Source organism: Aulonocara sp. 'chitande type north' Nkhata Bay, linkage group LG6, assembly GCF_057382095.1.
Source record: "Aulonocara sp. 'chitande type north' Nkhata Bay isolate Kocher_YH1m ecotype deep benthic linkage group LG6, A_spYH_male_GT1.1, whole genome shotgun sequence".
Taxonomy (NCBI): Eukaryota; Metazoa; Chordata; class Actinopteri; order Cichliformes; family Cichlidae; genus Aulonocara; species Aulonocara sp. 'chitande type north' Nkhata Bay.
The window spans coordinates 16,247,852-16,477,911 of record NC_141349.1 but is presented as its reverse complement, the minus strand read 5'-3'; the positions used below and the strand labels follow the sequence as shown (position 1 = coordinate 16,477,911).

Below are 230,060 nucleotides of genomic sequence, written 5' to 3'. Positions count from 1 at the left end.
CCAGTTTGTATTTTAACATTTAAATATTTAAAAAGTTAACAGTTATAAGATCCATAAAATTAATTGTCTTATTGTAAGATTTGCTTCTGAACACATTGAGGTTTATTCAACACCTTTAGTAATTTTTTTTAAATCACTTGAAGCTCCAATCAATCTGTGTTTAAAAGGCAGATAAAGAACAACTGACACTAGTAAATGTTCATTATTTTTGATTTTCTCTTTCATCTTTGATCACTCAATCTAAAGGCTTCTTACATTCATGATGAAAAGATTAATATTTTCACTTGAGGAGCTATTTTCTCTTATGTCCCGGCTCATAAATTAAAGAAAGAAAGGACAAACACCCTCTAGATCAGGGGTGGGCAGTTCATCTAATATTGAGCAGAACTAAGTTCACCTTATCGTCCCCAGTTCTCACGTGGCCACTTGGGAAACCTAATTCCCCACTCCTGACCAGCAGTGTGGTCTAGCCCTTGATGTCAGAGATCTAAAAGAGAAAAAGGGAAGGGGAAACTGGAAAATAAGTGTTCTTTCCAAATTTTTCCAATCACCAAATGAAGCAACAGGTGACCTAACAAATTCCTGAGCCGACACAGGAAAAGCCCCAGCACATGATACCTTACCAAAGGTCTATACTGAACACAGAAAATAATAACCCAAGACCCATGAAAAGGTCGGCATAAAAGCCACAAACCAAGTTACTACCACACATCAAACAAACATAGCAACATGTAACAGTAGGCAAAAGGAATCTGTTGCCACCACAACGCAAACTGTCACATAAAGCGTGGTCCTAAACCACAAAAGGGTTCTCAAAGTAAAGTAAACACACAAATGTCCAAGTACAAATGGAGACCCACACCCACACACATGATCACAAATAGCGTGGTCGATACCACAGAAAGTTATTTCATTCGCCACAAGTGACCTACCAAAAGTGGGCTAACGCTAAAGGTCACAACAGAAAAAGACTCACGTCATCTTTAAATAGCAACCGATAAATGTTAAAGCACACTCTTGGAAGTTCATCGAATGCTGTAACAAAAATAAAATATACGGTACTATATAATTTTATTATGATGGTGGATTATGGTAGTCCACAGCAAATACACAGCTTTCCTGCACTGAGCAGAAGACCATCAGTGGCCATATAAGACCAACAAAACCTGAAGACCTCTGTTTTAGGTTATCAGGCAACAGCCAACCATCATATTCAATGACGAAAACCGACTTTTTAATGATTTCGTTGAACTTTTCTTTTTTCAAGATGGAAGGATTGTACAGCGTGCATCTTTAATGGACGCTGTACAATGGACGCTGGCTGTAGCTCAGGTGGCAGAGCAGGTCAGCCACTAATCAGAAGGTCGGTGGTTCGATCCCAGGCTGCCTCCTGGCTGCATGCCAAATATCCTTGGGCAAGATACTAACCCCGTGTTTGCCTACTGGTGGTGGTCAGAGGGCCCGGTGGCGCCAGTGTCTGGCAGCCTCGCCTCTGTCAGTGCGCCCCAGGGCAGCTGTGGCTACAAGGTAGCTTGCCATTACCTGTGTGTGTAAAGCGCTTTGGGGTCCTTAGGGACTAGTAAAGCGCTATACAAATGCAGGCCATTTACCATTTAAAGAACTGGGTGCACAAGTTTGAATTGATTTTGATTTTCTTTAATCAACAAAATAAACACAGGCAAAATATTATACATGGACTCACTTAAATCTTTTAATAACTGGTGCTGAAGATTCCACAGTGTTTTTACCTTGACTAGGCCAAGGCCTATTAACTTCTCATTAGTGATCATACATGATTAATAACCGCTGACAGTTTCTTTTTACCAGCATAGAGCATAGAAAGGATTTATTTGTTGGCACTAATTGGATTGACCAATACTCAGAAAAATGGGAAAGTCCAAGAAACTCAATGAAAATCTAAGAAGTGAGAATACAAGTTTGGAAGGTCTCTTGGGGCCATTTCTACCCAACTGCAAATTCCAAGAGCACCAGTTCAAACAGTTGTACACAAGTACAAATTATTTTTATGTGTCACCACTTTGCCAAGGTCTGGAAGAAGAGCATCACTCTTAGATGAAAGGAAATTGGTTGAGATATTCAAGAACGACCCAGGAACCACCAAGCCTGCCATGAACTGGAAACACTATTGGAATACCAGCATTTACAGAGTTTTACATCATCGTGGACTGAGAGGGTGCCAACCAAGGAAGAAGCCCCTGCTCCAAAATCAGAACCTTCAAGTTCGAGTGCAATTTGCAGCTGCCCACTTGGACGAGCCAAATACTTTGTGGAGAAAGGTTTTATGGCCAGATGAGACAAAGATTGAGCTATTTAGGCACACTGATAAGAGGAGGTTTGGAGGAGTAAAGGTGAGGCTTTCAAATCTAAGAATACTGTACCAACTGTCAAGTATGGTGGGGTAGCATCATGCTCTGTGGCTGTTTTGCTGCCAGTGGTACTGGTACATTGCACAAAGTGGATGGAATAATGAAAGAGGAGGACTATCTCCAAATCTACACCTTTCCCTCAAATCAAGAGCTAGATGGTTGAAACTTAGACAATTGGATCCAAGTTTGGGACTACGGTCCCAAACACACATCAAAAATGGATTTTGAATGGATAAAGCAGGATTCTGCCAAGAAGAGCAGTCAAATATCCAGCCAGAATTATGCCAGAAAGTTGTTGATGGCTGCCCAAAGCACCGAGGTGTAACTTACTAAGGGACATTTAAATTTGCGTATATGCATGTATTTGAGCCTATATGTCTAATTGTTAATCTGTGTGGATTACAGAAAATCCTAAATAAATTCAAACGTATACTTTCAATTTGTGTTTTTTGCGTCATTGAAATGTATGCTGTACAATCATTCCACCCTGGAAAAGAAAAGTTGAGAGAAATTGCCACAATATTCATGCCGACAATGAATCTTTGTCAGTGCTGCACCCGGCTTGAGGAAGCTTTAAGCACTAACCTTGGAAAGAGGCACCAGACCACAGATATATTTAACTACTGATCTTTAAAGTGTTATCGTGTAAGTGTTATGGGGGCATAACGCTTACATGATTATTATAACTGTTGGTGCTTCATTTTCCATGGACTTACTGTTTCGGCATTGCAACAAGTACTTAACAAAGCCTCTTTTCATAGCGGAAACTCTGAAGTTTATATATTTCCATTCTACAAGTTACTGTACTACTTAACATGAATGGTGTTTAAGGTGTTTTGCCACCTGTTCACAAGGTGTCAACCGATGACTCTTTCAGGAAGTCCCAGACATTTTACTGTCACATGAGTTCTGAGACTTGCCAATCACATGAATGAAGGTGTGAATCATCAATAAGAAGGGGTGGTGTTGCTAGGATGAGACTGTAAAAGAAGGCCATAGAGAACTGAAGTGATTCAGGTCAGCATTAGGTTTTTTTATAGACAGAATCTTTTGTGGAATCAGTTAGTTTCCACCCTGACACTTCTTCCCACCTTCCTACAATTTTTTACACACTTTACACCTCAATTCTTGCTGTTGTAACAAGCGTCACATGACTGCCATGTGACATTAAAAGACATTAAGCGTCACACCTCTCATGTCTCTTGGTGTGATTGACCCAGAAATACCTGGGACTCCCCACTGGCCAATACAACTGATGAACACTCTTGGTCTTTAACTCGGTACTCCTACTGTCTAGACAGTAGTTTCATTTTGACCCGATAATGCTTAGTACACTCTTCTTGTAGTCCAGCGATGAACCTAAATGGAGCACATGTAGTAAGTGTGACCTATATATGCTAGTTACTGTGCATTTTGTTTAAAGTGTCTGAGAAAAAGGTTACACACGTAAACTTGGAACCGTTTCAGCTAAACGATTACACACACTGTACTCTATTGGGTGTATTTATTTATTTATTACCTCCACATAAATATCTAGGTTCTTGGGACCCGTATTAAGACTATACATCCAAAGCACACATTCATTGCTAAAAGCACATCAGTCCATGATTCAACAGTATGTGTTACATCTGTATTTTATACAAAATTGCATAAAAATAAAGCCAGCTACAAACTGCAACAACAAGTATAATGAATTAATTTGGAATCAGTGGTGTTCTTTGTCATCCATGTGTAATTACGTTTTTGTAGTGAACCCTTTTTTAGGTAGCACTTAAAAAAGAGAAAATGCATAAGAAAAGTAAAGATCACGATCCGTTTATTCATGAGTATTCCCAGTTTGCAGTACCAAGAGGTCACCATGAACTGGAGCTGCTTCCAGTACAGCTTGGGTAAATTCTTGATTTGCTACCGTAAGAGACATTGTGTCACTTCCCAAAATTTCAGAACAAAAACCAAACAAACACACACAAAAACGGGATGACAATGTTCAGTCATAGACCGCTGCATCCTAAAATCAGCCATTAATACGGCACCGGTGTGGTCCTTAATGCGTAATTCTTTGAATGACAATGCATTGCGGTGCATTTAAAGCTGTGGGAAAAATTAAAGCCTGACAAAAATGAGTGGCGCGCATGGGGAATTTGTTATGACACTACGAGTAAATGCCCTAATGTGACTTTTAGGGGACTGAATGTGTAAAAACCCGGTAAACTACCGCTGGGAAATTAGCGTTTTTCATTTAGTATAATCTGATATTCCTTTCAATATTATAGTTTATACTTTCTGTAGAAACCAACAGCAAGCAGCATTTGGGTTGTATAAAATAAAGTTGACTAAAGTGCAAGCCATTCCCTTTTCTCCCTTTTAAGCCAAAGCTATGCATCCTTATAATAATGGTGGCACTAATAAAACACCGGTAAACATTTTTTTTTACATAACTTAATTTTTGTTCGCTCTAACTAGGAGTAGTAGATTTTCCGACGTAATTGAAAGCAGCAATCGTCTCTCTTTTTTTCAGTCTTTAAGAGACCTAGCTTAAACTTTTAGCTACATTTAAAATATATGTTTCTTTGTTTACCAAGTTGTGCCAAGACGCTATAAAATGTTTTTTTTTTCTACCTGTGGATATCTACAGTGAACCTTTTTGAACACAAGCATGGCTCCTTTTTGACGAAGCTCAAAAAACTCCGCGGGGAAGTTCCCTAGGAAATCCCCGGTTCGGGGGATATTATTCTCTGATGAGCCAAATTTGAGACAATTGACGACGGTCTTTTTCTAAAGACACGGGGCTCGAGGCAGAGGCGTCAAATGCTGGATTTTTAAGAGACTGGTGCGTCTGTCAAAGTCTACAAAACCCGCAATGGATAACGTCAGTATAAACACCACGGATAACGACATGCTCAGAGACAAAATGCGGAGTTACAGCGTGCTTAATACTCTGTATCATGAGACGCGGCAGGAAATAGACCTTCTGAACAGACAGATCTCTGTAAAGGACGGTGTTATTGCAGATTTAAAAGCCAGGCTGGGGAGACACGAGAGGCTCTACATGACGGTGGGAGATAAGGAGTCTGTGCTCATCAGTCCGTCCAACTCTTTGGTGGAGAGTTTACTCAATGAAATATGCAAACTAAAACAGAAGAAGAACGAAGGGGACTTGAAGTCAGCCCGACAAGCTGAGGTAAAAACATGCTGATGATTGTACACAGTCGATGTTTCTCCCTACAGCTCTAATCAGTGATTTATAACCATATATAGATTTTTTTTATATATCAGTTTGTTACCCTGAACTGTAAGCTGCTGTCTACTGTGACGCGTTCATTTTACAGTCTCTACTGCAGAAGTGTTCAGGGAACAAAACATAGAGCATATCTGACATATCAGTTGCAAGCTGTTGTTGCCATGCCATGAATCTGTCATCATTGTTCCTCAGGAGATCCAGAGGCTGAACACTCAGCTCAGGGAGAAAGAGCTGGAGCTGGAGACCATCAGATGTCAGCCGGACCACGAGAAGGACCGGGAGATCCAAAGGCTACGGGTAGCCTTGCAGGAGAGGGAGCAGGCTGAGGCCACCAGAAGTGTCCTCTGTACCTCCCTGGCCGAGGAGGCCGACCAGCTACGCAGGCAGCTCGGTGCAACTGTTAAGGTGTGCCAGGAGCTGATGGCGAGACTGGAGAAAGACAAAAGGGGAGGAGGAGAAGTGGAAGATGTGGCCCTTACGCAAAAGAATGCAGAGGTGTGTAAATGCTTTTAGAAGTCACCAGTTGCTTTTGTAATTTCTTTTTTAAATAGCTTTATAATACAGCTGTTTGTTTTCAACTTTTCAGGGTCCTGTTGTAACCTCTGTTTTCTAATCTTTTACAGGTGCCAGAGTCCTCTGAGATGGGTAGTGTTAATGCCCAAATCCGTCAGCTTCAGGAGGAGAATCAACAGCTAAAGCAGCGTGTGGCATATGTGAGTCTCATTAGTGTTGTCTGAAATCAGTCAGGAAAAAAAAATAGACATGTGATCTGATTATGTCCTTAAGGAAACACATTTCAATTACTTTTGCACACAATATTAACACTCCAGTGGTGGAATATAAAACATGGTGCATGATCGAAGGTGTGACGTTTTGTTTTTTTCAATTTCCTTTTAGGTACAAAGCCTGAATACTCAGTGGCAGAAGTATGACTCCAGCAGGGAGGACTATATAAGAGGTTTATGTCAGAGGCTGAAGGACGGCACCGGGCAGGGCTTGATGCCTGCGATGGGCTCCACCAACACTGGATTGCTTCATCAGGAGATTTCCAGGCTCAACGGCTTACTGGAGGAGAAAATGAGGGAGTGTGCACGGCTTGCTAGAGAAATGGATGACATCAGAAGACAAGACAAGGAGCAAATTCAGACACTTGAGCAACAGGTTGGTGCGATTTCATGCCTGGTGATTGGCTGAGTTCTGTTAAGCGTGGTTATAGTGTCAAATAACTAAATATGAAACTAAATGTGAAAGAGAATTTTTTTTTTTTTAACTTTTTTTTTTGCTTCCTAAGGTTCTTATCTACACTGATGACTTTAAGTCAGAGCGTGCGGACAGGGAGCGAGCGCAGGGCCAGATTGATGCCCTGAAGGAGCAGGTTTCTCAGCTAAAACAGCAGCTGCACAAACAGGTGAGACAACAGCCCTGCACTTAGGTGCATGAGTGCCTCGACAGAAGCACAGACTTCCTTTTACTTGTTACCACCGTCCAGTACGTGTAGCTTGTGCTGACAGTGTACGTGCCTCCCTGTCTTCAGCAGGGAGCTAGCAGAGAGAGCAGAGACGTGGTTCCCTTGTGTCACGTGCACATAGGACACAGGATCTCCTCAAAGCGAAGTAAAGACACGTCAGAGCCTCTGTTGAGGACCACTGCTGAGAGGCGGCAGAAGCACCAGCAACCTGCAGCTGCGGCGGCAACCCCAAACTCTGCCTGGAATGAACACCCAGGCATGTCAGAGTTGCAGTGCCCGCAGTGCCTCGCCACGTTCAGTGACACAAAAGCTGCAGAGTACCTGAACCACTGCTTAGAGTGTGCCCGAGTGTAAATGGAAGAACACTGATTTGGAAATAACAGTCATTTCTTACTGACAGTAACTGAACACTGAAGACCAGCACTACACTGCAGAAAATACCCCGAGTGGAGATTCCAATTCTGAGAAGCTTGACTACAAATCAAACAACTGACTTACCTTTTTTCTTTTTTTTGTACATAAAGAAACAAATCTGTACAATTGGCGCATATATATATATATATATATATATATATATATATATATATATACCTGACATTGGATAAAAACGAAATATATATATATATATATATATATATATATATATATATATATATATATATATATATATATATATATATATATATATATATATATATATATATATATATATATATATATATATATATATATCGTTTTTATCCGGTGTCAGGTTCTAAGAGTACTCCTGTGGCATTGCGGGAGATTATTGTGGTGGGGAAGAGGATTACTGATGCAATATACATGGAATATAATATACCTCAGTGTCAAATTACAAACCTGTTGCACTTTTTTGACATTTAGTTTAAAACTTAATCGTGGAGTCGTACGATGAAAGACAGTCACGATGCATAAGCTTCTTATTTTGCATCTAGATGAGAATGTGGTGCTATTGAACTTGACATGTTTCTATTTTGTAAAGTATATATTAATAACAGATTTACAACTATGTAACTATTCATATTTATTCTTATTGTTTAAATGGCAAATCATTTTATTGCAATATTTGGTTGCCTTCCCCCACCCCACCAAAGCCATTAAATATATATATTTTTGGTAAAAGTTTGGGATAAAAAAACAACAAAAAAAAAACGTGGTTGAACCAGAAACAGATGTTGGAGATCAAATTTTGATCGACTTGTGTAAAGATTGCATCTCAACTGGCAGTATGCTTATTTGTGGAGATGTTGTTTCTGTGGCGGCAGTACCTTATTTTTGTAATAAAAGACAGTTTACCCACACACGTTATCTTATGGTGATTTATAGATGGGGTGGTATTTTTAATTCTCGAGATAGACAGCACCCAAGATCCTAGCCGCTTAACCACGAAAATTCTGGCACTTCTTAATCTGTGTGCATGTCATTTTAGCATGTCACGTGTGTTTTTTATGTGTGTGTGCGTGTGTGTGTGTGTGCCTGGTGGAAAACCCCTTCCCAGTGTTGCCTGAATGGGCACGCTGTACTGTGACAGCCAGATTCCCAGCTGTTATGTAGCTGAAGCAAACACTACAGGGGTACTGAGAGCAGCGAGCAGATACAAGGGCTCAAGTTACATCCAAACCAAATGCCTGCATATCAGTCAGTGTCTGAAAGATCGTGCATTCAGTCACGGTGAAGTATCAGTTTGACACACACGCACCAACTGTGCTGTTTGGTGAATCACTTGTCATGGGTTTGGTGAAGTAAGTGCAGGAAGCTGGACATCCCCTGTTTTTAAAAAGGAAGTGAACAGACGCAGTCAAACAGCTGCGGTACTTTTGTGTGAGCGAAAACGTACCTACCTTTGCTGCAGTGTGTTTTTTTTTTTTTTTTTTTTGGTTTTTTTTTTCTTTGTTCAGGCCATGGGCACATTTTAGGACTGGATTAGAGAGAAAACATGTTTTTCTAAGGTCTTTTAACGTAAACTTTCAACAACGAAGCAACTTCTTTCTCAATTCGGTACTCTCAGGCGGGGTTTGCCCTTTTTTTTAGCTTCTTTAGCAAGCTAGTTTTGTGCAACTTTCAACTACTGTTTCTCACTCGCAATAACTAGACATTTTTAAGATAGTAAAAGTCCCATAGTCTTACCTCAGACATTTGTCAGTGATTTTTCTAACACCATAACTTATTTACTCATTTATGTTGTGCTTTTCATCCACTGTTAACTGGTTTTATCTTTATTGCTTTTAAGGCCATTCTCCCTTTAAGCTAATCTCCTTCTAATTGGCTGTCCCTGACAAACGAAAAGGTCAACTAAATCTGTGTCCACTTGGGATGATCATATTAAGACATTATGATGTCATATTGCCAGCCAAGAGTAGAAGAAACTGTAGCGAATTGAGTATTTAGAGCAGTCTAAAGCCTGAGCTTTAGCTCATTGGAATTACTTTGAAACTCTGGCCACATTTAACCCATTGGGGTGTACATCATTATTGGTCATAACCTTAATTCTCCCCTAACCTTCGATTCTCGAGGAGGCAAAAAAATGTCTGTCAGTTAGGATGATTATTTTCTCTGCTACACGATGGCCAAGGGTCTGGGAAACAGGTTAATAAAAGCAAAAAGTTGATATTTTAATTTCCTAATGCTAGAGTTGCCTCATCCATCGAGTGTTCAGTTGACAGAAGAGGAGGGTAAGGGTTAGAATCGGGGTCAGGGTTGGAGTAGTCATTGATCACTTGGACTTAAGAGGGTTAGTATGACCACTTGACCTTTCCTTGTCCACCACTGTAACAAAGACAGAGGAAAAGCACAATATTTCCTGTATACCAATAAAATTACAATCAATTCAGTTGAACTTTTTTTTTATGTCAATACATTTTTGCTTCTGTTTTTTGTTTTTTTTTTATTCTTGCATTTCAAGAGATATTGATATGGTCATATTCACAGTGAATATGACACAAACGTATGTATGACCTAATAATCCAAGACTTAATTTGTAGGGAGTTTATGGGTCATTTGTGATCATTAGACAGAACCAGGCTAGGCTTGGTTTCAGTCTTCGCATTGAAGTTTGTGGCAGACATTCTAGCAACAATAGAAATAAGGTTATTGTGGTTACGGAAAACGCTTTAAGTAAAAAGCAGTGAAACTGACTACTACTGTAAACAAATTAACGCTTCAAAGCGGGTACAGCACCCAAGTCCCCAAGGTTTTGAAAAGCTACCAGACAGCATCACATGTTTCCTTACTCATCAGCTAACTGGGGGAGATACTGGTGACTGTATCAGTTTCCAACACATTTACACACATTTTCATTTACATAACACACTATCTTGACTCCAGTTTAGAAGCCCACGGAATAACTGGTTCCAATTTTGGCTTTGAAGGGTAACTTTAGCATCTCGCCTATAAGGCAACCACAGGAAGACTGGTAGAAATACACACAGGACAAAAAAAGACCACGAGCTGCCATCTGGGGATTCTCCCCCGCCACCAAACACCTACACATTTTCAACAGGGTCTATAAGTGACTGAATTATCACACGCCGAGGCTCTACACACCAATCTGAGAGTGGAAAAAAATAAGTCACACGTCCCCACCTGAATGTCTGGGAACTTTTTCTAAGAAATAAAGAATAAAAAAGAAAGGTTACAGTGGTAGACCAGTTCCTGTTGGAAACAGGTTTCAAAGCATAAGGATGTAATGACTGACGTAGCTTTCACAGCTACTTGAACAGAGAGGGAGAACTTCACCCTGACTTCAGTCTGACACTTATCCAAGCAAATACAGAATAGATGTTTACAACCTTTAATCTTCTGTGTATCCTAAAAGAATGGGAATTTCCCGCCATCGCGAGGGAATTCCCGAAAAGCACATACGTTTAGTTGAAATGGAACACAGTAGACTTGGGAAAATCATTTTAATTTAACATTTATAGGCTTAGATCACTGGTATTAGCACCTACTTCTTCTTCTTTTTTAGGATCCCTGGTGAGGAAGTCCAAGGTTTCAGCCATCAAAAGCGACACTGTGGCAGACTGTGAAGGCAGTAAGGAAGAGGGGATTCCCTCCTTAGAAATGTATGTGATCCCAAAGTGCTCCAGGCACTTAACAATGAAAAGCCCAGCTTTCTGATTACAAGCTTTGAGGCGGATCTGATGCCTTTAATAAGCCACTGACGCTCACCCCTGTCATTGTCAGACTGATCTGCGTACACAGTTTTGTTTACCTTTATTCATCAAGTCAGCTTCAACAACAAAAGTCTATTTTTTTGTAAGAGACATCATAAAGCAAGTAAGTAATTTTTACCTGCATGTGGGATTTTTTTTAATTTTTCTATTAATTGCATAAACATGTTGACGAAAGCGGCCTTTATCTCTGCATTTATCAAAACACACACTGCACCATTTTCTCATAATATTTAGATCACGGCCTACATTTGCACCTCGTATTTTTCTAGGTGTTTTTGCCCTCTGTACATTTGCGTACTTTTGCACAGCATTTACATAATGTGGTAGATCCGATCTTACATCACCGGTGACTGAGAGCAAGGCCACGCTATAAACAGCCAGACAGTCATTCATAACTGAAATATTTTTGAGTCATATCTGCTGGTGCTCACTAACCAGTCTTTTTTGCTTATGTATGAAGTGCATCTACCCCGCTGCTCTCATTCACAACGGCTCGTACTGAAATTCCTTTGTTTTAAGAAGCAGTCGCTCATGGGAAAGTTGAGAGGAAGAAGTCATGGTGATGACCACAAATGCACCTCACTTCCTCTTCCACATTATCCATTTGGTCCTAAATATAACCTCTGAATGTACTGTACGACCAGCGTTTACCATCACTGCTTGAAAATCCATCCCAGTTTACTTTATGGGAATAAACAAATGTTTCTGAAACTCATGGTCAGTTCCTGAAATCCACTGAGGCCATTTGAAAGAAGTAAAGGCTTAGTTACGGTTAATGTCCAAGTTGGTTCTTTTACAAAAATTTGTCTTTTTCATAAAAAAAACAAACAACCCAAATACATGTGCTTGTCCTGTCAGTCGTGTTCACTGAAAACTATGTATTAACTCATCTATTTCTAGAGAAGCCACAGCATGACCTCATTTCATGCTCCCTTCACCCGGAGGGAATGCACTTGATTTCGTAATTGCCTCAAATCAGCTCTACAATGAGCACATACGAAATTAAGTTACATGTAAATGTCCAAAGTAGCCCAGTGGCAGCTGTCTTTTTGTTTAATGTACCTCATAACTGAAACTAAACCTTGGGATCAACTTGACTCAGTTACAAAGCCCTGCTAGACTGACTATGACTGCAAGTTTGTGGATTTCCCAAAAGGAACTCATTTATGAGGGTGTGACTCACCCTGCAACTTTGAACATAGCCACAGACGGGCAGAAGGGCAACAACGGGTAAAATTCCTGGATTAGCAGAAGTACAACTGATTCGCAAATTCCGGATTTGGAAATGATCATCTTGAGATTTCTAATTTACATTAGCTGTAAGAAATTTTCAGAAATGTCCCTAATTGTTGAGTGTGCTTATTAGAAAAAAAGGAGTATCTGTTTTCATTGGTGTCAAATATAAAGCTACAGTTAGTCTTTTTTAAAACAAATTTAAATAACAGTAATAAATAATGGATTAATTTGTGGACTTTTCTTTCTAATGTCTAGTAAATTAAAGCCCTTCTCATAGCTGAAGGATAATTATAATGATAACTCATGCAGTTAGTATGGTAGCTAAATTGCTATTGCAACTCCACCTACCTGGTGACAAAAGTCCTCTTGTTAGCAAGCTGGTTTTCAAAGTTTGTGTGGCATGCCCCAACTTCAGAAGCCAAAAAAGGTCTGTGCCCACAGTTTTTATCTTTAATGTTTATTGTTAAATAAAAGTATAAGGGCCATGTGGAATTTTAGCTACCTAATGGTGTAGCATAGCCAAAGTCCTATTTATTCTTTCTCTCTCTCTATATATATATATGTATATATATACATATATATACACACACACACACACACACACATACATATATATATATATATATATATATATACGTCACACAGATTTTGTGCTAGCACAAAATGAGCTTAGTAAAATAAATAAATAAAACCCGAGTTGAAAAATTAAGCTAATCCAAAAAGTGCTAAAACCTATAGTTTCTCGAATGGCCATTTGAGGTTTGCTCCAATAAAAGAGTCGTTATGTAAAATCAGAAGCACAGCCTGGTACAAAAACTGTTTGGGGCTATTTTTTGGTGCTTGAAAAGAGTTAGACTTGAGGAAAAGATGCTTAAGACTACCTTGACTGAGATGACCGAGAAGCTACAGAGATTGTTTTGTGCTTCCGGGCTGATGTTTAGGCTGCTTAAATCATATTAATCAGAACTTCAAAGTTATAAGTCACTTAAGGATACAGGTGCTTTTAAGTAAAAGGTGTATCTTCTTGGTTTGCTTATTTGTAACAGTAGACATTATAAGGGGGTGGTTTGTGTAATGTTTTTGCTATCTGAGTTTGATTTTATGTCTGTCAGCCAAAATTTGCAGCCACGGTCCATTGTGTTTTCACCTTAAGCAGGGAAGCCCAAAATAGTGTTAACTGATTACCCGTATAGACCAAATGTGATCACAGTTGTGTTAAAGTTATTCTACAGATGTGTTTGAATATTTGTGAGAATGGTTAGAGTTACAGTCATGGTAGAAGTAAACCACGCTCTCTTTAAATTCTAATGTTTTATGTGTCAGGAAATAATCTAGTTCATAGCAGATAAATACAGCCTGAGATGAACACATATTACACTGTGCAAGTCAAAATGCAGAAGTAGCATGTAAAAACTAAGTACTGCTAACATAAGAATTAAGAGAATAAGTAGCAGCCAGGCATTGTTCATTAAATGCAATGATTAACTGAGCAAATGTGAGCACCTGTAGAAGGACAAGTTTTGACATTTTTGCTGATTTAAGACATTCAGGTCTGCGTGAACACAAGCAAATATCTTAAAGAAGCAGCTGTTGCTGCTTATTGATCTGGTGAGTCCAAGTCCATCATTCTAGAGTATAAGTATGAAATCATACAAGACAGTTTTGAGTATTCCCAGGAGTGGATAGTGAAACCAATTCACCCCAAGTTCAAAGAAACTGCAATAAATCCAGGAGCTACATCTCCTAACAGACCTCAGCTAACGTGCTAAGTGGTAATGTTCACGACAGCATAAAAATTAGAATAAAAAATGTGGCTTGGTCAAATGGAGGTGTTTGGCACGGTTGTAGAGGGATGGTGAGTCAGGCTCTAGGCATTGTAAGGATGAATGAACTGGAGTAACATTGTAAAGAAGAGAATGTCCAAAACTGTTCCACAATGAGTCTGTCGCGGTCCATACGACAAACTTGAACGAGAGACTGACAACATTCAGGCACCAGGATGGTTCCACATCTACTGAGTCATGAGGTGTACTTAGGTTTTTCCACACACTGCTTCTGCATTTTAGCTCAAATATAGTTAAAACAGTGACGCTGTGTAACATGTTCATCGAAGATTGTATTTATGTAATTTTAAGATCCACTATGAATCTGTTTTATTTATTATTATTTTTAAACATAAAAGCTTAGAAGCGACAGGGTGTGCGTTCTCATTATACTATGACTATGTCCCGACCACATGTGTACTCACCAGGCAGGTGCATTTTTATAACCGCTGGACCCAGCGAGGCAAAGCTGCCCCATTTCCTTGTTTACACTAAGCTAACTGGCTGCTAACAGTAGCTTCACATATCGTGAACTGCATCTGTAAATGTATGTACGTCTTTTGACATTTTGGTTTGGCTTTTTTACCGTATGTAGGAAATAAGATGTGACACAAGACACATAATCCTGCCATACTACTGTATTCCATCTTTCAAAAAAGAAAGACAAGATTTAATATTACTTAACAATATGTTAAAAGTAGCCAGTTTGGCTTTAGTGTTAATACAATATACACTCTATAACAGACTGATAGTGTGAGTATTGTTCTTTTTCAATTTCATTCTGAAAGTATTCTGATACAAGCTGGCTACAGGTCAAAATAAAGAAAACATAAACTGTAACTGGTACACGTTTACTCAACAGTTTGTTAAACAGAACTTAAAAACCAAAAAAAAAAAAAGAACAATGTCAAGTATTACGCCTTCCTCCTTTCTGTGAAATAAGGTGGAAGTAGTTGGTGGGGTGGGGGGAGGGTTTGGGAGAGTGGAAACCAGCTAACCAAGCTCCCTTGTCAATCGTGTGATGAGAGGCCGTGCTAGGAACAGGAAACGATGGGATAGTAAGCCACAATATGTCAAATACAGCTTTTAATTCATTACATTTCTCGCTTTTTTTAAGTTTCCATTGTCTCTCTTTTTTCTTTTTCTTTTTTAAGGAAACCTTCCAGACATAATAAGCATCTTTTGACTACAGTTAAGCCAATATAAGAAAATAATTTCAGACCATGGCTTTTTTTTTTTTTTCCTTTTCTTTTTTTTCCTTTTCAGTCAAGAGAAATGCCCAACTCAGACTAGAAGCACACAAGCAGGCAGGAAAAATTAATCAGATGTAGAGTAGCATTTTGTGATTCTGTGTCATTTCATTTCTTTTTATTTCTGCAGGTGGATCAGTCCAGATGGGTCTGTGTTGGAACCACACAGTGACAAGAACAAAGCAAGGCAGCGTGGGTGTGATTTGGGCACAGCGGGAGAAGTTCCAGGAGGATAACAGTTGGGTGGAAGTAAAGGGATAAGTGGAGGGTCGGGGTTGGGTTTGTATAGCTGTTAAGGTACTGATTCTGTCCTGACAGTCACTCACTAAACACCCTCAATGTGCAGCAAACGTAGCTTTCTTCAAGCTAAAGTTTGACCAGTTGATGGATAGCCGTTGACGGGTCTGCCGGGCAGAGTCTAAGCAAAATCTGGAAAAGAGAGAAAAGAAGGAAGAAAGCTGACATTAGGCCTTTGAGGTAGGGAAGAACACATTTTAGTAGTGTTCCTCCAGAATTTGGTCAAACGCACCTTTTGAAGTACTCCACCTCCCTCTCCGTTTCATCCATTTCAGTGCTATCCAGGTCGATGTCTTTGGGCAGGAATACATCATCTAAAATAAAAATAAAACATTTTCATATATACATACACAGAAAAATTCATCTCTCATTGGTCTCATACACATTTTCCTGGTTCTAATCTGTCAGGATTACGTTTCCAAGGTGCTTTAACATTTCACAGCACGTCCGAGTTTGGGATCACAGCAAAGCTGGATTAAGAAATACTCCCTAGCACTTGCTCATGGTGATCAAACCTTGCTTATTACAGAACATCCAGGAGACAAAGGAAAACAATGCAGAACACTTTGTTGTTCCGACTTTAGCAGCAGGACAGGGTAGTCCGGACTTGTACACACAGAAGATTAAAACCAACCTATCGAGCTGTTCATCTTGTCCGCCTTCTTCTTCTTGCTCTTCTTGGTCTTGCCTTTGGGCTGTGGGGACTCTGCGGTCGGAGGTTTGCCGTTCTGCTGGGTCTGTTCGGACTGGGAGGTTGGAGGGGGAGACGGAGAGGGGTTTGACACAGGGGGGCTTATCCTGTCTTCCTTTGTTTGGGCTAGAGGTTGGTGTTGCTGCCTTTTACCGCTGGCACTTCTGTTATTGCTCCTTTCCTCCCTCTGGGGTTCACTGGTTGGGAGAGGAGCGAGGGCTTCAACGGGCCTAGTTCGCATTGCTTTGGTGTCTGTTGTAGTGGTAGCGCCATTAGCGAGCTTTACAGGCGCATCGGAGCTCTTGGGTAACTCTGGGGCTTTCTTTACAGCAGCCTCAGAGGTGGGCACTTTAGCGGACTGCTTACCCTTAGATTTACTGCTGACCTCGAGTAGAGAGGAGGTGCCGTTGAGGAGGTCAGGTGGAGAATTGGGGATGTTGGTCTCAGCGGTAAACCCCTTTTCAGCAGCGCAGTTTGGGCTGTGCTGTAAATGGGGCCGGGGTAGTGAGTCAAATCTGGGTTCCTTCTGGTCAGGGAGGCGGATGAGAGTTTGAAGCAGCTGTGACTTTCCATTCTGAAGATTATCTAAGACGTTCTGAGCTGTCTGTTTAAGGGGCTGTGGATTGTTGTGAGGGGGAGCGGTATTTTCCTTTGCTTTCTCTTTCTTTTTCTTTTTGGCAGCGCGATGTTGCTGCAGCTCCTGCAGTCGGAGCAGTTCTTTTTGAAGCGCTTCTTCCTCTTCCTGCCTCTGTCGCCGTTGCTGTTCCTCCAACAACTGCTGCTCCTCCCTTTCGCGGGCCTCCGCCTCCAGACGGGCCTTCTCTTCCATCTGAAGCACACAGACATTTACTATTAGTGTACTGACAACTCTGACTCATAAAAAAATAATAATAATAAAGACCACTGAGTGCTATATTTCCAAGTATTCTAGGAAAGTGGTTCATTTCAAAAAGGCCTCTGGCCTGATCAGCAGGTAGTTACCTTCTTTTGTTTGTGCCTTGCTCGTTTTGCTGCCTTAGAACTGGAAGCGGGTTTACTATCAGCACTGTTGATAAACTGCAACAGGTCCTCCACCCGCCTGTGGTCCTCCACCCCTCCATCTCTTTCTATCACCGGCTGCTGTTCCTCGCGTTTCGGCTGTTCCTCTTTGCGTTTTGTCAGACGTAAGCGAAGCTTCTCCCTCATTTCTGCATAGTTTCGACTGGTAGGAGCAGCTGGGGGCTGTGAATAAAACAAAGGGTGTCGCAATCAATGAGGGTACGGAGGAGGAAAATAAAAATAAATGAATCATTTGGAAAAAACAACAACAACAACAACAAAAGCAAAAAAAACAAAAAAAAAAAACAAAAAAAAACAAAAAAAAAAAAACACCAACAAGATGTTAATCTGAGGTCAATGTGTTTGCATAAACATGCATGTCTTACCCCGCCATGTCCGAAGAATTCGCAGTAGCAGCAGTCACAGTACTTTCCTTCTTTCTGGTTGGTGGATGTGGAGGTGGAAGAGCTGTGCTCCGAGCAGCTGTCCTCGTCCTGACTCTCCTCTCCATCATATGGCGGATGCTCGTACCCCCCATTCCCTTCACAGCGATGGCCTTCACAGTCAGGATCACTGAAATAAATAATGTTTTCATGTTTCAGTACTTTAAATTCAGTTTGGATTGCTGCGACAAAAAAGAAATAAGATAAATAATCTTTCCTGTGAAATCAGACAGCAAACTTGCCTGCAGACGCTGGGTGGGGCACTGATGGGCCCATCCATTGAGGTGGCCAGAGGTTCTGTGGGTGGGAGGCAATGACCCTGGTGGGAGTCTGCAAAGTCTGGAGCTGGAGTGGCCATTTTTGGGAAGGGTTGTGATCCTATTATCGGAAGGTGCGCAGTGGGTGCTGGAGGGAGCGGGGGCCCCGAGAGAGGAGGGAGGGAGGTAAGTCCTGTGGAGCCATTTCTAGGGGTGGTTGGAGTGGGTTGCCTGTGGTCCTCTTTACCTAGATTGTGAAATACGTCATCTAGAAGGGAGGGAAAATGGCCAGAATTACAATATTTACATTAACAAAATACACAAAAGAAAAAATCCCCACATCATCAAAAACAACATGATCGTGTTCAGAGCTTCCAGACAGGAAAACAAACAAGCCAAGTGTTGCTGACGCATGCTTCGCACGTCAATACCACTTCTTCTAAACCAGCGCAACGCAGTTTCAGCTTGATGACCTTTTGAATATGAATTATAACGCTGATATTTATATTTGCTCATCTAAACTTAGATCGACCTCATATATATATATATATATATATATATATATATATATATATATATATATATATATATATATATATATATATATATATATATATATATATATATCTCAAGCCACATCATTCATTTCACCACAATACAACGACCAGACATTTCAGAATAAAACACAATTTACACTTTACTCCAGGTTATCTGAGTAATTGATGAATGTGTGGACATAAGATTTGAATTCACCATTCTGTCAATTCTTAACTGTGCATTCAAGCATAGACACAGTAGCAAACCTTGCATAGTAAAACATGCTTGCTACAGTTAACACTGAGAAAAATATAAAAGAATAGGCATCCTTCCCATGTGCTTTAATATTTGGAAAGGTCAAAGAGGTAATAAATACCATAAAAAAAACCCCACTATAATAGAGAAAATGAATAATTATCCTGCTGAATAAAAGCTATCAGTGACAGCAAAATTTGTATGTGATCAAAACTGATGACACACCCAAATTTTCAAGGGGACTTATCAATTAGTTAAATATGTACTCTTACAATGAAGGATGCACAATACACACTGACAAGTTTCCCCGTGAGTCAAAAACTCCGGTTTCAGACCCCTAAACGCTCAGTTTCTTCCATTTCTGCCTCTGCATAATACCAAAGACATCCGACATGATACCTGTGAGCACAGCATCCACAGCCGTCAGATGGTTGTTTTGTTTGAGTAGGTCTAACCACCTTTTTTCAGCCAATTAAAAGAAAGGCAGTTTAAATAGAGGAAGCTAAAATGGTTTGTTTCAAACAATTGATGGACCGAGGGGCTGCACCCAAAAATATTTTGATGTATGAATAACACAGAGCTGGGGTACGAGAATAAAATACGGCGGTGGAGACGACCACAACGAGTCCCTTTTAACTGTAGGTGTTAAATTGTTTGAGTGTCCCATCATTTTAATAACAAAAAAGCCCCATCAGTACAAACCTAACCACTACTCCTACTTCCTATATTACCTAAAGAGTTGGGTCTTTTAGATGCTAGGTGGATGGGTGGGTTATTACTTGACTGGACAGTGGTAGCAGTGCAGGACACTGAGGACGTGGAGGCGGAGGTAGCCATCACCACTCGATTCGTCTCCATGAAGGCATCCTGGAAATTGTAGAGACACTTCTTCTTGCCGCCGGTCTTCTTCTGCTCTTTGGCTTCTGAAGAGGAGCATGAGGACGAGGAGGATGACGACAAAGATGATGACAAGGAAGAAGACGAGGAAGGGGGCAGAGGCGTGGGCAGTGAGGCATGTTCCCCTTGGGGGCAAATAGATGATGTTGGAGGGAGGGGGACATCAGCAAGTGGTGGTCCAAGCATATCACCTGTTGGGTTAGGACAAAACATAAGGGAAGACATTGTCTTAACGATTCTTTTTAAATGATTTCAATATGATTGGTGATTTGTGCCGTGCCAGGGCGGCTCACCTGGAAGCGATTCGGGCAACAGCACAGACGGATTCCAGCTCTTCATCACAGCAGCGTCCCATAAATTCTCAAACTTGAGCGAGAGGCACTGCAGAGAGCTGTTCCAGTCACCTGCACTGCCCGCACCGCCGAAGCAGTTCTGGTATACATGCTCTGGTAAAGACGCACTGAAGGCTGGCTGCTTGGCCGCCGAGTGGTTTGATATAGGGTTGGGGGGCAGAGGCTTAAGGTGGGAAAAAAATGTGATTAGTAAGGGAATAATGAGATGAACAGGTTTGAGTTTGGCACAAAGTTCAGGACTGCTCTGTTCTTTTTGCTTTTTCCCCCCTTCCCCTAATTTAGGTTCAGTCTGTCCCCTTGTGGCAGAAAAAAGGAACTGCAGTGACACTAAATGAAACTAGCGTACAACTAATCTTAGGATTGTTCTTGGAACCTTAAAAAAAGAAAAATCCCCAGTGATAAGGAAATGAATCAATTTTCCCCTTAAAGACACTTTCAATGCTAGAATTCTACATACTGATCGGAAGAATACAACTTACGTCTACCTCTAAAAACTTGTTATCCTCACCTTGTTGTGTGTGAGAGGTGGGCTTGGTGGGTAGAGTGTGGGGTGCAGGAGGGGCCGGGAGAAGTTGTGTAGGGGCAAGTGGCCGTGGATGTGTGGGTACAAGTGGAGGGCGGGGTGTGCAGGGGGGGTCTTGCTGTCTGTGAAGAATTGGTGTCCAACAGCGGGGGGAGGAGGCGCAGCGTGGAGCCGACTAGGGGGCAAACACGTGGCGGGGCCCAGGGTGGAAGAGCTGGGGTCCTGGTTGCACACGTGGCACTCGCAGGCATGCTGGACCTGCTCTGCCTGAGGGTGGGGGTAATATAGGTTTGAAACACATTGATTTAAAAGAGTAATAACAGCTAAATCATGTATCAGAATGTAGTAGTGGAGTTCATTTTTCCAATTCAGCTCCATCGAGGATTTCATTATTATTATTATTATTTTAAATTAGTGTGACTACACTACCAAGTTTTTATCTCCGCTCTTACATCAGAATTAAACTGATGTGCTTTTTGTGTCACATGAACATTAGTAAAGTGGTTCAGGTCTCATCAGTGCCACTGCACGGATACACGGATACCCTGCCCTGCAAATAAAGCACCTCGTTTCGTCAGTAACAGCTGTACCTGGAGGTGGCAAGGATCGTGGCCAGATAAGTGTGGCATTAGCTTTAGTTATAGACTTTAAAAGACAAACGAACAAATAAAATAAATAGCAAATGTCTTCTAGTCTTTAATCCACACAAAGAGTATAAGGGGACTTTCACTGATGCACAGATGACCACGTCTAGTGTTTGTATAGTAATACCACTCATATTATAATGGACTAGCAACTCAAATTAATACTGAAACTACTGGAACCACATTGAAACTGAAATGAGCAAACCCAGTCTAAGCTATAACAAAAAAAAGAAAAATTAAAACAAAATTTAAATTCATGTAAAAAAAAAACAAAAAAAAAAAAAAAAAAACACGCTCCTGCGATAACCCCGGGACCCACAGCAACAAAGAACATTCTTGTTCTGTGATCAGTATTTTTAGATCTCTCGTCACACAATGAGTGCGTCTGAGCATATGGCCCTTAAAGGAAGACGAATGAAGGCTCATTGTATTTGTATAAATACCTGCTGGTGGTTGTAGGAGGGTGGAGGACTATTGGTCTTTCCTGAGGAAAGCTGTTCCTGCTGCCCTGGGGGCTCCCCACCACCCTCGCTATTAGCTTCCTCCTCGTCACCCTCCGATGAGCTGCTGCTGCTGGTAATGCGAGGAGACTGACACAGAGAGGTGCAGAACAAAGACTGAATTAGTATGTGAGGACAAAACATTTCCCAAATTACCCGTAACCCACTCATAATGAACTGCAGCTTCATCATCCAGAAACCCGGCAGGGAAATTCACAGCTAATCTTGGGCATTTTTTGGGGGCTGTAGAGGACTCACCCCTGTCTTTAGCGCCACGTTTTCACCTTCCCCGTTGATGTCGTTATGAAGACCGTTCACAGCAGCAGTCACCATACTGTTGTCCTCATAACCACTCATAGGGTACATGTCCCCAAACTTACTGGACAATGGAGGCACTTCGTCATCATCGCTAATGCTACAACAAGAGAGAAATGAGAAGTCAGGAAGAAGAAGAGACTATTTATCGAAATATCAGTTCCACTTTAATAGCACTTATTTTTATGTTAACGCTAAGATTGGGGAAAATACTAATAGATGACTTACAAAGTGTTGGTGTCTCCTTCAGGCAGAATGAGTCTCGGATGCTGCTGGATGGTGATGGGAGAACTGGAGTTGGAGCCGGATGCTGAACTGCCGGAAGAGAGGCTAGGAGGGTGCACCCCTGCCAAGAAGTCCCGGGGAGGATCCCCTTGCATGGGTAGTTTGATGTGGAGGTCTTCAGCGATAGGAGAGTCCATTATGCCACACGTTAGGATGTGAGAGAGGCTACAGTCGTCACATGTGCACCTGTTGAAAAAAAGTTGAGACAAAATTTATATTGTGATACTGATTACAGGACTCTCTCAGTAAAGTTCTTACATGAAGTATTTTAAAAAGACAATTCCCATACAGTCAAATGAGTTAAGTGGCTTTTTTAATGGCGGAAAATGGTCTTCAATACATCACATGTTGACATCTCGCTCTCCCATCTTTAAATAGGTTCTATAGCAAAGTGACAAAAGTCTTGAGCCACACCAGTGACATGACCCTCACCTCATGTCACTGCTGATTTTCAGACCACCTCTTGTGTAATTTGGCATACCTCAGCCTTGGCTCCCCATTTCTCCCTTCCTTAAGAATGGCTTCTTGATAGCCACCCTTCCACCAACATCATTTCTAACCAGGCTACAGTAAACAATAAATGGTTACAGTGTCAGATCTTTGCTGGATTGGTTTCTACTCCGTAAGGACATGACTTTCAGACGCTTTTCATCTGCATTTTTTTCCCTCTCAAAATTTCTCAGGACACCCTACACAGCATGTAGAGATGTGCCATGTTTTCAGCTAATAGCGCTTTGTTTTTGCAAAGACACCAGTTTAGACCTTCAAACTGTTATCTTATCATTTTTAATAGAAATCGCATTATGTGTAGACAACACTGTTTCATCCTTTGAGTTCTTATGCTGGAATGATTCATAGGTCAGTGTTAGGTGGCTAACAGAAAGAAAAGAAACCTCTGAAAATGGTCAGGTACAAGGACTGCACTGAAAAAGCCTGAAAAAGACTTAAACTATTGCACGAGCCCACAAAAAAAAAAGAAAATAAATTCTGGCTCCTTGGAAGCAAAATATAAAGAAATTGCTCAAGACTTTTGCACATAATAATAATAATAATAATAATAATAATAATAATAATAATAATAATACCAGCAAGTAGAGGGGGGTTCATTTAATTTCTTCACAACTAAACATAACCAGTCTGTTCACTTATTTTATACATGTTATCCTTTTTTTTTCCCCCTGTGAAGATAATTTGAATTATTTCTGAAATTCACTGGACTAAGAGTAACGTAATCCCAGGCCAGACGGGGACAAGCCACTGAATCCTGACAGCTCACCTTCTTCTGTAATTGCAGTTTGGACAGTCTGGAATACTCAGACGAGATGACAGCATTCTCATTGTGTCTGTGAAGTTGTTATCTCCGGTGGGGGATTTCTTACTGTTGGGTAACTACAAAAAAACAAAAACAGAAACCATTACAGCGCTTTGAAGGACACAACTGTAAAACTCCATTGTAAAATGACAGCGTCATAATCATGTGCCGTACCTGTTCTTCTATAAACCTTCTTTGCTTAAAGAATTCCCAGTCCTCTTTCAGCATTCCCTGCTTTGTCTTTAAAGTCTGGAAACAGGCAGATAGTAAGAATCAACAAAGACTTTAGAAGCTTCACAAATCAAAGACTGAAAAAAAATATCTAAACAGTCACACAGAGTTTTCATTTTACTTACATTTTTGCTAATTAAAGACTTGTGTGGCTCTGTTCTTTGGTTGGTAATATTCTGACCCTCCACCTTAAAAAGCATCTACAAAAGAAACATGTTACACAATTTATTATTCTCTGTACTGAACATGAGCGTTACACAAGACATTCTTTTACTGCCCTGCGTACCTGTTCATCCACATAGTCATCAATCCTCTTCTCACAATCCTGCCACTGAGCGGCCACTGAAGCCATCTCCTGCTGCAGTTGCTGGTAGCTCTCTAATAACGTCCTGTACGTATCTTCACTGTATGAATCATGGGAAGCTGTGCCATGCCTGTGGAAAGAAAACAAAAGCAAAAAAAAACAAATAGGGATTAGGGATAAGCCTGCTGGCTTATGGCTCAGTACTGTGGAAGCTTGTTCAAAGGCAGCATCTGAGAAGGTAATGTGCAATTTGGGTCTTTATTAGCAATCAAATCATCACGATGAGCGTCTAGTCATAGAGTCTTCCTTTAAATAGAAGTGACGTCTTACCTAAGCTGTGCAATGAGTGCCGGTAAACTGCTGTGTAAGATCGGTTCGGAGAAAACCAGATTCTCGAAAAGGTGTTTGTTGTGCAGCTCCCAGGTCACCTGAAATTTCTGGAGGTGCTCATTTTCCTGGGGAAGAGCAAAAAAAAAAAAGGAAATAAAATAAAAGTTAAGAATGCGATGAATATGTCAAACGTGTTATTGTATGTGGGGGAACAACACTCGGACGAACCAGGGTGAGCAGGAAGCTGCTGATGGTTCGTGCAGCTTGACAGAGGGCGTTGTATTCCTCCAGCAAAAGTGAGATGAACTGGTGGGCTTGAGGAGGACCTTGGGCTGCAGCTATGGTCCCAGGTGGTCCCGTGTTCTTGGAACCTGCAGAAAGGTGCTTCAATAGACGCACTTTCATTTCCAAGACGTATTCCCGAGCCTGCTGCTCCAACCGCTGGTAGAGCTGATAGGGATCCTTTTCACAGAGTCTGCGGGAGAAAAACAATGAACATAATGTGGGAAAAGAAAAAAAATTCCCCATCTATTGATGCTACCAGCACGTAAAGCTCTTCTTTCTCTTGTAACACTGTCTGTACAGTTTAAAATCTCCCAATGTGAGTCACATAGTTTCCTCAATTACATCATATTAAGTAATCCAATAGGCTTTTTACGGGCCTGTGGACTTGTTCAAATACACTGGAAAAACAAACAAAAAAACCCAAAACAAAACAAGGCAGCAGTTTCAGTTTGTTGACATCAGCGCAAAGGCTCCCACGCCTCTGGTTGTTTTCAGAGAAGCTCCCTGTTAACAGGGACCTCTAGTGGCCAAACACACCCCTGAAAGCCCCTGAAAGAAAGACCTGAGAAAGAGAGGCAGGATTTCTGGTCGTGGTCATACCTGTCCACCAGCTCCTTCATGCCCTCCTTGTCTCTCTCTAGAGGCTGGTCGTGGTCATCTGCAAGTGGCGTTCCCGTCTGTCTGTAGATGTAGCGCACCAGGTAGCGAAGCTCCGACCAGTGGTTCTGCAGCTGCTGCGACTCCCTCTCCGACTCGGCAGAGATCTCCCTGTAATTCCCACAAATTCATTAAGAATCAGTGAAAAAAACAAAACAAAAACAAAAACGCAAGGAATCAAAGAGTCAACCTGAACTGACCGCCTCTCGTTGCAAGCTTCGCAGCTGCACACTGTATCAGCAGGCATCGGCGTGGTGAGGTCCGGGGCAGGAAGCATGGGTAGAGTAGGCGCAGCAGTGGTCAGTCTGTCCCCTGTGGCTGCCTCCTGGCCCAAGTTTCCATTACCCACAGGCATGTGCAAAAGAAAGTCCTGACTCTGTAGGCATTATGAAGGAAAACAAAGACATCACAATAAGGCATTGAACAAATCCAGAAACATTTTTATTAGTTTACTGTGATGCTGATCATTTTTCAGGAGCCGATGGTGACACTGGGCATGTCGCACGGCTGTCCAGAAAGCTGAAAATAATGTGCTAACATATAATATGAATGTCAATCACTTCTCTGTATTTAAGAGCATTTTTAATCATTTCAGTTGATTCCTCTTCAGTCTCTTCAGCTGTGGCTTGTCATAAAATAATCTCTGATCATCTCATGGATCTGGCTCTGGACACTGTGACAGCTACAAGGCCCTGAAAATGACTGCTCTGATATGTCCAGCACCACATGACGCTCAGCCTATTTACGTTTATAACGTGTTGGACAGTAACTACAACTGGGATGAGCACACAGTGCAGTCTTTTTTTATTTAGAGAAAAGTTACAGTTACAATTGACAAGCATCAGGGCCGAGATCAGCAAACCACTGTGAGAACTGACTTATAATGTCACACCATCATTCACTCATCACCAGAAAAAGCACAGCATGGGGCAGACTAGATAGAGAATATATGTGCAAATTTTCTTTTCTGCAGCTATTTCAAAATAAAAGCTCTCCAGTTGCTTGGGCCCCTTGACTACAGGACCATAATGCTGTGAGTCAGCAGAGCACGCCCCTGCAGTTAGGATGCATTTAACAATACATTTAAGAGGAAGCCAAACCCAAGACCACCATCCAAGGCTAACGCACCAACAACTAAGAAAACATAGGACTGAGCTCCAAAAAACAGACGTTTGGGAGTTTTCAAAAGCAACTCAGACTGAGACTTTGGATGAAGAACAAAAATGTAGGCGCAATCTTACCACCTGCCTACAAATAAAAAGCAAAATTTCTTTTAGAATTTGCAAGAACGGAAACAAAGTCGAGTCGCTGCCTTTGTAAATTTGTCTGTACAAAAGTGCTTTTATTAATTACAACTAATAATCACTCCTACACACATTCAACCAGGAAAATAAAAAGTCACTTTGTATTATAGGGGGAGGAAAAAAAAAAAAACCCACTGATTTCAAATCACAAGATTTTTCCACAGGCAGTCGGTCATAAAGAAGCTCTTTATATACAGAGTAACTGGAGCGCACACTCAAACACACGTCATCTTACAACACAGGCCTGAGAGGATATTTTCAGTCACACTTGGGTGTGCAGAGGAGAAAGAAAGAAAACTAATTAAGACGACAACAGCAACACTGCCACTTATTTTCTTAATTAATCATTAGGAGTATTAAATGTGACTACGTGTTAAAATAAAGACTTAAATCATTATGATTTTTATAATTAGTTCCTTCATTTTTAGATACAGATGCAGCTAATGCCATAATCACAACTACATTTTTATGTACCATTTATTATATATCAAAAGCATTTCATCCACTGAGATACTTTTTGTTTAATTAATGTACCTGAAAAATTGAAAAAGTGCACATTTCAAGCTGAAGCTTCTAGAAGTCGCTACCTCGTTGAATCAATTCAAGCTTGTGCAATCGTATTATTCTGCTTCCATCATTACGTTCTTACAGCAGCAGCTGCTGCTCACGGTGGCTGCATCTGTTTCAGCCGTTCTGGCACAGAACCAGCAGTGCCAGGTGAACGCAGGAGCTGCATCATCCACTGAAAGACCGCAGCTGTGCACGTTAAACTGCAGATATGTGGCATCCGTGTTGAGCCAGAAAACCGACTGAACGGCGGAATCGAGCAAAGGCTTGACACGCAGCACTCTCTCTCCATGCACAAACTCTTTATAACTTTAATTCTCTTCACACTCATGTGACTTACCCCTAAAGACTGCTCTAGAGTAGTATGTCGGTCCTCCTTCTCCACTGTGCGCCTGCAGTCAGAGCACACCCACAGAGGCAGCTGTAGAGCACTGGGAGTCTTGGCAGGCTGTGCCGTACCGTTCTGGCCTGAGATGCTTGCCTCTGAAGGCACGACAGTGTCTTTACGCTCACATCGACACAAGAGGCAGCGATCACCAGCAGTGTAGGGCGCTCGCTGGTTCAGGCCAAATGTGAATGGGGTCTGTGGTGGGAAAGAAAAATATATTAGTTTACATGAAGTCACTGTGTTTGATTAAAATCCCCTAGATAGAAATGCAGTGGCTGTTGTCATTTATTACTTAAGGGAATAAATAAAAGCAGGTTATTTTTTCTTCTAATAATAATAATAATACAGATGTTATTTTAGAGGAAAACTCAAGTTTGTGATCACTTGAACTGCTAACCAATCTAACATTCACAACCCAATGTACTCCAGGTACAACAGCTGTTTGAACAGGCCCGCTGTACTTCATTAAATCACAGGAACTTTAACACAGAGTCCTTTCAGTGCGTGAACCACAGAGGGGCACAAACACGTAATTAGAAGCTAGAGGCTTCAATTAATGATATACACACTGACTGCTTGTGACGGTGGGTGGGATGGCTATGGGATTTTAAGAAGAAGGTTGACTTCCATCTATTTCAGCTACATTTTAAACGTGTACTCCTGGAGACTGTGACTCAGTGAGTACTCTGGGTTAGAGCGGGGCAGCTTTACACTTAACGGAATATCAGCATCTATCCAAACATGATATGGCCTCCTAGTACAGCTATGGTATGAATTTCAGAATCCTATGTTTCCTCCTTCTTAAATTATCACATTCTCAAACTCAGGTGTCGATATTGTAAATTCTTTTTTTTTTTTTAAATTAGTGTCAGAAAGTAGCTGAACATTGTGTGACACATGTTAGTTAATCATTTACTCATTTGCGTTGTATCCAACTGCTCCTAATCAGTGTGTAGTGTTTCACACAACAAACAGGAGAGTTGTAAAGTGCCCTCTGTTGGACAAACTATGCAACGCCAACTCTCATAACATAGTTGAAAGGCATTTCTCACCCTTCTTCCTTACCTTTTTAATTTCCATTTATATATTATTTATCCATGTATTATTATTATTATTATTATTATTATAAAAGATCAGCGAAAAAAGCAAATATTTGCAGACAATATCTGCTCACTGATCAATCAGTTGGGTTCTCTATGATAAACAGTACATTTCATACATATATTTCCTCGTTCAAGTTCATGTTCGTGATGTGTGTTGTATGGATTTGAATTCTGAGGAATAACGTCATTAGTAATCAGGAAAAAAAAAAGGCAGTTATCAACACTTAAACCCTACTGTTAAAAAAATAAAAAATACAAATGCTGGAGCATCTGAATGTATGAATAACTGAGGCAAGTCCTACCGAATATGAATAAGTTCCATACTTAAAAATGACTGAATTAACAGAAACACTGAATGTTTAAATCTTGAGTGGGTTTCCACCATTTAGCATACACACAGTTCTATTGTCAAGGTGTGTATTATTCTGGTAAACTGGACATGTCTTTGAGCGACAAAGGTTCTGTATCATTGAGTGGATTCAGAAACCCTTGACTGTACTTTACCTGAAGGACTCCAGAGAAGTCAGCATTCACCGGTCCTTCTGTAAACTGTGGTGTAACGCCGCTGTTCACTTTGACCTGATGGACACAAAACAGCTCATAGTTTACAATGAACTCATCCCTTTCTATTTATGCAAGTGATCAATTACACTAAGTGATGACACAGTTTCTATATTACACCTCAAAGCTTCTAATGTTTTCTGTATTATTTTCTGGGTTTTATATTCGACTGCATATATATTTATACTGATAAACCTCTCATAGGTTCACACCAGTACACACTGCATACACAGAAAACCTATAAACAAAAGTGCCCAAAAATGATGTACGCACATTTAAGGAGTCAACTCAGAAAAATTATAGCAAAACATAATCTCTATCTAGCCATGCACAGACTGGCAGAAAAGGAGTCGTAACTGATCATTTAGACTAAAGGATTAAATTCAAGCAGTTTCATGTTATGTAAACTTAAACGACAAATTACTGTTGCTGCTGCAGGCTGACACAAACCACCATGGTAGTAATCGGTGCTATGAGAAAAACAAGCTGGCTATCTGTGCATGTACTGTTAAGCATTAGTAATAACTGACATTTAAAAATAAAAATGAATGCTGCAGTAAAACATGCACATAAACATATTGTAAATGACCTGAACAACTAGGAATCCAGTTTATATCAAGGCTCTCTTCTTTTTAGTAACTGCTATACTGTCACCTTGCACTATATAGTATATAAACACGTACTAGACAGTGTATGCTTACTTTATGGATGACTAAAGTAAGGTGTTTAGTGCTAACAGCATTGGTTTTTCTTTCTCTGTGTTTCTCTCACACACTGAGATAGAGCGAGGCTGAGTCACTGAGATAGGTGCAGATAGACTGGTATTACTTTGAGGAATTAATTTTTAATTTAATTACCGTTGTCTTGACAGTTTTTCAAGCTAACACTAGCTCCTGCACTATGACTCACAGGTGTTTCTCCTGTTTAGCATAGGCCTGACTGAATGACCGGTCTTTGTTTAAGCTTCATGATATTTTGTGTACAAAAAGAGTAGACAAAACAGCAGTGGCTCCAAGTAGTCACATTTGGTTTTCCATAATGGTTTAGCCAAGAAATTTCTTATATCATTTACCTTATTAGCGCAGCAGTGAATTAACAAAGTTAAAATGAATAAAGTTACGATGAAATAAATGAAGCTTGGTATGACTAGGGGTATTTTTCTTTATTTTCAGCGATATTGTTGTTACCATGAATTCTTCTGCCCACTTGTAGCGGAAAATCTGATACTGTAACATCACTAATCCCAAACAAACAACACACACACACACACACACACACACACACTTTCTACGTGAGAGACCAGAATAACTACAAAAGCACAATAAACGTACACAGAAGCACAGACAGGACATAGTTCCCTTCGATGCAGAATACAAAACACTCAAGTGTTATTTACGCGACCCATTAAGCTAACCAACATCTCCGATCTTGTAAATAAGCTTGCTAACCATCTTAAGATTTCACTGTTAAGTTTCACTATCGTGGTATTGAAGTATACGGGCTCATTAGGCTAACGTGGAGGAGGTAGTCGAGTACTTTAGCTGGTCCTCTGGAAAATATGACCAAGTTAAACTCAAACCTTTACAGACTAGAGAAATAGAGAGAGAGAGAGAAAAAACGACGGAAACTCGGAATTTAAAAACGCAAAAACAGTGATGAGATTGTTAGTGCTCTTGACTGTTAGCATAAGCTAGCATCAGTGTTTACCTAGGTGATAGCAGCTTTTGAGCCACCTACGTTAATCTTAATGTTATTCCCGAATAACTTTGATTCGAGCAGCCCAATCTATACCTGTGCTAGCCATACACAGAGAAGAATATTAGATCAACCAACTGCTTGATTGTGTCTAAATCGTTGTCGATACACCTACGACCTCTTAACTTAAGCTAACGATGGTAGTGTTAGGATTTCGCCAAGACTTTAGTAAGTTAGCCTGACGTTTAAGACAGTGTGTTATATTACACTGGGGACTGTTTAACTGCTGGCGATTATTTCACAAAGAATAAACAACTATTATTAGCTGTGATTAAGCCGGTTAACTACCAGCTACGTTGCACTTGTTAGTTAGCTAGCTAGCTGCCTTCCTCGCATCAGTCTCGGGCCCAAATCAGATGTGTCGTTGATAACGCTCCAAGCTGCTCGCCCCCGTTTTGACATCCAGTAGTGTGACACTCTTACCTCGTCGTTTATGCCCGTGATGGATCCTATATTCCCGCTGCCTGCACTGCCAGGTGTCAAAAAGCCGACGACAGAGGCAGGTGCTGCTGTTCCCTCACAGCCCAGGGCCGAAGCAACCCCGGCCTTGCCACCGCTGGTATTGCAGACAGCACTGCAGCTACTGCCACCGCCCCGCTTGTTCTTCCTGCGTTTAGCCCCCCGTTTAGCATCGGTTGGACTCATTTTTCCCAATAAAAGAAGCGAGACAACTTGCCGTCCAGACTTAGCAGAGTCTCAAGTGGAATGCCTGTTGCAATCACTCGCGTATAAATCCTGGATAGCAGTATAGAGACTCTCAAAACGGCAGACACTCAGTTCCATCAAAGTGCAAGCCGACTTCATATATTCCAATATGGCCTCTGACTGGACTGCCTCAACCAGGGCTCAGATCGCGTCGAAACGTAAATGTGCGTCCTCACCCAGGCGCTCATGGGAAATTGAGTTTGCCATAGGAAATCACTTTCTAAGCAGATAACAGGGAGAAAGTTGTAGTTAGCGGAGATAAACACTGACGTTGAATGCTTTACAAACATATCGGTCTTCTTCTTATCTTATCCTTTTGCCTTAGATTATATGTCTCTACTCGGATCTAAAATAGATAATAAACGTATTACAAGCACCCGACACAAACTGCAAACAACACATTTTAACAGCAGGGGGAGAGCGCATCCCGCAAATGGTGTAGTTTGCTTCAGCTGACAGCAGAGGCCCAGCAGAGTGGAACAGTCTTTCCGGGCAGTCAAACAGCGAGTCTGGCGTCTTTGCCGAGAGCGAAAGACAGCCGATGATAAACTGCTAGTACATCTATATGCACCGTCTGCGTTAACAGCCCTTTGCGCTAAAACATCCAGTGCGGCCCGGTGCTGAGGATTTCAATAAGCATCTACAACGGCTAACGGGGCACAGCTAAAACAGTTAGCCGCATCCGCACACAGGTAACGTGAACTAAAGTTTTCTTCTTCCCTGTTTAATTGTTGCACGGATGTGCACATCCAGCGAAGCTTGAAGACACTGTCAACTTTAAGTGCTTTCATTGGAAGTTTTTCCTTAGCTGCCTGTAGGCTTGTTAGCTACTTAACGCTAGCTAACTACACGTCAACAGCTGCGATAGATTCACGTTAAGTCAAATTAGTGGGCAGCTCAGAGCTAACCGACTAGCGGGTAAAGCTAGGGAACGGTTTGGTTGATGCATACTTATCACTTTTATTATGTTGCAATCTCAATAAATGAAATGAATTAGCTGCATTATATATTTGGTCTGGCAAGTTTGTTTTTTTTAATCACTTGTGAACAGCCTTGCAGCAAGTCACGTGACTGCACTTCAACAGGTAACCTTGATAAACTCGACTCTGTTCCGGGTTGTACTAGCAGCATCCACGTCGATTTCCACAATGTCATAAAGGCTATAAACCTGACGCGGTTAACATTATGTGAAAGGTGCACTTTGTTTCCGGCAGAGAGCTGAAAATCTGGAAATTATCCAACAGTTCTCTAATGTGGGAGGTAGTTGCTCCAGTATCACAGGTGACAGCTAACAGCCTGTAGACGTACCTGTAGTTTTACAGGTACGCTTTAAAATGCAAGGTAAAATTCAATCGAAATTTACCTTAGAATAAATAATAAATAGAACTGTAAAATCCTGTTGTGAGTTCTGGTTAGGGATTGGATTACACAGCTGCTCCTGAGTGTAGTTTAAAAATGGTGTCTATATGTGAGCCACTTCACTTTCCTGTTGTGCAAGTGCTTTCATCAATAACAGAACCCCAGTTTGTGCCTCTCACATGCATTCGACTCAAAGTTCAAACATGGCCATTCGATAGACACATTAATGTGCTGGAACTGTAGGACATACACCACAATTACAATTGGTCTTTACATGTGCCTGATAGGCAGACTATTCAGAGGTCTGGACTGGGGCAGATAAGGAAGTATAGTACATGGATGTGCTGTAGGCGTGGCCCAGAGTATGTATTGTGCAGCCTCAAATCCCACTACTCGTTTAAACAATGTGAATTTAAACGATTCTTACTTTGTACAAAAACATGACTTTGTATAAAGTTAGGAAACCGTTATTGTGATTCCCTGGTGTCGTATTTAATAAAAAGTAATCACTCAGTGAGATACAGATACACAAAGATGACCATGAGAAGTCCTAAAATACCTTACAAGCAGCAGTTAACTAATTTCCCTTTGTTAGTAGGGGCACTATAAGCAGTCAGCCAGCTTCGTGGGACTTTTTCATACTTGCCTGTCTGTCTGTTTCCAGGTATGTCTGAAGTTAGTCTTGAGGCAGAGTCGGGGAAGACCTCATCCGAGGAGCCTCAGATGGATTGTGAGGAGGATGGCAAAGCAGAGGAGAGTTTGAGCAAGGAGTTAAAGCAGGAGAGCGTAGACAGCAGCAGTGTCAGGGAGGACGATGTGATGTACGACATTGACATTAACAGTGATGAAGAGAATGCAGAAAGCAGTAACAGGAAGGGACAGAAGCCGCATGATGAGGGCATTCAGAGCGAGACTTTGGCGTCTGGTCGTGTAGCCGATAGGGGACACGAGACGAAACGCAGCATTGAAACGGCTGAAACACCACAGGAAAGCGGAGATACTCACACTGAAACAAAGGTGACATTTACCTTCACTCTGAACAATCGACCTGTCCTGGCACTTCCTCTCTGCTCTCGCTCATGTTGCCATTTTATCCTTGATTTGCTGTTGCGGTGGCGGTATTCTTCCTATATAATCAGGTTAAATATTGTTGCGGAGCTTTATTAGAAGTAATCCAAAACAAGAAACTGCGTTATTGTGTAGAGTGATTGTGTTTGTTTCCCTCTTTTTACGTTTGCTTTGTTTCATCTTCCACTTGCTTTGCAGGAGTTACAAATTAGCTGGTTTTCTCTCTGTTGGTGGTGCGCTTGGTTTTCTCACTAGTTACCAAGTGTTGCTTTGTAATGTGTTTGAGGATCATCAAAGCCTCATGCACTCTGCTCTTTTGGCTTACAGCAAAGTGATTGCTAAGAAAAGAAATGAATTTCTGTTTATTACTTTGTATTATTGCAAATATACATGTGTTACAAAGTGCTGATTTGTCATGGTTATCCCCTGCTGGCTGGTAAGTATGAATCTATGCATATTTTGCCTTATTTAGATTAACTGTTAACTGAAGGTTAATGTGCGAATGACACAGTTTCCTCCACTTTTTTTGCTAAGTTGGGCATTCTTACATCTCTTGAGTTCTGCACATGCCGGTCACATGGTTGGCTAGAGAGATTTGGAGTCCTGACTGAACGTTCACAGGCAATCCCACATTTATTGTTTCTGGAATGTGACTCCTTAGGTTGTTGTTTTGTGTTCAGTTTCAGGCTCAGCGCCAGCATTGAATGTGGCATCCCAAGAATTTCATATCAGAAATTTTAATTGTTCTTCCCATTTTCCTTTAGTCACCCTGCATACTTTTGACGTAGACACATTTCAGGTTTTGCTTATTTATTTTTTTGGTGGTGGGGTGTTTTTGTTTGCAGTTTGAGCACAACATTGCGCAACGCTAATGTGTCACGTTCGTCTGTAGTTTGCAAGACGCCATTAGCTGACACAGCTAATTGGACAGTAAGCTTATTGTTATTATCCATCCCTCCCTCTTACATCATCTTGATCTGAATCCAGGTTACTGAACCGTAGGGAATGGCAACCTATGACATGCCATACCTTGTCCATTTGCACGCCTGACTCATTTGCAGCCAGTGGAATAACACTGTTAGCCAGTTTTTCTGCAGACTGTGGGTGTGATCATTTTTGCCTCAAGGCCCCTGATAATTTGTTGTTCTGTGAATCGTCTCTTTATGTTTTGTTTTGGGGGTTTTTGTTGGGATTTTTTGGATAAAAAGAGTCATTAATATGGATGCATGGACAGCTAGAATTTGCTGCTAAAAGCACCAATAACAGAACTAGTCAGCAAATTTATTTACACATGTTCTTGTTCTCTGTTTGTTATGGGAGATGTACCTTTTTCAGGCAAATGGTTTGAACCTGAGTGGAGCCAGTCTTACCTGCAGCTGGTAGTTGGATAAGCAGAGCAGTGCTTATCTGTGCTGCCTGCCTGCCTGCAGGTTTCCTATGGCCTTTAAGTATTAATGTGCCAATCACATGGTGCAGCCAGCAAAGCAGTGTCTTTATCGCCCATCCCATCCTGTTTTTAATGTGTTATACTGTGGATCAATAAGTGAAGCAGACGATTCTGTTTTTGATCAACTATTTTGATTTCCATTCACTCAAACACACTAAACTATTTTACATCAAGTGTTCCCCTTGAGACAAAATGTGATCAAAGCAAAATGCCAAATCTATGGCTTTGCAAAGTATTTGAAAATGGTATAAAGTGGTTTACACACCATAGCTGTTGTAAGTAAAAATGGCTCACTGCAGCTTCCAGTATATCTTATTTAGTTGCATTACAAGCTGCAGTCGAATTCACAAGTCATAATTAGAGCTGGAAGTTCTCACAGGTGATGGTATATGTTAGAGTGAAACCTGAGCCATGAAGTTCAGACAGTTGGCACTAGTCCTTTGGTTATGATTGTGTCAAAGCACAGACCTGAGGGCAGAAGGTGTGCAGAGGATGTTGGGTTCTATCATTCTCAAACAGAAGAAGTTTGGAAACACCAAGAGTCTTTGTAAAAACGGGTCAAAAGAAGTAATTATAGACAGAGGGCCTCAGTCGAACAGGTATCCAAGAATCCAGTCTAGTCTGTTTTGGTCCATTGTGAACGACGTTCGAATAGAGGGGGGAAAATGGTGCAGCAGTCACCGATCGAGCCTGCTGGGAGACGCATACCGGTAAGCAGATCTTAACAAGGAGAAGCAAAATCCTCTGTCCTGAGGAACCAAAGAGGGAAATATCTACCCACAATTCCTAAAGACGTGTGTGGAGAAAAACCTGACACTGACCACCACCTCATTATTACGACCCCTATGCTGAAACGTGGTGGTGGCGGCATCATGCTGTGGGAATACTTTGAAGCAACAGGCCCTTGCAGATGTATGCAGATAATGTAGTGCAAGCCTGGATTGAATTTATTTCTCAGGATCTCAGGCTGTGTTCAAAGTTTATATTTCATGAACACAATGCCCTGGTGAGAAAACACAGGAGTGGCTTTGGCTGTTGCGACCCAGCTAGAGTCCAGACCAGAATCTCTGAAGAGACCTGAAAATGGCTGTGTGTCCAAAAACACGTGCCAAGTTTGTAGGATGACTTTCAAATAGTGTTGAGGCTATAGTGGCTCCCAGATACCCTGTCATGGGATATTTCAGTGTTATATTTTTTGATAAATGTACCAAACATTCCCTTTCTTATTGTGAAGTATTGTGTGTGTGGGTTGATGAGAGGGAAAATGCTGTAGGGGTCAATATAAACTTACCGTTGTGTTCTCACAGTGAAACCACTCAGCCTGTTAAGACAGGAACCGGCTCCTCTTACCAGCTGATCTGGATACTACTTGCATTATTTAGAAAGGGGTCAAGATTCATAAATAAAATATCTTGCTCAAAGATGCAAATTCCCCTGTACTGATTATAAAAACACCTCACTTTAAATGCTTTTCCCCCCACACACTAACATTCACAGGCCTCATAAAAGCTTCCATACAGAATGTCATAGTGATTAGGTCAGTGTCCCAGTTTTCAGGTCCACAGTGATTAGGCCATAAAAAAGTACTAAAACTAGCACAGCTGTATCTTCATCCTCCAACTGCAGGCAGATTATTATAGCTTAAACCAAACTGATGTGGCCATAAACTGTCTCCACCCTGCGGTTTGCTCCGAGGTTGAGCTAAACAAGCCAATGTGTCACTGCATCATGATTAAGGCTACGATTTCTATTTTTCATGGCGAATAAAATGAGGACTGCCACATGATTATTGTGAGAATTGAGTTTTGTTCGATGCTTATTCCAGCTGGATAGGGTGAGCTAATGCTCACGTGGACATAGCCACAAAATTTGGGTATTGTCTGTTTAAGGCATTGCAGTGGCAGATATTAGGAGATGTGGAAGGCCACTGATGATGCATTCTATTCTGTGTAGCTTTAAGAAGTAATGTTGTGAAATAGGGGAGTGTGGAAAGCTGATGCCGGTTGTTGTTGCACAAAAACTTCATATCCTGATCGGTGCTGAAATCAATCAAAGCAACGATCTTAAATCTAATCGTAAATGAAATCTTTTCATCCTGTCTTGATAATCAGTGAAGAAAACTGTGAGAGGAGGATGGGTTGATCAGTGTCGTGGTGATGCAGCATGGTTTAGGTATGTTAATGTAGAATAGTCAAACTGACCATGTTAAGTATTTGTTGAGGTTAAATATTAAAAAAGCAGTTTAATAGTCAAATTGTTATTTATATGTCACTGAATGTGAACAAAAGTGCTTAAGTTACAGGAAAAACCCCCACTAAACTTCACTTGAAACTCTTACAACTATATAACCTGCAACAACTGCTGTGTTCTTGGATCTTGGCTATGAGTACATACAATCACAAAATGAACATGCTGTTGGCCATTTAGACTATAACGCACTTGGAAGATGTTTACTTAAAATTATAAATCCAGTGAGAAATAGGGGGATTTTTTTTTTCTTCCTATTGACTTCTGTATATTAAACTTATTTTCAACCAGATGATGAGTCGCCCCCTGCTGCCCATTTGAAGGACGCAGCTCCTCAGCACTAGCTTAATTTTAAGCCCTCGACGATGCCTCTCTTATTTACAGTCTATGATATCCAGTCTCCTCTTTTTTTCCTTGAGAAATAACCTGCTTCATTTAACCATCCTTATTGCAGGAGAGCACAATGGCCGAGGAGTCCCACAGAAGCACAGCGGCGGAGATCCCCGTCACCAGCAATGGAGAACTAGAGCAGAGCCCCGAGTCTGTATTCAGCAGGGTAAGAGATGAGCTTAGTTTCATTAAACCTTAAAAACTGTGCAAATATCTATGAAGAGTATGTGTCACAAAACAAGGGAAACTTGTATAAAGGGATGTATTTGCTATTTTTAACAACTGATATTTAGTTTGCCACGATTTCTAAAAAAGAGCATCAACTGTACACTTTGGAGCAGCTCTAAGTGGCAGATGTTTGAGGGTAAATTAATTTAAGGCAGTCAAGCAGTGATGTAATGGTACAGTAAAGAAAAGCACTTTCCACCAATCACATACAGACCCCAGACACATTTCTTTCTCATCAGTCTGAGAGTTGGCAGTGGTTCCAGCTGATTGCTCCTTATAGCTCACAGTCACACTGCCAAGTCTGTTCAGCTCACAGACAGTATAAAACATGGACATAGCTACCGTCATGTCACCTGCGGTTCTCTGAAGTTCTGTTTTGAAACCTCAAACGAGTGTTTTCTCAGTTACCGTCTTGGTCGCGAGACATCAGATGTGACGAGATGGGGCGGGTCTGGCAGTGAAACCACTTCGTCATTGGCTAATAACTTATGATTGACAAGCCCATGAGCGAGCAGAAAATACCCCAGCTAATCTTCTTTTTCACATATAATATGACCAAGTTTAACAATTTTATTTTTTTTTAGTCAGTGTGACACAAGAATGAGTGACTAACGAGTGAGTTCAGTAACAAAGTGTTTCGAGTTTGGGAAAGAGAGCCATTTTCCCATAGACTTCTATAGGACTGGAAGTCTTTTTGCAACCACAGCTATCGCCATCTGGTGGTCTTCAGATAGAGTGCAAGTTTTTAAGCACTTCAACGTTGGCCTTTTTCCAGTCAGACAGCTGTGTTCAGATTTTTTTTTTTTTTTTAAACTGTCTATGGTGTAACCACAAGCATGTGTGGAACTTTAAAATGTTTAATCCTGATAAAATAACTTGCTGAGGCAGGAACTGATAAATTACCGGAAGGTTCTTACCTGGTTTCATCTGACTTGATTTAACTTGAATGTGAATGGAGGAATGAAATAAATATTCTTATATTACTTATTCGTAAAATGATAAAAACGTTTGATACATGTGTTCCATGCCACTTGAATCCTGCTGTGATAAATCAATGTAGAGCCTGCAGCGTCTACACAAGTGGCCAAGTCCTTTGTTAGTGTGTGACAAGTATTAAGCGGGATAGCCAGATATCTGGGGAGGTGCATGTCAGGTCGCACCATATGGCTTCATATACCTATAGTGTAGATCAGGGGTCTCCAGCTCCAGTCTTCGAGAGCTACTGTCCTTGACAGCTGAATCAAATGGTTGAATTACCTCTTCAGCATGCCATCAAGTTTGGCAAAGTCCTGGTAATGAGCCATTCACTTGATTCAGGTCTGCTGGAACAAGGATGCATCTAAAAGCTGCAGCACAGTAGCTCTTGAGGATTGGAGCTGGAGACTTGTGGTGTAGATGGTGATAGTCATGGAGGGAGTGGTCCTTTTGATTGGCTCTCGCTTTAGGAAGGCCTCAATATGTGTAATGGTGACAGGAAAACCATAACGCTCCATGTTTGTTTGTTTGTTTGTTTGTTTGTTTGTTTTTTTTTTTTTTTTATGGTCATGGTTGCTGGTGACCACATGGTCATAACTCTCCTGAACTTAAACACAACGATTCAGTGCTGAACGAGATGAATTGATCCTAGGCACGGCTGTTCGAGCTTTCTTGAGTGTGAGGTTAATTTGTTAGGAGTGGTGAATGTTTCACAAATTGTTGCGTGCCACCCTGTGTGTCTGCACTGTTAGTGGGCAAAAATATATTACATTAAAACTTTAGATGGTATAAAAGATTTAAACAGCTTGATAAACCACAGTGGAGGTTTTCTCTCTTCTCGACCATAGCTGTATTTCAAAAGTGACTCATAAATTTAGCTTCACTAAATCAGTTGTTAATGTGCGCACCCATAAGACCTTCTTCTGATTAAGCCTTTGGGGACACCCACCAATCATCTGTAGCTTCCACGCAAAGACTTCCTGTTCTGCTTGCTTGTCAGGAAGGCAACTAAAAGATGCTTAGAGAGAGCTAAACTGTTATCAGGGGATAACTGTAGGTTTCAGACTACAGAAGGAAGCTTCCAGTCCCTAAGAAATCAAGTCCAGATATGTTTTTATGTTTGTGTCTGTCAGGTCTACTTAAACTATTTTATCTTTGTTTTGTTTCCTCCCGTAGGACTCTTATCCCAGTGGCCCAGGGGCCATAAACCTTTCAGAGACTTGTGTCACATCAAGCAACTTTGCCTCAACCATGGAGGGCATCATTGAATCAGGACCATACAAAGGTGAGCCGTACTCTCCCCAGTTTTACGCCTGTTGCTTTGTGGACCGTTTCCTCACTATTCAGAGGTTTTATGAAGCAGCATCTCTGTCAGTGTGTTGTCAGGCTTTGTCAGCTTGTTACATTATTGGATTTTATTTGCAACATTCTGAGTTTACAAACCACCCATCTGTCCATGTTCCCACTGCCCCACTTTTGTTTTTGTTTTTTTTAAATCTCTCTGAAATATAAAAGGTAGAAATTTGAATTTCTAAAGCTGGACATCTAATTGAATTTAATGAGTTTGCTGTGATCTTCACATCGTATCGCCCCGTCTGCGTTTTATCATCATGTCCTTGTTACAAATGCAAATAAAAATCTCCCCATAGTGCGTAGAGCTGCTAGAGCCCATTCACTGCCATGTTGCCATGGCTATTTTCCATGTTATTTACACTGGCTGAGGTAGGCTTTTGTTCACAAGCACGTGAGCTTGGGGGGGGGGGGCACAGGAAATAAACACCAGTGAGAAAGTCCCCCTTATACTTGTGCTGGAAAAAAGGTAACGCACTAATGATAACTCTATCTCCCAGGGTCAGCAAGCCTGCCCGCATCTCCCGTGTCACCTGTAGCTCCCAGCTCGGCTGTTGCCAGCCGCCTGGCGCGCTCTTCCAGCGATAGTCAGGCTGAGAAAGGTACCTCGAAGCGATGGTGTATGAATCAGATGAAGCAACACCATTTTCTACGCAAAATTAACCACAATCTACTTTACCGCCTTTGGTTCTCACCAGGTCCTTACCTGCTCTTTATTCCTACAGGCTGTGCTTCGTTGCAAATCAAACCTTTCCTCTCCCTTCCTGTTTGTTGGCTCTTCAAACTTTGCCTTTGCATAAGACCGGGCTAACATAAGTAGTGTTATGCTTTGCACTGGCAATCGGTGAGCATTTAAATACCCTTTAGAGTCCTTTTACTGAGGTCTACATGTCAGAATGTCTAGATTTAACTTCTTGATACCTTTACATTTGCTTGGCTTGGAGAAAAAAACTGCCTGCAAATTTAATCTCAGTGGGTTTTCCTGCATGCAGCCTTTGTCCTCGCGTAATGTGGCACCCGGCATGTCTTTATGGAGCCTCAAAGCTGCCATCATGTTTTTGAAAGGCGGTCAGATGAGAGAAAATGGAATAAATCAAAACGTTCTTCACTGCTTTGACATTTGATTTTAAAACTATCACTTAAAGCTACTGTAGCTGACCTTTTTTTTTTTACCTTCAGATGATGACCACCTTCTACAGTTTCATCAGCTCTGGAGCTCCGTATCTTTCAGCATTTCTCTAGACCCAAAACAAAATGAAGCTCCTGTCATTTACAATATTTTAATGCTGTAGAGTTAATTTCAGCTGGGCTGTTCATAGATATCACTTTGCTAAGTGAATAACTTTCAACTCTCCAGGCTCGATGACAGCACAGCCAAAGAGCGGAGCGGTGGTGCTTTCAGAAGACTTAAAGAATCCAGCGATGGAAAAACTGGACTTAGTGAGGAAGTGGAGCATCAACACATATAAAGTAAACCTCTCTTTAATTGATTTATTATTATGTCCTTTTTCTAACCTCCTGCTTCTTCTTCTTCCATTTGTAAACTGGGATGTTAGGAGAGTGATCGACATTCTGTCACTTTAGACGTTATTGTGACTCCACTCTTAAGTAGAAACTCCCAGCTGTCCCTGTTCTTATGTTTAAATTTCTGTTTCTCTATTATTTGCTTGTTTTGTTTCAACAATCCTCCTGTCCTCCACAGTGTACCCGGCAGATCCTGTCAGAAAAGCTGGGTCGCGGCTCGCGGACCGTGGACCTGGAGCTAGAGGCCCAAATCGAAGTCCTCCGTGACAACAAGAGAAAGTACCAGCATGTGATCAAGCTGGCTCAGATGCTGGCCAGTCAGCTCTCCCAGATCATGCAGACACAGAGGCAGCTGGGAGATGCCTTCGCCGACCTCAGCCTCAAGACACCGGAACTCCACGTGAGTCCCCATAAAATCTGAAAACCGCCAGACTGGATTTAATACAGTTTAAAAAAAAAAAAAAATCCTACAGAAGCTATTGGCTTGTGATCCGTCTGAGGGCTCTGAGCTTTCTTTGGGTTTTTGAGGTATGTCAAACATGAAGCCAAAATTTTCAGTGTCGTGAAGGTGGTTCTGCTTCAGTGTGTCTAGATCACCATAGCAGCTCATGCTCAACATATAACCTTGTCCAGAGGTTATGAGTTTAATTTTAAAGATGCTTTCAGTACACAAGCAGATTGGTTTTGCGTGTGTGATTTTAATTAATTTGTTTTTTTTTAAATGAATATCTGCTATGAGTGAGATATAGATCATCTAGAGCCATATTTTACTGACATCACAATAAGTCCTTCTGTGACGTTACAGCAGCACAACCTGTCTATGTTGCATTGGCGCTGTAATTTGCATGTCTTCAGTGAGGCAGGAAAGCCATTAATATGTTTTTCTGCTTGCTCCTCCTATCCTGCTGCGTCTGTTTTGTATTGTTGAATCTGCAGCTTATAAAACACTGATCAGAAAACTTGATCGGCAAGATTGGATCCCATTTCACTTTGATCTGGTCTCTTTCAGAACGCTATGGGACAGCGTCAGACCTGATATGAACTGAGTAGCCTTTAATTTTCATGCCATTTTTTTGTATGAAGTTTGAAGCTCTGATGATTAGAGATCCAGTTAGAAGTAAACAGTAGCAGTGGGCAGTAAAGGTTTTCTGCAGCAGTACTGTTGCTTTCTTGAAATATTTATTTATTCATTCATTCATTTATTTATTTTCTATAGACCTTGATCAGCCATTATCCTCTTATGTCCTTTTGTGCAGAAGTACAAAAACACATCAAATGTCCGCTGCATTAGAGACTAAGTTAACAAAGAGGCAAGGCAAGTTTATTTGTATAGCACAATTCAACAACAAGGTGATTCAAAGTGCTTTACAGAGACATTAGAAACAAGCATGATTGCATGATGCAATAAAAAGCATGATTTAAAATTGAATAAAACAAGCAAATTAACTAACTAATTAACAAACAAACAAACAACAGTATATAAAATCAAAACAGATAAAATCAGAACAGTAGATAAAATCAGTAGTTAAAGTGTAAGTTTTGAAATTTAAGCTTAAAGTGTGGATTTGGTGCTTTATTCAAATGCAACTGAGAACAGGTGAGTCTTCAACCTGGATTTAAATAAACTGAGTGTTTCAGCTGATCTGAGGCTTTCTGGGAGTTTGTTCCAAATATAAGGAGCATAAAAGCTGAATGCAGCTTCTCCGTGTCTGGTTCTGACTCTGGGAACTGATAAAAGACCGGATCCAGATGACCTGAGGGATCTGGATGGTTCATACTGGGTCAGGAGGTCATTGATGTATTTTGGTCCTAAACCATTCAGAGCTTTATAGACCAGCATCAGAACTTTAAAGTCTATCCTCTGACGGTCAGGCAGCCAGTGTAAGGACCTCAGAGCTGGACTGATGTGGTCCACTTTTTTGGTCTTAGTGAGGACTCGAGCAGCAGAGTTCTGAATGAGCTGTAGTTGTCTGACTGATTTTTTAGGTAGACCTGTAAAGATGCTGTTACAGTAATCAAGCCTACTAAAGATGAATGCATGGACTAGTTTTTCCAGGTCCTGTTGAGACATCAGATCTTTTATCCTTGATATATTCTTGAGGTGATAGTAAGCTGACTTTGTTATTGTCTTAATGTGTTTTTCTAAGTTTAGGTCTGCATCCATCACTACACCCAAATTTCTCGCCTGGTTTGTGGTTTTTAGGTGTATAGATTGAAGTTCTCTGGTGACCTGTAATCGTTTTTCTTTGGCGCCAAAGACTATTACTTCAGTTTTGTTTTTGTTTAGCTGGAGAAAATTGTGGCACAACCAGTCATTGATTTCCTCAATGCATTTACCAAGAGCCTGCACAGGGCCTCGGTCTCCTGGTGACATTGTGATATATATTTGTGTGTCATCTGCATAGCTGTGATAGTTTATTTTGTTGTTGTTTATAATCTGTGCCAGTGGGAGCATGTAGATGTTAAACAGAAGGGGTCCCAAGATGGAACCTTGGGGAACTCCACATGTGATACTTGTCTGCTCAGATGTGAAGTTACCTATTGATACAAAGTATTTCCTGTTTTCTAAGTATGTTTTGAACCAGTTTAGTACAGTTCCTGAAAGACCTGTCCAGTTCTCCAGTCGTTTGAGTAATATGTTGTGGTCAACTGTATCAAATGCTGCACTGAGATCCAGTAAAACTAGGACTGACATTTTTCCACTGTCTGTATTCAGACATATGTCATTAAACACTTTGGTCAGAGCGGTTTCAGTGCTGTGGTTCTGTCTAAAACCTGACTGGAAGGCATCGTAGCAATTATTCTGTTTTAAGAAGTAACTGAGCTGTTGAGAAACTGCTTTTTCAATGATCTTACTTAAAAACGGGAGATTTGAGATCGGCCTGTAGTTGTTCATTTGTGTCTTGTCAAGATTGTCCTTTTTCAGTATAGGTTTGATTACAGCAGTTTTTAGTGATTCTGGAAACACACCTGATAATAAAGAAAAGTTGACGATCTGTAACAGGTCTGACTCTAAAGTCTTTGAGACCTTTTTGAAAAGAGGTTGAAGAGAGGTTTTATTCTTTTAGGTCATATTTGTTGTTTTACTTTCTAGTATTTAGAGGAATCTTATGTGACAGCATGCACACATTAGTTAACCTCCTAAGACCCAAACTCTTCCACGGCATGCATTTTTAGTTTCTCTTCGATATTTGGGCATATTGGGACCAGATGAAAGTAAAAACAAAGAATTACCAGGGTTTTTTTTTGGGGGGGTTTTTTTAAACCTATATTTTTGTTTCTAAGAAAAATGAGAGCCACATGTGAGGATATTTGTTTAAAATTTCGACAGAACAGTAGCAGTATAATGTCCTCATAAGTGGATATCAGGTGCTTGTAGAGCAAAATTGAGTATTTTGGTCTAAATAACCCAAAATGTGATGTCCAAATATGTGGATGCCAGGTCCTAGGACATAGGTGTCAAACTCTGGCCCGCGGGCCAAATTTGGGCAGCCTAATTACATTTGGCCCGCGAAGCCATACCAAATTACTATTAGAGCTGGCCTACTGGTATTATACAGCTAATATATATATTGTTTAGTATTAAGTTTTGCTTGTTCCATATTCAGGTTTTCAGCAAAACGTGTTTGAGTCCATAAGAAAAGATTCATTCTTATATCTGGAGGAATAAATATATTTCAATAAATATTAACATTATCCCGCGACTTTGTTCCAGTTTTGAATTTTGGCCCACTGTGTATTTGAGTTTGACACCCCTGTCCTGGGAGGTTAAGAGTTGTCCACCATTATTAGATGTGATACACTGGTTGCTAGGGAACAATGTGTATTCCCTCGACTGAAACCAGTGCTTCTTTTTTCAGGTTGCTTTCAGTCACTGGTTGAAATCGGTAGCAAAGAAGTTGGTTGTTTGCCAGCAGTTTGCCACAGCTGAATTTAGCTTTTACCCCTCAGCCCTAAAAGGCTGAGGGTTATTGCCGCACCGCCGCGTGGGCGGCGTGGAAACCTAAGTTGGTGAATGCGTGAAGCTTGTTGTATTTAGTTATGGTGGTGATAATTCATCTTTAGAGGCTGCAGTTTGGGGTCATTTGAAAAAAGTGAAATCAGAGCTCTTTATTGCATTGTGTAATGCTGAACTTTAATTAAGTTAATTGAACTTTCACGATGCCTTAAGTCTGCATTTTTCAAAATAAGTTTGTGTGTTAGTCAATTAAATTTGTGGAAGGTCACAGCTTAAACCCGTGTGTTTAAATTTTAATTTGGTGCAATAAACACAAATAATTGTGCCTGTTCTTTTCAGGAGGAGTTTGGATACAACGCTGAAACCCAAAAGCTGTTGTCCAAAAACGGAGAGACGCTGCTGGCTGCCATCAACTTCTTCATCTCCAGTGTGAACACGCTCGTGGACAAAACAATCGAAGACACCATGATCAATATCAAACAGTATGAAGCTGCAAGGTAATGTGCACACAGGCTTAGTTCTACTTCTGCACCAAACAGACTTTTATTTAATTGTGAGACACAAGGCTTTGGCTGGATGCCCACGGAAACGTCTTTCTCTAAAGTTCAGACATATAAGTTGTTGTGTTTAATTTGATGAATTACCATTTTAATTAAATTGGACAGTTTTAATTGTGGACAAATTGAGTTGTGTTTAAGCTGCTGCCGGAGATTCAGGTTGTTGAGGTTGCGGAAAAACAGACTCAAGGACAGCTTTTACATCAGGGCAATATTTAATAATAAATTTACGATGCACTAATGTAAAACTTTTTTTTTTTTTTTTGTACAAAAATTATTGTTGATTCAGTTGACGCAGTTTGCGTTTTTCTGATGTGGTTTATATATTTAAACACTCCTAGGGTTGAGTATGATGCATACCGTACAGATCTGGAGGAGCTGAATCTGGGGCCGCGTGACGCCAACACCGTGCCGAAGATCGAGGTGTCTCAGCAGCAGTTCCAGACCTACCGCGAGAAATACGAGAGGATGCGAAACGACGTCTCCGTTAAGCTGAAGTTCCTGGAGGAGAACAAGGTTGGTTAGGTGCTAGCTCGCTCTACATATCACTGCCCACGTGTTAACTTTCAGCTAATTGTGTCGCTTTTTTGCTCCTGTTGTCTCAGGTGAAAGTTCTGCATAATCAGCTCATCCTGTTCCACAATGCCATCGCTGCATACTATGCTGGAAATCAACAGCAGCTGGAACAGACACTCAAGCAGTTCCACATCAAGTTGAAAATGCCAGGCGAGGACAGTCCATCTTGGCTGGAAGAGCACTAATCATTCCTTTTCGGCTCCATTTGACAGGACATGTCAAATTTACAGAGAAACTACAGGAGCTTTCTTCCCTCTTTAATGCTATTCTCGCTGCTTTTCGAACTTTGAGAACTGTAAATGAAAATAATGCAAAAACGAAAAAAAAAAAAACCTCCCACATTCCATTTGTCTTTGTTAAATCGTTTTCCTCCTTCTTGGTTATTTCACATCATTGAAACACGCACTTTTGCACTGTTTGACAGATGTGTCAAACAGATGTTGCTGCAGTAAACGCGTTTGGAAACTCTACATGGCCTTTTGTATTCCAGCGTATGATTGTTGTATCCCAGCACAGTGGACATGTTGGCTTTGTAAAGTGGGGCAGCTATGGGATCAAAACAACTGCCGTTTTACTCACATTCTTTATACTGCTCTTATCAGCCGATGAATGCTTTGCAAAAGATAAGCAGGAAGCTTTTTTTTTTTTTTTTTTAAATGCAAATCCTTTAATGAATTGATCAATTTTACTCACAAACTCTGATTAAAGTGGTAGTTTGATATTTTGGGAATTTGCTTTCTTGCCGAGGCTCATGTAAGATCTGCTCTGTCCTCTCAGTTTAAAGCCAGCAGCCGGTTAGCTTAGGATAAAAACTAGACACGAGGGTAGCTTTACTCTTTCCACCGGTTAGAAAGGAACCTGCCTCCTAATACCTCTAAAGTTCATGAATACAGAAAGCCAAAGTGCATGAAATCAAGGTGTGCTTGTGCAGAGGTAAAACCAGGCAGCCATGTTTCTGATTGTGAATTTTATGCTAAGCTACTGTAACTGACTTCTTCCTCTGGATGAGCTAGATGGCTGTCCATCCCCACATTTGTGCAAAAACCAAAGTTTTCCCAAATGTTTGAAACACTCCGTGCAAAGAGATGGCAGTTCAGATGACCTTTACACAATCCCTCTGTTTTTAGGACTTCTGGGGGTTTTATTGTTGTTGTTTTGTCTACATTTAGGGCTCGCGGTTGAATGGGTAAAAGTGTTGATAAAATGAAAGATCAGCCTTATGTGAATAGATGTGCCTTGATTTCTTGAATTGGTTCTCCTCAAATCCATGCTGTCTGGTCTTCTTGTTAAAAGCAGGTGCGCTCGCTACCAGTGTTCAGAGAATGGAGCAAACGAGCACCTCCACCCTCTGAGATGGATCCTGTACAATTTTACACGTTTAAACGCAGCACAAATAAAAGGAAAACTCCAGTACCTTAGTGAAGACGTGCTGTTCTCAAACATACTTATCCATATTGCACACGTGCACATTTCTGAAATTGAGATCAAAAACTTGTTAGAAGTGTGTGACATGTACGTTTTAAACCAAAATGCAATTAACTTGAGAGATATTGTCTTTTGTAAATTTAAACACCAGCATTTTTTTGCATAGGCTGCGTACGGTTTCCTTCGATGGGCTGTGCGAAAGTATGATTATTCCAAAGGGGACGTTCTGTCTGCTAGTGTGGTCCTCACTTTGTGGATTTGTACTTCTCCTGTGGCTCGCTATAGCAGTGTGAGAGCGTGAATCTTGTACAACAATCTGTTCCTTAAAATAGATGGCTATATATTTTTAATCTCTATTTGATTTTTAGTATGACAAAAATGCTGCCCTTTGGCGTTGTTTTCCTAAAGACCTGCATAATGGTGTGCTACTGTGGTAGCACCGTGTCACAGTGGGCATCTACCTTTGTAATAATGAAACATTAACAAATGTTGAGTTAAAAGGATTCTGAATGTTGTGTAACCTTTTTTTGGGGGGGGGGAAATAAAACATTTTTTAAAAAAGTGTCTCCAGAGTTCAGTGTTGGTGCTGTAATTGGGGGTAATGGTAGTAGCTTGTATAGAAAGTCACCACCAGGGGCCAACAAAGAAAAGCAGGCTACTTTTGACCTGCCGGTGAAAATATATCCTTACGGGTTATTTATGCTTTTCTTTTTTTTCCCCCCCACCTTTCCTTTTCACACAGGCTGCTGTGATACATCAGTCTGCAGCCTGCTGCATTCTGACATATGGATTCAGATTGATGTAGTTTACCCAGCAGTTCTAGAGCGTGGAGCCATTTCACTGGGGCTTGTCTGCGTTTACTTAACTCCATGTGCTTTCAGATCCCTCTGTAGGTTTTCACAATGATGAGCCCACCACACCCACAATTATACATTTGGCAGGATCCGGTTAATCCTCGGGGAAACGCTTTGAGGATGTTCATCACAAAATCAGTGACATGTTTTATCTGCAGGCACAAATGAGGCCTTTCAGTGTCCCATGCCAACAAATGAAGTCTTGGAAATGTTTTCCATTGCTGGGGGGGGGGGGGGGGGGGGAAGGAATCTCATTCACGTTTTTGACTTTCACAAAGTAGGAACTAATTAATCATTTTAAAATGCATTTTACATAAAAAAATTTTTTTAGCTAAACAAAATCTTGGTATTTTGAGAGCATTTGAAATGTGAAACTTAAAATAATTGGGAAATTCCTTTAGATTGAATTAAATGGAATAGTGCAGAAGATTCTGGGTTTCAGCTGAGGCCTGACTGTGTGAAGTTTGCACATTCTCCTCGAGTCTGTGTGAGCTCCCGCAGTCTAAACACGCATGTCACATCCACCATAGGGGTGGCTATGACATGCACATCTTACCTATGACTACTGGGACAGGGTCGGGTTGGATGGAAGTTAAATAATGTTGTAATTGTTTGATATCAGATTTATCAAAATATCACCCCCCCACCCCACCCCCCAAAAAAAGAATCTAAATTCAATAACTTATAACAAATTTACAAATTTTAATGTGCCTGCCTCTTTCCACAAATACATAGTCCCATACTAATGAAGTATCTACATTAAAGCACAGGACCTATCGGTGACGTAACGAAGCTAGTAAAATGTTGTGTGGTTCCAACGGTAGCTACGTTTAATTTTACTGAGCGTTATAATAACAGCGTGTCACACAACCTTTGTTTACAGTTTGCAAACTTAAGGAGTTAGGGAATGGCAGGCAGTGGATCAAACCACTGTGAGGTACATATGGGGGAGTCCGCCTTTAAAGAAACTTACACCCCCACCACCACTTCTGAAATACCTGAAATGGGAACCGCTTGTTTAGTAGCTGAAATAACAAATAATTAATGAAGCAAAAAAAACAAAAAACAAATTGATTGAAATTGAAATGATTAGCTTATTTCTGAAAAGTTTAAGTTAGGTTTCTCAAAATTTCGACTTGCTAAAATAACGCCGATTTTTTTTTTAGGGTAAACTAGCAACATGTTAATTTTTCAAGTTTTTCTTTATAGAAGATGTGTTGTGTGAAGTGTCTAAAGCAGGGGTCGGCAACCCGAGGCAGGCGTGCCACAGTTGACACCCGAAGGGTGGACTGGCCATCGGGCATACTGGGCATTTGGTCTGTGGCCTGATGATTTTTATTTATTTATTTTTTGTAACCGTATAAACAATGAAAGTGGTGGATTGGCCAGATGCTGGTCGGTGTGTAAAAAACTAACTCAGTTGTTTGGTGGTGGCTATGGCGGAGCTTCCACAGATTCAGTAACATTAATAAGTGGTGGAGGCCAGCAGGTGGATGAGAGAAAGGGGAGGCAAGAGGAGAGACCCGAGGCGGCCCCGGTCCGAGTGTCAGGTGAACTGAACTTCAGGTAAGAAGTTATGACCTGCAGTCTATCTGGGTCAGATATAAACCAAGTTTAGGTGGAGTTTATTTTCGTTATGCTGACTTTTTACAGTCAGTTACAATAACTCGTACTGCCTGAGCTAGCATGACAGAGTTTCTATACTGCTGGGTTTGTGCTTTGATGTTACTGATAGTGAACTTTATTTTATTCATAAGGTTAGTAGAGTTGCCAACCGTCAGTAAATTACCTAAATTACGTGTTTGGTGTTGAGCTGAGAAGGGACACAGTTTGTCCCGTACTTCAGCTAGAATGGAAAAAGACACAAAGGTGGATTTATTCTGTTACTCCGCACAGCTGCCTCTTCTTCTCTCATTCTCTCTGCTGTTGCTACTTCAATCATGAAACTGATCAATGATCAGCTGATCGGCTTTTCTCTCTTGTTTGTTTATCGCCTACTTTGCGCCAAAAAGAGGAAACCGCCGGATGTCGCGCTAAACAACAGCAGCACGTTTAAGTTTGATCAGGTGTTGTTAGAATTTAGCTGATGTTTGCTGGAGCCACAGCTGTAAAACCTGCTGGTCATGATGTCGGTTTGGTTATCTGGTGAGAGGGAAACATGAAGATGAAACCAGGAGATGTCCTTACTGGATCATCAGAGCTGAACAGGTGATGGAGAAACAGGTTTACCTTTTAGGTGACATGAATGAGTTGAAGGGTTGGGTTGAATATTAACAAACATGCCATATTGGCCCAGTTTATTTCTCTTATCATTGTTGTGAGGAGACCATAAATAGCATTTGTATTTTCTGTTGTACAGTTCATTTGCTGTCATGGAGTTCTTGTTATGGATAAAAAGTGTATTTTTTTGTTTCAAAACAGCTGATAACTATTCGCTGATAGCTGCCAACATCTGCAAACAAATATAATTCTATAAAGTGGTTCTATATATTGCGTAACTGTTCATATAGAGCGTTATTAAATTTATTGCTAAAGCAATCATATGGCACACTGACTTCTGAGGAAATTTTAAATGGCACTCGTCATCAGAAAGGTTGCCTACCCCTGGTTTAAAGTATTCATAGTGTAAATACAAAAAACAAAAACAAATAAATCATAGGCAGCTAAATAACAAAAGGTTTGAATTAAAGATAGTGTTACAGGTGTGCAGATTGATCCAAATGTTGACAGTATCGATACCAACTTTGGTTTTAAACATGAACTATGAAAAATTTCTTTACCGTTTTTTGTTGACTGTCATGTCTATTTTATTTAAATAACACGCTAAAAACAGAAGCTGAGCCAGAGTTTAGAGACAGGCACTTTTACACTCCAGGTCTCCCCCCGAAAAAAGAAGAAAAAAACACGTTTCAAAATACACCAAAAACTGAAACGTGGTTTTTTTGTGTTAACTAATTATTTTTATAGGTATATATCACCACTGGTGATTTTGTGGTCATTAAAACGTGTTCAGGGTTTACAAATTAATGATGAATCATGACACACAGATCTCCCCTACATAAGCTGCCTTTATAGGTTAAAAGTATCAGCAACACTGATCCTGGCTTTACTTACACGTAAATAAGAATAACACAGCGCCAAACGCGGGGAGGTTTAATGTTGCATAAATACATGTTACGCTCCACCTGTGCTCACGCCTAATTAAACATACCCACTTATACCCAGCTCCTCACCTAGCCCACCTTCAGCGCTGTTTTCCGCCTTGTGATTGCACCAGTGCTCACACGCTAGCGCGCGCGAGGAGGGTGAGCGGCACGTGCATGCGCCCGTTCCACCTGGCCCAATCACGTACGAGGAAGCTGAGAGCAGCGCTACAGTCTGCCGCCGCTGCCGTGGAGCCTCGCATTGACCCGCAGCTCGGCCAGCAGCTCACCTGACAGGGCTGACAGCCCGAGAAGACCACGCAAGATTTTCTCCTCTGAAAAGTATCTTTCGCTAACACCAACGGCGTCGGAGCCCTGTCGTCCGTCCGGTGAGTCAAGCGGGACGGTAACCGCCGCATCATCACGCTCTGTGTGTGTATGTGTTATGTGTTTGTGAATGTGCGGTGTGTAACTCAGGTGTGGAGAGTCGTTGCACCGTGAGGAAGCATTTTAGTGAGGCGATGAGCGTTTAACCTTCCTGCTCTTTTGTGGGGGTTTTCTCTGAGGTGACAGTCGAGGTGTTCTGCAATGCAGTCCACGTCCAAAATTACATCATTTTGGTGATTTGGTGTAGTTCAAGCCCTGAATCTGTTGCTTTGCTGTGCATAAACGTCATGACTGTGTATCTCAGTATTTCTCTGTAGGACTTGACAGCATCAGTTTAAAATAAATAAAAAATACTTAGAAATGCTTGCTACATTACATTTCATTTTTCCTCCTTAAAGAAAAGTAGTTAAAGTTCTCCATTTAAACTATTTGAAAAGTTTCTTTATACAAGAGTGTAAAATACTCATGATTTTTAATTAAAATCAGGAAGTAACCTATCACAAAATTAAAATGTAAACAAATATGATTAGTGTGTAGTGCTCCTTTGGGGCTTTTGCATTTCCTGAAACTTTGTGCCAAAGTACAAATATATTGATTATAGCTTATATGCATATAGAGTGTGTTACTACTGGAGTAAAAACAAGTGTTTCACCAGCACAAGCTAATCCAACATGTAAGTCAGTGCTGGTTTTGTCTCAGCCCCTGCTTTCCTTGGCTTTTGTACACTGCTATCCATGCCCAGATGAGTTAGTGGAGTCCATTCAAGTGCTGGGAACAATACCCTTCAGAGGGGGGGGGGGGTGTCTCCTTGGGTCAGGTCAAGGGGGGGTGGGTCGCCCCCCGGGTTGCTGTGGAGGCAGAGAGTAACATGGAAAACTCAATGCTCTGACGTCAGCCCGAGGAGGAAGATATTTAAGGGGGTTTGATTTATTTGTGTGGGAGCAGGAGAGGGGGCTGAATAGTTGGTGGCAACTCGGGTCCCAAACATGCCCAAATCTGTCAGCTGTGAGCTGTCTAATACAGGAAAAGAGCTCAAAATGAAATTAAAGGCAAGGAAGAGTGCCACGCCTTTCACAGTGCGCCTCTAAGTGTTCAGAGTGGGTAATGTCAGCCGTATGCATGTGTACCTGTGGGTAGTCTTTCCCAGGTATTAAAATGTATCCTAATGAAGCCAGCTCAAGTGTCTTGGTGCCCCTGGGTAAACACTTTCCTCACTGCCGTGTAAACATGTTTGCATTCCCTTCATGTTAAAACCTACTGTTGTCTCTATGGTGACCTGAACACCTGCTTTATTCTCACTCAGGATGTGTTGGTTAAGGCCTAGTTTCCTCCAAAATCATACACAAAATAATGTGATTAATGCTTAAGCTTCTGTGGCAGTCAGTGAAGCCAAGCGGTGCAGCGAGATTTGCTTAAAGCCGATCTTGGCACAAGCCTCATATTGCTGAAGCAACAACTGGAGCCCAGAGCCAGAGAAGATAGACAGGCGGTTGCCTGCTGCAGGCCAGACACTGAACACCTGTTAACAAAAGAACAAACGCGAGATGAATAAAGCTCTTCTCGCTTTTTTTTTTTTTTTTTTTTTTTTTTTTTTTTATAAATCTGCAGCCTCACAGACGGTGTATCCCGTGCCATCTCATCCCTCCATTAGTGTCACTATCCCGCCTGAGTAGGTTTTGGTTTCACCTGGGTTTCTCTTCCCTCTGTATTTTTTATTAGGTTAGATTCGGGGCTTGTTTTGTGATAGGATGTGTATTGTTGTTCTGGAAAATTCCCTCTGAAGAAGCTTTGGCCATGCTTTGTCATCATTAAGGCTTTATTTTCTAGTAAAAATACAAATCCTACAAAGTACTACAGAACTAAAATACTGTGGTGTACATGGTGTTTTCTGAGCCTTCAGGGATGACATAAGCACGATCAGCATGATACAGTAAAGGCAGTGAGTTTGTGTTATATTTAACAAAACAACACCCATTTTTCTGTTAGCTCTGACCAGCTGACAAACTGTCTGTTCTGTTTGTAAAGAAATCATTGCATCTACATTGCCATTTATTGCAAAACTAACAGAAAAACAGAAATTAAATACTTGCATGCAGACTGCAGCCAGAACCTCACAGATTTGAAGCAGAAATTCCTTCATAAATACTGACGTGGTTGCTGCAGGGCTGGGGTTTAACTGCAAGATGACTTTGGAGCTTGGTTTTATATTGGAATAAAAGCAGAATACAACCAACAACTAAGTTCCCCGATGCAAAGAGACATGTTGCAGGCAAGTTGCCCTCATTAGCAACTTGTCTGCATTTATAAATTAGACTGCACTTATTTGCAAATCTTCACCTATCTGTTTAAGAGTGACTGCAACTGTTTGGAGACGGGTTGCCTCGCACTTGACGACCTGTGCAATCGCCCTGTGATCGGAAGGGATTGCACAAGGAGGCTGCTGTCCTTTTTTTACTATAGTGAGTCAATGTGGAGAAAGGCTCGGGTATAGTGAAATATCTCAGTGGTGTCATGCCAGTCCTATTAATTATAACCAGAGATATTGTAAAGCAATGACATGAAAGTCATATTGAAATACAAAGTAGACTTTTGTAATGCCAAAGTTGCTCCCTCAGACCCAATCATCAACTTATAACTGGTGAACAAGGACTCGCATCATCCAAGCCAACATGGCAGCTGAAGTTCATGACAGTTTCAGTTATTGTAGCAAAGATCTTTTTCTCGGGTATCACTGTCCATCGTGTGAATGAGCACAGCATTTGTTCAGTGCCCTGGTGCGATGGGGACAGATGCTGATTTTGTGTGTAAAATTAATGAATCTGTAATCGTATAGAATAAATATAAAATTGAGAGAACAGCTTTTTTGAGCCTCGTTTTTAAATCAGATTTGACTTGTGAGTCAATATGTGCTGTTTTACAGATTGTTTTACAGTAGTCACCAAGACTTTTAGTCATTCATATAGATGATGGTATGGTGTAAGTTGCACAAATTAACCGTGGAGATGGCTGCTTTTTTTTTTTTTTTTTTTTTAGTTTAACTTTTTGTCCACTCACTAAATTGCCTGAAGATGAAATTTAGCTCAAGAAAACATCTATTACCCAAGTAGATCTTTTTAAAAAGCCTTTGTACAAATAGCACAAATACTTAATCCAAAATATCAACAGTGCTGCAAATTAATCACTGAGTCCATTATTAATTTCAGCAGTAGTAGAAATGGTGCTAAGTTTGAGTCTGATGTGTCGAACGCTCTGGTACACATACTAAATGAGGTGTTGGTCCAAACATGTTCTGCTTGGCTGGTTATTAAGAGGATTGGCACAGATTTTTGTTTGTTTGTTTGTTTGAGATTTAGCACTGGTATTACTGCTGGTTATATGATTAAATGAATTCCCTCCGGAGTTGCAGGTTAGCTGACAGGTGTGGTACCACCAGTTCCACAGCCAGGATACTCATTCATATTGGTCTTAACTGAAGCCTGCTTAAACAGTAATTGACAGAGGCACCTCGCGTGCTCTGCAACTGGCAGCTTTAATCTTTAAAATCTGAAAACCTCGTTTCAGTGGCAGGCTGCTATTAGCAGATTTGTGCTAAGCTAGGGGGATATGTTGTGTTTTGGGCTGCTGTAGGTGTTTGTGGTACACAGTGAAGGGAAGACAGTTACAAGGTTAATTTGAGGTTTGGCATCCAAAGTTAAGATATATTTATACTAGGCTGTTGTCTTCAGCCACGAAGTGATTTGGAGTTGATGTAAGCTGTAATATAATTCGTGACGCTGTTGGCAATCCTTGTGTTTCACCCATTTACAGCTTTAAAGTGCAAAATCATTTCTCCTAGCTGTCACCAGGCTAGCGCTGTTTCTCAGTGCAGCAGAGACAATGAAAACAAAGGCTTTAAACATGCAGGGAGGCTTTTCTATTGTTGTCCATGACTGATCTGTTTGAGATAGATTTGTCAATAATTACAAAGAAGATTATTTTGGCTGCTGGCAAAGGAAATGAAGCCGGATTGAAAAACACATTCACTGACTAAGTAGTTTTTAGAAGACAAAAATAAAACAGAGTCCCTCTTACAAATCAAACATTTCATTCATGATTCCTAAAAAACAAATGGTCAGTACACTTCTTTTCCTCAGTGCCAGGCTCAAACTATTTCACCACCATGATTTAATAATGTGTCTTAACTTTAATATTACATTTGCCTGTTTTTGGTCAACTCACTGTTACTGTTATTTGATATAATAAAGCAGCTGCCTGTTTAATCTAAGTCGGATAGCCAGTGTTGAAGTACAAAAGTCTTGAAGACCCGTGTTTCTGTCAGTTTTGCTTTCAAGGAGTCAGACTTCCTTTTAATTTCTTTTATAGAAAGGTCTTTAGCAACAGCTCTCCACGCTTTGTGAAGTTTTCCTTTGGACATTGACAGCTTTTTCACCAATTTTCAGTCCAGTCCTTAAATGTGACATTTTCATAGGAATGTTTTTTTGTGGCTATTAAGCCACTTAACACTGACCTATGAATCATTCAAGCATGAAAAAGGCTCCAAACCGAAGGGATTGACAAGTGTTGTGTTTACACATAGTAGACAAAGAATAGTTTAGGCACTTTGTTTCTAGCAGCCTTTCACAAAAACACAAAAATGTATCATCAGATTTAGATCCACCATGTAATACTGTGTGAGAAGCATAAACTTTTTCAGCTTTCAGCGTGACAATGGTAAATGGACTGATTATTATTTAGCAGAGTACTCAAAGCCCTCATGCCACATTCACCCATTCACACAAGCACTTTCTTCTAAGCTTTTAGTGCTTCCTAGCTAACATTCATACACAGTCATACTCCGATGGATGTATCGGAGAGCAATTTGGGGTTAGTATCTTGCCCAAGGAAACTTGACATGCAGACTGGAAGAGCCAGGTATTGAACCACTAACCTTCCGATAAGTAGATAACCTGCTCCACCTCCTGAGCTACAGCTCATCCCAAATACACTGCCAACACAGTAAACACATACCTGGATATAAAACACACACAGTGGAACGCCATCAGTCATGGGTTGGCTTCCTCACAATTACTGAAGCAGTGAACATATTGACAGAGAACAGAACAAAAGGCAGCCAACATCCAACTAAGAGCTTCAGAAGTCCTTCAAGAAGCCTGGAGAACTTTTCCTGAAAACTACTTAAAGAAATCTTTTGTTTATTTTCTGGATGTAGCATTTGTGTAAAAGTCTGTGTTGCTTTTCAAACCATTTGTTTGTTGTGATCACCATTTGATGCTCACTTTTGTTCCTGGGAGAAGAGAGGCACTGAAGGTTTGTTTGTTTTAAGGTTAGGTTCTGACATTTGTCATAAAAACATGTACAACATGAAAAAAAAAGTTGTGTGGAGTGAGTTTGGTATTTCAGTTGTCACCATGTCACAGGTAGTATTTGGACCACAGGCCTTATAAAAGATGGACAAAGCTACTGAGATGTCACCTATTGGTTTCTGAAATCCTGTTTTGAGCGTTTTCACCATCACTGCCTTGGTTTCAGAAGAACGGATGTGATGAGGAGGGGTGTGTCTGACTGCGTAACTGCATGCTCATTGATACCTTGGATAGTCTGTTTTTTGGAAACCTAGTATGACAGAGATTTGTAAAATAATTCTTAACATTTTATTCAGTATTGAGCCCATAAGCTCACACACTTGGCCAAGAAAGAACACCACTTTTGTCATAATTTGTTTTTTTTTAGTTATATAAAATTTAACCTAAATGTTTAAAACTAATAAAATCTTCAAGTTTAGTGCCTGTTTTATCTTTAACTCTTATGATTAAAACAAAAATATGAAAATTGATTATTTAACGTCTTCAAGAAACAACTTCTTTGCATTGCTGCTGTTGTAGGATAGCGGCTGTAGTGCTAAGGAATTGCAACTTATTGGCACATTGTCTTAGTTTTCTTTAAAGCTAGAAGTAACTTTTGTGTGTTAGACCTCTGCAGTGTGCTTATGTGAAAAAAATTACATTTCACTATATTTAGTATCAATTTTTCATTTGACACAGATTGTCAAATGTTTAAAAACACTGGTAAAAAAAAAACTGCTTTCAAGTGCATTTCCCCCATCTTTAACATACAGCGTATTAGTGAAAATCTCTGTGAAATTACAAGAGCCATTTTTCCTAGAAAAAGGAGCTCATTCATTGATGTGAGCTTGCAGCTTCTTTATATGACTCATTAAACTTAACTGTGTAGCAGCAAAGCACAATGTCATAACTCTTGAAGTGATCATTAATCAGAACTTTATGTGCTACAAATAGCTCACTAAGTGTTTTGTGCTTTCCTGACTGTATTTAATAACTCAGAAACCCACAAAGCTGTTGTTTCAGGTTCATTCACACTGATAGCACTTGCTAACTACAACCAATTCATTGTCCCTGTAGGTGTGCCCTTTGTAAGAATGAGCTGTTGCTGGTTTTGGAACGGTTACAGAAAGACACAAGATGAACATTACAATGACCTGTAACCAACAGCTTTTCTTGGTGCTCAAATGTGAGTAGAGACAGGATGGAAAAAAAAGGATGTTTACTAGTGGCGATATTGCATCAATACAATGACTTTAAATATGAATATTTTATAAAATTAAATATATATTTATCTGAGAATACTATGAATAAGAGGGCTCACCTCAGCTAATAGCAGGCAACCTTTCTGCAAACAGCTGTCTTGCTGTATTATCAGAAACAGATTCAATGTAATTGCCAACTTGACTCCATTCAATTGCAAGCTGATATCAGACTTACTGTCTTACTGCAACATTTATGGCAGGTTTTAGTGAAATCGTTGATGCGCTTGACAATTTCATTTTGCAGCAAAAAATATCTGACTGAGATAATTTTATGTTATTAGATAAAATACATATTGAAATTTTTAACTTTAATGTGACAAATCGTAATTTGCATTCCTGCAATACACAGCATATTGCAGAATGTTAAAAATTGCAGTGATAATACACCATGAGTCAATTGTATGCCAGCTTTGTGTCACGTTTATGGGAGCATCCAGGACGTTTCCTTTAAGGATTAAACCAACACTGAGGATTGAGCAGGTGTTTTTCATCGGTTTAGAAGACTGAGGTTCACTGTGGGCTTAAGAAACATTCTCCCCATTCCCTGCTTCTTCACGTCAGTAAAGTTGCATATCTAGAGATAAAATGGCAACATAAGCTTACTGGTGAACAGCAGTAGGTTAATATTCTGACCTGAAGCAGATTCACTTGCACTGGTGCAAGTTCAGCAGTGTTGTGGGTTTAGCCTCACATGGCATGAGGTGCCACGTGGTACCTTGGCCTAACTACTCTCTAGACAAATTGAACTGTGAAATGATCTCCTCCAAACCGCTTGTTTCAGATTTGAGAGGAAAGTGCTGTGTTCTGTTTGAGCTATGTTAATCCACTGTACAGACTCTGTAACACGTTGTTGTTTGTTTCAGGCACCAATACATCACCCAACTTATTCACATCAGTTTTGGGGTGATTATTTCTTTTAACTGATTTAATAATGGTTGATTAATAAGACTAAATGCTTGTAAATGAATTAAATAGCATTTCAGTTCTGTACATGTTGCTTCTTTTGTTATTAATATGTCACTAAAGCATTAGTTTACCCAGGTGAGCTGACTCTGGGTCAGCATCTTTGAGATGCTCAGGACAGCAGCAGCTAGACTGGAAGAGAACTTACTTTATTCACGGTGGTATAAATAATTCACTCAGTCAGATTCTGAGGCTTACTTAGAAAATGTAGACGTTGAGGTACAAGCAGGCAATCTGTGAAAATATTTGATAAATCCAGGATTTCCTGAATAATAGGTTCCTTGTTCAGTGTATGCCAGTTAGTTTATTCTGGTGACATGGGAGGTGGTTCATTTGTGTGTTATGCAACCAGGCACGAGGTCACAAAGGTCTGGCTATTCATCCGATATTTCATATTTTATCTTTACAACAAACTTCAAGAAGAGCAATTAATATAAAGACAAGACACACTGCACAGTTTATTTGATATGCCACCCTTTTGTTTGAGGATGAGACCGGTGGCTTCATGTGATTTATGAGACGGAGCAGGTTTGTTTATTTTTTTTATTGCTTGACTACATCACTGATGCTGCTGCAGTCAGTCACCTTCAAAATCCAGAGCTGCGGTCGCTTGGCTGTTTCTGTTCTAAACGGTGTCTTTTCATATTGTCTGTGTGTGTAACGAGAAGTTTTGACAGCTCTTTTGTGCTTGGTATCCGAGCAATAGTTGCCTCGTCACTGTGTGTTTGTGCAAGCTATGTTCCTGTGTGCTGTTGCTACAGCATGCTTAACTCCCACTCTGGTCTGTGTCCTCCTTATTGCAAGCGACGCATGGAAATGAGAGCGATAAGCCAGCATCGTGAGTTTCAAAATAAACACAATGTCCTTTTCAGCTACAAGATAAAAACAGATGCTTGCTATAGAAGCACGCAGAACAAGCACTGAATTCAATGTGTGTATATTTGTTTATATTAATTGCTGTTTTGCTATTGAAAATTAATTAATAATTTACCTCCAGGGACCAAAAAGAGGCTGAGACGTTGTAGAGCAAAGAAGTGTGGCAGAGACAACTACGAAGCTTCAAGCTAGCATTATCATAGCTTTGCCCAGTTTGATGGCAAGAGAAGGGTCATGTTTAGGGTTTTTTTTATGCAATTTGTTTCTCACCAGAGGAAAGAAAGGATTACTTTTTACATGAGACTGGAGTTAACATGCAGTGCAGTTTCCTGTGCCTGAAAAGAGGCCAGACTGCTCACGGAGGTAGAAAGCACTCGGAGAGATCAGTAAACATTAAGATAAAGTAAAGCTGCTATTTTTGTTTTATTCAAATTCAGTGTCTTTTGATCTTGGCCTGTTGATTAAAGTATGCACATTCTGTACCTTTTATTTTGTCATTTTATAGACTGGACAGAATAATGATAGTAATTGCTACTGAAATCCCATCACTGGCAGCCCATCACCACTGCTGTTTGGTGAAGTTAGGATCCAAATAGTTGGAAACAAAGAGGTCCGACGGCATCGCCCTACTGCGCTCTGCATAAGCCAGCTTCTGCTAACGAGCGTTCCCATGGAAATGATGACGAAGCAGAATTGACCAAATCCCATGTGAATGCGCCTCTGTGCCCCTACGGTGTGAGTAAAAGACTTGCGCTCTGCAGGGCCGCGCTCACCCTCAGGAAATTGAACTTGAAGCTAGCAACAGGGGATCATTATAGCATGCGGTGGCTCCTTGACCTTCACTGTCACTCATTTGAGAGTTTGAGTGGATTGTGTTTGTTTTGTACTTGGTGGCACCCTGGAAACTTGGTGACAGTTACCTCCAATTAGAATCCTTACAGGATAAAAGGGAGAAAAAATGCTTTGCATGGAGTTATGTAAGGCTGAAACACACAAATGGCAAATGCACAACAGACAAAAGAGCCCATTACTGCATGAATTTATGCAGTAATGGGCTTTCAGCTGAAACAGCTTAAAGAAGCTGCACAGCATGGTGTAGCTAATTATCATTAGATGTAATTCATTCTTCAGCACATGTCAAAGATGGGAGGCACCTCAAATTTAAATTAATTTCTGTCAGTTTTTTGGTTTGGATAAAGAGGTTGCCTGTCCTGTGCACGCATCCTTAAGTCTCCATTAGCTGCCAAGCACAAAGGCTTAGAGACCAGTTAGTGACAACTTGCTGTAGTGAAACTGAAGAGTTTGACATGAACAGGAAACAAAGAATATTCGCCTTCAAAGTAAAAGTTTTGCCTTTTTTGAAATCTGTTGATTGCAGTAGTATGACCTGACTTTTATTTTGGAGGATGGTGTACCATCCTCAAAAGCATCCATTCGCCAGCCCCTGACTGGTTGGTGAATGGATGTTGGCTGTCCCAAAGGGACAATACACATTTTCCTCTAATGACCAGAGGTTGCCAGGGAGATCACCAACTCGTCTCTATACCTGTGTGACTGAAGGCTTACTGGTCTACTCCACAGTTTGTTGTTGGAGGAACAGAGGGAGTGAGGAGTAGCTTTTAAAGATGATATATAAATGCATTTCACACTTGACTTATGCTTCACTCTTTTGGTAAACTTTAGGGAGAGAACTGTATAACTTCATGATATCATCTGGTGTTTTGTTGTTTGTGAGCTCAGTCTTTGGGTCAAGCCTAGTTAAGTTTCTGTGTTTCTTTATTCCCTGATTTTTGCTTTCACCTCTCACTGAGTGTCCCCAAAGGCATAAAAGACACAACTTGTTTTTCTGTTCAACTCTCTTCTCAGTGTAAAAGTTTAGTAAGTCTAGAGGGGATTTTTTTTTCTCCTGAGTTCTCTTATCTCACGTTAAAGTTTGTTTTTGGTTTTTTTGTGTCTTCAGTTCATAAACTTGTTATCTGTTATTTCACCTCATAGAAGAAAACACAAGAAAATTCCAATTTGGAGAGTTTTTGCTCAAAAGATATGCAGACTAGTCAGGTTCGGACAACCGGTAGAGTTGGTACAGATGCTTCTGTGGTTCTCATTGGATCAGTAGCAGTGATATATTTTGGGAGGCGAAGGATCTACAGCCTTCTGCTGTAGAAGACAGGCGAACTGCTCATAACAACGTGACTGTTGTCAGCTTGGTTTGTGTTAGAGGTGGATGGTCAGTTAGTCATAGAGGGTGTGGTGTTTGCTGTCACCAATGAAGAGTGATTGGAGCGAGATTGCCCCCGGGTCGACAGCAGGTGGATGTTTTAGATGAAGCTCGTGGCAGCAGGTGGATGTGTTGAGCCTGGCAACCGCCCGTCTGATTTCATTCCCTCAGGCCTTCCCAGTGTCGTGTTACTGACTGATGTTTTTCCTCCTCTGTGAATCACGTTAGACAGATGACATTGGTTACTGCCCTATTGTTGGTGGTTTTTCCTCATGCAGTGTGAAATTTAATTAAATGAATGTGAAATGCCACAAACCAGTCACTGACACTGGGTCATTCGCTTTAGAGACACAGAACTAATGTACATTAAACCTGAAACAAAGCTGACAGGAACGTTTGGACTCAGTTTTAGAGGAATGGTTTGGCGCATGGAGTTATCACACACATGACTGGAACCAATGAAAAACTGCTAGTTTGGCTTTTAGGTGAAAAAAGTCCACCTTTATTAAAACTTTTTAAACTTTAATTCATTTAAATAATTAAGCACAAAAAGCCCGTCCATATAGAAGGCTCATCATCTCTGGCTTTATATTTTATATATTTAGAATCTATTAGACACACGGTTAGTGCCAGCAGAAGATTCATCTTTTTTAATAACTTAGACTTTTTTATGTGAAAAGCATCTCCCGAGCTTCTTTGTCAGCATCACTTTATGTCTCATTTGTCTAGTCCATAAAGACACCATAATGTGATACAGTGGTGTTGCAGGGATTAAGTAAACAATCTGTAAAGTGTCAGTTGTGAAATAACAGATGTTTGTTGTCTTTATGGTGTTTTCAAGTTTTTATAGCTTACAGTTTATAGCTTGAGTAAACGGTTTCCTAGCTACACTGCTGCCAGGTGTATAGTAATACTCATAAGTGTCTTATAGCTTTAGTCAGAGCTCACTGTTAACCTGTGAACCTGAGCTCTGATCTTTAAATTTGCTGTGACTGACCTACACTCACAAATCACTTTGCTACGTACACCTAGCAAGTATCAGGTTGGATCTCTTTATGCTTTTAGAAGTTGAATCATGGCATAGATTTAACAAGTTGCTGCAAACATTCCACAGAGATTTTGGTTGACATGATAGCATCACGCAGTTGTTGCAGATTTCCACCACATCCCTAAGGTGCTCTGATCAAGATGTGGTGATTATAGAGGCCGTTTGAGTACAGTGAACTCGTTTTCATGTTCAAGAATCAGTTTGAGTTAAACTGAGCTTTGTGATATGGTTTATTATTCAGCTGGAAGCAGCCATTAGAAGAAGGGTACGCTGTGGTCATAAAGAGATGAACATGATGAGCAACAAGACTCAGGTAGGCTGTGGTGTTTTAAATGATGACCAGTTGGTATTTATGAGCCCAAGGTGGGCCAAAAAATATCCCCCATCACCTTCAGCCTGAACTGTTCATACAGTGTAGGTTGGATCAATGTTTTCATGTGTTTATGACCTTGGCATGAATGTTGGAGCAGAAATAAAGACTCTTCAAACCAGACCATTATGTGTAAATCCATGGTTTAAACTCCAGCAGGTTGTCTTGACACTGGCTGAGTGATGAGCGTGTATTAAAGAAGGTTTTGGTGTTCCACGGTCTGGATTTTGAACACGTGATGGTTTACAATGAATCTTGATCATTCTGCAGTCCCGTTTCTAGCATCAAGCTAATGATGCCTAGCTGGAGCCCTGTTATTAACAGACATGCAAGCTATTGATCTTCTCATCTAATGTTTCACAAGAAAGAAATCAAGTGCTTCTTTAAAGCTGATATGACAGCGAACACTGTAAACAGATCCTAAAGCAGCACGTGTTAGCAGTAGCCATTTCTCCTCACCGCAGACTGTGGGGAGTTGGTGTGAGGTCAGATGTTCTCACCATCTGATGAATTAAAGATGACTGATGGTGTGGTCCAGTTCTGAGGACAGGGCACCTGAACGTGCAAGCCAATGTTGGCAACATGAAGCTATTAGTGACGCAGGCTTTATTAATTAGTTATAACCTCATCAGTATCATGTTGACAAGGCTGCGAACCAATGGCAGACTACCATTTAAGATGTTACGATTGTGTAAGAGGCAAAGCGTTAATTCTAGAAACCAGCAGAAGGAGACCACATGGACCGTTATCGATACCAGAAATTTGTTATCACAGCAGTTCATTTTCTCTGAAACCACATTATTTTCTTCAAAGTGCTGGAAACAATGTACCCTCCCCCTCATGGCCACCATACATCTTGTTCATCTGCTGTTTTCTGTCAGATCCTCTGTTCAACTACCCTTTTATAAAGAGGAGTATCAGATCACTGTAGCCACGTCAGCTCCAGCACTGAGTGATGTGTTCTCCTGAAACTTAACACAGTTTCCCTCCAACTGAGAGCTGCAGTGAGCGCTGCCATTCAGTTAATAAAAGCAAGAGGAGGAAACTCAAGCACTTCCCTTCCTTCTGGCCTAAGTAGTGGTTCTTAGTGTCCACAAATTATCATTTGATCACTCATTTCAGAGAGTGTTCAATGAGGATGATTTTCTAAAGTGTTCATGAGCGAGACGTATAAAGAATTTAATGTTTCACAAATATCTGTGCTATATTCAAAAGCACAGCTTGTGTGTGTGTGTGTGGTGGTAAGCAGTTGTGTTTTTAATAATTCATTTATTAATAAATAAATGTATAATGTATAACCGTTACAGCTCAAAAGGCTGCAAGGCAAGGAGGAACACAACACCAGTTTACTTTTAAATGAACATCATTTATTAACAAAATGGTGCAGCCAGTAAGAAGTCCAGTGTGAAGGGTAGATGGTGAGGGAGCTGAGCCCATACACCTCACAGGAGTCTCTCACAGACATTGGCTGTGATGGTGACATTAACTCTGTAAAACAATGTAAATTCTAAAACTTCATAGGAGATGACTAATACTCTACTTCCAGAGATGCAGCGTCAACAAACTTAAAATGTCCTTACTGCTGTGCACCAGCCAGTGCAGAATGTCCTACAGAAATTTAAGGTGAGATAAAGAAATATTGCATCCTCTCATTTAACATTATCAATCCACTGTCGCCATACAGCGAGGCTTTTATTAAACACAGGCTCTCCTGCAAATGTGACAGATTGTCATTTTAATGATGACAAAGTCTAATTTGTCTTTAAGACAAAGAAACTGGCAGAAAATGTAGGACTGATGGAAGGTTTACAAGCCAAGGTTTTTTTCTAAAAAAAATACTTAATGTGAAAACTGTTTTCCGAGATTAGCTTGCAGAGTTGTCTGACAAAATCCACTTTTAACCATTTGTTTCTCAGACTTAGACGAACTCTTACTGGATTTTTAAAATGAACTGTATTTTCATGTTGAATAAAATGAAACACAAATAACTATTTAAATACATGTTCAGGTGTGACTTCAACCGTCACTTTTGGGATACAGTGCATATCGGTATTGTCTTGGTGGCTGCATAGATGAGGGCTGTTTTAAAAAAAAAAAAAAAAAAAAAAAAGAAATTGTGTAACAGAACCTAAGGGGTGTGTGTCATGTCTGTAGTCATTATACACCCCACAGCTTGACTTCAAAGCCCTTCAAAAATGGAAAAGAACAGGATTTGCAGTTTCCTTCACTGGGTCCCCCTCGTCTTTGTTCTGTCGTGCCCTTGTTTAATTTCCTCAAATTCCAGATAGTCGATGATATGCATGGGTACCGCTGTATAATCCTGTCCTGTGTCATTTGTGTTGCTCTTGTAGCTCCATGGCCATCATTTCCCCCTGCCCACTACCTCTGGGAGGTGTCTTTCAAAGGCCCCACTTAGGGCGATGGATGACCAGCTGAGTGACGGAGATGAATCAATGGATGCAGCCTGTTCATAGTGACTAGATTAGGAGACACCAACCAGCGCTGCAGCGAGCTGATGTTCTCTGGAAATTCAGGAGATACAGATCACATATTTGTTTAGTTTGTGTCAGCACAGAGACTGTATGCTGACTGCTCAACCTTGCGATGCTTGTTATGAGTTGTACATCCACAACAAATGAGCCAGAGAGCTGTAGCAGCGAGGGGAGCAGCTGCACCACTTCCTCCATCACTACCTCAGACCCTTCTTCTATGTCTGGGCACGGTCAACCCACCTTGCTTTCTGACACCACCCAGAATGAAGTGCCGCCCCCTCCTCCCCTCCCGCCCCCACCTCCTGGGGCACCGCCGCCCCCTCCGCCCCTGGCAAACACATCATCCAACCACAATGGGAGGAAAAAGCGCCGGGTCCGCAGCTTCTACTGGAAGCCTATCCCAGAGGAGAAGGTGCGCGGGAAGCCGAACATCTGGACGCTGGCGGTGCGGCAGCAGCAGTACCAGATCGATGTTCGCTCGGTGGAGGAGCTGTTTGGGCAGCAGGAGGATGCGGGGACGGGCCTCCGTGGGTCAGCAGCATCAACTGCAACATCAACTCACGTATCCCGATCACGCTCCTTTAAGGAGACCAAGAAAGACGAGGTGAGTGACTGTCATGAAGGTTTAAGACGGGCGCTTAAAATACTGAACTTCTGACAATTAATGGTGAGTTTAGACTGCAGACATTAAGGTGGTGATTAAGGTTCAGGCATGAATTAACTAGATTTGATTTTTCTATTGAATGAGTTGTTAAATTATTGCAAGTATGAACTCCATCCACTCCCAGTGTCTCCAACCATGTCCAATACTGGTTAACTTAACATAGACAGTTGCAGCATGCTTTAAACACCATCTTTAGTTCAAACCACAAAAGTGCCCAGTTGCTATTTAAAAGTAGTAATTGGGCCTCAGGGTCATTTTTTAAAAATGTATGTGCTGCACAGTCACGTGTTTTCTGTGCGAGTCGTACAAGCTTCTGAAGGAGGTTTGAACCTCACGTAGAGACAACCAACAACACCCAGGAGTGGGTGTGTTTGTTTGGCTGTATTTTAACTAGAGCTTCAACAGAGTTTTATCGTAGTGTCTTGTGTTTTTTTTCTTTCCTCAGGTCAACATCCTTGACTCAAAGAGGGGGATGAACGTGGGCATTTTCCTCAAGCAGTTTAAGAAGTAAGTTTCCCAACTGTTACCATTGATTATATTGACGTATATTGATTTGAAATCTGTGTTTTTGTAAGTTCACCAAAAGGCTTCAGTTAAGAATGAGGAAAAAAGATTTGTGCTCACTTTTTCAGTTTTGTCTTATTTTACAATATTGTATTATTCAGTAAAAAAAAAAAAAAAGAAGCAAACGCTAGATTTTTGGAAATATTTATGGGTGTTTTCTTGTTTGTTTGTTTTTGTGCCTCTTGAACACTAAAGAGACCCTACAATGACAATGGCCAGCAGTGGCCCCCAGATCATTTAAGTTTGAGACCCCTGAGCCACAGAATAAACCAGTGTATGAATGCAAAGTTAAAATCTGACTTTTAATCTGAAGTGCTTTGAATGGTCAGTAAGACATGAAAAGTACAAACCCATTTCTGAAATTTGTTGGGAAGTTATGTAAATAAGTGTAAAAACAAAACAAACCATTGCAATGACTGAACATGCAACATTTTAAGACATATCGTGCTTCCATTTGCTCACACACACACACACTGAAACTTTGAGCATCACTTTAGTGGCAGTGGTGACGTAGTTTTCGTAAAACCTTTCTTGCTCTGTGTTACAGCCAGTGTTTAATTTTGTCAAGTACAGAGCTACTTAAGTTAGAGGATTAAATGACCATCATTAGAAGAGCAGTGAGGTTTACCATAACCAAAGAGTTTACTGTGACCAACCAACAAAAAATCCCACGAACGGTTGTTTGACTTTAACTAAATTAGAGATTGTTTTTTATTTTCCCTCGTGGCTTTTCCAAGCACGCCTCTCATCAGCTCTTCATGCTGTTGCTAAGGACAGTTCAGATCAGATGCTATCATTATCATGGACACGTTCTCATTTTCAATCAATCAGTTTAACTTTCATAACTAAGGAAAGGGTCCAAATCTGTGCCAGGTAGTCTAATAAGCCTTCTTAGGCATCCATTGTTCTAAATTATTTGGTTCGGGAAGTTTCAAAGTGAGTTTGACCAGACTCAGGATTGAGTTGCATAACTTGTCTAGAATAGAGAGCAAAAAGTGTGTTAGGTATCTGTTTGCCTGAAGGTCTATTTGCATGGCTCTCCACAGGATTTTAATGACATTTGACTGCGAGCCATTGCACTGAGTCAAGACAGAGTAGGAGCAGTGACCTCATTACAGTCAGCGTTTACTTTTGTTTTTGTTGCTTTTTATTTTAAGGAGTATGCATTAATCTTCTGCTGCAATGCATTTGAGCCAATTATGTCATAAGCTGCACTTTACGCAGCACTTTACTATAAAACGTAATAAAGTATTCTGACTGTGATTGATTAGAAATTGTCTTTTTGTTGAAAATACCACCAAGTGGTTCCCCCCTTGTTTAAAAAAAATAAAGGGGGGGGGGGGGGGGTGTTCCAACTTCAGTATATTCACACTCAGTCATCAGCCTACCTGCACAGGTCTACACCACAGAACTGGAAATGAAATTCCCATCGTTGATCGGGAGGGAAAATGTGTACCCTTCCTGGTGTTGGAACAATGAACCAGCTGTTTTTCCTCTCATGGCTATTAAAGGGTTTGTGGGAATTTCCACAAACAGTCTAATATTATCTTTGTGAAAAACAAATAGATAAATAAATGTCTCATTTTTTTTATATTGCACTGAAAAGTTCTTTATAGGCTTCAACGAGGCTTTGAACTTTTGCCGGGTTCGTTACTTAAAAAAAAAAAATCCTATCTTTGTCTCCCCGCCTGATTCGGGGTCTCCACAGCATCTCACCCCACCCCTAACATCCTCCCCTATCACACCAGCATCCATCAGTCTCCTCTGTGTTCTTCGTCTGTTCCTCCTACCTGGCAGCTCCATCTTCAACACCCTTTGTCCAGTATATCCCCTTTCCATCGTCTGCACATGTCCAAACCATGTCGGCCTCGTCGCTCAAACTTGTCGTCAAACCGCTCAACCTGAATAATCACGTGGAGCAAATAATTCCTTTTTCCGCGTTCTCATCCTAACATTGCAAGAAATTCAGAAAATAAAACCTGGTAATTTAACCTAATAAAATAAATTACCATATCACGAGTTAAATAAACATGTATTGCATACCTTTTGAAGGCTGGCGTTTGTTAAAGTGTTTGAATCACATCTAAGTGTCAGCTTACCTAATATTGTCTTTTTAGTCATTTTAAAGCCTCAAACATGAAAGTAGACCAGTTGTGCCCTAAAGGGTTTGTGAAAACAGATTTCTCTTTTATTTATATTGCTAATAAGAAAGCCAGGCAGAGACGCCTAATGCTCTCTGCAAAAGCTGTGTTTTGTGCCTTTGTAAACAGAGGAGGGCAGGCATTAAAGGAAGCACCTGTGCAATTTATCTCTGAACTTTACAGAAACAAACTGTCTTTCAGGTCCAACCGCTCCATTGTCGAAGACATACGAAAAGGAGAAGGAAAGATTTATGGAGCGGAGCTGCTCAAAGACCTGCTGAAGCTCCTGCCCGACGCAGAGGAGGTCCGTGTTTGTGTACTTGCCTGTGATTTTTAGCCAAGCATGAATAGCATTAAGCTTTTGAATCACAGAGCACAGCTAATGATAAAAGGCAGTTTACGTGGATTGAAAGCGCCCTGCTGAGCTTCCTGTTCCTCTTTATTTTCTCTGCAGATTAAGAAGCTGCAGGCATTCAAAGGAGATCCAGACAAGCTGACACTGGTCGATTCCTTTATGTACCTCTTGATCCAGGTGCCACGGTGAGTTGGTTTCAGTGGGCATGTATATAATCCAGTTTCCATTAAAAAGGAATGTCAAGTCAGCAGTTTGACAGTCAGTGGAAGATAAAGACTCAAAACTGAGTGCAGAGTCCCATATGGAAAAGAAATAGTAAAAACTTATATGTGATTACTCATGAAAGTGGCCACTTTCAGGAGTAAATCATATAAGGATTACATGATTTACTCCTGAAAGTGGCCACTTTCTCATTACTTTCATACATTGTTTTAGTAAGTATCCAAAACATACAACTTTCATTATATAATTTTTCAAGGGATCTTATATGTGTTTTCACTCTTGTATGCTTTTCATACAAGTTTCACACAAGACAGATACAAACTTTATAAGATTTATATATATCTTTTCCATATGGGGTTTCATGATTTTGTGCCGACTCTCCAAAGAGTTTACGGCTGCTCTCTGACTTGTATTTAATCTATCAAGTGTTCATTTTCAATAATATTAATACGACTGGGGAATGTGCACATTTGTCAGCTTTGTAAAAAAGGATATAATGCTTGATTTCATTTTATCTCCTTCCTTTGGATGATAAAACAGCCCATCCACACGTATAAAGGGTCTTATTACATAATATTTTCAGTTCATTCAACTGAAAGCATGTTTCCATCTTTTCTGAACGGGGACTGAGTAACTTCCTTTGAATTTCCTTTTTGTCCAGCAGCACTGTGTGATAGCGCATTAAAATGGTATTAGTGTCATTCAGAGGATGCAGTCCCTGCAGGGATTATTATGGAGAACTAATGCAGACTGATTGGGCTGAAATGGAGCATTTGTCCAGTGAAATTAGTCAGAAGTCGTTTTTGGTTCGTGCTATAATTGAAATGATGATTAGAAAATATTATGAGGATGTTAAGGTGCTAAAAGTCGTCAAGTTTTACTGCCACTCAGCAGCAAGATGGAGTGTTAAGGTACTCTCCAGGGGGAAGCAGGAGGCATTTCTCTCAGCCTGCTGCATTATAATAACAATTTGTCTTTTCTTAAGGATCTCAGTGTTGAGCAAGAGAGTCGAATCTTTTCTCAGATTTAAACTCTGAACTCCGTCTCTGACAGGTTCGAGGTTCGGATTGAGGCCATGGTCCTCCAGGAAGAGTTCCTCCCTTGTTGTGCTGCGATGGGCCATGAGATTGATGTCGTCCGTGTTGTGACTAAACGTAATAATAACACACTTGCTCTAACACATTTGCACACACACAGAAAGCAGGACGATCTCATTTTGACGTGAGGACACTCATGACCAAAAAAAAAGCAGTTTCATTGAAATGTAACTTAAGAGTCGAGCAGCTCTATACATATTAGTTACTCACAGTGTTGGATTATTATAAAAAATGAATAAATAAAAAATAACTTTATATAGTCACCACAGTGTGACCTGTTAGGCCATGGACTACCATTTGAAAGACCTGAGTTTGGCTAGTTTGGTCATTTCGCTTGTTTTTTATTTATTTTTGTAAGCCAGCTGTACTCTGTTAAATGTATTGCTAGCTTGGGTAGCATCGTGCTATAATCTATCATTTACTGTAATGTTAAAAGGCATGCTAACCTTCACTAGCAGCATCCTTCCATACAGTTAGAGGTGAGTTCCAACCTCACATGTGAACACGATGAAGAAATGCCGCTGTGCTTTCTCAGACCTTTCAGTCAAAGTTAAACAAGCTGTGGCTGCGTTTATACACGCAATGTTTTATTGTGAATAACATATGAGGTTTTTTGTAATTTGCAATTCATCAGTGTCCCAACTTTTCTGGAGGAATTTTGTTCATGTTTAAAAAAACAAAAAAAACACCCTCTTTACAGATGTCATAAAGAGGGAGAAGTTCTTGTACCATGAACATGTTTATTTCAGCTTTGAACGTGGATATTTTAACATACCGTAGGACTCTTTGGGGATGTTTCCAGCCTCAAGTGGCCACTTGAGGAACTGCAGTTTTGACACTTAAAATTTCAGTGGTGGAGGTTGCTGCAAGTCTCGCACTGACCACATTATGTAGTATTTATCATGTTTTTTTTACTTATTATCACTGAGACAAAGCTCAGCTGATGGAAACAGTATTTGTTTTGTATGGGTTATATAACAACGTGCTGGATCTTGTGACCTGATGGTAGCACTTAATAGGAGATCACTGTGATCCAAACGGTTATTACAGTTTATCTCATGAATGTGCACACTAATATTATATCTTTTCTTTTTTTTCTTCTGGAGCTAAAGCTGACATGTACTGTTGAATTTGTGATTTACTGTAAAATCACCATATTGATAAACTGATCTGGAAACATTTTTAATTATATTTTCAGCCATTGGTTGAACCAGGTTGCCATTTTAGCTGAGTCACACTGTCTTGCGTCTTTGTGCTGTATTGGATTTTTTCTTAAGACCCTCCTCTACAGTACTGTGACCTTTTCACTGCATTGCAGGGCAATCACTTAAACACTGTGTGGAATAATTACCTGGAACTTTTATGACAAAATTTAATTAAAACTTTTCAATGTGCTAACATTTACCCTTTTACTTTAAAGTGGTAATTTTAGGTTTATGACTGAATCACACAAGGACACATTACTGCTGATAGATTTCCTGTATGGTAGTGATAAATGAAAACGAGATGGTTTGTCATACATCTTCTCTGGAGTCTCTAATTGAGTTTATATTGATATCTCCTTAAAGAGCTGATGAGCTGTGAGGAGCTTCATGCTATCCTGCATCTGGTGCTGCAGGCAGGAAACATTATGAACGCGGTAAGAGCTTCTCAGGTTACGTTCGCATACGCGAACACATCTCTGCTGCCTCTGAACACGCAAGATGTTTCGATTCAGTCCTGATTTATTTTTTATTTTTTGTATTTTTCCAGATAAATAAATAATAAAACCTTTTGTCAGTATTTGTTGGAAACCAAAACAAAATCACTGCTCAGAGAAGAAAGCTGTACTGTGGTCTCTCGCTATAACGCGGTTCACCTTTCGCAGTCTCGCTGTTTCGCAGAATTTTTTTGGTGCAATTTTGCATGCTTTTTTTTTTTTTCTCACAGCGCATTGTGTTCTGCATCCTGATTGGCTGTAGACCATTGTCAGGCAATCTCGTGCCATGCCTCCTGTACAGTACAGAATGCGTTCAGCTTGTCAAATTTACATAAATCTTCGATCACTAGCAGTGTGACTCTGAAGTGCTGCACTGTATGTTTGTACGTTTTCTCCCCAACAAACAATTCATTCTATACTGGACCTGTTTTTCTACGAAGGTTTGAACTTGTTTAAACAAGAGAAAAAAGTGTTAATGTTCATGTTTGTCTGAGAAAAGTGTCTAAAGTGTGTAGTGAGGGGTTTTACAGCCTTAAAATATCTATAATAATTAAAAAAAATAAAGTTGGCTACTTCGCAGATTTTACCTATCGCGGGTTATTTTTGGAACGTCACACCTGCGTTAAACGAGGGACCACTGTATCACTCGGGCAGAGTCTTATTGTTTCACGTTATTTCCAGCTGTGATTCTATGATATTGTTCATTTCTCTGTGTAAAATATCCTTCTGTTCTCAGGGTGGTTATGCAGGGAACGCTGTGGGATTCAAGCTGTCATCCCTCCTTTCACTGGCTGACACCAAAGCCAACAAGCCGGGGATGAACCTGCTGCATTTTGTGGCCATGGTCAGTGACGCTGTAGTAGAGTACACACAAAACACCTGTAGACACTGCAGATGTTTGTAATGTGGATTCAGTCCTGGTTTCAGAACCACTTGAGCATGGAATTACATTACCGCTTACACTCACTGGCCACTTTAGTAGGTACAGCTGTTCGACCGTTCGCACAGGTCAGCAAATGACGTGGCAGCAATTCATTGCATTTAGGCATATAGACACGGTCACGTGTTGAGTGCGGGTTCACAGAGAAGGGTGTGCAAAAAGAGGAGATGACCAGCAGCAGGGTGAAAATGCCTTGTGGATGCTAGAGGCCAGAGAAGAACGGCCAGACTGCTTTAAGATGATAGAAAGGCAGATAACCAAGATGTGCAGGAGAGCATCTCTGAACACACAGCACATTGAACATTGGAGCTGATGGGCTACACCAGCAGAAGAGCATCACTGGGCACCACTCCTGTCAGCTAAAACGACATGAAGGCATGTATCTGTCCTGTGCTTCTGGCTGTTGGTGTAATGTTGTGAGGGATATTTTCCTGGCACACTTCGGGCTCCATAATGCTAACTGAGCAACAGTTAAACACCACAGCTTACCTGAGTATTGATGCTGACCTTATCCTACTTTTATGAGCACAGTGTACCATCTTCTGCTTCCAGCATGTCACAAAGCTCAAATCATCTCCAACTGGTGGCCGATTACCAGGTTTCAGGTGTTGAATTAATTGTTTGTTTGCACTGAGGCACTGAGGCTGAGATAAACGAGGAGTTATCTCATAAAGAGGAACAAACAGTACTCCAAGAACAGACAAAGCCCAGCAGAAACCTTGAGGAGGAGCTCCATTTGCCCCCACCCGGGAAGAGCCTCAGAAAGGAGAGACATCTAAGGCAAGAAGAGGGGTCCCTATTTGCCTCCAACTCTCTCAACAACACCAACGACCAGGACAAGGGACCTCGACCTTCCCCAGTCCCCCAAACCCCTGACAGGCCATCACCCTCCTCCCCCTCCCTTTCTCCCTCCTCCCCACACCTGAAATTCACTGAGGAGATGATGGAGCGGGTCAATGCTGGGCTCAGATCTACCCCCCGTCCCAATCCCTTTTTGTCCCCCATAAACCCCCCACCAGAGCGGCCAAAGGTTCGCCATCGAGCCCCACCCTCAACAGAGCAATCGAAGTCACATTGCCCAGCCTCGCCCCCCTTAGTTCCTCCTTACCACCTTCATGCTTTGTCTCCGCAGTCTGATGTGTGATGTGTGAAGGGTCCGGGCTGCGAGGATTATGGCAGTGGTGACTTTTCCCAGGAGAAGCTGGGACCCTGTTTACTAGAAGGTTTTAAAATTTCTGTACTTTTAGGTGACAGAAGGAGACATGTGGCCTGGTCAAAACACAGAGAGCTGCACTCTAAAAGATCTTTAAACATAGTAAACATACCTTGTGTGCCACAGACTGCTCCCAAACACGAGGGGACAAGTAATACCTCTAAAACACTTAAGTTGGCTTTATTAAACGTTAGATCTTTAGCTGGGAAAACATTTTTAATTAATGATTTAATCACTGAACACAGCCTTGATTTTATGTTTTTAACTGAAACTTGGTTGGACCAAAGTAACAGTGGAGCTGTTCTCATCGAGACGACCCCTCCTAACTACAGTTTTATCAGTGAGGCCAGGGTGAGCAGGAGAGGAGGGGGGGTTGCTGTCTTATTTAATGAATCATTTCAATGTAAGCAGCTATCTCCTGGAAGTTTTCAGTCTTTTGAATATGTGGCTTTACAGCTGAAGGCCCCATCCAAAGTTGTGTTTCTTAATGTTTACAGGCCTCCCAAATACTGCACAGACTTTTTTAATGACCTCAGTGAACTGCTGTCTGTGATCTGTGTTGATTTTGACTGTGTAATTATTGCTGGGGATTTTAACATCCATGTGGACAACCCTCAGGACAAAGGGACTAAAGACCTGAGTAACACTCTGGGCAACTTTGGGCTGACTCAGCATGTAACAGAGGCCACACATAATAGAGGACACACTCTTGACCTACTGATCTCCAAGGGCCTGAGCATTTCAAAGGTTACTGTGTCTGATGTGGGCCTGTCTGATCATTACTGTGTTTTCTTTGAAAGTAAAATCTCAGCCCACACAAATATATCAACAACAGTGATCACAAAACGGTGTATAACTGAAGACAGTAGTGAGATCTTTAACCAGGTCTTCCCATTAACACCTGACCTGTCCAGAGGGTCAGTCAATGAGCTCGTCAATAGCTTCAATGCTAACATGTTAAATGTAATGGACACTATTGCTCCCATTAAGGTGAAGGTTATCTCTGGAAGGAAAAAGTCTCCATGGAGAAACTCCACACTGGTGAAAAATGAAAAAAGAGAGTGTAGGAAAGCTGAGCGCAGATGGAGAAAAACAAACCTCCAGGTTCATTATGACATTTATAAAGAGAAACTTCACAATTATAATTTACAACTGAGGAATGCAAGGAGGTCCTACTTCTCTGACATCATCACTAAAAACAGCCATAATGCTCGGGTCTTATTTTCTACAGTTGACAGGCTAACAAACCCCCCTGTGTCAGTGGCAGCTGAACTTCATTCGACCATGGCCTGCAATGACTTTGCCAAATTCTTCACTGAAAAAATCCAAAAAATTAGACAAGCAATTGGTACATCAACAGCAGATCCAGGATATGTACTGTGTCCACCAAAAAACTGTTTAAACACCATGAAACAGTTTCAACCTATTAACAGCAAAGACCTGGGGCCTGTTCTTCGTACGTCGCTTACTACATCCAAGATCAAATGACACATCCAAGACCAAACCATCGCGCTAACCGTGAGCTCGCTAATCCGGTTCCCCGAACACGCCTGCTGTTGACAATTAGTACAGCTGGACGCAGTAATGTGACATCACTGGGTGTCGTAAAAGGGGCTACGCATCGATAGTAGAAACATTGATCGGCAACCCGCTGATTGGTCGGCGAAAATGTCGAAGGGGCGTGCTCGGTATTTTCCGGCAGCAGAGCAAGAACTCTTGATTGAGGGATTTCAGGAGTTTCAGAGTTTAATTAAAACGCAAGAGAAAACTGCAAAGGCTGCAGAAGCAAGGAGAGAGGGCTGGCAGAAAGTTGCTGACAAATCAAACTCGTAGGTAATTTAATAATAATACTAATAATAATGGATTGGGTTCATATAGCGCTTTCCAAGGCACCCAAAGCGCTTTACGATACCACTATTCATTCACTCCCACATTCACACACTGGTGGAGGCAGCTACGGTTGTAGCCAGGCTGCCATATCGCGCCATCGGCCCCTCTGGCCAACACCAGTAGGCGGTAGGGTAGATCTATCATATGACACTATATTGTCCAATATCATATGGCATTATATTATATTATAATATGTTATATTATATCCCCTTTCACATTAGAGCCACAACAGGACCCACAAGAACATGGGAACAAGTAAAAGTGGAATACAGGAGTATTCTACAGAATGGTAATATTTATCTCTTAGATTGCTTTTCGTCTCTTGGCAAGGTAATACTGGCCTGTAATACTCTGTTAGTTTGTTCATAACAGCAACCAAGAAAAGGGCAGAGCAACAAAAGACAGGTGGTGGTCCTGCACCCCCTCGTCAACAAGTTGGTTAAGTAAATAATACCCTCACGGGAATATCGATATCTCTCAATGAGCACACTGTCGCGCTGAGCTAAAGGATCCTGTCTATCCCGCAATATACGCTGGATTCTGAGGACTCTCCTTATCAATCTTGCACCTTCCGCAATGGGTGGCTCGCGTATACGGACAGGACATGGCTGCGACAGGCTTCCCAAATCCACCTTCGCTTTTATAGCCGTGGTCTCTCATCTTGATTACACGAAGTAATTTACAATTACTACTCTGAAATATGAATTACATCTGTAATAATCACATACATGTAATAGAATGTTAATAGTATATTTCCCTTTTTTAGGAAATGACCTGTATGTATCTGTGTGACATCAATAAAAGGATCAAGTGCTGCATTATCTTTAGTTACATTGATGTTATTTATTTATGGTGAAACAGTGGTGGAATATCGCTGTTGCTTTCGTATAAATGAAGCGGACATACCTGCGTGGCCGCGATCTAATCCTGTTTACATAAAGTAAGCCTGCTCCCGAGCAGGTTTACGCTTACGGCTCTGTTGCTATGACAGCAAGTCCCGGATGAGCTTCGGGGAACCGAACGATCCAGGATCACGCAAAATCGTCAACAATCTAATCCAGCTAACTTACTTAGCGAGGTACGAAGAACAGGCCCCTGGAGGACATCTTAGGTAAACTGAACTCCTCCTGCTGCTGTTTAGATGTCCTGCCAACAAGTTTTTTCAAAAAGGTCTCAAAGACTTTAGAGTCAGACCTGTTACAGATCGTCAACTTTTCTTTATTATCAGGTGTGTTTCCAGAATCACTAAAAACTGCTGTAATCAAACCTATACTGAAAAAGGACAATCTTGACAAGACACAAATGAACAACTACAGGCCGATCTCAAATCTCCCGTTTTTAAGTAAGATCATTGAAAAAGCAGTTTCTCAACAGCTCAGTTACTTCTTAAAACAGAATAATTGCTACGATGCCTTCCAGTCAGGTTTTAGACAGAACCACAGCACTGAAACCGCTCTGACCAAAGTGTTTAATGACATATGTCTGAATACAGACAGTGGAAAAATGTCAGTCCTAGTTTTACTGGATCTCAGTGCAGCATTTGATACAGTTGACCACAACATATTACTCAAACGACTGGAGAACTGGGCAGGTCTTTCAGGAACTGTACTAAACTGGTTCAAAACATACGTAGAAAACAGGAAATACTTTGTATCAATAGGTAACTTCACATCTGAGCAGACAAGTATCACATGTGGAGTTCCCCAAGGTTCCATCTTGGGACCCCCTCTGTTTAACATTTACATGCTCCCACTGGCACAGATTATAAACAACAACAAAATAAACTATCACAGCTATGCAGATGACACACAAATATATATCACAATGTCACCAGGAGACCGAGGCCCTGTACAGGCTCTTGGTAAATGCATTGAGGAAATCAATGACTGGTTGTGCCACAATTTTCTCCAGCTAAACAAAAACAAAACTGAGGTAATAGTCTTTGGCGCCAAAGAAAAACGATTACAGGTCACCAGAGAACTTCAATCTATACATCTAAAAACCACAAACCAGGCGAGAAATTTGGGTGTAGTGATGGATGCAGACCTAAACTTAGAAAAACACATTAAGACAATAACAAAGTCAGCTTACTATCACCTCAAGAATATTTCAAGGATAAAAGATCTGATGTCTCAACAGGACCTGGAAAAACTAGTCCATGCATTCATCTTTAGTAAAGCCTACTAACAGCATCTTTACAGGTCTACCTAAAAAATCAGTCAGACAACTACAGCTCATTCAGAACTCTGCTGCTCGAGTCCTCACTAAGACCAAAAAAGTGGACCACATCAGTCCAGCTCTGAGGTCCTTACACTGGCTGCTTGTCCGTCAGAGGATAGACTTTAAAGTTGATACTGGTCTATAAAGCTCTGAATGGTTTAGGACCAAAATACATCAATGACCTCCTGACCCAGTATGAACCTTCCAGATCCCTCAGGTCATCTGGATCCGGTCTTTTATCAGTTCCCAGAGTCAGAACCAGACACGGAGAAGCTGCATTCAGCTTTTATGCTCCTTATATCTGGAACAAACTCCCAGAAAGCCTCAGATCAGCTGAAACACTCAGTTTATTTAAATCCAGGTTGAAGACGCACCTGTTCTCAGCTGCATTTGAATAAAGCACCAAATCCACACTTTTAAGCTTAAATTTCAAAACTTACATTTAACTACTGATTTTATCTGTTTTGATTTTATCTGTTTTGATTTTATCTGTTTTGATTTTATATACTGTTTTGTTTGTTTGTTTGTTTGTTAATTAGTTAGTTAGTTTATTTGCTTGTTTTAATCAATTTTAAATCATGCTTTTTATTTGTTCTTGTTTCTAATGTCTCTGTTAAGCACTTTGAATCACCTTGTTGTTGAATTGTGCTATACAAATAAACTTGCCTTGCCTTGCCTTGCCTGTGTCAAACCTCTACTCTGTGCATTTATCTTAAAAATGATGAATGGTTATATTAACAGGTTTATGGTTGTATTAACAAGACGATAGCAGAACTGAAAAAAGCTGGATTAACCTCACAATAAGCAAAGATGCATTTACTGTACAAACACTGTAGGAAAGTCTGTCATAAAGAAATTCAAATCAGTGTTTTACAGCAGTGATGAGAAAACTGTTTGACCACTGAAGCTGCAGGAGAGCAGGTGGACAGCAGATGGTGACAGGAAACAGCACAGAGCCAAGAACGGCTCGCCAAGCAGTTACATCACCATACAGATATTGGTCCTTCATCACAACAACTACGCCACTTTATCTTGTACAAAATCAGACATTTAGATGTTGACTGTGCGATGTCTCTCTCCATGCAGGAGGCGAAGAAAAAGGACGAGAAGTTGCTCAAGTTTCCTGAGAAGCTTCAAGATGTCCAGAGTGCAGCCAGGTAATCGAAGGGAATCAAATCCTTGCCAGTGAGAAATGTAGGAGTCCATTATCAGTTTTGCAGTCATGCAGAGGTGATAATGGACTCGTATAAAAGCTGTTTATTCTCCAAGTGCATGCAGTCTGAAGCAGGGTGAGTTAAGGACTGTGAGAGCATAAGTGTCAGTTTGTATCAGTCAGTTGCACAGCAGACATCAGTTTTCTGTAAAGCCTCTGTAAAATGAAATGATTTCCAAATTAACCACCATCACATTTATTAAACAGCCAAATTTTCTGATGGGAAACATAATGAGGCGCTGAAGACGACGATTGCCGTAGTATTTTATTGATACGGCCAAGCACAGCCTCATTAACCAGGCTGACATCTAATTTAGGTGTAGAACAGGAGTTATATTCACAGCACAGTCTCAGGCTCTGTCAGCTTCACAAGGTCATCTCTGTGTGCTGTCAGTGCAGATACTGCACCGCAGAGAATTACTCCTCCCTCCTGCCCTCAGGATAGAGACCCTGAAAGCATTTCTCCCTGCGGTCTACATTTTCAACAGTTTGGAAGTGCATTCATCAAATTAATGTCACATGTTTGTTTGTTTTTTTTAAGTAATATAAGGAAGACTGCTTACACTCCTGTCCGTCAGTTTTTATGTAATAACAAGTACAAGTGTGTTTTAAATATCTTTCTCCTGTGTTCATGTAGAATTTCAGTGGAAAACATTGAGGAGGAGTTTTCCTCCTTGTATGTCCGAATCAAATCCCTGGAAGAGAAAGTTCAAGGAGACCAGGAGCTGCTGCAGCAGCTGGAGCCCTTCCTGCAGGTGAAGCAGCAGCAGTTAGTTATGTAATACATTGTGTACACAGACACATGTACAGAAAGTTGGATCCAGCCTGCTCTACATTTGTGAAGCTGCTGACTTAAGTGCTATAGATAATGACTTGTGTAAAAGTGGATGATGCGTTATGAATAAAAAGTGTGCATGTGTGCTCGGTCTCTTGTCTTAGAGTGCAGCACTGACACTTCAGGACTTAAAGAGACGCAGGCTGGATCTGCGTAAAGAGGGAAGTACTCTCATCGATTTCTTTTGTGAAGACAAGGACACGTTCAAGCTGGACGAGGGCTTCCGGATCTTTCAGGACTTCTGCATCAAATTCAAGAAAGCTGTTAAGGTCTGCTTGAGTGAAGCAATAATTCTGGGTTATTATAATCTCATATGATGTTGTCATTTCTTGCTTGTCTTCTATATGCGTGGTAATTGTTCATGGTGATCCACTGTTAAAAAAACTCAAAAATAAGTGAGTTGGATGTCACCATCATTCATGTTCCTGATTCTCAGAATTCTCCTTCCTTACATTTCTGTTTCCATCAGGACAACACGGACCGGGAGTTGAAGGAAGCAGCCAGACAGCGTCGTCTCAAAGAACTGGAGGAAAAGCGTTTTGCGTGGTCGAGCGGGGATCAGACCGGCGGATTTGGTCGCAGCAGCAGCGAGAACGACGTGGAAATGCTCACCAAGGAGGGCCTCCTGGAGTTTTTCCAGAGGTCTCAGAGTCCACACTGCCCACTGGAACGTTCTGCCAGCGCACGCCGACACCGACACACCATGACCTCCATAGCAGATCGTGAACTCCAGGGATACTTGGAGCTGTTCGGAAGCACAGGGAACACCTCTGACTTTTCAAAATTTAACAGCCTACCTCGGTTAGGCCGTCCTATCCAGCGGAGGATGGCCCCCTGGATGTTAGGCCAGGACAATAACCGGGAACTGGGCCGTGAAAGAAAAGCAACGTCTCCGCATTCAGAAACTGAGCCGATCGTCTCACACGCCAAGTTTTCTTCCTCTGAGCTAAACGATAACGGGGACAACAACAACAACAACAATTACTCATCTGTGTCAGAGAGCAGCGCTCTGCCTCGGCCCTTTTGTGTCTTTCAGAAGCCTGCCCATATTCCCAACCCAGCAATTACTGGCCACATGAGTGTTAGTGTGGAGAAGCATACTTTAGTCCGAGGTCCTCAGGCTTTTGACCTAATCAGTCCAAACAATAACAGCAATCACATGCACTTTGTCAACCGGGGGGACGTTGTGGTGACGGATCTGGAAATAGGGAGACAGTCACCACCCAAGGATCTGGACAACCTTTCACATGATACATTTTTGGAAAGGGGGGGAAATCTAAAGGTAGTATGGGAAGATACAATAGTTCCTCCAACTCAGGCTGGGGTCTCTCCTCAGAGAGAGAAAGACGAAGAGGACTACAGCACAGTTTCATCCACAACCTGTGATACCCCTCTTCCACTAGATACCTCTGTATCCAACAAGAAGCCAATGTTTTATATAATGGACTGCACAGAAACGGACATCTCTGTCACCTTGGATTGCTCTGAGGTGGAATCCTCGTCTACAAAAGAAGGACTTCATTTCCAAACAGCTGACTGCATCAAAGATCAGGAGAGTCGGCAAGACCCGCAATCCACATCTCCCAACGACCAGTCTGCTTCAACTAATGAGCTCTCAGCCCCCAAATCTGTGGATGCAGCATCTATGGCTCCATCTACTACCACAGAAGAGTGGGACACGGAGAGCTGCGACACCGCTGAAGGAAAACAGACTGCGGGGAAAGATGCACAACGAAGCAGCCGAAAGCCAGCGCCTACAAAGAGCAAAGGCAGCAAAGCAACCAAAACCAGTGCAGGCCATGGTGTGCGAACGCTGGCCAACAACGATAACCAGGGTATGCGGAAAGTCATCCCTATTACCAAGCTGACCAGGACAGGTAGCAGCAGGCGAGCAGAGAAACCTGCAGTTCACGATAGCGGGGAGACACGGCGGCCTCCCCGTGACCAGAGCACTCCGGCAAGAGGAAGGAGCGAGAAGACAACGAGACCTCCTCGGCACTCCAGTTTGCCTCCTGATGAGTCAAAAGCCCAGAAGGGAGGTGCTCTCACGGGCAGCGTTTCTAGATGGGCACGTGATTCAATGCCTAGGAAAGCTTCAATCCACAAGCCAAGCGCCAAACCCGTGAGGAACATTCCCAAGCCGGCGCCTGAGGAGAAGATGTGCCGCTCTACTATGAGAGCCCTCGCTCAAGCTCAGGCTCAAGCTCAAGCTCAGACATCTCCTGAGAACAGCAGTTCACACACACACAGTGCAAAAAACACTTCTGGAGTCCCCAGCTTCGCCCGCAATACTGTGGCCTCGTCTTCCAGGACCAGGAAAGAGCTGGGCCCTCCGTCGGTCCCTTCCACCCCGTCTCGCAGCCCCTCCCTCCTGGGTCGACAAAAGCCGACCCGGGCATCACACGCAGGTCACACCAGTGACGAGCGGCCACAGGCAACAAGCCTGCGGCGGGTGCAAAGCGTGAAGGCAACAAGCTGCAGCACCTACCGTAGCGAGACCCCGCCTCCCCCTGTAGCACGTGAGAACGTTCGTAAATCTAGCAGCTTCTCTGAAAAGTCTGTGCAGCCCAGAGACTTGATGACATCCAGCAGAAGCAGGAAGCCGAGCTGGAAGTAAAAAACAAAACAAAACAAAAAAAAACCTGACTGCAGGATAACAGGAAGCAGGAAGAGAGGACTTTTTTTTTTTTTGTTTGTTTGCTTGTTTTTTGTTTTTGTTTTTTTACCTGCTTTGGCGTGAACTCACGTTCGCTCTGCTCGTCTAGAGTTATCCATGCATATCAAACAAAAGCATGTTAAGCTTTCTCACTGTGTAAGAATCCCTCTGTAGCTGGCTCTGTATCAGGTTTACGAATCACAAAGAGCAAGATGCAATGAAGTGCACACGTTCCTCATTTCCTCTTCTTGTTTTTTGTTTTTGTTTCTAAGGGTCGGAAGAAATCTAAACTGACAAATGGCGAATTGGTGCTTTTACACTGCAGCCTCTTTGCCTGCTTAGCGGTCTGCGTTCAGTATGTTTTGGTGTCTGTGACGCTGTTGACGTCAGACACGACTACATAAAGCTGCTAATTAGCTCTGACAGATTTGAGACCGACTTTCAGCGTCTGTTTCATTCAGGGTTACGAGATTTGTTGTACCTCACCTCGCTGCTGTCACGGTGTCTTTTTCACTTTGCTGCTTCTTCCCGTAGACTAACAGCGCTCCGTTTGCTTTGTGATTCTTTTTGCTTGATACCTCAGAACGATCGCAGTGGCCTTGCACCAGCAGAAAAAGTAGACTTGTTCATTTGGTTCTGCATGATGATGACGATGTAGACAAAATCAGATCAGTTTTACAAAAAAATAACTGCAATGTCACTTTTTAAGAAATTCCTGGTATACTGTATTAATGTTACAACAATATATAAAAGTCACACATATTATGCCAGTGTGTATACCAACCGTGGTACTTCTCGTACTGTATCAGTAGTTTATAAATGTGTTAGGACTCCTCCATAATATTTTGGAGTAGACATGCACGTGGGAAATGTTTCCTGTTTCAGCTAATACATGAAAAAAACGCTAACGCTGTGAAAGAAAACCACCGAGCGCAACAGAAACACAAAGACACTGATGCCATCATCAGTCATGTTTTTAGAGTCTGACCTAATTTTTCTACTGTGAACATTGTCGTCTCATATTTTCTCTAGGCTTGTTCAATTACAACAGTAAGCCCGTGGTTGTAATTCAGCCTGGATCTAGTTTGTTGCTGTCATGAGTATCATCACGACGCAGAAACAGGCTCATTTAGATTTATCCCCAGTGATAAATTTATTATTAAAAAAGAAAGATTCGCTGTACTGAAGGTTTTTCCTTAAATTCTTGGAAACAATTTCAAGCATTTAAAAACACTCAGAATAAGATGTTCAGAGAGTTTCTCAGGCTGCGACTGCATTTTCTCTTCGTTCAGTCAAAAATGACTCTAGGACAAAAGTATGGTTCACGAATGACAAACTCAAAAATAGATTAGATACTTTGTTGCACCAGTGTGAACAAAAACAGCTGGCAGAGGTTATACATTTTCTTCTACATCACACAAATTGAACATAAACATGCTAAGATGATATAATGTTATAGTATATGCACTATATGGACAAAACTACCAGCTACAGATTACACTGACAGGAGCTGCTTGGACATGGAAACACAAACTGAGATTTCTGAGGTGTGCGCTAATACTTTTGTTTATTTCTGTAGTGCAACCAAACCAAATGTTTCTCCAAATGAAGTATTAGCTGTTTGTAAATTCAGATGGTTTGATGAGCTTTTAAGGATTCAGTAAAAATCTTCAGTACAGCAGCAGGAGCTGACAAACGACGGTGTTTGCTTTTCAGATATTGGAAGTTCTTCATATTTCAGAAAATAAAAAGTAATGTAAACATCATGTAAGTGCAGCACCGCCGTCCACTTTGCACCACTTGCCTTTTAGAATACATTGTGCCATTGCCTTGATGGAAACAACACTCTCAACAGTGCATTGCCTTAAAGCTTAATGTAGCCAATCAATCACCAGTAGAAGCTCCTTGATTGTAAAAGGAGAGTAGAAACTTTACTGCCTTCCATCACATCAAAGTCAAACTCTGCTGGTCACTTTGTAAATAATGTAAAGATGTTTTCTGACCATTCATATGTTTATATTTCATAAAAACATAAAGAGTAAGAGAATAAATCATGTGTGCACGCACAGATGTTTAAAAAGCAAGGGTCGACCTGTAGGGTGTGGACACGCTGCGAGTGTCTTCCTGTTCCCTGTCATGCAAATGAAGCTGATGGACTGATGACACAATAGGCCCAGTGTGACAAACCACTGTGTGTGGCCTGACGCCACCTAAATATAGATCCTCCTGTTACAGTATCAGAGTTATTTAGGGCTGTGATAGTTGCTATTAACACATGTTTTCAGGAATTTTAAATCCCACCAGTAGCAAAAATCAGAAGTAATCTTCAAGCCCATCAAACCAAAGGAATCATTTGCGATGCTTGTTTTTGTCCAACCATCTGAACCAGCTGTTTGTTTTCTAAATAAATTAGAAATCTCACATTTTCAGCACTAAAATAGTGACTTCTGAACTTAATGTCTGTCTGGAGCAGTTACATTAAAATGTATTTGATGTATGAAAAAACAAGTGGATGTGTTTGAACATTTTGGAAAACCCTTAACTGACACTTTTAGACTCCTATGAGATCTTTGAAAGATTGCCCTCCTGTAAATGTAACCTTTTTCAGACTACACTGACAAAAAAAGAAAAGTGTCCACTTCATTTCTAACCAAAGCTGAGTCATGGAAATGTCCACTCTTTAAAAAAACAAACAAACTGAAAACTCCAACTGTTTGATGACCTCATGGAAAGATGATGCTTCCACAACCGCGGCATCATTTTAAGCTTTACAATGGGTGCCCTTTACATTACATGACAACAGCTTACAGCAGCAGAGCTGCTTGTGAGTTTGAATGCTTGTTCGCTCTCATCACCACAGCTTCTGCATTTAAGGAATGGTTACCATAGTAACATTAGTTTCCATTATAAAGTGTCCTGTCAGCTCTGTACAGCAACACCTTCGTCACGTTACAAGTTTTGTAGCGCTGCTTAAAAGTTACGTGACTTTATAAAGTTTGGAGTGAGTCATTTTTATCTGTTGTATTTCGTTACTGACACACGCCAACCCCACTGCAACAAGCCTGTCTTACTGTAGCATTCGTTGCCCAAGGATGTATTTGTACTCTGATGTGATTCTCTGAGAATAGGACTTGTCTTTTGTTTTCACAGCTGAGGCAAATAGGTGCTCTGCTGCTCTGCTCGGTCATCTCTAAATCTGAAGTTTCATGATGGGAAAAAAACAAAAAAAGCTCCAATACATAAAGAAAATGACCACCTCTGATCACTAGACCGCAGGGCTGCGAAATGTGTTATTACTGTTCCACTTTATATTTCTGATGCTGATATAAATAAATCACATTGCTGTGTAAACTGGAAACTTGCTCCTCCCATTTCTTTAACATTTTTTCTGCATGCACAGAAAAGCTCACGCCCCCACTGGAGGCACTTTTGAATTCATTACATAAATCCAAGTAGAACAACAAATGAAAGATCAGCACATGAGCGTCAGCAAACTCATGTTTGTTTAGTTTTCCTTTCAGAAGTCATTTTATTTTATAATGTTCCTCTTGTTCATCCAAGGCCCACTTACACTGTGTCCCACAGATGGGTCCCGCCCCACAGTTTGAGAATCAGTGATTTCTAATTCAACAGATGGATATCCGGTAATAATCATGAATGTTTGAAGAATCTGGTCTGCTGAGCAGGCTGAAGTTGTGCATATTTAATAGTCGGCATGATGATGTACGATGGTGAAATCAACAACTACACCTTCTACAGAGAAATACTGCTGAAAGTTTGCTAAACTAACTATTTCTGCTCCGTGGATTCACAATCTGAGCCCTGAATCTACTGTTGCTCATTAATATTACACTGCTGAGGGAGGCTGCTGCTATTGGGGAGTGCATTATCATAGACCTGTGCTTCTATCATATAACTGTGACAAACAAATGTGATCTCTGTGTTAAACAGAAAATTAGGCTTTAACAAGATGATCTAGTAATTTTAGTGACTCAGTGTATGGAAAAATACTTCCCCCTCTAGGTTTACACCACTAGAGTGCAGCAGAGTATGTCTGAGCTCTTCTGTGACTCAAACACCTGCTTGTCTCCACCTACCTTACCACATCATGCCTTCATAAACTGCACCCTCTGCTGTATTTTCCCAGTAATAATGATTTTTCTCAGAAACAAATATGCATAGTTTATTGCAGAATGTTAAAACAAATCCACAAAACTAATAATGCTGTATAAATTATATAATACTGTATGATCATTCAAAAGCTGGTCTGAGAATTGTCTCTCTTCCTGTAAAATTAAAGCCAGGATGTTAACACAGCAGGTCTAGAAGTGTATTCACTGTGTGGAAGAATCTTTTTTTGAGGTTTGTGTACATCACCTAAAAGAATCTTTGACAAATGCATGAATGATAATGATAAAACCATCAAGGACTCAGTTGTTTGACAGTACACTTATCTACTCTGTACATCCATAATGATTTTGATTTAAGCCCTTCTGTAGTGTCTCCTTAATATTCATACAGATGATGTTATAGATACTCAGGAAGACCTCAGAGGTGCCATGGTGATGCCACAGGGTTAACCTGAAAGGACAAGTTCAGCTTTCAGAATGTTTTCTGGCTTTTCAGTTCCTCTTCAGAGATTTTAGAGGGTTTGCTGTTACATACCCGTTGGTTTAATGCCAGGACTTTTTTGTTTTTGAATGATTGTACATAGCAACATAGTAAAAAAATCAATAATCATGTTTTTCTGATTCCAATTTCCTAAAAAAAGATAGCTCAAGGTCGCGGTAAGGACACCAAACAAACCTGACTGTCACTTGGACACCCACAAGGTGGAATCTGCTCAGCCTCGTGATGACTTCAACAAACTTTTCGAGCTGACATTAATCATTTTTGGCGATTGTCTCCCAAGGGATTCCCGCTCTTCAGTTAGGTGCCCATCACCATGTCAGATGGATGGAATAAATGATTTACGCTGACCTGAAATGCGTCACACAATGTTGGAACACTGGAAAGCTGTCTGCACACTGACTGGTCGCTCTTCTTGTGCTACAGCTGACATTAAATGTAAGATCATTGCTCCATTCAAGAAGGAAAGCCTGGAAAACCCTCCTCTATCCCTGTTCTGCAGGCACATGTAGACCTCATAGCAAAGGAAGCGTGTCCCATCCCTCAAGTTTACCCAGTTTCACTCTGTAAAATGTAGACGTGTGTGTATATATATATGTATGTATATATTACCATTATTACCATAAAATGCAGCACACACAGGTCTACTGTAAATGAGTCATCCATCCTAACATGCAGACAGACAGCAGATAATAGAAGCATAATGCAGCATCATGAGGAGATAAAAAAACAACAGCACAGACAGCGTTCTGCATGTTTTTTTACAGAGAGGGGCTGTAAGCCTATCAGTATTCATAGAGATAAGCTATCTATCTGCCACGATCACAGAATACAGTCAGACTATTGTTTGCATACGATAAATGGCACATCATCATGTGACATATCTAAAAGATTACACGGAGACAGAGCAGGATAATGTGGAGTTTTTTATTCAGCGAGGTGAACTTGACAGTCTGAAAATTCTCCATTGCACATAGACACGAGTTCATTTTCTAAAATCACTGATCCTGTCTTCTGTTTTAGATACCATTTAACTGCTTAATGAAATCAACAAGGATTTGATACATTGATAGTGATTTTTCTACTCTTTGAGGATACAGTTACAGCTCAGACATGTTTCATCTCTTCAGGAGTCGTTGATATGGTCGCCCATCGATAGATAAATGGTAAGACTGGTCTCAGTCAAGCCCTGCAGCAGACTGGTGACTTGTACAGGGTTTACCCCGCCTCTCGCTCTGTGACAGCTGGGATAGACTGCATGAATGGGTGAATGTTGTCAGTCACGTAAACACTGGAAAACACATCACACGCCTACAACAGTCAAATAAAAAACCCACAAACATTAATGTGCAATGTTAGATTTGGTTAATAATAATACGACCTGTGACTAAGAGGGCGTTTGCCCTTGAACTGAATAGAATTTCAATGTGTTTTACTTGAACTGACTGGTAGTTTGATTAGAATAAGGGTGTGATAACTGAAGATTTTACAGGAAAGAAGACACAAATTATACTGTAAGTAATTTTACGTAGTGCACATTTTACTGTATTTACTGTAAATATGCAATACTTTGAGGAGCAGGGGTATTATGAAGTGGCTTTTGTGTAGAAAATTTAAAAAGAAAGAAAAGAAATAACTAAACAGTAGTAAACTGCATTTTTATATGTAATACAGGAAGACAATTGAACTGTGAAATGTCTATGATGGAAGCAAATATAAAAGAAAATAAAATGTAAAAAGCCAAAGATTACTTACAGTAGATTTATTTGTTTTTCCTTGTAAAAAGTTGAATCGGTACTCCGTTATTCTAGTGTATCCACAAGGATTTGTAGATAAATTATAATTATGTGCTAATTTTTGATAAAATTGGTTGGAATTGCATAAATAATAAGGCAACTGTACCCTAAGTCACAGGCCATATTATAAAGCACTACTTAAATATATTGATATGATAGAAGTTTTACTGATTTTATTCTTTTAAACATGGGAATGAAGTTTCTGGCAGGAGGACAGAGGAAAGGAGGAGCCTCCAAGGTGAGTATGATGAGATTTTACATTGATGGTTTGAGACTGTACTTGTCTGAGTGTTAAACAGGTGCACGAGGGGAAGCTGGCAGGCAGACGGGATTCCAGGGAGATCCAGGGAAAAGGCTGGAAGTATCTTTTAAACTTAGTGTTATCACTTTAGAGAACAAACAAGAGAGCCAGGTTGATGACAACACCAACAATAACCTGATAGAGAGCAGCAGCCTGAGTTGGTCCTTAATAATAATAATGGATTGGATTTATACAGCGCTTTTCAAGGCACCCAAAGCGCTTTACAATGCCACTATTCATTCACTCTCACATTCACACACTGGTGGAGGCAAGCTACGGTTGTAGCCACAGCTGCCCTGGGGCAGACTGACAGAAGCGAGGCTGCCATGTCGCGCCATCGGCCCCTCTGGCCATCACCAGTAGGGTAAAGTGTCTTGCCCAAGGACACAACGACCAGGACAGAGAGCCCGGGGATCGACCCGGCGACCTTCCGATTATAGATACGCTTCCCAACCCCCTGAGCCACGGTCGCCCAAATAGCATGAGTCAATGATCCAGTGCAGAATGGGTGTGGTGGAGAAAGCCTCAGAGAAAGAAACTCCACCTGCAGTCAGGCAAGCGAGAAAACGCCAGCCCGTTACTCCACCCGAGAGTGAGAGAGAGCTACAACAGACAGAAGAGAGACAACAGAGGGAGGAAAAAGGAGAAAACCTCAGATCTGCCAGGACCATAACAGAAACTATTATGTAAGGCTTTCTGTGGTCAACTGGTGCAGTGAGTGGTGCAGGTTCAACACTGGGCTGCATCTCTTCCAGAGGAAGCACTACAAAGCATGAGATGTCAAGCAGCTCGTGACTTGGCACGTTTATCTCCAGATCAAAGGCGCTTTAGCCATGTGCGAGGGATTATGCTCCTCTCAATCCCTCCTTATCCTACAGCTCAGGGCGACACCTGAAGAGCCAGCTCTTTACTCTCACTGCTGCAGGTAGTAAAAGTCTTCTCCCTGCTGAAGGTTAGCCTGGTTAGTCAGAGAAAGCTGTAATCATCCCTGGGTTTGGAAGGGTTGTTTGGTGGATAGAAGAACAGCAAATAAACAGTCTCCTTTATATTAACGTCATGAAGCAGACACCTGGGATCAGACACAACAGGCGTGGTCCCGTACAGGAGTGAGTCGCAACCTCTGTAACCTCTGCAATCTGAATATTTACTGCAGCAGCTGAGAAGTTAACATGAAGTCTTAATATTTACATTTAGTTTTCTCTGATGTTAAGCATCAAAAGCCACAAATGAAGCTGTAAAATGAAAATCCCCTTTAGCTGCGACTCTTTTTGGAATTTGGGGCTGATGCAGGGTCATCTGTGGTTTGATAGTTTACTTTTTTAACGTCATGTGTTATTAGAGTCAGAGCTTTACTACGCTGCCCTGGTGATGACCTTACTCCGTATCACTTTAAAGGACATGCTGTCACTGCTTATTAGTCTCCCTCCATCACTGTGACCTTTAAACAAGCGTGTGCCTGTAAATGCTGTCTACAGCCCACAAACAACATGCTAGGAGTTTCATACTCACACACTCATACTTACTACAGCCTCAGGGATTACCTGTGATTACAGCACACAGATTAGCAGCCGGTTTGGATGCAACTGCTCAGATTTGTGAAAAAAAGAAGTGAAGCAATCAATGACCTTATAAATACAACCAGTGGGTTAAAAGTAAGTCGGTAACAGAGCGAGTGACAGTCAAGAGCTGATCTGAGTGGGGCTTTCTTCTGTCTTCAGATCTTCATTACATGAAGATGTGGTGAAAGTCAAGCCCCTGAACTGACTTCACAGCACAGAGAGGAAGTGCTCCGGAGAGAAGACCGGAACAGAAACATGAGGTGAGACTGTTTTTCATTCACTGATATAAAACAGTCTTGGCAGCCGGGGGTCAGTCCGCCAGGGCCTCCACTCCTGGCCGCCACCCGGCACACAATGCACCCGACCCCTATGGCGCCTCCTGCGGGTGGTGGGCCTGCGGGAGGATGGGCCCATGTCTCCTCTTCGGGCTGTGCCCGGCCGGGCCCCATGGACTAAGGCCCGGCCACCAGACGCTCGCCCTCGGGCACCCTCCCCGGGCCTGGCTCCAGGGCGGGGCCCCGGTAACCCTATCCCGGGCAGGGTAAACTGTTCCCTCGGTATCCTTTTCATAAGGGTCTTCTGAATCGCTCTTTGTCTGGTCCCTCACCCAGGGCAAATTTGCTATGGGAGACCCTACCAGGGGGCAAAAGCCCCCAGACAACATAGCCCCTGGGATCCCTGAGACACACAAACCCCTCCACCACGATAAGGTAGCGATTCAAGGAGGAGGATTTCTAGGCGCAGCCAAGTGGCGGAGGGCTTTCGCTTTGGTGGCCTCAGAATCTCATCTCTGATTTTTGCAGATGATGTGGTTCTGTTGGCTTCATCGGGTGAGGGCCTCCAGCTCGCACTGGAACGGTTCGCAGCCGAGTGTGAAGCAGCGGGAATGAGGATCAGCACCTCCAAATCTGAGGTCATGGTTCTCAGCCGGAAAAGGGTGGAGTGCCCACTCCGGGTCGGGGATGAGTTCCTGCCCCAAGTGGAGGAGTTCAAGTATCTCGGGGTCTTGTTCGCGAGTGATGGGAGAAGGGAGCCGGAGATCGACAGACGGACTGGGGCTGCAGCTGCAGTAATGCAGACGCTGCACCGGTCCATCGTGGTGAAGAGGGAGCTGAGTGTAAAAGCGAAGCTCTCAATTTACCGGTCGATCTACGTCCCTACCCTCACCTATGGCCACGAGCTGTGGGTAGTGACCGAAAGAACGAGATCGCGGATACAAGCGGCAGAAATGAGCTTCCTCCGAAGGGTGGCTGGCCTCTCCCTTAGAGATAGGGTGAGAAGTTCGGCCATCCGGGAGGGGCTCAGAGTAGAGCAGCTGCTGCTCCACATCGAAAGGAGCCAGCTGAGGTGGTTCGGGCATCTGACAAGGATGCCCCCTGGGCGCCTCCTGGGTGAGGTGTTCCAGGCATGTCCCACCGGGAGGAGGCCCCGGGGCAGACCCAGGACACGCTGGAGAGATTATATCTCTCGGCTGGCCTGGGAACGCCTTGGTATTCCCCCGGATAAGCTGGAGGAGGTGGCTGGGGAGAGGGAGGTCTGGGCCTCTTTGCTTAGGCTGCTGCCCCCGCGACCCGGCCCCGGATAAAGCGGATGAAGATGGATGGATGGATGGATGATATAAAACATCTCCCCCATGCTAGTTTACTCAGCGCTTTTCAAATGATGTGCTGCAATAAGACAAGACTATCTTTGTCTTTGTGTTTATGAACCAACGTGATATTCACACCATGTTACCTGAGTCACTCATTTTTTTAAATTCTCCTTTAGTCTCTAAATTGCAGACTTTTACACTCACCAGACACTTTTTTAGGTACAGCTCCATATTACTGGGTTCCCTTTTGTGGCATAAATTCAACAAGGTGCAAGATGTCTGCAGCATCACACAGCTGCTGCAGACGTGTTGGCTGGATCGTATGGACATGTTTAGCAACAATACTCAGGTGGGCTGTGGTGTTTAAATGATTAGCAGCTGGTAAAAAGCGCTTTTCTGGTGTGAATTGTAGCCTCAGTTTCCTGCTCCTAGCTGACAGGAGTGGCACTCGGTGTGGCCTTCTGCTGCTGTAGCTGTGCCTTCTTAGTCACTTGACACAGTCTGGCTATCCTTCTCTAAACTCTTACATCAACAAGGCATTTATGCCCAGAGAATGACGACTGAGTGGATATGCTTTGGAGATGACAGTTGGGAAAATCTCAGCAGACCAGCTCATCTGACGTGAACAACCGTGCCACATTCAAAGCAACTTAAATCACCTTTTTTGCCCCTTCTGCGGCTCGGTTTGAACCTCAGCAGGTTGTCTTTACCATGTCTAGGTGCTGCCCTGTGATTGTCTGATTAGATATTTGCGTAAACAAGCAGTTGAACAGGTACCTAACATAGGTGAGTGTATGTATTCTGTTTCAAGCTTTTGGTTTTACTACACCACAAACATTTTGCTGCTCTTTAGTCTTACTGTACGTTTTGTCAGTATCAGTAGATTGCCTGGTAACTGTGCAGTAACTTCAGTGTACATTTGCCTGCAATAACTTGCAATGATGGCCAAATTAAAGCCTCAGGCTGGACATTTGTAATGTCCCAATCATGTGTTCCAACAAACAGCATGAATGAGACAAAAGAAGTTGTTCAATTATTCAGCAGCCATTCACAGAGCCCTCTGCTAATCCGGCCATGCTCCACTGAGCTAATAACAGCAGCAGGTGCGGGCAGCTGGGACCGGTGTGATATGAAATTATGGTCAAATGGTAAAACTCCAGTCTGGCCTAAAACTAAAAAGCACTCTGCCAGAGCATGGCCACAGAAATTGGACTTTTTGTAAATATTTGATGTTCGTATGGCCGTCTCAGCGCCTTAATATTTACTTTAAAGATTAATATTAGACTTTTTCAGTCCAGTATGTGCATTTAACACCTTTATTTTACTTTTGTGTACTTTTTGTGTAGATTTAAGTAAATAAGAATTAATTTAAAAATAAATGCTGGTTACTGCTGATGCTTCTGAGCTTTTGCTCGCGTACTCTGAATGTGAAATTTTACATGCACTGGTGTGCTTTTGTGTTCTGGTTCCTCTTCAGCCTTTATTAAAACTCTTTTTAGGCTGTCACTGTACCGCTTTAGCTGTGAGGAAGCAGAGGTGGGATGCGGAGAAGAAACAGAAATCTTTGCACTGAGCCTGTGATTGTGCATCGCATGCTAAACAGCTGCCCTTTGACTGTGACACACACACACACACACACACACACACACACACACACACACACACACACACACACACACACACACACTGCCTGAGTTTTCTAAAATAGTAGTGAGGCCTTCAGATGCGTCACCCTTCCCCCACCTCTGACGCACACCAGACAATAAACGTTACGCAGCCTGTTCCTGCATCAAACACAATCATTAATGGAGAAGGAATGCAAATAACTCGATTCTTTCTTTCTATTTCATCTGAAAAGAGTCTTTCATGGGCGGCTGCATAATGTAGAGTTGCCATGCAACAGGCTCCTGCATAAAAAAGGGAGGGGCTTGACAGGAAACCACAATTACAACTGGCTCTGGGACACCCATCAGTCCTACTAGAAGCTGGAATTGTACGACCAGCTTACATTCTTTTTAACTCAATTAAAAAAATTAATAAAAATCTTATCTATTGATTGATTGATTGGATTAAAAAAATACATCCAATATAAATCCATCCGTTAGATTTCTTAAATCCTTGTCCTGTTCATGGCTCAAGCCTATCCTTATTGTGTGAAGAGCTGGGAAAACTCTAGACAGTTAACCACAGTGTAGTTAAATATTAGCCCACAGACAGCTTAGTTTAAGCTATCTTAGCCTAATTTAAAACAAAATGACAGCTAACATGAACATATCTATTGTTATATCACCTGCTGGTTTTGGACTCTGCATTTCGAAACCTCAACAATGGCCCTTTGCCGAGAGCAGACGTGACAACATTTGAAGGAGAGCAGGAGCTCGCAAGCATAATTAGCAAGCTACATCCATGACCTGCAGAGGTGCCATGCACAGACACACATAGCTAGTTACTTATGGAGGGCCTAGTTGGCCGAAATGAATGAATTAAATAGAATTCAGTTTGGCACTCTAGGCCCTCAGTACCACGCTTAGAGTAGTCTAATACCAGAAGTTTACTCCTTAAACTTAATCACACTTTGCGGCCGGTCTGTAGCGCACACAAAGCCCTGACACGAGTCAGATAATTCTATAACAAATGCTTCAAATGGCTCCAGCAGCACAAACACTGTGAAGAAGTCCACTTACAGTTCTCCTCACATGGAAAACTATCCTACAGCTGTCTGTGTTTGCATACCCAGCTCCAAATCAAATCCAGTTAGTAAAAAATTCACTTCACTTCTCTGCAGACTTCTGAAGCTACCCACAGAGACCAAAATCACATTTTGTATCAGTGTAAACTTTTTTGTTTGTTTTTTATTTTGTAAAGTTTTAAAATAGGATTGACTCACTAATGGATTTAGCCTCAAGTGGCCGCTAGAGGAAATGCAGTTTATGACACTCCATATTTTAGCTCCAGTGCTTGTCACTTATTTATTATCTGGTGAATAAATAAATTAGGGTCACCTGTAAAGTTGAATGAATGAATAAATAAATAGATGGATCAATATTCAATTAAAAATTATCTATATAGTGCCAAATGACAACAGCTGACTCAAAGGCTTTATATTGTAAAGAGGCTAGAATAATAAATACAGGTGTTAGCTAGCAGTTGATGGACGGCTGACGACTTAAAGTTGGTTTGTTTGTTAAATTTTTCGGCTGACTGTCCTTTGTTTTACTCATTTCATTTATTTGGTAGTTACTTTAAATATTAAATTACTAAATGTGAGATTTTTGCCTCAGTAAGAGTGTAAGGAGGTTGTTGTTTTTGGCATACGACAAAACTACGTTAGCTTTTAGCTTACCCGTGCTTCTTAACGTTATACTAAACTATAACCACTGGTATTTCTTACAACCCTAAAACCCCAGTCAGTCAATGTCTTCATGCAACTTTTGGCACCGACAATAATGATTTTTTATTTGTGTGTGTGTGTGTGTGTGTGTGTGTGTTTAAATTATGTAGAAACAAATTAACAACATGCAGAAGCCTACTTTTCTTTTAAATGTATTGTGGTAGAAATATTAGGCCCGATTCCCAAGTGATAAAACAAGAAATACTACAAATAGTGATCCACAGAAGTACCAAACACTGAAGCAGAAATAGAAATAACTCTTTGACAATCGGTTATTTTTACACGTGAATGCAAAATTGATGAGTTCAGACTGCCTCCGGCTGCTGTTGCCCTTTATTGTCGGCGGATCCCTTTAATAAGTGAAGTGGAAGTGAGTTGAAGTGGCTCTCGGTTCAGCTGTAGAGTGAGCGCAGAGCAGCACACGGGACGGGACAGAGGGAGCTTAAACGGGACAATCCCAGCAGATGACGATAACTGCTTGAAACATCCTCAGTTTTCGCGGATAAGTCTGCCTTTAGGTAAGTGGTAAACATCAGCTGTGTGTGTGCGCTTTAGGATTTGGCTTAACGCAGTCAAAGCTTTAGAGGATTCACATCTCTGTGTTAAAATGAATCCAATCATATAAAGTGCAGATGTCCAGTTGCTGGTTTAGTAAGAGCGCAGGTCTGCAGCGGGACAACAGCGCGCCTACGTCCGCATCTTCAATCTGCGAAAACTTGAATGAACCACTGATGCGCTCGTGGTGAGCGCTGGGGAGGAAGGATCGCATGAGTTGCGAGGCACTGTGGGATTTTGTTTGGCGTTTTCAGCGCGTGTGTTGTCTGCACGTGTAGTTCTCTGTGAGTATTTTCAGTTTAAACTTCAGGCTTGATCTTAAAGTTGAGTTGTCACAGCGCAGAGTCTGGCGTGAGTCGCCGCACTGCACCTGATTCTCTGCTGCTGTTATTTCTGCAGTGAAACGTGTCTGACCGTCGGATTCATTCAGAAGTCATCTGATTTTAGCAGGAGTCATTAAAAACACTGAGATGAGAGCATTTCTGCAGATTCGGTTGAGTTAGTGATTTATTTAAATAAAAACAGTAACAGTAATTTTTCAGGGAATAAATGAAATAATTAAATCTTGAATTGACATTTTGACACCATGTACACCTAGTTGAACAGTTTATACACTGTGTGTTGATTTTAGAAATTAAACATACTAATAAGTGACCCTTGGACTTGTGCTCTCCCTCTGCAGTCAGTTTACAGATATAAGAAACTTGAATTGAATACCAAATGAATCCTTTGATCAAATGTGACCAGAGAAGTCTGTTACATTGCTGGGGTTTTACATTCATTTTGGGAGTTTCTACGACATTGCCATCATTATTCACAGTGGATTGTCTCAATGGCTCATCAGCAAGCCACATTCATGTCATTGTCATGGATTAATGTGTGATTACATAAGCCTGTCCACTCCTCTCTCTTATCCTGGCTCTGTGCGAGAGAGTCTTTGATGTCCAAGCAGTAGTTTTCCTATGGCGGGCTGTTCTTTCTGTTGTGACATCAGAGATGCTTCAATGCAGTAAATGGTTGTGGGAACAAAAAGTAGAAAGTGGTGTGGTAAGGGCTGCACAGTTCTGCCACCGCTGCAGTGGAGCATCATCCTCGTGCTAATCGGGAAACGTGAGTGTTTTGGAAAGAAGGAATTCATCTTCAAGCTTCTTTTTCCCATCATGTGACTAAGTGGCACCGGACGCCACACGTGCCCATCCATCACATCCCACCTGATCGTGAGCTGTTCCGAGCCTACCTCATCGTTTTGATTGAAGCTGACATTAGTCTCATCTGTCCAGAAAAGGTAAACTGGGAAATGAATCGTGTCATCTGGGCTTTGTGTTCTCAAGTCTGATGAATAGTTTGTTGAAACCTCTGTGATTATTGTTGTGAATTCTTCTCTTTATGGGATTATTATGTGTCTAACCATATAGAGGTTTCTTCATTTTAATGGATGTGTGGTCATCCACCATTCTTGTCTTCCATAGATGTCCAGGAGTCTTTGTTTCCAAGCTCATCTCTGTCTATTTTTTCTTTTGTTGTTTTCCCCCCAAGATTTGATTTAAATGTTTTCACTGCTAGTGTTTCTGCTCTTAGCCTGATTGGTTTGTTATTTTGATTTTGATTTTTTACAGCCTAAACCAGGGTTGGGGGAACTCCAGGCCTCAAGGGCCAGTGTCCTGCAGGTTTTAGATGTGTACTTGATCCAACACAGTTGATTTATATGGGCAATTACATCCTCAACATGTCTCAATGTTCTCCAGAGGCCTGCTAATGAACTAATTGTTTGATTCAGATGTGTTGACCCATGGTGATATCTAAAACCTGCAGGACACTGGTCCTTGAGGCCTGGAGTTCTCCACCCCTGGCCTAGACCTTCTGACCACATGTTTCTGTTTTGCACCTTCAAAATGCAAAAGCCACCCTAGGAGTCTCACTACTTCTCAATTCCTCTTAATGACGAAGTAGTGATGAAGGAACCCACATATGTCCATGAAATAACTTTTGGGGGTAAAGGCAGCACGTCCAAGCAACAATCTTAAAAAGATAAAACAGGGAATAACACAAATCCAAAACACCTCTAACTCTGCATCGAGTTACCGTAATCCTCAAAAAATTCCCACTCTGTGCACAGAATCCTGACTCCGATCAGTGCAACACTTACTGTTTCTGTATGAAACGACAGTTTAAAATGTTGTTTTTGCTTTTATTGGATAGTGAAGTAAAGAGTGGAAAGGAAAGCAGAGAGTGCAGCAAAGGGCCGCAGGTCAGAGTCAAACCCTGGCCAACGTATCGCTCCCTGCTCACCCTGGGAGCTAAACTGGAGTCCTTAAAAGAAAGTCCTTCAGATTACATTTACATTGAATAGTTTGTCTACACAGTGAACAGTCTTTAGTGAAATGTAGAATGCATTTTGTCAATAAATGTGTTTAATCACTCGTGATACTTAAAGAATAGTTGAGGTACGTTGTCTTGATACGCAGTGTGTAGTGTCAGCAGTTGCAAAATACTTATTTTCCCTCAAATCCATCCCTCATTCTCATCCACGTCAAAGAAATTACTTACTGTTTTTAAATATACAAAGTTTGAATATGAGAATACATGTGAGAGAAAAAAAACTATGAATAAGCAATAAAGTAGCACAAACCTAATAGCAAGTTACATAACAAAACATCTGTTTAGTAGGGGTGCAACGATACACAAAATTCACGGTTCGGTTCGATACTTTGGTGTCACGGTTCGATATTTTTTCGATACAAAAAAAATGTTCATGCCTTTTAATTTGTCATTTATTAAATTTTCACGGCACATTCACACCACATTTCTGTGCGTTCATCATTTGTTTGAAGCCAGCTCACCTCCTGCAACTACTTTTCCGAGAATACGTGCTTCTTTTGTGGTTCGGACTCCTGACATTTCTTTGGAGGTGGAGGAACATCACAGTAATTGCTTAAAGGAGCTTCTTCGACATCTTTAAGAGTTCTAAACAAATGTCTGTCCTCCTCCTGAAAATCTTATGTACGCAAACACGCGTTGCAACTTCTTATCTTGTGCGCGTTTTTTATTTTGACAGCGAATGCGCACCTGCGGACCACTTATGTGCAGCCCTGGTTATTTAGCTCGTCATATTGCAGCCACAGAAATTCTTTTGTCCATGAAACCATAAAGCTGCACTTTCTTTTTGCCTTATAGTCTGATTTTTCATAACTTCTCCGTTTTGTGGTAAGCTTTTCTTTGGCTGTCACTTCTTCACCCTGACCTGTCTTATTTGGCTCAGCAGAACTAAAATATATATCCTGCTGCTTTTACACACACACTCACATAACGCTCAGCGATTCTCTGCGCGATCAACCTCTCACATGTTTAAGCTTGCTGCAGGAGATTTCACTTGTCATGTTTGCATAGTAAGCTAACAATTGATAAGACGATGTCAGAGGAATTGGTGCACAAATTATCATCAGTCACAGATCAGTGCTGTCGCTCTCTATACACAGTTCGCGCGATTGCAAAGTGAAAGCAAAAAACAAGCGCAAATTCAAACGCGATTTCAATATGTCACATATTGACAGTGGCTCGCCGATGCCAATGACATAATTACCCAGCTACATTTCCGAAAGAATGCAAAAGCATTGACATATATTTTTCCTTCCTACGATAGGCCGACGGGCAGGGCAGAGATTTTGGTAGCCCAACTGGAAAAATCTCTAGCCCCGGGACGTCGGGCTAGCGATTTTGCGAGCCCTGTATCTGATTGAGGAATCACTCATCTTTGGAAAAGAGAGTTTATTACAGAGAAATGGATACTGCAGCATATTAAACATATCAGGTCCCCATAAGGAGAATCATGTGCTAACGGCTGTCTAAATGACTCGGGTAAAGTTTGTAGCATGCGTGCTTGTTGTTTTTTTTCTGCTTCCACTTGTCTTTGCACTAGGATGATGTCGGAGTAAATGTGCAGTCATATTCGTTGTGTTCCCACTAGTGCTGTCAGCGTAAATCTCGTTGAAATGACGTTAACGCCACAACACGGCAAATCTCCATTAACGAGCTACCGCGGATCGCCCCGTGCGTGGGGCTAGACGGCTAACACGTTAACGAGCTAACTGCGCTAACACACTAGCTCCCACCCATGTAATTGAGCATTGCATGGCACATCCAACATACTGTTTTACTTTAGTCCATGACTCGCTTACCTTCAGGGTCATACGTCACATGAAAACCAAAATAGTTCCAAACGCTACATCTGAATGAGGTTCAATTTGCCTGTTGCAAGGAGAGCTTAACTTCTGTCTTGCTAGCTTGCCCTGCCCTCAGTGAATCTGCGTTCGACTACTCCGCCTAGGCTGCACTGTCGAGCGCAGATCCATTGAGCGCTCAACACAGACAGCATCGTCAGAAGGAAAGTTGATAAAATAAATTAAAAATTTTGTATTGTTCATACATATGCGTACCGAACCGAAAGCACTGTATCGAACGGTTCAATATCGATACGAGTATCGTTGCACCCCTACTGTTTAGCCATAAATATATAGAAAATTTTAAGATCATTTGCAACATAGACGCTCATTAAGGCAAATGTAGCTTTGTTACAGTATCAGTCCGCAAATAACCCCGATATCGACTGACATATTTTTCCATTACATGTCGGCTGGTGGTGTTAGTATTGATGTTTTTCTCGTACAGTGACTAAAACCCCGAAGGCTTGCTGTTCTGCACTGTTGCACTGTGACATTGTCACCCCTCAGGATCAATGGACCCAGCGCTTTGAGCTCTGCCAGAGCTCAGAGTCTGTGTGGTTAAAGCTAAGTGATTAAGCTAGAACAACAACCAGCTTAGTCACTCTTTACTCTGTAGTAGCTCTGAGTGCATCTGAATCATTTCTGTGACTGCAAATCAACAGGAGAACGAAGGACTTCTGAGTGACATCGTTTTTGAAAGAGCAAACAAACACATTGTAGATTATGTGCATGAAGTGTGTTGGTGAGCCTACTATTAGTGCTGATGTTGCATGGTGTGTCCACCAGGGGGCACTCTGCAATTTTCCGCGCACAACAACTAACAGCTAATCCGAGCAGATTCAAGCGGAGTGGGAATAAGTAAATAAATAATTACACGTACCAAATGATTGGAGAATCTGTTTATGTGTTATAAACAGGTTCTCCAGATTCCATACATATGGAATTTTTAAATCACCAAATATCGGTATCTGTATCAGTCATAAAAATCCTTCTGATCTATTTCTGATCTAGCATGCAAGAGGTGACATTATCTTTTGGTCATCTCCAAATAATGAGGAGCTCTGATGTAATGCTACAAGTTAAAGGCAACACACATTGTAGTTATATGTGCTGTGAAAACCTTTCACTTACTATCTTTGAACATATTTGCACAGAGAGCCATTTGTACTATTATGAGCATTAAGGCTGCAAACATATATATTTTTTGTGTCAAGGGTATTGTCAGTCACAATACAGGGTACAGTACAATAGTGATGACATCATACGTCTTTCTTATCAAGTAATGCAGTTTCCCACCCTGTCATGTGACCTATGGAGGTCACCTGATGCAAGATGTGAGTGGAGGTTGAAAGGAAGGGAGGAGACTGCAATGTAAGAGGAACCTGAACCAGCCTAATAACCAAAATAAACACGTGAGCTTAGAGATGGTCTGCTTAAACTAATTAGCAGTTTTACGGTTATTTACCTTTCTGGAGAGCAATGAAGACAAAACATTAATCAATCAAAATGGGTTATTCATAGCAAGTAATAATCATCTTAAATTGTTCTTTCACTTTTCTTTATTGTTCAGGTTGAGTAAACAGTATTTAGTCAGTATTTAGGAGAAAATACTGAAGCATGTCTCAAGGAACTCGTTTGTTAGATTTAGCATACAATGCAACGAGCCATTACAGATTAAAAGATCAGTAGTTACATCGCATTTCTTCTTCTTCTTTCACATATTCAGCTGGTGGTTTCCTGTTACTCTGTGTGACACAGTGAAATAAATCTGAAAGAGGATTGAATCACAGTGCTCCTGTTACTGTATAACGTCATTTTCTATGCTTAAGTAATCCGTAATCCATTTAAGTGGGAGTCGGGGGGAAGCAGATGCATTTGGATAATTACCACAAACATTTGTTTTTGCCTGCCAATAAGATTAAAGCTTTCAAGAAATAGGAACCACTCTGGGGGGAGCTACATGTCTGTGTTATGTGAGAGTGTCTTCCTGTCTGTAGGAAAGTGTGGGTGTGGGTGTATACAGCCCGATAACGCATCATGAGTGATTTTTTTGTTATGGTGGAACAGCTAATGTGTCTCTGCCAAGGTATAAACGTGAAAGATGTGCAAACAATAAGAGGAAGGCTGCCCTCTTGGCTGCAAGCGTCAGAACAGGATGCTCATTTTATTATCGTGTTTTTGGAAACGCGAAAGAAAAACAATCAGTAAGATCACATTAAAACACAGTTGAGCCGTTTATACTAAAAAATAAGCCTGCATATTAAGATTCATGGTGCTGAATGGAAAACTGAAAAGGAATTTTAGAGCCTCATATGTACAGCTGTGGTCGTAAGTTTACATCCGTGAGCATGAATTTCATGGTCATTTTGGAGGTTTTAGGTTCTTTTTCGCTGGAGGAATGACTGCACACATAACGTCTGCTTCATGTTGAACTTATCTTCCAACTTTGCCTCATCTGGAGGCAAACAGATACCAACGCACCGCTGATTAATAACTGCATTTCTGCTCTTTGAACCGTAGTGTTCAGCATATGATTGCACTGTGGTCATCACTTAGAGGACTGTTACAGTTATTATGGCTTTCTGGGACCATCTTGTTTCAATTACTATGACTTTGTTTGGCTGTTGCTCTTTAACGTTTGGATCAGTGAGTTTTGGATCTGCCTGCAGTTTGTTTTAACTCTTAGTTTATCTAGTTAAACTACTCTGTGCAGACATTTTTGCTTTGATAGTTTTTCTAGTGCAACTTGTAGCACCTTTACCTCAAATCAGGATGAAACTCCTCGTAAAAAGGTGGGAGTGGTGTCCTGTGCCTTCGCACTAACATCTTAATGTAAAAATTACTAGCTTTAATTACTTTTGTGTCATTTAGGGAGTTTTCTTATAATCATTTGCACCTGGGACAGCATTTGGACTCTGCAAATAATGAAATCCTTTGGCCACTGCTGGCACATTTGATTGTGTCTGTTTCTGTCAGCAGCCCCGTCCTCTGTCACTCCTTATCTGTCTCTGCTCCATGCTAGTTGAGCTTCTGCCCTCACTGGGGGTTAAAGAGCAGCACAGGCTTTAAGCCCAGCCTTCTTCAGCCTCCCTAGCTCCTGTGATTGGTCTGTTGTCTTCCTCTACACCACTGTACTGTCCTCCCCCTCCGTCTCCGCTCACCCGTTGGCCTCCTGTCAGTCTGTTTGGATTATTGTAGCAGCTCAGGCCTCTCACATGCCTTCTTGTCACTGCCTCCTGGACATAATACAGCATATCATACATGTGGAGAATTAGGTGACGAAGAGCAGCGTTTGTTTTCCGCCTCAGTGAAGAGAGAGAACAGAAGAGGAGAGCAGCCATGGAGTTGAAGTAAGTGGGATGTTCTGAATGTGGGTAGGAGGGCTGGAAAGAGCGGGTAACAAGAGGAAGGAAAGATTTATGATTAATTAAAGGCAGAAGCTATAACAGTGCTGTGTTCGAACAGTCTAGCGCACAGCACTGAAAAGTTGTTTGGCATCTGTAACAGGAAAGAGATGATTAAAAAGATGCTGCTGTAACTTCAGGCTGTCACACTGGAAATCTGCTGATACAAGAAATACAGGTTCCTGCTGCACGTCTTGTGGTCTCAGGTGTTCACGTGGAGAAATACCTGTTATTTACTTCGGGCAGACGTGCTGTAATGGCACATCTGTTCATTTCCTGCTGCTTCCTGTTTACAATGCTCACTGGCTGATGCTGATTTGACTTTAGAAGCTGCAGGTGCGACATGTTTACGTTGTACTCTGTGCCGAGGAGGAAGTTAAGGTTATTCATGAAACTCCAAGTTTTTCTCAGAGGTCTCAGATGTGTAACTAACAGCCAAGGAAACAAAGGACCTACCACATGTTTTTATACTTTACACAGTATCAGTGAATGTGAAAGATGTATTCTCACAAAAAAATCATATCTTGCAAATTTACAAACTCATTTTACTGAAAGTACAAAGTGTGATCAGTACAAACTCTGAGGATTAAAGATCAACCAAACCAAAAACCAGCTTTCTCTTTTGTCTTGTCACTCATTCACTGAGGGAGAGTGTTTTGTCTGCACATTGAGTCAAGCGTCACTGAGCTCTCCCTGACAGATGTGCACCATGGACAGTTTGTAGCGGCCATGCCCTTCCACATCTGTAAGCCTTATTTGAGGTCAGCCGTTAGCACGCACACTCTGACACACAGAGCATTGTCTTATCTCGTGCCCCCAGAGTGCGTGGTTGGCAGATATACAGCAGAGTGACGCAGTGACACGGAGTTTCCTTCTTTATTCAGAGCTCCGTTTTCTTAAAATAATCCAAGTTGGATCAGCCAAAAAACAAACTTAAACTTAATTCTCAAAAGAATTAATCCACAATTCTCCAAATGACACTTTGCCCACGCTGAAAAATGTCTTTAATCTGCCCAAACGGAAGGTTTAGAAACTTTAACCGTCTGTGTTTTCAAATTTGTGGTGGCGTTGGTGGATGTGGAACTGGATAAGAGGACATTCACCCTGAAGACGTGCGTTTGCCTCTGTAATCTCTCATCATCCTGCCCCCAGTGGATGCTTTGGATTATGGGTGAAAACATGAGAGAGTTTTCATAATTCGTGGTGGGGCTTATGCCACCCTTTTCAGCATTAAAAGCACGGAAAGCCCCAAATTCCTCTGAAACGGAGCAAACGGAGCCTCCGGGCTTTGCATGCAAACATGGCTTAAAATACAATAAGTGGAAGAGAGGGAACAAAGTTGAGCACATAAACAGTAAAGGTATAATAATCAAACGTGGAGTCCGTACTTTATAGGCAGCACAGTCAGCTTAGGCTTTGTCCATGTTGTCTGCTCCTGAACGTGATCATAGTGATTTCAGGCATAATGAAGACAGTTGCCAGGCAGCTAAGTGGGAGGCCATTTGTCACTTTACTATAAGTAGTCATTACGGTCATGCAGGCCATGATAAATGGGATGATGTCATTCTGCAGTCAGTCCAAACTGCCAGGTCTTTTTTTTTGTGTGCTTGTTCGACTTTAATGAGCCAGCATTTAAATGTCTCTTTGAAATTTAAAGTCATCCCACATGTCCCCAGAATGGATGGATGGCAGACAGACAAGCAAGGACAGCCTTTTCTGTACTTACACATCTCTGTCATGCTTGTGCAGTAAATGTGAAGCCTTAGCATGGTGCATTTTTGCTCATAAACTCAGTGTCTTTTGCATTAATGGCAAAATATCATCAGTGTACGTCAGAAAAAACAGAACATAAAATCACTTTATACTTGCTGGGAGGCAAGTAGCTTCGCTCATAAAAACATGAAGGCTTGAAGTGATGGGAAATGTTATTTTCTTATTTACCTCCACAACTCATTGAATCTGATGGTATTTTTTACATAAAGTATAGCTGTTGAGGTCACATCTGAGCCATCAGGGTCACCTGAGTTGACGAGTAACACCATTTCATATCTGTCTGGGAATCCCCACTGCTAACTGGATGTGAAGAAGCATCCTGGAGTCTCGACCGAGTAGATAAAAAAAGTACCTGGGACCAGATAATACCACTTAACGGAAAATTGTAAAAACTGCGTCGAGCGATCTGTAATGAAAAGGGCTATAGATCGTTTGCTTCAAATAACTCGAGCAAGACCAGTGACCTTTGCTTTGGTACTTTTCTATAATAGGGTCTGAATGGCTGGAAGTCTTCACACACATAAGCTGTTTTCACACATGAACTTCAGACAGAGTCAGGAGAATCATTGTCCAAAGAAACCTTTTCTCATATGCGGCACACAGCATGCTTCAGTGCTGTTTCAAATCACATCAACACAGAGACTTTGTACTAGTTAGTGTTGCTGGGTAATGACTAGAAAAGTTCACAGCTGCAGGACATGCGTGGAAAAAGTTACAGAAACATTCATGCTTTTCCACAAAATGAATCCTGATGACCTTTCAATTCAATTCACTTCGATTTAATTTACATTAAATCACAACAACATTCATCTCAAGCTGCTTTATACTGAAGGTAAAGATCCTGCAATAATACTGAGAAAACCCCAACAATTTGGCAACCCCCTGTGAGGCAAGCACATTAGGCAAGCACTTTGGTGACAGTGGGAAGGAAAAACTCCCTTTTAACAGGAAGAAACCTTCGGCAGAATCAGGCTCAGGGAGGCCATGTGCTTCGACCGGCTGAGGTGAGGACAGGAAGACGGGGCAAAGACATGCTGTGGAAGAGAGACAGAGATTAATAATAACTAATAATTAAATGTAGAAAACACACAGAGAGTGAAGAAGAAACACTCAGTGCAAATCACATTTAACATTTCCAGAATTCAGTGAAATCCCTGCACAACTCTATATATTACCATATAGCATAAAAGCTTGGAAAGCGATAGCAGGCCCACCTCTGAACCACATCAGACAGAGCTGGACTCGCTTCCTTTTTTTTTTCCTGACTTGTACGTAATGCAGAGAAATGTGCTTGATATGCTGACTGTGTCATGGCTTATCTTGCACCTAACATCACACTGAGTATTAACCAAGTTTGAATTCACACAACCTCTTTCAAAATGTGTCTTCTTTTTACGAGTGTTGAACTCCAAATTTACTTCAATTTACTGATCTTGGATAAAGGAGAAGTAAAGTAGCTCTGTGGACTCTTTTTTTCCCCCCAGTCGATTTCATAACCAGCTGACACAACAGTGAACCCACCTGTGACCGGACTCTTGGACCTGACAAACTTTTCCATCATAAAAATGACATTAATAGTTCAGTAATGGGCAGGTGAAGTGCGTCAAACCAAAAACACTGTGGTCATACTTACTGAAAATCGAGAAACCATCTTTCTTGTCTTCACACTTGTTGTTTGCAATTTGAAAGCGATCAGTCAGCCTGTGCAGTGTCGTCACTGTGCAGCGTTTTGTGTGTTTAGAAACCGAGAGAAGCGGTGGAAACAGCTCGAGTCGGTGCTCTGGAAAGAACTGCGGGTTAGACGGCAGGGTAACACAGAAAGCAGCTTATAAAGTAAAATGCAGTAAACAGTGTGTGTTTCTACTTCGTCATGGTGAGTGAGTGGAAATGGTTGAAAACTACAACTTTATTTTCTCTATTAATCTCTCCTGTAGAAGTTTGAAATGTTTTTGAGTTTGAGTTGCTTCGCTGCTATTTGTTTGTGAGGGATAATGGTGTTGGCGTGAACGTTACAGCAGCTTAAACAGGTTATCTGACATATTTACTCCTGTGTGTTGGCTCCAAGTCGGGCCTGATGTAACCTGATGTTGCCTTCCTTAAATCTTAGCAATGTAATGCTGCAGTTTTTCAGTTTGCACAGTGTGTTTAAAGGCATCATTGCAGAGATTTACATGGATTATTAAAAATAGTAAACCATGTGACCTGTTAAACTGCATGTGTCTTAAAAGAGCATCAAAAATACATCATCAGTTTGAGCATTTAAGAGACAGGTTTGATTTCAGCCTGTGCCTTTAAGGAAGCAAAAGCAAACTATTTAAGGCATGTTCTCTGGCTGTGATTTGCATTATTCAAATTGAAGGCAGCCTCTATAACCACTCAGTGAATAGATTTTAAACACTACTAGGATCGTGGAGAACTCTTTTTATTATTATATGCCTGGATTTCTTTAAATTACATGTGTGGTAATATTGTAAAATTTTCTTTAATAGAAATTATGCCAAATTCAGCAAAAAAATTTGCCATATAACATACTGTCCATTCGGCCGAAGACTGATTTAGTAAATGTATCTTTGTAGCCAGTAGAAAATAAAGTGTTGAGATTAAAAATCTCCTTTACAACAGTGTCCTGGCCAAGAAGGGCAGCAAATCCATACAGCAGCTAAGTACAGTCAACGAGTAAAACACAGTCAACGAGTAAAACACTAAACACAGAAACAACCAAACTTTATAAACTTCAGTATCGATAAAGAATGAATACTAGTAATGAATCTAATGCCAGAAATAAAGGAACCGGTTTGGGTCCGAGTGCCACTGAGCTGCAAGTCAGAACAGAACATATAAGATCACACGGCCTTATCCTTCATAGTGCTGAATCTAAGATGAAGCTTTAGAGACTGATTGTTGTCACTGGTGTGCACCCACACAGCATTTCATTCTTTTTCCCGCATTATGTTTTCTTGTTCTGCGTCCTCTGATTGACTGAGCTCACTGAGTTTGGCAGAGGCTGAGATGAGATCACTGGAACAGCTGTGGAGCTGCCAGGCATGCTTAACTCTGTGGAAAAACTCCATCGACACAACTGTGTTTGACGTGGAACTGAAATAAGAAAATTTAAGAACTGAAGGGGGAGGTGCTGCAAGTATCATGTAACATCATACTTGCAGCCAGTTTTTTTTCATGTGTATTCAACACAGTATCCCTCGGAATTGTTAGTGCCAAGGAAGCAAAATGACTGCTATCGGTCCAGGTACTCCAGCTTCCTCCCACAGTCTAGAGACAAGACTGATGGATGAATTAATTGGTGATTCTAAATGTGCTCTGTGTGTTGGACCTGTGATGGACTGGAGGTAGAGCAGGCCATCCACTAATTGGAAAGCTGGTGGTTTCTCTCTGTCTCACTCTCTAACCACTGAACAGTTTTCAGAGAGTACGATGACGGACCTGCTGGAGTCACCCACCATTAGGCCTTTAAATCTCTCCTCTTACTAACCAAATACTCAAATCGCCTCCGGTTTTCTTGGTGGAAAACCCCCCAGATGATGTCCACAGAGTGGTCGGTGTTTGAGGTTGTCTGAAGGTTAAAGCTTTGTGTCATTGTTTAAGTCATCCATTCTTGCGTATGCAGAAAGCAGTGACCAAAGAGCTGCGACAGAGCTGCAGTGCAGTGAGAAAAAACAGGCAGAAAACGCGTTTCACCTCAGCGTTTTATCACCTTTCTCTATTTCTGTCTCTTAAACTGGAGAGGCAGTGTGTCCTTTGTGTCCACATTTGAAGCACACGTCTCACCGTACTTCCTTTCTCTCTGCAATGTTTACTCTCTGTCATCTCTCCTCCCTCTCTTCATATACAGTGTGTGACTTTTCCTTGTGCTCATTTTCAGTCTCTGCATGTACAGTGAGTCAGCAGCCTGCACGCACGCACACTCGCACGCAGAAAGATCCCTGTGGCTTCATCTCTATTGGCTGTGACGGAGACCCTTAAGTGCTGTCCCTTTTTTCCCATTTGTTAGGTAACCAGGCGTCAGCCAGTGCTCGCTCACATGCTCCGGATGCTGCGCTTTCTTGCTCACCGCGCTGCAGTGAAGCAGCATTTACTTCAGACAGAGAGGAAGGAGGGAGATGAATGGATGAGACAGAGCGAGCAGGGAATGCAAGTGATGGGAGGAGAGAAAGTAACGCAGGGAGTGAGGGAGGGCGGGCGGGGGGACATGATGTAGAAAATTGAAATACAATCAGGCTCCTCCTTAACTTTGCTCACGTGTGTGCACGCCCATAAACACTGGCTGGTTCTCTCTCTCTCCCACACACACACACACACACACACACACACACACACACACACACACACACACACACACACACTGGCGTCTCGTGTTTGGCTCTCTGTTGCAACCTGGAGGGAAGCATCATTTCCTGTCAGAGCCGGTATGAGTTGAAGGACGATTCAGAAGATGAAGGCTGTCTGTGTTTCATTCATTTGAAGTGCACTTGTGTGGATGACGCCTGTTGATCGTTCCGTGAATGCAGCACTGTAAGTTTTTAATAATCCTCTTATTATTATAGGAAATTCTTTGGAATAGCTGCTGTTGCCCTGGAATCACTTTTGTTGTGCATGAGTGTTTCTCACAGTCTTTCTATGACAGAAGATGCTTTGATTTGGTTTAAATTCCTTCTTTGACGCCCCCCTTTTTGTCATGTGCGCCCTCTTCTGTGCGTGGGATGACGGCTCAATCCAGCAGGAATTATTCCGCTTAGCTGGTGCGGATCTGATTATGTAAGAGTGAAGCGCTGTGGGACTGCTGCGACCTTGTGCACCGTCAGCGCAGCGCTGCTTCTGTTTTCCTGCTGTGGCTTTCTGCAGGATTTACATATTTTTTTATTTTTGTATAAGCAGTCCCATATTTGATGCTGTGAGCATCTGCTTAATCTGCTCCGTGGAGCTGGTGAGTCATTAAGAGAGATCTGAGCTCTTGTGTTCGTGCACGTCTGTGCTGGAATACTGCCAGATGCTTTTATTTTCTGTGTCTTTTCATTTATGTTCTAAACATATGTATTACTGTAGGTCATCCTCTTAGTGATAGATTAGCTTGGTGATGAGTCTCAGTTGATAACTTGCTGCTTTTATATCAGTTGCAGTAACACTGAGCTTGCTTCCATTCACCTAGCATACTGAGAAGTTTGCCTGAGAGCTTCTTTAAAACATTACAGGCTCCCACGTCTGCTTCCAGAGAGGAATATGAGAGAAGATGTGTATCTAAAGGAGAGAGATTAAGTGGAAACGAGATGAGGAGAAAGAGCGTGCACTGTAGAAAGGAGTGCAGTCCCTCGGGGTTTCCTCCCAGCAGCAGAGGTGGCCTGTTTCTGTGGCCAACTTGAATGTGATGAGACAATAAAAGCACTGACACACTTTCCGTGTCTAAGTTAGCTGCCGGATAATGTAACAGGAATATCGCAGGGACGAAACGATGCCAGGAGAAGCTGTCTGGGATAAAGCAGAGGGCTGAGTTGGAAATAGTTTTGCTCGGCTGTCTTGGTAGTTTGACTAATGTGTGCTGAACGCAGAGTGCCTTGCTTTCACTTCACATCATCAAATATTTAGTGCTTAAAGTGCCTTTTCATGACAAACACATCTGCGGCTCAGGTGCTGCTCTGCTACTGCAGCGGTTACCAACATAAGGGTTGAGACCTACCACAGGGGTCACAGGATAAATATGTGTTATACTATAGAGAGCATTTATTTTCTTGACCGTGCACTGATTAGAGCTTGGATAACAAACTCATTTTATACTGTGGGCCACTTACTGCCCACATTAGTCTTGAGTGGGCCAGACCAGTGAAGCTCCCCTTTCTGTCAGTGTAAAGATGTTTAACTGAAATATCTTAGTATTACAAAAATGAAAGAAATCTTGTCTTCATGACTCTTTGGACTTAAAATGTAAGAAATAAATCTGTAAACTGTAAGATTTCTTGTAGCTCACTTCCCAGGCTGACCTGTAATTTTAAAAAGAGCAACTTTTTTCACAGAAAATGTTTTCTTTTTAAAGTACTATATAAAAAAAGATTAATATATTAAAACAACCCAGAAATTTCTATAGTAGTGAATAAAGTGGCAGGTTCTGTCACTGAATTGTTTCTTCTGTTACTGTGGTGTATTATGAATGGAAATGAGGGAAGACTTTATGAAAAGGAAAAGCTGTAAAACTCCCAAAATTACATTAAAAAGTCCAAAATCTATCCCTTCCTTCACATTTTCCAAAGCTGACCAGTAGACCAGATTGGAAACTCTGCCGGGTTGTTTTTGGTTCCCGGGCCCTATGTTTGACACCCCTGAATCAGACTATTTTTAACGATATCAGCACTCCGGTAATCTTAAAAAAAAAAAAAAAAAAAAAAAAAAAAAATATATATATATATCTTCATGTCCTGTTTGAGTGGCTGTTTGCAGTTGCCTGGTCACAGGCGCTGATTGATGTGTCTCTTTGTGTATTTTTGCATTTCCTCTGTGGAAGGAAGAAAGTACTTTGTCTTTGCCTTCGGCCTCAAACTCTGATCTCTGCAGCCCCACAGAGTCCCGCTCACCACCACAAGATCTTCATTGTGCGTTTGATCCTATGTGATGCCACTGTGTTTACGTCCTCACCGGTTTTGTTCTCCCTCCGTGTCGCTCCGCAGGGTGCAGGGTAAGAGGAAGAGGGACTTCTATGCCAGAGCTTTAGGATGGCCAGTGAAGGCTCCACTATCCCCAGTCCTGTCGTCCGCCAAATTGACAAGCAGTTCTTGATCTGCAGCATATGTCTGGACCGCTACGAGAACCCCAAAGTCCTGCCCTGCCTGCACACCTTCTGTGAGCGGTGAGTGGAGTTTCCAAAGTGCTGTAAGTGTTGTACTGTTTTATGATTTCAGACACATGATGCAGCCTATAACGGTGCAGTAATAAAAATAATAACAACAGATTTTTAAATGAATATCTCATTGCTTTAAACTTGTGCGTTATTTTAGGACACAGGTCTGCATCGCTGCTGTTGACTCTGGTGTGTTGGTGTCATCCTCGCTGTTAAGCAGCCTTTGTTTCTGTCACAAAAGACAAACTGTTCACGGTGTGCGCCTGCCTCTTTGCTCTGGTTGTTTCTGGAGCATCAGTGTGCAGCTGAACAATATACAGTCATTTCTAACTCTTTCTGTGGGGCATAACTACTGTGTTTCACACATAGACGCTGGGATGAACATTAAAATATTCAGCTCCACCATTTACCTTTGTTTGACTAGATTAAAGCTCATATGAGCTGTCATGTACTATATTTACATGTGATTTGATGATCATCTTTGGGTCACTGTTTATTACGTCCTCAGCAATCCGACAAAGAGTCTGTTGGAGGCTAGACAAGCTGTGACTGCATTAATAATATAAATATATATACTGACTTTAAATAATTTGAATAGTATAATATAAAACACTAAATTTAATGGAATCTCTGTATATACATTAAAAGCTTCACAATGACAGGATTTATGGCACGGTCATTGCATTTGAATACACTACATTGCACAGATGTCGTTGATAAGTGCTGCTGCAAATCGCTGTCAGAGTATAATCGTTCCAACCACTAGATGGTCTCAAAGACAGGATTTTGACCTGCTCTGTTCTTCTTTTACTTGAAGGACAAATAAGCTGTTAATGGACTGCTAGATGAAAACTTTAAGTCAGGCAATAAAGCACCACATCTTGAAACTACAACCTTTTTAATACACCTGTCGTCCTCCTGCAGGTGCCTGCAGAATTATATCCCGGCCCACAGCCTCACACTGTCGTGCCCCGTGTGCCGCCAGACCTCAATCCTGCCGGAGAAGGGTGTGGCGGCGTTGCAGAATAACTTCTTCATCACCAACCTGATGGACGTGCTGCAGCGGGCGCCGGGCAGCTGCAGCCAAGAGGCCGCCGCTCTCAACAACATCACCACTGTGGCTACAGGCCAGCTACTCTCCTGCCCAAACCATGGAGGCAGCGTAAGAGCTCCTCACACTGACACCTGACAGCAAAGTCAGCTTTAACATTTAGTTAGGGTTATAGATGTTCAGAGTGGAGCTGAGGGTGAAGTCAGGAGATCACCAAGTCATTATGTTTCATAATCTGAGCGTCTGTCATGCCTGTACACAATAATTTCATAGCAGTCTCGTCCACATCTGTCTGGGTATTTCAGCGTGGAGCAGAATATCAAACCAGCTGACGGTGCCGTGATTCAAGAGGTCGAGATCATTTTAAAGCAAAGAACATTATTTATTGATGGGCAAGTTTGTGCAGTAGACTGATAAAGTGACACAGCAGAGCAGTGTCCCCAACAAAAGCAGGAAATAGGACAGGACTCCTGAGTCTGGAGATGCAGAGTTGGCACATGTGAGATGGAGTCATTAAAGGGGTGTGTAAGCATGCAGGATCAGGAAGATGGTTTATTTCCTCAGCATTAATGTGGATAAATGGGTCTATGACTCGAGCCTATTATAAATTCAGATCCCTGCTTTTTCCTGATTTGTAGGTGATGGAGTTTTACTGTCCTCCGTGTGAGACAGCCATGTGTCAGGAGTGCACGAGCGGCGAACACGGAGAGCACCCGACCGTGCCTCTTAAAGACGTAGTGGAACAGCACAAGGCCTCCTTGCACCACCAGCTAGATGCTGTTAAGAAGAGGTAGGCAGCAGCAATATTATTATGTAAATACTGTCATATTGCACTGCAGTGATGATTCTCCAGCTCTGTCACACGACCTTGACATTTTACTCGACTGCCTCCAGGTTACCAGAGATCGACTCAGCCCTGCAGACGCTGTCAGAGATTCTTCAGCAGCTGACCAATCAGAAGAGCGCCATCGAGGACGACATCCACGCGACCTTCGATGAGCTGCAGAAGACCCTCAATGTCCGCAAGAGCGTTCTACTCATGGAGCTGGAGGTCAACTATGGCCTCAAGCAAAAGGTGAGTGCAGAGCGAAGCACAGCTGGGACTTTGGCTAAAATGTAACAACCAAATAGGACAAATGTAAAGCACTTAAATGAGCCTGATCTGGAGATTTTGGAGCACAGACTAAAGTAATCTTTTCACCTGTCACGGGTCCTTCAACAGGTCAGGGCTATCCAAATAATATAGATAGTATCAATACCAACACTGGTATTCTTACTGGCCCAATACTGACACGAGAGGATTGATGCGTCTGTTTGTTTCTCTGCTGTAAGCTCTGTAGATTATTCTCGTTTATCAGGCAGCAGACATGTCGGCGCAAACACCGCTCCTCTCATGCAGGCACATTTTGCTTCACCGTGTTTGTTGTTGTCCTGTGGTCATGTGACTTAGTTGCCAAATAAAGGTAGACAGAGACAGAGCCCACTGTCACTGCCATTCAGTGAGCCAAAGAATAACCATGCAGATCATGTCATGGTGAAAGGAATGACTGATGCCACTCCAAAGTGTCCATCACAGTTGTTACTTCAGCAGTCTGATTACCTCCAGACTATATACAAACATTCAAAAATATATATTCAGCCCATATAATTGTGTTAATTATTAAAATAGATCATTCTGTTGGAAAGGGAAAAAAATATACCTTAAAGATGAATTGTATTTTTAAAAAAATGGCTGAATGTGATGAATGTAGAGTTTATTTAGTTTATGCAGCACATTTAAACAACAGAAGGTGACCCAAAGTGCTTTAGAGACCACAACAAGAATAATAATAATAAAAACTGTTTCAAAATATGAATGAAAAGCTAAAAGGTGTATTTGGTTGTGTTAAGGAATTATTGTACAAAGTAAAAATCATGTGATTTAGTGGTCATTAAAATTGTTCGGAATCGCAAATGTATGATGAGTCATGCTTCTCCGGCATAAACTGTCTAAATGAGTTAAAAGTATCGATATCAGTATTTGGTATCGATCGGATAGAAAGTAAAATAAATTTGCAGTATGGCACAGACTGCCTCTCCACAGGAAGGAGGTGCCGGAGCGGGGGCTTGTGCGCTGCATTGACCCATGAGCCAATCAGCCGGTTGGGTTAAAAGCCTGCTGACTCCCTCGGGGAGCTGCATCACATGGGCACAGCTAATGATTTACAACTGAGTGGCTGATGATCGGTCACAGCACTGCAGCCCACGGGGAAGCTGTGCTGCTGCTCCTGCTACATGAAGCCGGTGTCCAGCGTGCGCTCTTGATTTGGGCGTGCCGCGCGTGGGGAGGGAGTACAGTCCGGGCCGCAAACACTTTGTCACTTCACCGTGAATTTCTCGTCCTACAATGTTACAAAGAGTCTTAGTTTTACTGCGCGGATGAGCTGTGTGGGTGAAACACTGGACGCTATGGCGTCTCTGGGAGTAGAAGAGGAGTGTGATGACGGCCGGACGCCGGTGAGTTTGTCTCGGTGCTTTAACGTGTGCAGCCTGCGGTAATGTCGCACTTTTTTAGCGCCAGATTAATTTAACGTGTGAGCGCAATCCCCCACACAGCGCTCACAGGTGTGTTCGGTTTCACGGGGGATTTACAGAAGTTGCGCTGCTTTCTAAACACATGCGCAGTCTGTTCGCTTCAGTATCAAGCGCAGAATATAAGATGCGCTGCTTTTTGTTTTTGTTTTCGTTTTGCGGCGTTAAACATCGGCGCAGGAAAGTGCGTGTCGGGCATGTTAGTAAATCACTTTTTGTTTTTCGCCTTGAGAACTCCAAGAACACATCAGCAGCAGGGTCAGCCGCAAAAACCCGAGTTCAGCTTGTCACGGCGCTCTTAGTAAACACCGACGGTAGCAACTAGTTAGTAAAGCTGGTTATTAGCGGTTAAATGTGGCTTAGGTTAGCGCGTTATTGCTCAGGAGGGTTCGTCTGTAAAATGAGACAATAGGATGACTTAAAGATTTGATTAATTCTGGATATTTGATCAGTTCCTCATCCTCAGTTACCAGGTAACCAGACCAGTTTAAACACCTGCATTTAGACACACTTACACTTTATCTGCAGTTCAGTTGCAGTGAAAAGGTCATTTCTGTATGAAGGTGTTTTATATCTGGTTATCAGATACCTACAGTTTTCTGCACGTTGCTTCTACCACCTGTACAAGCAAGCGGTGGTAAGCTTTTTGAGTCCCAAAAAGCTGAAGGAAACCAGCAAAGCTGTGGCAGCTTCCACATGGGCGGCGTATCTGAATATCCAGCATTACAATCAAAGCAGCCCTTATTTAATTATCAGAGTGCCTGAAAGAAGATTGCGATTAAAGAACAGCAGTGTGGTCGTAGTAAAGTGACTAATTTACAAATTAAAATTAGGTAATATAAGAAATCACATTTTTATTGCATTATATTCTGAGATTTACCAGCAGTTTAATAAACTAACATCCCTGTAATCCTTAATTAATACCATATATTTGCTCCCAAGCTGAGGATTGCCAAGTACCAATAACCTGATCTGATCTTAAAAGCGGACACAAAGGCAAAGCTAATGTTCTTTTTGTTAGTATAATGTAATCAACAGAATAACTGCAAGAAAAATAATAATTTTGAAAGCTTCATAAAGTTTTATCTAAGCTCCGTGTTTCTCTGCTGCCCCCTGATGCATGCATGTGTAGGTGCTCCAAGCCCAGCTGGACACCCTGCTGCAGGGCCAAGAGGGCATCACCAGTAGCTGCAACTTCACGGAGCAGGCCTTGAGCCAGGGCACCGAGGCCGAGGTGCTGCTGGTGAAGAAGCAGATGGGCGAGCGTCTCGTCGAGCTGGCCAGCCAGGAGCTTCCGCTGCAGCCCGGAGAGAACAACCAGCTGGACTTCCTCGTAGAAACGGAAGGGCTAAAAAAGTCCATCCACAACCTGGGCACTATTGTGACCACCAACGCCGTTGCCTCCGAGACTGTGGCGACAGGCGAGGGGCTGCGGCATTGTGTGGTAGGCGTGCCCACCTCCATCACCATCACTACTAAGGACAAAGATGGAGAGCTATGCAAGATGGGCAACGCAGTCATCACCGCTGAAATGTTTTCGCCTGACGGCAGCAAGTGTGACGGAGACGTGCTCGACAACAAGAACGGCACTTATGAGTACCTGTTCACAGCTCCTAAAGAGGGCACGTGTACTTTATCTCTGCGCTTATATGACCAACACATCAAAGGGAGCCCCTTTAAGATAAAGGCCACCAAATCCATTGACGTGTCACCGACTTCAGACGGCGTTAAGAAGAGGCTCAAGTCTCCGGGCAGCGGACACGTCAAGCAGAAGGCCATCAAGAGGCCGGCCAGTATGTACAGCACAGGGAGGAGGAAAGAGAATCCCATTGAGGACGACCTCATCTTCAGAATCGGTAAGACCGGCTCCCAGCCGGAGGGCTGAACATCAAACCTTAGCACTAACCGCAAAGGAGGATGTAAAGTGTAGTCTACACTGTATGGAGCCATCAGTGGGGAAAAAAGTTTATTCAAAATGCATAAACAACACAAGCTGGCTATAAATTGCTAATGCTACCCAGTCATGTTCAAAGTGTTAAGGCGAATGTGTGACTCCCCTGCCACTGAGACACAAACTTCAATACAGGAGAGGTAAATTTAGGCCAGAGTAATGACCAATATCCCAAACTAAGCCCTCCCATTACCATTATCCTCTTTTATTATTGTGGCCCACCTCCAGTATCTTCACGGCCTGTCGGGGGCCATGACCCACAATTTGGGAATCCGTGCACTAGGGAAAATTCAGTTAAATAGCTGATTAACAAGTATTTACGAGCAATTTAAAAAGTGACAAAAGCTCAATAATAATATGATTAATTCAGCTTCTTGAACATGAGGATTTAGAGTCTTGTGTTCATATGATTTTAACCCTGACATGTCACATGCTTCAGTTTTTGTGACGTCTACATCATCAATGTGATAGTTTTTGTTGTTTTCCCCACAAAAACCCAGATGTAGCAAGAAATAATAACTAATACTTATATTAAATATTATTTTAATACAAAAAAATGGTAGAAGGTTCAATAAACAGCTGTCCTTTTGCAATTCTTACTTTTTCTACCCAAAAACAGACCAAAAAAAACAATGTAAGTAAGATAATACTAGTAAATATGGTTTGGAGACGTCTGTTTCACAGTTATGTGAAGTATAAATGTTTACACAACAGAGAGCTTATTACTGCTGGAGTGAAAATTGAGCATCAGGTTACCTTTACTATGTAACCAATAGACTTTACATGTAGAAAACGTACGTGTCGTCATCATCATGGTGAACGTGGTCATGTTTCGTGTCTCACAGGCACAAAGGGAAGAAACAAAGGGGAGTTCACGAACCTGCAGGGAGTGGCTGCCTCCTCTCAGGGGAAGGTGCTGATAGCAGACAGCAACAACCAGTGTGTGCAGGTGAGAACGAATTCCCTGAAGCATCTGCGCCTGTTCTCTGAGATAATATATGAAAACTATCTAATATTTAACATAGTGTTTTATTTTATTTCATTTTATTTTTTAACCAAATCCAGATTTTCTCCAACGACGGCCAGTTCAGAAGTCGTTTCGGCATCCGGGGCAGGACTCCGGGTCAGCTGCAGCGGCCGACAGGTGTGGCCGTGCACCCCAACGGCGACATCATCATCGCAGACTATGACAACAAATGGGTCAGCATCTTTTCGAGCGAGGGCAAGTTTAAGGTGAGTTTTATTTATCTCTGGGACTGGGTCGTTCAGTAGATTTTTTCCTCAGAACGGCAATAGTCTGCATGTTCCCGGGTGGGCTCCAGTGCCGCTGCAGCTGTGCAGAAGGTCACACTGATTTTTGTCCTCGAGTCAGATGGTTACACTTTCTCACACCTCATTTGCAAATTTCTCACGCATTAAGAGACTCACTCATGCTGGTTTTGACTTCCCCTTTTCAGCCTTCTTATCTTCTGTTAAAAGAGTGCAGATTTTTGGGTTAAAACCACTGGTTTCCTGAGTGGGATCTCCCTAATAGGACTTCCGGTGTGCTCTCAGTCTACGTGCAAACACACAGAAGACAGCTTCGGGGTTTTATGTGTTAATGCAAACAGTAATACTGACCATTACTTGTATTTTTGTGATTGTAAGTACTCATTTCCTCACGCGTGGCTTCGTGAAATAAAATCTCTCCAGAACAAGATCGGCTCGGGGAAGCTGATGGGTCCTAAAGGCGTGTCGGTGGACAGAAACGGCCACATCATCGTGGTCGACAACAAGTCCTGCTGCGTCTTCATCTTCCAGGTCAACGGCAAGCTGGTCACCAAGTTTGGTAACCGTGGCAACGGTGACAGGCAGTTTGCAGGTACACTCAATGGTAATACAGTGCACTGCTCCAAGATAACACAATTCAGTCTTTCTCCAACCTGCATGCTGAATGAAGAGGAGCTGCACTGACCTCATGAGGGTCATTAATATGGAAAAAGCAACTTTAGTCCATCAGATTCGTCCATTATTATAAACAAAAGTGTCCCTAAAACAGCATGGTGTCTCATTAATCATGCTATGAGTTGGTTGTATGTTTGTTTTTTGTCATACATTTAATCTGAGCGACAGATGTAGGAGTTTTAAGACTGACACTGATACCGATATTTTGTCTAATATGTCGTCTGATAGCTTTTCTTTTCTGACACATGAAACATAAACAGATTTCCCTAACATGTATTACGTGTAGTTATTTGAGTTATTACTATGATTATATGGCAATTCAGTTTAAAATAATTTTGTTTTATTGTTTTAAAAAATGTTCACGCTCTGCCTGACTCCTCAAATCAGCTGGTTGCTTGTGGCTAACAGGGAAGTTGCAGAGTGCCCTCTGGTGGATAAACTATGCAACAGCAACACTCAAAGCATGATTAAAGGGTGCTTCGGTCTTCTTTACTTTTTAAAGTTGGATTTATGGCTATTATAAATGTTGATAGCAATATATCAGAAAATGGCCAATTACCTGACTGATATATCAATATTTTCCAATCCAACTTTATTGACCAATATTTTGGTCATGCTCTAACATTAAAGCATTAAAAATCAGTGTACTTTTATTTTTATTTATTTTTTTGTCTGTTGCTGAATTCGTTTTTGAAGCTGCATGTCCTCCACAAATATGTCCTTGTGACATGTGCAATGAAAATAAAGTTGAGTTCTATTCTATTCTACCTGTCATGTAGGAGTTTTCTGACTTTTTGTTTTGTCGCAGTCAAGCAAAACTGTACAAATGATATCTAAAATCTTCTTCATATTTCTAATCCAGGCCCTCACTTTGCTGCTGTCAACAACAACAACGAGATCATTGTGACAGATTTCCACAACCACTCAGTCAAGGCAAGTGAACTCCCAGAGCAGTCTGTGTGTTACAGGAATACAGATGTTAGCAGCTGCCACCAAAACGTGATTTACAACGCGTTTTCTACTCGTATCATTCACATTAAAAGGCTATTGTCACATTCATCAGTCGAAGGTGGGAAATTTGTCATGTGGACGAGGATTTTATGACATTCCAACAAGTTCGGAGTCCATTTATAGTCAGTGTAGTATTGACCAATCATGTCTGAGCAGACAGTCTGTGCAAAGAGGAAACCATCGGCTAAGAATACGGTCTCAAATCCATCAGCATCTGCTTCTTATTTATTTAAATGTATCTCACTGCATTTATCAGACTGTAAACCAGGCCTGATGCACACAACAGTGAGTCCTGGTCTGGATATCAGTGTTCTGTTATGTGAATATGTGCTGGTTGCATTTTTTTTTTTTTTTTTTTTTTAAAGAAGTGTTCTCTCTCTGCTGTTGCTTCTCTGAAACCATACTGCAGGTGTTCAACACAGAAGGAGAATTCTTGCTGAAATTTGGCTCCAATGGTGAAGGCAATGGCCAGTTCAACGCCCCCACAGGAGTGGCGGTGGACGTCAATGGAAACATCATAGTAGCCGACTGGGGCAACAGCAGGATACAGGTACGCAGAATGAATCATTTCTACTCCTCGAAGAATCGGTTAATACAAACTTCTGTTTCTTTTTTTTATTAAGTGGCATCCAACATTACAATCTTGCCTCATAATGGCTTATGAAATGTTACCAAAACACCATTAATAGTATATTTATACACTGATCAGGTATAACATTATGAGCACTGACGGGTGAAGTGAATAACGCTGATTATGTCTTCATCATGGCAACTGTTAGCGGGATATATTGTTAGCGGGAGGAAGTGTTCTGAAAGTTAATCTGTTAGAAGGAAAATGGGCTAGTGTAAGGATTTAAGTGAGTTTGATAAGGAGACAAATTTTGATGACTAGACGACTGGGTTTCCAAAACCGCAGCTCTTGTGGGGTGTTCCCCGTCTGCAGTGGCCGGTATCCTTTAAAAGTGGTCCAAGGAGGGAACAGTGGTGAACCAGCGACAGGCTCATAGGCGGCCAAGGCTCACTGATGCATGTGAGGAGCGAAGGCTGGCCTGTGAGGTCCGATCCAACAGACGAACTACTGAAGTTCTGAAAAAGTTCACCCTGGTTCTGACAGAAAGGTGTCAGAAAACGCTGTGCATCAGTTTGTGTATGAGGCTGCATAACTGCAGATCAGTCAGGCTGCCCATGCTGACCCCCAACACCAACACTGGGCTGGACCCCAAAGCAATGATCTGGTCTGAATTGGGTTTTCTTTTACATCATATGGATGGCCGGTGTCCGTATCACTTACCTGAGGAACAACTGGCACCAGGATGCACTGTGGGAAGAATTCGAGCTGGCTGAGGCATTGTGATGCTCTGGACAATGTTCTGCCGGGAAACCTTGTGTCCTGACATCCATGTGGATGTTACTTTGACACGTACAACCTACCTAAGCATTGTTGCAGACCACGTAAACCTTTTCATGGAAACTGCATTCACAGACCGATGTGGTCTCTTTTAGCAAAGCAAAAATGGTTTAGGGAGGGTTTGAGGTGCACATCGAAGAGTTCAAAGGTGTTCACTTGACCTCCAAATTGCCCAGATCTCAATCGAGCATCTGCGGGATGTGCAAAGAAGTCCAATGTATTGATGTCTCACCTCACGACTTGCAGGATCTGTTGCTCATATCGTGGTGCCAGAATCTACAGCACACCTTCAGGGGTGTAATGGAGTCTATGGCTCGGCAGGTCAGACTTGTTTTGGCAGTATAAGGGGGACCGACACAATATTAGGCATAATGTTAGGCCTGATCACTGCACGCTGGTGTCTAAAATACATGTTTTTGAACCTCCTGAGACCCTGCGTCCTCAGATGGAGATCTTCCATTTAGCTTTTCTGCACCTTGTATTTCACAGACCTCTTGCATCACATCTATCCCATACAAAAGCTTGAGTCTCAGAAGGGTTAAAACAATAGAAGGCAACAATTGTTGCTTCCTAAAAACTATTTTGGTCACTACATCATCCATATTCATGAAATCATTATTTTTTTTCTTTCAACTTTATAACTAGGTGTGTTGTATTTTCCACAAAAAGAATGAACGAAACACTGATTTCCAGCGGTGATGATTTTGCTCTCTCTCTCTCTCAGGTGTTTGATGGCAGCGGTTCATTTCTCTCTTACATCAACACATCAGTGGACCCCCTCTACGGCCCGCAGGGACTGGCGCTCACTTCAGACGGACACGTCGTGGTCGCCGATTCTGGCAACCACTGCTTCAAAGTCTACCGCTACCTGCAGTAGCCACTCGACACAAAGCCTGTACAGTGTACATATGTACAAACACGCAGTAGTACGGAGCAACTGGAAGTTTTTTGCACTCCCCCCCCCTCACCTGTTCACTCTTGAATCTTGCTGTCATTGTGCCATCTGTTTGACCTTTCTCCCTCCCCAAACTAACACGAGAGACTTTATTAGTGGTGCGAGGGAAGCGAGATGACCTCTGACCTACACGAATGGCTGCTGCTGATTAGTGCTCACTTGAGACCTCGTTCACCTTCCATCTTAATGTGGAGTATTTGAAAAGGCTTTAATGCGGTCCACATGGTAGAGCTTTGAACTGCCACATGGCAGAAACTGAAAATAAATAAATAAATACTTTTGCACTTGTTCCTCAAATCACTGGCTGTATTAAGTAAAGTCATAATTAAAGTAAAAGGTACCTTAGTCACCTGAGAAATAATGAAATTCCATCTATAGCAGCAGTGACTACAGCTTCCTGCTAAATGCTCTCAAGGGTTTTTACATTTTGCCTCTTCACTATAAAAGTGTTCCACCCTCTGTAGGTATAGCAGGGTATTTAAGAGCATGATTAAGATGTTTTTGTGCATGCGGTTTTTACTTAAACACCTTAAACTGTGCATATGAAATAGTTTCCAGCTAAACACCTTCTAACAGAGAAGCTGTTTCACTTCTATTTGAATGTGAAAGCTCTTCAGTGAGCTGTGTCATCACTTTGAATTAAAAAAAAAAAAAAAAACCCCAGTATGCTGACAAGTGCGACTGTATGAATTAAGGGTACCAAACATAAGCCACCTGATATGCTTCTGCTGTGTATGATGCCTCTTAACATTTCTGCTGTGATCGTGTGCAGACCCCTCGAGTTGCAGAATTTGAATGAAAAGCTAAATACTTGGAATGAACTCGGCAGGATGCATCCTATTAAGTTTAGATTGAAAGGTTTCTTCATCACGCTGAAAGTAGAGGTGCAGAACTGCGATCACCGTCACTCCTCCATGTGCTCTCATAACTTCAGATAAATCTATAGAGTGATTAACAGATTGTGTTTTAGCAACACATAATTTGTCTACCTTCACAATCAGCAATAGAAAGTTTGGCAGTCGAGGTGTACGTTAAGTGATAATGCACTGTGTTCCTATTAGAAAGCCTTGTTTGTCTTCAAGCACACAACTGTCATTATTTGTTATCCAGAATCGGGTCATCGATTTTCTACACGATCTTGTAAATTGTTTGTTTTCCATTGTCCTGTTTATATTTGTAATGCCAAATGGAATTAAAGTGCCCATAGAAATGAATTATAGTGCTTTTGTGTGTAATACATGTGCTGCAATAAGCTGAATTTAGATAGATATGATAAATAAAGAATGACACTAATAATTTCAAAAATATTTGCACATCACTTTAATCTTATGGCCCCAAACAGGTTTTTAGTCTTTGGCTGCAGATAAAGCCTTTAAGTCTACTCAACAAACGCCCCTTTCAGAGGAACCGCCCAAGGAAAGCCAGGGTGTGGATATTTCTGACCATAGAAGGTTTTTGTTGCTCAGGGCTGTCTGCTTTGGCCTTTTATTTCATCAGACGACAGGGGGGCGCTATAAAGCCATAAGCGGAAGTCAAAAAACAGTGCTCCTCCCCAATGCTGCCTTCATAAGCATTCGTTATCCGGATACTGTTAGTTTTTTATTGGTAAAACAGAATTGAGAGAGTTAGGGGAGTGTAAAAGTAGTGCTTCAATTTAACAGTAAATATTTTGAATGCATTCAGAATTTTGGAATTATTTAATCTCTATCAAACAGACAGTAACTCTAAGCACACAAAAAACATCTGGTGACTTGGTGAGTTTTGAAGTTCCGTAAACGCAACATTGCTACGTCACAGCCTTCCGCGGGAAATTCGCTACTGCTGCGTCCCCGCTCTGCTTATACGTCGCCTAATCTTTCTTCTTTACATTAAAAAGTTTACAACAGCCCTGTGTTACCCTCAGGTGGCAAAACGTTAATCTCAGTGGTCGTTGTTGGTGAGCTCTACATCGAAAATGGTAAGCAGAAGCGCACCTTAACCTGCTATACCTCCTGTAAAGACCACCGGCGTTTACGTAGTTGTTTGCTAACATTTGTAAGCTAGCTTATAGCTTAGATAAATAGACAGTTACTTTATTGATCCCACAAGGGAAATGATTGTGCTACAGCAGCATGTTAAAGAGTAAAAGCTTATACCCTATCGCTAACGATACTTTCACAAAGCAGCATTTAGTATTTCACATCATACATTTGGTGAACGGCTACAAACTTTACATTACCTGTCATTGGACCAGTCATACCCCTGCTAGCTGTCTATTTCATTTAGTTACTTCACAGTGAACCACTGAATATATAAGCAACTTGTTTAGATGAAAGATTTCAAGAGGTCATTCTTCTAATCTCTATTACCTTTGGCTCCTTGTTACTCGTAAATAATAAGTGTTAGTAACTCAGTGCCTCAGATATAGATTAATAACATTAACCCCCTGTTACAGTCAAAGAAGAAAGGACTAAGTCTGGAGGAGAAGAGAACTCGCATGATGGAGATTTTCTTTGACTCTGTGAGTTTTACCATCGCAGGTGACCCAGCCTCCATATCCCCACTGCTCTGCCCTACTGTGTGTCCTATTATTCATACTGGTCATTGCTGTTATGTGATTATTTTCAACCATTATACATGCGTGATGTAATACATCCCTGACTAAACATACTCCCCACCCACAGGCAGCAGATGACGTGTTTGATTCAATGTTTAAATTCATGCACTGTAATATAGAGTTAGAAACTTGGATTTCAACATTTAAATCGGCAATGAAAAAGTGCAGAAAATAAGATACTTAAGCAGTCCTTAACATGGATAAACCACAAACTAAAATATCCAGAAAATCAATTTATTTTCTGTTTATGCAAATGTTATTTATGTTACCATCCAGAAGCAGTTCTTTGAGATGTAATAGTTTTTAAATAATTTCTTTCTCTGTGATATTATAGTTTTTATTTTGTTTGTTTGTTTTTTAAATCCTGGAACATGTTTTTGTGCTCTCTTCCCAGAAAGATGTGTTTCAGCTGAAAGACATTGAGAAGATTGCCCCAAAGTCAAAAGGCATAGGTGAGTAAAGAACAACAGTTCCAATCGGAAGGTCAGTGGTTCGATCCCTGACTCCACTAGTCTGGATGTCAAAGTGTTAGCTGATTGGAGTGTGAGTGAAAAATTTGAAGCTTCTGTGTGTCAATATTAGTCAAAGTGCTCAGGCTTAGAAAAAAAACTGTGTGTGTGACTGGGTGAAGTCCTCTGTTATAGTAGTTCAGTTTAAAGGTTGGTTCAGACTTCACTCTATTTTTAGAAGACACTTATTTTTTCTAGACCAGACTTTCTTCTGATTTTGTTTGTATATATATATCCACTTACCAGAATAGCCTCATATTTCATCCAGCCAGATGGCTCATGAGGTGATCTTGCTGCTGTGATGTTGGTTTGTAATAAACTCAGATGAAAAGGAAACAGCTGGAAGCAACAAACAAATCTTCAGTTACTGTTTTATCAAAATGTAGGTTCTTGTCATTTCTGATGAGTCTTGTTAAGGAAATATTTGACTATCCAGCTGTACTATAAAGTACAGATATCTATCTATCTATCTATCTATCTATCTGTACTTTATAGTACAGATATATATATATATATATATATATATATATATATATATATATATATATATATAAATAAATAAAAGCTATACTATCCGCTTCTTCTGGGCTATATTCTCAGCAGCATAAGGAGAATCCTGTGCTAACAGCTGTCTAAATGACTCGGCTAAAGTTAGTAGCATGCTTGTTGTTTTTGTCTTTGCACTAGGATGATGTCGGTGTAAATGTGCAGTCATATTCGTTGTGTTCCCACTAGTGCTTTCAGGTTAATCTCGTTGAAATGACCTTAACGCCACAACACGGCAAATCTCCGTTAACGAGCTACCGCCGATCGCCCCGTGCATGGGGCTAGACGGCCAACACGTTAACGAGCTAACTGCGCTAACACACTAGTTCCCACCCATGTAATTGAGCATTGCATGGCACATCCAACATACTGTTTTACTTTAGTCCATGACTCGCTTACCTTCAGGGTCATACGTCACATGAAAACCAAAATAATTCCAAACGCCAGATCTGAATGAGGGTGGGGGAGGTTCATGTTACAAGGAGAGCTTAACTTCTGTCTCGCTAGCTTGCCCTGCGCTCTTCCTTCTGACGATGCTGTCTGTGTTGAGCGCTCAGTGAATCTGCGTTCGACTACTCCGCCTAGGCTGCACTGTCGACCCTAGGCGGAGTAGTCGAACGCAGATTCACTGAGCGCTCAACACAGACAGCATCGTCAGAAGGAAAGTTGATAAAATAAATTACAAATTTTGTATTGTTCGATACATATGCGTACCGAACCGAAAGCACTGTATCGAACGGTTCAATATCGATACGAATATCGTTGCACCCCTAATATATAGATATAGATATATGTATATATGTATATGTATATATATGTATTAGGGCTGCCACGATTTGTCGACTAGTCACGATTACGTCGACTATCAAAATCGTCGACGACTGATTTAATAGTCGACGCGTTGTTTGAAGCCTTGTAAGATCACAAAAGACGCAGGAATAAGTAGCAGGATTTAAGAGTGTAATAACGGACTGAAACAGAAGATGGCAGCACTGCATGTACAAGGATGCCAGCTGCCGTTAAACCCCGAAGAAGAAGAAGAAGAAGGAGCAGCTGTGTCCCAGAAATCATAGCGCGGCCCAGCTTAGTTTCCAACAATGGCGGCAGCTAGTTAGTTTTAATGTTACTCTTATTATTCTTTCTGGGTCAGAAAATAAACGTTTAACGTATTTTCAGGCGAGAATGTAGCTGTGTAAACCTCAAATATCGGCTCAGTTTATCAGGACACCACATATTTTCAAAAGCGCTCCGACGTTTTCGGAGACGTCTGTTACCCACCAGCTCGATAGCGAGCCGGGGGCTAGGTCACTAGCGCGGTGAGAACACCGGACTCCCGGCAAATTGTTTTCTAACCCACCGCCGTCTTTCGCTACTCAGGTTAAATATATATGAGTCACTTAGATAAATTAAAAATGTTGTTGTTTGGCTTTTTTTTTTTTTTGTATTTTATTTGTTCCTGAGTAAATCGGTTTGGCTGAGATTAAAGTTATAGTTTTTACACAGCTGAATAAACGTCAAGCAGACAGCTGATTATCAGAAGTGTGAGATGCTGGAGAATATACTCCGGTGTCCTGTTATATTTTAGATAGCAAGGAGTTTATTAAACTTCACCGAAACAATCTGCAAATTTCATTAAAATTGAATAAACTATCATCTTGTCTTTATTTTTAGTTAGCACCTTAAACACTTAAAGCTGTAAGCTAATGATAGTTATATAAGAGCAGATGCTGCTGGTGCAATAAGCTGTACGTTTTACGTCCAGTGGATGATGATCTGATTAGTCGACTAATCGCATAAATAATCGGTGACTAGTCGACTATCAAAATAATCGTTTGTGGCAGCCCTAATATGTATCTCTCTCTCTCTCTCTCTCTCTCTCTCTCTCTCTCTCTCTCTCTCTCTCTCTCTCTCATATATATATATAGATATATGAACGATCTGTGTGCACCTTCTTCAACTAAAGCAGCAGTCTGTGTGTTGAATGTAGACAAAGCCTGACTTTTGCCAATTTGTATCATATTTATTTCCCCATGAAGGTCTCACTTTGAGACTTCTTCTTAATGCGTGTGTGGTTAGTTTAGGCAGAGTGAGATGGGTCGAAAGCGGGTGTCTCACACCAAAGTGTTAGTTAGTGGGCTCTTCTTCTTCTTCTTCTTCTTCTTCTTCATTGTCGTCGTCTTCTTCTTTTTTTTTTTTTTTTTTTTTTTTTTTTTTTTAAAGTGAGCTGAGCAACTCACAATGATGCACAAGAGGCATGCACAAACAGATCTTGTGCCTGTCTCTGCATTAATGTTACTTCATAATCATTATGCTTAAAAATTTCCTTTTTAATAAAGTGTATAGATTGGGTTGGATCAGGTGACCCAGAATCCTCTGTTAGTTACGCTGCAGTAGGTTTAGGCTCTCCATGATGCAATTTGTGTTTCTTCTTCACTGATCTTTTTTTCCTTCATTGCGTTTACACACCACTCTGCATGTAGTCAGTAGTTATTATTATTATCTGTCTCTTTTCCACAGTGTGTCTTTTGTCCTGTTTCTTCCTGTCGAAAGGGAGTTTTTCCTTCCCACTGTCGCCAAATGCTTCCTCTTGTGTTTTCTCTGTATTATTGTAGAGTCTTTACCTTACCTTGAGGTGACCGTTGTTGTGATTTAGTGCTATATATATATATAAAATTGAATTAAATTGAGTCTTGTAAGTGACCCGTAAATGTTATTAGTGCAAGACTGATATCTGAAATTATAGAAAACTGACCAGTGTGTTGGTCCAGGCATGATTAATGGAAAGGAGAATTAGAGTATGACAGAAAAATGACAAATAGATGGAGATAATTAAATACCATAAGGACAAACAGCATCAGCGTGCACTGCACATTTATGAATTCTTAAAAACATTGTGGTGACATGCTTACAGAATTGCCATGGCAACCAGGACGGGGCTATTGCCATCTTTAGTGTGTGTAAGCAGAACCAAACCTATCAGTAGCAGAAATCATTTAGTTCAGAGGCTTTTGGAAGCTTTTGGTTCTGCAGCCCGACTTTCTGATGGTTGAGGCAAAATTTCTAATAATACCAAATTAGATTTTTAGGTGCTAAATCGTCTTGAAGAATGAAATTCTTGAGCGTGTTTGACTGAACAAAGGAGAGATTCTGTTTTGAAATGGACACAACATTAATCTAAAGAAACTGGATCTCGTTGCCATGATTAAAAGCACATGTTTCTGACCCCTGTTATTGCGTGATGGGGGGAGGGGGCAATAAGAGATTTACATTGTGGGGGACGCTTTCCTGTAGAAGGGTTGGAAATGTGACAAAAGGGGCTAGTTGAATGGGGGGGGAAGAGCGGTAATAACATACATAGGAGTCAGAATAAGATGAAGCTGCTTGAATCTTATAGATGAAAAAAAGAGAAACGAGCACTTATGGACTTTGGTTAATTCATCCAGAGTGTTCCCTGTTTTCCATCCAATTCTTTCTGCTGCTGGGTCCACATCCTCTCAGCAGATAAGCTCTTTCAGTTAAACAGTGGAGCAAAGCGTGTAGGAGGAGCACATTTCACCGCTGACACTGTTCAAGATGTAGCTTGTGCTCTGTTACATCCTCTCATGCAGCGTTCACTCAGATCTGTATGAAACAGCCAGATAGGCTGCAGATGTGTGGGTTTGAGTTTTGTAATTTGAGCAGCATACATTTCCAGCAGTAAAAAGTGAGACCTTATGATGACTTGGCTTCTAAGTCCTCTGCAGAGTGCACTGTCAATCCCAGCATCAGATGCGTTTTATATTTACAGATATAAAGGCTACAGACTGCCTAGCTTGTACCGGCCATAACTCAGTTTTAAATCAGGAGAAAGCATCGTACCCAAATGGCATCAACTCCACGGGCGTGCAGTTGAGCGCTGGAGAAATAAACACCATGTTAATGTTTGTGCTCTGCTGATTTCAGCTCCCATGACTGTGAAGGACGTGCTGCAGAGCCTTGTCGATGATAACATGGTGGACTGTGAGAGAGTAGGTACATCCAACTATTACTGGGCCTTTCCCAGTAAAGCCTTACACGCTCGCAACCACAAACTGGAGGAGCTGCAAAAACAGGTGAGCTCAGTCCCTTCTAGTCTGATTTCCAATTAAAGGTCGCAGCAAGCATAAGCGCCACAGCAAAAAATGAGAAGGGGTGATTTTGGTTTCACAGGATGATACTTGGGTACTTCTCCCTCGCAGTTTACAGTAATAAGGTCAACAGTGCCTGGAAGACACTTCTGCTAATAGAGGGTCAAAAAAGAAATGGGAAGAAAATGCAAATGAGCTGCTGATTAAACAGGAAGCTTGTCAGAGTTTGTTTTATATCTTAGTTGTAGGTCATTCCATCGCAAATCAACTTTTTCTGCTCGACTGTCTCTGGCTTGAATACAAATCTTATGGTCCAAATATATTTGCACATATATAATGATTGTAGCTTTATGTCTTATACATTTCAAGATATAGGTGTCTTGTTTTTTTTGTTTTTTTTAATGGTCCATTGACCCACTTTCAGGCAATTTTCTTTGCACATTGAAATCTGAGGCAATTTGTGGACACGAATATCTCAAAACCAATTAAAGTCTGAAATTTTAACTCAGATATTTTTTGATGTACAGTGGGGCAAAAAAGTATTTAGTCAGCCACCGATTGTGCAAGTTCCCCCACCTAAAATGATGACAGAGGTCAGTAATTTGCACCAGAGGTACACTTCAACTGTGAGAGACAGAATGTGAAAAAATAATCCATGAATCCACATGGTAGGATTTGTAAAGAATTTATTCGTAAATCAGGGTGGAAAATAAGTATTTGGTCAATAACAAAAATACAACTCAATACTTTGTAACATAACCTTTGTTGGCAATAACAGAGGTCAAACGTTTACTATAGGTCTTTAGCAGGTTTGCACACACAGTAGCTGGTATTTTGGCCCATTCCTCCATGCAGATCTTCTCGAGAGCAGTGATGTTTTGGGGCTGTCGCCGAGCAACACGGACTTTCAACTCCCGCCACAGATTTTCTATGGGGTTGAGGTCTGGAGACTGGCTGGGCCACTCCAGGACTTTCAAATGCTTCTTACGGAGCCACTCCTTTGTTGCCCGGGCGGTGTGTTTTGGATCATTGTCATGTTGGAAGACCCAGCCTCGTTTCATCTTCAAAGTTCTCACTGATGGAAGGAGGTTTTGGCTCAAAATCTCATGATACATGGCCCCATTCATTCTGTCCTTAACACGGATCAGTCGTCCTGTCCCCTTGGCAGAAAAACAGCCCCATAGCATGATGTTTCCACCCCCATGCTTCACAGTAGGTATGGTGTTCTTGGGATGCAACTCAGTATTCTTCTTCCTCCAAACACGACGAGTTGAGTTTATACCAAAAAGTTCTACTTTGGTTTCATCTGACCACATGACATTCTCCCAATCCTCTGCTGTATCATCCATGTGCTCTCTGGCAAACTTCAGACGGGCCTGGACATGCACTGGCTTCAGCAGCGGAACACGTCTGGCACTGCGGGATTTGATTCCCTGCCGTTGTAGTGTGTTACTGATGGTGACCTTTGTTACTTTGGTCCCAGCTCTCTGCAGGTCATTCACCAGGTCCCCCCGTGTGGTTCTGGGATCTTTGCTCACCGTTCTCATGATCATTTTGACCCCACGGGATGAGATCTTGCGTGGAGCCCCAGATCGAGGGAGATTATCAGTGGTCTTGTATGTCTTCCATTTTCTGATGATTGCTCCCACAGTTGATTTTTTTCACACCAAGCTGCTTGCCTATTGTAGATTCACTCTTCCCAGTCTGGTGCAGGTCTACAATACTTTTCCTGGTGTCCTTCGAAAGCTCTTTGGTCTTGGCCATGGCGGAGTTTGGAGTCTGACTGTTTGAGGCTGTGGACAGGTGTCTTTTATACAGATGATGAGTTCAAACAGGTGCCATTCATACAGGTAACGAGTGGGGGACAGAAAAGCTTCTTACAGAAGACGTTACAGGTCTGTGAGAGCCAGAGATTTTCCTTGTTTGAGGTGACCAAATACTTATTTTCCACCCTAATTTACGAATAAATTCTTTACAAATCCTACCATGTGGATTCATGGATTTTTTTTTTCACATTCTGTCTCTCACAGTTGAAGTGTACCTCTGGTGCAAACTACTGACCTCTGTCATCATTTTAAGTGGGGGAACTTGCACAATCGGTGGCTGACTAAATACTTTTTTGCCCCACTGTATCTGTCCCATATCACCAATCCTGGTTCATTTAGATGGTAAGAAATAGCAATAAAAATGCCTTTTAATAGTTAGTATCACTATTATGTATGTTTTCTTTTGTCAACTATGTCATTTAAAAAAAATCCACATTTAAAAATGATCCCCAGTTGTAGCTAATAATAAAAATCATGGTATTCATTTATGTGAGATTTGTGTTCACCACCGTGTCGTCCTCATTGATGACCCACTTCCCTCGACTGTTTCACGGCTGACAGATGGTGTGAGGGTGGCGGCTCCTCAGAGAACATTAGCCACCAGATTTCTGGGACAGATCTTAAGCAGCAAGCGCTCACTAAATAATGACGATGTTTGGTTGTACCGCATGTGGTGACAATATAGCGCTGTTTATGCGATATCACAGCATTTGGTCACTGAGATCATCAGACAGATTTTGCAGCAATGCTTGATGTTTTGAGTGGAAGGACGAGAGTAAAGTGTCCACTGTGTGGAAAAGGATGAGGTGCAATTAAAAGTTAGAATAAAAGCCAGCTCCCTTTTGCAGCCACTTTAATTATATCATATGATTGAACTGTTAAGTTAACAGCACTGTAATTGGCTAAGAGTTTAGTACGGGTAAGCATTTGTGTACCATTAAGATTTTGTGATTGTATTTATTGTATTAATCACTTACAAGGGCTCCAGTGTTGAGTTGTTTCAGCATATTATTGGGCGGTCTCAGTAAATATTGCAGCACTTATCAGTAGAAACATCAATGTTGTTAACAGCAGAAGTGGCTTTACTGTTTATTTATATCACAATTCAGGAAAATCTCAGTTATCTGCTGATTAGTACTGTAAGAAAAGCTTTAACGTGATGCTGTTGTACTTTAAAGATTTCTGAAGCAAAGCAGCGGAAAGCATCCCTAGAGAAAGCGGTCGAAAAAGCGAAAGTGGGGCGCCAGGATACAGTAAGTATACAAAGGTCAAACTTAAACCAGTGAAATAAAATGAATATCATCCCTTTAATGCACTGAGCATGTGAAATCGCTGTTTGTCTTTGCAGAAGGAAAGAAGCTCTCTGCTGAAGGAGCTGCAGGCTCTGAGAGAGGAGCGCACACAGCTGCAGGCCGAGCTGGAGAAGTACAGAGAGTGTGACCCCGAGGTCGTCGAGGAGATGAGTGAGTACAGCTGCAGACCTACTGGTTTCTCAAAAAAGGTCACTTTTAAATTATTGCATCAATCGTATCACCTACAGTTACTCATGGGAGGCATGGAGCCCCGTGTGAAGCTTTAAATATCCAAAGTGAATCTGACCTATGCTGGCGAAGTCATATTTGATGTTAGTCATAATAGGCTGCTGCTGTACTTTGTTCTCTATTTGTCTTTAAATATTTTATCACAAGCTTTATAGCTGTTGGATTGTTTTACATCATAAAAGAAGTTGGATTTTTCTAATCTGTGGGATTACAAACTGTTACATCACTAGATGTTAAGTTAACACAGGAATATAAAGTGTAAAGCATGTTTCGACCAAGTCCAGCACGTGTGTGGTTATTAAATTAATGTTTATTTAACAAGATTCAATCAGATGCTGCTTCCTAGCATCACAGGGCTTATGAATGCAGATGGCACTGTTTTGCATCCAGCGAGGATCTCTTATTAAAAGGAGTTGGGTATCATCCAAGACGCATATGCATCCGAGCAGCTTCTGTAGCGTTCAGCCTAATGTGGATAAATGGTTTCACACCAGATAATAAACTCAAAATTGTGCCGTAGGAGCCGTATTGTTTCAGCGAAGCCTCCCACGCGGTGTCAGGCATCGTGGAGATACAAAGAAGACTCCGGTGCAGTTGGCAGATATAAAAAATGTTCATCTGTTCAGCACAGAGACAGCTACATTAATGGAAACGGTGGCAGAAAGCACCTCTGGTCATCAGTGCTGCACTGCAGTTGGCATTTGTCAATAGCATCAAGTCAATGTTATAAGTGGGATTTCCCAGCCTTGAAATGTCCTCCTAACCCATCTACTGATAGCCCTAAATAAGGTGCATTCAAATGCATTTAACAGATGTTGGGAAAATTTCTAAGAAAAGATTAAATAGTGACCTGGGAAATGTGCCAATCAGCCATAACATTAAAACCTCCCAGGCGAAATGAGTGCAGTTGATCATCTCATTGCAGTGGAACTTTTGTAGGTGTGCTTGTGTACACTTGCAACAATTTAAAAAAAATAAAATATAAACAGTTGTACTCTCCATGTCTTTGTTGCCAACATTACTGTAGTTGCTGGCTCCATTTAGTTTTTTTAGTTTTTTATTTTGTTGGTCTCTGTAGACTAAAACTGGAAATACTTGCTGCTCCTCAGACTGGCAATTAGCTTAAATCTTTATTTCTGTGTTTCACTAACCTCACTGGTATCAGGTTTGTAGAGCTAAAGGGAAGTATTTCCTTTTGACAATGAAGACAGGTCAAAGCAGGTCCTTTGTGCTCGTCAGGTGGTGCTTAACTGCATTCATGATTAATGTAGAAGGAAAAACACCCGCATTATTACTAACCAACTTTCTATTGTTTGCAAAGGACGTTCTTCAGCAGCTACCACGGTTGGGTTCAGCTAATCTTACTGTGCCAAGTAGCTTAAACAAGGTTGTTGGGTGTGTACCTGCTGCGCGAGACACCAGTGAGTGTACTGCTGAGAGCAAACATGTCAAGCTGCAGGGTCAAACATTCTCACGGTTCAAATTAAGAGACTCAGGAAGTGAAAAATGGTCACAAGTGGCCACTCACCTTGCTTTCAGGATATACGTTCTTAGATATGAACCTCAGACTGGTTAAGTTGTTGCAGTTAGGTAAGTTTGAAAAGTGTAACTCTTCTTGCGGACGCAGAAGTCTGAAAGTTTTTATTGCAGCCAAATGAACCTTATTACCTCCGAGCTGTCAGCTCACAGGGCTGGTATTAAAAAGCTTTTAAAATATGAAGGCCTTGGAGTCCTTTGCTGGCTGTTGCACACCCCTTACATAAGGGAACCACAAACAGACACAGCTATTGATAGTATTGCAAAAATCTGACAGTGCTTTGTTTTCATGCTACAGCTGACCTGCAATATGGGAGGTGTGTTCCTTTATCTGCTCATGTGACTGGTGGTGGTGTCAGACAAATATCTGGGCTGTTTACCTGCACCTCCCAGATTACCAGTTTTTTTTTTTTTTTTTTTTTTTTTCCACTCCACTGTGACAACACTGTGGTGTACTGATGGCCACATGACCGTGCACATTACTTATGACCAGTCTACCTGAAATGAGATGGAGAGGCATCATTGCTGCCATTGCACGTAACCTAAAATGTCGAATTTGCAGCCGTTTTACAGTGGAGCCAAACTATGGTCAATGTTGAAGCAAAATTTGTGTGTTTGAAAAGTAACAATTCTTTGTTTTGCTTATAATTGAGAATTTTTATTGAGTTATTTTTAAAAACATCAAGACACGGCAGGTCAAAGGTGCTGATACAGACTGAGGTATATGAGGCAATTTGTACTTTATTATTGGGTAATATTCATTTGCCAGATGTCAGTACATGCTGTCCGCTTCATATCAAGCTATGTTTTCATTTTGTCTTTGGATATGAACTCACCGTTACTGTCCCATTGCTCTATGATAATCTCAGTGTTATGGTTAAGCCTTCCCAACATATTCTGACAGGCAACAGTGTTGCATCATTTGTTCAGTCCACATTTTCAGTGTCTGAGTTTGAGGTGTTTTCCAAAACTTACAAATTGTTTTAAACTAGGCAGCTTTTAAAAATCTTGTCCTTGTTTTATTTAAAGGACAAAAACACCTCCTTGTTTGATTTTACTCAGATCAGCAGCACTGCAGTCGGTGCTTGAAAATGGTTGTACAGTACTTTCACATCTCAAAACCAGCAAAATTGAACTTCATGAGTTCTCGGACTCTCTTCAAAGCACAGGGAGTCTGGAGTTGTTTGTAAAGAGGCAACACAACCACGTTGTGGGTTTGCTCGCCTTCACATGCTGGTTTAGAAACCTTATTTTGGGTAGTGTATGAAATGGACCATGGTGTCACCCCTGGTATGTTGCGTTACAATGCCCAAATGATTTCAACTGAAGCTGAGTCAAATTTTCAAATCTGAGCAGAAAGACAAAGTTAATCAGGATAAAACAAGCAGTTTAAATGTTGCTGAGAAAGTCACTTTGTTCATAAATGACTAGGATTGTGTTTACAACACAGGTTTTAGCACATAGTTCCTCCTTAAATGATATTTTACCTGCTTCGGGAGCAATAAATATTATTTATATTTTAATATGTAAAACAAGAGTTATACCATCAGTGGTGCATTTGAAGGAGGATGGAGTAAGGCCAGTTATCTGAACTCTTTGTAGATGGATCATTATGAGTGCATCTCACACAGATCACAGTGATGTTGACACAAAACAGTTCAGCAGGCGGACTGAGAGCAAACTAGCTCGCCATTACAGTTAAATTATTTTTTTCTACTTTTACTGTTGCCACATGTCTACAGATCCTATTTTGTCTTTTACTGCCAGGTTTGCCACACAGAGAGCTTTGTTAACAGATAACCATCAGCAAAGCTCGAGAGCAGTATCCAGCTGTATGATATTATGTAATGTCTGCTGCTCAAGAGGTATCAGACTGAACTTGCAGAATGAGCTCAGACTTGTTCCTGCATGTGTGATAGCTATGCACATGTAGGCTCATTAGATGTCTTCAAGGGCGTTGCCCATGCTGTTATTGACAGGATTATTATTCACCTGTGAACCATTATTTGCCTTTTTTCCTTTCTTTCTTTCTTTTTTTTGATTTGTAGTAAAGGAGTTGTAGGAATAAGGAAAATTAGTTGACTTGCAAAGTTAGAAATTATAAAGGAAGTCGGGCGATGTACAAGAATGCTGAAGTACCAGAAGTAAGTTTGCCCCATTAACTTCAGCACGACTTACCTAAACACAACATGCCTTTCCACATATTTACCAAGCTAGCAGCCAAGTGACAGAAACACTAACAAACACTAGGTACTAACAATAAATGCAACTTGGCTAAAAACAAAGCTTTCGTGCCTTCTTGTCTCTGCATGTTAAACAATGGTTGCCACACCCATAGATACCAATAAGTTTTGAATGAAACCATTAAATAGCCCAACAGAAACCATTCCAGTGTAATTGAGCCCAGACTGTATTTAAATAGGCCAATATTAATGATTAATGTCAGCCTAACAGATATTTAGGGTATCGGTGTGCTAGCAGCTCCAGCTCCATCGTTTATAATCTGCACCACATGCAGCAGAGGACGCACCACAGCTAACCAGACGTGGGGGTGGATTTAATCGGTGTGTTCATTTTGTTCAGTTTGCAAGTAACCTGCTTTGCAAACCACAAGACAGAGTAAAGGCAAAGAAATCAGCATTTTTATATATAACCACAGTAACAGGAAGTCAGACAAGTACAGATTTATTAGTGGGCTTATAGGTGATTAAAAATCAGATTTTTATTTCTTTTTAACAAAGAAGATTTTGGGGGGATCATCTTTTCTGTTAAACATTTTATGTATTATTTGGCATTAGGGTCCCATCTTAATATCCAGACAAGGGTGATAAAAAATTCTATTACTTTACCTTGTTTATCTACAGTTAACTTTTTTCTGTTGATTAGTGAGCAGGGGTCCTGCCAGATAAAGAAAAATAAGTTAAGTATTTAAGAAAATAAAAAGTGGTGCGTCTGTGAACCATGTCAGTCGATGCGTGAAACGTTTCTACCTTGCACCCAGCAGCTGTGTTTCGTTTAGCTACACACTTTTAACCATAAAGTGAAATCAGGTTCTCCAACTTTGAGTCAGCGATTGTTGAATTAATTCACTTTCTTCTCAGATTTGTTTCTGGAGAAATTCAATTTTATTTTTACGCAATATCAGTTAAGTGTTGAAATGGTCCTCACGAGCAGTGTTTGTTCTGGTGATCCAAACAGATATTTTACTGGTACTGAACCTTTTCAAGCTTCCAGAAGGAAGAGAAACTCAGATCGGAGAGAAACTATCCAGAGCTGTTGGACTGAGATAATTTGTGCTGGATTCAAGCCTGTTGTAGAACAGTTCACACTCATACAGCAGCCAGATTAATGTCTGTGAAAAAGGTTATCATTATTTTTTGTACTACTTGAATATGCTGTGATTATTCCAGGGGAGTGGAAACTTGATGTCATCTGTGTTTTTATGCTTAATGTAAACTTCTCTCTGAGTGCTGTCCAGTGGGAACATATTTTTCAGCTCCGTTCTACTTTTTTACAGTATAAAGCGCTCTTTCAAGCGCCGCTGTAGCTGTAGGGGATGAGTAGGTTAGTGTCCACTTTAATTTAATAGGATACCGCCACTTAGTCATACAGCACAGCTGTGGCCACGCAACCATCACATCCCTGACCACCACTTCCTCCTCAGAGGTGATGGTTTGTTGCCAGCCTTCATTTGTGCTTGTGTTGCAAGCTTATTTTCCTCTTCTTCTTTTTTTCTTTTTTCTTTTTTCCAGCGTTTTTCCCAGTTTTATATAATCTACTAGACTTCTTCCGTGACGTTTTCACATTAAGCATTTTGTATTTGCAGTGTGTGAGCCTTGCTTGCAAACACCAAACGTCATGAGAAACAAATCATAGGAAATAGCATTCAAAACATGTTACAAAGGTTATTAAATGTACTGAGCGCAAACAACACACCTCAGCAGCAGCTGCAGCAACAGTGCAAACATGACACTTTTAATGACATGCTGAAGCAAAACTTGGAGTGATGTTATTGTAATGACTTCGTTGGGTGTTCAGTAGATGCCTTGAAAAAAACGTTTAAATGCTTTCCAGCTGCAAACCTGTGTGCTTTTGCACCGGGGCTCGCTTATCTTGTATCTCTATATAAGTGGTTACTGACTAGTTGGATGCACATACTAATCCAAAATTTTATTTTGCAGAAAAATCAAATGTTATAGCAAAAGAAGCTGTTTCCAGATGGACAGGTGAGTCTGCTAATTTCTTTTCTTTCTTCTTTTTAAATATATATAGACATGTAATGGTCTGGATTTAAGCTGCAGGAACATAAAATGCCCAATGTCTGGTTGTAGCGCTTGTTTATAAAGTGAGAGTTGTTTTATTTTGTAGTCACTATTTGTGGATTTTGGACTACTGACTGTTGATTGACCTTGGTTTACTGTTTCCTGTTTGAAATTTCTGGTTAGTCCAAAAAAAAAAAAAGCAGCTGGATGACAGCAGTCGGACTTTATCTCTGATTGCTGTTTAATGCACGTGAAAGCGCATTAAAGTGAAATCTGTGAAGGCGCTCTCTAGTCCAGCTGTCACTCTAAGTAGTCCGCGCTTATGCTCTGTGTGTACGTTTGTTGACTTGAGTGGTAACCTTGGACACAGCTGACCTTTAGGGATCATGGTAGCCATCGATGCCTGTGGTCTTTTGACTCTTTAGATCAACATTGCCTGCTGCAGGTCAACAGAGTGGTGTTGTCAGTTTTGGTTGGAGAGCTTTTGCTTTGCTTTCATGGAAGGAAGCTCAGTTAAAAAAAAAAAAAGTGAGTCATTTCTGCCTCATTCACGATTAGTACTTCTCTTTTCTGAGCTGGACAGTATGAAACAAACATGCATAAGTGTTTCCTCGTAGCGCAGCTGTTGAATTTGCACAGTAACGTCTTTTACTACGAGCTATAAAGTTCTCGTGTTATGCCGTTAGAGCGAATGTTACTATTTTACCAGGTCTGGTCAGGGTTTGTGGCTAAACACTCAAATCAACACAACAAAGCCAAATTTTGAAGGTTTCATGGAAAAAGCAGCTGCAACTTTGCGCACCTTGTTTGTTTTTAAAACACTGCTGCTGTATGTTGGCCTGCTCATGGATTGTCTGCGACTTCCCACACAAGCCTCGACACATTTAATCGCTTGTCATATCAAAACTGGAGAACAGTAAAAACTAATCCTCCAGAAGTGAAGTGAAAGGCATCGCTAAAAGTGCAAGCCAACGTTCATTGGCTTAAGCTCCTGATCAGTTGTTAGTCTGCAGGAAGTTGTTCTGCTTTTGAAACTGGAGACTTCAGAGCTTCAGCTGCTAAAAGGTTTTCCTGAAATAGACATTTTGTTTTTAGTCAAACTGTTATTTTTATTGCTATTATTTAAGAATAGGACGCAGGTATATATAAAATGTTTTCTTTTTTTAAACTATTTTCACATGAGGCTGTTAGGGTGAATTCACCACCATAAAACATCAAGATGTATTTAATTTGAGGTAGTTAAATGGATTATTATATATTATATTATATATGGATTACACACATACATCATTAAAGAATTTGAAATTGTTAATGCTGGATGTGAAATGTCAAATGACTGTTAATGGCAGTTTGTGTTTCCTAAATTTACATGATATTCACAAAACTGGGAAAACAGATAATCTAAATCTGACGCACTAACCAGTCATAGTAACCTGGCTTTCTCCTTGCTTCTGAATGAGCAGTCCAGATTCCTTTTGCTGTAAATGTACAGTATATATTTGTAAATTGAGATTTCATTTATATTTCTTGTGTTTAATGTTTCATTTTTACTCTTGTTCTCAGACAATGTTTTCGCCATAAAGTCGTGGACAAAGAAGAAGTTTGCCTTTGATAACAGCCGCATTGATAAAGCCTTTGGTATCCCGGAGGATTTCGACTACATGGACTGACTGCCAGCATGTCATGGACGCAGCGATGGAGTAATGTGTTTCGGCCTCTGACACCTACCTACCTGGTCTCTGCATTTCTAATTCCTGTGCTGTGGGTTTCAGTGAAAATAAAAGCACCAGACGCTCTACTCGCGCCCTCGGGTGGATTTTGAATAAGGACAGATGTCAGTGACTTTGCGGTGGCAGATGGACTTCATCAGTGGATATGTTACTTTGGTGCAACCAGAGAAGAGTCTGAAACGCCATTAGTGGCTGTGAGGGCTGACAGGGTCCTGTGATGAGCACAAGCTAGCAGCCAAAGTTTTGGGACACCTGTTTGCATGAAAACCGAGAGCTCCAAGTAGATGATGGAAAGGAATCAACACTTACTGCATTTGTGTTGCCAGTGGTCGCGTTTGTATGGTTTAAACAGATGGTTTGGAATCAAATGCTTGTGCACTTTTTCTTAGATATGTTCCTTTTCTCTCTCCCTCCCTGGAGTATTACAGGGCATGCTTTCCTAGTTGTATTATAACTACAAAGGTCAGTGTCAAGTTATCTTTGATGTTTTTGTTTCTTTTATAATCGTCACTGGAATTTTAGGGTTTTTTTGTTTTGTTTTTTTGTTTTGTTTTTTCAGGACTCGCTTTCCGGATGATCAAAAAAGATCATTGCTGTCACAACATGTCTAGAATGACTATTGACCTTCTTTTTTTGCTCCTTTTTTCTGTCAAACCAGATGCAAAATAGGCAGTTGTGTATCTTGTTTACTCTGTGACCTAGTTGAGAAGGCCAATGTGTCTGGGTTCTTTGATTTAAATTTCAAATGAGCTCTGTGCTCATTTTGCTTTGCTCATCAGTTTCATTTTTATTCCAGTAAATGAATGACATGCAAATGTAATATCTGATCTTTCGCCTCTTCTAAGGTTTTTTTTTCTGCATTAATCAATGTGAGACAGATGTTAGTTACTAATTTAAAGGACACTGTTTTACTACTGTAAGTTTAGTTGGTGGCATGATGAAGACTCATCTAATCCAGTCTCTGGATGTCCATGAACTGTTGACTACAGCAAGGCTGGAACAAAATAAATAGTCGAAATGCCTAGCAGCAGTTTGTTTGAGGGAGCTGACACACCCACACAAGAATAACCTGGATGTATTCATGTGTGTACCTGCCCAACCTGTACTGTGATTCACGGGCCTGTTGGCTGTCAAAACTCTGAGAACTCTGCGTACAATTTTTGGTAATCGCAGCTTGCAGTTTCTCTCATTAAAACATGCCTGGCCCTGAAAAGAGCCCAACAGAGCAGTACTGACACAAGGACTTAGCCCTCTCCCCATATGAGCATATGAAATCAGAGTGGTGTAACTGGAGTGTAAAGGACTTTTATTACATGCATTTGCCTACGTTTCTGCAAAGAAAGTTTAAAACCCAGCCAATTTCTATTTTATTACACATTTCCAAATGCTCCTCCGTACCTTCTTCAACTCTCGATTTACATGCTGACACTGCCAGTACAACAGTGAAAAATTCCTGCATTCAAATCTCACCTCAGTAAAAAGAATCGCACACAAATGAAGTGAAATATCCCCTGTGACTAAGCGATTATATTACGAATCAAAGTGTGGGTTGCTTTTTACTGCTGAAGAAGATCAAGGTGTGGGAAGTTACTGTTTGATATACAACTGCCTGCCAAGGCCACACAGGATTAATCTGGACAGGGGGCAAATATATAGAAGACTATTTTTACACTGTAAAATCTTAATACTCAACTTGAAAGCTTATGCATTATTATATTATTACTAAAGTGCTGTGTAAATATCTTGGCCTGAAATGAAACATTTATCTTAAAATTAAGTAGAGTTTAATGTATTTAGTCACTTCCCACTTGGAAATACTGTGCCACCAGCAGTTTTAGAAGTATTTACTTACTGACACTAAGTAAAAGTAGCAGGACTGGAGAATACATCTGTAGTAAAAATGTCATTAGCAGAATATGGATTAAAAGGAATCAGAGTGAAAGGCTCTCTATACCGGACACTAATATTTTTATTAGTTTAGTTGTATATGCTATAACATGAACCCGGACTCCATGTGTAAGTCAGACTTTTATGTTCTATCTCATAAAGCCCAAGCAGATCTCATTTACAGATAGTATTTCCAGAATCTCAATGTTTACACCTACTGTTAGTACATGTATATTAAATTGACAGATCACGGCTGATCTACAATAGCATTTAAATGCTTTATAAGCCACTCAGCTTGAGATCTCCTGGTGTATTGACATTAATAGCAGTGCATTTTAAAATAATACTCAAGTTATTTTTTAATTGTAATTTTTGTGATTTTGTTTCTGTACAAAGCCATTCAGTGGGGAGGGGGAGCTGTACCTGTCTGGGGATGTGTTCTAGCAGGGTTGAAGTGCAGATAAGTTTAACTATGTTTTAATTTCTAATATCAAATAGCAGCTCTTAACTAAAGCTAGTCAGAAATATCAGCATTTGATTCAATACAGCGTTTGATCAGTTGTTTCACCTCGAGTATTCGGCTACTTTACAGTTTTATGTAGGGTTGCATAAAGACTTGTTATTATTTTTTAATGGTATTTGTTGGCTTTCTACCTCGTGCCTCGCTGCAGTGCCTGTAGCCTGCTTGAGCAGGCGGGGAGGGAGAGAGGGAGGGAACTGCTGCTGCTTCTGCTTGCTGAGAGAAAGAAAGACCAACGCAGCGAAACACAAGGCAGGCTGCTAGCAGAGCGGGCAGCATGGCGGGGCTACAAGACTTCCACCAAGGCAGCCACTGTCACAGGAAAACGTGGATCAATATACTACTAGGAATACTACAGTTACTTTTACCCTGCGTCCAGCACGGAGGTGCTCAGCTCCAAGGTTTGTTATTCTCGTCTTTATTTTCCGCTTTGGGGGGCTGGTACGTTCACGCGACCGTTGCAGAGAAAAAAAAAGAGAAGAAATGTGCTTTAATTTTGCTAGGCTGTTATTGTGGAAGACGAGAAACGAGTTGAAATGTCCACAGCCAGTCTAAGTGTATGAAAAATAATGAAAATAAAAGTTAAAGTGGTGTTTTTATTTTTCTTTTGTTTTTACTCGGGAGAGGTTTGTAGCTAGTGCTTTATCACCCCGCTAATGTGAGTTCTTGCTAGCTTCCAATTCCCCTCTGCTGTTTGATTTAACGAAACTGAGTTGCTCAGACATGGAAGTAGCGGGTTGTCGAGACTTTGAACGTCCACTTAGCGGCTGTTACTGTAATAAATCTACGCGGTGTTGTAAGCTGCCCTTTACATGACCATACAGTCGTGTTTACTGCAGCAGCAGGGGAGATGTTTCCCCAAGTTCGTTAGCCACCGAGCTAACCCCCAGCTAAACAAGCAGCTAGCAAACAGCCTTTGTGAGGCTTCATTTCCTCACTTGCCTGTCATTCTCGCCCACTCCGTTTCCCTTGATTCATTCGTAATAAGAGATGATGCTACTGTGGCTTGGCAGGTTTAATTACTTATGTTATAATTATTATCTTTTCGGGTGCTTTGGATGCATTTCCACCAGAGTGTGTTGTTTTCCATGTTGCCCAGTTTCTCAGGGCAGCACCTAACTGTTAATTTGATTTCTTGTTCCCTACAAAGCTCTGAGTCAGATATCACCCAGCGTGGTCGAGGTCTGGCAACCAGAGGATGCAGAGCCATTAGTCCCGCTTCAGGTAGGTGCCTTCTAATGGCTGTGTTTGTATTTGCCTCTTTATGTGCACACTTCCAAAAAAAAAAAAAAGAAGAAGAAGAAGCTCATCAGACAGCATGAGTGAACACGTGTGGGTTAAAGCATCACCGATGTTTTTGGACTCAGTTTGCAGACTGATTTGGGTGTGTTTGAGAGGGAAAAACTCGTCAATACCCAGCCACGATTTTGTCAACACAGTTATCAAGAAAAGTCATCTTGCTAGTAGTCACAGTTCATTAAACAACTCCAAAGTGAAGGCAGAGCGGGAGGTCACCTGTCATGTGGCTCCTCCTTATTTTCTTTTGTACGTGCTATCCATTGTGGAGTTCAGTTAGTAACACACGCTGACAGCCTGAAGACTTCTTCGCAAGTTGCTTCCGGCTTTGTGGTTCACACATTTTAGTCTAGGTTATGCAGTTCTTTTTTGTTGTTGTTGGTTTTTTTTAAGTACTTCCAGTCATTTTCAATGAGGTGTTTGGGTGTTTGTGATTATTATGTAATTGTGAGGCAAGAGCAAGGGTAAACAGCACAAGTTCGGTGTTTACTGATAAACCTATCATGAAGTCACCAGCTGGCTTGTCAGGTTACCTGAAAGGGGTGTGTGGCATTTTTTCCTGAAAAACTCTGCAAGGAGACAGTGTTGAGAGTTTGGCTGCTTTAGGTGAAAAACTAGATGCAAACTAAACTATTTGCATACCCTTTCTTTTTTTTTAAAGAGTTCAATATTATTCTTTTGTGTTCAATTAAAAGATTAAAAGCCGGCCTCCTTTGCACAGAAACATTTGCAGAGAGTTTATTTTTGCCACTGTATAGTATACTTTTTACAAGCTTGCTTTGTGGTGTGCACCCTACGGTAATTGCCAAAGACCAGAGATAACACCGAAGCAGTTGATTCAGCATTGCAGATAGTTCTTAGTGTGAGTTGTATACGCTGATAAATAATTCATATGCCGAGGGGAGGAATTTGATGTTTCTTTTGTGTTTTGTTTTTCCACACTTACCCCTACCTTGCAGATCAGTTAGCAGGTGACTGGCTTGTTGACATTGTTGAGTGTCATATGTAGTATTGGATGGAGCGATTGTCTCAGTTACATGAGCTATGTGAAACAGAGCATAACATGGATGTCTATCTTCTACCCCAGTGCTGTGGGCTCACTGAAGTAGTGATGCTGGAGATGCAGTGTCATATGTGCAGATATATCGTCAGAATCAAATCTGGGCTGTAAATACATTCCTGTAATACTTGCAGTAAATGCTGCATGTTTCCTTTGCTTGTGCTTTTTGTAACCATTAACATGCTTTATGGGTCACGTGTTTATATTGGCTTCAGGTCTAATGATATTGGTTGAAGTTCCCTGGTAATTTTAAATTGCAGTTTTATCTGCTTCATCTTCCTGTTTGGGTTTTGTCATTTCTGCACTCATCGTTTACAAACACTGCTGCTGTGCTTGTGAATATTCCTTTTCGTGCTTTATCAGCTCAGCTGCTGCAGTGAGCAGCATAAGCTTTTATTTTATTGTTGTGCACACTCTAGTGAAATTATTTTTGTTTCATTTAGTTGAACTATTAAAGGTGTTTGAGTTCTTGAAAGAAATTTACATCAGCTGGAGCTTTTCAGGCTGAGGCCTGTAGTTTCTGCTATGCTGGGGAAAGGTTTATGTGGTTAAATGGTCGGCTGTTATGAAGCGTTTTTACCCTTAGCAGTTCTACAAAGCAATTTACAGTGTTTCTTGTTCACCCACTCACACACACCCCAGGGCTTTTTGTGGCTTCACTGGTCCGTGTGCAGCGAAGGCAATATGTCTGCCTTACATCATTTAATGGAAATTTCTGCATTTTTCTCTTATAGCTGAATTTTATTTTATTTACACAAATTTATACTGTGCTTGAGCACTATGCATGAAACATCAATTGCTTTAAAAATTGCCTATTTGGAAGAACACCAGAAACTTGCACACTTGCACAATAATAGCTGTGGATCTAACTTCCATTGTGACTAATTTTAGCTTCAATGTCTTGCCCAGGGCTGTTTTTGCAATGGCAATATGTTTATGTACATATCTGTCTTGAAAGAAGACTCATGCAGTTTCACAGTTATTAAATAATTCAGTATGTATGTTCAACTTCTGCAAATAGCAGAAGAGGGGGGGAAAATATCTAAGAAATGAATCAGCTGTCGTTCGGTTAGCCTCTCATCCAGCACGTTAACTCCAATCCACTGTCTCAGACTGCAGCTGCTGAGAGTAGTCCTTGTTGTGCTTTGCGTCCTTGGTGAGCTCTACTTAGCAGCACATGAACCATTTCTCCATCTGCTGCAGGTTCTGGTTAGAGTGGCCCTCCAGCTTACTTTAGAATGTAAAGACAAGGACTCCCATCGCCATCTAAATTATTGAACCTGCCAGAAAAGAAGCCTAGCTACTGAGCCAGTAGGACAGTAAAATATGAGGTAGGAAGACCTAGGGCACTCCCTTATCAGCAAGTGAACTTTCAAAATAGGACCAAGGAAGTGTTGCACTTGTAAGGATTTCCTCATGTTATGGTGACACGGGCCTTTGTTACCCTGAGCATGCAGAGCATATTACACATCTTTATTACAGAAATCGGGGTTAGATCTGTTACAGAAGTAACAGCTTTCAGTTAAATATTCCCATCACTACTGTTACCATAAAACAGTGCTTAGTACATGGGAAATGTTTTGGGTAACTAGATTCCTACTTCACACAAATGTAATACTGGAAGGAATGACTGGTAGCATGCTTTTTATTCTGCAGGAAACCTATGTGTACATCAGAAAAAGAAGAATTAAAGAGCATAGTTGTTTTTCATGGTGATTAATAGTGTTCTATATCCATTGCTTGTAAAGCATTTAAATTTCGCTTATGGGTTTTTGGTTGCCAATATGATACAAATAGGAACCAGTTTTTGTGCAGATAAGACATTTTTAAATCTGTTAAAGGATCCTTCAAAAATTTCTTTTAGAACGCCATTCAAGTTGTCCCATGTTATTTTACAATCAGCTGTAATGGTCAGGTCTTCTACAGTTCAATTCTAAATCTGCTAATGCATTTCCTACTTTTTAAAAAAAGTGATGTTTTGTTAAATGCCACCAACTTACTTAGACCCTCCCGCACCGATCGGCGCATTGGGCGACAAGAGAGTGCCATTGAACTCGGTCCATCGCAGCAGTTTTTGCTTCATCCCATGACAGTTCGGCTGAGCGTAAATCTTCAAGGAAAGTCCTCCTCCATGTTATTTTGGGTCTTCCTTGCCGTCTCTTTCCATTCTTCGGGTTCCACAGAACCGCAACATGGGCAGGTCTCGGGTCCGGTAGCAGAAGGATGTGACCGGCAAATCTGAGCTGAACTCAGTTGTTCAGAGATATTCCTGCGTTTTTGTGTTGTCCACGTTTGGTTCCCGTTATTTGTGTGTGATATTTATTAGCTGCAAACGGGAATCATTTGAACTGATGTAGTCTGCGGTACTTTATTAATTTAACTGGGTGGGCATAGATGCGCCCTGACCCACTGGTGTCAAGACAACCATCTCACCCTCAACGTCGCAAAGACAAAGGAGTTGATAGTGGACTTCCGGAGGTGCAGAGAAGTACACACCCCCATCACCATCAACGGCGCTGCTGTGGAGAGAGTGAGCAGCTTCCGGTTCCTTGGTGTACATCTGGCTGAGGATCTTACGTGGTCAGTACACATAAACAAAACAGTGAAGAAGGAGCAACAGCGCCTCTTCTTTCTCAGGAGACTGAAAAGATTCGGCATGAGCCCCCGCATCCTCAGGACCTTCTATCACTGTGCCATTGAGAGCATCCTCACTGGATGCATCACCACCTGGTACGGCAACAGCACTGCCTACAACCGCAAAGCTCTCCAGAGAGTAGTGCGGTGCTCTGAACTGATAATTGGAGGTGAGCTTCCCTCCCTCCAAGACATCTACAGGAAGCGGTGCCTGAGGAAAGCGGGGAGGATCATCAAGGACTCCAGTCACCCCAGCCATAAACTGTTCAGACTACTTCCATCAGGAAGGAGGTTCTGCAGCATCGGTCCCGTACCAGCAGACTGAGAGACAGCTTCTTCCACCAGGCCATCAGACTGCTGAACACTTCATAGACACCTCACCTCCACTACTGGAACTTCAACATTATGCACTCCACACTGTACATTAATGCCACTTTTTTGCACGTCTCAACTCTGTATATTTTTATATATTTTATTTATTGTTGACTCTATTTAATTTTAAAATATGTGTATACACACACACACACGTAGAAAAACATTTAGTATACACATCCAGAAAAAATTTTTTTTGCATATACTATTATATATTGTACATATATTTATTAGTTTCAGATTTAGCCATTCGTATATTTTGCCTGTTTATGTTATTGTATTTTGCACAACTCTGTTGCTTGTGAAGCTCGCACACAAGAATTTCACTCACATGTGCTCTACCAATGTACCTGCACATGTGATGTGACAATACAAGTGATTTGAATTGATTTGATTTGATGATCCTGAAAATGTGTGCAGATTTTGAAAGTTATATAAACAGTCAGTGTTTTATCATGAACATGGATCAGTTTAAGTTAAAAAAAAAGAAAAAGAGAAAACCTTTAAAAGATTATTGTTAATGCTGACAGTATAAGTTCACAGAAATTGGAATACACCAAAATCATTTTTATGTGTATATTAGGGCTGCAACTAAAGATCAGTTTAGTCGTCGACTTATCTGCCAATTTTTCTTTGATTAGTCAAGGATTATCTCAGTAACTCTTATCTTCGCTTCCTGTGGGCAAACCTCTTCGAGGCTCCAGTACCTCACCTGCTCACGTCTGCCCACCTGTGAATATCACCCTGTTGACTAGCGATTTTGCGAGCCCTGCGGTAAACTGAACAAAACAGAATTGGAAAAGACTGTTACTTATGTTACTTATGTATAATCATACTTTCTCAGACGGTGTAGTGTTCAGTGCCAATTAAACAGTTCAATTGATGGTCAAACCCACAAATTAACTACCTAACATTAGGTGGAAAAGGTTTACTATTCAGACTATTTAGCCATGGCTACCTGAGGATTTTGCTTTTCATGATCTGATTTATTCAGGTGTCTTGAGACGAGCCCCCCTGTGGGTTGTTTTGTGACTTAGTTATGTATAGTTTCTTTTACCATCTGATTGGTGAGTGCTGCACCATTGTTTGTCTTTCTATAAGGTCCTCCCAGCATTACAAAGGAAGTCTAGATGATTTTCATTGTCAAACTGAAGTTCATCATTCTCAATTCCAATTAATCAGTTTGGTTGTGTGCTCAAGTCTATGAAGACTCTGCTTACAAATATCTTCCCTGTGAGAATGATGGAGGCTAACATGATCTGGAAACTTATAATGGTGCTGACATTGTATCATTCCTCAAATTAGTCTTTGGAAACAGTCCTGTTTCACAGGTCTGCGTAAATATTTCAAGGCTGGGTCATGGCTTAGTTTTCACTATGACTTACTTTATCAGCTTTGAGACCTTATAGGCAAACAGTGTCCTTCCCAGAATCAGTGAATTGAATTAGGGGCACATGAGGTCTTAACAAGTTGAAGCACATCTTCAGGGCGATCTTAGGATACACATAAGCTCAAATGTGAATACCTACTTAAATGGGATATTTCTGTGCAAGGACATCATTTTTGCATTGTCACTGTGGATGAAGTATTGTGTGTAGATTGAGGGGGGTCCATTGTAAAGATGAGTTCAGACATAAAACGCCCTTTTTAGTAGAGAGAAGATGTAGTCATCCATAAAGCAGATTCTTATTGCCCTGTTCTAAGAACTGCATGACAGTCCACCAACACTGGCAGACATGAGGTTAGAGCCAGGATGCACAAGCTCTAATGCCATTTTAAGTTTCCACTGACTATTCCAGGTTCACAGTAAAATCAAATTTGATGCAAATTGGTTCATGTTTTGTTTTGGTTTTTTTCCATCAAATTTCAGGTGGAGAAGGAGCGAAGAAAAGAGGGTCTTCCACTCGAGGGCAGGTAAGCTTATCAGCTAAAACTAAATACCTAGGTAGAGACTTGCCAACAAGACGCATGATGACCAACAAATAACAAACCTACAGGGAGATCTTGTCATACATAAGGGTTTCTTATGTATGACAAGTCTGCATGCAGGCAAAGACTGTGTTGTTTATTTTGGTGAGTGAGGGGGTGTGATGGAGAGAGTTTGGGGGCGTGCGTTACAGAGGCACAGAACCAAATTCCTGCCTAATTTTAGAACTCCTTGAAAGAAAAAGGAGGGGAGCTCTGTCTTTCCCATCTGTTTCTGTTCCTGCTTAAAACTGGTTGGAAAAATAGACGTTTTCTTCAGAATCTCAACAGCTCATAGTGTTGCTCACTATCAGGCTAGTGGTGTTGATGGCTGCTCAGAAACGGAGCAATCTTGAGGCATGTTCAATTGCACTTGTAAATATTTTCTTGCCTTAGCCTTCTTGGTTATCTTTCCAAAAATAATTGTTGAGCAGAATAAATGTCAGTAAAATCTCTAGTGCCTATGCTGGTTCAATACAATCTCTGAGACTGTACTGATTATCTTTAAGGCAGTGTTTCCTGCCTTAAAAGATAAGATTTTTTTGATAACTGTTCCATTATTTGTTCTGCTTATCAGTGTGTTCCTAACCCAGTCTCATGATCCCTAATTTCTTGAATTATCTGCGTGTTTTGAAAAAGGCGTACATGTTTTCTCTGTCACGGTCTCTGAATGGGTTTTGTTTGCTGGGAGCAGACGGTCTAGTCAAACTCACTGTGGATGGTGAGCTCATTGTAGCAGTTTAGTTTGAATGAATCAAATGAGAAAGTACTTTGTTTTTCTCTCAAAAAAAAGAAACCTTCTAAGGCTGCTTTGTGGAGCTAATGCGTTTATGACAGCATATCTGGCCTCTGTCCTGCACATTCTTTGGTTTGCACTCATGCAAAGAGAGTCAGATACATGGCAGTCCAATGTTCCCAGAAAGGTGTTTTCTTCCTGTCTTTACTCAAAGTGATTATTTTACTGGCACAACTAGAAGCATTTTTCGTTTTCTTGGAACCTAAAGCAAGGTCCCTGATATGAGTTTGGGAGTAAGGAGGAAAAAATGGAGAGAAGGAAGGGTTTGCAAAGAAAGAAAAGATACATGCATGCTGCATATGATTGGATATCAATAGAACACAAATTTAAAAGATACTAGTGCTACTTTGGTCATATAAACATAGTCTTTCTGTTTCGGAATGACAGATTGCTTCTAAATGGGAATCATCATATTTATTTGAAAGATCCAAAAAGGAAAACCAGGAGAAATGTTTGTGGAATATGCAAGGTACTTGATCAAATCGTTTGTAATTGGTTGTCAGGTTGAAGAAATTCTCAATTCTTTGTACCATTTTAATATTGGGTTGATTTTGATGCTACCTTACCACAGAGACATTTCAGTGCACTCGTCAGCATCAGCATGCAGTAGTTTAGTAAATTCATTTAATATTTGCAATAGAAAGTGTCTGAATAGACCACATATGGAGTTTAGCAGGCAACTTAATTAATTTAGTAATATCAAAATAAATGTATTTTTATATCATGCAGTCAGTGTTGATTATTAAAAAACATTATCACTAAAACCTTTTGTTAAAATAAATAGCTTTTAGCCAATGCCAGCTTTCATAAACGTGAAAGACTAAATCTGTAGCTGTTTTAAATTGACAAGCATCTTGAGGTTAATGTGATTTGCATGTAGACAGCAGTTGGTGAACAGTGTGGGAATATGACTATTTTTAAATCTTGAGAGGTGAGAAGCAAAAGAGGCTTTGCAGTTCTGGTTGACCTCAAGACCTCCTGAGCCGTGAGGCCTCTCGTGCCTGGGTTATCAGGCACTTGCCAGGCCTGCCGTCACCCTCTCCCAGCCTAAAGAGCAAAGCAGGCAGCATATGCAGAGGTTAATGATATCTCTGTCTGTGCTCTTGTGCGTCAAAATATCTTAGTCCTACATCCTTCTCTTTTTAGGCCTTTTTACTTTATTCTCCACCAGGATCATTTATGATAATGCTTTATCGAGGTATACTGTTAATACTGTGGCATGTGGATTTAACGTCATTGTCAGTTCACACGTCTGTGAATAAAGTTGATCTAAACCCTTGTCTAGTCCTAACCCTTTCCCTGGAGCGTGGCTCAGGTCACTGCTAGCCTAACACTGACTTTATTTGAGTTATATCCAAGAGCTCAAATAGCACCAAACATAACTTGTTATTTTTGTACTGTGGCAGTGGACAGAACCCTGAGACTACAGCTCTGTGGTGTGCTTGTTAAGAGGCTGGGTTTTTCTTCATGGGCAGCTGCTTTTGAATTTACAGCAAATTCCAAGTTCCTAATGCACATGACAAGGTAAAAGCCCCCAGCTAACCTTTGAAGATCTGAACGAAGCCTGACACTACTCACCACTACAGAGAGAGGAGTGTGTTTCACTTTGCGTTTTAACATTTGTTCAGAATTTTTGCAGAAGTTAACATTGTTCTGCAGGTGGTCTTTTATTCCGAGTCAGTAGAGAAGTGTGCTTTTAATTATATGAATGTGGTGAAACTGTTGAGCTTGAAACAACAATGCTAGCCATAGCACGGGACTCCTCTGTACAAGCACACAACCTCATTTCCCTTTCACATTTGACCCCTCATACAATCACCCACACACAGTTTTTCCACTCTAAGACTGAGATGATACTGTTTAACAGGCTAGAAATCAATAAACAATTAGAGCTATACTGAACGTGAGAGGGAAGCCCTTATTATGTAATGCAATAGGCACTGTTCCTCTGAACAAGCCACAGCCAGTTCATCTGTGTTTTTTTTTTTTTTTTTTTTTTTTTTTTTATTATATTTGTGCCTTCATTCTTTCTTTAACTCAGTATTTACTTGACATCCATTTGCACATGTTTCTCTGTGAAACGTTTTCAGAAGTGTCACTGTATTGCTACACCACCTTCAAGAGAAGGTGTAGCATCTGAATTCTGCAGTTATCACAATTACTGTGCTCTGCTGATATGTTGATAATCATAAAGAGCTAATTTTATGGGGTCTGAATGTGGTTTTTAAGAGGACTGGACCAGCAGAACCAATAATTTTATTTTCCCTCCTGTTTACTCGTTTAATACATTCATGCAGAACATTGCTGGTAATTATGAAATTGTATGTCCATCTATTTATTCACACTGGTTGATAGCTGTATCATTGCCGGTTTAGTCAAGTTGGGGGGAGCATTTTTTCACACTTGGGATGTTTTTGTATCTTCTGTTTTAACAAGTACAGCATCAGATTTCCTGATTTTCCATTTTACTGTCAAATGACTTGTATGATCACAACGTTTGTATCGGCCAATGAAAATGGTGTTCGACAGAGTTGGTGCCTTTTTATATTTATATTTGTGACCTTTTGCAAACTCCAACACCCGTTATGAATACTGGGCGTTGTTTAGTCTGAAATAAACTGTTGTTGTTTACATATCCTTCTCTTTGCACCTACTGATTGGCCAGAGGGTAGAGTAGACAAGATAAACAGTTCCTTAAGAGCAGATTTGTTATTTCACCTGTTTCTCTTCAGCTACCTGTGTATAAAAGTGTAGTGGACCTGAGTGTAAAATCAATCATGGCTTTTTTCAACAACATAGCATGTTAAGTTTGTAATTTTTCCACTCAGCAGTAAACACTGTTCACCAAACACCAAAACCAAAGGTACAGACCTTCCTGTAAACCGTGGCCATCTTCAGTGTGTGATCATTTTTGCACAGGGTCCTCTTGCTTTGACTGTGCGCCATTTGTTCTGAACTTTGCTTATATTAAAACGTATTCCCCAAGTCCAAAATTAGTAACCCCAAAATTAGTAACCCCTTTTAGTAACCCCCAAAATCCCAAATCCCATGATTTCCGGGAGAGAGAAATGCCTTGTGGATATCTTGGTGTCCCAGTAGACCTGTTACTTCATCATCATTTTTTTCTTTAAAAAAATAGCTTTAAGAGTTATTAATCTGTTCACCTTTAAAAAGAGCAGTCAAGGACAAACAAAAATTACGCTAACACTGAGTCAGATCTGTGAGAAGAGGCTTGACATCAGAAAAAGAGCAGATCCAGACTCAGTCAAAGTACTTGTTACTTTTAAAGAGAAAATAAACGCGTGCCTTAAAAATTCTTTGTTATCCTTGTGGTGTTTTTAGTGACGGCCCATTTTCTGACATCAGATACACAACACAGCTCTGCGCTGCTTACAAAGTGGTTTTCATTTGGTCTGTTGTGTATTAGCACATATGTTGCCCTTATATAGAAGTGAGCGTCTTCCACCTCTAGCTGTGTCGTGAGACTTAGAATGTGGCCACACCAGCAGCTCAGTCACTTCCTCTCCTGCACCCATGCTTTCGTGCTGTGATAGCAGACCCCATAATACTATAAGTAGTTGTGGTAGATGGCCATCGGTGACTGATATGAGGAACTGGTACTAACATAACTAGCAGTTTGTGAGATATTCTCTCTAGCTACAATGGCCAGCAGAAGATGCCACCCCTTTTGTGTATCTCTAACAAAATCTAGCTTGCCCAGTTGGTGTGTGTGCGTATAAGGAAGTATCGCTGAAGGACAGTAGTTGCTGTATGAATTGACCATTTTCAGTATTACTCTCCTGCATTGTTTACTGTACGTACACTTGGCAGTGTATTTTGTTGGTGTTACAGTCATTATTTGGGGCTATAAAAGATTTAGCTTCCATATATTTACTAATATAAGCTGGATGCTTTTTTTTCTTTTGACGAAATGACTCAGTCATTTAGTCTGGAGAGCAAACAATGCACAACAGAATGAAAACATGTTGCCTAGCTCAGGATAGAGCTACAGAAGTATAGTAAACTGAGGTAAATTAAAGATGTATATGATCTGAACTATGCTGTTTTGTTTTTCAGCATACAGCGGGATGTGCGATGTATCTTGTGGACATAAAATTCATTGCTCACGGGCACTGTTGCCATTATTTTGAGGGCGTTGGCTTTACTGATAAGATGGCTGTAAAATAGCAGTGTCACTCTCCCTTCCTTACTTTTTTGGTGTTTAACTTTGGTCCTTGTAGCAGAGCTTTAGAGTCGCGGTTTTTATGTGTATAAATACTTTGTTGTTCTGCTGTCAGGGATGAACTTTGTCTTCAGATATGATAACGTTCAGAGTTCAGCATGAGCCCAGGTTTTGGAAAAAACAGTTTGTGACCAAATGACAACAAAAAAAAATGCTTGTTTTCCAAAACTCAGATGTAATAATTTGGTGGTACTCAAGCTCCGTACTGTCAATAAGAAAATAGTCAAAGATATTTATATTATGGGGTATAAATAAAAATAAAATGAATAATGTCCATGAGGACGAGTGCAATAAATGTCTTTGTTTACAAAAAGTATATCTGTATTTGCACTTTACAGAAGCAACAATGACTTCTGCATCTGCAGACGTATTTTTAGAAGTATTGATTGCTTACTCATCATATCTTTCACTTGTCACTAAATCTGACAAACACTCACAGTTATTCATTTAAAATAGTCTTTTTTCTTTGATCTACAGTTTTTGAAGATCCTAAACAATTGTTTATGAGCTTTGCAACTTTTCTGTGTTCAGTCAAAATGCACAAATGGTAACAGTTTGTTTTTGCTTGTTTTTCTTTTGACCAACAGCTCCTCCCCGTATATGCAGGAGAATGGGAAGGCTTTGCATTTTCAGCCTCCAGTGTTAGAGTTTGGGACCCAGTAAGTGCTGCTCTCACTTTCTGCTTTAATATTTCTATCCAAGCATTGCTGTTGTTAATATTGTACTGAAGAGGATGACAGCTTTAACTACGTATATAGTCAGCAGCATAAGACAAGGGGGAAAAAATGTGATTTGATTTTGCCATCTCAAATGAATGATGTGGAAAACCCAACTGAGTTATTTTAATGTAGAGCTAAAGCAAGCCAGTGGTGTCATCTGTCACTGTGATGAATACTATAGAAGGGAGCATTTCATAAACTGAGGGCCCTTCATTGTTAGAATAGCCAAGTATAGCAGTCAGTTTGGTTTTCCAGCATCCAGACACACTGCAGAGGGTTGAAGAACTTGTTTGCCTTGATACTCCCAAAACACACGGTCTATTAGGCACAATACTGTGGTTGCACGGCAGTCCCCATTGCTTCTGCTTAAAGGTAAACAGTCACAAGCAGCTTTTATTAGTTCATATTTTATGTCATAGATTTGGAATGCAGAAGGCAAAAGATATCCCAGTATTAGATACATATTTGGACACTAGAATGAAATTGCTTCTGGGAGTTACAATTAATTTTAAAATAGTACTATAAGACTCCCCATCCACTCACCATTTTGTGGTTTCCTTTTTATACATGAGTTGTGGGATAACGTTGTGGTTCTAACAGTAACACCGACTCAAATCGGTTGATATATGTGGCCAAAGAGAACAAAAATGAACTTGTTCATAAGAACAACAAAGTACATTTGAGCAGGGGAACTGCAAGTGATGCAAACCGCACCAAGCACTGTGTTTTATCTTAAGCATGCTGGAGCGCCTAGTTTGGCATTCCAAACAATATTATTAGAGCATGGCATTTTGATGCGGTTAAGAAGATCATGTTTGCCAATATCAAGAGTATTTTTGTGCCTCTTGGTGAAAATTTGGCATTACATGTAATCCATACATGTTTGATCAGGCTGATTGTTGGAAGAAAAAGTAGAAACGATTGAATTTGACCACAGTCTCGCTTGATTTAAATTCTGCTGTACATGCAGTTCATTTGCCTAAAATGAAAGTAAAGTCGCTCTGACTGACAAACAGGAAGCAAAAGATGCTTCAGTTGAGGCTTGTCTCAAATGAAGAGTCTGGTAATATGAAGAGTTTCATGATTTTCTGCTGCAAAGTGTCTTTTTTTTTTCCCCCAGCCCGTTTTTAAAATTGTCTCAAATTATATACTGTAATGCCATATTGTGTAGTTCTTTATATAGATCTCTAAATGAAACCTTTTCATAATTGTTCAGAGCTGAGGTGCCTCTGTTTGTGTGCATTTCACTCAAGACAACTACAGGCGAGTAAAATAGCTTTTCTCTCTGCATTCATTTGTTGTGAGACAGGAGCATTCATACTCATGCATATACAGAAGAGAGCAGCAGACATGACGTGGATTATTTCAAACCCAGCATGGAAAGGAGGAGCTGGGTTGGAGGTGGAGTTCAAACGAGCTTGCAGAGGTGGCAGCAGCAGCTGTACAGAGGCTAAAGCGACTTAAATACCCCACTTATTCAATTTGCCATTCAGATGTGTAGACAAGTATGAGCTGAGTAACAGACTCATATCTTACTCTTTACTTTTACTCAATTTAAAATAAGTCTTGTGTAGTAATTCACTTTATGTCAGTGCATAACTTGCACTTCTAATTTTAAACCAGTAAAAATAAGACTCCTGTGTTCCTGAGCTTCCCCCGCAGAGAAGGAAGAAGTCGTTGTATACTTTGTTCTATCTGCGATGTTGAGCAGAAGAGACACACAAGATGAAACGAGTGGCAAAATGTCAGTAAATCCTACTACACTGAGACTGCACTTTGCAAACAGCTTTAAAGGGATGGGTTCAAATGCACTTACCCGCACATGCAGCTGGTCCGGCTACCAAACATTTAATAGAAAGGCTCAGATTACAGTTCACAAAACGGGAGCGTGACTTTGTTCTCTGCTGAGAGTGACTGTACGTCACTATATGTTGTCAGTGCAAATGGGTTATATTACAAACTGTTTAAGCTGCTGTTAACTTGATCTGTACATGCACAGCTGCACTGCTCTGATCAAATGGAAAGACTGTGGAGGAAAAACAAAAACAGTAGTACTTGGAGCAGAGTGGGGTCAAGTGCTGTTTGCTCAATGATTTCTGCTACCACATATCAAAGAATAAAACCGCTGTCAAGTGAAGTTAATGAAGGAAAGAGATGCACTGTGAAACTTTTTGTCCTTATCATATTATCACATTGTAATGTGTGTTAAACAAATGCTTGCTGGCCCAACAGGCTGAACATTATGTGAAACATGTTCTCAAAAGCCCCACCCCCCTTTTTTCTTTTTTTAAATGAGAAAAAAAAAGTCATGTGAGTATTGATCTGCCTAGTATTGGGACCTAGCTCTCTTTACCTGTGAGACTGTCAGCTTTTAAGTTGTCCCACTTCAGTTATACACAGGTAAAATAACATTAACATCCTTCATGACAGAAGGTGTTATACAGATGTGTGTAACTCTGAAGGCCCCTAAAGTGCTTGTGCGAAGGGCAGGGTAGGAGGCATTCACCTAACACAAAACCCTAGGAAGCGTCATGTGACTGTAATAGATTGAAAGTGGCCAGACTGGGAGAGTTTGTTTGATATAACAGCCAGGTTTTCATAGCCTTCCTTATTTGCTTATTTGTGTATGTATGTGGTTTTAATTCTCACAGTGGCAGCTTGTTTGGATACAATAAAAGAGCTCATACATGTTACTCATCTTTTCCATGCAAATCGTTTGAGTTTCCTCTTACAGCTTCCCTGTATTGACAGAATGCAAAATGCTACTGATCTACTGCAGAGGATCAGAACTATGAGGCTTATCTAAATTATTATGGAAGAATTTGTAAACATAGACTTAACAGTGGACAAAGGATTAACTTTCATATAAGTGCAAAGGCTTGAGTGTGACCGTCTTTGCTCAGCTCCACTGGTCTTGCTCAGCTTCATATTATAGCTTTAAACCTGTTATTATTTGGGATAGAGAAATGTGGTTTACATAATTAAACAGCATGTAAAGAATCTCCCAGGGTACGCTTTCAAAACTATGCATTTTTAAATAAACGTTCATGCACACCCCACTTTCTCAGGGAGCAGCAGGGGGATCTAAGGTATGCAGGCATGTGTGAATATTCTTATAGATGTGTATGTAGTGAACTATAATGATGTGTACCTCCATTTATTCAGCTAGCCATGGCACTCCTGTAACTCACTGGGGAATCCTAACGTTCTCATGTGTGTCTTTACAGGCCGCTGGGGCTGCCAAGAGCTGAAACCATATATATACACAACCCCAGTCAGGAAGTTCCTGTCACACTGCTGTCAATGTTTACATCCAGCAGGCATTTTTACATACCTTCCTTTCACAGAAGAGTAAGTCCATAGAAGATTCTTAACAACTAGTGATGCTTAGAAATAATTGCAATTGAAGTAAAATGTGTATCTTGTTCAAATAACTTATTGCTTTGTGTTTTCTCTGTACCCAGGTGATCCCTCCTAGGGGGAAGGCATCTTTTAAACTAATTTTCCTCCCGTCTGAGGAGGGCAATATAGAAAACACATTATTTATAAACACATCGGCCCATGGGCTGCTGTCATACCAGGTGACTTGCAGACGTGTTTTTTTTACCCTCACTTCGTGTCTCCAGATAAGGGGATAAGCATTTGCTTACTGCTTGCATGCTATTGTTTTATCGCAGTATGTGTCCTTGTATGAGCTTACAAACAGTCTCGGTCATGTCAGCTTTTGTTATTCTCTAAGAAAGTGTTATCCAAAATAGAAGCTGACCAGACTGCTGGTTTCATGCTTGCTTCGTCCCACGTGCACACGCTCACACGCAAGTCAAAACGCTGATCTTTGTGCCATTAGAAAGTTGAGCATGCAAATTATGTTTAATTCAAAAATTGTTTGCAAAGCATGGCTGAGACTAAAGAAATAAAGAGAAATAATGCTGGTAGGAGAAAGCGTTTATTTATTCAGGGCTCCGCTGTTACCTCGAGGTAGAAAGCACGCTGTTTCATAAATTATTTTTTTTTGTGTGTATTTGAGGCTTTAATTATTTCACTGAAAATGTTTTTGCATTTTCCTGCAGCTCTGCAAGCTCGAGTTAAAGTAGATTGCTACAGGGAGAAGAAAAATAAAGTCTGGTTGTGAGACCACTTTAGGGTTTATCTAACCTCAGCTTGCTTAAATACTGTAGCCTTTGGTTAGCTTTGTCAGAGATGTTTGCCTTTCAAGGCTCGGCTTAACTGAAAATTGTGTCACTTGCAATGCTTGCTGTATTTGAAGCAGGATCAGTTAAGTTGTAAGTTGGATGTCAGACATAATTGGGCTCTACACTGAAACCAAAGCATGCAGAGACTGCCCACAGAAATCCAAAAGTCTTAAGTCTGTGTAATGACGGTTGTCATAGGCAAGTCTCGACACTCAACAGCCATCTTGGCAACTCCTCTGGCATTTATTTATTACCAACAAAACTCAGTTTCCTGGTTTGATTATTATTAAGGAGTGGCTTTGGGAGTAAGGGTGTTCACAGGCTGCTGTTATTATCACAGCAGCATTATAAGAGTTTGACTTTATTTCAGGATATAATCAGGATCAAGCCATCACACCTGTGATTTTAAAAAAGATACCATAGAAACTTCTATGTGAAATTAAAGTTTGCAATCGGTACAGTGCCACAACAACGAAGTAAACATGAGCCAATAACAGGCCACTGTCTTTAATACAGTAATGTTTGCACTTGATAGTTTTGCATAATTTTCTTCATAGTTTAAACATATAGTGGAGCTATATTCAACCAGTTTGCCTTTATTGTTTTTGAGTTCTTCCATGTGCATTCAGACTGGAATAAATCATCCCAAACACTCGTATGTGTTGATGACACTTGTTTGTGTACTTGCTGACGATGTTTCTTAGTATAAATGTTAACTGCTTGTTTTTCAGGTATTTGGTGTGGGAGAAGACCAGGGATCATTAAAATCTGTCCAAAGAAAGGATAGTGTGCTAATATTCCCTCACATCCAGAGCATTAAGCTGACCCAAACTCAGGTACTTTCTTGAATGTCTCTGTGTTTTTCTGTGGAGGACACACAGAGTATTGAATAAGAGCTCATCATTGGAAACAGCTGATTTTCCACTTTCCTGCCAACGCTGATAAACAAAATTGGCTGCAAAGATACAAACAGGAGCTTTGTTATGCACACTGGCATGAACTAGGTCTTATTAAATTATGAATGTGTTTGGCGTCAGCACAGAACTTGATAGAAAAAAAAAAGCTTATTTTTTAACATTTTTAATTAAAAATGTTAATGTTTGCTTCCAATGTAACAGACACTTGCTTTCAAATCAAATTAGCCACACAGAAGCATTCATTCGTACACGCTTCACAGCGACGCAAAACCGAAAACCAATGAACAACTTCTGTATAGTTTTTGAAACAAGCTGAGGCAGTGAAAGTGTGTGTCTGTCTTTGTCTGTGTGTAAGAGGCATCTGAAAGGCGTGTCCGCCTCCACAACAGGAAGTGGGGTGGCAGTTGCAAAATGTCAGCTGAGCGAAGTGCAGAGACTTGTGTTCACTCAGTCACACAAACGGCTGCCAAAGCTGCATGCACGATTTTTTTCTTTCTATCTCTCCCCCACAGTGTTCATGTATATGTGTATTTCTTTTTCTTCTTATCGAACACAAATTGTAACATTTGCACCAACTTTACAATTTTTTTGCAATATTTTTTTTCTTTGTGGTGTTATGCTTCATGTTGTAGCCGATGTTTAAGTCTTTTTAGTGCCGTTTAGGTTCTTATTCCATGTTATGTGCATATGAGGTTGAAATAGTGTTTTTCACTCTGTCTTGCAACTTTGTAGTGACTTCCCCATCTGAGCTCATTCCCACTTTACACATAATTGCTTAAGCACTTCAGTGCCAGGACTTTCAGTTTTGTTCTGTTCTGTTGCTTGAAGTTCAGCTCAAATCTGTAATTAGGTACATGCATGTATGCTTACTTTTACTTGATGTTCTTTTGTCACACCTTTCCCAGATCAGCGGCTCTCAAATCAGTGTAAACAAAGTGGATTGGTCATTGTTTGTTTATTTACCTTGAAAAAGTGTGGTCTTTATACACCAAATTGTTGCACTCTGATATGTTAAAGTACAACTTCAAGAAAGCTGCTCTAAACTTTGTATCCTGTTGTGCACCTGTTGGGATTACAGTACTGCAATGCAAATGCTTTTACAGCAAGTAAAAGAAAAAGGCTGTTTAACCTGTGACCATTGCTGTTGCTCTTGCAGGAAGATGCCTCCAACATCACTATACTGGGTCTACTCCTGGAGTGCAGCTTACCGAAGAGTTGGAACAGTCCACAGGTAATTTGTCTCCATCTGTTTCAGTAGTTGTCGAGCCTTTTCAGCTGACACGCTGCTCTGGAGAATCATGTTTTACAAGTACAGGGATTCGCGTGCCTGGATTTTAGACCTCTGAGTTTAGAGGTTCTGGGAAGATCTTGGCACATTACTCCAGCTCAGAATGGTTTTAAACACACCTGAAAATTCAGCAGCTTCTCTCAAGCACTGTTGTTGATTTTAAAATCCTAGATATTCTTGATTTGCAGTTACTGCAAGCATTTGAAAATATCAAAAGAAAAGCACGATGCTATGAGAAGAAGCTTAGGGCAAACTTTGTGGAAATAAGGAGACATAAATAGAAAGGCAGTTAGCCGCGTACTTGATTTTTTTACGATGTGTGATCTTGCACCATTTTTAGTTCACCCCTACTTAGCAAAATCGGAGCTGAGCTTCAGTCCTCTTGAGCAGAAGGCCTTCCAGTCTTAAACGTCCAACAGACAGCCGGGCTCGTCATCTGAGCGCCTTCTGTTTTCTACAGAAGCCCTGGGGAGAGGGAGATCTCTTGCCAGGCTTTTAATTGCTTTCTCAAGAGACCTTATAATCGAAGAAGTGCACATGAAGTGAGAGAAGACGGCTGCAGACACAGACAACTACGCTGTCATATTAATACAAACTGAAATCTTTCTCGTGAGTGCCCCGGCCGTAACTTTTGGCTCGTATCCAGGACCGACACCTGCTGCTCAGTTCTTTTTCAAGTCTACTTGAACAAAATGGGCTTTGGGTCGGAGTCGCGGCTGCGTACAGATCAAATGAGCCCAACAGAAGTTACCAGCAGTCTTGGTTTCTCGGGATTAGTTTTGCTTTTGCAGGTCTTGATCCCCCAGTGGCACCAAGCCATAGTATCTGTCTGCAGTTCGTCAAGTGGTGATTCACCCACTGAGAGTGAGATTTGCACTATCCCACTACTGATCTGTCAACTTTAAGAGGGTGTTAGTAACAGGGAGGGTGGTAGCAGTTAACAGACTGGCAAAAGTGGGCATCTAAGTCAGGGTATGTATTTAGTCTCTGTTCCCGCTTGTTGGATTTTGTTTTAAATTCTCAGATTACTCGTCATTGTTCATGTGCTCCTTATTTTGTCCTTGTGTTTGGTGCATGACTGTATGCTTTTCCTGTTCTGTCCCAGGGGTCCTGCCTCCAAAGCGAGGAGCGTCTCAGTCTGCAGATTAATCTGTCGGCGCGTGGTGACCAGCCTGCTGACCTGGACAAGCTCAAGCCCTATGTCATTGAGCACATTTTGGTCCTACTGGTGGCCCCTGCTGCTGAACAGGATGCATCCGGTGGGTGTCTGCGACCTTTCTGATTCATGCCCTGAAGGCAATTCACACCGCAAGCGTGCCACGCTGCACGACCTGACTCTGACTGTCGTTCATAAAACAGTATTTCAGTATGAAAAGAGAAACATGCACTGGTATTTTATTTATTTATTTATTTCAGCCTACACATGAATTACATCATTGAATGTTTGTGTGATGGAGCTCTATCAAAGCAAAATAATGTTTACTTTTTAACAGATTTAACCATAACAGAGCTTCTATATTTCCTGTGGAGTCGCTTCCATTTTTTTAAACGTATTAGTTTAACTAGAGAAGGAATACAATTAAAAGACTTTGATTATTTTGCAGTTTTGAAAGAACTGTCTAATGAGAGGCATGGGAAATATGACAGCAGTCCTGATTTTGTTTTCTTTCTCTGGTTTTTGCACCAAATCAGGGGCGAAGGTTCAAATTATTTTGGCCACAGTTGTGTACACAGCATCAGTGTACAGTTCCCGTGATTAGTTTGAACCATTATTGTTTTTCAGAACTGCTTTCTGAAGTATTTTATTGTACTTACCTGTTTTCTGATGTCGCTTTGTTTGAGCTGTCATCCTCATTCTGTTGTATTACACATGAATCACATTTGTATACATTATTCTCATTCCTCTTTGCTTCTTCCAACAGGGGAATCAAAAATAAGAGTTTATATGTTAAATTCTGGAGGGAAGAAGCTCTATATAAAGGTGAGAGTTCTGCCTTGTTGTACAACAGTCAGCGAGTAGAATTATTGCAGCTCTAAAACGTTGTTTTATGTCTCCAGGACATGCAGGTGCTATCAAAAGTAGAGGCTAGCTTGGACTTTAATCAGGTTCTTTTGACACCAGAAGCAAAAAACTTCACTGAAGTGGCTACACTGGCCTGCAGAGGTGACTACTTATTTAAGTTGCAATAGTTTGCTCTAAGCCCGTACCGATTCTTCTGAGTGAAATTGTATTTGTATTTTCTATCAGGCTCATTGCCTGGCCTCGACCAGAAATGTATAAGTCATATCAGTTTGAAAATTATGGGAAACAGGACAGCCTACAGCTTCCCTGGACTACATGTTCCACACAGGTAACATGGAGGAATTTTGTAATCATCACAATAAACGTATATCTGATCTGAAACAACGTAGCCCCAGAAATAGTTCATTTAAGTGTTTTTAAGGTACTAATAAACACAGACAAGTATATCAATGTATATCATCTATATTTTCCTTCTGGGGTCATTTCTATACTAATGTTTTTATTTCTTTCTTCAGATGGCCTGTTGGGGATTTGTTCAGCCTGTTCCAGATGAAACAAAGAGCTGCTAACCAGGTGGACTTGTGGCTCAGCAACCCCTTCCCTGTGCCTCTCATTGTGTTGAATGCAAGCCTCTCAGAGAAGCTGCAGGGGGTAATGAAGGTAGGCATGCACTACTGCAACATGTGATGATAGGACGCAGTTTTTATCACACGATGATCAAATTTGCGCCAGGTTGCGCCATAGATTTTGACCTGTAACAAGTTATTCATTCATCATATGGATTCTAAACAAAGTGGAAGATTTAACAGATTATCTCTGCTGCCCCCTGTCTGTCAGGTGATGCACTTCAACACTCCACTGACAGTTCCTCAGGGCTGCTGGCACGTCCTGTCCCTCCAGCTGCTCAGCAGGGCCCTGCCTGTTAACCAGGTCTCCACCCTGAGTCTGAATACCAGCCTGGGCACAGCACTGCAAGTTCCACTGTACTTCTATCCTAATCCTTCCAAGGTAAAATAGCAGTTTCAGTGGTGAGTAGGTAGTGTGTTTGGGTCGGGCATTTGTGTAGAAATTAAAAGTTGTATGTTTGCCATCAGGGAGAGGTGGTGTTTGAGGCGGAAAGAGAGTGTGGACGTCCTTGTCCTCTTAGACTATCTGAAACAGGTAAAACTTCTCTCTTTCTTTCTTTCTTCCTGTGATGGAAGATGTTATAATCCAAGTTATTTTCTGCTGTGTTTTATTAGGTCGCTCAGAGTGGCAACGCTCTCTTCTTCCAGATTTTTCCCACTCGTCTTGGGCTGTGGACAGCAAACTAGCAGCTGAACTCTGCTCTCGATGGCAGAGCCACAAAGACAAGCTGCCTTGCAGGTTATTCTTGAATTTAATGCACACACAGAAACACACACTCCTGCGCTGTGTGCTTTTATATTCCATCAGCGGTCAGCATTAGCATAATTATTCATGTAAATATGTTCGTCTTGTCAGGTGGCCGAGACTCCCAGTGGAGGCATCGTCTCTTCTGGACTTTGGTGCTACTCCTGTCAATGAGAGCAAGGTCGGTTATGTTTGTTTAATGAAAATATAGTTGTACATTTTAAGATTTTTTTTTTTAAATTTAGGAAACATTTATTCTTAACAAGCATTTGTCTTATAAAGGAAAAAATTTTTTTTGTTCCAGGTTAAGACGTTCATGCTGAAGAACCCTTCGTCTTCAGTGGTTTCTGTAGAGATTCGGGCCCTCTCTCTGTACCCTGCTCCCCTGGAGGCTCTGGACCTTCTAACCAAATGGTACATTGTCAAGTTATTGTTGCAGTTTAGTACACGGCTGTTTGGAGTTTTGATGCCGCAGCACCTCCTTCTACTCCACTTCTGAAGGTGTTTTCTTTGTTTGGATTGGCAGGTTTAATATCAGCCCTCTCTCTGTTAACATCAGCACAACAGAGTTCTCTCTGTTGGCTTCTTCCTCCAAGGTAAGCCTCGGAAAAACTCCTCAAAATAAAGCTGTGCCACTGTCTCATGTTCCTTTCTTTGACTAATCCTTTCCGTTTCTTCCCTCCTGTGTGCATCTGTACAGGTGGGTAAGAATATGGAAGAAAAAACCGGAGTCTTACGTCTGCTGCTGCAGCCCTGGGAGTCCAGAGAGGTTGCTGTGGTTTTTACTCCCTCTGAACACAAACCCACCACCACCATTCTTATCATCAGGTATTCATTGATAATAGTGTTAATGGATTTGATTGTGTTTTCTGGGTGCATATGTGCTGAGTTTTTTGTGTTCCATAGACATTTCACAAATCCGTTTTCCGCCATTTTTGTGGTACCCGGTTTGGTACAAAAGTGTAGTGGAACGTGTTTTGTAGCCAGTTTTTAAAAAGTCGGTAAGTTGTCTGTTTATAACACTGAAGACTAAATGTGGCATGATTTAAGTGTCTCTTGATTTCCTATTTTAAGTTTCGACGTCTGAGTTTGTGTGTTTTTAATCTTTTTTTCTTTCTTTTTTTCAGGAACAACCTGACGGTGTTTGACATGGTGATGGTGCAGGGCCACGGGGCTAAAGAGCTGCTAACAGTCGGGGGGAAACTGCCCGGTCCTGGGGCCTCTTTACGCTTTAATGTTCCTCAATCAACGCTAATGGAGTGTCGTGATGGTGAGAGTGAAGTTTATCAGCTGTCATATTGATGTAAATTTTAAGCTAACGTACGATCAAAATCAGGCTAATGGGCATTATTTCTGACGCTTACAGGTCTGCGCAGCAATAAGCCCCTTTTTGCCATCAGAAAGAGCTTCAAGGTGGAGAATGCCGGCGAGCTTCCCCTGACGGTCATGTCAATGAATATAAATGGTTACAAGTGTCAGGGATTTGGCTTCGAGGTGCTGCAGTGTCATTCCTTCAGCCTTGATCACAACAGCTCCTCTGAGCTCACCATAGCGTAAGTGGAATTTCACACCCCTTTCCTTCATGACTTCCCCTCATTTAACTTTTTGGGTTTCATTTTAAACCATAATGTGGTTTACTTTGCTGGTTGCGCAATATATTAGTTGCCCAATATCCTACTTCTCTTGTTATGTATTTATTTTTTGCTATTTCTCTTCCTTTTTTATATTCTTGCACAATATGTCCTGAACATGTCTTCCTCTCCTTTTTTAAAAATCTCATCATTTTGGCTCTTTTTTTAATCATTTTGCCGTTTGTTTCTCTCTCTGCCTCTACCTGTCCACGTCTTCAGGTTTACCCCAGACTTCACCTCATCCTGGGTCATTCGGGACCTCACCCTTGTGACATCACGTGGCACTTCTTTCCCTTTTACCCTCAACGTGACGCTTCCCCATCACATGTTGCCCCTCTGTGCCCAGGTGGTTCCTGGCCCCAGCTGGGAGGAAACTTTCTGGGTGGTCACCCTCATCTTCACATGGTCAGTAACAGTAATTTGTGAGGAGAAGCGGATGCATCGGGGAACATTTATTGATTGGGGTTTAGTTTTTGATTAACTTATAAATTTTTTCGGATCTCTGTTTTTGTTGCAGTTTCTCCTTGTTTGGTGTGTGCCTGATGGCCTTTTATCAAGCACAGTTTATCCTGCATGAGTTCTCTGCACCGAGCAGCAGGAGCAACCACAACTCTGTCTTGTCCCGGGAAAATGGTTCAGTCAATAATATCACACCTAATGGAGTACAGTATGTAGATTTGTCTTCCTCATTTATTTATGTAGACCAATCGTAAACATAGCAGGAAAACGTTTTGGTGTTAAAACACTCTAAATAGTCAAATGTCTGTCTGTGCAGTAAAACAAAAGGCAGTTGTAAGACCTACGTGGACACCTGCCACACATCCGACAAAGGTAAAGGCCGCGGGTCTCCAGCCTTAGCCAACAGCCTCGCCCCTCGACCTCAGTCCTCAAAGAAGGGCTCCTCAACCACACCCTCCCAACAACAGAAGAAATGCAAGGTTTCACTCTATTACTCCAAATATAAACCCAGCTCATCCACAGCATCAGCTGGTGCTGTGACAGTGGATGAAGAGCTGGAAGACCTGAGACCAGACCCTCCCCTCACTCCTGACACCGACGTCTGCAACAACAACAACGAGCCAGCTTTCATCAATGAGATGGAGAAGATGACAGCCCCAGACTTTAAAGAAGTCGTAGAAGATACAATGCCAGCAGCGGTTATGTTTCCCATGGAAATACCTGCTGGTTTCCCAGATAATGTCACACTGGGTCCAGGACCCAGACCGGGCCTGTTAGTGTGCAGTCCCATAGAAAACACTGAGCACTATGCAGAGAAGATGGAGTCTGAGAAAAGGGACAGTTCTGAAGTCGAGGTAAAGGAGGAGTTTTTGTTAGACTGCTGCATTTCTGTTTAATTACAATAACAAATTCATTTCTCTTTTGACTTTTATCATCAAAGAGATTTCTATAGAAAAAAAAAAAACCCAACTGTCATCCCTGTTTGTTTACCCCGTCTAGCTGAGAGACGACTGCAAAGGACAGAAAAAGAAAGCGCAGAGCACAGAGTCTGGCACTGCAGCAGGGAATAATAAGGGAAAGAGGAGCCGCAGGAAGACTGAAAATGTCTCCAGGTAATACACACGTACTTAACCAAAGCAACACTTAATGTTTTTAAAGCTCGTGATGAAAGATACCTTAAGACATATCTTTGACGTTTAATGTAAAAACAAGCAGACACTCAGTTAACCCAGTAATATAAATATATATAATGTGTTGTTTTGGGGGGGGGTTTGTTGTTGATTTGTCTCCCAATTACTGTTGTAGCGCTCCCGAGCACAACATGCAAGTAACACCAGAGAGGGAGAAGGAACCTGTTTGGAAAACTGCGGACTTTGTCAGTGGACCCCGCAGCAGGAACCGCTCCACCAACAGCTTCAAGACAGAAGCACTGAAGCCTGTGCAGACTGCTGAGAGCCCACTCAAACAGAACGGTGGGCACAAATAACTGACTCGGCCATTACCGAGCTTCCCTTAAATGAAGCTACTTTGGTGAGGAAAGTCGATTCTCATTTCGCTGGGCTTTGTTCCTGCCAGGTGTGTGTCCTGCTCGCACTCGGAAGAAGTGTACTCCAGAGTGGCGCGTGGGCAGCGTCTGCGAATCAGGCTCAGACTCAGGCAGCTCATCGGGCAGCGTGAGGGCCAGCAGAGGGAGCTGGGGCAGCTGTAGCAGCACCAGCAGCATGGAGGGAGACAAGGACGCCAGTGCCCGGACACACCGCTCCACTACCTCATCTAGAAAAAGTATGGGGCGCTTACCTTCTCTTGAAAAGAAACCCAACTCAAATTGTTTTGTTGCAGTGCTGCTTTTTTTGGGTTTATAGCGGTGCTGTCTCTGCAGCCAGCCTCACACTTTCTCAGCTGTTGAGTGAATGCGTGTAATGTAGGAAACTAGTCAGTAAAAGTCTTCTTATAATAGATGAGAACTGTAGTTTGCCACTTTTTAACATTAGTCAGTTTGTTTGTTTTTCCAGGGGACTCCATGCAGTACAGTGTGTACCCAAAAGAGGTTGACAGCTACCAGCCCATTAATGCCAACTATAAGACTAAAAGGTACAACAAGAACTGGTTCTGATTAGTATCAATATAACATTTCTTTTTCTTTTTTTAATCTTTTTGTTTGCCAACTTAAACAAATACTAATTTATCAGTCTGTAATTTGTATTCCAGAGACTTTGTCAGAGGTGGTCATTCATGTGTTTTTTACTGTGCTTTCATAGGATTTGTACAGTTTGTAATGCCAAGAGCTGGATTTAGGTTATCTTGTGGTTTATTCAGACGCAGTGTAAGTCGTAACGTTTGCCTTTCCTCTGTTCAGCATGAACAGCCTGTACCATAAAGACCAATGCCAAAGCCAAGAGTCCACCAGGCCCAGCTTGACCTCAAGCTTTGCTGCTGCTGTTGCTGCAGGAATGGACCAGAACACGGGTAAAGGCTTAATCGTTTATAGCAAAAGCACACTTTTTGAAAAGGCAAAATGTGCAGTAAACTCGTCTTCTACAACGGTTGTGCGTCTCGTCCGTTTTTGTAATCGTTATCGTGTCCTCTCCTCACAGATGTGACAGGTCAGTATCTGCCTGAAGATACGTGGTCAGCTCCACCCATCCCCCTCACCAGTGAGTTCAGATACAACACCACCGAAGCAATGCGCTACATACCACCAACCACCGCGTCATTCCGCGGGTGAGTATTTGAAGATGTTATGGAAACACTTGGTTAGTGGTGCTTCACTCAGTTCCAGTAAATGAACTGTCTGCGTGGGTCTTTATGACGGCACCAAAGAGAGGGCTGGAGTTAGTGGAGTCTAAAACAAATCTAGTGTCCGTAACAGACTCTTAGATTCATAAAGTGATTAAAAACGATAATAGAAGATAGATAGATAGAAATGGAAATAACTTTACAAATGTGAGCATAAAGCGGCTTTTCACCTGTGGATAATCTGCATATTCATCTCAAAAGTTTGGTGTTACTCACCCTTCTCTGTAAACAGAATCCCTAACTGAGTAAGCACATGCTTGAATATCTTTCCTCTGCTGCTGCACTGCGTATTTGCTTTTCTGTAGATTAGTGTTTCAGCTTCTTTGACTCTGTTAAAAGTTTCCTCCTCTCCTGCAGGTTACGTTGGAATAGTGCCAGCAGCCACTGTAACAGTTCCTATAACTACTATCCGGAAAATGGCTACATAGGTACGAGCTCATGATAAGCACTTTGAACCGGTTACGTGTTCCCATTGCTTTGTAGAAGATCAGCTATATAATACTGTAACCAACAAATAATGCAAAGGCTAAACGTCCCTGCTGGTTCAAGTCTGAGTTGTTGTTTGTTATCACTTTGCAGGTAATGGAACTTTTACAAGTGGTTTTCACAGTCAGGAGGGCCAGAACATGCACAGCAATCAGACCATCTGGAGTGACGAGCAGCCTCAGGAATCGCCCTCAACCTGGGACACAGCAGCCTGTGTGGGCAGCAAGGTGACGCCTCATAATACTCGAGTCAGATGGTTAACGCGGGGGTTCTTAAAGTTTTCATGACTCGGTGCCAATTTAGGGAGAAAGCATCTGGCTGAGGGCGGCAAAGGAAAGATGCACCAATTACACCACAAAGTTTTGTTTTTAATTTAATAGCAGCACTGTAGGGCTTTTCTTTTCCATCATGCCTGTGGTAGGCTGAGAGGCAGTAATCAGTTCATTTGCAGATATTCTGTTTCAAAGTGCAAATGTTACTATGAATTCGTGGTTTTACATCTTTTGCTTCAAAGAACGGTGGTTTTTATCTGTAATTGTATTTTTGTACCACTTCCAGTGGCTGTTTCAATTACTCACACTAATTGTACTTGGAGATATTATTTTATGTCCATTATGTTATATATGACAGCAGTTTGTCTTAATGATTCCTTTTGTGATATATTTTCTATACACTGGGGAAAAAAATTGTTTTTATAGCACACAGGTTCTCTAAATACATTTCTTTAGTTTCAATAACCAGAGTCAAAACACTACTTCATGATTCATCGTGGTGGTGCAAACAAATGACAGTAAAATTACCTGAAATCAATGACTTCAGCTGCAGTCAGTCGAGGGGAACAGATTGGAAGTTTTTTCTTAAAAAAAAAAGAGTATTTATCATTTTTTCTGCACCATGTAAAGTTACTTTTTGTTTACTCACTATAATATTTTCATATTTACATTATTCTGATTACATGTTTATAAGGGGTGGGAGTGACTCGCAGTGTTATACTAACAGAACGCACAGCAAAGATGGTATGGCAGCTTCTGCAACCAGAGCAGCCACTGCAACTACAGCAGTAACTGAACTGCAGCAACTAAACCTGCCGTGAGGCCTATAAATAAACCATGTAAAGATGACACATGAGGGGTTTCAGTCCCCTAAAGCAAATACACAGTTGCACTTCTGTAAATTGGATACATAAAGCAACACAGAGAAGTTTTCTAGCACAACTGGGTGGTGTAGTTTGCCTTACAGTACTGCAGAGGCATCGTCGCACTGTAGGTATAAACAAACACACTGTTTTATCTCTGATAGGCTGGAGATGGTTAAGATGCTGATACATCTGTCAAGATTACTCTTTAAATAAATGTGTGATGGGTGATAAAACCCAGTTGCGGTTCCAGTTTAAACTTCGAACCTTAGATCAGTGGTGTCAAACATAAGCCGTGGGGATCAGAATCGACCCAGCAAAGACTTCAAGCCGGCCGACTGGACAGCTTTAGAAAAGTGCACAGATTTTGAGCTTTTAGCTGTATTTTCTGATGTTTTACAGCTTTTCCTATTGATAAAGATCCATCTTCCCCCATTGACATTCACACTACATGTGGCCTACAGTGTAAGACGAGTTCGATGTCCCTGTTCGAGATGTAAGCTGGATGTGTGTCGATTGGATCAGTGTAATTACACCTCTGACGTCTGTGTTCTGACTTCTGATCATTTTCAGAAAGTAATCAGCTCTGTGCAGAAATAAGGAAGCAGGGAGGGAATCTGGGTTAAAGAGTATGTTACTGTATTTAGGATAGAATCAGCTTCTCTTCTGTTTGTAGCCTCTGTTTCGTGTAGCTACACTAACACGGAGGGGGTGACGCTTTGATTTAATCCTGACATAAAAGAACACACAGTGACAGACGACAAATTTAGCTCCTTTCAAATTAAAACCCAGTTCACATCTTTCTTTTGGTTCTTGTTAAGTTTTAGTCATAGTTGTGATCTACAGAGGAACATACATGACTGCGTCACGTACATCTTTACCGAGGGTAAAAATAGGGCGGGGGTATTGCTCTGTTATATAGATGTGTGGAGTCAAATACCCTGGATAGGACACCAGAGAGTTAAAAGAAGAAAAAGAGGCATGCTGCTACAGCAGCTGGTTTATTTCCACCAGTCCAGTCTGTGGCAGAAATGAGCAACACGATTAACACGAAGTCTTTTGGCCTTTTGTTGTTGTTTCTTTTAATCCAGCATCCTGCACAGCTATTTATTTGTCAGGCCCGGCCTGTGAAGCGGGTTGGGAAGAGTTGGCTACAAAAAGAAAAGGAAACATTAATTCTTTACCCCTTGAAAACCTATTAGAAGTAACCCTCAAAGCACTTTCCTGAACTGAGTGGTGACTCATATTTCAGGCTGCTTATAGATCGAAATAACTGGGTGGCCTCTGCCTATGCAGCTACCCTTGGAAAAATCCAGATACGATTCTAATGGTTGTTAAACCACATCTTTATTGATATATACTGAAGTGTCAGTGCGTAAACATCTGCTGCATCAATGACAAATGAGTTTATACAGATGTTAACAGTATTGTATACATCTGAGCATTTCTGTGACTCACTTTGGTTCAGTAACACTTCAGCTAGATCTGAGAAACTTACTCAAATTCTTTGAGGTATATTTGTAAGACTGTGTAGAAGAGAAGAGGATTATCACATAACTCATAAAGATGAGGGGAAGTGTTGCCGTCTTTGCTGAACTGGAAAGGTCATTTTGTTTTTGCTGAAAAGGAGAGACAAACGGCAGCCAGGTCGTCACTGTGGGGAACAGATGGTATCAGAGTGCAGTGAAAGGTGAGGTCAGAAACTGTCGACCCCTCCTGACAACGTTTTTCCTCTCTTCCGCCCCCACAGCCATACTTCTCGGGTACCCGCAGTCTCTCCCCCATGTCCAGCCTGTTTGGATCCATCTGGACACCCCAGATCGAGCCCTACCCGAGCCACTTCCAGCCCGAGCGATCGGCCCCGGTGTCCCCCATCACCCCGCCTCACTCCCCCTTTACTCGGGAGCCAGTGGGGGCCTGCGGACCGCTGCAGTACTCCAGCTTCAACCCTTTCGGCCCGCACATGAACTTGGACATATGGAACTCTTCATCCAACCGCAGCTCCAACTCGCAGCTCTCCAACGACTCCGGCTACTGTGGAGATGTTTAAAACAAGTAAATACAGCAGAGCTTAACTATAATTGGAAACTTATAAGTCAAGAAAAGGAAATAAAAAAAGAATGTTCTTTTATCATTGATGGGGAAAATGTGAATATTGTTTTTCTTTTATGTTCCCATTTTCAGATGTTATATGTTGTGAAAGGTTAAGCATTTGTTGTATATTTTTCTAGCTGTTTTGCAGTTTTGATCATAGAAAATTAAAAAAAAAAAGTTTTGTACTTTAACTTCATGCGTCTTGTTTTTTAATTGACTTGTTTACTTGATTTTCCTTATTTATTTATCTTTACTTTCCTGTGACTTTCAATTAAGGGTGGGTTTTGATGATCAATTTATCGATTAAAATCGATTCTAGCTTGGATAAGGTGATATCGATTCATTAAAATCCCGAATTGATTTTTTTAATATGAATTTATTTTGCCCGAAACGCCAGAATCTCTGGTGAAACCTCACAAAATTTCAAGAACCACCAACCAGCTAAAACAGTAAATGAGAGCAGGAACACGGATTCTGCACAAAGACGTAAACACAAAGCGGGGACCCGCGGATCAGAATCAGTGAGATGTCGCCTTTCTCACCCGACAGCACGGACACGGTCGGGGCTGAAAGCCGACAGCTCGCTGATTCTGATGTTTCGGCGGGTCCGCGCTTTGTGTTTAGGCCCTTTTTGCGCTGATTCCAAAGCTGTTAGTTTCATCTCTCTCCAAACAATATTGACCGAACCAGCAGCAAAAGAAGATCCAAACTACGCTTCACATAAACATCGTCATGGACTCCCTCTGACTTTTGCTGTTTTGCTTCCACCACAATAAAAATCACACTTCATGCACAGCTCTCTCTCTCTCTTTCTCTCTCTCTCTCTGTATACTTCAAGAACAGTTTCCAGTCTAAAAATCTGTTTTCTGCATTATTCGCTTGCTTGTTACGCACAAGTCTATCATTGTTTACAGCGCTGTCAGCCGTTGTTTTCTTTCCTTTTACTTACTTCCGAAAAGAAAGCCTAATTTCTGCTGTTCAATACTGAACAAATTTAAACTTAAAATTATGCAAAATTGCAAAACGCTTTGCCGTGTTTCTAATCAAACCTCTGTAACTTTGCTCTGCTTCACGTCAGCAGCATCAGATAATGTTCATATGTTGATTAATGACTTTATTTCGTTTTTGATCTACTGCAGAATATTTTTATAAAACCCCAGGCCAGGAAAATCACCTTCATGTTTTTCTGTGTTTTATCTTCAGCTACTTTGACACAACGGCCTCTGCTGTGATGCTCACACCTTTGATAAAGTCTGGAAAGTGTCAGCTTCCTTTTTACTCTCAATCATTTGAATCACTTTTCTGCCCCTGGCTACAAATAATGAGTTTTACTCAGCTGAGCCGTTTTGATTCTTAAACGCAGAAAATATTTTAACTAAAACCAACTTTTGGCTGCTTCCTTTTTTACAGCAAGTCACCATAGCAGGCAGCTCCACGTTAGCTTGGGCAGATTTGTGGGTGTGGGGTGGAATTGTCATCAACCCACCTGGCCAGTGGATGTTGGTGAGCACAGGCACCCAACTTTGCAAACTCAAATGAGGTGATGTAGGATTTTCAAACCTTACCACAGATTCTTCTACCAAATATCGAGGATGAGTTTGTGTATTGATGATTTTGATCCTCAAGGTCAAAGGTCAGGTTTTTGTGAAACTAAAAAGACCACATAAATCAAACACCCAGGAAAAATCAAATCAAAAATGTGTTTGACCCATTTTATGATTTATGATTCGACCTCGATATGATCCAACTGCTAGGTGTATGCAGACATCTGAGATCCCTCAGACTACATGGATATTAGGAGGATCTAAAGTCGTGTGCCTGTGTGTGCATATACCTTAAAATCTGAAAAAGTGCATTGTATTTCTAAATATATTTCTAAATATAATTTATACAGATGTTAGGGAGATGTTTAATCCACTATACTAGAAATATTAACAAAACTAAACAAAATAAACAATCTAACACCAAACATGGACATGCACAAACACGTAATACAGTTAGAGTAACCTCAGCGGGCCTGGAGAACGGCATCTTTGCTGCTGTAATCTTACTGAGCACAACAACTTTTTTGTGGAAGTCAACATATTAAAAAAAATAAATAAAAGGAACGTGACTTCCCGTTCTCTAACTCTCATAACTATTTTTAAAACTTCAGTAAGTCATTGCCAAATACACAAATATTGTATGTCCCCATTTATATTTGGTGACACTTAAATTACATTTTATTTAATTCTTTTATCATAGCCAGTATCACCTTTCGCCAAACAACAATGCTGTTTGTTAGTGTGATTATAAAATTCAGTTTCTTTATTTTATCACAGGAGGCCTGAAACCTGTCCGGCGTTGGTTAAAAGAAGGCGCTGACATAGATTTACCCCATTTCAGGTGGATTACCTGTGCTTTATTTAACTTTATCAGGTGTTTTTTATGAAAAACAGCCCAATCTGTATCCAATCTTCCATTTAGACCTACGTGGAAATGTATGATACTATAAACTCAGCATTGTGGCACTGACCATCACACACATAAATTCATACGCTGGTTATAATGTGGCACGCACAAGCTGACAAAGGCAGCCTAAAGTATAATGAATATAACGTTTATATTATCACGGTAATGATACACATTCCTTTTCTGTTCACATACAGCTCAATGCAGCCAATCATATGGCAACAACTAAATGCATTTACACATACAGACATGGACAAGACTCAGGTTCACAGTGAGCATCAGACTGGAGGAAAAATCTCTAGGATTGACAGAGAATGGTCCGAAAAACAGAAACTACTCAGTCAGTTCAGTTCTCTGGATGAAAATGTCTTGACCCCTGATGCCAGGGGTTAGAGGCAGGGGTGTTATAAATAATCAAAACTTTAAAAAAAAACCACCAAAGAAAAATAGACTAGGTGAAAAACCTTTGTGAACTTGGAAAGCTTAGGCTACTTCGTTTGAAAACGCATCATTTTCTCTCCTTTTTGGCCTCCCGTCCACACTGAGACGGCGTTGTCCTCAAGGAAAAACGCAGCGTTTGAAACGCATGCATTTCAAAACGGAGCTGCCCCGTCGCAGTGTGGACACTCTAAAACGCAGACTTCCTAAAACGATGACGCATTTTAGTCATGTGACGCATGCGCAGGACTGGAACGTAGGTGCTTTGGGCCGTTTCAACGTGGACGCAGAACTCTGAAAACGACTGAAAACGCTAGTGTGGACGCGGAGCTAGTGTGGACGTAGCCTAACTCACCTGATGAGGCAGCGATGAAGGTGTTTATTGAGACTCCGAATCTCTAAGACTGTGAGTCATCAAATTTCGACAACTTTTGTGTTTCAACTGTAATGTCTGCGCTGATTTCCTAAATCTTACCTCTCACATATACCCTCCAAACAAACTAACTACAAATAACATTAAAATTATTAAAAACGAAACATTTTCAAACAATAAAGACGAAGCTAAAACGACAAACCCCACTCTGGCAACTAAAGTTAAACTGAATTAAAAACAAAAAGTCTGAAATGAAATGTAAAAGAATTCTTGCCGCACTTTGGGCCCATTAGTACATCAAGCATCGTTAATCACAGCGTACCCATTTTCAATGGCTGCTTCCAGCAGGATAATGCAAAATGGCACAAAGCTCAAATCATCTGAACCTGGTTTCTTAAACATGGCAGTAAGTTCACTGTACTCAGATGTCTGTTGCTTTATTTCTGGATCTCCCCTTCTAATGTGACAGGATGAATGTATGAGATAAGGAAATAATCGAGCCACAAATAAGAGAAGTGGTAAAGGACACTTTCACATCAGTCAGTGTCCTGACTGTGCAGGAGGAGGACGTGACATTTCATCTGTGAGTAAGACAGCGAATTTTTACCGAAGTTTTTTTTTTCTTCATTTTTTCTTCTGTGCAGGGCTAAAGCTGGTAAAACCTGTTTTTAGATCATTTATTTAACACATTTTAATGCTGTGGTGTGTGTGTGTGTGTGGGTGTGTGTGTGTGTGTTCTGTGCTTGTTTAGGATGTCTGCTAAAATTAGTCCACGCATTAGCATTAGAGTTTATTTGATGATCAGTCAAACAGTCAAACTGTAATTTCCCCACCACATTACTTTATGACATTAGCACGAAGCCTCCAGCTGTGCTCCAAAGCTGTTAGCATGGCTGTTTCATTATTACATTGTGTCACACCAGCACCTGAAAGAAAAGCTCTGAGTTTGATTTTGTGTTTGTTTGTGTTTGTTTGTGTTTTGCAGGCACTCAGGAGAAAAAGTCATGAAGTTTCTCGTGTTTGTCCTGTTAGTATCTCAGTGCTCGTCGCTCACCAGTCAACAGTGTCACCACTGTGAACAAACATCCTGCGACTGCTCGAGCCAAAACCTTCGAGAAGTCCCTGCAGCCGCTTCAAAACTCATCACTGAGCTCGATCTCTCTTTAAACGCACTGGAGACGATAATGAAAGATGACTTTCTTTCATATGCCGCTTTGAGGGCTTTGTTCGTGAATAACAACAGGATCAAAACCATCCATGAAGACGCATTTCACCCACTGACTCATTTGGAGAAACTGGACTTGTCCTCAAACCAGTTGGAGACTTTGTCTTCTGGTTGGTTTCAGAACCTGACTTCTCTCCACTACTTGAATCTTTTGGGAAACAAATATTCAACACTTGGTCAGGGAAACCTTTTCCTGCCACTGAGGAGCTTGAAGACCCTCCATTTTGGAGGACCTTTCCTTCAGTCTGTCAGTAAAAGGGATTTTTCTGGCCTTTTTGGTCTTGAGGAACTTGTTTTTGAAGGAAATCATCTGCAAGTGTTTAACAGAGGGAGTCTGAGACAAATTGGACCCATTAGCCATGTAACACTTAGTCTCAATGGAGTATTTCACAGAGATTTAGCAGTAGTACGAGCTATATTGTTAGACGTTGTTCATCCAAACACAACAGTGACATTCACTGACACACAGTTTAACAAAAGTTTGCAAATGTTCCCACTTCACGTGGCCATCGAGCGTGGTGCTACAGGTCTTAGTTTTAAAAATGTGAACATGTCTGTGTCAGCTTGTGTACAACTTGTGAATATTTTTTCAGGCTCTGATCTGACTTTTTTTGCCATTGAAGATTCTCACATCTTCAAAAATGAAGAGGAAGTCCGTCTGCATCACATAAACCTGACCAGCTTGGATGTCATCGTCTTCAAAAACATTGATATTAACGTGTTCTACCGTGTTCCTGAACTCCATTTCATGCAAAATATACTGACTGTAGTAAGAAGGGCATCTATGATAAACTCCAAGGTGTTTGTCATTCCCTGCCAATCCACTATTCATTTCTCAGATTTGGAGTTTTTGGACATCAGTGACAACATAATCGGAGATTTGACACTTATGGAAATGATGTGTTATGGCATTGGTGTCCTTCTAAATCTCCGCACACTCAACATCAGCAAAAATATTTTGTCTTCAATCAACAGCAAACTCTTCACTAGACTAGAAAAGCTGGAAAACCTCGACATGAGTAGAAACTCATTTGACAGCATGCCTTCGACTTGTTCCTGGCCAGCAAGTCTCAAGTTCTTAAACCTTTCGTCAACTTCTCTTCCTGAGGTGACATCCTGCCTACCACAGAGCCTACAGATCCTTGATTTATCCAGAAATAAACTGACTGTCTTTAACATTGAGTTGCCGCTTCTCAAAGAGCTGTACATCTCTGGCAACAAGCTTGGAAATCTCCCAGATGGGCATTTATATGTCAGCCTCGCAGTTCTCTCCATTCAAGACAACAACATGACCAAATTCAGCAGTAAAAACCTGCATGATTACCAGAGCCTGAGGGTCCTGGAAGCTGCTGGCAACCCTTACGTCTGTTCATGTGACTTTGTAGGTTTCGTGACAAATGACTTGATGAACCACAAAACTGTAGTTAGACATGACTTAAAGTCTTACATCTGTGACTCTCCCGATGCAGTGAGGGGGGAGAGAGTGTCAGACGTGAAGCTGTCAGTGTTTGAGTGCCACACAGCTTTAGCGATTTCTTTGCTCTGCTTAGGCATCCTGGTGCTGTGTGTGCTCATTGCAGGTCTGTGTTATAAGTTCAGCGTTGTGTGGTTAAACGAAGGTGATGCCAGCAGTCGAGCAGCCGGAACTGCCGTTCTGACAGAACTTTGTCAAAATCAGGTTGCGGAAAGCGATGAACTCCAGGACGTACCTGGAGTCGCCTCACGACGAAGATCACATTCCAGCGTTCTGGCAAAGTCTGAGAACAGCGATGAAAACATCTGAAATTGATAATAAAGACAATCTATAAAAGGGTTTATACTTACAATTTTGATTGTACAAACACATAATTTACATTTTCTAAGCGCTACAATGTCAGGGACTTTATGCTACAAATATATTTTAAGATTATTATATTGTAGTATGATATTTTAAGAGTATTATCAAAGACAGCATGGCGTATTTTGAATGTAATTTGGTCAATCTTTTTTAAAAACTCAATTTTCTCAAGAATTCCCTTCATTTGACAGTAAAAACAAAGTACAGAAGGGTGCATATGGATCATTTTAGAATCTTTTAAAACTTGCCCTTGTATTTCTGAAATCCTTTTAAAATCTTTCTCTTAACTTGTCATATAAATGTGCTAAAAAATGCTTAGCTCTTTGTACATAATTTGGGTTGGAGCTGCATATTACTCATATATCTTTCAGTATTGTGCTAATTTAGTTTGAATGTTTCAGGAATTGTTCTTTTCTTTCTTTTGAAGTTTTCTTTCCCTCCATGAATGCGTGTACTCTAGTGGAGGTTGACATAAAAACTAACGAGAGGTAAGTGCGTGGTCTATTACAGGTCATAATGGTTTTATATACAATAAAGATTTAAAAAAGGCAAAATGATCTTTTTGTTTTTGTTCACTGGAATGTTTCAAAGTTATCATAAGTACCAAAACCTGTAACTGACACAATTTATGTATATGTGAAAAACTCAAACAAAAGTGATTATATAATCAGTTGCACAAGATCTTTGGGCAATGACACATTTTGTGTTGTAATTTTGCCTCTGTGCACCACCGCAATGGATTTAAAATCAAATAAGGCAAGCGTAGAGTTTCAGCTTTAATTCAAGGCTTGAATAAAAGTATCACTTACAGTCATTTTTATCCAAATTGCCCATTTTCAAAAGAAATTGGAAAAAAATATAATTTTTGTTATAATAAAGATTGTTTTTAATACTTGTATGAAAGTTTTCAGTCAGTGATTGCTGGAAGGGTAGAACACGTTGACATCACCATTTGCTCTGCTTCGCCTTTGGTGCAAGCTACCGTCAGCTGCTTACTGGTTGTGAGTCTCTGCCTTCAGTTTGTCTCCAGTAGCTGAAAAGCATGTAAAATGTAAATATAAGCAGAATGCAGTGATCTGCAAATGCCACAAACCATTATTTTGTTTTTATTTTTAATTAATATGAACTGAGGCAAATTGGAAAACTGTTCTGACGTAAGACAAAACAACATTTGCAATTCTTTTTGAAAAACTTGGATCCTCTGCCCTCTCCACTGAAGATGAGAGACTATCCAGCTTCTTATTATTCCCAGTGCAAAACTCTGCATCTCTGACGCTATGTGGATGCATCGATGCATATGGAATTGACATCTTGCACATCTGGAAAGACGTACCACACCTAAAACATAGCAGCAGAGTTTAAGTGCAGTTCAGTCAAACCGTTATAAAGGTTAATAAGCAGTTTTTGTGGATGAAGCTGTATTTCCCTAACAGCATCTTTCCACAGCAGTGCTCTGCTTTTACTGACCACAACAAATTTTTGTGGAAGTCCACATTAAAACTTTCCCATCATGCAGAAAAAAAATAGAACTTGAATTTCCCGTTGTCTAAATGCTGACACGTGTCAGATTCTTTGCTCTTAAAATGTTGCAATCTTGGTCAAAGTAAGCAACTTCCCAAGTCCATATTGATATTACTGTTACAGAACTATTTTTAAAGCTTCAGCAAGTGAACAAACACTAACAAACAACAATGAATGCTGATTGTTAGTGTGATTATAAAATTCATTTTCTTTATTTGATCACAGGAGGGCTGAGGTTGGCTGAAAGCTGGCGCTGACACAGATTAATTTTGGATTACTTGCGGTTTATTTAACTTTAGTCCCTCAATCTAACACAATGAACAAGTGCTACAGTCACACTCTTTCAGGCTCATTCTCACACAGGATGGAGTCAAGTCTTTATGACCTAAGCCTAACTGCACCTTTTGTCTTTTTCTTCCCTTTATGTTTTTTGAATATTTAACAATTGTCATTTTTCTTGTGCACTTGAACATAAACACATTTTATTCAAATGCTCGACAAAATATATGAAAGAAATGAGACACCAGAGAAACTAAGACCTAGCTTCTGTTCTTCTTATCTCTAATCCCTGCAGGGAAACTGTCACTCTATTTCTCTGTCTCTACTTCTGAATATGGACCAGTGTGAGGCATGAAGACATAATTTAGGCAAACAGAAGTAGTGGAGGGCCCTTACAAAGCAGTCAATATCCTGGCTGTGCAGAAGGAGGACGGGACATTTCACCTGTGAGGAACACAGCAAGATTTATTGAGTTATTTTTCTTCATTTCTCTTCTAAACCCGATTAAACCTGTTTTTAGATCAGTTAATTTAAGAGGTGGGAAGTAACGAAGTCAAAAAATAGCTAGCGAGGAAGAAAAAGGGGAACGAGGGTTTTTTTTAAGTGGCAGAAGTGCAACATTTCTATCAGTTCAACAAACATCAGCAAACACACAAACTGTCTGTGTTCAGTTTGTCTCACTGTGTGTTGCTAGCTAAAGGTCCAGCTGCTGTATTTTACAGGCAGAGAAAAGAAAAAGAGCAAACTTCACTCAGAGATGGAGAAAGATGTAAGAGGACAGGACAGGAGAGGTTAGGTTTAAAGGTAAGGACTCAGTGACGCTTGATAAACTGCAAATCTAGTGTCGCAGAGATCAATTTGCATTTAAGCTGATTATGCTTAGATACATTCATTGAATTCTGACTTTATATCAACCGTCTAGTATTAAAATAGGTATAAAGTGTATAGTGTCAGTGTAGGAAATGGAGCTAAGCAAAGACATCTGTGAAACATCTGTTGACATCTTGTTGAATTCACTTGTGTGACTCCACAAAGAGCAGAAGGGCTGCTGATCACAGCCTGTATATAAAGAAACTTCTCCGAAGCTCATATTAGAAATTATTGTGAGTTGTGATTCTTTTCCCTGTGCTGATCAACTACACAGATCTTAGTGTTCCCCCATCTGCTGAATCCCACTGTAACCCTTGACTGTGCTCACTTTACTGTTTAGGTGTGGAAGCAAAGTCAGCCTCTACAATGTAGGGAACAGAAAATAGTTATTTTCACTGCGTCTGTCCTAGATAACAGATTCAAGCTGAGTACATCCACTACAATTACAATTTAGATTTGAATAACATTTGTATGCTCATGTATTCATATTATTTTTTAAATATATTAATATAGCAAAACAAAGAAAATGGCTCGTAGAATTGTCCTTAAAGGAGCTACTTTTTAGTTTTACTGTGCATTTTCACTTTTGAGTAAAAACGTTGCTTCAGTACTTTAACTTTTACTGGAGTATGTTTTAACACCTGTATCAGTACTTCTACTTAAGTAAAGAAAGTCTGTACTTTTGCCACCTCTAAATAAGTTTAAACGATGCAATGACAAACAAATAAAAATATCAAAAAAAACTTAAGATTAAATTCATTTTCAAGAATATTTACCAATTCCATTATTTTCTTTTCTTTTTTAAATGCACAGATTAAAGATTTTGTAGAGACTGTAAACATTCCTCAGAGATTTTGATATGACAGCATCACAGAGTGCTACAGATGTCAACAGAACACATGTATGATGTGAATCTCATATTCCACCACTTCTTAAAGTGTTGAAAACAAGCCTGATATGACATTAGCACCATTTCCCCACCACATTACTTTATGACATTAGCACGAAGCCTCCAGCTGTGCTCCAAAGCTGTTAGCATGGCTGTTTCATTATTACATTGTGTCACACCAGCACCTGAAAGAAAAGCTCTGAGTTTGATTTTGTGTTTGTGTTTTGCAGGCACTCAGGAGAAAAAGTCATGAAGTTTCTCGTGTTTGTCCTGTTAGTATCTCAGTGCTCGGCGCTCACCAGTCAACAGTGTCACCACTGTGAACAAACATCCTGCGACTGCTCGAGCCAAAACCTTCGAGAAGTCCCTGCAGCCGCTTCAAAACTCATCACTGAGCTCGATCTCTCTTTAAACGCACTGGAGACGATAATGAAAGATGACTTTCTTTCATATGCCGCTTTGAGGGCTTTGTTCGTGAATAACAACAGGATCAAAACCATCCATGAAGACGCATTTCACCCACTGACTCATTTGGAGAAACTGGACTTGTCCTCAAACCAGTTGGAGACTTTGTCTTCTGGTTGGTTTCAGAACCTGACTTCTCTCCACTACTTGAATCTTTTGGGAAACAAATATTCAACACTTGGTCAGGGAAACCTTTTCCTGCCACTGAGGAGCTTGAAGACCCTCCATTTTGGAGGACCTTTCCTTCAGTCTGTCAGTAAAAGGGATTTTTCTGGCCTTTTTGGTCTTGAGGAACTTGTTTTTGAAGGAAATCATCTGCAAGTGTTTAACAGAGGGAGTCTGAGACAAATTGGACCCATTAGCCATGTAACACTTAGACTCAGTGGAGTATTTCACAGAGATTTAGCAGTAGTACGAGCTATATTGTTAGACGTTGTTCATCCAAACACAACAGTGACATTCACTGACACACAGTTTAACAAAAGTTTGCAAATGTTCCCACTTCACGTGGCCATCGAGCGTGGTGCTACAGGTCTTAGTTTCAAAAATGTGAACATGTCTGTGTCAGCTTGTGTACAACTTGTGAATATTTTGTCGGGCTCTGATCTGACTTTTTTTGCCATTGAAGATTCTCAGTTCTTTGAAGATGAAGAGGAAGTCCGTCTGCATCACATAAACCTGACCAGCTTGGATGTCATCGTCTTCAAAAACATTGATATTCATTCATTCTACAGATTTCCTGCCCTGAATTTCTTAAAGAATGTTAGCTACCGCTCACCGCTCGTCTGCAGGCTTTATTTAAATGGAAAACTTCCACAACAGGCAAAAAAAAAAGCTTTTTGCTAAAAAAAAAAAAAGATTTAAAGCAGAAGTTTTTTGCACTGCATTTTAAAATGAAAACATATTGCATTTATTTGCAATTAAAAACACACAGAGCAGAAAGTGTGTTACTGTTTTACATCCACAGACACACAAGAAAAGAAGCAGGCAACATGAGGTCAAGTTATGGCAATTTTATTTTTGTATGTCAGTACATGCATTCAGAATAGAGTTTTTAAAAAACAAACAAACGTCCCAAGTAAAGTTTGGGGGGATTTTTGTGAAAGAAAGGTTGAGAGAGGGGGAAGGAGGAAGATGCTGCTGGGTCAGTTCTTTCTCAGCAGTCTGCTCCAGAATCCCCTCCTGTCCTCGGCTTGCTTTTCTTTTGCCTTCAGCTCTTTTAAGGTTTTGTTGAGCTGCTCCTCGGCATCTTTAAATGTTTCTTTCAGCTGCTGTTTGGCCAGTTTCCCTTTGTGTTTGAGGAGCTCTTTAGCTTCCTTTTTGTGCTTTTGTATTTCTTTAAGTTCATCTTTGCAGCCTTTCTTGGTCACCGTCGTTTCTTTCTTGAATACCTTCAACTCAATTTTCCCTTCTGCAAGTTCCTCTTGCACTTTCATCAGTTCCTTCTTCATGTTTTGAGTGTAACTCTTTGTATCTTCCATTTCTTTCTTTGCTTCCTGTATTTTAATTTTCTCTTCCTCCAACACTTTTTGAGCTTCCAACAATTCTTTCTTCATATTTTCAATCTCATTTTCTGTCTCGTGTTTACATTTTTTCTCCTCTTCAAGTTGTTGCTTCACATGCAGTAATTCCTTCCTTAGTGTTTCAGCTTCAGCCATTACATTTGCAGCGTCTTGTGTTGCCAACTGCATTTTGCTTTTTTCCTCTTCAAAAGCTTCCTGCACCTCCTGTAATTCCTGCATCACATTTCCTGCCTCCTTCTTTGCAGTTTGATATTTATTTTTGGCTTCTTGTGCTGTGCTTTTCTCTTCCTCCAATGCTTTTTGAGCTTGCAACAGTTCTTTCTTCATGTTTTCATTCTCGTTTTCTGCTTGTTGTTTTCTCATCTTCTCTCCTTTAAGTTTGAGACCCACATCCAGTAATTCCTGCAATACTACTTCAGTTTCAAACTTTGAATTTTTAGCTTCTCCTCTTGATTTTTCTGCCTCTTCTTTTAATTTGACATTTTCAGCCTGTATCATTTGAAATTTAAAATGAATCAGCTGTACTGTATTGTGAGGTGAAGCACTCGCCGATCCTCTTCTCGATCTCCCTTGATTCATTTTGGCCTTTTAAACAAAGGAACCAACGTTTTGTAGAGGAGTGAAGTGAAGTTTTCGATGTTTCTTCGTCAACTGTCGTTTGTCCTGCACAGAGATGCTGCTGTAGATGTGTCTCTAGCTGTGTCTGGATACAATGAAACATGCTGGAACTAAGTGCTTGTGTTGCACAGTTCTACTAAACATTCCATTTCATGCATGCTCCGCCCACATGGTCAGGAATGTCAGGTGCTGCATCTCCAAATGCTGCTCCCGTTGCCTAGCAATAACAGCTGTTTACTTTTTGGGGTCTGGTTCATTGTTTAATAAAGAAAACATGTCCAAGTACTGGGTGCTGAGGCTCAGCGCATATTCTAGCCTGCTGTGTGGTGGGCAGCAAGAAATCACTGGTGGGCAACATGAGTGAGGAGAAAACTGGAGCAGCCAAGCAGGGAGCTGCAGGTTGCTGGTTTGAGTCTCTGTTCAGATGCTGGTGTCTCCTCTCTCTGAGATGTCTGCAAACTGTCCCAGATAAAACAATAAGGATAATAAACAAACACGTGACTAAAATAACAATTATGACTCTGATGTGTTTCATGTGTAGCAGGATGGCCTCTATACAGCAGTCGCTGCAAGCATCCACATCGCCACACTTACTATTCTTTAAGCAGGCGTGCTGGGCTCCTCCTAAGGAAAGTTTGAAACTTCATTTCCTTCATGCTGGTGAACTTTTTACCAAATATTTTCATCAAAGCTTCTCCATCACTGACAGGGATTGTTTGGATCTTCACACTCATCTCCACCAACCCTAAAAAATGAGTCTCACTTTGCTCATATAATGCCAGGAGTGTCTCCATATTCCACAAAAGTCTATGCAAACATGTAACAGTATCCCATATTCATAGAAATATTATTGATATTATAACAAAAGCTGTCACCAACACAATTGTCCCAAGTGCTTTTTTTTTATTAGTTATTGCAAATGCTTGACTGCAGTTCTTGCTAGATGACAAAACCACTTATTAGGTTTAGAAGGAAATGACTTTTTCTACATGAGGTAAAGTTGGAGAGCTGTTTCCCCAAACTAAATGAAATCATCATTTGAAAAACTACAATCTGTATTTACTCTGAACATCTGTGTTAACATTTGAAATTGGAAACATGTAAGTGTAACAAACATGTTAAAACATAAGAAATCAGGAAGGGGCATGTATAGGAATTTCTTTTACTTATGCATTAATCACATTATTTTATTGTATGATACCTTGGTGCCACTGGATTTTAACATGTCTCACACTCATACAGTAAGACAAATGCTGGGGGTCTAGTAAGGAAGTTGGGGGAAGCAGACAACTCCACAGGAAGAGTCTTTTGTGTCTTTGAGGACTCTGGTAGGAAGCAAGGGAGTGTGAACCTTAAGGTGTGAAACAGCTGTGTACTGCCTTTTGTTCCTGGAGAAGGTATTTAACTGAGAGCCATGCTAGGCTCAGGGAGACTCTGCTGACCGTCTGTCCCGCGGTCATGCAGGGACTTCATCAAGCTTGCTTGTCTGTTCTTTGTGTGTTTTGATTAAAGAATGTTAGCTACCGCTCACCGCTCGTCTGCAGGCTTTATTTAAATGGAAAACTTCCACAACAGGCAAAAAAAAAAGCTTTTTGCTAAAAAAAAAAAAAGATTTAGAGCAGAAGTTTTTTGCACTGCATTTTAAAATGAAAACATATTGCATTTATTTGCAATTAAAAACACACAGAGCAGAAAGTGTGTTACTGTTTTACATCCACAGACACACAAGAAAAGAAGCAGGCAACATGAGGTCAAGTTATGGCAATTTTATTTTTGTATGTCAGTACATGTATTCAGAATAGAGTTTTTGAAAAACAAACAAACCTTTGGTGCAAGCTACCGTCAGCTGCTTACTGGTTGTGAGTCTCTGCCTTCAGTTTGTCTCCAGTAGCTGAAAAGCATGTAAAATGTAAATATAAGCAGAATGCAGTGATCTGCAAATGCCACAAACCATTATTTTGTTTTTATTTTTAATTAATATGAACTGAGGCAAATTGGAAAACTGTTCTGACGTAAGACAAAACAACATTTGCAATTCTTTTTGAAAAACTTGGATCCTCTGCCCTCTCCACTGAAGATGAGAGACTATCCAGCTTCTTATTATTCCCAGTGCAAAACTCTGCATCTCTGACGCTATGTGGATGCATCGATGCATATGGAATTGACATCTTGCACATCTGGAAAGACGTACCACACCTAAAACATAGCAGCAGAGTTTAAGTGCAGTTCAGTCAAACCGTTATAAAGGTTAATAAGCAGTTTTTGTGGATGAAGCTGTATTTCCCTAACAGCATCTTTCCGCAGCAGTGCTCTGCTTTTACTGACCACAACAAATTTTTGTGGAAGTCCACATTAAAACTTTCCCATCATGCAGAAAAAAAGTAGAACTTGAATTTCCCGTTGTCTAAATGCTGACACGTGTCAGATTCTTTGCTCTTAAAATGTTGCAATCTTGGTCAAAGTAAGCAACTTCCCAAGTCCATATTGATATTACTGTTACAGAACTATTTTTAAAGCTTCAGCAAGTGAACAAACACTAACAAACAACAATGAATGCTGATTGTTAGTGTGATTATAAAATTCATTTTCTTTATTTGATCACAGGAGGGCTGAGGTTGGCTGAAAGCTGGCGCTGACACAGATTCATTTTGGATTACTTGCGGTTTATTTAACTTTAGTCCCTCAATCTAACACAATGAACAAGTGCTACAGTCACACTCTTTCAGGCTCATTCTCACACAGGATGGAGTCAAGTCTTTATGACCTAAGCCTAACTGCACCTTTTGTCTTTTTCTTCCCTTTATGTTTTTTGAATATTTAACAATTGTCATTTTTCTTGTGCACTTGAACATAAACACATTTTATTCAAATGCTCGACAAAATATATGAAAGAAATGAGACACCAGAGAAACTACGACCTAGCTTCTGTTCTTCTTATCTCTAATCCCTGCAGGGAAACTGTCACTCTATTTCTCTGTCTCTACTTCTGAATATGGACCAGTGTGAGGCATGAAGACATAATTTAGGCAAACAGAAGTAGTGGAGGGCCCTTACAAAGCAGTCAATATCCTGGCTGTGCAGAAGGAGGACGGGACATTTCACCTGTGAGGAACACAGCAAGATTTATTGAGTTATTTTTCTTCATTTCTCTTCTAAACCCGATTAAACCTGTTTTTAGATCAGTTAATTTAAGAGGTGGGAAGTAACAAAGTCAAAAAATAGCTAGCGAGGAAGAAAAAGGGGAACGAGGGTTTTTTTTAAGTGGCAGAAGTGCAACATTTCTATCAGTTCAACAAACATCAGCAAACACACAAACTGTCTGTGTTCAGTTTGTCTCACTGTGTGTTGCTAGCTAAAGGTCCAGCTGCTGTATTTTACAGGCAGAGAAAAGAAAAAGAGCAAACTTCACTCAGAGATGGAGAAAGATGTAAGAGGACAGGACAGGAGAGGTTAGGTTTAAAGGTAAGGACTCAGTGACGCTTGATAAACTGCAAATCTAGTGTCGCAGAGATCAATTTGCATTTAAGCTGATTATGCTTAGATACATTCATTGAATTCTGACTTTATATCAACCGTCTAGTATTAAAATAGGTATAAAGTGTATAGTGTCTGTTAGGTATTTTAGTACCATGGTAGCATTTACTGGATATTGTTTTATAGTGACATTATACAGGAAAACGCTGTCATTCAATAAGGCCCCTTTGTTTTAGTTATTTTTCTCTTTGACCCAAGAATTGATGTGTGAGAATCACAGGCTGGTACAAGGTTGAAATACCACAGAGATCACTCCCTCAGCTACATTAGTTTCTTAATCTTTTAGACGCTTGTTGAAGGCCAAATGGTTTGTTTCAGATTTCACTAATGTAAGAACTCTTCGTTTTGTGCCTTGAAAATATGCCGCTGAGATAATCACAATTGTAGCTGAACTAATAAACTACACAAAGGATGCTTCTTCACCCAAGGGCAGGAAGACGCTGCCTTATCTTGGTCTGTACTGGTTTAAACTGATAAATCTGCTGTCTCATGAATTTTACCCTCTATATAAACTGTTGTACTTGTGAATAAAGTTGAGTCACTTTGGGAAGACAATCTAAAGCAGTCTCTGTTTTCTTGTTCTCCCAAGCTGCTCCCGAGCTGCTCGTACTAACACGCTGAATGGCATGCTTGAATATTACTTGAGAATATATTTGACTGTGTTACAGACTAAGGGACATTCTCTGCTGATAGGTGAAGGTACATTCTCTGCTGATAGACGTCCACGCCTCGGAGGAAGCCGATCCACGGAGTAGGCCCTGGAAACAGTTTCCTTCAATTTTGGTGTCGAGAAGTGGGATCCTGACGAAGGTAGGCACTTGTCTTTTTATTTTATAAGACTGTGTTATGCCTTTCTCAGTGATCCACATAGAAACGGGATACGCTGACGAGGCCTTCTTCAGTGGCCCACATAGTAACAAGTGGGATACACTGAGGAGCCTTATTTAGTGGCCCACATAGAAACACAGGAAGTTGCCTGTTGTTTTGTAAATAAAAGCAGAAAGGACACAGGAAGTTGCCTGCTGTCATAAACTAAGAAGTTGCTCACCAGCAGAAAGGACACAGGAAGTTGCCTGGGGTCATAAAACGAGAAGTTGCTCGTTAAAAAGTGAGAAGTTGCTCACTAAAAACATAAAATTGCTAGCAAAAAATCAAGTAACCTCAGGTGTGCCACAGCAAAAATAGATACTAACTTAAATCCTTCAAAGCGTCTAAACCCCTCTGGAAATCACTGACCATGGGTCAGAATAATTCAAAGACCTTAGACGGGTCCGATAAAAAATCAAAATTAACTGTAAAACCGAAAAAAATAAAATATAAAATCACAAATAGCGGCTCAGTACGACTCCCACTTCCGGTTACGTTTAACCCACGCTCGCGAATCAATGAAGACTTCCATGATTACGTATCCAGAACATGCGGAAGTGCTTACGTGACTGATTTCGTCTCGAACTTAAGAACTATAACTTTAATGCATCCTAATGTATTTCCGGAGCCCTATCCCGAACGATTATCGCCAGAAAACAGGTCAGTAGAAATGTTAAATACTATTTGTGATAAGAAAAGTAGGCTGATTAAAAAGTCCTGTAAAAAATATATGATAGAATGTCGTGATGTGACCAATCGCATGCTACCACTATGGAAAAAAGGACCCGAGCCAGACGTAAATGCTTTAAATCAAGCCAGTGTAGGCTCTAGTAAATCCACTGCAGAAAAAACTAGCCTTATATGCCCATCCGTTCAACCTACGGCTCCGCCGCCTTATGATGAAAAAACAGAATTAATAGCTGCTGCGGCGGCTGCACGTCATCAGCGCGTATATCCTGATTTAACAGCAGAATCCCAAAGGAGTGAGGAAGGCACTGAAATGACACCTAAATCAGAAGAAGATGACTGGTTTAACCTAGATCAAAGACAGGAACGAGAATACACTGAACGAGAAAGAGAGTTACAGGAACATAAAAAGCAAACAAAACAGTTAATGGCAGAGTGTGAGGAAATCATGAAAGATCCTTTAACTGAACGTACGGAAGCTGAACTGCAGGAAGCCGTTTCTGTCATAGATAATCATGTTCAGCGCCACACTAGAGTAGCAAATGGTTTAACTGTGCCAAAAGCAATAACTAACACCAGAAATTTAATAAGGAACTACTTAAAGCAGAAAAAAGAGGAAAAAACTCAAGAGGGCCCCCACAAAAACACCCGTTATAAAGAAAAGCAGGGATCACAATTTAATGACGTCAGCACCTCCCTCCCGTTCATGATAATAGGGGACATGTGTTGCATTCAACCCCCTAAAATTTCAGAGTTAGCAGCAACCATTAAAGAACTTCCCGATCCTCTACAAAATCCTACAGCCTTTGTTTCTGCATTACAGAGAAGTACCAGATACCACCACTTGGGTGGGCCTGACTATAGATATATATTATGTCAACGAATCCCAGGTGTGACTGAATCTCAGCTTATTGAAGAAGTAGAGGAACTAGACCCTAAAAATGACCAAGCAGCCAACACCACCTCGTTTTTGTGGATAAATGATGACAAAATCACAGCCTTTTTTCAAAATCTAAAGAGATTTCTGCTCACAATGTCTAGAGATAAAATTGATTTAAATGCAGTAACCATGTGTAAGCAAAAGCCAGATGAATCCATTCTAGTGTTTATGAAACGTTTCACACACTGCTGGACTAATGAGGCATGCATGCCTGAAGGAGGAAATGATCAGATTTTCATAACAACATTCTTAAACAATATTCATCCAGAATGTTCACAACTATTGAAGCTGACTGCCACTGATAATCTCTATGACATGAAAATAAAGAACTTTATCACACTTGTCAAAACAAAAGCTGGTGCAGATCTTTTCCCCAACAGCACGAAGGCTAAAAGTGTTAAGATGATGTTGAACTTTGATGTTGAAGGCTCAGAGGAAAGTGAAAAAATGATGTATGCAGGGGCCCCGTCCCCTCAACAAGCGCAGCAGGGAGATTTCAGAAGGAAAGATAGGAGTGGAGACGTATGTTTTTACTGTGGAAAAATAGGACACTGGAGGACGGAATGCAAATCAGCAGCACATAGGTCAACCACAAAACACAGGACCAGCTCCTGCCACTAGGCGTCAGCAGAGCTCTTACAGACAAGGTAACTGGCAACGCAGAACCTAACAGTGTCAGTGTAGGAAATGGAGCTAAGCAAAGACATCTGTGAAACATCTGTTGACATCTTGTTGAATTCACTTGTGTGACTCCACAAAGAGCAGAAGGGCTGCTGATCACAGCCTGTATATAAAGAAACTTCTCCGAAGCTCATATTAGAAATTATTGTGAGTTGTGATTCTTTTCCCTGTGCTGATCAACTACACAGATCTTAGTGTTCCCCCATCTGCTGAATCCCACTGTAACCCTTGACTGTGCTCACTTTACTGTTTAGGTGTGGAAGCAAAGTCAGCCTCTACAATGTAGGGAACAGAAAATAGTTATTTTCACTGCGTCTGTCCTAGATAACAGATTCAAGCTGAGTACATCCACTACAATTACAATTTAGATTTGAATAACATTTGTATGCTCATGTATTCATATTATTTTTTAAATATATTAATATAGCAAAACAAAGAAAATGGCTCGTAGAATTGTCCTTAAAGGAGCTACTTTTTAGTTTTACTGTGCATTTTCACTTTTGAGTAAAAACGTTGCTTCAGTACTTTAACTTTTACTGGAGTATGTTTTAACACCTGTATCAGTACTTCTGCTTAAGTAAAGAAAGTCTGTACTTTTGCCACCTCTAAATAAGTTTAAACGATGCAATGACAAACAAATAAAAATATCAAAAAAAACTTAAGATTAAATTCATTTTCAAGAATATTTACCAATTCCATTATTTTCTTTTCTTTTTTAAATGCACAGATTAAAGATTTTGTAGAGACTGTAAACATTCCTCAGAGATTTTGATATGACAGCATCACAGAGTGCTACAGATGTCAACAGAACACATGTATGATGTGAATCTCATATTCCACCACTTCTTAAAGTGTTGAAAACAAGCCTGATATGACATTAGCACCATTTCCCCACCACATTACTTTATGACATTAGCACGAAGCCTCCAGCTGTGCTCCAAAGCTGTTAGCATGGCTGTTTCATTATTACATTGTGTCACACCAGCACCTGAAAGAAAAGCTCTGAGTTTGATTTTGTGTTTGTTTGTGTTTTGCAGGCACTCAGGAGAAAAAGTCATGAAGTTTCTCGTGTTTGTCCTGTTAGTATCTCAGTGCTCGGCGCTCACCAGTCAACAGTGTCACCACTGTGAACAAACATCCTGCGACTGCTCGAGCCAAAACCTTCGAGAAGTCCCTGCAGCCGCTTCAAAACTCATCACTGAGCTCGATCTCTCTTTAAACGCACTGGAGACGATAATGAAAGATGACTTTCTTTCATATGCCGCTTTGAGGGCTTTGTTCGTGAATAACAACAGGATCAAAACCATCCATGAAGACGCATTTCACCCACTGACTCATTTGGAGAAACTGGACTTGTCCTCAAACCAGTTGGAGACTTTGTCTTCTGGTTGGTTTCAGAACCTGACTTCTCTCCACTACTTGAATCTTTTGGGAAACAAATATTCAACACTTGGTCAGGGAAACCTTTTCCTGCCACTGAGGAGCTTGAAGACCCTCCATTTTGGAGGACCTTTCCTTCAGTCTGTCAGTAAAAGGGATTTTTCTGGCCTTTTTGGTCTTGAGGAACTTGTTTTTGAAGGAAATCATCTGCAAGTGTTTAACAGAGGGAGTCTGAGACAAATTGGACCCATTAGCCATGTAACACTTAGTCTCAATGGAGTATTTCACAGAGATTTAGCAGTAGTACGAGCTATATTGTTAGACGTTGTTCATCCAAACACAACAGTGACATTCACTGACACACAGTTTGAAAATAGTTTGCAAATGTTCCCACTTCACGTGGCCATCGAGCGTGGTGCTACAGGTCTTAGTTTCAAAAATGTGAACATGTCTGTGTCAGCTTGTGTACAACTTGTGAATATTTTGTCGGGCTCTGATCTGACTTTTTTTGCCATTGAAGATTCTCAGTTCTTTGAAGATGAAGAGGAAGTCTTTCTTGTTGACATAAACCTGAAAGGCTTGGAGGTCATTTTTCTCAGAAACATTGATATTGTTTGGTTCTACCGTGTTCCTGAACTCAGTTTTATGCAAAATATGCTGACTGTAGTAAGAAGGGCATCTGTGATAAACTCCAAGGTGTTTGTCATTCCCTGCCAATCCACTATTCATTTCACAAACCTGGAGTTTTTGGACATCAGTGACAACACAGTCGCAGATCGTGCATTTATGGAAATGATGTGTTATGGAAAGGAGGATGTCCTTCTAAATCTCCGCACACTCAACATCAGCAGAAATCGTTTGTTTTTAATCAACAGCAAACTCTTCACTAGACTAGAAAAGCTGGAAAACCTCGACATGAGTAGAAACTCATTTGACAGCATGCCTTCGACTTGTTCCTGGCCAGCAAGTCTCAAGTTCTTAAACCTTTCGTCAACTTCTCTTCCTGAGGTGACATCCTGCCTACCACAGAGCCTACAGATCCTTGATTTATCCAGAAATAAACTGACTGTCTTTAACATTGAGTTGCCGCTTCTCAAAGAGCTGTACATCTCTGGCAACAAGCTTGGAAATCTCCCAGATGGGCATTTATATGTCAGCCTCGCAGTTCTCTCCATTCAAGACAACAACTTGGCCAAATTCAGCAGTAAAAACCTGCATGATTACCAGAGCCTGAGGGTCCTGGAAGCTGCTGGCAACCCTTACGTCTGTTCATGTGACTTTGTAGGTTTCGTGACAAATGACTTGATGAACCACAAAACTGTAGTTAGACATGACTTAAAGTCTTACATCTGTGACTCTCCCGATGCAGTGAGGGGGGAGAGAGTGTCAGACGTGAAGCTGTCAGTGTTTGAGTGCCACACAGCTTTAGCGATTTCTTTGCTCTGCTTAGGCATCCTGGTGCTGTGTGTGCTCATTGCAGGTCTGTGTTATAAGTTCAGCGTTGTGTGGTACATGAAGATGACCTGGGCATGGCTAAAAGCAAAGAGAAAGCCAAAGTTGAAGAAGGGAGTGCTCCAGTACGATGCCTTTGTGTCCTACAGTGAAATGGACTCCGGCTGGGTGGAGGCGCATCTGATCCCGGCCCTGGAGCAGTCGGAACCGCCCCTCCGACTCTGCCTCCACAAGAGAGACTTTGTTCCCGGAGGATGGATCGTAGACAACATCATGGACGCTATAGAGAAGAGTCACAGAACGCTCTTCGTCCTCTCCCAGAACTTTGTCAGAAGCGAGTGGTGCAAGTACGAGCTTGACTACACCCATTTTAGATTGTTTGATCAAAACGATGACGCAGTTGTGCTGATTCTACTGGAGCCCATTGACAAAAATAACATCCCCAAAAAGTTCATCAGGCTGCGGAAAGTGATGAACTCCAGGACGTACCTGGAGTGGCCTGATGATGAAGATCAGATCCCAGCGTTCTGGCAAAGTCTGAGAACAGCGATCGAAACACCTGAAATTGACGATACAAACAATCTATAAAAGCACTTATATTTCACATTTTGAATATACACTCACTTTTATATTGACATTTTCTAAAAGCTAAAATGTCCCCAACTTTACTCTGAAAGCAGGTATTATTATAAGCAAATATAATAAAATTTATATAATTTTTTTTTAAATATTTACTTTCTTCAATTAATCCCTACAATTAACCATTAAAACAGTAATTTTGGAGATTTTGTTAATCTGAATTTGCAATTCTAAAAATATTTGAAAGTCCTCCTGTTTGACTCGCCATATAAATGTGCTAAAAAAGGAATTTGATGACTGAATAAAAAGTTTAGCTCTTTGTACACAATTTGGGTTGGTGCAATAAAGTACTCACTTATCCATCTGTATTAAATTTTGTTTAAAAGAAAATATAATCCTGTCTGGAATTGCTCAGTTTTTTCCTTTTTTTTGTTTTCTACTCCTCTTTAATTTCCTAGAAGAGATGATGCACCAAAGCAACTTCCACCTCTTTGTTAGCATGCTCAGTCTGTCCATTAGTATATGCGAGAGTCTTGTGATTGGTCCAGACTATGAAACCTCCAAAGTTGTAGTTTCTCTCTGCAGGCGAGAGGTAATGAGGGGGAAAAAAACCACATGGACGAATATTTCCATGTCTTGTTGGGTGAGGACTGCTCCCACACCTGAATCTGAGGTGTCCTCTTCCACTAGGAACTGTTTACTTCAGTCAGGTTGAGTGAGAATGTGGATGTAGTGGAGAGCTGTCTGAATCTGTCTGCAGAGTTCCACTGAAAAGGGTGCTTGTGAGAGGTTAAACTGATTAGTAGCGACGCAACTCCATTGAAACCACGAATAAACCTCTAATAGAAGCTTGTAAAACCCAGAAACCTTTTCAGATGTCTCCTGTCTGAGGGTACGGGCCAGTCGACCACGGCCTTTACTTTTACAGGGTCTGCTTGCAGTTGCTCTCTTCCCACAATGAATCCCAAAAGAGACACAGAAACTAGTGCTGTCAGCATTAATCCCGTTAAAATGATGTTAATGCCATAACCGCTTTAACGCAGCAAATCTCCGTTAGCGAATTATCGCGGTTCTAACGCGTTGACGCCGCGCAGCCCCACGCACGGGGTGAATCTCCGTTAACTTGCTAACGGAGATTTACCGCATTAATGCGGTTATGGCATTAACATAATTTAAACAAGATTAACGCTGACAGCACTAACAGAAACACATTTTTCTCCTGTCATATAGGAACAGTTTTTCGAGAGGAGCTGGAGGACCAGACGCACATGTTTCTAGTGCTCCTGGAGAGACTTAGAGAAGATCAGGATATCATCTAGATACACAAACACAAAGTGATTATTGAAATCTCGTAGCACATCGTTGATCGGGGCCTGAAACACTGCAGGGGCATTGGTCAAACAAATTGGCATAACCAGATACTCAAAATGTCCAAAAGGGTGTTGAATGTTGTTCTCCATTCGTCTCCTACCTTAATTCTGACCAGGTGATGATAAGTGTTACAGACTTCCAGTTTAGTAAAGATAGTCTCACCTTGAAGCAGTTCAAAAGCAGTTGTGAGGAGAGGTAAAGCATACTTGGTCCCTGCGTACACTTTCACAGTCAAAACAAAAGTTAAGAACGAGTGTTTTGTCTTTTTTTTTCCATGAAGGAAAATCCAGCACCAAAGGGAGACAAAGATGGGTGGATTATGCCACCTGTGAGGGAATCTTAGCAGCCGAGGTAGAGCAGTCCTGGGGGCTGGCTGGGCATAGGTGGAGCAACCCTGCAGGCCAGCCAGGTGGCAGAATATATGTTCTCAATTTAGCTGATTTAGCTGAATCACAGAATTTAGCGATTCCAATTCCATTATTAACATCAATTATCGATTCAATTTCTTATCGATTCTCGTATGGACCTTCATCGCATTCTCATTGGCTCCACTTCAAGAGTGACCACCATCACTTTAACATGCTAAGCAGCGTATCACAGGCATTACAGTAATGCAAATGAATTGCATGCTGCATATATTTCCTCTTTTGTTGTGATCAATGTTGGGGTTGTTACTCAAAAAAGTAATTATTACACATATTATACACCAGACTTTTCTTAAAAAGTAACAATAGCCACCCCAGTCACTACCTAACACACTCAACATGTCACGGCATTTTCAGTTTCTTGTGTTTTGGTATTTTTCTGTATTATGATTTATGGTTTGATTCTTTAGCTGTGCTGTTTTGATTATTCTTCTAGGTTTAGTTCAGTGTCAAGTTTGCGTCTTTGTGATTTGTTTCTCGTTTCCTGTTTTATTTTGTTAGTCTCAGTCCTATGTCAGTGTATTCAGGTTTACTTCCCCCTGTCTCGTTAGCCCTAATTTCTCCCAGCTGTGTCTCCCTCCTGTTTCCTATTCCCTGATTACTCCACTGTGTATATAAGCCCTGTGTTTTCCTTTGTTCTCTGTTGCGTCGTTAATGTTTCCTACCCTCAGTAAGCTGTGTGTTTGTCTTGTACTCCTGTTTAGTTTCTCTGTTCAGAGCTTTGTGTTATTTTTGTGAGTTTTATTTATGAGGAGATTTTTCCAACAGTAAAGCTGCATTTTGAGTTCCAGTCCCGTCTTTGAGAGTCCTGCATTTCAGGTCCTTTTTTCCTGCCTGCCACACAGCCTATCATGACACAGCATGCTCGTACAAAGCTTTTTATTATAATTAACAGAGTTGATATTTGGTTTCCCCTGCAGTGAAGCCATAGACCGCACCTCCGCCAGAGTAATAAAGTACATTGCTTAATACCTCCCAGGAGAAAGTAATTAGTTATTCTACTCATTACATTACTTTCATGTTACTCTGTAAAATAACCTCAACCACACTGTCTCATAATGAGCATTTAACATTATAAATCTCGAGGTTGCAGTCCTACACACCAACACAAATCCCTGCGCTAATGACGGCAAACATATGATCTTTCTCTCAGTATTTAGGTGTGAAAACAAAGCTCACAGCACAAAGAAAAGATGAAAACCAGCACAAAGACACTTTTGAGTGATTCTACTTTAGACACACAAACAGGCAGAAAAGGAGCCTGCAGTGTGACTGCTCATCCCTGCTTTTGCTACCTGTTGAAGTGCAAAGCTTGACTGCTAGGCTGGGGTCAGCATTCACTCAGCTAACGTCACAAACTGAAAGCAGCTAATTGCAGCACAAATGCGACCGTCAAATAACTGTAACCGTTCAACGGAGGGAGTTTGTTTTTTCCTCCAGTCAGACAAAACAAGTGCAGACAAGTACAGCCACACTCTTCAATAGCGTACACACTCATTCTCACACGGCATGGAATTAATCTTTTAGGATTTAAACTTAAATGCACCTTTTCTTTTTTTTGCTTTACTTTTTGAATATTTAACAAAAAACATTTTTGTTGGGCGTTTGAAGGCACATGTATTTTATTCAAATAACATATAGAGGAAGCTTTTTACAGACAACTGAACAGTAAAACCAGAGAAACCATTTATCCTATTCTTATCCCAAAGCCCTGCAGACAAACTGCCACTCTGTTTCTGTATCACCACTTCCTAATATGGCAGGATGTATGCCAGACATAGGGAAATAGTTAAGCCACAACCAATAGAAGTGGCACAGGACACTTCAGAAGTTGTTCTGAATGTTCAGAAGAAGTGTAAGACATTTCAACTGTGACCAAGACGGGACATTTATGAAGGTATTTTCTCATTATTTTGTTCTGTGCAGGCATAAAGCTGTTAAGCTTGTTTTTTTGACCAGAGAATTTATTATGTTTTAATGATATGTTGAAAAACTAAATATAACATCAGTAACATTAAATTTGAATGCATTTTCAAGAACATTTTCCAATTCCATTTTTAAATTCTTTGTTTATTTGCAATTAAAGACACACATGATTTTCCTACTTCAGTGAAACATTCTGAACTCTATAACAATCAAGACAAATTCCACACTATGAAAAGCAAGTCAAGTGTCAACTATTAGACAATTATTTAAAGATTGTAGATTATATTGTGTACATTGTGTTATTGTGATGATTTACTGGCATACGCGTATATAATACTGTTCTTTTATTCCTCTGAAAAGTAAGAATTTGTGTTTGTGTGAATTTGGTTCAGACGTTTGTGGTCCCTGATGTCTTTTCTGCAGACGCGTCTTTCTTAATGATCACTCGACTGCTGCCAGTGGGTCAAACTGTAATTTCCCCACCTGAAAGAAAAGCTCTGAGTTTGATTTTGTGTTTGTGTTTTGCAGGCACTCAGGAGAAAAAGTCATGAAGTTTCTCGTGTTTGTCCTGTTAGTATCTCAGTGCTCGTCGCTCACCAGTCAACAGTGTCACCACTGTGAACAAACATCCTGCGACTGCTCGAGCCAAAACCTTCGAGAAGTCCCTGCAGCCGCTTCAAAACTCATCACTGAGCTCGATCTCTCTTTAAACGCACTGGAGACGATAATGAAAGATGACTTTCTTTCATATGCCACTTTGAGGGCTTTGTTCGTGAATAACAACAGGATCAAAACCATCCATGAAGACGCATTTCACCCACTGACTCATTTGGAGAAACTGGACTTGTCCTCAAACCAGTTGGAGACTTTGTCTTCTGGTTGGTTTCAGAACCTGACTTCTCTCCACTACTTGAATCTTTTGGGAAACAAATATTCAACACTTGGTCAGGGAAACCTTTTCCTGCCACTGAGGAGCTTGAAGACCCTCCATTTTGGAGGACCTTTCCTTCAGTCTGTCAGTAAAAGGGATTTTTCTGGCCTTTTTGGTCTTGAGGAACTTGTTTTTGAAGGAAATCATCTGCAAGTGTTTAACAGAGGGAGTCTGAGACAAATTGGACCCATTAGCCATGTAACACTTAGTCTCAATGGAGTATTTCACAGAGATTTAGCAGTAGTACGAGCTATATTGTTAGACGTTGTTCATCCAAACACAACAGTGACATTCACTGACACACAGTTTAACAAAAGTTTGCAAATGTTCCCACTTCACGTGGCCATCGAGCGTGGTGCTACAGGTCTTAGTTTCAAAAATGTGAACATGTCTGTGTCAGCTTGTGTACAACTTGTGAATATTTTGTCGGGCTCTGATCTGACTTTTTTTGCCATTGAAGATTCTCACATCTTCAAAAATGAAGAGGAAGTCCGTCTGCATCACATAAGCCTAAACAGCTTGGATGTCATCGTCTTCAAAAACATTGATATTCATTCATTCTACAGATTTCCTGCCCTGAATTTCTTAAACAGTATGATGAAACCAGTAAGAAGGACATCTATGATAAACACTATGTTGTTTGCCATTCCTTGTCAATCCATTATTCATTTCACAAACCTGGAGGTTTTGGACATCAGTGACAACATAATCGGAGATTTGGCACATATGGAAATGATGTGTTATGGAAAGGAGGATGTCCTTCTAAATCTCCGCACACTCAACATCAGCAAAAATATTTTGTCTTCAATCAACAGCAAACTCTTCACTAGACTAGAAAAGCTGGAAAACCTCGACATGAGTAGAAACTCATTTGACAGCATGCCTTCGACTTGTTCCTGGCCAGCAAGTCTCAAGTTCTTAAACCTTTCGTCAACTTCTCTTCCTGAGGTGACATCCTGCCTACCACAGAGCCTACAGATCCTTGATTTATCCAGAAATAAACTGACTGTCTTTAACATTGAGTTGCCGCTTCTCAAAGAGCTGTACATCTCTGGCAACAAGCTTGGAAATCTCCCAGATGGGCATTTATATGTCAGCCTCGCAGTTCTCTCCATTCAAGACAACAACATGGCCAAATTCAGCAGTAAAAACCTGCATGATTACCAGAGCCTGAGGGTCCTGGAAGCTGCTGGCAACCCTTACGTCTGTTCATGTGACTTTGTAGGTTTCGTGACAAATGACTTGATGAACCACAAAACTGTAGTTAGACATGACTTAAAGTCTTACATCTGTGACTCTCCCGATGCAGTGAGGGGGGAGAGAGTGTCAGACGTGAAGCTGTCAGTGTTTGAGTGCCACACAGCTTTAGCGATTTCTTTGCTCTGCTTAGGCATCCTGGTGCTGTGTGTGCTCATTGCAGGTCTGTGTTATAAGTTCAGCGTTGTGTGGTACATGAAGATGACCTGGGCATGGCTAAAAGCAAAGAGAAAGCCAAAGTTGAAGAAGGGAGTGCTCCAGTACGATGCCTTTGTGTCCTACAGTGAAATGGACTCCGGCTGGGTGGAGGCGCATCTGATCCCGGCCCTGGAGCAGTCGGAACCGCCCCTCCGACTCTGCCTCCACAAGAGAGACTTTGTTCCCGGAGGATGGATCGTAGACAACATCATGGACGCTATAGAGAAGAGTCACAGAACGCTCTTCGTCCTCTCCCAGAACTTTGTCAGAAGCGAGTGGTGCAAGTACGAGCTTGACTACACCCATTTTAGATTGTTTGATCAAAACGATGACGCAGTTGTGCTGATTCTACTGGAGCCCATTGACAAAAATAACATCCCCAAAAAGTTCATCAGGCTGCGGAAAGTGATGAACTCCAGGACGTACCTGGAGTGGCCTGATGATGAAGATCAGATCCCAGCGTTCTGGCAAAGTCTGAGAACAGCGATCGAAACACCTGAAATTGACGATACAAACAATCTATAAAAGCATTTATAGTTAGAAATATTAAAATGAGTGTACATTCAAATTATGTTTTCTGAGTGCTACAATGTCAGTGATTTTATGCTATGAATACAGTGTAACATACTACTTTTATCTTTTAGTATCTTATTTTAACAAAATTAATATGAAAAGTTATGATCTAATTTTTTTTAAGTCGAATGTAATTTAGTAAATCTTTTTTAATAATTCCATTTTCTCAGCTGACTCACTTCAATTTAATTCCTTTTAATTTACAGGACAGGAGATTGTATACTTATAATGTTGCAGTTTAAAAAAATACCTGCATTTGCATTTCTGAAATCCTCTGATTTAATTTCATCCAGTTATTGTGCCAATTGTGTTTGAAATGAAATGTAAATTCTTCCTGCAAATATGCTTTTCTCTATATTTTATAACAGTAGATTTATTTTCTATATGAATGTATGCACACAAACCATGTACATACATGGATATACACATGTAGGTTTACATAATAAGTAAAGTGAGATAGTCAGTAGTCTTTTACTGGTCATAATTGTTTTATACAGGTCATTCCTACTATTCAGTTTGAAGGTAGTAAAGTTTTAAAAACAAAAAGAGGCAGATTTTCAATGATTTTTTGATTTTATCTGAAAGACGATTTATTAAACTGTTACAGAAACAAACTCACAAAGCCCACAACATTATTCTATAACAATTTTGCCCAAATTCTCCTCCCTGTTATAGGACAATCTCATCTCTGTGTCTAAGTGTTCAATGTACAGTCAGTCTTATATTTTTGTAAATATGAAAGGGAAAAATGTCCCTGACTTTGCTCAAATATAGTTTTCAGAGTGTGATAAACAAGTATTTTCAAAGAAAAAGATTTATTTTGATATTTGATGTAATTTTAATTCATGTCTTTGAGATTAAAAAGAACTTTTATTAAAATGTAATCACATTTTTTAAATTATTCCATTCTGTTAATTTTCTCCCTTCAATTAACAGCAAAGATATGTATAATATTTTTTTATTTTATTTAGTTAATTTTAAAATAACACAGGTAAAACGGGGTGCACAGAGGAGAAACAGTGGACAGGATATGACATCACGTCCCAGTCATTCTTAATTCACCGTTTTATCAAAGGTTTGCATGTTTCTAACATCTATTAATTAAAAATGGAAAAATAATAACTTTTTAAAAACATTACTACTGAACTTCTTTAAATTTCCTTTTTACATGAACACCTGTAGCTTTTGAGTTTGTTACCAAAGGCCATACGTATAAGCAAGTAAAGATTTTATGATGACTTCATTTTTATTTATCATAACTAAATATTAAAGAATGACAACTGACGATAATTGCCATTTATCTTGTACAAACATCTATTGTATGTATGTCATAGAAAGTGGTCTAAAATCTTTAGTTTGCATGTGTGCTTTTTATAATGAATATAACATGTTAGACAAATCACAAAGTTACTGTGTTTGTTTTGCGTGTCTATGTGCTTGTGTGCCTAAAAGCGTGTGTAATTCTTTGTCAGCCTCTTGAGAGCTGACATATTGCTGCTATTGATCTTTAGCCCTAAAATCAACACAGAAGCCTGGATACTGATGACAGGCAGACCAGGGGAGTCAGGGTGTCCTGATAACACACACACACACATTAAATAATGCTCTACATGCACATATAAACAGAAGCAAGACACGTATATACAATGTTACAGTGCAAACCAGGTCAAATTGGCCTTAATCTGTGAGACAACTGCAATTATTGTGCAGTTTTCTGTGAAGAGTGTATTTCCTTTTTGATTTCAAAAATTCAAGTTTCAGTTTAAACTTTATCTGTAAGTACCAACTTAGAGCATATTGCAAAACTTAATTTTTGTTGTCTTTGTTTTTCTCTTTGTGTTTTTAAAGGAGTCTTGTTCTGAAGCAGTACCAGCCTGGTTCATAGACACAGACTAAGCCTAAGTCAATAATCAGTAACAATCTCCACTGATTAAAGCTTTTAGTCCAAGACTAGCCTTAATCCATGTCTGGGGAACTAATGATGCATGAGTTAAGTTTTAAGTTAGAAAAGCACATGGGTTTATGTTGGTAGCTTTTTGGAAAAACAGCACTGAAAACAAACCTACTTTTGTCTTTGTGGCCATTATTTTAGGTCTATGTCAAACCGAGAGGCTGAACGGCATTTTATGGACTTCACAATTGGTGGTGCAGGTCTTTAAAACGTTACTTTAAAACTATGTGATATGACATCTGGTATCTGAATATCTATTTTAAAATCTTTTTGAATGAATAAGCTCAGGAGGCCAAATACCGACACAAACCAGGGAAGTTGTAAATCATAGAAAGATGGTGCAACACCGTAGAGTTTGTAGTTTTTGTATATTGACAATAAATGATAAAGTATCTCCTCCCTGTCAGCTTTAATTGGTTGAGTGGTTTTATACCATGAGATGCTAACAGCTAACCTGCTTATCAGTTTATTCCTTGAGGGCACTCTGATTTTCTCTGTTTTACCCTCCAAGTCAACCAGCGGCCGATGGCGCGTTACTTGGGTGCTTTAAAGAATATTACACTGTGTCGTTCGTTAGGGAGAGTGTGTCTGGCCAGCCTGTGTGTTAGCCTGCTGTCGTAGGGGGCATGTGGTGGGCTGATGGGGGTTCAAAGTGTTCCCCTTTAAAAGTCAAAACAGCATGTGATTTGATTTCATGCTCTTTTATCCTTTAACTAGCCTGATAACAGGGACGGAAAAAGGCAATGATGTGTTTGTGTCCGCGTCTGGATAACAAATCTCCATCATCCCCTAGCAGAGGGTCCATTAGCTTCGGCCCCCCTCCCCGGTTGCCCAGTGATAAAGTGAACAATGTGTGTTTGACCAATCCCGCGCGCAAATATTTGTCCTGGAAGCTGCCTCATCCGACGCCAGTCACACACACGCCTACTGGCGTGTGCGGAGGTATATATACAGGGCCGGTCCTGGAGGGCACATCGAGCAAATCCATCAGTGACCCAGGCCAGACCTTTATTCTTGGACAGACACTAAACCTGGCAGCTAGGTAAGGTAAGGAAACTCAATATAAGCGTTTTATCCTTTTTTTGTTATTCCCAATCAAGTTCTTACTGTCCCTCTTTCTTCATTCATCTCACCAGGATTAGAAGCCGACATGGCTGCAGGTGTCATCAGGAACTTTCTCATCCAGGCTCCGACTCCGGCCTACTTCCCCATGATTTTTCAGCATTCTCCGTGTAAGGACGGTGCCTACGAGAAGACGCTGCCAGAGAAGCCAGAGGAGAGAGAAGACGAAGAAGAGAGACAGGCAGATGAAGACGAGGAGGACGAAGAATCTGAGGCTCAGGAGGAAGAGGAAGAAGGTTTGGAGGAGGTTTTCTTAAACCCCGCTCACCATGCTCTGGATGTGACCAAGCAGCTGCTGAGGTTCGCCGACATCATCAGTCGCGATGTGCAGCGCTATTTCGGTCGCTGCTCCGGTGACCGAGAGGCGTGCGACATCTACAGCGACTCCATCTCCATCACCACCAGTGGGCGTCTGCGTTACTATGACGACCTGATGAGAATAGCGAGAGGAAGTCCTGAGATGCAGGAGAACAGCTTCAGGGCCTGTCCTGAAGAGCAGAGAGCCGCGGCTGCAAAAGGCAACAGCAGTGGGCTGGGGCCCCTGGCTGAACTGTTTGACCTCAGGGCCCCGAGCAAGGGCCGAGGCCAACCGATGATCAAACGGCACCTGCCTCTCAGTTTCTGGACCGAGCCGATCCACAGCTGCCCTCTGGTCACTCTGAGTAACACGCTTGACATCGCACACAGGACCGGCGCCTCGCCTTCGCAGGACCTCACACGCACGGACGAGAACGCGCACATGCACTATAACGTCCCAGCGCAGCACGACATGCACACCCTCGACAGCGCTCAGCCAGACTTCAGCGACCTGTTGGCAAACTGGGATCCAAACCCGGAGCTCACTCACACGCTGACGGAGAACACAAACATGCAGCACTGATCACGCCACCCTCAGCCTGGGACTGAAAAGACTCCACTTATGATCCTTTTACAAATACAGTTTTCTGCAGTTTGAAAGGGTCGGGACAAAGAACCTGCCATCTGAGCAGAGTGAGATTTAGTTTAATAAAAAAATGTACCAGGACCCACTGTGTCCTCTACTACTGTAACATAATCGGATGTGAAACTGTTACGCTTTATTTCTGTTGCATAACATTTTGTAGAGCTGCTGTTGATATTTTATAAAATAGATTCATTAACATGAGTGTTGACTCTTTGTTGCTGTTATTTACTCCCTAATTCACAGTTTGGATTTTGTCAAATATGGCTGTGTTGGGTTGAAAAATTAAGTTTTTCTGAATAAATCCATCATTGTTTTGGTCATGCAGTCATGGAGCTGTTAAAAAAAGAAGTTTAACTTCTTGTTCTGCCACATGGTTGCACAGGTGCACTCCAGGACGCTGTAACATCCCTGCTGTGTGTGGCTACAGCATTGGGTTACAGGTGTAAAGAAAACACTACTCACCACACCCATCATTTATCTCACGGTATCTCTATTGTACATAGAAGCTGTCCAAGGTTAAACAGACGGGCAGCAACACAAACTTTTCTTTTGCAGCTGTTTCCTGGAGTGAAACCCTTCACATTAATGCGCAATTTACCTTTATCTGCGAATCGGTATTAGAGAGACGACAGGAAACTAAAAATGGAGACAGAGAGGATGCTGGAAGCAATGACCTGCTTCTTTGAATCTCAGAGCAACATTGAGAAACCTGGACGTAGTTCAATAAAGTTCCAAGATAGTCATTGAGTTTTAAAGTTATAAACAGAAACAGATGTGGCTTCCACAGCACGTCTTTTGTCCCGTCTCCCTCTCATCAACCCCAACCGGTCACGGCTCCCCGAGCCTGGTGCTGCCAGAGGTTTCTTCCTGTTAAAAGGGAGTTTTTCTTTCCCACTGTTGCCAAGTGCTTGCTCATAAAAACTTTACCTTACAATATAAACCTTGAGATGACTGTTGTTCTCATTTGGCACTATATAAAAAAAACTGAATTCAGCAAATAAATAAGACTTTTCAAAACATACGTCTTAGAGGAACACAAAGGTTAAAAGAAAAGAACCTCGCGGTTGTTTTAAGAGCTCAAACTTCAATCTCAACTTTTGAAGCAAGTTTTAAAATCCTGAAAACAGCTGGACAACCTCTGCCTGTGGAGAAAGACTCGGCGCTGTGAGCCGTGCGTATGTGAGTGTTACATGTACTGGTTTTAGATTAACCGAAGCGCACATCGACACGCACAGTAAAACGCAAAGCATCTGCATGACAAAGATAGCACTATGTTGACAGCACTCAGCTTCAGTGATATTTCACGTTGCTAGCTTGAAGAGAAAACAGAGAAACTTGCTATCTTTCTTGATTAATGGTGCTGTGGATTTAAATTTGAGGTCATGACAGGGGCAACTGTGGAAAGTGGTCTCTGTAGTTTGAGTAAACATAAAGGGTGTGATAAATGGTAAGAGTTGTTAATCCACTTGTTAGTATCACTGTGGGAGTTTTTAGGTAAATGAGGGTTTGATAAGGAGCAGAAAGAGGAGTTAAAGTTAAAAGCGTTTTAATGCTACCACGTGGTGTATGGGGAGGTCTATTTAAACGCTATAAACAAAAGAAACACAAACACAAACATACGAGTAGGTGTACGTGTGATCAAACACAGCAGTCGATCATCCAGTTTACCCAATTCTGAATCTACAAGGCATCGTTTGATTGGCCGAGACTGGAAAGTTTCCCCTACAGGCGTGACGCCTGATTGGATGACAGGGAAGGCCAGTAACATTCTGACACACACGCTTCATCTTAGATAAATAATCGTACAAAGAGTAAAAGACACATGCATTGACGGTCACCTACACCTAAGCACAGGTACCAGAGCAGCTCAGACAGAGACGCAGACATGAAGACTCACAAGCTTTTGTTCATAGCGCTGCTGGGCCTGCTGCTGTGGGCCTCCTGCACGCAGGCCGAGGACAGCACTGACAGCCAGACAGAGACGCAAGAGGAGACGTCTGAGGAGGCATCGGAGGAGACAACCGAGGAGGCGGAGGAGGAGGCACCAAAGAAAGAGAAAACAACTGAGATAGAGGAGGAGAATAACGTCATGATCCTTCACATCAACAACTTTGAAAGAGCCCTCAGCGAGAATCAGTATTTACTGGTTGAATTCTGTAAGTGGGATGTCTTATATCCTGGAACAAAATCCTGATTATTATGATAAATGAGCTCTTTCTCCTTCTTTAGATGCCAGTAATAACTTGTGATGAATTTTCCCTTATCGCTTTGTTCTGTCTTCAACACAATTGTTATTAAATTTGAGTTGCTTTTATGCACAAATAACATCAGTGACAGCGAAGGTTGGCATAAGGCGCCACATAAAGAAGAACTCATAGGTAAGTTGTGCAGATTTTATGTAATAACATGAAAACTAAAATGTAAAATAAGCATTAATGCTCCTTGTTCATCCTGGGAACATAATCTAATCTAAACTGATCAAAGAAGGTTAGAAAATATGGCAGGAAGTGAAAAGATTATCTCATTTTGCTGGCAAGGAATTTAAAATTTGATCAATTTACAAAAGAGAGAAAATCTTTCCTTTCCCAGCCTTTAACAGCGCCGAGGCATTATCGCACACGTGACACGTCCTGTCCAGGTGTTGTGCGGGTTCAACTCTCCCACAGATGAACTGAAGCGGAGAGGCCAGAACGAGGAAATGAGACATGGGGGAGAAAGACGGAGCCCAACTGCCACTTTTCTATCAGCTGCTCATTTCCATGAGTATCTGGACAGGAGCTGCTGATAGCAGCAGAGGCCTGCTGTGGACAAACCCCTGTAGTGTCTCCCTCTGTCTCTCACTCTCTCTGGAGTTCTCTGGAACTTTCATTGAACTGTGTGTGTTCATGTGTTTTTATATGTACTGTAGATGCTCCTTGGTGCGGTCACTGTAAACAGCTGGAGCCAATTTACGCCGAGGCTGCCGAGAAGCTGAAGGAGGAGGAGCCGGAGCTGCGCTTGGCCAAAGTGGACGCCACGGAGGAGAAAGAGCTGGCCGAAGAGTTTGACGTCGGAAGCTTCCCCACTCTGAAACTCTTCATCAATGGAGACCGCAAAGAGCCTGTCGAATACACCGGTGAACACACACACTTATACACAAACACAAGCAGCTCTTTATGCATCATCAGTGAACATCATCACCTGATTGTGTATAGTTTGCATTTTTCCACCTCCCAGCACCTTCGAGGGTTATCATCTATTAGTTTGCACACTGAACCAAATGTGCGTGTTTAAACTACTGTGTAACCCAGTTGGTGTTAGATATTTTTTAATTATTATAATTTTTCTGAGTCTTTGTGTGTCAAAGCTGTGGTTCCCACAAAGGCCTGTGGGATGGGTACTGAGTAGAGCAGCTGACCCATATGCAATAAGGGTTGGAATCTGCCTAGAGGTCTTTACTGGTCTTTCGCTCAACTTTATTACAATAAGAATCTAATGTGACCAAAAATTGTATTTTTAAAAAGTAGCCCTTCATCAGCATCACTTCTCACATTAAAACATATTGAATTGAACTCATGCTACACTTTTTAAAATTAAAATAATTACTGTAAATTCATTTTTCCAGCAAACAGTCCAATCCAGCCACTGGACAGGTTTGGAAATGTTTTTTAGATGACAATTTGGGGCTTTTAACTTTTTTTCTGCTAAAAACCTTCTCCAAGGCTATTTGCACTTCAAGTGTAATTAAGTGACAGATAAACAAACAAACAACAGTAACGTTCTTGTTTTTTCACTATTGACTGTAGAAATAAATGGGTCCAAAATTTTAAAAAAAAAAAGGTATTTTTTGGGAATTAATGACACTTGTGTGCTTTATAATTACAGGACAGTCTGCACGATAAGCTACCACAACTTTTTCTGTACTTTTACACATTTATTTCTTACAATTTAAGACAGATTTGTTTCATTTACTACAGCAAACTTTCTATTCATGTATGTGTTAGTCCGCATAGGGAAATAGTTCCTCTGCATTTAACCCATTCACCCAGTGAAGCAGTGGGCAGCCACCAATGCAGTGCCCGGGGAGCAGTGTGTAGGGACGGCTCAGGGGTACCTCAGGGTAGCCGTTCAGTGGAGTTGAACCCCCGACCTTCCGATCATGGGGCCACCACTCTACCTACTGAGCTATCCCTGCCCCCTCATTTAACTACACATTTAGCAATATGCAGTTAAACCTCTATACTGACCGATTACTTAAGGTCAAAGCTGGGTTGGCGGTATGTACCCCTCGATATAAAATGACTTTGACTAGCTGTTTCAAATATTTACCCATAACCTTTTAGCTAGTACTAAAAATAAAAGCTAGCTAGCAATTCCAACATTTATTAATTAAGCCAGACTTTTAGCAGATATTACAAATACCCATTACTTTCTGACTGTTCCTTTGACTGCCTGTTTCTACTCTCTTGTTATCATTTCTGCTCAAAGCTGAGCTACAAGCTGATGTTGGGCACTCTTTGCTTCAAAGCACCTGAAACAGCCGCTTTATATCGACCTTTTCTCTGCAGGTAAGAGGACGACGACGGGGATAATCCAGTGGATGAAGCGTCGCACTGGCGCCGGTGCTGAAGCCCTGGAGTCTGCAGATTCTGCAGCTCAGTTCATAGACGCCCATAACATCACTGTAGTGGGATTCTTCGAGGTCTGTCCTTCTGTCGAGGCTAACATTAAATCATGCAATCATCTATGAGTGCTCGTAACTCCATGCTCTCGCCCTCTCCTGCAGAGTTTGGATAGTGAAGCTGCTCAGGTGTTTAAGGAAGTTGCTATGGACACGCCTGACACAGAGTTTGGAGTCACAGCCACTCCAGAGGTTTTCCAGAAGTATGAGGTGAAAGGCAGCTCCGTGGTGCTCTTCAAAAAGGTACAAATACTTTGCAGATACTTTGCTTTGCTGCCATCTAGTGTCCGGAGATGGTGACTGCGTGTTCCTGTAAATTATTTATCCTATTGACCATGAAGAGAAAAAACATCAGAAAAAGAGACTGTGACATATAACAGAATCAACTTCTTTGAGTCTATGAGTCATTTCTTTGAATAACTTCACTATAAAACAGATTTTGATGAATCAGTGAGAATATGACAAAATAGTTGTAATAATCTTTGTATTTATTTAAAAGGGAAAATGCAACCTGGTAGGTTGATATTATTTATAGATAATTAAGAAAAAACAAACATAGAAAACCATTTAAACATACTGTATGTGAAAGAAAAAACGTACACATGAGGTAACAAATCAAACATTAAAACCACTAAAACTGAATTAAAGACCAAAACACATTAATTACTATGACATTTATGGATTTGAGAGGGTAGATTATACAGCAACTACTGTGTTATAGATGTGGAGAAAGAACGCACAGAATTATGAACCTTAATCCTGCAGGTGTAATATTTCAAGTATGTAAAATGTAAATGTGTGTGTGTGTGTGTGTGTTTGCTAGTTTGATGATGGCAGAGCAGACTTTGTGTTGTCAGAAGAAGGGAAGTTGGACAAAAACAACATGACCACCTTCATCAAGCAAAACAGCCTGCAGCTGATCATCCGATTCAGCCAGGAGGTAACGCACACACCAGTGAGCAGACACGAAGAGAAAACTGCAATTAAATTTAAAAAATGATAGCATAATACTGTGTGTGTGTGTGTGTGTGTGTGTGTGTGTGTGTGTGTGTGTGTGTGTGTGTGTGTGTGTGTATTTTCAGGTAGCAGACAAAGTCTTCAACTCTGGCATCAACGTGCACTGCCTTCTGTTCATGAACTCCACAGCGGAGAGTCAGATGAGGCTCCTGGAAAAATTCAAGGCTGTTGCCAAGGAGTTCAAGGGAAAGGTAACTGTCCTGCTCTGTGTGTGTGTGTGTGTGTGTGTGTGTGTGTGTGTGTGTGTGTGTGTGTGTGTGTGTGTGTGTGTGTGTGTCATGTGGATCATTACAATGTAAGGTGAAGACTTTGTTTCATCAGTGCTTCGTCCTCTAAACTGTTGGAAATGTGTGTGTGTGTGTGTGTGTGTGTGTGTGTGTGTGTGTGTGTGTGTGTGTGTGTGTGTGTGTGTGTGTGTGTGTGTGTGTGATACAGCTGCTGTTCATTCTGATAGACGTGTCAGAGCCCCTGTCACACGTGCTGAGCTACTTTGCCGTGTCCAAGGACGACGCCCCCACGATGCGCATCATTAATATGGACACAGGAAAGAAGTACGCCAATGACTCAGAGGAACTGACCATAGACTCACTACGACAGCTGTGCCAAGAGGTTGTGGATGGTACTGCAAAGGTACTACAAATGCAGACAGTCCTCACCTTCTCAAGTCTGTATGTGACTGTGAATGTTAGGTTAAAAGCACTTGGAGTGAAGTAATGTAACTAGTAAAGTACTGTAGAAGTACGAGTTCTTCTAACTGGTCCTTTTTTCTTCTGCAGCCTTACTATCGGTCAGAGGATATCCCAGAGGACTGGGACAAAGGACCAGTTAAAATCCTGGTGGGAAAGAACTTTGACTCCGTCGCTCTGGACCCGACCAAAAATGTGTTTGTGGAGTTTTGTAAGTCAAATCCTGGACAGGGATCTTGTGAAATCAGAGCGTTCATTTATTATTCAACTCAATCAAATTTGCAGTGAAGTTTGCCAACATCACTTTGATCATCACTTTTCTCTGACTTCAAATTCATTAGTCCTTGATTTAAGCTGCTTCGCTAAATGATTTTTAGAGTCCGGCACCGGAGTTGCTCCGGTGTCTCATCTTACTTTAATGAGCCTACCTGTGAGCAGGATTTCCGACATCTCAATAACTTAAAAGCGAGTCCTGGTCTAATAGGAAATTTGGCAGCTGGAACCCTGCACAAACACCGAGGATAGACATTTCCAATGCAGTCTTTAAACCTTTGACAAGAAAAATATTTGCATATCCACCAACAGTGGATTCAAGGAGGGAAAACTCCTTGAATTTACTACTTCTGAACAAAACATCCTCTCAAGAGAGCATGGAGCAAAGGCTGTAGAGTCTATAGCATACTGAACGATTTTAATGTTACAGAAACTACAGAAGAGGACACAAAACAAGCACTAACAGAAGTAGATTAAGCTATTGAGTGAAGGAGGTACTGATATTAGATGCAGTATCTATATATGATAACATTATCATTCAAGTCTTGTGTTAAAGCTGGAGAGAACTCAAAGTGAAGCGACAGGAAGCAGAAGCATGGTCAAGCAACATTTATTTACAGTTTACCAAAGAACATCATGAAGTGTTTGAGACAGAGAAGCAGAATGAGCTGGTAAAAGGATTGGAGCTGGCAGCGTGCACACAGAGCGAAGGCTAATCCGAGCCAGTGAGAGCAGAGAGGGACACTCAGACACAAGTAATCTGTGCAAGCTGGAGACCAGAGGAGGTCCACTCCAGGAGTGGATCAGCAAGGAATTAGCAAGAGGTTTAGTGAGTGGCTCGAGGAACTGAACGGCTGATTATGTGATTGGGCAGCATGCTGGAGCTAAGGACCGGTATTTGAGGCAAAGATGATTGCAGATGATTGGCAGCTGGAAACTCAAGCCACCAAGCAACTGATTCCACTCCTGTAATCAAAGCAGGGCATGTGGAGAAAGATCCGGATTTGGGAAAAAGGCTTAGCCTGGAGAAAAAGTAGTATAAATTCACACCTGTTCTTTTTATATGTTCGAGGCATAATTATGCTGTGGCTGTCTTTTAATCTTTTAATCCTGCCAAAATTTGCTTAAACGTTGTCTTGCACACACTGAACAGCTGATTAGAATTTGCTGGCCAAACATCAATGCAACCAGTCAAGACTACAGCCACAAAATGTCTAATAAAATAGCATTTTAAAGCCAGAAGGTCGATGGTCACCTGTGCTTTGCCATAGTGTTGTTCTTCAAAAACACTTTTTTGGCCAATATTTGGCGCCATACGCACACAGAAGCAGAGGGTGAGACTGTGACGATATTTCACCTTCAGTCAGATGCTGATCTGGTGATGCTGACCTTTTGTATCCACCGATTAATAAATTCGTTCAGCGTCTGCACTGCATGTATCTTGAGTCTGGACACAATCAGAAGTACATTCCAACTTTAGTATATGGATGGAGTCACACAACTGCAAAAAGGTAATATTAGTTAGCAACAACCAATCCTAAAGTTCATGCCAGGCTTGCGGCAGTTTTTCAAATTCTTCATTCTGTATTTGGTGGTGAATAGATGAACAAAAGTAAGAAACGCAAACAGAGAAGATAACATCACATTTATAGAGGTATGATAAAATGAACATGATATCATGAAAATTAACAGAGCTGGGGTTTATAATGGATCTACAAAAAAACACCATCTAGATGTTAGTAATGCAAGTTTCATTCAGATTGGCCCACCCATTAAGGTGGAGAAAGGGCACATACTCTGTAAGAAGATTATTGTTCTCACTTAACACAAGTAATTGTTAACGTGGCCATGTCACTACTCTAAAGTCATATGGGGCAAGAGCAGTAAGACAGGCCAACAGCTCAGCTGGATTTCTAAAATAAAGAACATACACTATGTGGACAAAAGGATTAGGAAACGCCTTTTAATTCAGGTGCTTTCAGTTTCATTGCCACAGGTGTATAAAGTCAAGCACTTAGCCATGCAGTCTGCCTTTACAAACATTTATGAAAGAATCGGTTCTGTAACAGGATGCCATCATAGCAACAAGTCAGTTTGTAACATTTTCTGTGACATCTATAAATTCCACGATCAGCTGTAAGTGTTGGTAGACCACGTATAGTTCATAAAAGACGCCAACTCTCTGCTGACTCAGTAACTGCAGAGCTCCAAACCTCTGTCATTAACATCAGCACAGAAACTGTGCACCAGGAGCTTCATGGCATGAGTTTACATGTCGAGCAGCTCCTGTTGGTGGAACATCGTGTTGGCTAAGTTCTTTGGTCCATATAATGTGTGTAGATTAGTATGCACCAAACAGGGAGTTGGCATTAAGGGAGTTAAAGTTTATTTAGCTGAACTTAAGGTAAGAACCTCCTATCCTTCCACATTTCCTTTAAGCAACGAAGCAGATCTCTAAAATGGTTATTCCTCTGTGTTTACTGTAACATACAGCTGAAATAATCCACCTTTCATTAATTCATCTTCACCAACATTAGAATGACGTTCCTTGTATGTGTATCTCTGTGTGTCTGAGTGTAGATGCTCCATGGTGTGGACACTGCAAGGAGTTGGCTCCCATCTGGGATCAGCTTGGTGAGAAATATGCCGACCATGATGACATCATCATAGCCAAAATAGACGCCACAGCCAATGAAGTGGAATCTCTTGACATTAAGAGTTTCCCAACACTCAAATACTTCCCAGCTGGTGACAAAGAGGTAAACACACACGCGCGCACACACACGCACACGCGTGCACACACACACCTCTACACACTGCATTCTTTCCTTTTCTCTCAGGTGATCGAATACACTGGAGAAAGGGACCTGGAGACGTTTTCTAAATTCCTGGATGGTGGAGGAGTTTTACCTAAAGAGGAAAAGGATGAGGATGACGACGACGATGATGATGATGATGAGGATGAGGTGGATGAGAAGAAGGAAGCCGACAAGGCTGCTGGCGATAGCAAGGTTTGTGTTAACGCTGCAGATTTATGCTGTTTTTCTTTTAAAAATAATCCACAGTTCACACGTTTTCCTCTTTTTCAGGAGCCCAATGAGTCCGCAGAGGAAAAGACCAACAAAACATCCAAAGATGAGCTGTAATGTCACTTTTTGGCCAATCAGGATCAACCTAGCAACTTTGAATTTTCTTAATAAAAGTGATACAGGTTTAAAGTGTTGGCTTTGTTGTGAAAAAGCTTTAAACTTTTTGTCTTGATGCTTGCTTCTTTATATGTCTGTTGAGTGCTTCACACGGCTGAATTTGACACGTTCAACACAGACGGTAATATTTATAGAGACTCTCCAAATGTGTCATAAAATTGAGCTTCAGCAGGATTACGAGGACACGATGGACCAGGATCAAGGTTGGACGTAGCAGTGCAGTGAAAAGAATTTCTTAGAGATTTCTTGGAAACGAGTCACATAATGATTTGTTCTGTGAGTTTCTTTGTGTACAAACTGTGATCAGCTGACTTGTGCTGCTGCTCTGATATTCACTGCTCTTTATCTTGAATTCAACAAGACATAACTGTATGTGTTGTGAGCTATGTGGCTTATTTCTAACCCCCTTAATATGATAAATCTAGTGTAAAAAGTAGAAACCAGTCTAATCAGCATCACCTCAAATATAAATTAATGTCTGCTACCCTTTATCACTGTGTGAGAGGTATTTGTTATACAATATGGAGGACTCAGGCATAGAACTGAACTCAGTTATTGCTGAACTTACATGAGACTGAATAGAAAGACTAAGCAGACATGTGGGAATACAAGCTAGGAAACTACACAGGAACTCACAGGACACACAGCTTGAGGGAAAGACAAACAAGGGCTTAAACAGACACAGGAAGTAATGAGGGAGATGGAGTGCACCAGGGAGCACAGGTGAACTAAATCAGGCTAACAAGACAGAAGAAGCAAAAACACAATGCACACATAAGAGACGATCAAAATAAGACCAGAAATAAACAAACACAGAGACAGAGACCCGGACCTGAGACAAACTAGATGCAGGTAAAGACTAAATAAGCACAGAGACATGACTGACCTGAGACAACAGGGTGACCGACCATAGGGACAGGGCACAGTGAGACACAGAAGCATGACCAGGGCCATAGATGAAGATAACTAAATTTTACAGACTCAAAAGATCAAAATACAAACAGGTTACAGCAACGAGCTTGAATTTATTTATATAGTACATTTAAAACAACAACTGTTGAGCAAAGTGTTGTACATTTAAATAATCAAAAGAGATAAAAACATAGGAAGACATGACAAAATCTAAGAAGCATAAAGTGAGAAGATCTGAGTAAGAAATAAGACAAATAAAAGTAGTATGAACTTATTCTCATTTAAAAGCCAAGGAATAAAAGGTCCTGATGTGAAACAGCAGTTTGTTTCACAGTTTAGGAGCAGTCACGGCAAAGGCTCGATCTCCTCTGTGCTTTAATTTGGACTTTGGGACAGCTAGGAACATTTGATCTGCAGACCTCAGTGATCTTGCAGGAGTGTACCAGTTCAAAAGGTCAGAAAGGTATGAGGGTGATAACTTATGCAATGACTAGGACATGAAGAACTAGAGTGTAATCACATAATAACTCCAAGAATGAACCAAAAACCCACAAAACTGGGAGGAGCAAGAAAAACTCAAGAAACTAGGAGGTGTTAGGACCCAAAGATCCTAACACCCCTGATGTAACCTAGTAACAGTACTTCCATCCCAAATAGTGCATCATTGTAAATGTTATCACGATACAGCAAACTAACTGGTGTAGCTTGAACTAAACTGCCAGCTGTTTTCATGGAAGCTCTGAATAAGACAAAATTCGTATATTTAATTTGTTTTGGAAGACATTTTACAGACATAATTTGGCAATTTTGATCCAACATTTGGTTAAAAAACTCTAAAATGAATCAACATTAATTGCAGATCTAAATTTGATTTTCTAAAACTTCACTTGCTGAGCAGTCCTTACCTTTGCAAATAACCCCTCATCTTCTTCTCTTGCGTCACTTTAACACTGCAGCAGCTGTAGTATGGAATTGTTTTCGCTTACAATTTTTTTTTTTTCGGTTTCAATCCATTTTTCAGTTTCACTCTGCTGGCACTGTTTTGGCGTCCGGGGGCGCGCTGGGGGGGCGGGGTTTCCGGCCCGCATGTATTTGCATATATTATAGAGGCCACTAGTGCTGACCAAGCTGCCATCTTTCTCTCTTCCCGTCTTTCAATGGCTGCTTCAATTTCAGCTCGAACCGCCAAACCGCAAGTAAGTAATCATTTTTTGTCATCTTTTCTTGCTGTCCCACTGGACTGGACATTAGTTTAGTTTTTTTAGCTACATCTGGTGAAGTTGTGGTAAAATGCTGGTATTAGCCTATTCGTCGTAGCAAGCTAGCCTGAAGCTAATATTTGCTAAATTTAGGGACACCCGTGTCTCTTCAGGAGTTGGAGGCCGGTGTTCTAGGAGCGGATCTCAGGATCTCAACAGGCAGTGTTGGGCAGTAACATAATACATGCACCGGCGTTACGTATTTAAAATACAAAATATGAGTAAATGTATCCGTTACAATTACTGTTCAATAGGTGATATTGAGAATACAGTTAGTTTGTTGAAATAAATGGATTACATGGCGGTATTTACCTGTTTCATATGTTAGGCTATGGTCTCTCTATTTTTTGGTAATTCCACGCCGGTGGAAACCCAAACAAAACACACAATAAGAGCCTCTAAAAATTATTATACAAAAATTATTTAATATGAAGGCAATAGCAGAGTGTTACAGGCATCGCCCTAAACAATGTAGCCTCATGGGCAGTGCTGCAGGGAGAATGGACTGCCATACCCGTTATGTGTCTGTGAGCGAGGAGGGAGAAAAAGGAAAAGTACAGCTGTCACGGAGCAGAAACAGGAGCTGGAAGCATGTAAATATAATAATAACCACTAAAGCCAAAAAGAGAGCCTGACGAGCCCAGCTGTAAGTAAGCTGTTAAGACTCGACTGTACACTGTGTTCGTGTTTTCCTCCGAAACAATAAGCAGCCTTTCAACGCCTCTCTCTGTCTCTCGCTAGCAAACTTGACCCAGACAACAAAGTAAAGCTAGTTTTCAGCTATGAGCCCGACACGAACCGGACGTATTAGCCAGAGGTCCCTTTACTACGGTTCGGAGCCGCTGACCTTTTTTTATATACGTGCTGAATAGTTTTCTACACGAGATCGCTGCAGCCTTACCTAATGTCCACCCTACTGTTACTCATTTATATTAAGATTTTAACATCTAGTTGGTGTTGGTATGGCGAGTAGCCTTCAGTAATAGTAATAAATCACACAGCAATAGCACATTCATGTAGTTGTAAAGTATTCAGAATACATTACTTCTATAATCTTTGGTGGAATACATTTTAAAATTAACCTTCCCAACACTGTCAACAGGTTAGCACCTCATACCACAGTGCATCAAAGCAGTCTCATGAGCGCTGGGAAGGAGGAGCCCAGAGCCCAAAACAGACAGTGCAGGAGATGACAAGGTTAGTAATTGTATGGTGAAAATTATACTTTGTTATTAGGGCTGGGCGATATGGCCTAAAATTCATATCGCGATATAATTTGAAGCATGTGCGGTAACGATATATATTGCGATATATTCTTTTCTTCTGTATAACGTATTTTCCACACTATAAGGCACACTTAAAATCCTTTAATTTTCTCAAAAATCGAGAGTGTGCCTTATGTATGAATTCTGGTTGTGCTTACTGACCTCGAACCGATTTTTGGCGTGCAGAAATCTGTTAAAAAATGTTTTAGTACAACTTTGGTAAGCCGCACTGCTTGCTGGATTGTAAGAGCATTACGGCTGCCGTAGTGAGGAGCTTCGCGGAGTAATCTGGGTCCAAAACTCCGTCCGCTTCAGGTCCCAAAGTCAAACGAACACAGAATTAAAAACAGTCTAAATTCTTTCATCTTTAATTAAATCATCAGCGTTGCTGCTTTATCGGGTGTAACAATTAAGTTGTACATCCATGCATCCATGAAAACAGAATTTATTAAATTTAACGGAGTTAGAAGTTAACAGGAAGTTAGCTCGCTAGTTTACACCTAAACATTTCATACCATGTTCTGACTGAGAGACTTTTGAAACAGCTCTGCTACCAACATAAATGAAGACAGAAAACTAAACAGCAGTGGCGTTTGCAGGGTTACTGAAGTTGGACTACCTGGTATATAATGTTGTGCTACGTGAATGTGATTGCTAGCAACACAGCTAACTTTTTTTCCACTCAATAAAAGTTAACGTGAGGGATTCTGGTGGTCAGGGACAAATGCAATCACATAGCAGGATGCTATACATGGGCCAAACTTCAGTCAGGAGAACAACTGAGATTATTCATCCACAATACGAGGTTAGTTATTAATATACTGCAACAACATGGGAATAGAGCAACTGCGAGAGAATTCAACATTAATGAATCAATGTTACGGAAGTGAAGGAACGGCAGTTTTTGGCTTTTCCCCATATTTCAAAAGTGCTTCATCTCTTTGCTATGACTATCGCCCGCCATAATCTGCAGATGATAATGGTTGTAGCCGCTGCGATGCTTTCGACCAAAACAGGCGCAGCTTGATGACATCATCAACATGCACTATCGCGATAGAGATTTTGACTATATCGCTCTATCGTTAGCCAAATTTATATCGTTTCTATCATATATCGTTTATATCGCCCACCCCTATTTGTTATCTTGATTGGCAAAAGAAAAGTAAATACAAAATCTGCTTCTCACATATAGGGCATTTCCAAAACTTCAATTTCTTTCATTACAGCTGTCCTGTGCCAGAAGTTCTGTTGACCCACAGTGAGAGGCATCATTTCAGAAACACCAGGAAGACTGAAACTCATCGCCGGGATCAAGCAGGGCTCGTGATCTTCACCAGCAGCTCCCTCACAAGAAGGATAAACCCAGCATTTCATGAACACTGATGGAGACCTTTGTTTTGTGTAATGTTAGAAGCACTCAGATAATCCTCAGAGGGTCTGGACTTTTACATAATAGAATAGAATAGAATTCAACTTTGTTGTCATTGCACAGGTACAGGGCAACAAAATGCAGTTTGCATCCATCCAGAAGTGCTTTAGCCATGATATAGATATATTACAATATATATTAGCAATAGTATAGATATGTAAGTATATTACAGAAATGGGTCTATTATGGTATGTTACAATGTACACGGTATGAAATATGTTGTGAATATTCTATAACTATAAGTATGTACAGGCTGTAGTGAGTACAAACTATGTACAGGATATAAATGAGAAACTACAGAAATCTGAGATATACAGTTATACAGAAATGTGAACTATGCAAATTATAAACAGTTGTAGGATTAAAAATCATCATATGTACAGAATGATTATTTACACAGAACTATACAGTAGTGCAGTTAAGTAATAGCTATAAGCTATAGTAATAGCTTTAAGTCCTGTAGAAAGTTAAATATATGTTGTGCTCACTGGTTACTCTGGTATGAATGACTCTGAATTACTTTATGATAAATAACACACTATTGTCAAAAAACAGTGAAAGAATTCCAGATCACAAGTTTTTAGTTCAAATACAAGTAACAACCTTTGACTTTTAATCAGGTTTTATTTAATTGTGTCAGAGAAAACATGTGCTCTTCATGTAGCTGAGTACATTCAGTGTTTAAAACAGAAGTTGTGCAGGTCTGAGATCAGCAGTTTTCTGAAACACCAAACTGAGGTACTGTTAATGCTGATGTATAGTGACACAGTTACAGGGGTGATTAATCCTTTTGACTTTTTGTCTTTAAATTTATCAATAAAACAGCTGCAGCTTTCACTGACAGCACATGTGGTACTTTAACCTTTGTACTGTTTTCTTCAGTTAATTTTGGAGTTACTACAAAGATTGAAGATATAGGATGATCTGTCTGCTGTCACTGGGTGGTGCTGAGGTCTGAATCTGAGGTCAGCTCCTGTAATCACAAACAGAACAGAATCATCACAAACTGAAATATAAAGTTTATCTCTCAAATCTGAAATACAGCTGATCCTTCTCCGGCCTCACACACTCGGGATCTGAAGTTGTTCAGTCCTACAGTTCTGCCGACAGCTGTTTATTTTTTTATTTGTTTTAAAGGCTTTACTAACACATTTTCTAATATCATGTTTACCTTTGAGTTGTTGATGCTTTATAAATGGACATCTGCAAAGATGAGATGATGGAGCAGGTTTCAGTCGAGGTTCAGTCTGCTGCTGCATCCTGGTCACAACATACAGAGGTGTTATCAGCTCAGTATTGAACAAGAAATATTAACGTTTCAAATTATTTGTCCTAAAGGATGCAAGCTGTACAGAGTACTGAACATGTGACTTTGTGAACATAATTCATTAAAAATAATTTGGACAGTTTAACCTGAATATTTGTAACAAACTCAGTAAAAAAAAAAAAAAGCTAAAAAAATAATCAGGGGAAAAATGTAACATTTTAACTTAAGCTGACAAGCGGAAGTAGTTGGTTTCAGTACATAAGTATCGGGCTTTGCTATTTAATCCGTAGCTATTGACTAATGAGGGGAATTTAAAAGTTGGCTTTAATGTCCTTCCACATGTGGAAAGCGACAGAAAACATGCTGCTGTTTGCACATATTTAATAATCAGCTCTGCACAGGAGCAGAAGCAGAGTCCAGCCTGTTGCTCTTACAGTATAATACTCATAATAAAAGTACAGTAACCGTGGTTAGTCACTGAGCAGCCCGGTGCGTTTCTCTTGATTTCTTTAGTCAGGGTAAATTCATTCACCTGCACGGGTTAGCTAAACGAACTTTACAAAACATGTTTCCCCGACAGCCGAGTGCTCATCTTAGCTAGCTAGGTCCTTAGGTAGCTAGCTAAGGACCTAAATTACGGATTAGCTTACAAACACATTTAACTTACCAAAAATAATGCGGTGGGGCCTCAGGTCCTCCTGTCCGGTAGTCCAATTTACTGAAGAACACCTCAGGCTGTCACTTTGAAATAGTCGGTAATGTAAACGCTGGACCTCTCAGCATCTGCCATTCCCGAACAGACACGTGCGAGTTTGTCCGTGACCGCAGCCGCGTCGTCAGTGTTTTCTCCAGTCATTGGTCAGCATTATAATATATGCAAATACATGCGGGTCGGAATCCCCGCCCCCCAGCGCGCCCCCGTACACCAAAACAGTGCCAGCAGAGTGAAACTGAAAAATGGTTTGAAACCGAAAAGTGGATTGAAACCGAAAAATGGATGGAAACCGAAAAATGGATGGAAACCGAAAACAAAAAAAAATTGTAAGCGAAAACAAAAAAATTACAGTTTCAATTAATTGTTTTTCACTATCAATTTTTTTTTCGGTTTCAATACAAGATTTTTCAGTATATTTATTTCAGTTACAATATTTTTTTTCGGTTTCAATCCATTTTTCGGTTTCGTTTCAAGGTGGCATCGTTCTGATTCCATACTGTAGCGCTCACAGACACAATTTGTGACAAACTGGAGAGAAAAAGTTTGTGTTTCCTGATATTTGTTGAGCTGATTGAGAAGTATTTGAAATGGCTCTAGGCTTAAAAAAGTTAACTAATTCAATAATAATATGCTTTAATCTGCCTAATGATAATAATAATGCACATCCATTCACTGTT

At 41.0% G+C, this 230,060-nt stretch overlaps 13 protein-coding genes and 2 long non-coding RNA genes across 29 annotated transcripts; 13 read left to right on the top strand and 2 right to left on the bottom strand.

Moving 5' to 3' along the window:
- The first annotated feature begins 4,891 nt into the window (after positions 1-4,891).
- On the top strand, positions 4,892-7,654 carry tnip2 (TNFAIP3 interacting protein 2). 2 transcript variants are annotated; one of them, XM_086297559.1, is made up of 6 exons: positions 4,892-5,568; positions 5,821-6,123; positions 6,252-6,341; positions 6,526-6,789; positions 6,920-7,036; positions 7,166-7,654. In XM_086297559.1, the coding sequence occupies exons 1-6, from the start codon at positions 5,248-5,250 to the stop codon at positions 7,448-7,450; spliced, it is 1,380 nt and encodes a 459-aa protein (XP_086153685.1). In that variant the 5' UTR covers positions 4,892-5,247; the 3' UTR covers positions 7,451-7,654. The 2 variants fall into 2 exon arrangements, with proteins under 2 accessions (XP_086153685.1, XP_086153684.1); XM_086297558.1 differs by having other exon boundaries at positions 7,163-7,654.
- A 7,316-nt stretch (positions 7,655-14,970) lies between these two features.
- Positions 14,971-32,938, bottom strand: fam193a (family with sequence similarity 193 member A). 2 transcript variants are annotated; one of them, XM_086295257.1, is made up of 23 exons: positions 31,851-32,938; positions 29,616-29,690; positions 27,961-28,203; positions 25,950-26,125; positions 25,693-25,860; positions 25,036-25,282; positions 24,808-24,932; positions 24,460-24,607; positions 24,299-24,373; positions 24,117-24,191; positions 23,907-24,019; positions 22,574-22,816; positions 22,289-22,445; positions 21,974-22,120; positions 20,872-21,153; positions 20,304-20,526; positions 19,845-20,201; positions 18,307-18,589; positions 18,008-18,194; positions 17,565-17,804; positions 16,527-17,412; positions 16,125-16,206; positions 14,971-16,024 (listed from the first exon to the last, which is right to left on the bottom strand). In XM_086295257.1, exons 1-23 carry the CDS (start codon positions 32,070-32,072, stop codon positions 15,931-15,933), a joined length of 4,848 nt encoding a protein of 1,615 aa, XP_086151383.1. In that variant the 5' UTR covers positions 32,073-32,938; the 3' UTR covers positions 14,971-15,930. The 2 variants fall into 2 exon arrangements, with proteins under 2 accessions (XP_086151383.1, XP_086151384.1); XM_086295258.1 differs by having other exon boundaries at positions 19,893-20,201.
- Positions 32,416-48,530, top strand: arfip1 (ADP-ribosylation factor interacting protein 1 (arfaptin 1)). Of its 3 annotated transcripts, XM_086295259.1 has the most exons (10): positions 32,416-32,824; positions 34,156-34,508; positions 38,708-38,809; positions 41,023-41,131; positions 41,697-41,798; positions 42,554-42,666; positions 42,899-43,120; positions 47,018-47,175; positions 47,577-47,751; positions 47,841-48,530. In XM_086295259.1, exons 2-10 carry the CDS (start codon positions 34,158-34,160, stop codon positions 47,994-47,996), a joined length of 1,488 nt encoding a protein of 495 aa, XP_086151385.1. In that variant the 5' UTR covers positions 32,416-32,824; positions 34,156-34,157; the 3' UTR covers positions 47,997-48,530. The 3 variants fall into 3 exon arrangements, with proteins under 3 accessions (XP_086151385.1, XP_086151386.1, XP_086151387.1); XM_086295260.1 differs by lacking the exon at positions 41,697-41,798 and having other exon boundaries at positions 32,423-32,824; XM_086295261.1 differs by lacking the exon at positions 34,156-34,508 and having other exon boundaries at positions 32,429-32,824.
- A 4,929-nt stretch (positions 48,531-53,459) lies between these two features.
- Positions 53,460-89,249, top strand: fhdc1 (FH2 domain containing 1). 2 transcript variants are annotated; one of them, XM_086295255.1, is made up of 12 exons: positions 53,460-53,622; positions 68,051-68,795; positions 69,301-69,362; positions 71,762-71,864; positions 72,015-72,100; positions 73,191-73,291; positions 74,803-74,873; positions 75,670-75,777; positions 82,283-82,353; positions 83,047-83,164; positions 83,349-83,513; positions 83,714-89,249. In XM_086295255.1, exons 2-12 carry the CDS (start codon positions 68,304-68,306, stop codon positions 85,859-85,861), a joined length of 3,525 nt encoding a protein of 1,174 aa, XP_086151381.1. In that variant the 5' UTR covers positions 53,460-53,622; positions 68,051-68,303; the 3' UTR covers positions 85,862-89,249. The 2 variants fall into 2 exon arrangements, with proteins under 2 accessions (XP_086151381.1, XP_086151382.1); XM_086295256.1 differs by lacking the exon at positions 53,460-53,622 and adding an exon at positions 66,944-67,322.
- A 10,309-nt stretch (positions 89,250-99,558) lies between these two features.
- LOC147327566 (tripartite motif-containing protein 2) lies at positions 99,559-128,127 on the top strand. Of its 7 annotated transcripts, none has more exons than XM_086295249.1 (12): positions 99,559-99,685; positions 115,791-115,969; positions 116,885-117,122; positions 117,650-117,801; positions 117,906-118,086; positions 120,715-121,438; positions 122,379-122,482; positions 122,599-122,766; positions 123,226-123,394; positions 124,340-124,410; positions 124,898-125,038; positions 126,621-128,127. In XM_086295249.1, exons 2-12 carry the CDS (start codon positions 115,836-115,838, stop codon positions 126,771-126,773), a joined length of 2,235 nt encoding a protein of 744 aa, XP_086151375.1. In that variant the 5' UTR covers positions 99,559-99,685; positions 115,791-115,835; the 3' UTR covers positions 126,774-128,127. The 7 variants fall into 7 exon arrangements, with proteins under 7 accessions (XP_086151375.1, XP_086151378.1, XP_086151379.1 ...); XM_086295252.1 differs by lacking the exon at positions 99,559-99,685 and adding an exon at positions 99,858-100,006; XM_086295253.1 differs by lacking the exon at positions 99,559-99,685 and adding an exon at positions 100,989-101,007.
- Positions 128,128-128,629: 502 nt separating this feature from the next.
- mnd1 (meiotic nuclear divisions 1 homolog (S. cerevisiae)) lies at positions 128,630-146,857 on the top strand. The gene is made up of 8 exons (XM_086295246.1): positions 128,630-128,808; positions 129,286-129,351; positions 129,842-129,899; positions 134,445-134,593; positions 137,613-137,687; positions 137,783-137,897; positions 143,693-143,737; positions 145,337-146,857. Exons 1-8 carry the CDS (start codon positions 128,806-128,808, stop codon positions 145,441-145,443), a joined length of 618 nt encoding a protein of 205 aa, XP_086151372.1. The 5' UTR covers positions 128,630-128,805; the 3' UTR covers positions 145,444-146,857.
- Positions 146,858-148,122: 1,265 nt separating this feature from the next.
- Positions 148,123-179,573, top strand: tmem131l (transmembrane 131 like). Its single transcript, XM_086295245.1, has 34 exons — positions 148,123-148,311; positions 149,061-149,134; positions 155,143-155,186; positions 160,864-160,935; positions 164,223-164,346; positions 164,460-164,576; positions 165,920-166,024; positions 167,262-167,336; positions 168,499-168,652; positions 169,316-169,374; positions 169,452-169,557; positions 169,642-169,744; positions 169,932-170,076; positions 170,254-170,424; positions 170,511-170,577; positions 170,658-170,781; positions 170,899-170,968; positions 171,092-171,201; positions 171,314-171,383; positions 171,488-171,615; positions 171,915-172,057; positions 172,154-172,340; positions 172,638-172,823; positions 172,936-173,085; positions 173,194-173,731; positions 173,877-173,989; positions 174,183-174,349; positions 174,453-174,659; positions 174,890-174,968; positions 175,234-175,343; positions 175,472-175,598; positions 176,031-176,101; positions 176,253-176,386; positions 179,045-179,573. Exons 1-34 carry the CDS (start codon positions 148,188-148,190, stop codon positions 179,342-179,344), a joined length of 4,554 nt encoding a protein of 1,517 aa, XP_086151371.1. The 5' UTR covers positions 148,123-148,187; the 3' UTR covers positions 179,345-179,573.
- Positions 179,574-182,531: 2,958 nt separating this feature from the next.
- Positions 182,532-186,256, top strand: LOC147327563 (toll-like receptor 2). Of its 2 annotated transcripts, XM_086295243.1 has the most exons (3): positions 182,533-182,683; positions 183,120-183,233; positions 183,636-186,256. In XM_086295243.1, the coding sequence occupies exon 3, from the start codon at positions 183,655-183,657 to the stop codon at positions 185,656-185,658; it is 2,004 nt and encodes a 667-aa protein (XP_086151369.1). In that variant the 5' UTR covers positions 182,533-182,683; positions 183,120-183,233; positions 183,636-183,654; the 3' UTR covers positions 185,659-186,256. The 2 variants fall into 2 exon arrangements, with proteins under 2 accessions (XP_086151370.1, XP_086151369.1); XM_086295244.1 differs by lacking the exon at positions 183,120-183,233 and having other exon boundaries at positions 182,532-182,683.
- Positions 186,257-188,223: 1,967 nt separating this feature from the next.
- On the top strand, positions 188,224-190,582 carry LOC147327562 (toll-like receptor 2 type-2). Its single transcript, XM_086297340.1, has 2 exons — positions 188,224-188,316; positions 189,502-190,582. The coding sequence occupies exon 2, from the start codon at positions 189,521-189,523 to the stop codon at positions 190,580-190,582; it is 1,062 nt and encodes a 353-aa protein (XP_086153466.1). The 5' UTR covers positions 188,224-188,316; positions 189,502-189,520.
- Positions 190,583-195,264: 4,682 nt separating this feature from the next.
- Positions 195,265-202,384, top strand: LOC147327561 (toll-like receptor 2). 3 transcript variants are annotated; one of them, XM_086295242.1, is made up of 2 exons: positions 195,265-195,339; positions 199,624-202,384. In XM_086295242.1, exon 2 carries the CDS (start codon positions 199,643-199,645, stop codon positions 202,004-202,006), a length of 2,364 nt encoding a protein of 787 aa, XP_086151368.1. In that variant the 5' UTR covers positions 195,265-195,339; positions 199,624-199,642; the 3' UTR covers positions 202,007-202,384. The 3 variants fall into 3 exon arrangements, with proteins under 3 accessions (XP_086151368.1, XP_086151366.1, XP_086151365.1); XM_086295240.1 differs by lacking the exon at positions 195,265-195,339 and adding an exon at positions 195,567-196,221; XM_086295239.1 differs by lacking the exon at positions 195,265-195,339 and adding an exon at positions 195,567-196,938.
- Positions 202,385-205,668: 3,284 nt separating this feature from the next.
- Positions 205,669-208,656, top strand: LOC147327560 (toll-like receptor 2). Its single transcript, XM_086295236.1, has 2 exons — positions 205,669-205,690; positions 206,248-208,656. Exon 2 carries the CDS (start codon positions 206,267-206,269, stop codon positions 208,628-208,630), a length of 2,364 nt encoding a protein of 787 aa, XP_086151362.1. The 5' UTR covers positions 205,669-205,690; positions 206,248-206,266; the 3' UTR covers positions 208,631-208,656.
- A 3,116-nt stretch (positions 208,657-211,772) lies between these two features.
- percc1 (proline and glutamate rich with coiled coil 1) lies at positions 211,773-212,631 on the top strand. The gene has a single exon (XM_086295238.1). The coding sequence runs from the start codon at positions 211,780-211,782 to the stop codon at positions 212,629-212,631; it is 852 nt and encodes a 283-aa protein (XP_086151364.1). The 5' UTR covers positions 211,773-211,779.
- Positions 212,632-214,531: 1,900 nt separating this feature from the next.
- On the top strand, positions 214,532-223,018 carry pdia2 (protein disulfide isomerase family A, member 2). The gene is made up of 11 exons (XM_086295237.1): positions 214,532-214,850; positions 215,603-215,809; positions 217,242-217,375; positions 217,460-217,597; positions 218,178-218,294; positions 218,437-218,562; positions 218,807-219,001; positions 219,148-219,268; positions 221,911-222,089; positions 222,171-222,341; positions 222,420-223,018. The coding sequence occupies exons 1-11, from the start codon at positions 214,580-214,582 to the stop codon at positions 222,474-222,476; spliced, it is 1,716 nt and encodes a 571-aa protein (XP_086151363.1). The 5' UTR covers positions 214,532-214,579; the 3' UTR covers positions 222,477-223,018.
- Positions 223,019-224,447: 1,429 nt separating this feature from the next.
- Positions 224,448-228,262, top strand: LOC147327557 (uncharacterized). Its single transcript, XR_015130026.1, has 3 exons — positions 224,448-224,644; positions 225,810-225,904; positions 227,199-228,262. It is a non-coding gene; the product is annotated as an uncharacterized LOC147327557 (long non-coding RNA).
- LOC147327556 (uncharacterized) lies at positions 228,027-229,569 on the bottom strand. Its single transcript, XR_015130025.1, has 3 exons — positions 229,336-229,569; positions 228,573-228,661; positions 228,027-228,374 (listed from the first exon to the last, which is right to left on the bottom strand). It is a non-coding gene; the product is annotated as an uncharacterized LOC147327556 (long non-coding RNA).
- Positions 229,570-230,060: the final 491 nt, after the last annotated feature.

What these genes read in the sequence shown, in the direction of transcription:
- fam193a (XM_086295257.1), bottom strand. Translation starts at nt 32,072, where the DNA reads ATGAGTCCAACCGATGCTAAACGGGGGGCTAAACGCAGGAAGAACAAG. An exon ending in GCCCCACCCAGCGTCTGCAG is followed by an intron (nt 18,195 to 18,306) that starts GCAAGTTTGCTG and finishes TATTTATTTCAG; the next exon opens with TGATCCTGACTGTGAAGGCC. An exon ending in GAGGTGGAGTACTTCAAAAG is followed by an intron (nt 16,025 to 16,124) that starts GTGCGTTTGACC and finishes TCTCTTTTCCAG; the next exon opens with ATTTTGCTTAGACTCTGCCC.
- LOC147327560 (XM_086295236.1), top strand. Translation starts at nt 206,267, where the DNA reads ATGAAGTTTCTCGTGTTTGTCCTGTTAGTATCTCAGTGCTCGTCGCTC.
- fhdc1 (XM_086295255.1), top strand. Translation starts at nt 68,304, where the DNA reads ATGCTTGTTATGAGTTGTACATCCACAACAAATGAGCCAGAGAGCTGT. An exon ending in AGGAGACCAAGAAAGACGAG is followed by an intron (nt 68,796 to 69,300) that starts GTGAGTGACTGT and finishes TTCTTTCCTCAG; the next exon opens with GTCAACATCCTTGACTCAAA. An exon ending in TGCTGCATTTTGTGGCCATG is followed by an intron (nt 75,778 to 82,282) that starts GTCAGTGACGCT and finishes CTCTCCATGCAG; the next exon opens with GAGGCGAAGAAAAAGGACGA.
- LOC147327562 (XM_086297340.1), top strand. Translation starts at nt 189,521, where the DNA reads ATGAAGTTTCTCGTGTTTGTCCTGTTAGTATCTCAGTGCTCGGCGCTC.
- LOC147327566 (XM_086295249.1), top strand. Translation starts at nt 115,836, where the DNA reads ATGGCCAGTGAAGGCTCCACTATCCCCAGTCCTGTCGTCCGCCAAATT. An exon ending in CTAGATGCTGTTAAGAAGAG is followed by an intron (nt 117,802 to 117,905) that starts GTAGGCAGCAGC and finishes GACTGCCTCCAG; the next exon opens with GTTACCAGAGATCGACTCAG. An exon ending in GGGGCAACAGCAGGATACAG is followed by an intron (nt 125,039 to 126,620) that starts GTACGCAGAATG and finishes TCTCTCTCTCAG; the next exon opens with GTGTTTGATGGCAGCGGTTC.
- pdia2 (XM_086295237.1), top strand. Translation starts at nt 214,580, where the DNA reads ATGAAGACTCACAAGCTTTTGTTCATAGCGCTGCTGGGCCTGCTGCTG. An exon ending in CCGTGGTGCTCTTCAAAAAG is followed by an intron (nt 217,598 to 218,177) that starts GTACAAATACTT and finishes TGTGTTTGCTAG; the next exon opens with TTTGATGATGGCAGAGCAGA. An exon ending in TTGTGGATGGTACTGCAAAG is followed by an intron (nt 219,002 to 219,147) that starts GTACTACAAATG and finishes TTTCTTCTGCAG; the next exon opens with CCTTACTATCGGTCAGAGGA.
- percc1 (XM_086295238.1), top strand. Translation starts at nt 211,780, where the DNA reads ATGGCTGCAGGTGTCATCAGGAACTTTCTCATCCAGGCTCCGACTCCG.
- tmem131l (XM_086295245.1), top strand. Translation starts at nt 148,188, where the DNA reads ATGGCGGGGCTACAAGACTTCCACCAAGGCAGCCACTGTCACAGGAAA. An exon ending in AGCCATTAGTCCCGCTTCAG is followed by an intron (nt 149,135 to 155,142) that starts GTAGGTGCCTTC and finishes ATCAAATTTCAG; the next exon opens with GTGGAGAAGGAGCGAAGAAA. An exon ending in GCTAATGGAGTGTCGTGATG is followed by an intron (nt 172,058 to 172,153) that starts GTGAGAGTGAAG and finishes TGACGCTTACAG; the next exon opens with GTCTGCGCAGCAATAAGCCC.
- LOC147327563 (XM_086295244.1), top strand. Translation starts at nt 183,655, where the DNA reads ATGAAGTTTCTCGTGTTTGTCCTGTTAGTATCTCAGTGCTCGTCGCTC.
- mnd1 (XM_086295246.1), top strand. An exon ending in CCCAAAGTCAAAAGGCATAG is followed by an intron (nt 129,900 to 134,444) that starts GTGAGTAAAGAA and finishes TGCTGATTTCAG; the next exon opens with CTCCCATGACTGTGAAGGAC. An exon ending in TGGAGGAGCTGCAAAAACAG is followed by an intron (nt 134,594 to 137,612) that starts GTGAGCTCAGTC and finishes TGTACTTTAAAG; the next exon opens with ATTTCTGAAGCAAAGCAGCG.
- arfip1 (XM_086295259.1), top strand. Translation starts at nt 34,158, where the DNA reads ATGTCTGAAGTTAGTCTTGAGGCAGAGTCGGGGAAGACCTCATCCGAG. An exon ending in CGATAGTCAGGCTGAGAAAG is followed by an intron (nt 41,799 to 42,553) that starts GTACCTCGAAGC and finishes TCAACTCTCCAG; the next exon opens with GCTCGATGACAGCACAGCCA. An exon ending in GGAGCATCAACACATATAAA is followed by an intron (nt 42,667 to 42,898) that starts GTAAACCTCTCT and finishes TGTCCTCCACAG; the next exon opens with TGTACCCGGCAGATCCTGTC.
- tnip2 (XM_086297558.1), top strand. Translation starts at nt 5,248, where the DNA reads ATGGATAACGTCAGTATAAACACCACGGATAACGACATGCTCAGAGAC. An exon ending in TTACGCAAAAGAATGCAGAG is followed by an intron (nt 6,124 to 6,251) that starts GTGTGTAAATGC and finishes AATCTTTTACAG; the next exon opens with GTGCCAGAGTCCTCTGAGAT. An exon ending in TAAAGCAGCGTGTGGCATAT is followed by an intron (nt 6,342 to 6,525) that starts GTGAGTCTCATT and finishes ATTTCCTTTTAG; the next exon opens with GTACAAAGCCTGAATACTCA.
- LOC147327561 (XM_086295239.1), top strand. Translation starts at nt 196,649, where the DNA reads ATGGGTCAGAATAATTCAAAGACCTTAGACGGGTCCGATAAAAAATCA. An exon ending in CGATTATCGCCAGAAAACAG is followed by an intron (nt 196,939 to 199,623) that starts GTCAGTAGAAAT and finishes TGTGTTTTGCAG; the next exon opens with GCACTCAGGAGAAAAAGTCA.